Raw genomic sequence first — 240,201 nt, forward strand, 5'->3', positions numbered from 1 at the left:
GTTCTAATATATGTGATATATGTAATGTTCATTAATTAATTATATATAATGGAATACCATTCAGCCATAAACAAGGAAGTCCTGCCATTTGTGAAACATGGATGGACCTTGAAGGCAATATGCTAAATGAAATAAATCAGACAGAGGAAGACAAATACTGCATAATCTCACTTATATGTGGAATCTAAAAAAACAAAACAGAACACCACACCCATAGAAACAGAGATCAGATTTTTGGTTGCCAGAGGTGGGTGGTACATGGTGCAGGAATTAGTGAAGGTGATCAAAAGGTACAAACTTTCAATTATAAGTAAGTTCTAGGGACGCCTGGGTGGCTGGGTCTATTGGGCGGCTGCCTTCGGCTCAGGTCATGATCCCAGGGTCCTGGGATCCAGTCCCACATCAGGCTCCTTGCTTGGCAGGGAGCCTGCTTCTCCCTCTGCCTCTGCCTGCCACTCTGCCTGCCTGTGCTCTCTCTCTTTCTGACAAATAAATAAATAAAATGTTTTTTAAAAAGATAAGTAAGTTCTAAGGATGTAATATACAATGTGATGACTATGTTAATAATATTAGGTTGTGTATTTGAAAATTGCTGAGAGTAGATCTTAAAGGTTCTCATCACAAGGAAAAAACTAACTCTGTGAGGTGACGGTTGTTAACTAAACTTATTGTGGTGATTATTTCATAATATATACATATATCAAATCACTATGTTAAATGCTTTAGACGTCTACAATGTCATGCATCAACTACATCTCCAGGTGGGAAAAAAAAACCGAAATCTAATTATAAGTCAATTAAAACAATTCTGCAAGAAAGTTAAAAGTAAAGAGAAAAAATATGAAAAGCTTAGAGATTATTAATTAGATGAAATATCAGTGTACAAAGCAGTAAATGGGACAAGGTTAATTTTAGTTTGATAGTGTATAGCTCAAAATGGAGATACGGGAAACTTCTTGCAGTGAATAACAACATCGAGCTGTTAAAAATTCACGAGAAGCAGGGATAATCTGATAGATGTTTATTATTAGTGGGAACCATGAACAAGGCATTCTCTGACGGACAGATCAATTCCATGAAAGGCAACTGAGGTGTCTTGGGGAAACACTGGGCAAGAACCAGGCTTGTATCTTTGGGCTATGATCCCATAACTGTAATGTCCTCTCTCTCTCTCTCTCAATTGATGCAAAATGTCTCAGAAATAAAAGCAAAAAAAGTTCTTTTCTTAAAAAATCAACTGACAAATGATTAAGCCAGCTTTGGGACCAAACTTCTTTTTTCATTCCTTTTTGTCAAAATGAGAATATTTTAAAACTAGGGAAGTGCAGACTGTTGTTTAGAATTGATGTCTCCTAGGTAAGATGATTTGAACTACATTTGGGAGAGAAGAGATCTTGGAGGGAGGGAAGAGAGAACGGGCCCTTCCTGGGCTCATTTTTAAGAATTATGCCAGTTGCAGGGGCACCTGAGTGGCTCAACTGGTTAAGTATCTGCCTTTGGCTCAGGACATGATTACAGGGTCCTGGGATTGAGTCCTACATCTGGGTCCTGCTCTGTGGGGAGATGCAGACTCTTCCTCTCTCTCTCAAATAAATAAATAAAATAAAATAATAATAAAAAAGAATTGTGCCAGTTCTGGAAAACTTGGTTCAGTTCCTCTCTCTTCCACCCCAACCATGAGCACAGTGAGGAGAGAATGCTCTGGCAGTCCCGCTGGATTGGAGGTCCTGCTATCTCCGACTTCCCCTCCTGCCATTCCTAATGTTTTGTTTTCTCTCCCTTTCTCCCTTCCCTTGGGGACTTGAAAGATGCTTTGGGATGGGAAGCAAAACAGTAATAGATTACCCTCCACTTAGGCCATTTGCAGAACCAGAATATCCTTCCCATAAAGGGAAAAAACTTTAATTTTCTAACACCTAACATCACTTCATGGTGCACGCAGAGCCAATCTGCTTGTGACAGCTTTTGATTGTTTGCTGTACCATGAAATGGCCAAATTTGTTCCTGACAAATATTTAACATTCTTGCACCACTGAAATAAGCCTTTCACCCTACTTGGCCGTGGCTTACTTTTTTTTTTTTTTTTTTTGTCGTGGGTTTTACTTGGTAGCATTTTATTTGAGATTTCAGCTCCTATGATGATAAATGGAATTCGTCTATTAGTCTACAGTTCTTTGTATTGTCTTTGTCTGGTTTTAATATCAGGACTTAATTCCCTTAGGAAAATGCACTAGGAGTATTTTCATATTATTAAGTTGTGGAGTAATTTTTTTAAAGATTTTATTTTTAAGCAATCTGTACACCCAATGTGGGACTCGAACCCACAACCCCAAGATCGAGGCACATGCTTCACTGACTGAGCCAGCCAGGCACCCCTGTATAATCAACATATTACATTACTTTCAGGTGCACAACACAATGATTTGATATTTATATGTCTTTTGAAATGATCACCACAATAAGTCTAGTTGTCCCCAAACATAGTTACAAAAAAATTGGTTTCTGGTGATGAGAACTTCTAAGATCTATTCTCTTATCAACTTTCAAATATGCAGTACAGTATTATTAACTAAAATCACCATGCTGTACATCACATACCCATGAATTACTTATTGTGGAGTAATCTCTAAAACAAGCCTTCCCACTAGCTAGTGGTGGTGTGTGTGTGGCGGGGGGGGGGGGGAGGGTGACAGGTTACAGGTATGGAACTGATCCCCTTCATCCTCAGGGGAACTAGGAAGCAGGATGGAGAAATACCTCCATTTTCTGAGCGCTGTGTTGAAACATCATATGTAGCATGGGTTCTAGTCAAAAGAAAAAGAAATGTTGACCACAAACCAAGAACTGGGAGAAAGCTGTACTCTGCACTTTCTTTGGGGCTTGGGAACAGTTCCTGGGAACTCCTGTTTAAATAAGATCTGGTCCTGGGGCACCTGGGTGGCTCAGTGGGTTGAAGCCTCTGCTTTCAGCTCGGGTCATGATCCCGGGGTCCTGGGATCGCTCCTGGGATCGCTCCTGGGATCGAGCCCCGCATCGGGCTCTCTGCTCAGCAGAGAGCCTGCTTCCTCCTCTCTCTCTGCCTGCCTCTCTGCCTGCTTGTGATCTGTCAAATAAATAAATTTTTAAAAAAAGATTGTATTAAAAATAAATAAATAAGATCTGGTCCTTTCACACCTTTCTGACAAAGTCTGGAGCTTTCAGGTTTGTTGGTCCTTCCAGATGCCTCCACTGGAGGTGAAGCCTGGTTAGTCCAGTTCATCAACAGGGGAACCTCATGTACTCAGGAGCTGTGTTTTCCTCCTTACTGGAAGTCCACACACCTCTCTTCTCCAACTCTCCTGCCTGAGATTTTAAGCAGTTCTGCTGCTTGACCTTGTGAAATCTAACAAGCTTTTGAAACTGGATGCTTTTGTGAGCATTCTGTTTCCTGAAAACATAACCCCACAACTGCCACGCTCAAGAAATTGGTGCAAAAAAAAAATTGGGGGGGCCATCTTGTTGGTTCCCTTATTAGGAAGTTAATACCTCTTCACGTGGGCTTAAAAAAAATTTTTTTTCACGATCAAGATATTGAAAGATTCACCTGTAAAACCACATAGGGCCGGAATTTTTTTTATTATTTATGCTGTGGTTCCTTTGATTTTTAAGGAATATTCATTTTTCTTCTTGTGTGTTGACTTATGCAAATGCTGGAGGGAGGTTCCTGAGATAGTAACAAAAGCTAACCGTCCCTGAGTGCTTCTTGGGTGCCCTTTATTTAACGGTGTGACCCCATCTAATTGTGAGTCTCATTTAAAAACAAATTTTTTAAATTAACATTTAATGTATTATTAGCCCCAGGGGTACAGGTCTATAAATCACTAGGTCTACACATTTCACAGCAGGGAGTCTCATTTTTTAAGTGAGAAAAACTAAGGCATCCAGGTGTTTAAAATTTAGAGAACTCTTCGGTGCCTCAGCAACAAATACACGTGCCGGGAAGAGCCAGGCGTTGGAGTCTGCAGTTTGGTGACCAGAATGGCCAGTGAGTGACAGAGTCTGGGGGACCCCTGCCAGCTAAGGGTCAGGTGGGAGGAAATCTGGGACCCAAAGCGGGAGGCTGAGGTGGGGAGTGGGGGGAGGTGATGTTGCCTGGAGTCCCCTTCCCCCCAACCCCTACTCCCCACCCTCACTTTGGTGACCGGCTGAGCCTCTTCCTCAGCCCTAGGGCCACCAGGTGGAGGCGGGCCCCGCGAGGGGACTCCTGGCGCTTGAGACGCTGGCTGGTGAGGGGCGAGCCACGTGACGCCCGGCGCCATCCATACTGCGCCTCCCCCCCCGCCCCCGGCGTGTCTCCTCCCCGCGCCCCTGCCCCGCCCCGCCGCACCTGGTGCTGTGTGCAGGGCGGCCGGCAGTTGTCCCGGCCGTTGGCGCCTCGCGGGCCTTCTAGAAGCCTCGAGGCTTGCGGGGCCGGGGTCGGACGTGGGGGGGGGGGCGCAGTGCCCAAGCCGCGAGCGCGCCCCCAGAGGCGTCCTTTTGGGAGGGCGCGGGGCGTCGCGGGTGGTGCGCAGCGGCCTGCGGGGCCCGGGGGCCGGAGCTGGGCGCGCCGGGGTCCCCCACGGAGAGCGGAGGCCGGCCGTGCCGCGGGTTTTGCCCGCGAAGCACCTTCCGAGTGAGGGACGACGGGAAGACCCGGAAAGGGACGCGGCCGCGACGGTGCTTGTCTCACCACGCCGGGCGTCGGGCGGGAGCGACGCGCGGGGAAGATGCTCGAGGTGCTGGTGCTGAAGGTGAGCGAGCGCCCAGCCCCGGTCGGCCGGGCTCTCCCCGCGCAGGGGCGGACCCGCGGGTGGGCTTGCCGGATGGGATTCCGGACCCCCGACGGCAGATCGACAACACGAGATTTCAGTTCACATGTGCCCAGGTGTTGTTTGGGACTCAGTAAAAAGTTACTCATCGTGGATTTACCGACTCTGCAACCTTAGCGGGGGAGGATGGACCGTAACGCCTTCTCCCACCCTCACCCGTCCTGGGAGGCGCTGGCGTAGAGCCCCCTGGGTCCCAGTCTTTGAACACGGGGACCGTCGGCTGGTTCCCTCCGGGGGGGGGGGGTGTTCCCATTTCAGGGCCCCTTATGGCAACCACCCCTCCACACACGGCCGTCCCAGCTTCACGCGGGAAATTGCTCGCTCGCGCCCCGGGACTCTGGCGGTCCCTCGCCACGCGTGCACCCTGGGGCTCCGATCCCCAGTCCTCTAAGCGGCCTGAAGGAGGTGGGGCGTGCCGGCAGCTGCAGCTCCGAGTCGCGGGTAAGAGGCACGAGGCCGAAGGCAGGGCGTGTTCACAAGGTTAGTTGGAATGAGTTTACAAACCAGAGCAAACGGGTGGGTTTTGGTCTCTGGGAAAAGGAAATTTAAAAAAAAAAAAATATATATATATATATATATATATATATATATATATATATATATAAATTTTTTATTTTTTTAATATTTTATTTATTTATTTGACAGACAGAGATCACAGGTAGGCAGAGAGGCAGGCAGAGAGAGAGAGAGAGAGGAGGAAGCAGGCTCCCCGCCGAGCAGAGAGCCCGATGTGGGGCTCGATCCCAGGACCCTGGGATCATGACCTGAGCCGAAGGCAGACTCTTAAGAGACTGAGCCACCCAAGTGCTCCTGTCACAGCATTTTAAAATTAACATCTTAATTTTTACAATCGATGTTGGAGAGGTTAAGTTTGACTAAGATATCTGGAGTTATTATGGAAATACCACACACTAAGGGAACTTGAACAGAAATTAAAGATTAGATGATGTTATAAATTACACTTGGACACATAAATAGTACCGAATGTGGAAAATGACACTCATGACATTATTACTCAGGGAAGTAAAGACGTAAAGGGAAATAACAAATAATAAAGGAACTAACAAAAGATGGGTTAATCATGCCTGAGAAACAATAAGGAGTACACCTAATTCGATTAAATCCTAGTAATGACATGAAATATTTAGTTCTCTTGCCAGATAAATGATTCTGCATTTATTTGAATAAAATTTAAGTATTCAAGTTTGAATGGCAGGGGTAAAGGAGAAGAAAGTAGACCAAAATTTTATATAGGTGGTATTTTTCTAATGGAAATACAACAGACATGCAGGGGGGAAAATGTGTAAGGGTGATTACACTGGCCGGTATTGGTTTATAGGCTTGGCTGGAAGCAGCCAGTGTCAGAGATGGGAGGCTCCCCATCCTAGGGCATCCATCCCCTCCCAGTAAAGCTCGTATTCTCCTAGTTGGTAAAAGCGAACCTGGCCTACAGTTTTGAGGTTTTAGAGGCAAATTTTAAATATATATATATATATATATATTTTTTTTTTTTTTTTTGGTAACTTCAAAGGATCTATGATGCCTTAAAAATTTTTTTAAGCATCTTTCCAACTTTATATTTTGAAGATTTTCAGATATAAAAACAAGTCACAAAAACCATATTGAGAATAACCGTATGCTCTATACCCTAATTATTATTTTGTTGATTTGCATATTTCTTTATAAATAGATATATAGGAAATTACTTGCTAGATATACAGGAAATTACTTTTTACAGACCCATTTGAGAATGAGTTTAGAACTCTAAATCCTTACACATGTATTTCCTAAGAACCAAGACTTTCTCTTACATCATCGTGATGTAATTATCGGACTTGAGAAATTTAACATTGATCCAGTACCATAATACATAGTCTGTGTTCAAATTTCTCCATTTGTCTCAATAATGTCTTCTCAAACTTGTTTTCTGTGCTCCAGGATCCAATCAAAAATTGTACATTGCATTTAGTTATCATGGCCTCTTCGTCTCCTTTAATTTAGGTCCGTTCCCTGGCTTTTTTGTGTCTTTGATGTCATTGAAATTTATGAAGAACAAGGGCAGTTGCTTTGCAAAATATCACTCGGTTCAGATTTGTTTGTTTCTTCATAATTATGTTTAGGTTAGGCATTTTTAGTAAAAATACTGCATGGGCAATATCACATCAGAGGACAAGCTTTTAAAATCATTCCTGTGATTAAACATAGTTAAAAGTCTAACTTTTTATTAGAAAATATGCTGGACATACAAAAAAGTATAAAAAATATAAACATCTGGAAATCCACCAAGGTAAGTAGCTTTGTCAAATATTTTAACATTTTGCCGTGTTTGCTGCACTTTTTTTTTTTTTTTTTTTTTTTTTTTAAGATTTTAGTTACTTTAGGGAGTGGTGTGTGGGGAAAGGGGCAGAGGTTGAGAAGCTCAAGCAGGCTCCCTGCTGAGCTCAGAGCCCTTGGAGGTGGGGCTCTATCTCACAGATTGAGATCATGACCTGAGCCAAACCAGGAGTCAGAAGCTTAACTGACTGAGCCACCCAGGCCTGCTTCTTTTTTAAAACGCATAAACTATTTTTTATTTTTTAAAAAGATTTTATTTATTTGACAGTGATCACAAGTAGCAGAGAGGCAGGCAGAGAGAGAGGAGGAAGCAGGCTCCTGCTGAGCAGAGAGCCTGATGCTGGGGCTCAATCTCAGGACCCTGAGATCATGACCTGAACTGAAGGTAGAAGCTTAACCCACTGAGCCACCCAGATGCCCCCATAAACTATTTTTTAAATTGGGGTACGATTTATATATGGTAACCTTCATCATTTTTCATGTAGAATTCTGTGACATTTTGAAAAATCATACAGTCCTGTTACCACCACCACAATCAAAGTAGAGAGCAGTTCCCTCACCCCTCCATTACCTTTCGCTCCTTTGTAGTCCTTTCTTTGTCCCAGTCCAGATCCCCTGGAACCACTGATCTTTATCTTCCCTGTTAGCTTTGTCTTTTCCAGGATGTTGTAAGATTGGAAATGTGGGTGGGCACACGATCATTCCGATCATGCCATGGGGCTAGCCTCCCGGTCAGGCTTCTCTTAGTGGGTGCATTTGAGACCTGCCTAGGTGGTTGTGTGAGTCTCGACGGCTTCCTTTTCACTGCTGAGCAGTCCTCCACTGAAAGAACATGCAAGTTTGTACAGTCACCAGCTGGAGGCCCTTTGAGTTGTTTCCAGTTTGGGGCGATTATAAATAAAGCCGCTCTAACCTTTACAGACAGGTTTTTGTGTGAACCCAAGTTCCATTTCATGGATACATAACTAGGCTTGGATTACCTGTTTAACTTCGTGAGAAAATCTTCCACGGTGACCATACCATTATGGGTTCCCATTGGCAATGTGTAAGCGTTCTATCTGCAGGGCACCTGGAATTGGGATTCTTGACCTTGGGGTTGTGAATTTGATGTGTAGAAAGTGCTTAAAAAGTGAAGTATAGGGGCGCCTGGGTGGCTCAGTGGGTTGAGCCACTGCCTTCGGCTCAGGTCATGATCTCAGAGTCCTGGGATTGAGCCCCGCATCGGACTCTCTGCTCAGCGGGGAGCCTGCTTCCTCCTCTCTCTCTGCCTGCCTCTCTGCCTGCTTGTGATCTCTCTAATAAATAAATAAAATCTTAAAAAAAAAAAAAGTGAAGTATAGGAATTACTTAAAAATAAAATCTTAAAAAATGTCTAGTTGTTTTGCATCCTCACCAGCATGTGATATGTGATAGGGTCAGTTTATAGATTGTAGCTGTTCTGGTAGTGTTTAGTGTGTAGTGGTATCTTGTGGTTTTAATGTGCATTTTTTTTTAAGATTTTATTTATTTATTTGACAGAGATCACAAGTAGGCAGAGAGAGAGAGAGGAGGAAGCAGGCTCCCCACGGAGCAGAGAGCCCAATATGGGGCTCGATCCCAGGGTCCTGGGATCATGACCTGAGCTGAAGGCAGAGGCTTAACCCATTGAGCCACCCAGGCACCCCCTAATGTGCATTTTCTAATGATGGATGACATGCTAATCATTTTTCCGTGGGTTTGCTTGCCATCCTTCCATCCCTTTGGGTCAAGTGTCCGTTCGGATCTGTCCATTTCTTCTACTTGGTCATTTTCTTATTGAGTTTTTAGCCTTTATATTGTGGATGAAGTTCTTTGAAGTTGGATGTTATTGCAAATATTTTCTCCCAGTTTATGACTTTTCTTTCTCTTAACAATGTCTTTCAACAGGCAAATTTTAAAATTTGGATTAGGTCCAACTTATCAATTTTTGCTTGTACAAATTAAACTTTTGGTGTTACATCGAAAATCTTTGTCTAACCCGTCATGACAAGGATTTCCCCCATGTATTTTTTTTTTTTTTAAGATTTTATTTATCTATTTGACAGAGAGAGAGAGAGACATCACAAGTAGGCAGAGAGGCAGGCAGAGAGGGGGTGGGGGAAAGCAGGCTCCCCGCTGAGCAGAGAGCCCGATGTTGGGCTCGATCCCGTGACCCTGGGATCATGACCTGAGCCGAACGCAGAGGCCTCAACCCACTGAGCCACCCAGGCGCCCCTCCCCCATGTATTCTTTTAGAAGTTTTATAGTTTTATATTTTACATTTAGCTATAAGACCCATCGGAGTTAATTTTTGTATCTGGAATGAAAAATGGATCCAATTTAATTTTTGTGGATTCAGATAGTTAATTGTTTCTGCATCATTTGTTAAAAAACTACCCTTTCTTGGGACGCCTGGGTTTGTCCAGCAGTGCGGTCTGGAGTTCACAGGCGTGGCTGTCAGCGGTTTCCCAGGAGAGGCCGCGGTGCCTACTGAGCCTTATGAATTTGGCCGGACTCCCGCTGCAGAAGGTTTCCCAGTGATGGCTGCCAAAGACAGACAAAGGCATACATTGGTCAGAGCATTAGCTGCCGGCAGTGGTGGCAGGAGCTGGGGAAGGCGAGAGGGGGGGCGAGCATTTTGAGGGAAGACCGAGGAAGAGGAGGGGAGGGGCTCCAGGGATACTTGGGATCAGGGGCCGGTCAGTGCTTTGCCCTGAGGAAGGAGGTCCCAGGTGGCCGCCACGGCCTCCGGCCCCCCACAGGTTCTCCTGAGTAGCAGGAGGTACAGACACATCTCAAAGGGATGGGGAGGGTTGGCACCTGTCAGCCCCTCTGAGGAAATGCTCACAGGAAGGTCAAGGGTCTCTGTCCGAAGCCGCCTAAACAGACGGTGGCTTCTCCTGGTGGCCTTGAGCTTCCCCAGGCAGGCATTTTAGGGGTGGGGGAGTGTCATCCCCGGGAAGGGCCTCTCTGTGCAGAGGTTTGGGGAGGTGACATGGTACGAGTTTGCCGTTCTCAGGGGCAGCAGCCAAAACTGTGGTGTTTCTGTCCACCTTCTCAGGGTCGCTCTCCCCTGGACTGCGGGGCTCACTGTGCCGTGCAGGCTCACCGAGGACTTGGCTCTCCCCCTTGGGGCTCTTTCAGAATTTCTCCCCTCAACGTACAGCTGCTCTTGTAGCCCCCAAACTCCCTTCTCTGGTTCCTCAAGCCGCACACACAGTGGCTTTCTGCCTGAGTTGCAGCCCTTCCTCCTGGACTGGAAAAGCTGTGAGGAAATGTGGATCTCCCCCAAGGCCAATCCTCTTGGCAAAGCATCCAGTCCCTGTGGTTTCTGTTCTTTTCAGCGCCTTTGTGTTTATTATTTTGTATTTTTTCCTGGGGTGATCATTGTTACTTGCAAGTGGGTTAGTCCATGTAAACCACTCTGCCATGACCTGGAACGAGAGTGGCCCACTGTTCTTTTTTCCCCCAACTATTTATTATAAAAGTATTCAGATATTTAGAAAAATAGAATATTAACTTGAACATCTGTTCCCCTGCCACTTGGTACCTAGGACCAGAAGTCTTCTTTTTTTTTTTTAAGACAAGTTTTCTTGAATTGTTCTGTTCTTTTTTTTTTTTTTTTTTAAGATTTTATTTATTTATTTGACAGAGAGAGAGAGATCACAAATAGGCAGAGGGGGGGGGGGATGCAGGCTCCCCGCTGAGCAGAAAGCCCAATGCGGGACTCGATCCCAGGACCCTGAGATCATGACCCGAGCTGAAGGCAGAGGCTTTAACCCACTGAGCCACCCAGGCGCCCAGGACCGGAAGTCTTAAGATGTCATTGCTTTTAGGCCCTTTCAGTAAGCAGAGTTAGGAAATAAATACCTTTGGAAAGTCTTGAGTTCTTATTGATATCTTCAAGTCAAATTTAACTTTTTATTTTACATCTATACCTTCTAACGATGAAAATCTTGGTTCTAATGACACTGATCTATATCGAGATACATTCAGAGAAGTCTGACTTTCATCCCCATCTCTTCTATTCTTGGCTTCCTGTAGGTCATAACTTGTATTTGTTTTGTTTTTTCTGCCATCATTTTTTTTAAATTTTATGAACAGAATATACATGTATTCATATTTACCTCTCCTTCTTACAAAGACACAGCATATTGCAAACATGAAACCTTGCTTTTGTATTTTATCATGAATATTTTAAAAATATAGGAGATGGGGTACCTAGGGGTACAGTCGGTTAAGCATCTGCCTTTGGCTTGTGTTGTGTCATGATCTCAGGATCCTGGGATCAAGTCCCCTACCAGGCTCCCTGCTCAGCAGGGAGTCTGCTTCTCCCTCTCCTTCTGCCCTCATGAGCTCGCTCTCTCAAATAAAGTCTTTAAAAAAATAAAATTAAAAAAACACAGGAGATGCAGGACATTTATCTCTGCTTTTTTGAGTCACAGCACATAATTTAAAAAATTACTGGTTATTGGTTATATGTTTTTTTAACTTTTTAAATGTTTTAGAATTTTATCTTTGCATCTTTTACCTGTTATCCGGCTGAGTTGAAATATAATATATAATAACATAAATATAATAAATAACATTGTATGAGTTTAAGGTGTACAGTGTGATGATTTGATCTATATTGACAGTCTTTTTTTAATCTTTTACCTTTGGTCTGACTGTAAAAGACAGGTGCTCATCTAGAGCTCACCTAGAATTTGTTAGACCACTTAAATTAGTAACAGTTATCATGCCTCTAAGGTTCATTATTTTATGGTTCTGTTTTTTAAACCAGGCACTGTTTTGTTTGTCTTTTAAAATTTTTACAGATTGAAGATCCAGGATGCTTCTGGGTTATTATAAAAGGATGTAGTCCTTTTTTAGATCATGAAGTTGATTATCAAAAACTAAATAGTGCCATGAATGACTTCTATAATAACATGTGTCAAGATATAGAAATAAAACCGTTAATGTTGGAAGAAGGGCAGGTATGTATCTACATATGTTTTAAGCACTGTGTCTTGAAATACTGCTTAAAATGTACACATTTTGATGGCAAAAGCTTTTAGGGTGTTTTAATTGCTCATAATCACTGCCTTGTGTTAGGTTCTTTTGGCTGCACAAGATTCGGGCTGGTTTTGGAAAGCAGAGATTGTAGAAGATTCTAGTGGGGCAGTAGGAGATAGAATGTCATCCAAATTCAGGCATCGGGCCATCCTCCTAGGGCGGGGAACAGGAGGCTCTTCTGAATGTAGTCTAGATCTGCCATGGGTATGGGGACCTCGGCTGAGGGGGCAGGGGAGTTTTCAGTCCATGGCCAGTGCCTCCCTTTTGTGGCTCATGACTGTGGCCAAGTCACACTTGTTCATTTTCCTTGCCTCACGTCACGGCCCCTTCTTCCTTGGCTCCTGGGCCCGTTGTCTGATTTTCTCTGCAAGTCAGTCACTTTTTAGAAGAGTTTGAATTTTTCTACTGAGAAAGGTTTATAAACTATGAGAAACATTAGAAATAATTGGAACACCCCTTCCCTTTCAAACAAAATCTTCATTAACAACATTATTTTTTTCCATACCATTGACTTGTTGAAGTGAGGAAATCCAGTCAGTAGTCCTTTTAAAATACTCCACATTTGGAGAGCCTGAGTGCCTCCCTGTGATGGTGCTGAACTTTCCACCCCCTCTACTTTATGTGGATAAAGCTTTGGATAGACTTGAGGTCGGGTTTCTACCCCTCAGAGTGCCTGGGCTGTTGAGCTTCACCTTGCGTGGCACTGGGAGGTGATTGCACTGTTGGCACAGCCCAGCAGATTCGGAGGGCGACGCCCGAGTCCTGCCTCCAGCGGGTGCCCGTCCGCTTTTCCTGCAGATGAGGCACCATCCCGTGACCGGCACGGCCTGAACAGCCCTTCTGTTTAACCTTCCCAAACGGTCGCTTTCACATGCCTTCTGTGTCTCCTCTTCATTTTTTAAAGGACTGTATTGAACTCACGGCTTTTAATATATTCCATCAGCTGTCCTCATTGTTCTTGATGCATTAATTGCCCCCTGTTGGGTTGGTGGAAGCCCTATACGCCACCAGTTCAAAGCCAGCTGAACTGTTATCTGTTTAAACCCTCCACCCTTTGGCAAGATTTCTCTGCGGTTATTTGACTTTGGGATTATGGGAGGCTCCCAAGAGCCCATCCCTTGCAAAGTGGCCACTCTGTGGCGTCCGCGTTCAGTTCCCTCGCGTGGCAGTCTCCTCTCTGCTGGGTTCTTCCCGGTTGGACACAGCTTTCTCCCACGGGGCCCTTTCTGAGCCTGTGGTTGGTGTCTGGTTTGCTGGTCTGGGTCACGGTTGAGTCTGCTCTGGCCTAGCAGCCCCGTGGGACGGTGGGTTGGTCAGGTGGCTGTTACTGCTGCGGGGCAGTTTCCCTAGAGTGGGGCTGCAGGCACGCACTGATTTCTGGAGTCATTCATCGAGTAGTTGTTGGAGGCTCCGTGCACAGCAAGCACAGTTGTAGGTGCTGGGCACATGCTGGTGCAGAAGACAGCTCGTCCTGGAGCCAAGGTGAGCCTGGGTGGGGATTTCACAGGGGTCTGGCCACGTGCTTGACACCCATTCGTAAGCTTTGTTTTCTGACTTAAGAAGGCAAAGCAATGCATTTTCCTTGTTTTACTTTCCAAAGCCTGTCCTTATTTAAGGAGTCAGCATGACTGGGGGAGGAGAGCCTGAAATAGGACCTGGCTGCCCTGTGCTCTGGTTACTGCCCGGCAGGGGTCAGCATGGGCAGCCCCAGCTGCCTCCCCTGCCTTTCCTCTTCTGGAAGGTAGAATGTGGGCAGAGATGGTTTGGGGGTGTCTTTTTGTTCTCTCCCTCGACGGGGGGGTTTTAACGCCAAGGTTTCTGTTCTGTAGGTCTGTGTGGTGTATTGTCAGGAACTGAGGTGTTGGTGCAGGGCTGTTATTAAGTCCATCGTGTCTTCGGCCGACCATTACCTGGCAGAATGTTTCCTTGTGGATTTTGCCAAGTACATCCCTGTGAAATCTAAAAAGTACGTATGTATTTATTTCTTCTTACACTTTTTAGGGAGACGAATATCCGTTTTGAAGGAGAAGGTCTGTTTTCACAGTGAGAGGATAGAGGTCCGAGAACTAGAATGTTCTTAGCTTCCCATGGGGACAGTTGCAGATTCCAGCTCTACAGGCAGTCAGTGTAGGGGCTGGTGGTCGCAGTGAGGACCCAGGCAGCTGGGCCCTCCTTCCACCGTCCTTCCTGGGCAGAGCATGTGCTCACCCGGCCTCCCCTCCCAGTGTGTTCCTGTGGTGGAATGCATCCTCCTGGAGGCTGTGCTGCAGGAAACACCCTACCTGGAGCCAGAAGGTCCCCACAGAAGGTCCCCACAGAAGGGGTGGGTGCTGGTGCAGCCTCAAGTAGGGGGAGCAGAGCGCCTGTGCAAATAGTCCTGGTGTTCTTCCTTAGCAGAGTGAGGGCGTGACCATAGCCACAGAAGGTGGGGAAATGGTTCCGAAGCGGCTCTCTTTGGCTCCAGGACCACCCATTAACAGTTCATTAGAAAACACCAGCAACATGTCAGCCTTTGTGTTTGGGATAATTTTACATAGTTTCCTGTTCCAGAGTAAGAGGATATCAGTTTATTTTTTTATTTTTATTTTTTTTAAAGATTTTATTTATTTGACAGAGAGAGACACAGAGAGAGAGGGAATAGAAGTAGGGGGAGTGGGAGAGGGAGAAGCAGGCTTCCTGCTGAGCAGAGAGCCCAGTGTGGGGCTCGATTCCAGGACCCTGGGATCATGACCTGAGCCAAAGGCAGATGCTTTACAACTGAGCCACCCAGGCACCCCAGGATATCAGTTTAATAATTAACATGAGGACCCATCTTCCAAAAGAGTATTTTTGTAGTAAGAGTAAAGCATTTCATGGCAGAAGGACTTCTCAAACATTGGGAATTCGCAGATACTTAAGAAAAAAAGTAGATGCCTTTGTAGCTTGTGATTCTGCATCTTTATAACCGGTCTTGTTATCAAAGTAAATGTTGTGTTTAATTGTTTGGGAAGATTTTTAGTATTCGGAGTTTTGGGCAAGAGAAGTCCTTGATTAAGTAATGTGCAGGGAGGCTTGAGGGGCAGTCAGGACCGGCACCTTTTTCTGAACTGTGGAGACGAGGTGGCGAGGCTGCCCCTTCAGGGCTTCCAGATCCACTTCTGTCGAAATGGTATGCACAGGCGGGCTGTCGTTGGCCTGAAGAATGGAAATAAAAGTGCTGAGCAACAGACTTATCAAAACTCAGCCCCTTTTTTGGTACAGAATTGATAAATACTAACTATAAAAACATCTCAAAAAATAACATATATGCTCATTTATAGAAACTCATTGGGGTTGTGTATTAAAATTTGTAATTTAAAAATTTTAAGTAGAATTGGCTTCACAGGCTTGTTCATTATTTCCTAGTGTTTCTTAGTCTGAGAAGCTTTGTTAGACATGATTTTTCTAATACTTCAGCCCCCATACCATGAAGTTTTAACACCAAAGATACTCTGAATATCCATGCATGTACTTTTTTTTTTTAAGGTTTTATTTAATTATTTGACAGAGATCACAAGTAGGCAGAGAGGCAGGCGGAAGCAGGCTCCCCGCCGAGCAGAGAGCCCCATGCAGGGCTCCATCCCAGGACCCTGAGATCATGACCTGAGCCGAGGGCAGAGGCTTAACCCACTGAGCTACCCAGGCACCATCTTATGCTTTTATACACGAGAAGAGTAAGACTGGGGCACAGGTCTGCACGCTCTCTCTGCTGCTGGTGGCTGTATTAGAAACAGAACTGGTTTGGGTGCGTTTTAGGTATGTCAGTTACCAGGGGAGTGTACTTTAAAGAAATCTGCTCTATAGAAGTCCGCATTGTAAAGGAAATGTTTCTGTTTCACTGTGAAGCATCAGAGTCGCAGTTGAAACCTTTATGCGGCTTCCCTACCGAGCGAAGAAATTCAGGCTGTACTGCACGAAGCCTGTCACGTTGCACATTGACTTCTGTGAAGACAGCGCTGAGATCGTGTAAGTACCGCTGGTTGGGGGATGCTGGAGCAGGATAGAAGTCTGAAATTGAGTGTCTGAGGTTTGTATGGAATCCGTTCCCCTGGAGAAGCGCTAAGAGATTCCAGGAGCCTCTCTTCTTCAGGAGACCTCGGAGTCGGTGTGTCGCCCCTAGCTCTGAGCAGAGCTCCCGGGGTACCCCCCCTTCCAGACTGCAGTCGAGGGGCCTTAGAGGGGGGCTGAGGTCTGTGCTCTGCAACTTCTTTTAATTTGCAAAAAGTAGTAAATTAATTGTAAAGAGGAAGGCTGGAACACAGGATCATGGAGCATTAAAAAAAAAAAAAATTGCATTTTTCTCCAGGCCCCCCCACCCCTGCCAGGCCTCTGGGACCTGTTCAGGCTCTGAACTTGGAGACTTCATTCAGTCCTTTATATGGGTTCATTTGTGTGGAGCCTTCATGAAAATTAGGACCTACAGCGTCATTTGCAGATTTAACCCAAGAGTGTGCTGAAGCTCTTCGCTAGTGCACGTACTTACTGCCTTCTACTGTCACGCTTTGGGGGTGAACGTAACTGGCTATTGCTGCATGCACCTGTTCCTCTCTGGAGAGCCAGCTGCAGTGTTTGCAGACCACTGTGCGCTGCACATTCCTGTAAGCATATGCATCAGTCCAAATAAAACATGGTGTGGAGATGTGGACATGCATGCCCAAATGCACATATCTGGCCAGCTCCTGTCTTTGCCCCATTTTCCTAGTCTTGGGCCATTTTGTCAGTGTTTGTGCCGGACCCACCAGGGTCCCCCGCACTGGGCACTGCTGTGTCAGGGGTATGGCTGTCTGGACTCAGTTGCTACCTGATGTCCTGGGGAGCCCTCCCCTCCCCCCAGGACTATGGGGTTAAGGGAAGAAACACTGGGCACACCACAGTTCCGCCTTAACTTGCATGTCCTGGTGATGTTGCATTTTGTTCTCTGAACTTGGAAGGCAGCCCTCTTATGAATGCTTTTGCAGGATCTATGGAGACCCTCCATTGCCCCTCCCTGCTCCCCCCAGCACCTGTCATTCCCTTGAGATGGTAAACACAGGGCGCTGTGGCCGGCCTGAGAAGCTGCAGTAATAGACGCTGAGCCTGCTTGTCCCGGCTGACGCCAGCGTGCCCCGCCAGGCTCCCTGCGGCCCCCCCACACCCTCTTCGCCCTCAGAGACTCTGGAAAAGTGGGTCCCTCACACAGCAGCAACCCCTGCCTCCCACCTGTCCCTCTTCCAGAACAGCCAGCTGCTCACCCCCCACTCTGGTGCCATCTGTCCATGCCCAGCTCTCCCTCAGTGCCCCCCCTCGTTCTTGCCCCCTCTGTGTGACCACATTCTCCAGCTGTGGACACACCCTCCGTGCAGACACATGTTGTCCCTTCGTGTGGGCAGTTCATCTAGAATGTCTGTCTCAATATGTGTATTACGGGGGTGATAGATTTTGCCTAGTGGCCCTCCAGAAGGACTAGCGGTGTATGCTCCCATCACTGGGGTACAGAGAGTGCTGCTTTTTCGTGCAGCGTTGCCTGTCATCGAGCTTTTCCACTTTTGCTTGTTTGCTGTGTGAAGATGGTATTTTGTTTTAATTTGTATTTTTCTAACTTGTGAAGTTAGGTATCTCTTCATGTATATGTGTGTGAGAGAGAGAGAGACAGACAGACACCTTGACTGAATGAATGGTTTACCGTTGGATAGCCTAGATTGATTTTTCTCTTGGTCCATTTTCTTTTTTTCTTTTCTTTTCTTTTTTTTTAAGATTATTTATTTATTTGGCAGAGAGAGAGAGAGAGATCATAAGTAGGCAGAGAGGCAGGCAGAGAGAGAGAAGGGGGAAGCAGGCTACCTGCTGAGCAGAGAGCCTGACGCGGGGCTCGATCCCAGGACCCTGAGATCATTACCTGAGCCGAAGGCAGAGGCTTAACCCACTGAGCCACCCAGGTGCCCCTTGGTCCATTTTCTTATTAGAAATTTACTTTCTTTCTTTTTTTTTTTTTCTTTAAACTAACTAGGTAATTTCTTTGTGTGTACCAAGGGTTTAGAACCGCTGATGTAATTTTTTTTAACTTTTGGGAATCCTTTGTGATTTTCTTGAAGTAATGTGCTTAATATCTTTTTTAATAAAATAAAATAATACCTTCACCTAGGCATGGGGCTAGGGGCTTTATGTATTACCTCATTTAATCCTTAAAGCAGCCCTTAGAGGATGATGGTGGTATCAAACCATCACTGATCTGGGAAATCAAATCAGCAGAGAAATGTAAAAACCTAGCACTCTCCCATTTATTATGTTATTATTGCTCCTTGTTTCAGAATACTGGTTTCTCTTCATCTTCCACTGCCTACAGCTCTTATGATTTCCTTCCCAGAGCACAGGGAGGGGCAAGATGATAGAATGTGGGAGACAGAGGACAGGTGTCGGCAGGGCAGGCGTACCGGTAGACACTGGCCGGTGGCTCTCCCACAGCTTCTCTTTCCCTGTTGGTCTCCCCATCACAGACAGAGCCCTTGCTCTGTGCCAGCCTGCGTGCACAGCATCCCTGCCCCCGGGGGCTTGTGTTTGGCTGGGGAGAGAGACAGGTCCTGGGTCACTGGGGACACCAGTGCTGGGACAGGTGATGCCCTGGTGACAGGCACGGGCTGCTCAGGAAGCCCCAGGATGAACCTGTTCTTAGTCTCTGCGCTGGGTGCAGGCGGCAGTGGTGAGGGGAGCCCGTTGTGGGGTGTGGGTGGGATTGTCCCCCGCCAAAGTGGAGCCAGGCATCATATGTTCAGCAAGTAATGTCAGGAATGGCCAGCGCATGGCTCACGAGGTGGTGTTGGTGTCCTAGCCTCTGATTTTTATTTGGTAAGGTTGCATCTGTTTACCGTTCCAGACCTACCAAGAAGTGGGACAGCGCAGCTACTCAGTACTTCCAGAACATCCTAAAAGGTGAGGCAGGTGCATTGTTGTCGCAGCCTGCTTTGAACTGATGCCCAGGCCAGTTTGTCTTTCCATCAGCGAGGGGGTTTGAGATGGGCGCATTCGGCTTCTGGCCCCTCCTCATGGGGGTTCATCTGTTACCTGGGACTCCTTCTGCCCTGTCACAGCGACTCTGCACCCGTGAAAGTTTGGGGGTGGATGTGGACGTCAGTATTGAGAGTTGAAAGGAGAAAGGGGCTGCTTGGCTGAGGGGCTCTTCGTTTGCATGGGAGCCGCGCCCTGCCAAATGCACGTGCGTTTCCCGCAGCAACCAGTGATGGAAGCTGAGCTTTTCTCGTGGATACTGATGGTGTCGTGAGCATTATTGCCAGTTTCGGATGTGCAGCCTGTCGCAGAGCAGCTGTGCAGCGTGCTGTCTGTATTGTCTGTTGCTGCCAGTGAATTACAGCTTCACCTGCCGTCTGTCCTGACCCCCTGGCAGGCAGGGGCCAAGTCCCTGTACTGGCTGTCTGGGCTGCTCTGAGGAGAAGCGGGCGTGAAATGCCTGGGGTGCTGGCTCATCTCCTCCACCACCCCGCTCTCTGGCCAGAGTAGCCGGATGCTGGGCCCTGGGGGAAATGGGAGGTTGGGAGGGCCTCTGGCTTTGGAGACCTTGTGAGCCTGGGAGGGGCGGGGTGTGCTGGAGGGAGCAGGGCGCCTGGGACGGCATCTTGCCCTGCGCTTCCCTACAGCCTTCTCTGAGTCCAGCCTCCTTCCGGAGATGGGACAGGGACAGCTGTGAAGTGAAGGACTGAGCCCAGGGCCTTCAGGGTCCCCGTGCCCAGAGCTGCTGTGTGGGTGCTGGGTTCCGAGTCGCTGAGCACTCTGATGGGGTGTTTGCAGGGAGCAACAGACTCGGGTGAAAGACTGAGCGGGAAGTGGATTTGGGAGTCGCTGGAAGGGAAGAGGGCCAAGAACAGCTGGGGGAGGTGTTGGGGGGGGCGAGAGGCAGCAGCTGTGGAGTTGGGGGTGGAGGGTATGTGCCGACTTCATGCCAGAGAGCCTTCTCCTCTGCTCACCCACCCGCAGACGGCTGCTGCTCCAGCCGTTAGCTCTGGTGACCCTGCGTGACCCCAGGTGGTCAGCACAGGTGATTAGGTGGAATATAATTGCTTCAGTATCAGCTGATTTATTTTTTTTCACTTATGTTATTTAGCAACCACCCAGGTGGAAGCCAAATTATGTGCCGTGGAAGAAGATGCTTTTGAGGTCTACCTTTATGCAACTATAAAAAATGAAAAAGTGAGTGAAAGAATTGTATTTCAGAAATGTTTTATCCTTATTTAAATTTTTTATTTTAACAAAACAAAGTAAACACCAAGGAAAAGAATGCCATTCACACAGCATGGAAGGTTTTTGTGTTTTGTTTCTTTGGAGCGAGGGGAGGGGCGAGGGAGAGAATCTCAGCAGGCCCCATGCTAAGTGCGGGAGCCGGAGAGCCTCGCAGGGCTGATCTCGTGACCCTGGGATCCCGATGTGAAACCGAGAGTCAGACGCTTATGGACTGCGCCACCCAGGCGCCCCTGGCCTTCTCCATTTTCAGTTGGAACTCTGTACAGAAGAACTGGCCCATCGCCCCCATTTACTAATTGGTTTGGTAATATATCTTAGTGTGGACTCTTGGCTGTTGGTGTTACTTTAGGGAATAGACTCCATTACTGTCATCATTTTCTTGTTCAGATCGTCCCAGATTTGGCCATTAGCAGCTTCTTCAAAGTGGCTTGCATGTCCTTTCACTGTGCCCCATCATCGCTGGGAACTTGCTATTTTTGGTGCCACAGATGCTTTAGGCTAATTTTGTTGTTCTCCAGCCCAGCCCTAGAATCAACCACTTCTCCAAGAAGAGTGGTGTCCAGATAGCAAAACTGGGGCGTGAGATGTGCTTCCTGCTGCTAGGGTGTCATTGGTTGTAGGCCCTCTCCGCAGACAGGAAGTACATGTATGTGGAGTCACCCGTGGCCACACAGATTGATGCCTGGATCTGTCTGTCTGTACGTGGATCTGTCTGTCTACATGTATTAAGAGCTCTGGTATCAGGGCATCTGGGTGGCTCAGCGTCTGACTCTTGATTTTGGCTCAAGGTTGAAGGATCAAGCCCCCTGTCGGGCTGCATGCTGGGTGTGTAGCCTGCCTAAGATTCTCTCCTCCCCGGCTCATGCATGTGTGCACTCATTCTCTCTCTCTCTCTCCAAAAAAAAAAAAAGGAGCTCTTGTACCTCTAATTCCCGTTACTTACCTTGACACATGTTTCTAGCAGTGAGAAATCTGCACTTGTTAGATATACTTAATTTGATTAATCCTAATATTCACATAAAGTAATTCCAGAATTGCTAACTCACAATTCCTGTGAAAAAGAAGTTTGTCTAAAGGCAAAAAGCATGCAGCCAAAACAGTATTCAGAATTTACTTAGGTTAGTTCTTTTCTTCCCCTCCCTCCTTCACTGTGATGATGTTACTCATTTGCAGTAAGATTCGTTTGTTATTCTTTGTGGGGCATTTTGGGATTCCCCATGGCCTTGTCCGTTTCACCTGTGGCTTTTCATTCCTTATTTTGCAGTTTGGTAAAAATAACAAAATGCTGGCAATCGGACCGGTCTGGTGAAACATCTTTAAACTTCTCTTTGACCTCCTTCTCTCTTCTTGCTTTTCAAGTAGGTCCCTTTCCCTCTGTGACTGTACTTCAGGTGAGGGAGTGCAAAGGGTACACTTGTTAGCAGAGAAACATACGGCGGATGTGTGAGGCCATCACTGCCAGAAAAATGGTGCCTGGCATCCTTTTCCAGCTCCCTAAGGAAGCACAAGGACTTCCCAGGGTTTTTCTCTTCTTGGCCTGGCTTCTTTCATGCAGCGAAGTTATTTTTAGCATATGTCCACGTTTCGCTTGTATTGTCAAATACTCTTCTCTTGTCTGGATGTATTACAGCGGATTTACCTGGTCACGTCTTTTGGACATTTGAGTTGTGGCCAATTTGGGGCTGTTATAAATGAAGTTGGTATGAATATTCATGTATAGTTCTTCCTGTGAACCCTTGCGTTCATTTTTCTTGGGTGAGTACCTAGGAGTCAAATTTCTGGATGGGATTGTACTAGTAAGAGGCTGCCAGATGGGTTTTCCAAAGCGGTGAACTGTTGTACAGTCCGGTCAGCAGTGGATGAGAGCCCCAGTTCCTTCATGTCCTCTTCAGGGCTTGGATGGCTACTTTGATGGGCCTGTACTGGGGTATCATTGTGGTTTAACTTTGCATTTCCCTAATGACTTACGACAATGAGTATCTCTCCATACGCTATTTGCAATCTATGTATCTTCTTTGATGAAGTGTGCATTCAGATCTTTACCCCATTTTTTGGATAACTTTTTTTTTAAAGATTTTATTTATTTATTTGACACAGATCACAAGTAGAGAAGCAGAGAGAGAGAGGGGGAAGCAGGCTCCCCACTGACCAGGGAGCCTGATGTGGGGCTCGATCCCAGGACCCTGGGATCATGACCTGAGCCGAAGGTAGACGCTTAACTGACTGAGCCACCCAGTTGCCTTGAAGAAGACTTCTCTTTTATGAACCAGGGACTGGCAGAGGCTTAACCCACTGAGCCACCCAGGTGCCCTAGATAACATTTTATTTTATTTATTTTTTTAAAAGATTTTATTTATTTATTTGACAGAGAGATATCACAAGTAGGCAGAGAGAGAGAGAGAGAGCAGAGAGCCTGATGTGGGACTCAATCCCAGGACCCTGGGATCATGACCTGAGCCGAAGGCAGAGGCTTTAACCCACTAAGCCACCCAGGCGCCCCCAGATAACTTTTTAAATGGAAGTAAAGTTGGTACAGGATGTTCCGGGTGTACAACAGAGTGGTTGGATGAGTCTGTGCCTTATGCTGTGCTCATCACACACCATTATAATACCATTGACTCTTTTCGCACTGAACCTTTTATTCCCCCTGACTTACTCCTTCCACATTGGAGACCTTATCTCCCTCTCCCCTTCACCCTTTTGCACAACCCCTCCCCCTCTACCCCTCTGGCCTCCATCAGTACTTTGTATTTATGGGTCTGTTGGTGCTATTTGCTTGTTATTCATTTGTTTTTTTACATTCCACATATAAGTAAAATCATATGGTGTTTGTCTCTGTCTTATTTCACTTAGCATACTATCCTCTAGGTCCATTCATGTTGCAAATAAAGAATCTCATCTTTTTATGGCTGAGTAATATTCCATTGTATTTTACCCATTTTTTAGTTGGGTTGTTTATCATCTTTTTATTGCGTTTTGAGAGCTCTTTATATATTCTGGATACATTTCCATCCAGATTTTAAAAATATTTTCTCCCTGTCTGTGGATTGCCCTTCATCTCTTAATAGTGTCTTTTGAAGAGTAGAAATTTTAAATTTTGATAGTTTAAAATTTAAATTTTGAATTTTTATTAGGTTTCCTTTTATGATTGGTGCTTTGTCTTTGTCATCCCCCTAGATCTTTGCCTGGCAAAGTCATGTTAGCTCCCTGATGCTTTGTTCAAGAAGATATTTCTTAAGTTTTATACAGATTCTACTGTTTTTCTTACCAGGAGTGCTGGCCAGAAGTATCTAGTCCACCATTACCAGAGCAGGAGTCAAGAGATCAGTTTCTATCAGATTATGTTCTATAAAATAATATTTTCTGAAGATTGAAATTTGGGGTTAAGTTTGGGATATTTTCTGAACAGTCACTTGACTCTATTTGTCTTGTTCATGAAATGTTGCAAATTGTGCAGGTCTGTGTTAATGACGATCTGGTTGCGAAGAACTTTGCTCGTTATGTATCACCTAAGGAGAATAAGAACGTTGATTCTGTAGAGAAATCAAGATTGAGTACGAAGTCTGCATCCTTCTCCAGGAGACTCAATCCCGCACTCACTCTCTGGCCAATGTTCTTACAAGGAAAAGATCATCAAGGAATGGAAAGTGAGTGGATTCTCACCAATAGGTGTTTATTTTAAACTGTCTTATTTATACGAATCTTGTACTGATGTGAGTCATACAAACCTTTCCCCACATGCAGGCTGGGACTCGGGCTATTGATTAAACCCTGGTGGGTGTGTGACAGGCTTTGAAGTCCTGACCAGCTTGTTTGCTTTTACGAGAATGCCGAAAAACTGTCCTCAATTTCTTCTTAACATGGAGTTAAATTTTCAGAAGTCCAGAAGTTTGTAATTGAAAGATGTTACCCAAACAAAGTCGAATGTTTACCGTTTTAGACCCTTTTCAGAAGATCTGTTTATTAGGAGGGAAATGCGAGAAGAGACCGCCGTGGACGGTGGGAACAATCAGAGGTGTTTCTTTCTGAGCTCCCTTGTCCTTCACTCGTTCACGTTGCTTTCCTGCCCCATCAGGTCTCTCATGACCTTCCAGCAAAAGCAGGAGCTGAAAGAGTATGCTGCTGAGTTTTGCATTTGTCGTTTGGGTTTTATTTCATGCTTTAATCCTGGATTGTGTTCTTTCTGTCAGATTCACATGGTTTAACTTTTCTGGCTCAGTCCCTCCAGCATCGGTGGCCCAAGGGTGTTGCTGGTGAACTTGGGCCGACTGCTCTGATCCTGGGTAAGTTTACTTGCTTGCCTTACTTATGTCTAGCTGGCATAAAAGAACACTCAACTCTGTAAAGATTAGAAGGGCTGTGTAGAAGGGCTGCGCTGATTCTCTCTCCATCTCATGGAACCAATTGATGATGTAGATGCTGACAGAAATAACCTGGCCTTGTGGTCCTTACTTAGAGGATTTTTTTTTTAATAAAGATTTTATTTATTTATTTGACAGAGAGAGATCACAAGTAGGCAGAGAGACAGGCAGAGAGAGAGGAGGAAGCAGGCTCCCTGCTGAGCAGAGAGCCCGATGCGGGGCTCGATCCCAGGACCCTGGGATCATGACCTGAGCTGAAAGCAGAGGCTTTAACCCACTGAGCCACCCAGGCGCCCGGTCCTTACTTAGAGGATTTTTTAAAAGGATTTATTTATGTATTAGAGGGTGTGCATGTGTGAGCAGAGCTGGCCAGGGTGGGGGGCAGAGGGAGAGAATCCCAAGCAGACTCCCCGCAGACCCATGAAATCGTGACCTGAGCTGAAATCATGAGTTGCACACTTAATCAACTTAAGCCACCCTGGCGGCCCCTTACTTACAGGATTTTACTGTAAAGAACACACATAACAGGTCTCTGTTTATGTGCAGAGCTGATTTATTCCAGCCCAGCCATACGCAAGTGATGATTACGTGTTCTCAGAGTGTATGTATGGATTTGTGAGTGATTTTTATTTTAAGCAGTGAGGCACATAAAAGCAAGCGGCATTTAGGAGGGTAGGGACACCTAGTGTTTAACTCCCTATCTCCAAGGCACGTAACGGATTGCAGTTGTTGGACCAGCCCCTTTGATTCTCGGGCATCCTCTGGTAATTCCTGCACTCCTTGCCTCTTCCACTGGGCGCAGGTACACCGAGTGTTTCACACACGGAATATCATAACCTCAACAAGTTAAAGCTTTTGCCTTCAGAATTACTTCCTACAGTTAGTGTTGTGTTTAATTACTTTGGTAATGTTGTTTACCATAGAAAAAATACAGATAATCAAAGGTTTAAAAACCTGTCATTTTTAATAGCTACTTACTGAAATGTTAGGCTCTTGCTTTCCAGAGTTCTCCACTCCTGAGGGTTGTGGGTGACATTTTTACCTCACAGAAATTGGGTTCCATACATACCTCTGTGGAGTGTTTTTCAGTTAACGTATGGATGAACTTCAAGGTCACACGTGTCCGGGATCACGTGAGTTTAAGGACATGAGCTCTGATGTGAGACGGATAGGATCTTGGTGTCCCTCCTGCTGGGTGATGGAGGGAAACACTGTTCCCATCATGGTGACTTGATTAAATGGGGGATCCATAGACCCAGCTGACATGGCCCTGCCCCTGGCCTGGGGCCCACGTGGCACATTGCCCCCCCCCCCCACTTATTTCTGATGTGCCTCCTGTAGGGGTCTCAGCTGAGTGTTTCTCCTGAAACGTGCCCGTTACTGAAGGAAGAAATACAAATGGAAATAAAAATACATGCCCGCTCCTACTGGAGCAGGAGAAACACCAGGCATTTTATGTAGTGTGCGGACACTGCCCAGCCTTCTGTCATGTGAATATGTCATGGTTTTTTTTTTGTTTTGTTTTTTTGTTTGTTTGTTTGTTTAAGTAGCCCCAGGTTGCTGGACAGTGACTGTTTCCCACTTTTCCTTACCATGATCAGTGTCAAGATCCATTGTGTGTGTCTTTGAAAAGGAAAAGGTTGATGGTAAAGGGAAGCTGATGGGAGATGTAACTGATGGTCATGTGAAAGCAAGATTACTAGGTGCTCCTTACCCAAGCACAGATTTCCTTTTCCTTGTAATCGTGGTGAGAAGGTATTTCAACTGTATTTTTTGGTACTTCTCTTTGAAATTGTCTTATGTTTTTAAAATCAAAGTATAATACTTTGTTAATACTTGGTTAAACAATCAAATAGTGCAGAGCTAATGAAAAGTGATGAGAAGTAATTTTCTCTTTCCGGCCTCTTCTCACCTCAGGCTGTTCCTGCGAGGTAAACCTTTATCGTTCCCTTTACCTTTTTATTTGGACGGTTGTCTCTAGATTTTGAAACCTTTACAATTAATTAATTTTCAGTTTTAATTTACCATTTCTAGGCTTATCAGTTCTAGACTCTGTCTTTTTTTAAAAAATATTTTATGTATTCATATGTTTGAAGCCCTAACCACCCCCGGTGTGACTGTATTTAGGGATAGAGTTCTTGAAGAGGTAGTTAGTCCTGGGAGTGGAGCCCTAGTTCAGTAGGACTGGTGCCCTTGTTAAGAAGAGGAGGAGACCCCAGAGGGCTTCCTCTCCTCCATGTGAGGACACACAAGAGGGCAGCCATTTCCAAGCTAGGAGGATAGCTTCTAGATCTGACTTGAGATCTGTCTTCTTTTCTTATATACACATTTAATACTATAAGTTGCCTTCCAAGTACTGTTTTCACTACATCCCACAAATTTTGATAAGCTGTATCATAATTTTCATTCAGTTTAAGCTATTTTTAAATTTCTCAAGATTTCTTCTTGATCCAAGTGTAATTTAGAAGTGTGTTGTTTAATCTCTAAGTGTTTAGGGATTTTCCCAGCTATCTTTTTGTTTCTGCATTAGTTTGATTCCATTATGGTCTGAGAGCATACATTGTGTAATTTGTATTCTTTTAAATTTTTCATATCTTTTTATGGCCATACTGTGATGCTCTCTTGTTAGGCACATCTGCCTTAAGGACTGCTCAGTCCTCTGGGAGAATTGACTCCTTTATCACTATGTAATTAATGCCTCTGTCCTTCATAATTTTTCTTGTTCTGAACTCCACTTTGTCTGAAATTAATGTAGCTACTTCAGCTTTCTTTGGTTAGTGTTAGCATGGTGTATTTTTCTTCATCTCTTTATTTCTGTCTTAATATTTGAAGTGTGGACAACATGTAGTTGGTTGGGTCTTGTTTTTGTTCACTCTGACGACCTCTTTGATTGGTGTATTTAGACCATTGCCATTTAAAGTGATTATTGGTAGAGTTGGATTAATATTGACCTTTTTTTTTTTTAAACGATTTTCTGTTCATTCCCTTGTGTTTTGCTCCTGTTTTTGTCTTCCATTCTTTCTGTGCTATCTGTAGTTGTAATTAAGCATTTTATATGATTCTGTTTTCTTTCCTTTCTTAACATACTGGTTATACTTCTTTTTCACTTATTTTAGTGGTTGCCTTAGGGTTTACAATATGCTTTTACAACCAGTCCGAGTCCACTTTTAGATAACACTGTACCACTTTGCAGTGCAAGTATGATAACAAAATATTCCTAATCCCTTCCTCTTGTCCTTTGCACTTTGCATTGTTATTATTAATTTGACTTATCCATCAGCACACATGGGCATATATATAGAGTCGACCTTGAGAACAAAACTGGCAGTTATTTTACCAACAAATGGGTTTATTTGGGAATAGTAGAGAATTACAGTTCAGGACAGGCAACTACAGCAAAACGATATGGTGATCCAGAGTACAAAGGAGAAGGTGGCTCTTTTACAGAGGAAAAGGGGGGACTTGGGAGGGGCTGTTAAAAAGTCCATTGGAATAAAGTGGGAGTTCAAAGTGTAGTGGCTTTTCATTGACTGAGTTGTGACAATCTCTCATTGGCTGGACTGTTGCTGGGCAAGGAGAAATTCTGGGTTTCTTCCTGTTGGAAAATGCGAGGTGCATCTCTTCCTGTTGGGTCCACCAGGGCTGAGGGCTGCTGCAGCCTGAGAGCTCCCCCTTCTGGCTTCCCTACTCCTATCCTAAATTAGGTTATTAATGTTATTAGGATTAGTATTTCCACGACTGGTTTATTTTTCTTCTTTCTCAGGTACATATTTTAGTACTTTCAGAAGAGGATTGTGGGTAATAGATGTTAACATCTGCTAATAGTTAAACCAGATACGGTATTCCAGGGTCGTTCTTTATTTTCCTCCAACAGTGGAGATAGTGATTCATTTTCTCCTCATCTGTCAATCTGTTGGTTTTTCTTTTGTAGTTACTATGTTCTGTTGATGTTTTTTTAGATTTTTCTCTTTATCCTTGATAATTTTGCAGTTTCTTTACAATGTGTCTAAGAGTGGATGGTTCAGATTTATTTGTTAACACATGGAATTTTTTAATTGCAGAATTCATGTCTAACTTGAATTTCTGAAAAGCATTAGATGTTAACATTTGTAAAAATGTTATCCTCTTTTGTCTTAGATGTAGATTAGTGTTTCTTTATCATCTATTTTTTATAGCTTTCTTTGCATTTACTTTTTATTTCTCTGGACTCAGTTTTGAAAGGTTTTCTTAATTCTTTAAATTACCACTTTTCTCTAGGGGCGCCTGGGTGGCTCAGTGGGTTAAAGCCTCTGCTTTCGGCTCAGGTCATGATCCCAGGGTCCTGGGATCAAGCCCCGCATCGGGCTCTCTGCTCGGCAGGGAGCCTGCTTCCTCCTCTCTCTCTCTGCCTGCCTCTGCCTACTTGTGATCTCTGTCAAATGAAATGAATAAAATCTTTAAAAAAAAATAAAAATAAATTACCATTTTTCTCTTAGCTTTCAGCTTAATATTAACTTCACCTTTTTGAATTTTCAATCTGATGACTTTCTTGCCGCTGGAGTTCTGATAGGTTCTTTTTCATGTCTGTGTATCTTTTTATATCCACTCGGTTTGTTTCATGAACCTGAATCCTTTTTTTTTTTTTTTTTTAAAGATTTTTTATTTATTTGACAGAGAGAGAGATCACAAGTAGACGGAGAGGCAGGCAGAGAGAGAGAGAGAGGGAAGCAGGCTTCTTGCTGAGCAGAGAGCCCGATGCGGGACTCGATCCCAGGACCCTGAGACCATGACCTGAGCCGAAGGCAGCGGCTTAACCCACTGAGCCACCCAGGCGCCCCGAACCTGAATCCTTTTTATCTCTTGGGTATCTTTAGTATATTTATTTTAGAGTCCTTTTCAGGTGCTCTTTTATCTCCCTTTCCTCAGGTATGAATCTCTACTGCCTGACAAAACCTTTGTGGGTTTTTTTTTTTTTTTAACATTTATAATGACATTGATTTGTAGACTTTGTGGTTTTGTTTGAAAGCTTGTGTTGCATGGACATTTATTCTCTGAGCAAATTTCGTCCATCACCTTCACTCCTGGATCCAGAGCAGAGTTTTTATTTTTGGCTATAATGAAACACCCTGAAGAGAGAATGTATTTTCAGACCCCAAGATTCCATGACAAGCAGGCTTGGGCACCAAATTACTTTAAAGAAAGATTAGACCAGTTTACAACATCATCTCACATTTCCAGTGTTTACTATTTGTTTTAGTGACTTATGTTATTTAATAGATAAAAGTTGTACCTTGTCATTTCAGTTGTGTTTCTCTTATTGATGCTTAGTGTGAACACTTTCCAGGATTGCTTGTGTAGTGTCCTAAAAAACAATTGCTGGATTGATGTCCTTTTCTTTTCTTTTCTTTTCTTTTTTTTTAAAAGATTTTATTTATTTATTTGACAGATAGAGATCACAGGTAGGCAGAGAGGCAGGCAGAGAGAGGAAGGGAAGCAGGCTCCCTGCTGAGCAGAGAGCCTGATGTGGGGCTCAATCCCAGGACCCTGGAATCATGACCCGAGCCGAAGGCAGAGGCTTTAACCCACTGAGCCACCCAGATGCCCCCAGGCCTCAGATTTTACCCAAGCGTAATTACCTTGCTTGATTATTCAGATTCACAGAACAGTGTTTGTCACTTTTCCAAATCCGATCTAGGCCTAAAGAATAAAAATATTTGAAAGAGTCTGCTTTAGAATTTTGCTGCCCGCTGGCTACTCAGATTCAGCCTGTTTCCTAATGCCTTCTGTGCCTGATGTGCGGTTAAGAAGTGAGATGCACAGGTGTCGTCCCGAATCATTGCTTAAACAGTTACAGTTGATGCTCTGGTTCTGATTGCTTTGTGACAAACATTTGATAATGCTTAGTGGTGTAAACCATTTTATATCATGTATGGATTCTGTGGTTGGGAATTCAGAGTGGGCACAACAGAAAGGGTTTGTCTCAGTTCCCCAGTGGCTGGGGCCTCAGCTGGGGAGACCTGAAGGCTGGCGGTGATGAAGCAGATGGATTCATTTGAAACTTACACAGTGACATCTCTGGCAGCTGATTCTAGCCTTTAGCTGGGACCATGATTGGGGGCTAATCCAAAATACCTATAGTGACTTTTCCATGGGGCTGCTTCAGCTTCTTCCCAGCATGCTGGCTGGGTTTCGACAGCATTCAAGAGGACAGGTCATAAGTACCTGGCATTTTGGCTGGTTAGCTTTGAGGTAACGTAACCCCACTTCCATGTTGTTTACAACTGCCCGCCCCCCAGCCCCCGCCCCGTGGCTCATGGGATGGCAGTACAGAGCCCATTTCTCAGCAGGACACATATCCATGTCAAATTGTAAGAAGAGCATGTATGTTGGGAGACATGTTGTGGCCCTCTTTGAAAAATAATGGTCTGCCAAGGTGGGAAAGTAAATCCAGTTTAATTGCTTGTAAACCAGTAAAGGAATTATTTAAACATCTTTTAATGTGACAAGGGTTGAAACAAAAAAATTTATTTTTATTTATTTTTTTTTAGATTTTATTTATTTATTTGTCAGAGAGATAGGGAGAGCACAGGCAGGCAGAGTGGCAGACAGAGGCAGAGGGAGAAGCAGGCTCCCCGTGGAGCAAGGAGCCCAGTGTGGGACTCGATCCCAGGACGCTGGGATTGTGACCTGAGATGAAGGCAGCCGGCTAACCGACTGAGCCACCCAGGCGTCCCTGAAACAAAATTTTTAAATTTAATCTCCTCAAGTAAAGTTTAATTCAAAACCCTATTCCATAAAAATTTCATGTATTAAGGTTTTTATGATTGTACTTTTAAGTTTATAATCATTTTCTATTAATAGCACTTTCTAAGATAGGTCTTCTTCACTTTTTGTTTTGCAGATAGAACTATAAAATGTAGGGATTCATTGAGAGGTTCACCTAAAAAAAAGTCTGAAAAGAAACAACAGCACATCTCCTTGAAAGATGTAAATAAGGTTGTATTTTAAAATGTTCACTAGGTATAAAGTTCATACAGTGTTAATTTTAGAATATTCTTGTTTGAAATCTAGGAACCAAAGTATGTTTTCTGTTAAGAATTCCTTGGCTCTGGTAGTGTCTTTCAGGAAGATATATAGTTTGTGTGTTTGCTCTAATTCAAAAGAACAAGAGAACTCCAGATTCCCTCTTGTTCCTGGCCTAGGAGCTTCTCTTCAAGATTGGGTATTTATGCTCATTTAACAAGGGAATGAAAACCTGAGATTATGGGACAATCTAATTGTTCAAGTCTAACCTGTCTTTCCAGTCCTTGGACAAGACAAGTGAAATAATTATAGGACATGCTGTATCTGTAATTATTTATCAGTATTTATACTGGTATTTACAATTTGCAATTATTTATCTGTATTATATATCAGGACATGCTGAGTATCTGAAGTGCCAACTGCTTGCTACTTGGATTCTTAATGTAGTGGTTGGAGCAGTGACATAATCACATTATCCAGTTCTTTGTCCATGTCTGTGTTGCTTGAAAATGATCGGGGATGGTTGTTTGTGAGAATGATTCCCATGGAATTTTAACTCCATAAGAATATGTATCTTGCTAGCATACATATTCTTTCTAAAAAAATTTTTTTTCAGTGTGTTAAATCCTCCGTGTACTGGCCAACAAAGAGGGGAATAACCATATATGCTGAGCCAGATGTGCCTGCCACGAGGTATGATTTGAAAATTCAGTGTAATTGAATAGATACATGAGGGCAATATTGTCTTACATGGTGTTCTATATGATTGGTGATAGGAAAGGATTCATTTTCGGTAAAGAGTGGCCCTGGAAATTTTTATTCAACCTATATTAATTTAAAAGAAAAGCATAGAACAACTGGTTAGTAGCACAGCTAACCAAAAATTGGTAGTGGCCGTAGGGTCTCTGTGTTACCTTGTTGGACAAAGTTATTTCTGTGAGATCGGTGCAGTGGAATTGTCCTGCTATAAAGGCTGGTATGTGCAGGGCAGGTGGTAGTACACAGTGGTGGAGGGCAGAGACTGGCTGCTGATGAGGAGCATCTGAGGCTTTGACTGAAACCCTGTCCACTTCAAGTGGCAGGCTGATGATGTTTGTGAAATCACAGAGAAGTCGCACTATTGCACCGTGTCACAAATGGTGTAAGATCTTAACATTATGTGGTCCGTTCCTCCCCTCCTGGGCTGTATGCTCGTGTCGTCCTACATTTCGTTTACACGTTCTTTATACAGCTTAGGCTCTAGTATCATTTGTACCTAAATAGTCAGTGGTCTTTCGAGAGATTTAAATAAAGAGAAAGGAAAATACCTTCGGTGTTTACCTCTGTGGTTACCATCAGTGCTTTTCACTGTATGTGTGGATCCAGATCTCCCATCTAGTATCGAGCTTGTCCCTGAAGAACTACCTTTACTGTTGATTATATTGCAGATCTGCTGGTGATGGATTCTTTTGACATTTACGTGTCTGGAAAAATTATTTCAGCTTCATTTTTGAAAAAAGGGTATTTTTGCTGGGTATAGAATTCTAGGTTGACCGTTCTTTTTTCCCAGATACTGGCGTACTGTCTGCTTGCTGCATGATTCCCAATGCAAAAGCTACTGTCATCTTTTTCTTTGTTCCCGTGTTTGCAGCATGTCTTTCTCCTCTGACTGCATTTGAGATTCTTCTGTTTGTTTCTGGTTTGAGCAGTTTAACTATATATGCCTTGGTGTAGTTTCTCTCCTGTCTGGTTCTTGTGCTTGGTGCTCATTAAGGTTCTTCATATGTAGGTGTCTGTCTTGCATCAGATTTGGAGAGCATTCAGCTGCTACTGTACAGGAGTTGTCTGCATGTGTCTCTTTCTCCCGTCTTTTTGAGACTCTGATGAGACAAGTAGCACACCTTTTGATATTGTCTGAAAGGTCCCTGAGACTTGGCTCATTTTTTTTCTTTTACCCTTTTTCCTTGCTATTCTCCAGAGCAGTAATTCTGCTAAGGTATCTTTAACTTAACTGGACCTTCTGTCATTTCCGTCTTGCTATTTAGCACGTCTGCTGAATTTTTTAATTTAATGTATCGTATTTTCCCATTCTAAAATTTGTCTGATATTTTTTATAGTTCGTATTTCTTTGCTGAGAACTGTAGTTGTTGCACTCAAGAGTGCTCGCCCCTCCCTCTCTTCGGGGTCAGGGTTGCAATAGCTGCTTTAAAGTACATGATACTTCCCACTTGTCTGCCATCCTGGAGTTCCCACCTACTGGTCATCTTCTCCCTTGACAGTTGATCTGGTTTCCCTGGCTCTTTGTGTGTTGTGTTCTGGATATTTTGAATATTACGGTGTGAGACCCTGGTTTCTATTCAAATCCTCTGGACAATGCTGGCCGTGGTGTTTCTGTTTATTTTAGTGGTAAGTCAGGGACCCCATTCAGGTGCCAGGTTCTGGCTCCGTTTGGGTGGTGACCTCAGTTTTGCTTGGGGTCTGTTCTGAATGTGCTCAGGCATGAGGCAAGCCTGGGACTTCATAGACAGGGATGGGGAGCCCCCTCTCTCCAGCACGCTCTCTTTTTTTTTTTTTTTTTCTGGGATATTCTTCACATTGACCATTTTCTGGATGCTCCCTCTGTCCAAGTAGATGGTGGTTTTTCATGGAGAAATGGCTACACAGTTCTGTATGCTTGGGGCTGCTTGTGGAGCAAAACAGCATTGTAAACGAGAAAGGAAAGAGATGGAGGTTCCCCCGTGTCTATGGACCCTGGGGCCCATTTCCCAGATCCTTTAGAGGAGTTTGGGGTGACAGCCCCCTGTCATCACTGCAGCAGCATGACTGAGCTGGCCTCGGGGCAGGGCCAGGAGAGGAAAAGGGAAAAGAGAAGTCAGTCGGTATAGCTGTTTGGCCTGGCCACCCCTTCCTGCTTCTCTGGCCTGAAATAGAGGGTTTCTCTCAGTGCTTCGTGTCAGCAGCCGCTGAGTGGTTCTGTGTCTGGGGCTGGCCTCAGGCCAACACCAGGAGGCAAAGGAGTATAAAATTCCAGGGAATTCTCCACGATGCTGGCGGTTTCTCTCCCCTTTGGTTCTGCACTTTACATAGAGTTTCCAGCTGAGGTCAGACGTGAGACAGGCTGTGGAGGCCTTATGCCGTTTTGGTGATCACCGGCGCCCTCAGTGTGGTTTTTACCCTTAGAGGGCAGTGTCCGTTCTCACAGAAATAGATCTACTTATGAAGAGGGACTCACTCATTTGTGCTACTTACTGGGAGTTTTCTCCCAGAAAATAAAGGCATTTTCAGGATTGGTGCAAATGGGCTTAGAAATTTTTTTTTTAAGATTTTATTTATTTATTTGACAGAGATCACAAGTAGGCAGAGAGGCAGGAAGAAGCAGGCTCTCTGCTGAGCAGAGAGCCCAATGCGGGGCTCGATCCCAGGACCCTGAGATCATGACCTGAGCTGAAGGCAGAGGCTTTAACCCACTGAGCCACCCAGGCACCCCAAGGGCTCAGAGATTCTAATGAATGTTTTTTGGTTCCTAGTGCTTTATATCAGAAGCCAAATGAGAAACCACTTAGGTTGGCCGAGAAGAAAGAACACAATGAGAAGAATGGCTGTGTGAAGTATGAATTTTTTTCCTTGTTCTAAATATTTTATTGAAATAATTGTAATAAAATTATAAGCAGGAAGAATTTACATATGATTTTATTATTTATTTCAAACTTGCATTCCCATGTGGAAAATACACCAACAGTGTCTGCTGTAGGCTTTGAAATTATTTTTCCTGTTCACTAGGGTAGATTTTTCTTGTAAAATCTTCGTTCCACTGTACATAGTCATTTTTTTAAAAAGATTTTTATTTATTTATTTGAGAGAGATCACAAGTAGACAGAGAGGCAGGCAGAGAGAGAGAGAGGGAAGCAGTTTCCCCACTGAGCAGAGAGCCCGATGTGGGACTCCATCCCAGGACCCCGAGATCACGACCCGAGCTGAAGGCAGCGGCCCCAACCCACTGAGCAACCCAGGCACCCTGTACATAGTCATTTTCTGCCTTCCCGTGCTGATCCTTATTCTCTTGATAAAGTTTTATGAAGCAATTTAGATACAGTTGGTCTCTGGGGCTGTTGATCTTCTGTGGGTTTGCGTCTGCTACCTTCCCAGTTCTCTTATGCTAATGGGGTCTTCCACGGGCTGGAGAAACTACGTAGTTACTTGCAGTATGGAACTGGGTGGTGGTTTTTTTGTTTTGGGGGGGGGGTTTGTTTTGTTTCGTCTCATCAGATTCACAAAGAAATATTCACTGACAAGTTGTTACCAGTAGAGTAGTAACTTTATTTCATACTTGTTTAAGCCCTGAAACATTCTCATACTCATGTTTATGATTTCTTACCATACCAGCCTAAAAACACTATATCCCAAGTAACTGGCTGCTCCGAAGTCACCACAGTGGCCCGGGATCTGCGACAGTTGAGAGCTGTGTCGGTCACACTGTATCCACTGATCAGCCTGGGATGACTGCGGGGAGGGCGTTGACTGCAACACCATTTGGGCTCCCTGCCTCCTGGAGCCTGGGCCAGGGGCTGTGGAGGTGGCCCTGGAGCCCACAGATCTGGGGGTGGCTATCAGGGCAGCTCTGTTGACCCCTTCCTCCCAGGGAGTCCTCCACACTACTCCCCAGAGGCCGTGGGGCTGCATGTGATGGTTTTCCCTGGAACGAGAGACCTTGCGTTATCCATGCAGCTCATTTCTTATTTTCATTACATTAAATTATAACTTGAAAAGTCACCCTGAGATACTCTCTTGCCTTTTACTTTTCTATTAAAAGGTAGTATTTTTCTCTCCTCTTGGGTGAAATGCCGTTTACTTAGGACCCATTGATTCAACTGCAGCAGTTACTCTGCCCGTGGTTCAGGATTATGGCACAGAAGGGAGAAAGCGGTGGGTTTCTCAGCAACGTGAGATCACCTGGTGATCACGCAGTCTTTCTTCATGTTCAGAACAGGTGTTCCTGGGATTGGCAGTGCTGTGTCCACGGCCCGGGGGCCAGGGTTCAGGGGCAAGCACCGTACTGACCTGACCTCTGTGGCCTTTGCCGTACAAAAAACAGGACAAAAGGAGACGAGCAGTAATTTCATAGCTATGCCTTGGGATATATGGTTGATCCTTGAACAACATGGACATTTGGAGTGCTGACCTCCCACACAGTTAAAAGTCTGCGTATAACTTGTGACCCCCGCCCCAAACTTAGCTACCCTAATAACCTACTGTTGACCAGAAGCCTTTCCAGTAACGTAGTCAGTTAACATGTGTTTGTATGTTTTGCTTATTACATATTGTCGTCTTAAAATGAAGTATGCTGGAGAAAAGAAAATGTTACCAAGAAAATCACAAGAGAAAGTACATTTTTAGTACTCTACGGTAATCTGCACATAAGTGGGTGTGCACAGCTTAAGGCCCAGCCGTATGTTTCATTTTATCTCTGTCAAGGAAGAATTAAGATTATAACTCAGCTGAAGAAATACTAACACTCCTTTTTCCTTCACATTGCCCTTTTCACTACTTTATAGATTGTTGCAGTTTTTAAATCCTGATCCTTTGAGAGCTGATGGGATCTCTGATCTGCAGCAGGTATGACAATCCTACAGAAAAAATTAAAAATCCACGACAACTCTTTACTCTTTCAGTCTCTCTCCTTCCTCGTCTGGATTTGAGATGAGAAGAGAAACCCCCTTAGGTAGTGTCTCTCCCTGAAGAGATTCTCCAGTGAATTATTGTCTTAGAGACATTGTTATTATTTGGCCGGGGGTGGGGGGTTAGTAGGTGCTCTTCCTTTCATTTTGGTAGTTTGGGTGGGGTTTGATGAGCATATATACCTCAGCCGTCCTTCCTTTTCCCAAAGTGGTTCACTTCCTGTGCTGGCAGGGTTGGGGGGGTGCTGTGTGTGACAGGGACAGGGCTCTGCCAGTGGGCGGGGCGGGGCATCTGCCAGCGGGCGTCTGACAGGCAGGCGTGCTGTCTCAGCTGCAGAGGCTGCGGTCCGGCTCCCAGCAGCCCTTGGCCGTGCTCCGGAACAAGATCGAGCCTTGCTTGACCGTGGACACGGCGCCACTTTCGGCAGACCTGAGAAAGGTAAAAGTGCTCCTGAAGGCGGGCTCCTGGAGGAATGCTCACCTGTTGTAACACAGGAGGATTTTTAGGAAACCCTTCCAAGGCTGCACTTGAGTCATTTCTTAGCCTTTGAAATCCTCTGTTAAGCTTTTGTTAATAAGTTCTCATGTGTTCTTCAGGTTAACTTCCTATAGGTGAATAATATTTCTTTGGCAAAACCACTCTATAACTCCTCATGCTTTTCTTTTTTAAAAGATTTTATTTATTTGACAGAGATCAGAAGTAGGCAGAGAGGCAGACAGTTGGTGGGGTAGGGGGGCAAAGCATGCTCCCTGCTGAGCAGAGAGCCCGATGTGGGGTTCGATCCCAGGACCCTGAGATCATGACCTGAGCTGAAGGCAGAGGCTTAACCCACTGAGCCACCCAGGTGCCCCTCTTCATGCTTTTCTGAGATAAGTTTTCAGATGTGTCTCTGGAAAGAGGCTTATAAGGAGCAACAACTTACCAGGGCAGTTATGCTATATTTCCAAGTGTTCTTCTCAAAACTACTTTCGAGGGGCGCCTGGGTGGCTCAGTGGGTTAAAGCCTCTGCCTTTGGCTCAGGTCATGATCCCAGGGTCCTGGGATCAAGCCCCACTTCGGGCTCTCTGCTCAGCGGGGAGCCTGCTTCTCCCTCTCTCTCTGCCTGCTTCTCTGCCTACTTGTGATCTCTGTCTGTCAAATAAATAAATAAAATCTTTAAAAAAGAAAAAAACTGCTTTTGAGACCTGCCATTTCAGTTAGTAATTTGATCATGCATGCTTATCTATTTCCTCCTTGATTCAGAAAAAAAAAAAAAAAAAGGACAAGCTAAATCCACGAGGATGAATTGAATGAAAGCGAAGTCTTTAATGGCCTAGAAATTTCCGCAGGCTTTCGGAAGATGGAAAACAGGCAGCAGAGTGTGGTTGACTAGTAGAGGAAGGAGAAGTAGGGGGCTCTGACCTTCCCTCTTCCCTCTTCCTGAGCATCCACAGTCAGCCTCTCGGGAAGGATGATCTTTCTGAAGGAAGTGAATGACCCTAGAAATGTCCTTCGGATGAATTCTTCTAGTGAAGACACCTGCTCAGCTGCCCTGGCTTCCTCTAGGGCTGTGGTACTGATAGTGCCGAGCTCTGCGCTGGCCACACTTCTTCCAGCCCGCTTTTAGTGGGCCTCCTCCCTGCAAACAGATGTCAGGGATCCTTAGACATTTGATAAAAGCTCCCACCTAAAAAGAAAATAAAAGCATTAAAAAAAAAAAAAAGACCAAAATAAAACTCTGAAGGAAACAAACAGTGTAAGCAGTAGAAAGAAGATAACGCAAGACACCTGGGTGGCTCAGTTGATTAAGCTGCTGCCTTCAGCTCAGGTCATGATCCCCGTCCTGGGATCTAGTCCCACATAGTGCTCCTTGCTCAGCGGGGAGCCTGCTTCTCTCTCTGCCTGTTCTGCCTGCTGCCCCCCTGCCTGTGCTCTCTCTCTGACAAATCTTTTTTAAAAAAAGATAATGCTACAAAATAAATACCTTCAGAGATAAGTATTAACAGTACTTACAAACAGTAACTGGGTGTTACAAAAAGGCCCAGAGGATAAAAATGGTTCTTGGAATTTCAGAATGCTGTTGAGCTAGAAACCAACCAGCAGATTGGAGGGAGAAAATGGAAACTATCAGAAAGTAGAGCAAACAGACGAGGTGGAAATGGAAACAATTTGAGGGTCATTTCAAGGTCCATTCCCTGAAGTGGGGATTTTTTTTTTTTAAACATTTTATTTATTTGACAGAGATCACAAGTAGGCAGACAGGCAGGCGGAGAGAGAGGGGGAAGCAGGCTCCCTGCTGAGCAGAGAGCCCGATGCGGGGCTTGATCCCAGGACCCTGAGATCATGACCTGAGCTGAAGGCAGAGGCTTTAACCCACTGAGCCGCCCAGGTGCCCCAATTTTTTAGAAGAGCAGAGGAAGTAGGCAGAAAATTATAAGAGCAACACACAAGTGGTTTCCAGTCCTCATGGAAGGACTGAACAAATTAGGAGAGTTCCCTTCCCACAGCCCAGCACAGAGAGGGGGCAGGATCACTCCAATCGGGGGCGCTTCCCAAGGCACGAATGGCGTCAGGCTTGCCTTCGGTAACACCAGAGGGGCGCCAATTCCGACTTTCTGGCGAAAAGTTCTTCACAATCTTGATGTCCACCGGAAACTAGCAATGAAAACGTTTTCAGACACTCAAGAGCCTCTCAAGAAGGACGCTCCGGAAGTATGTTCCCCACCAGAGCAAGACTGTCAGCCAGGAAGGATGACCGGTCTTGCAGACAGCAGGGACAGTGCCGGGAGGCCACAGAGTGACGGCTGCATGAGGGATACCCAGTCGGTGGTCTGCACTGCTCCTGGGGCTCAGGGCTGGGGGACAAGGATGTCATGCACAAATTGTGCTCATGAGTTCAGCCTCTTGGAACGTAGGGTCACATGTGGCTGGAGAACTCTTTCTGTTGCCACACTTGGGAGGTTTTAGTGACCATTACGTAGAAAAATAAAGGCACCTTTTTCTTCTTAAAGTTTGTTTAAGCAATCTCTACACCCAGTGTGGGGCTCAAACTTACGACCCCGAGATGAAGAGTTGAAGGCTCCTCTAACTGAGCCAGCCAAGCGCCCCAATAAAGGCATGTTTAAAAAAACCCAGCTTTGTAAGTAAAGCCTGATGTACTCACAGATTATTGGGAGGAGCCACGTCCTTGCTCTGGTGAGCTCTAGGCACCTGGTTTTAATTTGGAGCCTAGAAAAGCAAGCGTCTTAGGGCAGGAGTTTGGTGCTGAGAAGAGACACAGGGACTTGTCAAGTGAGGTCTTAGAAAATACCAGAATAAGCCGTGTGTAGTGGCTGTTGGGGTGGGAGGGGAGGTGAGCAAAGAGTTGGAGCTTGTGTTAGTCTCCTGTGCTTCATTCGTGCTTTTGGGGGGGCTGTTTTGCAGGCTCTTCAGAGAAACAGGTTCCCGGGACCCAGCCACACAGAATCCTACTCTTGGCCACCCATAGCCCGGGGCTGTGACGTGGTGGTCATCTCTCACTGTGGAAACAGTCCCCTGCTCTACCTCCCGCCAGTGCTTACAATTCTGCAGATGGGAGGCTGCTACAAGTCTTTGCCAAGCAGAAACGGAGTAAGTTGAAGACTGTCTTGTTTCCACAACAGTGTGGCCTAAATATTTATCTTTAAATTTTACGCTGAACCTTTGGTGAAGTTTGGGTTCCATTACACATTTGGTTTCCATGGCAAGACAGGAACTTACCAGACTCGTTGATTCTCTGACACTGATTCTTCCCCTGAGCCCCCTTTGTGGCCATCGGCTGAGCCTAGAGGTTTCTGGCATTTGGGATGAATATGTAGCTTATAAACTTCTTCTACTGATATAAATCCTCTGTGACAGTCACCCTGGGAGATGGTCAGGCCGTGTACGGTTTTCATTGTTTCATAGGTGAGAAAATTAGCTTCATCTGACAGGTGAGACAAGGTGGGATTAGAATTTAGAGTTTTCTGTTGTGTCCCCCATTCTTTTAATTATTTCACAGCAGCCCACACTGTTGTCGACCCTACTTTATTCTTTCCGTGTGCGGGAGTCTGCAGGGAGTCGTGAAGGGTGCTGGAAAGGAGAGCAGTGGGATGTGGGGTCAGGTGATGGTGGGTAGCGAGTCCTGCTCTGCGGGGTCTGGGCTGTCAGGCGAACCACGTGCAGGAGAGTTCTGTCTCAGACGTGTGTCAGAGGACACGGTGCAGACAGCTCCATCTTTTTTTTTTTTTTTTTTTAAAGATTTTTATTTATTTTATTTGACAGACAGAGATCACAAGTAGGCAGAGAGGCATGCAGAAAGAGAGAGGAGGAAGCAGGCTCCCTGCTGAACAGAGAGTCCAATGCGGGGCTCGATCCCAGGACCCTGGGATCATGACCTGAGCCGAAGGCAGAGGCTTTAACCCACTGAGCCGCCCAGGTGCCCCCGGACAGCTCCATCTTCGTCAGGTGACAGATCGTAGGAAGAAAAGACAGCGTTGCGTGTAGGAGAGATGCTCCTTTTCCTCCTCCTGCCATGCGGTTTTAATGCTTGCCCTTTGGAAATCTGGGTCGGCTGGGTTATTGTGTACTGACCTCCCATCTGTGTCCCTCAGTGAGCAGCTGACCCCTGTGGACCAGCCGCTGCTTGTGTTGCGATAGAACCGGGCTGGGCCAGAAAGGATGTCCAGGTCTTACCTCTCGTGTCCTCTGCTTTCGCCACATCTCTGTGGTCCGCCTGCTGTTAGGCCGGGTGCCCAGAAGCTGGTGCCCACCTGGATCTGCATGCAGGAGAGGGGAGACCTGTTCTGGTCTGCAGCCCATCGAGGGCATGTGTCCGGGAGGGTGTGTGGCAGGCTGTGCGCCCTCGGGAGATAACGGTGTGCGGTCTGCCCTCAGATACCCCCTAAGGAAGTGATGCCCTTTCCTAAAGCCCCTTTTAGGAGGCCGTTAGTTCGCCTGGTCCCTGGGAGCAGGAGCCCTGGAGCCAGACCGCCTGGTTCAGATCCTGTTGCTCCCAGCTATTAGCTGTGCGGCCTTGGGCAACTAACTTTACCTCTCTGTGCCTCACACCCCGCATCTGTGACGTCGTGAGGTGATAATAGGTCCTACCCTGTGAGAGTCTTTTAAAGACACAGTGAATTAATATTCGTGTATATTAATTGGTGTAAGCTCTAGAGGAATCTGAGTCCGTGTGTCTAAATCCATTCTAATCAAATTATATCCTTTCTGACCTCCAGGATAATGATGATAGCAAACGAGTTAGGTAGTGCTCCCCCCGTGCCAGGAGATGGTCTGCATGCTTCAGCATACACTAGGCTCAATCCCTAACTTTTGCCCCAAATTATGTGAATTTGTCTTTGCAGCCTCTGGCAGTCATCGTGTGCCCTGGGTGGAAAAAGGCTCAGTTTATTTTTGAATTACTGGAAGACTATAGCACGTCCTCCAGGCCTCTTCATCCCATGTTGTTAACAATCGGACTCCACAAAGATGAAGCCAAAAACATGAAGCTTCCAAGGGGGTGTAAGCATCCTTTCCAAGCTGTTTGGTTTTCCCTTGCAGCGGGCAGTGGAGGCCTGCCAGGCGGGCGCCGCTGCTGACCGGGACACGGGCTTGTGCGATGGTGTTACCTGTCCTGCTACAGGTGGGACCTCACTGTCCCACAGGCGGGCACAGAAGGATGAAGGTTGGACCTTGGCTCACAGCCGTTCCACTGAGAAAATGCCATGATCTCCTTTACCCACTATTTATCGAATACCTCCTGTTCATTAGATGTCGACCGAGCCCCCGCCCCTGCCTTTCAGGAGCACAAACACCCGTGGGAGCCCAGGTGTTAGATAAGGACAGGTGTTGGCCTGGACGGGCAGGCTGCACCCCTCCCCCCAGCTAGAAAAACCATTTTGTGCCCCATTAGACCTCAGGTCTAGAAGTATGTGGCATCTTAGCAAAGGAAGTGTGAGGGAAAACCTGTGGAAAACCTGAATGTTCATCATCTTCTCTTTCCACACGTAGGTGAGGTCATCGTTACAACACCCCACAGCCTCCTGAGACTTCTCAGATACCAGAGCTTGTTATTTCTTAGACTCTGTCATCTCATCTTGGATGAGGTAGAGGTGCTGTTCTCTGAAGCTAGTGAGGAGGTAAGTGTGGCCTCCATCCAAAGTCATTATCACTCAGAAATAAGTGTATAAGTGACTGAGGACTTAACTGCTTTTAGGAATCAGGAGAGGATGTGTTTATTGGTGGTGGTGGGGGGGAGCCAGTTAATCTGGGAAGATTTTCCATTTAACTTTTATAATTTTGAAGAGAGTTTGTCTGAAATTTCCTTCCCCAATTTTTTTTTTAAAGATTTTGTTTATTTATTTGAGAGAGAGTGACAGAGATAGTGAGAGCATGAGTGAGTGGGAAGGAGAGGGAGAAGCAGGCTCCTCCCTGACCAGGGCACCTGATGGGCTCAGTCCCACGACTCCTGGATCATGACCTGAGCCAAAGGCAGGTGCTTAACGACTGAGCCACCCAGCATCCCTCCTCCTTCCCAAATTTTAAAGTTCTCTTTGAAGAGCAAAAATTTTCTGGTGAGGTTTTCTAAAGTACTGATATTTTTATGATTATGGAAGCAGTAAGTTTTATTCTAGAAAATTTGGGGTATAGAGAAAAATACTTGAAAAGCCCCAGCATCCATTGTGTTACCCTTGGAGGTAATCATTGTTTCTGTTTTGGAGTAATCCCTGTTTGTAATACCTGTTGTAATTTATAATTCTAAATCCCTTTTCTAATTCCAGTTGATCCGCAGAACTGACAACATCAGGCCTTACTTTATGGCTAGCTCATAACTTGCATTTTCAGTAAGTGGTGTCAGAGCGGTGTCCTGCGGTGTGATTCTTCGCTGGCCACAGGCCAGTATGGAATCCTGTGGGCATAACATAACTTTTTTAAATGGTCCGATTTTTGGACATTTAGCATCGTTTGTGTGTATGTCTCTAAAGAATATAGGTCTTTTTTGCACATTTCCCTTAGGGTCTATTTCTAGGAGGGGATTAATGGATCACAGACTATGAACTCTTACAGGAAGGCGTTTCTTGGGCGCAGTGTAACAGGATGACCACAAGCATTTCATGTGGCAGCAGTGACGTCCCCACGTTCAAGTCCAGGCTTTGTCGCTTACCGACCGTGTGGGCCTCTGCAGGGTTTGGGAATGTCTCTAAAGCCTCAGTTCTGATTTGCAAAGCTAATATCCAGTATACCGCACCGTGCAGTTGCCTTTCTGAAAGCAGAGACCCCCGTGGACAGCGTGCTGCCACGCCCCACGCCCCGGGCAGGGGGAGAGCCTTAGGCCAGCTCTCGTTTTCAGTTGGCGTGTTAAACGTGGCATCTCGCGTGAGCGTCCTGTATTTCCTTGATTACTTGTCAAGCCGAGTGTCCGTACTGGTCACTGGTACAGTTCTTCTCTGGGCGGCGTGTTTATTTTCTTTGCTTATTTTCTGTTGGCAGGATCATCTTTTTGTAGCCTGTTTGTAGACCTTTTTAATATAAGGATGTTAATGCTTTGTTATATATGTTACACATTCACCCAGATATTGTTTGTGTTTTATTATGTTTATATTTAACATTCTCTCCTTCTAGTTTTTCTCTTTTGTTTGGAAAGGCCTTCCCGCACTCTGACAACAGAAAGTGTACAGTTCTTTACCGGTCATGTTCTGTCAACCAGTGATTATCCGCTTCTGAAATGAAAGTGGAATTAATTCTACTAATTTTTTTAGATGTTTGCTATACTGGATAACTTTAAAAAAAATATTGACATTGAAGAAAGGGAATCTGCACCACATCAGATTGTTGCCGTGGGCGTTCACTGGAGCGGACACATAGAGCTGTTGGTCAAGGAGTTCATGAACGACCCCTACATCGTGGTCACGGCCCTGGAAGAGGCTGCTCTCTACGGCAGCGTCCAGCAGGTACAGGCTCGTGGGTGAATGGGAGGTGGGGGCTGATGAACACAAAGCCAGGAGCCTTGGTTTCGTGGCCACCTCCTAAAATAGTACAGCTTTAATCTCATGCACAATAATCCATATTGATTTTCTGTACACTTTCCCGTTAAGATCTCACTTACCGATGAAAAGTGAAACTGGTGCACCTCGAATGTGTTTTTTAAAACCACGTTGTTGCTATATTTCATCACCAGGTAGTGCACCTTTGCCTAGAATGTGAAAAAACCTCTACTTTACTCCAGACTCTAGATTTCATTCCAAGTCAAGCACAAAAGACCTTGATCTTCACTGGTTCTGTAGCTGAAACAGAAACCGTGTGTAAGGTGAGCCCATACAGTGCCCTTACTGTTTGTTTAAACTGTGATGGAATCTCGAAATCATCAGAGAATTACCGGTAGTTAAGTATTTGACAGGGGGTAAGACGTTAGCAGTTGATCGTCAGTCAGAAGAGACGGGGCTGTGGAGTATGCGTAGCAATGAGACAGGACAGCGGGAGGCCTGTCCTCGGGGGAGAGCCGAGCAGGTGTTCCCCAAGGAGGCCAGTACCTTGTGTTTTGTCACTGAATTAGTCCCATTCATAAAGAAATGCCAGCGACTTCTGTATCCTCTGTTTCAAAACATAGAGACAGTAACACCAAGAGATAGATTGTGTGGCCAGAAAAGCCACTAAGCTGATGACAGATTTGTTTAAATAATCTAAATCTGCATGGATAGTAAAATGTAGAAATGAAGCTAAATACAAATTAAAATGTAAGAAGCAGGGCCTCCTGGGTGGTGCAGTCAGTTAGGCTTCCAGCCTAACTTGGTTTTGGCTCAGGTCTTGACCTCAGAGTCCTGAGATCGAGCCCCGCATCAGTCTCCATGCTCCCGGGGAGTCTGCGTGAGATTCTCTCTGTCCCTCTGCCCCTCTCCCCCCACCGCCAACACATGTGCGCGCTATCTCAAATAAATATTTTGAAAAAAAGGTTCTATTAAAAAATTAAAAATATATAAATCAGTAGTATAGCCACCTTTCAGCGATGATGAAGTGGAGGTATCAGGACTGCCTGGGGCATGCTGGCACATAAGTTGGGTGTGTGTGTACATGCGTATGCATACACATGTGTGGGTGCACGCGTTTTTGAAAAGGAAGGAAAATGGTTGTAGCAAAACGTTGGCTTCATTTGAGCAAGTGTTTAGAAACAAACTATAGAATTTTAGAAATATATTTGTTTCCGTTTACAATCATCTTGTTCTTAAAAGTTGTAGATCAATGAGGTAATACCATCACAGATAATTTTAAATGTCTTATACTGATAATTGTTGATGGAACAATTAATTTCAAGCTTATGTTCCTGACTCTGAGCTGGCCTATTTGGTTTCATCTTTAGGTAATAGAAAGCAGTTCAATATTTTGCTTGAAAATGCATAAAGAAGTGGTTTTTAATTTAAAAAGTGTTTTAGAACAGTGGAAGAAGAAGTTAAGTTCTGGCTCTCACATTGTCTTAGGTAAGTATTTTAATTTCTACTTCCATTTAGAGAAGGCTGAGCTAATAGGAATCATGTCTTCCATTTGTTTGTTATAGCTCATGTCCAAATTTCTCATTTCCCAGATTTACTGAGAATTTATTAGAAATGTTAATTTCAAAATGAAGGTTAAGCTCTGCCAAGATTTTGGTGTTGAGGCAAAGGCAGGGCCCTGCGGACCTCTGAGTGTAGCAGCCGTGAGTGTAGGCCTTCACCCCGGGGTTCCAGCCGGAACATGAACGTGTGTGTGCCTGTGATGAAATCTGTCACAGATGCAATGTTAGAGATCGAAAAGTCAGAATGTATAAAAGAAGTGAAAGATTGATGGACAGCCTAGATTTGTCATAGAAAGAAGCATTTTCCAAGCTAAAATTAGGGAGGCCACTCTTCTCTGGAACCTCATCACTGGGCTGTGGTGTTTTGGGGAAAAAAAAAATGAGGAAGAAGTTTGTTGGCATCTAAAAAGTGAGATGCAGTAGAGAACGGTGTTGAAGTCCAGTTCATGGAATTGCTCTGTAGTAAGTGCGGGAAGGCCGCAGCCTCCTTTGTGACTCTCGGACCCTTCTTTCCAGCCTTGACGGATGACTGCATACCGCTCTTGGCCATCACCGACGCCACGTGTGTGATTCACTTCAGCTTTCCTTCCTCCCCCAAAATTTTTGGTGGACGCCTGTACTGCATATCGGATCATTTTCAGAGTTCCGCCGAGCAGGTTTTATGAACTTTCATGATCTTTAAATATTCTGCCGGTATTGTGCTCGCTTCGGCAGCACATATACTAAAATATTCTGCCGGTATTTTCTGCACAATGACGAATTCAGAATCCACAAACTTTTGTCATTTAGACTGGGGTGGATGACCTGTTGCCTTCCTTCACCCTCCGATTTTAAGGGTTCTCCTGCAGAACAGGCGGATAAGAAGACCAAATCTGTCTTGCTGCTGACGGAGAGGAGCGCGTGCCACGCGGTCGGCGTCCTGCGCTACCTGGAGCGGGCGGGTGCTGAGATCCCATCGGAGCTGTATGAGTTTACTGCGGGGGTTCTGGAAGCCAAGGAAGATAAAAAAACCAGAAGGCCTCTCTGTCCATATCTTAAGGCATTTGGTTTTTGCAAGTAAGCCAGTCATTTTTTTAAAAACTGGAAGGTAACAAGCCTGATAATTTCCAGACCTGTACCCCTGGGGCAAATAATACGTTATATATTAATTTGAAAAATTGGAATGTACAGTAAAGTGCACAGTGATATGTTTATTGCTGGGTGACTTTTCCGTGTGTACACAGGATGTACACTGCCGCCCACCTCTGGGGGACTCCTACCCAGTCTGCCCCCCCCCCCAGAAGTAACCGCCCCCCACTCTCCATGCTGATGAACTTTGCTCGTTTCCCAACATTATGTAAATGGAGTTGTTTGTTCAACTTACTGTCTGCGACATTCCTCTATGGTCCTCTGTGCTTTGGATCGATTAATTTACCTGTCTACTTAGTGGCGTGGGATTGTGTTGCATACATAGAACACAGTGTATGTTTCCAGTCTCCGTTGATGGGCCTGTGAATTGTTTCCAGCTTTTGGCTATTACGGATGAAGCTGCTGTGTCTTTTTGCGGAAACGTACACCTGTTTCCTTGGGGTGTAGACTTTGGTGTGGGGTTGCTGGGCCACAGGGTGAGCACACATGTAACCTTTCGGAGGTGTGTGACTGTTTCACAGTCCCATCAGCAGCAGGTGACAGAGATGCATGGCTCCACACCCTCCCCAACAGAGTGGTCCTGGGGGCGTAGCGGCACACCATGGTTTCCATCTGTGTTTCCCGAGTAATTAATATAATAGTATTTTTTCACATGCCTGTGGGACATTTGACCATCCTCTTTAAAGTGCTTGTTCAGGTCTTTTGCCCATTTTTGAAATTATTGGGTGTTACCCTTTTTCTTCCTGGTTTGGTTGGCGTACTTTATTCATTCTAGATATAACTGCTTTGTCAGAGGTGTGCCTTGAGAAGATCTCTTCCCAGTCGATGGCTTGCCTTTTCACTCTTATGAGTCTTTTTTTTTTTTTTAAAGATTTTATTTATTTGTCATAGAGAGAGAAGCGAGAGTGAGCACAGGCAGACAGAGTGGCAGGCAGAGGCAGAGGGAGAAGCAGGCTCCCCGCCAAGCAAGGAGCCCGATGTGGGACTCGATCCCAGGACGCCGGGATCATGACCCGAGCCGAAGGCAGCCGCTTAACCAACTGAGCCACCCAGGCGTCCCTCTTATGAGTCTTTTGATGAACAGACCTTTTAATTTTGATGAAGTATATTCTGGTTGCTGTTATTTTGTGTCCTTAGGTGAGAAATACTTGCTGATCTCTAGGTCGTGAAGACACTCTTCTGTATTTTCTTCTGGAAGTTTTATAGACTGTTTTCACACTTAAGTGTGTAATCTAGGTTGAGTTAATGTTTGTGTAGAGTGTGAGATATGGGGCAAGGATTACTTTTTCCTGTGTGGATAGTCACTTGTTCCAGTATACTTTATTTAAAACGTCGCTGCATTCTCCCTGAGTTGGTGCCTTGGACATAAACCAGATGATAGTGTGTGGTCCACTTTTGGACTCTCTGTGTTCTATTGGTCTCTTTGTCCTTATGCTGGTACTGCATTTTCTCACTGTAGCTTGTATTCTAGTGAGTCCTGGAAGCTGGTATGTGAGTTCTTCAACTTCGCTCTTCATCAGGGTTGTTCTGGCTATTTAAGTCAGCAGTATCTCCACGTGCATTTTGGAATAGGCTTGTCAGTTTCCTCAGAAACATTACCTGGCTTTTGAGAGCACATGTGTTGATGCTGTAAATCAGTTTGGAGAGCGTGGATATCAGCAGTCATGGGGGCCTTCTCACTGATGCAGACACGATGCCAATACTTGATCAGTGATCGCAGGGACTGGGTAGGAGATGTCTGATGTGTATCGAGTACATTGAGTTTCATCTTAAAATAACTATTGACATGAACTTTTTGAACTATGGTACATTAAAGAGGTTATTAGTAGTGATTTTGATTATGCTATTGACTTTTTAAAAAGTTTTTAATATTTTTATTAACATATAAATTTATGCTATTGACTTTTGAAACCAAAGCTTTATTTCTCAGTTTGGGTTACAGAATGACTTCTGGTTTAGATGTTAATTATTAGACTTTGTTTTGGGTTGTTGTGATAAATTTCTGATTCGGAGTCTTTGTTTTCAAGTACATTTTGTTCATTTACAGAATGTCTAGAGAAATGGAGTAACTCTTTAAGTTTATTTCGTGTTAATTAAATTTTAGGACCTCTTTTCACTAATGTTCATGTTGTGTCATCTGAATTATTTAATATGGTTACTTTAAATTATTTAGAGTGAAGGTCCTCTGATTTCAATTATAGATTGATTTTCCTGAAGAATAGTTTAAAATTCATGTTAAAAATTACTGTCTTATTTTTGTTTTTAAAATCCAGTTACTTTTTTTTCAGAGACAAAAGGATCTGTCCTGATAGACACCATGTTAATCTAGAAATAGATATGCCAAGGAAATTATCCAACCAAGCCCTACCAACATTTGGATACATCAAAGTAAGTTCTGCTGCACTCTGTTCAATGATAAATGGTCATTTTAATGAATGTATTTCATTCTTTTTCTTTTAGATTGCTCTATTTATCTGATAGAGCAAGTGTGCGAGCATGTAAGCATGGGGTGGCAAAGGCAGAGAGGGAGAGAATCCTCAAACGATCCCCCCCAGTGAGTGTGGAGCCTGACACAGGGATCAGTCCCAGAACCCTGAGATCATGACCTGAGCTGAAACCAAGAGTCAGACGCTCAACTGACTGAGCACGTAGGTGCCCCTGAACATGCTTCATTCTTAAGCAGCAGAACAATAATGACGCTTTTTTTTTTTTAAAGATTTTATTTATTTATTTGACAGAGAGAAATCACAAGTAGGCAGAGAGGCAGGCAGAGAGAGAGGAGGAAGCAGGCTCCCTGCTGAGCAGAAAGCCCGATGTGGGGCTTGAACCCAGGACCTGGGATCATGACCTGAGCCGAAGGCAGCGGCCTAACCCACTGAGCCACCCAGGCGCCCCAATAATGACGCTTTTAATGAACTGCTATTGATCTGATAGTAGGCCATGGATCCTTATAAGGTGCCTTATTTTAATACCCCAGTTTATTTAGAAAACCAAGGTCAAATTGGGAAAATAGATAAATACTTCAACAGTTAAAGGGTTTTGTAGTTATAGTTTCAGAAAGTTATTTTCATCTGGGGATGGGGACCACTAAAAATACTGCAGTGATAGCACACACATCTTTTCACAACATCTGTGATTATTCCTTTGAGGACATTTCTGAAATGCAGATAAAATTGCTAAGTTAAGAGTGTCACTTTCTTTTGAATCCTTTTTGATACTACTTTCTTCTTGAGTCCAAGATTGCTCTCCTTTCCGCCCTCTCTTTTCCCTAAGACAGGTCTGTTCTGCTCATTTGCACCGTTCTCTCTCCCTCGTTCTGTCACCTCATTTCAGAGTTTTTAAAAATTTATATTGTTGTTTTGTACATATCATTTATCATATATGTATCTTACATATTATTTTTTAAGATTTTACGTAATCTCTACACCCAACAGGACTCTTGAACTCACAGCCCTGAGGTCAAGAGTCCTATGCTCCACTGACCGAGCCGGCCGTGTGTCCCATTATTTTCTTAATTAACGAGAAGAAAGGTAGCTTGTTTTGAAATGGAAGGGTACAGTTTTGGTCTGTCTTGTGGTTACATCTTTTCTAGTGGCTCTCATCTGTAGGGAACGTTACTCTCCTTATTCTCTTTTTTGGTATGATTTAATAGGGATTTGACTTTGATACTTCGCTATTGTTCTTTTTAAAGATTTTATTTATTTATTTGTCAGAGAGAGTGTGCACAAGCAGGGGGAGTTGCAGGCAAAGCAGGCAGAGGGAGAAGCAGGCTCCCACCAAGTAAGGAGCCCCATGTGGCATTTGATCCCAGGACTCTGGGATCATGACCTGAGCCAAAAGTAGTGGCTCAACCGACTGAGCCACCTAGGCGTCCTATTATGGCTCTTTTTAGATAAAATATATTTTCCTTAAATTTTAGAAGGAGATGTTGGTCAGGGTGATTTTTAATTTCAGAATTCTCATTCCTGTCGTTTCTTATTAAAAAAGTAGGAGACCTAGTTTCTGAGATTGTTAAGATCTTCTGGCCCTGTTTTCCTCCCCCACTTGTGTCTGACCCTTCTCTTCCCTCATTTCTGGTGTCTTTGGGTGGATGGTTCTGAGACTCCACAAGGCTCCAGGCTTCGCCCACTGTTGGAGTGGATGAACGCCTCCAGGCTCAGCTGCTCTTGTCCCACAGCCCCCCTTTCCCCCCAACCCCAGCCCCATATTTCTAGTGAGTACTTGTTCCTGCTCATGGACTTCTCCTGTGTTTGGGTCCATCAGACAGTGACACCATGCGGGCTTTGTGATCTGGCTGGGTTTTGTTCATCTGCTATTTTGTTATTGTTGTTGTTTAAATTAATTAATATTTATTTATTTATTTTTAAAATTTTCCTGCATCTATTTTCTTTTTATTTTATTTTATTTTATTTATTTATTTGACAGAGATCACAAGTGGGGGGGGCGGAGTAGGCTCCCTGCTGAGCAGAGAGATGCGGGGCTCCATCCTAGGACCCTGGGATCATGACCTGAGATGAAGGCAGAGGCTTTAACCCACTGAGCCACCCAGGTGCCCCTGGTATTTTTTTTTTAAGAACCATTTAGGTTTATAGAAGAATTGAACAGAAAATACAGAGTTCCCTCTACCACCCCTCCCCACAAAAGTTCTTCCTATTATTAACTTCTTGCATTAGTGTAGTGCACGTGTGACATTTGATTGTGACATCCGCCAATATTGATACGTTATTTTTTTTTAAGATTTTATTTATTTATTTGACAGAGATCACAAGTAGGCAGAGAGGCAGGCACAGAGAGAGGAGGAAGCAGGCTCCCCACTGAGCAGAGAGCCTGATGCGGGGCTCGATCCCAGGACTCTGGGATCATGACCTGAGCCGAAGGCAGAGGCTTTAACCCACTGAGCCACCCAGGCGCCCCTTGATATGTTATTTTTAACTAAAGTCTGTAGTTTATATTGAGATTTACTCCCTGTAGTGCACATTCTAGGGATTTTGCCAAATGGGTAGCGACACCTGTCCACCATGATGGTATCACATAATTCTTAACACTGCTCGAAAGTTCCCCATGCTCCACCCTTCCCCTCTTCCCCAGAACTGGTAATCTCCGACACTTACACTGTAAAGCCTTTTCCAGAATGTCATGTAGTTGGAACTATACAATATGTGGGTTTTTCAGACTGGCTTCTCTCACTTAGCAATATGCACTTGAGGTTCCTCCACATCGTCTTGTGTTTTTGTGGGTCATTTTTTATTGCTGAATAGACTGAATAGACCAGTTGATCCATTCACCTATTGAAGGACGTCTTGGTTCCTTCCAAGTTTTGGCAGTTATGAATAAGGCTAGGAGGAATATTCGTGTGGAGGTTTCTGTGGACACATGAGTTTTCAGCTCACTTGGGTGATACCAGGACGTGTGATCGTTGGTTCGTATGGAAGCCTGTTTTGGCGGCACCTTTTGCATTCAGCCAGCAGAGAGTGAAGGTTCCCATCGCCCCAGGCCTCGCCAGTATTTGATGTGGTCGGTGTTTTGGATTCTAGCTGCTCTAGCAGATGTGTAGGGGTGTCTCGTTGTTTTAAATTCCCTGCTGGTGCTGGGCATCTTTTCATGTGCTTGTCACTCTTTTGTCTTCTTTGGTGAGTGGTCTGTTCAGGGTTTTTGCCCATGTTTTAATTGGGTTGTCTATTTTCTTATTGTTGAGTTTGAAGGGTTCTTTGTAGATTTTGGACACCAGTCCTTTATCAGAAATATGTTGTGCAAAAATTGTCTCCCAGTCTGTGGCTTGTCTTTTTGTTCTCACTATATTCTTCTGTGGAGCAGAAGGTTTTTGTTTGTTTTTTTGTTTTGTTTTGTTTTGGTTTTGCATGCCTATAAACCTTTATTTACAAAGACAGATGGTGGGCCATATTTGGCCCATGGGTTGTAGTTTGCCGGCCTCTGATTGAGAGGGTAAAATCCCAGCATTGAAGCTATCACGTACAAAGTTCCCTGTGACCTGAGTGTGTCCCCCTTAATGATTCTTTTTTTTTTTTTAAGATTTTATTTATTTATTTGACAGAGAGAGATCACAAGTAGGCAGAGAGACAGGCAGAGAGAGAGAGGAGGAAGCAGGCTCCCTGCTGAGCAGAGAGCCCGACGCGGGGCTCGATCCCAGGACCCTGGGATCATGACCCGAGCCGAAAGCAGAGGCTTTAACCCTCTGAGCCACCCAGGCGCCCTGATTCTTTTTTTTTTATTTTAAATTTTTATTTTTTTAATAAACATATAATTTATTTTTATCCCCAGGGGTACAGGTCTGTGAATCGCCAGGTTCACAGCACTCACCATAGCACATACCCTCCCCAGTGTCCATAACCCCACCCCCCCTCTCCCGACCCCCCGACCCCCAGCAACCCTCAGTTTGTTTTGTGAGATTAAGAGTCACTTATGGTTTGTCTCCCTCCCAATCCCATCTTGTTTCATTTATTCTTTTCCTACACCCAAGCCTCCCATGTTGTATCTCCTCTCCCTCATATCAGGGAGATCATATGATAGTTGTCTTTCTCCGATTGACTTATTTCACTCAGCATAATACCCTCTAGTTCCATCCATGTTGTCACAAATGGCAAGATTTCATTTCTTTTGATGGTTGCATAGTATTCCATTGTGTATATATACCACATCTTCTTTATCCATTCGTCTGTTGATGGACATCTAGGTTCTTTCCATAGTTTGGCTATTGTAGACATTGCTGCTATAAACATTTGGGTGCACGTGTCCCTTCGGATCACTACGTTTGTATCTTTAGGGTAAATACCCAGCAGTGCAATTGCTGGGTCGTAGGGTAGCTCTATTTTCAACTTTTTGAGGAACCTCCATGCTGTTTCCCAGAGTGGTTGCACCAGCTTGCATTCCCACCAACAGTGTAGGAGGGTTCCCCTTTCTCCGCATCCTCGCCAGCATCTGTCATTTCCTGACTTGTTAATTTTATGGAGCAGAAGTTTTATTTTTTATTTATTTATTTTTTTTTTTAAAGATTTTATTTTATTTATTTGACAGAGAGAGATCACAAGCAGGCAGAGAGGCAGGCAGAGAGAGAGGAAGGGAAGCAGGCTCCCTGCTGAGCAGAGAGCCCGATGTGGGACTCGATCCCAGGACCCTGAGATCATGACCTAAGCCGAAGGCAGCGGCTTAACCCACAAGCCACCCAGGCGCCCCTGGAGCAGAAGTTTTAAATTTTAATGACGTCCAGCTTTCCAGTTGTTTCTTTCACGGATCATGCTTTTGGCCTGTCCACAGGGTCATCACAAAACCCAAGGTCACCTAGATTTTCTCTTTTGGTATCTTCTTCATCTGCTTTTATTTGGGGATCTGTGGGTAATTTTGTCAGGTCCATTGCAGAGTATATCCCTGGTGTTTGGGGGGTTTTTTTGTTTTTTTTTTTTTTTAAAGATTTTATTTATTTATTTGACAGAGAAAGATCACAAGTAGGCAGAGAGGCAGGCAGAGAGAGAGGAGGAAGCAGGCTCCCCGCTGAGCAGAGAGCCTGATGCTGGTCTCGATCCCAGGACCCTGAGATCATGACCTGAGCCGAAGGCAGCGGCTTAACCCACTGAGCCACCCAGGTGCCCCTGGTGTTTGGTTTTACCGTCTCATTGCTTTGTCTTTGGAGATTCAGAGAGAGTCAAAACATGTGACACTTCACCGCGGCCACCGTCCCAGACCCTCTCAAGTCAGACCCCCACTTCTGATTGGCTGTGTTGAGGTACAGTTTGCATACAATAAAAATCACTATTTAGAAGTGTATAATTTGTTGAGTTTTGGTAAATACATACAATCATGTAACCACCACAATGAAGATACGAACATTTTCATGACCCCAGAAAGGTGTCTCCTGGTCCCTTGCGGTCAGTCCTCATCCCAGCCCCCACTCCCGGCAGCCACTGGACCTGCTTTCTGCAGAAAAGAGCTTTGTCTACTAGATTTTCATATTAATGGAATCATACAGTATGTCGTCGTTTGAGTCTGATTTCTGTTACTCACCTGTATTGTCTTTCTCGTGTTGAGCAGGATCCCATTACGTGCATGTGCTGGGGTTTGGCTGTCTGCTCGCAAGTGGATGGACATTTGGGTGGTTTGCAGTTTCTGGCCGCTCTGAATGTCTTGTGTTACAAGTCTTTTTCGACCTACGGCTTCATTTCTCTTGGGTGAGATGTATTGGAAATGCTGTGTTGGAGAGTGAGAGAGAGAGACAGTGTGTGTGCACGTGCATGTGTGTCTAAGAATCTGCCCAACAGTTTGTGCCACTTTACATTCTCCCCAGTGCTGCATATGAGAGTTCCGGAGGTCCATGTTCTCAACATGTGATATTCTCGGTCTTTACTTTTTGCCACCCTGTAGCATTTGCAGGGATATTTATTTGCATTTCTCTGATGATAAGGAATCCTGGGCCTCTTTTCACGGCTTGTTTAGCCCTTTGTATCTGCATTATAAACTCTGTTTGTAGTTCCTGCCCAGTTTTTAATTTGGGTTGTTTTGTTGAGTTTTAAGAGTTCTTTGTAGATTATGGATATGCTTAGTCAGATCTATTGCAAATATTTTCCCGCAGTTGAAAAGCAAAAGTTTTTAATTTTGATGAAGTCATTGTCGTCTTCATTTTGTGCTTTTCATGCCATAAGAAATCTTTGCCTACCCTAAGGTTGCAAAGATTCTTCCCTATTTTTTTATTCTTAAAATTTTATGGTTTTGCATTTAGGTCTATGATCTATCTCAAATTAATATGTGCGTGTGTGTAAGGAGAAAGTTTTTCCCTTATGGATACTTGGTTGCTCCAGTAAAGACCTTTATTTCCGCCTTAGTTACCTTGGCACCTTTGATATAAATTTAAGACACCATATTTGTAAATTCTGAATTCTTCATTCTAGTTCTTGGTCTCTTTGTCTACCCTATGGGGTACACATTGGCTTGAGTGCTATAGCTTTATTCCTGGAGACTGGTGGGGACGTCTTCCAATTGGCCCATCCTCTTCAGTATCCTTCTGACTAACTATTCCTTTGCATATCCATAGAAAATTTCAGAATCAGCTTGCTAGTTTGTATTTAGAAGCCTGATGGGATTTTGAGTGGCTTTGCATTGAGTCTATAGTTCAATATGGAAGAACTGACATTTTAACAATACTGAGTCTTGTCCATTAACATGGTATACCTGTCATTTTGTATCTAGGTCACCTTTAATTTTTCTAAGCAATGCGTTCTACTTTTCAGTAGACTGATCTTGTCCTTACCATGTTAAGTTTATTCCTAGCCTTTCATGTTTTTAGATGCTAATGTTACTTTTTTTGAACTTCATTTTCTGATTGTTTAAAAATGTAGTTGATTTTTGTGTCCTTGTCTTATATCCTGTGACTGTAACAGAGTGATGTACAGGATGGCTTGTGAGAGTGGAGTGAAAACAGGTGGGGTGCAGGGGGTGGTTATGGCTGGAAAGGGACTGTCCCGTGTGTCCAGGACCAGGAGTTTTCTGGGCACATTTTGGGTTTTTGTTCTGGGATAGTGAGTGGAAAAGATGGCGACAGGTGCTCTAGAGAAGGTAAAATGCAGCAAAGTACCACAGGGCCTTTAGGGATTATGGGCAGGGAGGCATCTCTGAGGTGTCAGCTGCCCCAAGGGTCAGAGGATAAGAATCCAGCCATGGAAGACCTGGGTCTTCTGTTGCAGGGAGAGGAAGCAGCGAGTCCCTGAGGTAGGCGTTAACATGGTGTCTTGTGGCACAGGGCAGGGCTTTTGGCAGTGAGAGTGGGGGAACGGCAAGCAGGGGGGCTCAAGGGTGCCACAGAGGAGGGCTAGGGGCTGTCAGCCTGAGAGATTGATCACGAACGGTGACCTCACCCTTGCCTCCTGGCCTGCTTGCCTCCCAAACAGCACTGCCCCCTCCGCCCTCCCAGCAGGTGACTCCTCTGTCCTGGCCTCTGCTAGGGCAGCTCACCACTCCCCACCTTCACGCAGAAATGCCTTCTCCGAGCTTTTGTTAACACATGAGCACGCTGACATTGCCCCTCAAACACCAGTCACCCTGCGCACACTTGACTGTGAAGAGTTGTGTTCCTTGACCACACGCTAGCTGTGGCCCATCTCGTATCCTAGCGTGGCTTATCTCGTATCCTAGCGCCTCTTGCAGAAAACACTGCATGTTACGGGAACAAAGATCAGAAAGAGCTCAAGAGACAGGGATGCTATTTATGAATGATTTTTGTTAAGTGCAGTTAGGGAGTAAACAAAGAAACATTTATAATTTATAAAGAAGTTTTAAAATAATAAGATTAATAAAAAGTCTTCCCTTAGATTTAAAGGGAAACCGCATCCTCTGTGGGTACAGGAGGGTGGTCGTATGGGTCGGCTCGCTTCCTGGTTCATGTTTCCATCCCCAGTGGTGTGCTTTGGGCTCTCAGGCCAGGGGCTAATTTCTGCAGATAGCTTTTCAGCTTAGATTGAGTTTATTTTCTGAATATGTTTGTTGATTATTTTTCAGATAATACCCTTTTATATTTTGAATGCAACACATTACTTTGGTCGTATAGTTGACAAACAGATGGATCTTTATGCAAGTCTTAATGCTGAAATGAATGAGTATTTTAAGGGTAACAGCAACAAAATGACTGTTGAAAAGGTGGAGAAACTTGGATTATATGGATTAGCAGAAAAAACACTTTTTCACAGGTAAAAGGTCTATGTATTTCATCTCTAAGAGCTCTGAAGTATGGGCAACTCTTAAGTGGTATCGAATCCCTGTTTGCATCCGTGCCCATCTGCCCTGGTGTGCACGGACACCCCCGGGGGGTGGTGGCAGTGGTGCTTCCCCCCCCGCCCCCCGGCTCCCAGCTGCCTGGAATGGTTCTGCAGCCGAGACTTGTCTCACCCTGGGCTCCTGAGCACAGAGCGCGGAAGGCAGGGTGGTTCTGGAGCCGTCCCTCTGCCACCTCCGTGCACGCCTCCACCTCCCCTCGCGCTCCCAGGATTCCCGTGAAACGGGTCCCTCTTACAGCAGAGCAGGCTGAGTCGCCGTGCGGTGACATGGGCTGTGCCGCGTGGGCTCCGCCGGGCAGCCTGCCTCGGCCCGCTCACCTCCTCCCCTGCCACTCCCGGCTGCGCTCCGGGGAGCCTCGATTGAGAAAGGTGGAGACTTCACTTGACTGAGTTGATTTTCATTGTGTTGTCCGATAAAGGGATCTTCTCTAGTCAAAAGTACTATACATTTTTTATACTTCTCTATACTTGAATTAAGTAAGCCCTTCTGAGTGTCCTTGAGGGCTCGAGCTCATTTTTATTTTTATTCCCCACGGGAAAGAACCTTGTGGTTTAGAGTTTCTCTAATGAGTAGGCGGAAGCGAGGACGATTTTCCTCTGGGATCTCTGGGACACTGAAGCAACAGGTGTCCTCCAGGGTGGAGGTGCTGGAGATGAGCCAAAAAGAAGACACCTGGGCTGCGGACAGTGTCCTGGTGAAGTTCATAGATGAAGGCCGGACCGGACTTGTCACGAGAGGCCAACTGCTGTATCTCCCGGAAAATTTCCACACTCTGCCCCCGCAGGCGGTGGAGTTTATTGTTTGCAGAGTGAAACCTGCGGACAATGAAGTTGAATGGAATCCAAAGGTAAGTTATTTTGGCTTTTCGCACTTTGTTGACTTTCAGAATATGCACGGAATTGAGGTTCATTTAGAGTATTGAGTTTGGGTAAGTTGCCCCATGTTCCCAGCCTTGTACGGTGGCCTTGTCATCGGTAGTGCGCACAGTCCTCGAATCGGCCTAAGATGCGCATCGCGATGAAACGAGTTGGCTGTCCACTTGAGAGGAAACAGCATAAGCCCCAAGTGGACACCCCATCAAAGGGGAGCAGAGGCCAGGTCGTTTCCTTCAGGTTGGGAAGGCGGGCAAGGGAAGAGAGCACAGAAAGGGCACGTCCTCTAGGCCCTTCAGGATGTGTGGCTAGAATGTCCCCACGTAGACTAGATGAGGCACCGCAGGTGGAGAGAGCTCACAGTATGCAGGAGAGCCGTCCTGGGGGGCTCACGTGGCTAGCCAGCCAGGCAGAGACCCAGACCACACAGCTGGTCCTGCTGGTCAGCAGAGCCATGAGTCATTTTCCCAATGAAGTGCTTGACTCTTTAAAGGAGGGTTATGTTTCAGATAATCCGGTCAGTAGGACGTGAAGTGAGCCATTATAGTTGGCAAAGGAAAGGTAATAAACAAGGTCAGACATGGTCCAGGGAATGAACAGGTGAGTGTTTGCACAATACGGGATGAACTCACAGCACTGCTGCTAGCGGGTCCGTAAACATACTCTTTTTTTTTTTTTTTTTTTTAAAGACTATTTATTTATTTGACAGAGATCACAAGTAGACGGAGAGGCAGGCAGAGAGAGAGAGAGAGGGAAGCAGGCTTCCTGCTGAGCAGAGAGCCCGATGTGGGACTCGATCCCAGGACCCTGAGATCATGACCTGAGCCGAAGGCAGCGGCTTAACCCACTGAGCCACCCAGGCACCCCCGTAAACATACTCTTTACTAAGTGCAAAGTATTTACGGAGTTTCCGTTGTGGGCTGGTGCCACTGGGCTCTGGGGATGTAGCCATAAGCAAGAACGTTGTGGTTCTTGTCTCCAGGAAACCTTTGGTCTGTCAAGATAATCACTACAAGACAGAATGAAGATGTGGTGGGTACTCAGCCATTTTTTTATTCTGAGAATAAAGAAAATGAGATAAAGGTAAAAAAAAAAAAAAAAAAAAAAGATAATCACTACAAGTATTTCTTGAAAAGGGGCCTCTAGAAATGAGGCAGGTTTTCCCCATGCCTGTCCTTTCAAATGACTGTGCAAGAGATGGAGGCAGCCAGCTCCCTCCCGTCCGCTTTATGCGAGTGCAGATGGGCCTGCGGGAGAGGAGAGCAGCCACGGCTCGGAATGAGGGACATGGAAGCCCGGGCCCCTCGGCCCCAGGGTCTCTTCCGCCTTAGTGAGCTTCCAAAGATGGACTTGTGGACCATTCACAGGGGAGAGCAAGGACACACGGCCGCAGGGGGAACATCCAGTTTGGGGGTCCAGAGGTGCCATCTGCCTCTGTCCTTACTCAGCATCCCTGTTCATGACCCTTGTCCATGCAGCAGCACGATGGCCTCTGTGACCTGCCTCCCGGGGTGGGAGGGAGGCTTAAGCAAAATGCATGGCAATGATTTTTGCGAAACTCTGCAGCATAACCAGAATGAGATATTCTCCTCAGGCTTCAGAGAAATTATCTCAGTGGTTTTCTCCTAGGTTACTAGGTACATTCATCATAAAATAATTGGAAAATTGCATGATGCCAAAGTGATACTGGCTTTAGGGAACACAGTGTGGATCGACCCAATGGTGAGTATGCAGTTTTTTTTTCATTTCTTAAAAAGATTTCTTTCACTTAGAGGGGGCACATGAATGGGGGAGGGGTAGAGGGAGCAGCAGGCTTCCTGCTGAGCAGGGAGCCCAAGGTGGGGCCCAACCTCAGGACCCTGAGATTATGACCCGAGCCCAAGTCAGATGCTTAACCACCAGAGCTACCCAGGCACCCTGAGTTTTGAAAGAAATCTGGTTTTGGATGGACCCCTAAAATTATTCTAATTTGTGGCTTGAATAATGGTTTGCCTCAAAGAGGCTTTGGGAGCGTGCTGTGTGTTAGGGGGAGTTGTTTTTTTCCATGTTATTTGGGTCATGAACTTGGTTGCTGGGTTTTTTGTTATTGTTTAAGGGAGTCCTTTCTTTGTAAGACAACCAGGGAGACAAGCTCCATGAAACTCCCCTTGTTACATGTGACAGTCTCTGATGCGCACTGTTCTGTTCCACGTTCTTTTAAGCGTTGGTTGTCCACCGCTAAAACAGTGTCACCGTCCCTGTCCACACCACTGGGGAAGGCCTGTGTCAGAATGGGAGTCCCTGCATGGGATCAGTCACATCGAGGACGCCAGTCCTTGGGCTTTCGGAGCTCAGTTTTGTTAGTTTTTGGTGTCCACCTCATTCTTGCTCCAAGTATTTATTGAGCACCTGCTGTGTGCAAGGTCCTGTGTGGTACTTGGATTCTCTCCGTGAACAGAAACTCCGACCCCATGGAGCTGGTGTAGGGCCACCAGGGCTGAGTGCCAGACCGGGACGTATCAGTGGGGCCTCCGCGCATCCCCCTCTCTGGCTGCTCACACCCCAAGAACTCCACTTTTCAAGCAAAAGTTCTGTTCCATTGGACTTAAATCTTAATCAGTGTCTATAACATTTGAAAGAGTTCAGTTCATAAAGTTGTTTTGCCGGAAGTTATTTTGATGAAATTGGAAAAGCCTTAACACTTACAAAGAGGAGTTTGAGTGTAAGACTTAAAAGTGTAGAAGAGAATGATTTTTAATGGAGAAGATAAAGATTGCCAATACAGGTCAAATGAAGATTTGGGGTCTTGGGTTATATAATAGCCAATATTCTTGTTCTCTGTTGGAGGAAAAAAAGTGGAAACTGAGCCGAGGGAAGATGCTTAGCCAGCTGAGCCGCCCAGGTACACCAAAAATGGAAGCTCTATTAAGAGATTTTTAAAATAATAGCTCAGGAAATAAGCATGAAAAGAAACTCACTTGGCATTGCGTTTAGAGTAGCGGTGTCAATGGCCCAGTGCGGGGGAGACAGACCCCCGGACCGCTCGGCCCTCAGTTTGAGTGGAGAAAGCCTCTTCTGCCATTCCCAGACGGGCACACATTCCCGGGGTTCACTTAGGAAGGTGCTCCGGCTGGTCTCGGCCTGGCTCCCCTCCTGCTGCCGTGAAAGGGATGCCCAGTCCTGGGTCTGCACCTCCCATCAGCGGGAATCACAGTGTTGTAGAACCTCCTGTTTTGTGTAAATTAAGAAGGATGAGAATATTTTGGTTGCAGAAGAACCAGTGGAGGAAACCGCAGAGAACGCGGGACTTAGGGCTGTGGTGTAGGCCCCTCCTGGCCATTGACGTCTCTGAGCCTTGGGGCCCTCCTTGTTAAGAGAGGTCTAGGAATTCTGTGGGGGGCCCCAACTCCAGCCCGCGTCATACCTCGGCAGTGTGGGAGTGGGCTCTGGAGGAATATCACATCACCTCAGGAAATCAGCGGGAAGCCGCAGGGGGAGCCCACATGCGCCCAGTGTGACACGGTGAGGTCGAGAGGTCACATGAGTGCATTTTCCATTGATTTGAAAGTTCAAAGTCTGATTGCTGCAAATGGACTTTCTCTTTGATTCAAGGTGCACATTACAAAACTTTCAAACTTGAAGACCTCTGTTATTGATTATAACGTTCGTACTGAAATTCTGTCGATGGGCATGGGCATCGACAACTCCAAGCACGTAGAACAGCTGAAGACGTTCCGTGAGGGAGCTAAGATGCCGCCCGGTGAAGAAGGCCCGAGCCAGGCCCTGTGAGTGAGTTTTTTGTCTCCCTTTTGGAAGTGCCAGTTTTGCGGGACTAGAGCTCAGGAGTTGAGAGACTTTGTTGTTGTTGTTGTTGTTTCCGGAAGTTGAGTAGGTTCCTGAGTTTTCATGTTTCCGTCCCTGAGTGTCCGTCATTTCCCAGATTCGGGGAATCCGATTTTCATCTGTCCTCCCATGCACAGTTCTGGTTTGGACGGAATATTGTAAAACCAGCCCCGAGTGTGTGGTTGCACCGTATGTCTTACAGAGTATTTGCGTTCGCTGTTGACGGATGCGCAGGAAAGCACTTGTGTAGTAGGTGTGGTCCGGTGCGTGTTCAGAGCGCAGAGGCCGACCCTGGTGGGGAGCTTTGTGGGGGTGGCGAGAAGTAGCTGGTTTCTGGATGCGTTTCTGGGGGGGTGTGGTCTCAGGGCTGCCCGCTGGCAGCTCTGGGTCCTGACAGCCCGGACCTGGATGAGAGCCCGAAGGTGTGAGTGTCAAAGTCCGAGGGCTGAGCCCCAGGGACCCAGTGTGGGGAGCCCCAAGGGGAGCCTGGGAAGGAGCGGCAGTGGCGGCGGAAGACGAGGCCGGGGAGGGCAGACACCCCGGCGGCAGGAGAGGGGCTGGCTCAGAGCAGGGAGCCAGGGGCCTGCCGGATGCCACCGGGAGGACCGACCAGTGAGCATGGCGAGCCGGGCACGGGGTCAGCCTGGGGCCTCTGGGGACTGATGAGCACAGCAGAGTTTCAAAAAACATGGCAAAGGTTAAAATACTTTAGTCTGAAGTTAATTTTTATCTTAATGAATTTGGATGCCTGTGGGATTAGGAGACAAGTCCATTTCTACACATTTTCAGGAAACAAAAATTGCTGCACGCTTGTTTATAAGATACTCTTTTAAAAACAAAGATGTCATTAGGGTTCAGTAGCTTCGATGACCATGAGGCTTGGTCAGTTCTGTGAAACACGGCAGCTGTACCTGAGCCCCGGCTCCGTTCTGCACCGGCCCTCTGCACACTCGGTTTTGCGTGTGTGCAACAGCCTGTCCCCGGCGGGCACACGCACAAGGTGGGCGAGCAGAGGACCGCGCACGAGGTGCAACAGATGGAGCCTGCCCAGCAGAGACTCCGGTTCAGGAATAGATTGAGGAGCCGCGGTGGTGGTCGGGACCAGAACGAGGAGAAAGGCGCCGTTCTTCCAGCAGGCTGGGGAAGAGGACAGATCCTGGGGATGGGAAAGCTCTGGAAGCCACCAGGGCTGGGTGACTGACAGATGGTGTGGCTGGTATTGCAGAGCCCTGGGCAGGAGGGTTTTGGCATGGTGGATGGTGTCACAGTGCTGGTATGGGAGGAAGAGATCGTAAGTTGGTTTGGGACACATCACATTGAAGGATTACGGAAAGCATAAGCCTGGAGCTCAGGAAAAGCAGGTGGGGAAGACTTGTTTGCTGGGAGTGGAGGAAAGTCACTGTTTGGGAAGTATGTGATGAGGAGGGATTGAACCCCAGTGGATGAGGGTGTGGTGGGGGAGAGAGAGCCGTGGGGGAAGAAAGAAGGGGTTGGAGGGCCTGGGGCTGAACCGTGGTAAGAACGGGGCCTGGGGACGAGTCCCTGCCTGGGTGGTTGGAACACGAGACGCGGTCTTCACCATTTGTGGGGTGCCGCTCACAGGCTTCATGTGTGTTGAGCCGAAGTCCCCTTGGAAACCCCCATGCACACCCCCCACGCCATAGGTATGGGTATGTGTGCGTGTGTGTGTGTGTGTGTACGCCCGCACACGTGCATGTGTTTGTATGGCCTTGCTCCTTTAGGCTTGAATCCTCTCTGAAAGGATGCACACAAAATGAATTACGTTGTTGCCCATGAGAAGGCAGTGGCGGCGGCTGGGGAACAGAAACTAGAGGGAGATTTTTCACTGTGTAAGACTTTGTCATTTATTTTTTTTAAAGACCTTTTCATTTATTTCAAAACACTGAACCACATGAAAGTGGCTATCTGTTCAAAAAAAATTTTTTTTTAATTTTTAAAGCGTGCAGCAACCCTCTAAGTACGGATACGGAGTGATCTGTCTCTATTGTTACGTGTAATTGAAGGAGCAGAGAAGTGAGTGGAGTAGGTTCCGGGGTGTTTAAATGGTGCCTGTGTGTGTTTTCGACACAGATGGCATTGTGTGCTTCTTTGTGCAAAGAATGTTTCTAGAAGGGGGTGTTTCAGGGAGGAGGAAACTAGGAACTTGGGCAGGGGCACAGAGATGCCTTTACTTCTCCCCTTTTATCCATTTCTAAGTGGGTCACAGGGCTGGTTATTCTCGAAGTTAAAGGATTTGAAAGGGAACTTTTTTGGTAAACGAGTTAATGTACTTACCAGCCTGCCTGTATCGATGATCTGCTCTACGAGGGACGCAGCAGTGAGCAGAGTGGGTGGCCCTGCCTGGCCTCCAGGAGCAGAGTTGTGACCCCAGGTCCCGTCTGACGGTTGCTGCCTGCCTTCCTCCTCTTGGTGGGCGGGCCCCCTAGAGAGTCCGAGATTGCTTTCCCTTGGACTCGGGAGTTAACCTTCACCTCTTCCTGTCCAGCGCTCCTTCTCCAGCAGAAGATGCTGCTCGTTTGCAGAGCCCACAGCGAGAGGACAGCGGCTCAGAAAGAGGGGCTGACTCCGAGACGAAGCCAGAAAACCAAAAGCATGGTTGGTGATTGAGTACATGGCTCACTTAGGGCCTTCGGCTTAGGTCATGATCTCAGGGTTCTGGGGTCGAGCCCCTTGTCAGGGCTCCCTGGTAAGCAGGGAGTCTGCTTCTCCCTCTTCCTCTGTCCCTCCGCCCTGCTTATGCTCTCTCTCTCTCTCTCTCAAGTGAATTTTTTTAAAAAATCTTTAAAAAAAAACATGGCTTGGGATGCTTGGGCGGCTCGGTGGGTTAAGCATCTGCCTTCAGCTCAGGTCATGATCCCAGAATCCTAGATCGAGCCCCGCATCATGCTTCCTGCTCAGTGGGGAGCCTGCTTCTCCCTCTCCTTTGTCAGAGCCTGTTTTTTATAATCCCTCTCCCCCTGCTGCTCCCCCTGCTTGTGCTTGCTCTCTCTTTTTCTCTGACAAATCTTTTTTAGAAAGTGGCTCACTTAAAATCATGAAAGCTTGGAAGTTTTCCAGTGTTGAGGCTTTCTACTTTCAGATGAATACTATAGAAAGGGACATAAACTGGTATCTATTTTTGACAATTCTGCTTCCAATGTTTTTTTGTTTTTGTTTTAGATTTTATTCATTTATTTGACAGAGAGAGATCACAAGTAGGCAGAGAGGCAGGCAGAGAGAGAGAGAGAGAAGGAAGCAGGCTCCCTGCTGAGCAGAGAGCCCGATTCGGGGCTCGATCCCAGGCTCCTGAGATCATGACCTGAGCCGAAGGCAGAGGCTCAACCCACCAAGCCACCCAGGCGCCCCTCCAATGTTTTTTTAATAGCTTTCCCCGTTTAGTTAATTGTAATGTTCGTGCAGGGAAGCACACACAGCCCGTCCCAGTTACTGACGTGTGTACCCATGGCCACTGACTGCACCCAGCTGAGGCAGCTGGACATTCCCACAGCCCAGGCCTCTCCTGCCCGCATCTTCCCCTCCTGAAACCCTTCCCCGTGACCAGTCGTGATGTCCACCGCCATCAGTTCGGATGGTTCTGCTGAGTCAGAAGCCCAGGGTGGACGCTCTGGGGGCCTCTCCCCCTCGGCGTTGTCTGTGAGATTCATGCAGGATTCCAAGGAGTGGTGGTTCCTTCTGTACCTTCTCCCCGTTGAGCGCTGTCCTGTGATAAGAACCCACCACAGGTTATCTGTCTGTTCACCTGTTGGTGGACACTGAGGCTGTTTGCAGCTTTTGACTGTGATTAAAGCTGCCATGAACATTCTTGCTGCATCTTCAGATGGAAGATTCGGGGGTTTTAGACCAAGCAGTTCAAATGGCGTTTTTTTTGTGGAGGGGGAAGCGTCGTGTTCAGCACTGGTTCCTTGTGTGGACTGGCGACCAGATGCCTTCCCCTCTGGTGGGCTGTCTCCGGGCCTCGTGGGTGAAGGTGGCCGCTGGCGGTGATGCCCCCCCGTTTCAGAGTAACTTTAATTACCTGATGGTTTAACTATAGTATTTGTCAGAGCCTGTTTTTTATAATTCTACTAAATGTGGTGCATGTTAATCTTTTCTAATTATTCTTTGCAAGTGGATATGTGGAAATTGACACTCTTTGTAAGCTGTTCCTTGGCTAAAAGTTATGTCGAGTGCAAGAGGTACAGATAGGTGCGTGGAGTATATGGTCACGTATAAGTAACTTACTGGCACGTTTGACTCTCTGCCCAGAAACTTTACCTGAAAACACGAGCAATTCTTCCCTTCCCAGAACCACAGAGCCTCTGAAAAGGTACATCCCCCCCATGGCCGAGGTTGGCTTCCCTCCACGCCCAGTGAGTGAGTGAATCGTGTGCCCATGTAAGCCATTGTCTTCTCTCCTAGCTTCCACCCACAGATAAAGTGGTTCCAGAAAGATGATGTGGTCATCCTGAAGATAAGGATACGGAATGTAAAAGATTACAAATGTAAATATTTCCAGGATAGAGTTGTTTTCAGGTAGGTTTGTGTATGTCTTTTAGAGTGAAATCGGAAATCACTTTGAACACGGTAAAAGACTGGCCTTTCTTCCTGTACACCTAGTGGCTGGGCAGGAGAGAAGTTTTACTTGGCCGACATGGAGCTGCAGGCCAGCGTAGTAAAAGATGCCTGCACATGCACGATCGTGAATGAGGAGCCTGTGATCACTCTTGCAAAAGAGACCAGGGGACCTTGGTGTGGCTTACTCAAACAGAAAGTGAGTGGAAATGAACCGTGACTAGTCTTCAATGGCCTAAGCATGACTTACTCTGTATTAAATGCCACCTGTACTTTTGAACAGAATCCTAATGTGGCTTTTGATTTCGATCACTGGGAAGACTGTGAAGAGGACAGCCAGCTCCCCCAGGGTAAGATGGGGCGCACCCACCTCCTGGGGAGTCACAAGTGCTGAAGGCCATGTTTGAGGACTGCGGCCCTCATGGCAACGGGTCGTTACCGTGAAGCCCTTAGGAATTGGTGTTCTCCTTGTGGTCAGTCTTGGTGCTAAATGTTCTGGTTCAAGGAGGCATCAACTTTTAATTATAAGCAACCTTCTTATAACACCTTTACAGATTTTCTTCCCAGGACGTAATTAATTTCCAAGCAGGCATTTTACCTGCTCATTTCTTGCCTAAAGTAACAAAAATAGGAAGTCGCAAAATAGAGCTCTAGAAGCCATGGGACTTTTTCTGCATTGGCCAAAATAATGGCAGGGTTCAGGGGTGGGGGCTATGTGCTAATTAGTCTGTAGTGAACAGATATTTCAGTAATATCAAACTCTTACAGTTGTGAATTCTAAAAACCTGCCGTGCACGGTGGCAGAGGTGGCTGAGAGCAGCGGTCAGTCGTCGGAGGATGACGGAAGTGAGAGCGAATGAGCACGAGTCAGATCCGGAAGGTGGCCTGAACCGCACGCGGACAGATGGACACGCCGTGTGGCTGGGCGCTCAGGAAACAGCAGTTACAGCCAGACCTGCCTTTGACTCAAGGATAAATTCTGACCAGGTGTCCTCCTATGGCACTGGGATTGGTACTGGTGAGAGATGGGCTGCGGGGACTCTGGGGGTGGGCGCTGGTCTGACCCGGGCCCACCGTCCACCTGCACCCTCAGGCCCGCACAGCCTCTCACGTGGAGCCTGTTCCAGCACACTGATCCTGAGTGACGGGGGAGCATGGTGTGCCATTTGGGGGATGAACCGTCCTTCCCAAAGCTAGTCTGTTCACTTCTTCACGGAGACCCAGTTGGTACCTTGCCCAAACCCTCGTGTTGTGCATATAAATTGAGGTTTCCGGCCTACAATCTCATGCTTTCCACCCTAAGCTGGTTGGGTTCCACAGAATGATCTATGGACCTGTACTTGATGCCATCTGAGGAGCCTGGTAGCAACCCACGGGTAGACCAGGGGTGAAGGTAAAGCTACAGCTTCTGGAGACCTGCCTGGCCCAGCACAGTCCTGGGCACACAGGAAGAAGGTTTCTCTTTGGTGGAAATGGAAGAGGATGCGTGGGGTGCCTGGAGGTGACCCTCAGAACAGCTGGGTGTGGGGAGCCCTTGCACCGCTCACAATGCTGTCCAGTCAGGAGGGCCCTGAGCCGGACTTGCCGTGTTAGCTGGCAGAGTTGCAGAAGGGAGTGAAATGTCAACCCTGAGTTTTCAGTAGGAGTCGGCAGCTTTGCCCGGAGGCGGGAAAGAACAGTGAGCCAATGAGACCATTGTGACTGCCCCCAAGACTTTATTATTATCCATCACAAAACACAGATGTCCCAGTAGATAAGCCACCACTTGAACAAAAGGTATACTGTCACCAGGATGTCCTGTGAGCAGGTTGGGATCACACTCTGACTCTCAGTTTCCTCATCTGTAAAATAAGACTTTCTGCTCGCTGCATGGCCTTGCCCTGCTCTAGGGGCTGCCCCTGGGTTTTGCCGGGTAGCGGCACCTCGAGGGAGGCCAGCCCTGGGCCACGGGCGGCTGCCGCCAGGACTCGCAGGGGCTGCTTGGCGGGTGTCAGATTGGCACACGAAGTATCGGGGTGATTGTCCTTTTTCTGGGCTAAATCGAGCAGGCTCTTCAGAGGTCGGAAGTCTCCCCGTCTTTGCTGGCAAAGGTTTGACTCCGCGGAGCTCTTGTCCTCAGCAGGTGTTGCTTTCTGTGGGTAGAGATTTTGCTCCCTCTGGGGGAGGCCTCTAGATGGGTGGCCAGGCCTGAGTGGCCCAGGCTTGCCTCGTGATTGCTGGCTGCCTGCCAGGGACACTCACTTATGTTCACTCTTTTGTAAAACAGCAAATAATAAGGGCAAGCAGTAGAGCTGCATAAATCGGGGCAGGGGTTCTGCTTCTTGAAACAGCCAGATGGGAATCGTGTAGGGAGCTGGGCAAGATGTTTAAATCTTGATTTCTTTGTTTCAGACATTTAAATTTACCATTTGAAGTTCTGAATAACATTTTGTAGGACATAGTGACTTGTGAGATGTAAACAATTACCAATTTTTTTGTTCCATTCATACATATTGACTTCATGTTTGGGGAAAATTCCTGAAATGCAAAGTAGAAGTACTGTTGTCCCTATGCTTCTAGAATTGCTCACATAGGCAGACCTGGGATGAAGGTTTTCTGTAGTATGTCAATAAAATTTCAGTGTCTTCACAGAAATGCCATTTCACTTTTTTTTAGACTGTATTTTCCCTGCCTGCCGAACGTAAAACAGAATTGTATTTATTACCACCCTTTCTGGTTTGACCGGAGTGCCAATGAAGGCGGGGGAGGGAGTGTGGGGGGGCCTGTGAGGCCAACCACTGACTGTGGCTCCTGTCGCGGGGACCAGGCTGTGGATGGTTCTGGATGGTCAGCTGTGCAGTGGGGGTCTTGGCATGCAGCCTGGGGCAGACCTGCCTCGTACATCCCAGGTAAAATACGGGGGGCTCAGTATTTTGGGGGGGGCAGTAGGCCATAAAACACTGGCACTTCAGTATGTTAAAAATCCACTTCAATTAAAGCAAAAGTTTTACCTATTTTATATAAAATACTTCTATACCGTATGGTCACTGAGTTTAAAGAATGCCTTTTATTTAAGTAGGTGCGATGGACCTACTGCCCCCAGTGCGGGCAGCAGTCCACCCAGCCCGGCTGCCACATCTCCGTCCGCCAGCTGTAGCAGACGCCTGTCCCTTCTCTCTGGAACCCCTACCTGGGGAACTGAGCATGTCTACAAATAACATCTGAATACATTTTTTTCTTAAGGAAAAACATCAGGAAGAAACAGCAACAAACATGGCTTACAAAAATAAATTCACGGCGGCTTGGCCTTGGCTGCGGGAGGCCGATTTTATTACTCTGGAGCCTCCTCCGGGGGCACAACTTCCATCAGCATCTGGAGCTGCATGGTGACCGGCTCTGCGGGAAAAGCCGACCGGAAAGTGCGGTTAGAGAGCCGGAATGAAGAGCTGGCATCGCCTGGCGTCTCGGGGAGCAGTGGTATTGCTCCTGCCCTGTCGGGCTGTGTCCTCTGTCAGAGCCCGCTCAGGGGACACGGGCTGGAGGCAGAGCCACGCTGGGAGCCTCAGGGGCTCTCCGGAGTGAAGTTCTTTCCCAGGAAAGCATGAGGAGCCTGCTCACTGTTTTAACTGCAGCCAAGCAATGTATTCTGGGGAAGACACGCACGACTCACTTCTGTGTCCGTATGTCGCCACCACTGACAGAGAGTTGAATATTTAGTTGGAAAGCACTGAGCCTGCATCTTGCTTAAAAGTTAGACTGTTTGTTCTTTTCACCTCCTTAATTCCAGCTTCTAGCCAGTTCTCGTAGGGAGCAGCTTGGCTCAGTTTTCTAAAGTTTTCTAAAGCTGAGAAATTGAGACCTACTTTGTTACCCTGGTAAGTCATTCTGGCCAGATTGTCAATATGATCAGATCTAAGCTCATGGTCAGAGGCAGGGGGAAGTGGCTGTTCTGCCAGCACTAAATGTACTTTCCTTTCTACAGCAGTGTGCCCGCTCTCCTCTCTCCACCTAGGCCTTCCATCAGAGTATGAGGCGGTTGGGCGGTGGGGAGAGCTCTTTCAGGAAAGGAGAAAGTCCCTGGTGGAAATAAGAAAGCCCTGTCGGTGTGGTTCCACTCGGCTAACCAGCATGAAACCGGCTCTCTCTTGCTTATGGTAACGCTGCTGTCAGGTTTCACGGGTGAGGAATGCAGGCCACGCTGGGATCTGAACAGGCCAGGCCAGAGAAAGGCCTTTCCCATCCCTGCTGGCTCAGTCTAAACAAAGTCTCAGGGTTAAGCTCACCACCTTCCACCTAGGTGTTTGCTCTTTTGTACCTGAGGGGTGTGTGTGTGTGTGTGTGTGTATGAATCCCAGAGGAGTGCTGCAGGGATGCGTGTACTCCCTGCTCTCCATTCAGACAAGCTGAAGGAGAAGGGGCAGGTGTTGAATTACATTTACTCCATGAACGCTGGGTGGCTGCTGTGTAGATCCGGAGGGAAAGTGTGCAGCCCAGTTCCTGCCTTGTAGAAACAGTACGGGGAGAAGGAGACTGAGAAATGGGTCTTCAGGTATTGGATCACTGATGGCCTTGGTCCCCAACAGCTATGGGGTGCTGGTAGCGCACCGTGGTTGAATCTGTAGCGCGGGATACAGCACCGTGAACATCCCTGCGCTGTGCTGAGACCCCTTGATTGAAAGTGGCTAATGTCGAACTTCTAACTCATAATGGCTTGCAGTAGCGAGCAGCCAGGATTGCTGAGTGGTGAGCAAGAGCTAGGGCTTTGGCACAGGAAGGCTCGGACCCTCACCCCAACCCTGTCCTGGGTGGGGTGTCTCTGGGATGCTGCTGGGCCTCTGAGGAGTCTGCGTATCAGGCAGGAGAGGCTGGTGCTCTGGGTTGGACGCACAGCCGTGTGAACCCACTCATCAGTACTGAACCACACACTTGAAAATCATTAGGATGGTCAATTTCATGTTATGTGTATCGTACAGTGATGAAAAGGAAAAGCAGATGGTGATTTCCCTTCCTACTTGTTTACAGTAATTGATGGAAACAAAGGCAGAGACCCCAGCTGGACCCCAGAGGTGCCCCACGGAGAAGGTGAGGTCTGCCAGCCACATGAGCTCCCGCGACAGGGGGCGACGGTTGCGGGTTGCGGTGCCCGTCTGCGCTGCGCTGAGAGAACAGCCCCTCTGCCGGTACTTACTCGAGATTCTCTGAGCCCATCCAAACTTATAGTGGACAAGGAGGAAGTAAAATATCAGGCCGCTCAGTATAAATAATACACAGTAGAGATACTCCAGCGCAGGCTCGCTGATGATCGGGGCCACGACCAGAAACGCGGATACGATGGTCACCAGGATGGGGATGACAATGGGCACCTGCAAAGAACACAGTGTCATGACCTGGCCACGCGCGTTCACGGTCTCCCTGAAAATGTTCATCCCAGACAAAACACTGCAACGGAACGTATGTCAGGAACGCCATGTGCCGGTCCTCCAGTTCCAGGAGTTTTAAAGAAATTTCGCCAGTTTGTTTCACCTGGCTACTTTTTTTTTTCTTTGCCCTGGGATAGAAAGGAAATGTCAGCCACCGTGTCTCTGCCTACCTGTGATCTCTGTCAAATAAGTAAATAAAGGGGCGCCTGGGTGGCTCAGTGGGTTAAAGCCTCTGCCTTTGGCTCGGGTCATGGTCCCAGGGTCCTGGGATCGAGCCCCGCATCGGGCTCTCTGCTCAGCAGGGAGCCTGCTTCCTCCTCTCTCTCTGCCTGCCTCTCTGCCTGCTTGTGATCTGTCAAATAAAAAATCTTAAAAAAAAAACTAATAAGCAAAACCAAAAAAACTCTAATATGCATTCTACCAAGAAAATGTTAACCAGGAAGATATTCTGATTTGTTTCCCTGTTGGAGTCTTTATATAGCAGGTCTTCTATGAGATGGTCTCTTGCATAGGTGTGTGTGTGTGTGTATACTTATTTTGGATATATCTTTTGGGATCTATAAATGCTATTTTTGTTCTGAGAGTTGCCATTATAAATAGTAAATATCACACCTTACTCTCCTCTTTTTCACATCCTGTCTATTATCAGTACTAGAATTAGCTAGGGATTCTTCTCTTTCCTCCTTGCGTCTGATTGTAGCCTAGGGCAGTTTCCTTGGCCTACTTTCCTGAACCGGCACACTTTCATATGCTTTCTCTTCCATTGCTGTCGTATGATCCTGTCAGTGCTTGGTGTCTGCACCCGTGTGGTGTCCCCTTTATCTCCCATCATCTAGTCCGGTTCTATGGTTGTGTATTCACCGTGCACAACCCTGACTTTGGTTTCCCAAGCTTGATCTCTAGGTGATTCCTCCTGAAGGTCCCTGTAACCATCCATGCCTTGAGGTGTTTCATACCGATAACTTTTTTTTTTTTAAGATTTTATTTATTTATCTGAAACAGAGATCACAAGTATGCAGAGAGGCAGGCATAGAGAGAGGAGAAAGCAGGCTCCCCGCCGAGCAGAGAGCCCGATGTGGGCCTCGATCCCAGGACCCTGAGATCACGACCTGAGCCAAAGGCAGAAGCCTAACCCACTGAGCCACCCAGGCGCCCCGGATAACTTTGTTTTTAAGATTTATCTGTTAAGAGCGGGGAGAGAGGGAGAACACACGAGGTATGGGGAGAGGGAGAGAGAGAATAGCCAGCAGACTCCCTGCTGAGCACAGAGCCTGACACAGGGTTCGATCTCACAACCCTGAGACCATGACGTGAGCTGAAACCAAGAGCTCAGCTGACTGAGTCCCCTGGCGCCCCTTGGTCACTTTATTTTTTGAGGCCAATTTGGCTTATATTTTCTGTCTCTGAATACCACAGATACATGCTCCCCTGTCTCAGGGTATGAAGTGTTGCTGATGAGAATCCCAATCCCTATGTTCATTTCTTTCCTTTATGAGAGAATTGGGGTTGGCGGAGGGCACAAAAGGAGGAGAGGATACCCAAAGCCTGGTCTTTTACAGCTCTATAATTTAATCAGAATATACTTCCCTGTCGCCCCTCTAGTTCAGATTCTTCAGGGATGCCATATGCCTTCTGGTATGTGGTTCTGGTCCCCTCCTTTCATGGTCCCCTCCCACTCTCTCACCTGCCTCGGAAATACTTCTTCGATTACAGTTCTGAAGAATTCTACTGCCTTGAGAGGCCTGGGGGGGGGGGCGGGCCTCGGTTGAGTGGTCAACTCTCGATTTCAGCTCAGGTAATGATCTCGGGGTCCTGGGATTGAGCCCCATATTGGGCTCCTCACTCACTGGGGAGTTTGCTTGAGGGTTCTCTCTCCTCTCCCCGCTCCCCTGCTCATTCTCATTCTTTCTCCCCGCACCTCCTCAAATAAATAAATTTTTTTTTAAAGATTTATTTATTTGACAGAGATCACAAGCAGGCAGAGAGGCAGGTAGAGAGAGAGAGGAGGAAGCAGGCTCCCCGCTGAGCAGAGAGCCCGATGCGGGGCTCGATCCCAGGACCCTGAGATCATGACCTGAGCCGAAGGCAGCGGCTTAACCCACTGAGCCACCCAGGCGCCCCTCAAATAAATAAATCTTAAAAAAAAAAAAATTCTGTTGCTTTTTTCTTCGGAACCTCCAATTATACATGTGTTAGAACCTTCTTTCCCTATCTTCGTTATTTTCCCTCAAATCTGTTTTGCTTGAGAGGTTTTGTGCAGATGAAAAATCTGTTCTACTAGCATGATTTTGGCTGCCCGATGCCCTATTTGAAGTGGAACTGCCAAACTCCATGTCCCAGCTGACTCTGGGGACGTGGTGACAGTCAAGCTACAGTGCCAAAAAGGCCACTAGGCACATTTCTGAAATGAAATCCTAAAGCTAAAGGCATTATCCTGTTCTTGTCCTATTTACTTAAGCCCTCAGCCTTCCTACCTTGTTCTTGTATCTTCATTTGTTGTAAAAATTCAGTAGTACAGTTAACAAAGCAAAGCAAAAGCCTCTAACCCAAGCAAAACAAAATGAATTCTTACATGGCATGTAGAACCCTTCCAGCTGTGCAGGGAGGTGGCAGGGAACCCCAGTTTGCAGATACAGATTATTAGTGGTTGCCCGCACAGGAATGGGTCTGGGGCCAGAATTCAGGAGCAAGCTCCCCTCTAAACTGTGATGTTCAAGTGAAGAGTAGCGTCAGGTTGGAAATAGAAAGCGTGCCCCTAGATTTTCAGGTAGTTACTTTTAATCCATTTCAAAAAATCAAAGCCACTTGGGGTGCCTGGGTGGCTCAGGTTGAAGCCTCTGCCTTCGGCTCAGGTCATGATCCCAGGGTCCTGGGATTGAGCCCCGCATCGGGCTCTCTGCTCGGCAGGGAGCCTGCTTCCCTCTCTCTCTGCCTGCCTCTCTGCCTACTTGTGATCTCTGTCAAATAAATAAAAATCTTTAAAAAAAAAAAAAGCCACTTGTGATATTTGGGGCACAAAACCTACCTTGATAGGCCTTTCCAGGTCTTTCTTTGTAAACCTCATCACCACCAATCCCAGAATTGTCAGGCCATAAAACAGCCACGCGGCAAAACTGAAGTAATTGACCAGTGAGTTTATGTCACCAGGGATGATATAAATCGTCGCTATGATACCCTAGTGGAAGGAAGAGTGAATTTTTAGGTCACTAGTACATAAAAACAGGATTCCTGTCCCCTCACAGGAGACAAGCCACAGTGCTTCCTGTGGATGAACATGTCAGCGTGAAAGAAACCTCTGCATCCTGGTACAGCTGGGGTTAAGTCAGGCTTTGGCTGTGGTGCATGTTCTCCCTGAAGCCTGATGGAAGGATTTGGGAAATCTGTGACCCTTGAAGGTTGCCATTTCAAGCGGGGGAGAAAACAAAATTCGCATGTAGATCGCACCTGCTTTCTGACGGTGTTTCTGCCAGAGTCGTCAGGGGAAGGGGCCTGGGCTTTGCTGCCACACCCAGCCGGGCTCAGCCTGGTGTGGACCTGCCTTAGCTGCGCAGCCTGGGCCTTGTCTCAGGAGGCCTCTCCTCGTCTTCGAAGGGAGTAGGCTGGTGGAGGGCAGTGCTTTTCCTTTGCGGGTGGAAGGAGCCAGGCCCCGAGGCTGGGCTTGGGTGGGCCATAGGTGCCAGGCACAGTTGCACACAACCAAGGACTGTCCCCCACTGAGAAACTCCAACTGGAGGATGTCAGAGGGCCTTGACTGTGCAAGGACGCCATGACGTCTCAATTATGGGGTCGTAAGGAGAAGCACCTACCAGCAGCCACCTCATAAATGCCTTATTCCCTCTCCGGGTCAGCTGCTGGTGTCTGTACAGTTTGTTACCAGGGATGCAGACATACAGACAGATGGACATGCACTAGTGCAGAAGTTAGAAGGCTGGAAGAGTCAAACAGTGATTTCCATGGACAAATTCAGAAAAAGGAGCAGACACGCTGGGCGACGTTTGACTTGTTACAGGCTTTCTGACCTACCTATTCCATGTCAAGGAGCGGGGGAGACTGGGCCACGTGAAAACCATGGGGCTTAGCGATACCGAGTTCCTTTGGGGCCCCTCTGCCTTTAAGGGGGTGTCTGCTGGCAGGATTCATACTTACATAAAAGATGATGGCAGGGGCTGGAGTCAGGCGCTTGACGCTGATGTAGGAGAGCACTTTGAGCATATGGCCTTCCCGGCCCGCCACGTACACAAGTCTGAAAAAGCAGTAATGGAGCCCGGGTGGATGGACGCGCAGGCTGTTGTACCATCACTGGGCGTCACTACCAAAGCCGCAGAGAGACGGACTGAATTGGAACCTGGCGTCTTCAATGGGAGGTGAGTGAATTCTGGGGACGTGAGTGAGGGGGTTAAACGCCCCCGAGAGCAGTGCATCCCGGTGCCGCGGGTCACCTACATAGGCGAGAGCAGGGGGCTGGCTTGGGGTTTGCTGGGGGGGGGTACTTTCAGGAGGAGACACCTACTCTGTGTCCTCGAAGTTATGCTCTCTCATAAGAGAACAACCAGAGCAGGGCCAGCAGACCCCCCTGCTTGGAGCCACTGACAGAGGCAAACACAGAGGCGCCTGGCACCTTCCTAAATCCACGCTGCACAGAATTTCCACATTAAAAAAACCCCACAAGATGAATTAGGGGTGGGTCAGCAGATGCAAACAAATGGCTTAGTCCTCCGACCCCCACTCCCAAGAACTCCTGGTGATTCAGTAATCTGAAAGACTGTGTTTAAAATGTTAAAGAAAGGAAAAAGAGGGGGAAACAATTTTTTAAAAATTACCATAATTTAATAATATAATCAACTGTTAAACTAGGTTCATAAAATACATAGAAACTAGATCCAAGAGGAGCACCTGGGTGGCTCAGTCAGTTGGGTGTCTGGCTCATAATTTCAGCTCAGGTCATGATCTCAGTCAGGGTCATGAGATCAAGGCCCACGTCAGGCTCCGTGCTCAGCATGGAGTGTGCTTGGGTTTCTCTCTCCCTCTCCCTCTGCCTCTCTCCCACTCGCACTCTGTCTCTCAATAAATAAAATCATAAAAAAAAAAAAAAAAAAACAAAACCCAACTAGATCTGAGTTTTGAAGGGTAAAGAAATAGAAAATGTAGACAGGAAATTGGGAGAAGAAACAGGAAGAAGCCTGAATATGTTGAATGGGGTAAGACAAACTTGAAGAGTAGAGAGCTTTCAGGAACTGGAAAAACAGCTTTCACATTAAACCCAGATTGAGATAAAAACATACCCAGATACAAACATTAGGGTGAAGGGAAAAAAATTTAAATTTCCAATTTAAAAGTTTAACTACAAAATTTGGACAACCAGAACCACAGCAGACATGGCATGAGACTATTTTCAAAGCGACGAGGAACACCGGTTTTCAGATTCCAGTGCTCCATAGCTCAACTGTCATTCAGGACTCCTGGCAAAATAAATACATTTGTAGGTGAACATTAACTGCAACATTTTCTGTTCTCCGATCCTCACTGGACACTATTACTTCTACTCTGACAGAAAGAAAGAACTTAAACACAGAAGGAGTTGATTGAAGAAGCAATGTTAAGGGAACAGCAGTAAAACACGCTGGCATGGATGTAAGTACATACATTTTTAATTCTTGTCATGATGAACTTTTTCTTGGAGGGGTGGGTTTATAGACCAGGGGTAGCTGGTCTTTTGGACCATGCCAAAGGGGGAGCCCTTGCAGGAGAGGGAGGAGAATGGAGATGCTGATAGACTCTGTTAGGGATTCGAGTTAAATTTGAAGGGTAATTGCTAAAAGCCACATCAGCAGAAAAAAGAAAGGACATTTGATGGATAATAAATCAGGAAAAGATTTTTCAAAAGCAGGGGCACCTGGATGGCTCAGTGGGTTAAGCCTCTGCCTTCGGCTCAGGTCATGATCCCAGGGTCCTGGGATCGAGCCCCGCATCGGGCTCTCTGCTCAGCAGGAAGCCTGCTTCCTCCTCTCTCTCTACCTGCCTCTCTGCCTACTTGTGATCTCTGTCAAATAAATAAATAAAATCTTTGGGGAAGGAAAAGAAAAGATTTTTCAAAAGCCAAGAAAACATACTATGTTGGAAATAAATCCCACTGTAAAGGCAATCACATCAACTGTGATCAGCTGCAGCTCACCAGGGCCAGAGACAACCTGGGAGCTGCTGAAAGAGACATAAGCCAAAGCCCCATGATGCCGAGGGTGGGAGACACAAGGGTGCGATGGGTTACCTGAAGCAGCAGCCTGGAGCCTGCGGAGTCCTCAAGAGCAATATGGGACAAAACAGAATTTAAGGCAAAACGAGTCCTCACTGAAAACAGAAGCCATCTACTGAGAACAAGAGCCCTTGAAACACAGAAGGCCAAACTTGACAAATCCACCGAGAGCAGAAGATTTGAACAGTCAAGGCACAAGCTTGATGACTGATGTAAAAATCAAGAATGTGAACATAATACACCTTATTTTCAAGACCCATTTATAGAAACCGCAGTAAAGCCACAAGAGAGAAGCTGTGACGCTTCTAAAGAAGTGAGATCATAAAGATCCCACACTCTGACTACAATACGATAAAACCAAAAGTCAGGAAGACAAAAGCCAAAAGGGCTCGTCTATTTAAAACTACATATTTGAGGGGCACTTGGGTGGCTCAGATAGTTACGCGTCTGCCTTTGGCTTAGGTCACAATCTCTGGGTCCTGGGACGGAGCCCCATGTGGGGCTCCCAGCTTAGTGGGGAGTCTGCTTCTCCCTCTCCCTCTCTCCCTGCTTGTGTTCTCTCTCTCAAATGAATAAAATCTTTAAAAAAAATACAAAATTCGAACTTTGAAAACGACATAAACATGGCAACTAGTTCCCAGAACAAGCCAGTGAAACTAGAAGGAAAGGAATCACTAAATGGAGAGACTCCAGGTGGTGCTGGGACCTCATGCTTTAAACCCCTCTGCGCTCGCAAATCAAATGTATGGCAAGTCCATGGGCTCAGAAAGCAAGCGGGACTTTTGGGACTGGACACAGTCATTCGGAATGTGGCTAGAGGGCTGAGCAGGCAAAGAGGAGTGGAGCAGTGGTTCTTCCACCTATTCAACCTAAAGGGATTTGGGAAGCGTCCCTACACATGGTGATAGCAAAAGCACGGGGCCCACCGGGAAGCAGAGTGAAGTCCGCATGCTGGGCGTAATGGTTGCATTAAAACCAGGAGGAGAAAGGACAGACTATCAATCAAATCTGGACAACAGAATAGAGGGTTGAGGGGGAAAAGTGAGATTTATGCCTCATACCAAAATGTATTCCAGACTGATCAAAGAGCTCAAGTAAAATGCCAGAAGAAAACACAGGTGAGTATTCTTGAAAGGAGGAATGTTTGTCTGCGTGACAAAGAAAACGCAGCAGGAAGCAAAAATCTTGGATGTGACCCCACAAAAATTCTATCTAACATAAAGTTATGATTCTGGCCAATCCCAAGCTGCACAGGTACAGAACTATACAGAATTAATTCAGAATGGATCATAAACCTAAGTGTGAGAGCTACACCTATTTAAAAAAAACTTCTAGGGTAAAAGAGAAAATCTTTGTGACCTTGGGCTGCACAAAGCCTCATAGATATGACAACAAAAGCATTACATTATGAAGAAAAAATAAACTGAGCTTTGTCAAAGTTAAAAACATGCATGTTTCAAAAACGCCAGTAAGAGATGAGAAGACAAGCCACAGACTGAGAGAAAATATGTGCAAGTCAGATACCTGACAAAGGACTTGTATCCATAATATATAAAGAATTCTTACAACTCAATAAGATGACAAACAGCTCAATTTATAAAGTGAACAAAAGATTTGAATAGATATTTCATCAGAAGATGTATGAATGGCTAATCAGCACATGAAAGGACGCTGAGTGTCACCAGTCACTAGGGGAATGCAGTTAAAACCACAATGACACGACTAATAGCCACTAGAAAGATGTGGAGAAACTAGAATGCTCAGGAATGGCTTATGGAAATTAAAATGGAACAACCACTTAGAAAACAGTATAGCAGTCTCTGCTCATATAGCAGTTACTATATGAGCCAGCAACCAAGCCCCACTTCTAGGAAGCTACCTAAGACAAACACATATGTGCACACAAACACATGTGTCAACGTTCATAGCAGCATTGTTCGTCATAGCCCAGAAGGAATGCGAGCCTCCACCAACTGGTGAAAGGAGAAACAGAACATGGTATATCCGTGTCAGGGAAGACAATTCAGCAGTTACAAGGAATGAGCAGGCATGTGCTATGACACGGACGAACCTAACAAATAATAAGCTACGTAAAAAAGGCCAGATGCAACTGACACAGAGCATCATTCCATTTAAATCCAATGTCCAGAAAAAGCAAAGTTACAGACACAGGAGGAAGTCAGTGGTAGTCTAGGGCTGGAGCGGGGGTGAACCGCAGTTGGGTGGCAGTGAACCCACTGATAGAAAGGATGGAAATGTTCTAGAATTGGACTGTGAGGACATTTGCACAGCTTTATAAGTTTACTTAAATCATCGAACTGTATAATTGCCAAGTGAGTTTTATGGTATTTAAACCTCAGTAGAGCTACTGAAATTGTGTTTTACCAGAAACTGAAATTTAAATACTCTATAATAGTGCAAAAGATATGAAAAAAAAATTTTTTTATTGGAGAGTGAGTGCAAGAGAGAGCATGAGCCAGGGGGAGGGAGAGAGAGAAGCAGACTCTCCCTGCTGAGCAGGGAGCTGACTCAGGGCTTGATCCCAGGACATCAAGACCAAGACCTGAGCCGAAGGCAGATGCTCAACCAACTGAGCCAACCAGGTGCCGCAAAAATATGAGATATTTTGGGCTGCATCTGACAAAAGGTATGCAAGAGTCATATACTGAAACTACTCCAAATATTTTTGAAAAAAATTGAGATCTAAATAAAGGGAAAGGGTCCTTGCCCTTAGATTAGAATATTCGATACAACTGAAATGGCAGCCCTGTCCGGACTGACGTGCAGGTTCAATACAGCCCTGATCAGCATCTCTGAAGGCCTCGCTGTAGTAACTGACAAGCAGATTCTAAAATTCATCTAGAAAGGCAAAGGACCCAGAATAGCAGAACACTTCTGAAGAAGGGGAGTTGCTGGACAAGCAGTCTGTGCTTTGGCACAGCTTCAGAAGAATGAGTTTGTGGTCTATGGCATGCCAGTGTGAAATCCTCAACAATTCCACTCTCAGAAATTGATCCATTCAGAACCCCGGACAACTGGGCAAAGACGTGTTCCAGAATGTTCCCTGTGGCAGTGTTGATGAAAACAAGCCCCCCCTCAGCCCACGAGCTGAGGTTATGTGAAATTGTGCTACATCGTCAAATGGAATCCAACATAGCTGCTAACGGTGCCTAGGGCAAGATGGTCTGACAGCTGTGGGGCTGGTGAGCTACACCTGTTTGTGTGAGTAACGTTTGAGAGGACCAGAACCACAGCTGTGTGCTGTTGTGCTACAGGGACAGCTGGGTGTGATAGACTTCCATGGCCTGAAAGCATAAAATGTTACTCTCTGATCTCGATAATGTATTCACAGGAGAAGATGTTCAAGAACTATCCATATGGGACAAACAGGACAAGGTGAAAAGTACCACCGGTGTGCCTGTCACCTTGTGTCCCCAAGCTCGACCCTGTGCTGAAGTTGGTGGCGCTGCTCCCTCCTGAGGAGTGTAGAGGCTTGCTTCCGTGGGGCCACCATGCCCGGCACTAGTGTGCAAGCTCAGCCACGCTTTTTTTTTTTTTTTTAAGATTTTATTTATTTATTTGACAGAGAGATATCACAAGTAGACGGAGAGGAAGGCAGAGAGAGAGATTGAGGGAAGCAGGCTTCTCGCTGAGCAGAGAGCCCGATGCGAGCCCGATGCGGGACTTGATCCCAGGACCCTGAGATCATGACCTGAGCCGAAGGCAGCGGCCTAACCCACTGAGCCACCCAGGCGCCCCTCAGCCACGCTTTTTGCTCCCTTTCCAGGACTCTGGGTTTTCTTTCTTTCCTTTTTTTTTTTTTTAAGTTTTTAGTCAAATTCCAGTTAGACTTTAGGTTTTCTTTATGCCGTGACATGTTAGCCTGGCAGTACCCTAAGGACTTTCGCCCTAAGTCTTGTCTTCCTCAAGTGTGGGATGGGCTCTGCTGCCCTCTGTCCACCCTCCTACCCGGAGTGAGTGCGGGGGTCCCCTACCTGCCCGCCGTGAAGCAGGTCCCATTGGCGGCACCTATGGTGGAAAAGCCCACGAAGAGTGGCACCACCCAAGAGGCCGGATAGAGAACACGGTCGCCAAATGTCTGCAGAGAGAAGCAGAGAAGTCCTGAGGGTTTTGCAAGGCCTGCAGGAGCCGTGGGTCCCAGGGAAGCTGCTGGCCCTGCCTGGGGGCTAGGCCCCCACTCCTGGGGGACACGGCGTCTGACTCCCCTCCCGGAAAGGAGGAAGTAGACAACCCCGCAGGAGGAAAACAACTTAGCCTTTCTCCCCGTGGTGCAGGAGAGCGGACCATACTGACTCCATCCTTGGCCCTCCATCTCGTTCGTGTTTGCTGGATGGCCTCTCTTAGGGCCTTGGGGATTAATATCCATACCTCAGAAATGCCTGCCAAGGTGGAGATGCAGGGAGGCTTGTTTTGGCCTCCCAGGATTCTGTTAGAACATAGTCTTTCCCCTTCCTGGTGCACAGGTGGTGCCACAAGATTTAACTGAAGGTTGGCTGTCCGAGGGGTGCTGCTAGCCCTTTGCTGTCACCATGGTGTCCTTCTGCGTACCACCTCACTCCATGACATCTCGGGACTAAGGTCCAGACTTTGGGGAGGATAACTGCACTGAGCCTAGATCAACCTGCGCCTGATCTCTCATCCAGAGGTTACCCTGAACAGAACCACATATGAACTCTAGGAGTCAGTGCTTCATTTTTGTCTCCAAGTGCCTTCTCAGTTTGAGGGATGCTTTATTGTCCCTCCCCGACCTTCTAACACAGAGTAACAGAATCTCCTCTCCACCCCTCCCTGTCCTAATTTTTCATCATTTCAATGTCCTTCCAACACCCCAGCCTCTTGCTTCCTTGACCCCCTTACTCAGACAGACGTTGCTCTCCCTGCACCTTAACCACCTGTCCTCCTGGTCAGTGATCTCGTCGTGACCAAGACATTTCTCCCTGCTCCTCATCCCTGTCGCCTGTCTGCAGTTCCTGTCCTGTCCCACCCCAGCTCCACAAGGCCCCCAGCACGTGGACCTCCCACCTTTCCTGCTGACCCTCATCCCCACCCCCTTGTCACTGAGACCCTCCTTGCCCAGCTTAATTTCCCCAGTTATTACAATTCCCTCCTTTGACCCCTCCCGGACCTTTCTCATCCGGCCTCTGCGTCTGTCAAAACCCCACCCTCGTGCAATCCCGCCCCGCTCCACCTGCATTCCGAGCCAGCACCAGGCCACACACCCAACTGGAAGGCCACCTACTGGTGGCCTTTCTCCTCAGGTGGGTCTTTGTCTCAGCCCTAAACTGCTCACTCTGCCCGAGTCCTAGACGATTACTTCCCTCATCCCCTAAGGGCACCTCAGCTTGGGCATGTGTGAATTCCCACAGACCCCAGCAGCCTCCTGCCCAGACTCCAGGGACTCACCACGGCCACCGCCTGTGACTGCAGGAGCTCGGTGGGCGTCATCACAGTGAAGTAGGAAACATTCATGAGAATGTAGCAGCCTGTCACCAGCGGGATCCCGATGATGATGGCCAAGGGCAGGTTTCTGGGAGGGGCAGGGACTCAGGGTCAGACTGGAGCACCCCATGAGAGCCTCGCAAGTCTGTTGGTTCTGTCCTGTCCTTTCTGCCTGCCTGCTCACCCGGCCAGCCCTCCACCTCTCCCTGTGGTGGGCTGGGGGTCCCAGCTGTCACAGCAGGGGCTGTGGGATGTGACACTGTCTGACGAGAAAGAACCCTCCAGCTCTCAGACTCCAGGGCGGTGAGGCTGAAAGGTTCGTAAAGCAAAAATCAACCCGAGATCAAGTTGGAGTCCATCCAACCTCCCAGTGACTTTTCCACTGCCCGAAGCAAAAGCAAACTCTAATGAGCGTGCGGAAACCATTCACAGCCTGGAAGGGGGTCTGTTTTTGCATGGGGAAGAGAAACATGCTTGCCACCCCCACTGTCTCCCATGTAACTCGGCTTTCTTACCTGAAAGGGTTTCTAAGTTCTTCTGTGATGTAATTGAGTTGATTCCTAGGTAAAGAAAAGTAACATGAGTCAGTGACCTAACTTGGACCTTCTTTGCTTAGATCGTGAAACACACCATAAAGGCTGGCCTCATTTCAGACTCTCCACCACAGAGAAAATTCTCCGGCGGGAAATCCAGGTAATTGCTTTCAGAGAAAGCCCTAGTGATGATGGGGCTCCCAAGGGTCTGTGGGTCTGTCAGTGAGAAGTCCTTGCCCTCTGTGGGAACTGTGGGAATTTGCCAAAATTATCAGGAGTAATGAGTCCCCAGGCTGCTTTGAAAAACTGGAATGTTCGCTGTCTGAAAGGAGAATGAAAGCTGTTTCTCATGAGGGGAAGACCAGTGTCACAGAGGGTCACTTCTTCCTTGTATTTCCAAAGCTGAAATGTAAAGGCTGCAGAACACTCTCGCCGTGTCGAGTGCCTTGGCAGCCCTGACGGCCTCCCGTTCCTCGGAGCCTGTGTCTGATGACGCTTCTGGCCCAGGCTCACCACCACCTGCCCTCGGGCCACTCTGTGGGGCTGGGGAAGGGGCAGGGGTTTTGGTGTCTGTGGGGTCCAAGGAGAACAGAAGGGGGGTGCGGGTGCTAAACAAAAGACGAGGTGAACGTTAGGGTCCCCCCACATCCCAGAGGGAAGGATCCTTGCTCTCCTTGGTTTCAGTCTAGTAGCCTGGGGCACCCCGACCAGATGTGTGTGACATCTCAGAGGGCCTTACCATCCATCGTACGCCCAGAGTCCATTATAAAATGCCAGACTGATGGCTCCCACAGATAGTTTAGCGCCCTCAAAAGAATTCTCAAAATTCCTTGTATTTCCTGTAATTAAGCCAAACAGTGAATCGAGGGTGTCAGAGGACCAGACTGGGGCCCTGTCTCATCTCCCTGCAACAGAAGGGCATGCTCTGTGACTTCAGGTTATCACACAAATTCTGGAAAGCAGGAAAACCACAGCTGCTTTCTGCTGAACTCCTGCCGGGCTTCCAGTGAGATAGGCCTGGGAGCATGGCCTTGAGAGGACAAGGCTGTGTCGGCGGTACCCGCCCCCACTCCCACCTCCGGCTGCGGTCACCTTGGGCCAGGAGGACCAGGCCGCTGATGATGATGACGGCCACAATCACCAGCTTGGCTGCCGTGAACACGTTCTGGACGTAGCTCCCCAGCCGCACACTCAGTGAGTTCACTGTGGTGATGAGCACTGGAACGAGCCAGAGCGGGGGGGGGCACATGGTACGCCCCTGGGCCCAGCATCCCCTCCTTCCCCAGGAGCCCGAGCCTGCCCTCTCCACCGCCTCATGCCTCGAGCATGCCCGCACTGCGGAAGTGGCCGGGCCCCTCTCCCCACGTCACCCCCTCAGGTCTTTCGTGCCCACCACCCGGAGTGTCACACGCAGGGACTTACAGATGGCAGCGGCAGCCAGGCACTTCACAACAACCTCGGGGGGCTTGCAGCCTGAGTAGAAGGGCGCACAGACATACTCGGAGAAGCTGAGGCAGATGATGGCAAAGGATGTGGGCTTGATGACGAACAGGCTGGTCCAGGAAAAGAGGTAGGCGGGGATGGGCCCGAAGGCCTCCATCAGGTAAGGGTACTCGCCCCCGGACTTGGTGATCATTGTACCAAGCTCTGCAAAGCACAGGGCCCCTGGAACACAGAGGAAGGGACCCCCACAGCCCCCGGTAAAGTGCTGCCCTGGTCCAAGGGAGCCCCCTCCCCTCTGGGGCCGTGCCCACAGGGCCACCATGGCTCTCTCACCAGACCGCCCTAAGTCTGCGCAGCCCAATCTACACTAGTGGCCCACTGGTGTTGAAAGGGACCCCAGCAACGACCAGGCCAGGGCACAGAGGGTGCCCACACAGCCTGTCCCTACCTACCACCGGGAGAGCTCACCAGGAAGGGGCGTTCCTCATTACCCAGTGTTGCAAGGACGCCACAGGCTGCCCAGATGATGAGACAGGGCCCCACAGCATTCGTGTTGCTGAGCACAGACTTGGGGGAGATGAAGATCCCAGAGCCGATGATGGTGCCCACGATGATGCAGATGCCGCTGAGCAGGCCCACCTGCGGTGTGGGGGAGGGAGAGGCGTTCACCTGCACAGCCCTCCCCCAGCCCCCCCCCCCCGGGTGCGACCAGTGTGGCGGCACCTCCAGCCAGTGCTGCTGTGACAACACTGTTCTGTGACACAACACTGTCCCGGGACAACACCCAGCTTGGCTCACTTCCAGTCCATTCACCCTCCCACAGCCTCTTGAGCTGGGTATGCCCTCGCCACCCCCATTTGACAGAGGAGAACACGAAGGCACAGAAAGGTCACATGCAGGCACACCCAGCTCAAGTTCCATGCTCCCGACCTCTACCCTGACTACACTTGACAAAGCGACCCAGAAGGTTTTAAAGGAAGGCTCTGGTCTGGGCCAGGGGCCTCCCGGGGAGCAGAGGTGGGGGCCAGGGGAGAAACCAAGGCTTCCCGGGACCGGAACATTCCGGGGCCATGAACTTTCTCTGATGGCATTTTGCAGGGTGTGAGCTTCCTACCAACAGGCCCCAGCTCAGACCCAGACCATACAGCTCCATTCCTAGTACACTTAGGAACAGACAAAACTAACTCACAGGAAAGGAAACTGAGGGCCAGGGGGGCCTGACTGGGAAGCAGCAAGAGGGAATTTTCTCAGGTGATCTGTTTGTCAAAATTCATCAAACTGAACACTGAAGATCTGGATGTGAATTATATAGGAGTTAAGGAAAAAAAAAACTTTTTTAAAGGGAGATGTGTGACTCGGACCCCTACTTCCTATGTCAGCCCTCAGCAGCCACCAGGCCCAAATCTGGAGTCTGAAGTGAACATACATGCTCACCTGTCTGGACAGAGGCTGCACTCAGGGTTAGAGCCCAGTTAGCAAAGAAGACCTCAGCTGTGGCTTGCTGACAAGGGTTCACACGCAACTGGAGAAGGCCCCGGGAACAGGGTCAGGTCCCATTCTGGCTTCAGGGCTGGGGTGCACCAGTGGGACAGTCTTGGCTTTTCTCCTCTAATAGCCCATTTGGCTGGCCAGCCTGGGAGCCCTCTAAGAATCCTCCCTCCCACTGAGATCCACAGTTACCCAGAAGCTGTCCGGGTTTAGAGATGAGTTGAGGACACACCTTGGGGTCAGCTCTTTGCTTTTCAGGGGGCAGCCACACTCATTAGCCAACTTGTAGGGAGCCCAGACCCCAGGCCAACCAAGTCAAGCCGCGCCATCCCCCAAGTCCCTCCTCCATCCCCTCTGTAGCCAGGCATGGGAGCTCTTGGAGGCTCTGCCCAGAGCTCAGCACACTCGTGGGGCCCTCAAAGCCATCCTGAGCCTGTTCGGACTCTCCCTTCTCATCCTGTGAGCTCGAGTCTGTCTCTCCACGCCCGTCCGCCTGCATGGAGCTCCATTCTGTCTACATTCCCTGGCCTCCAAAGCTCCCCTACAGCCCCACTGCTAGCCCTGAGGGACGCGGGCCACCTCTGGGGTGTGGGCACCTTCAAGTCCAGCCGCTACTACACTCCCTCTCAGAGCAATCACCCATGTCACACCTGTGTCACACTCACGGCCCCTGCCAGACTCCCTTAAGAGGAATGAGTCTCCCGTCACTGAAGGAATGAATACAAGGTACATAGAGGGGCAGACACTTGGTGAAGACACTACAGAGGCAACTCCAACATCAGGAGGTCCTCTCTGGCCATCCCTGACCAGGCCATGGGTCTGAGCCAACACCAACCCTTCCAGGCACTCGCCCGGTACGCAGAAGCACACACGCGTTAACCTCGCAGCAGAATGCTGAAGTCACTGGCAGGGAGCAGAGAGGGGAGTCCCAGGAATTGTTTGCTTGCCCAGAATTTTGTTTGCTTTGAGATGCAAACAGATCAGAGATTCGCGGGGTCTTCACTGGCACTGCTGCTTACCGCATTGACCTGGGAAGGGCCAGGGCTGAGGGATGGCCTTACCTCCTTCTGGAGACTTGTGGTCTTGTGTTCCTTACTCTGAATACTCTGGACGGACCTCTCATCCTCTCTCCTGTTTCTCAGGCTTGTCTCCTCCATGCCCTCCCGCCAGTTCTAGGAGGCTGCAAGAAGATTAGGGGCCTTGGCTCAGCGCCCGCTACGGGAGGCCGAGCGCAGATGCGGGCTCAACCAGGCCTCTCCCTGCTGACCCTCCTGGCCCGTGGGGCCCTACTCCAAAAGCAGCGTCTTAGCTGCTGTTTCCGCAATGTGCCCTTGTCAACCCCGTAGGGATGATCTGTTCAGTCCTGAGGCTAAGAACCTGCTTGACCCCCGCAGATTCTGCCACGTGGGCAAGGGGGCCCCTGTGCATTTTCCTGGTGGCCCGCCAGCCCCTAGGGGGACCCACTGTCAGCTCCTGCTCACCAGCAATGACACACCCCAAAATCATTCTACCTCCAACTCCCCCCCCCCGACGCCCAAAAGTAAAAAAAAAAAGTATTTTTAAACATCCTGGAATATCCTTAGTAGAATCAAGTCCAAGGAAGGAATGCTTTCCCCATGACCACCTCCCCAGATGAAGGTGCCTGTCATGGGACAGACCCATAGCAGGGATGCTTCTGCAGCTGGGAGATGCTGGGGACACTCGGCTCCAGGCTGAGCTGGTTGCTGCTCATTTCCCGGACCGTTTCTCTAAATAAGGTCCTTCTCAGGCCCTGGCCAGGAGGGTGCAGAGCCTTCCCATCGCCCTTCAGCCTTACCTGCCTCTTGCTCTTATGGAGTCCGGGGAGCTGCCAGTGCCGCCTGCGTCTGTGCGTCTGCACGTCTGCACGGCTACTCGGCTGCACCCAGGAATGGCCATGTCTTGTGCCCAGCAGCGGAGGAAGCCAGAAGGTACAGAGGTCAACAAAGGTAATTATTAAACACTTTTTTTTTCTTTTCTTCTTTTTTTTTTTTTTTAGCAATGAAGCTTGGATCCTGTGCACACAAAGGGGAGGGCCAGGCAAGCTAATTTCTATGTACAAATGTTTGTGTGTTGTTCATCATTGTTTTTCCCTTAACCAGATACCCCCACATCGGCTACATCTTGGGAGGGGAACTCCTCCTAAAAACTGGCATCAGAGGGGATAAACTTTGGAACCAGCTCCTTTATTGCCTTAATAGGCTAGATTTATAGCCCCAGGCATGCTGTGTAAGGAGCAACTGCTGTTCGGGGAACTGGCTAGTAGTCAGGGCGGTGTCTTTGTTCCTCCTAGCTCTGGTCAAGCCCGCAGGAGAGTGGGCAAGTCTTTCCTGCTCCCCTTGGGCAGTGACTGGGTTCCAGCACCATTGCACAGGCAGAAGGGTTTGGCAACTCACGGCCCCTGGTCTGAGGCCTTGTGCAGCTCCCGGTTCCCAGTGCACCTGCAGCTCCCAGCCGGGGACAGTCATTTGGTGGTGCTGCTGTTCCCAGAGCCCACTCTGCGCTCACCTGACTGTGGAGCAGAAAACGGGTCGCACACTCTCCCTTTCCTGATGGGGAAACTGAGGCCCCAGTGATAAAAGGCCACAGAGCTCCAGCTCCCCAACCCAGAGCTTCAGACGTGCCTGGAGGGTCTGAGGACAGACCCACCCTCCACAGGAAGGCTGACTCAGGTGGCGGCTCTAATCCCTGTCTCAGATAAATTCTTTTTCCGGCTGGAGAATCCCCGGCCAGGAGCATCGTCCTGTTATCAAAATCAGCCTCTGGTTGTTTCACAGTGAGGTCAATCTGACAGCATCTCAGAGATCCCAAAGAGAGCAAAGGTCGCAGGAAAGAGTCAGCCAAGCCACGGGTGGTGGCACCGAGGGCACTTAGGACTTCTCAGGGTTGTCGTGGAGGACGTGAGGACCCTGTCTCACAGTCATTGCTCCCCTGCCCATCATGCCCAGTGCTCTGGGCACAGTGCTCCCCTGTGGGCTCATTCCCCCCTCTGCCAGCAGGAGGCTAGAGCCTCCCACGCTCCCACGGGCAGGGCGGCTGGCAGTCCCAGACAGGTTTGTTTGTGTCATTGCTAGTCTTTGCTAATACAGCAGCGCTCAAACGGTCGTTGCCAGCGCCTCTGTGTCTGCAAAACACCGCAGAACCCTCCCCGGGTCAAAGTTGCCTCCCAAGGGCCGCAGGTCTAACAGAAATCATGTGAGGAGTGGAGTTGGGAGGTGGGTGGGAGGGTGTCACCAGGAGCCAACCCTGTGACTGCAGGTGACCCAGCCTGTTCCCAGGCATCCAGATCCAAATCTGTTAAGTATCTGTAAGTGAGCCTAGCACCTGCGCACCCGCCTCCTGCAACACTAGGGTTCATAGAAAGTTAGCCTTACGCTTCCATGGACTCTCTGGTCTCCTGGGGCCTGTGCCAAGTGCTGAGCTTGGAACATCTGGGCCTGGGCTCCTTTGTTAAGGGTCAGAAATACACTTCTGTGAATTTGGGGTCCCTGGTGCGCACTTCCTTTCATGAAGCTCTTGCTCCTTTTTGTTTTTCCCTGGCAGAGTAAGTGTTCAGCCACTTCGCATAATTTCGCCCTGGGGGTGGGGTGGGGTGGGGGTGGGGTGGGGTGGGGGTGGGGTGGGGGTGGGGATAATCAGGCTTTCACAGCCCCACCCCTCACCCCCACTGTGGGTAGAACTTTGGCTCCTTAGGCCTCCAGCCCACCCACCACCGGGCTGGGTTTTGTTTTTTTAATCATTTTTTAAAATTTATTTTCAGCATAACAGTATTCATTGTTTTTGCACCACACCCAGTGCTCCATGCAATCCGTGCCCTCTCCAATACCCACCACCTGGATCCCCCCAACCCACCCCCACCCCCCCACCCCGGGGCTGAAGTTTTGCCCCACAGAGGCCTGTTCCCCCTCACCCTCTCAGAGCGCACTTCCTGGCAAGATGGAGATTTTTTTCATACCACTCCCTTAGTTCCTAAGTTTCAGCTAAAGCTCTTGACCCTCACTTTCAACTTTGCTTTTTCCCATTGCAAAGGTGCCTGCAACTTTGCATGAACACCATCTGCACCCCAGGGTCTCTATCTGGTACACATTTGGGTCGCTTCTCCTATGATGGTTTCTACAGAGGTGCTGGGCCAGACCGAGTGAATCTGTTTCTCCCCAGACTCTTGCTAACCTGTCCTCTGGTTCACCTTCCTCCTCAGGGGTTAGGGTCAAACCCTCACAGAGATGCTGTACCTGCCTTTACCACTCAAACATGTTCCAGACGTGCCTTCGAGTTGCCAAACTTCCTTCACTTCCTAAATTCATGTATTCTTATATTCCTTCCTGCTGCAGCCGGTAACGGTTCAGAGCCTTTGGGGAACCACAAAGACCATATAGCCCGGTGCTCACCTATTACCTGATTTGGGGCAGAAGAACTTGTAAAGAGTCAGTGGAATGGGCAGAATTTTTCAATGTCAAGGATTTAGTTTCACCATAAAACAATTAACACAGGAATTTGCTCACTCCTTTAAACACTAACTCCCCGTTTGCCCCCTCGCCCCAGATCCTACTTTCAGTCTCTGAATTTGACTGAGGACATCATGTCAGTGGAGACACGCAAGATTCGTCCTCATGTGCTGGAGACACGTTACACAGTTAAACACACATGTGCTCCCAGGATGCGGCAAATCCAGCCCTTGGTGTTTTCCCAGAACTAGCGCACACACGTGCAAATGTGCAGCAAAAGCAGTGCCCTGGGGCTCAGGCTCTCCATGGAGAGGAGATGGCGAGAGAGAGCGTGGGGTCCAGGAGCAGCTTGTCCTTTAGATGTGGGACACTTGAGGTGTCTTTGCTGCTGATGGAATCCTGTGTAGAAGAGAGAGGTTGCCCAGAGTGACCCAGACCTTACATTTCAGAAAATCTAGGCGTGTGTGAGTGTCCTCTGGGGGGGAGGTAACCCCACCCCCCCAGCCCCCCACCCCCACACTGAGCCCAGCAGCTTGAGGCAAGTGGATCCACACCAGGCAGTTCACAAGCTCAGAGCTGCTGGGAGCTGCTCCCTCCCCGCACACCTCCCCGCACACCTCCCCGCCAACCCCTCCAACTCACTCACTCCCAGCGGAGGCTTGCAGGCTCTAGCTCACCCCAGGGTCCAGGCTCCAATCTCGGGACTCCACGCACCTCTCTTCCTGCTTCAGCTCCCGCCCTACTCTGCCCGCTCCTGCGGGCTCCACTGTGCAAGCCCCATGTGCATCCTGGACACCGCGGGGCCAGGGTGAGCCATCAGGAGGACTGCTTGAGGCCAGGGACAAGCCAGAGAGCCTTTCCCCCTCTCCTCTCTTTCACCGAAAACGTTCTTGCCGGAATAGGAAAGCCCTTCTTCACAGAAGCACTTTCTGTGGTGCCCAGCCCTTGCCACACAGGAACTCCCCCACTCCTCAGCTGCTTGTCCCAAGTACACCCGTCATCACCTTCCACCAGAGGAGACCTGCGCCTCTGGGAACCGCACCAGGCGAGGGTCCCAGGCACAATGAGAAACTACCCGCCAAGGAGCAGGCAACCAGCCTGGCCTCTTTCTTCCTGGTGCCCCCAAAGCTGCATGGAAGCCCCAGAAGCCCTCTGCTCCTGTTCCACGTTCTTCAATAAATAAATAAATAAAATCTTAAGAAAGAGAAAGAAAGCAATCCCTCCCCAATGTCATGATTTATCTCAGTTTTGCCTTTCACATTCGGGTGCACACACAAACTCTGCAAGAGAAGTATACTGTGAGTCACACAGATAGTTTCAATTTTTTCCAGTGGCCACCTTTTTTAAAAAGTAGAAGCAAAAACAGGTGAAATCGATTTTCGCAACAGGTTTTATTTCACCCCGTACATCCAAAATGTTATCTCAACACATAACCAGTATAAAAATTATTGGTGAGATAGTTCCCACTCTTCTTCTAAGTCTTCAGGATCTGGGGTACATTTTATGTTTCCAGCACATCGCAATATAGCACAAGATTTTCATCAGAAGTCCGCGATCTGTAGTTCGATGACCTTTTAAAATGTACTCGGTTGAAAAGGTGCGTTCTCACCCCCTTGTGCCCCTGCACACACAAAGTTGCCCTGTCCCTGCCAGGACACCCTGCTTGCTCTGGGAATCCCCGGCTCTGGGGGCCTGGCCTGTTTAGCTCCTCTTCTGGCTCTAAAACCAACAGATCTATCGCCTCGGTTCTGGGGGCTAGAAGTCCCAACTCCAGGTGTGGGCATGGGCTGTGCTCCCTTTGAAACCCGGGAGGGGTCCTTCACGGCCGCTTCCTAGCTTCTGGGGTAGCCAGAACTCCCGGGTGTACCCCTTGGCCTGCAGCTGCGTCTCTCTGACCCTGACCATTGTTGCATAGCGTCCTCCCTGGGCGTCTGTCTCGGTCCTCACACAGCTGTCTTCCTTCCAGGGCGCCAGTCGTCTGGCACAAAGGACCAACCATGCTCCGGTCTGACCTCATCTTCACCTACTGAGTCCTCGTCTTTCTTTTCAGAATCTTCTGGGGAAATGCAACTCCACCTTTAACGCCCGCTGAAATGCTACCTCCTACCCAGTTCCTTCCGTGAACTTCCCGCCCCCGACTCCCTTTCATGTTCCCCAGAGAAATGACATCTTTTACGTGGCTCCCGTGTCCCTGGCTCGCCTTCCTGCGAGCAGAGATCAGCCCTTCACAGAGTCTGGGCACAACTTCCCTGTGAAGCAGCTTCGGATCGCACGGCCCAGCACAAACCATCACTTGGGAATTCGGACACAAAGGAACGAGCAGAGCACATAGCGACTGACAAGGCGAGATTTCCTGCAAGATAGCGGGGCAGGGCATTGGGAGATGGGAGGAAAAGAGAATCTTCCTGGAAGATAACTATTTTTTGTTTGGGGGGTAAGATCATGACCGTGAGTCCACGCAATGAGATTTTTTGTTTTTTAAGATTTTATCTATTTATTTGACAGAGATCACAATTAGGCAGAGAGGCAGGCAGAGAGAGAGGAGGAAGCAGGCTCCCCACCTAGCAGAGAGCCCAATGTGGGGCTCAATCCCAGAACCCTGGGATCATGACCTGAGCTGAAGGCAGAGGCTTCAACCCACTGAGCCACCCAGGCGCCCCTGAGATTTTTGTTTTTGAATGTTCTGCACAGAGTTCACCATGTAGCTGCTACAGCAGCCATGAAGGTGACCAGGCCATTGTTTCTGTCCTGTTTTCTTCCAAGCACCTAGAAAGCTCTGTAATTATGTTTGCCTTTGTCACCACTATTGTTCTCGACAAGGTGCAGAGAGATAAGCACTCCAAGTGTATTTGCTGAATAAATACACTGCACTGAAAGAAATCCAATTTGGGATTTTCTCCTCTCCTGAGAGTTGGAGGACACACTGATCTCCACAGTGTGAAGCTCCTGGGAAAGGATGGCCTCTTCCATTCTTTTTGGAGCCTGAGGGGCAGGAGCCACTTCCGACCCCTCCAGCCCTCTGTGCAGATGTCCTGGGAAACTGAAGGCAGCTCCTTGCCCGCCCTCACCTCAAACTCACACCCACATGCCTGCTGGGCCCCGGCCTCTCTGCACTTGGTCTGCAATTCCCCTGGACGACTTTTTGCTAACACCAAAGGCAGCAGGGCCCCTTTGAGTCCCTGGGACCCATTTCGTAACTGTTCGCCTCCCCAGGACCAAGCAGGAAAGGCCACGGCTCCTGGTCCGACTGGCACCCGCAGGGCTCCTGGTCCGACTGGCACCCGCAGGGTCAAGCAGACGGGCCCCTGGCAGAGGTCCAGGCTTTCCCAAGGCCAATCTGGCCTCCCTTCTCACCCCAACCTCCAGCCCGAACACCCCTCCTGCGGCTCCTGAGTTCTCACCCCGGCGTACACAGCCCTGTCATTCTCCAGCCCTTGAAACCCTGCCCATCAGCAAGGCCCAGAGCAGTCCAGATCTCTCACAATGCATTGAAGCTCAGGCCCTGGGCCCCTTCAGCTACCTTGTCTCTCACCGCTTTGCCTGCGTGGACCCTCCCTCGAACCCTGGACTCAGAGCCCACCTGCCACATGCTGACAGCATCCAACGGGAGGCTGGTTGAACACAGGAGCTGTGGGGCCCAACCCTGTCTGGCCATGACGAGGTCCAGGGGTCCCCAAACTTGCCAAGTATGCTTGTAACGTGAAATAAACTTAAGGCAGAAATGTACAAACATTCACTTCTCCAGGCAACAAAATGTTCTCACAGAAGGCGGAACAAAGCCAGCAATGACAAAAGTGGCTCTTTGCCTAAGTGACAACAGCAGGATTCCCACCACAAGCCACCCACCAAGCACAGATCTGGAAGGTGAGAGACTCCCGGGGGCACTGGGGCCTTGCAGCCTGTTTTATACGCTGCCTGGCGCTGCCGGAGAGCTGCTGGGTTCCCTGGAAATAATACTGAAGCTGTTTGCTAGGTCACCTCCAAGGGAGAGGATGGGGAGAGTTTGAAATCCCAGTTGAGTCACCCTACCTCTGGTAAAATGAAAATAAGTTAGAATCCTTGAACTGTTGAACAAGTTGAATAAAACATAAAACTGATCTTCTACCTCAACTCCCAGCTAGCAATCAGAGCTCAGGCATGTAACTTCTGCCCCCGACCCGGACCCAGGGCTGGCCTGTGCACACGCTGCACCGAGGCAGGTCTGTGCAGGGAGGCGCCTGTATAAGGCTCTGTTCCAGAATTCTGCCCTCCACACCGCTCCTAGGGGCCCGTGTAGCCTGATGTCCCATGTTCTTCCAGCATGCCAGGGATAAGCAGGCCTAGGGGGCTGGCACTGCCACCAGGAAGTGCCAGGGATGGCCCTGAGAAGCTGGGGTCACCCACCTGAGGTGGTGGCAAAGAGGAGCAGAACCCTGGCCTCTGGCATCCTTCTCGGCGGTGGTGCTGGGGCAGGGACCCCCACCTTGGTGCTGTGTGGCCCCAGAAAAGTTGCCTTTCCAGAAGGATAAAGAAGGGCAGGGAGACAGGGCAGAACAGATGTTGTGTAACTTACTGGGGTGTGAGTGCTAGCACTTGTCTTTTACCGTGTGCCAGGACAGCACCCAGAGCCAATGACAGTACCAGCACTGGATGCGTTCAGTGACCTCACGCACCCAGCCCGCCATGTGAGTGCTCGGTCCCACCACCTGTTTGCTCCCACACTCTCCCGGCTGCGGGTCTAGACGCCCAGAGCCAGGCCAGCTCCTTGGGTCCCCTGGCACCCTGAGCAACGGGGCTCACAGAGCCTGGCTCTGTGGCGAGGCAGTAGACAAGGCGAGATATAGCTTTAAGGCAAGGCAAAAATAGAGGTCAGCACTGTATTAGCCAAATAAAAGCAAAATGTAAAAAAAAATGTAAAAAAAAAAAGAAATTAAAAAAATTAAATTTCTGAGACAGTTTATTTCTACCTTGCCCTGGTGAGGAGAAATGCTGTGGCCCTTCTCCTGTGCCTCCCAGTGCTGGGGTAAGGCAGAGCCCCCAGCCAAGGCCCCAGGCACGGTGTGGGCTGTGGCAGGCAGTGGCTTCAGGTCACGGTAGCCGGAGCCACGGCTTCCCAGCACGCCTCCCTAGTGCCATCCCAGACACCTGGCCTCTCCAGCACGGCCTGCAGCAGCTCTCGGATTCTTTGGTTTTCCTTGGAGGTAGACTGCCAAACAACCTCAAGCTCGCCTTCCATTTCTCTGAGAAATACACAAAAAAGAGAGATGGTTAAAACAGCACAATGAGAAAAATATTTATAGAACCCTTGCAATTCTTAAAGTAGCCAGAACTCAAAGAGAAGAATGCTTGATGTCAGAGAAGAGATCCCATGGTGTTTGAGTTCTGAGGCAGAGACTGTCAGGGCTGAATGAAACGCTGAGGTGTCCTGGAAATAGAAAAAACACTGAGTTTTGCTTTCTCCTTTGTTTTGGACCATCGTTCTCTAAAGAATTAACATGTATAAGAATACAACACAATACCCTCAGCGGCTGACCTACAGCACAATGGCTAGCTGTGGGCACCCACACAGCATGAACCCTGTGAGCCTCTCCCGTGTCTCCTCTACCTGTCCCCGCTGTGACCCGGCCAACATCAGGCTCCTCTCAAAACACCCATCCACAGAGTCAAGGAGGGTCCTGGACATAAAGAGTGAGTGTGGACGTGAGGAGGGGACTGTGCGGAGTGAGGCTCATAACCGAGGACACAGAAAAGACTGGCCTAGACAGATCACGTGCCAGGAGCGAGCATTCAGAGGGAACCGAGATGTACGAGTTAAGGAAAGGATACCAAGGACTCTGTGATGGGTAGCATGTAGAGTGCTGAGGAAGCGGGGCTGACAAGGTATCCGTGTCCTCACAGGGCCATGGTCTTCAGGGGAAACAGATCGGGTACCAGCTGCCACCTCACAGGATGGTGGACCCCACTGGAGAGTGAGGGGGACAGAAAGACCAGCCTCAGCCTGGGCGGGAAGAGCAGGCCTCGTGCAGGAGAGCACGGTGGGGAGGCCGGCTCCTTCATAGATGTGGCTGGATGGTTATGGAAGATGCTAGAAACTGCACTACCAAATGCGGTGAGCAGTGCTATTTAAGGAGAAAGACAATGAGATTCAAGGAGGCCAGTGGCATGCCCACTTGGTCCAATGTCACTTCTCTTGTGAACTGTTCCTTCTTTCCAAGCCCCCCAGTGCCCACTGAATGTTGGGTGCTATTTGATTAAACTGTGTTTTAAAAATCTCCAAATTTCTCTTTTCTGGTACAAAACACCTAGACGTTTGATAAATTACAGCAATTATGACACGTGTGGCCGAACTCAAAATAAGAACAGCAAGTCTCCAAGGGCAGAAAAAAATAAAGACTAAACTGAAAGCACAGAGGGAGGGAACAGAATGTTGTTACTGCTTATTGTTCTGAGGACAAAAGTTCATGCCAGGAACTCACATTTTTGTAGGATGGAGACTAGCTGTTGGGTCCACGCAAACTGGGTAGGACAGAAAACCCCAAGGCTCGCTCTTATCCATGTTATTCCCCGTCTTCCTAGAAACACTGTGAACGAACCACGTGTTCCACAATTGGGCAAGTAAGTGGAGACACGTGAAGGGCCCTCAAAGAAAGCAGGGCTCAGTGGAAAAGCTGCCATCTTCAACAGAAACCTGCTCTGAGAGGCTAAGGGCCTCCTAGGGGTCTGCAGCCACCAGCTCGTTCTCAAATGGATCTGGAGTCTGAATCTACATTGTTCCCCAGGATTGGGCACCCCCAGGACCTGTGTGGAGTGAACAGCCATTTTAGACACAATTAGGGGAAGGGCTCAATGGATGGGTTACATAGTACACTGGACACAACTGAGGAGGGAATTAGCAAACTAATATAGAGCAGAGGAAATCGCTCCGAATGCAGTAAAAAATACCAGGTATTAAGGAGTTATACATTATAAATGCAATAACAGCATTTTATTTTATTTTTTATTTTTATTTTTTTAAAGATTTTATTTATTCATTCGACAGACAGAGATCACAGGCAGGCAGAGAGGCAGGCAGAGAGAGGCAGGCAGAGAGAGGAAGGGAAGCAGGCTCCCTGCTGAGCAGAGAGCCCGATGTGGGGCTCGATCCCAGGACCCTGGGATCATGACCCGAGCCGAAGGCAGAGGCTTTAACCCGCTGAGCCACCCAGGCGCCCCAATAACAGCATTTTAAAATATAATACATAATATATAATAAATGTAATAAAAGCATTTTTAAAAGACTTTTGAAAATGTTTGTATTTTTTTTGAAAAGTATTACTATAGCCCATTTTTTAAAATTAGTAATGAAATTAAAGTGACTCCAGGTTAGAAATATTCTCTTGCACCAAAGAGAAGCAAATGCAAATCTTCTGTAGAGAAAAACGTCCTTAATCTAGAACCTCAGGACTCCACAGATTTAATTCAACCATATATGCGTTCATAGTTAAAAATTTGTTGTACGTAGAAAGAAACAAGCCATGTAAAGCAAGAGTCAAAAAAAAAAAACTTAAGCTCTCCTAAATTTCCGATATTGAAAAAATAACTACAAATGAAATGTTAAAAGAAACAAAAGATGTATTTAAAAAAAGAAAGACCAAGACTTTATTTTAAAAACGACTAGCCAGATTTTCAAAAGAACCAAATAGAACTGAAAATGAAATACAATGTTGCTGACTAAAAACAAAACAAAACAAACAACTCAGTGGCTAGGTTAAATGGTACACTGAACACAACTGAAGGGAGAATCAGTAAACAGGAATACTGAGCAGAAGAAATTATCAAACAAAAAGATGGAAAATTTAAAAGATAAGGCATATGGAAGGTCTAACGTACATTTAATCTGAGCTCCAGAAGGACATTTAGAAAGAATAAGGGGAAATAATTAATTTTAAGAGATAATGGCTTATTTTAAGAGATGAGAATTTTCTAGACTAATGAAAAATCATAATCACAGATATACAGAGTAACTTACACCAAGAAGATAAGTAAAAAGAAGCTTACAGTTAATTACATACCAATGAAATTGCAGAATACAAGAGACGAAGGAAACCTTTATTTAAGATTTTACTTATTTAATTATTTTATTTTTATTTTTAAAAAAATTTATTTATTTGACAGTGAGAGAGAGAGACAGCAAGAACAGGAACATGAGCAGGGGGAGTGGGAGAGGGAAAGCAGTCTTTCAACTGAGCAGGGGGCCCGATGTGGGGCTTGATCCCAGGATCCTGGTGTCATGACCTGAGCTGAAGGCAGACACTTAATGAACTGAGCCGAAGGCAGACACTTAATGAACTGAACCACCTAGGCACCCCCTTACTTATTTATTTTAAAGAGAGAGCACACAAGTGGTGGGGAGGGACAAAGAGAGGGGGACAGAGAATCTCAAGCAGACTCTGCTCTGAGCACAGAGTCTGGCATGGGGCTCAGACTGACAACCCTGAGATCGTGCCCTGAGCTGAGATCAAGAGTTGGACACAACCGACTGAACCACCCAGGTGCCCCATGTCAATTATTTTAAAAAATGACAAAAGGCTTGTCAGACACTTGTCTTTCGGCTTGTCAAAAGAGCCTTCTCAAGCAGAGAAGATAGTAGAATATGCTGATAGAAGACTGTCAACGTAAAATTCTGTAGGTGACAAGAATTATCTTACAAGGATGAAGGAAAAATGCAGACATTTCCAGATAAACAGAAACTAAGAAAGCTCATTCCCAACAGACTCTTACTAAAGAAACTTCTAAACAATGTATTTTAGGAAGAAGGAAACTAATCTGAGAAATAAGCTCTGAGATGTTAGAGGGGATATATTAAAAGATAAACTGAGGAAATAAGAAAATTTTAAGAGTTTATTTGAGCAAAACTCAACTCGAATTGGGCAGCATCCCACCTAGCAAAGAGAAAGGAGCTCTGAGGAACTGTACAAAATGAAAGACTTTTTTAGGCAGAAGGAAGCAGGAATAAGGAAATTATATTCAGTAAAAGCGGGTTGGTTATTGCAAAGTTACTTTCCTTTAGGGGACGGCAAGGGTTTCCCAGGCATATGACCTAAGTAGCACTGACTACACAATTTTTTTTTTTTTTTAAGATTTTATTTATTTGACAGAGATCACAAGTAGGCAGAGAGGCAGGCAGAGAGAGGAAGGGAAACAGGCTCCCTGCTGAGCAGAGAGCCCAATGTGGGGCTCGATCCCAGGACCCTGGGATCATGACCTGAGCCTAAGGAAGAGGCTTTAACCCACTGAGCCACCCAGGCGCCCCGACTACACAATTCTTGACTAACCAGTTTAAGATTCCCTTTCTGGAAGAGCCAAACTGTAATTAAGTCAAGTCTAGGTTTGGTGATGTGTGGGCCCAGCGTACGTGAGACTCATTTTGGGTCTGTTGTCTTGTTTATAATAATCAGTAAGTAAAGAAATTGGTACCTGTGGGTAAATCAAAATAAAGAATTATATAGAAACTAGTAACATTTAATTGGGGGGGGCTAAAGATGATATAAAATAGATCTTTGGTCTTCACTTTTATCTACAGAATGATACTAGATGACACCATATAAACTGAGGGGGGAAAGAATTAGATAAGAGCATTAGATACTGCACTGGGGGGGAAGAAATGTAGACATGTCTAAATTTAAGATTTTTTTTTTTTTTTTAGCCCAACGTAGGGCTTGAACTCACAGCCCTGAGATCGAAACCTGAGCTGAAATCAAGAGTTGGTCACTTAACCAACTGAGCCACCCAGGCACCCCTAAATTAAGATTTTTAATGTTAAATATCCATGGTAAAATTTTAAGGGTAGCCACTGAAAGTACAGAAATAGAATGCATAACTTTCAATGATCTAAGGGCAGACAGTGGAATAAGGGGAAAAAGTGAAAAAAAAAGTCATTTTATTACTGCGATTCTAAACCAACTATCTAGCAAGAAATCTGGTATTGGCTCAACTTTTTACAAAGCAGCTGTTACGGCGGTAAGAACTTCTGTGGCTCCAGAAGCCATGATAGGCACGGCAGGTAAGAGCTCATCCTGCCTTGCATTTATGAAGCGTCTGGCTGGCGGAAAACAGCTATCTGCATTCTGCATGACAGATCGTCCGACAACCCGAAGAAATCCCACGCATGCATTATGATTCTTCTGCGCCCACCAGTTCATGTTCCAGTCTGGCAAAGACAGCATGGCCAGTGTGAAAATGTAGAGTTAAGCACAAAGGACCAGCAAGTTCACCTTCACGGAGCACACGACATTCCCCACTGTTTTTCATACACTGGCAACACTTCCTCTAGCCCATGTTTAAAGGGTCCACGTTTAAAGGGTAAAGGGTAACTGATTTAGTACCTTACATGCACAGAGAACATCATGCGGCCATCATCTCATGATCATGATCTTACAAGAAGGGAATGATCAGAGATTTTAAAATCCTCAGAAATGAAAAAAAAAAGAAAAATCAGAAATAAGACACTTGATAAAAAATTTTAAAAATCCCAAGAAAAACAAAAGCATCAAAGAGAGGAGAAAAGAGGGAAGGACAATTAGAGGTCTGGACTGATTTAAGAAGTCCAATATTCAAACAATGGGGAGCTCTCCAGGGGGTATTAGGAAAATGAGGAGCACAGCACGTGTTGTGTACCTGAAAGCTGCTGGGAGCCCATTCCTGCCCATAACAAAATGCGAATTAGGCAAGACAAGGGTGGTGTTGACTAGCCTTGTGGTGACAATCATTTCACAGGACACACATGAAATCAAACCATCACATTATACACCTTAAACTTACACAATCCTGTATGTCAATTGCTGGGGGAAAACATTTTTTTTTTTTTTTTTAAGATTTTATTTATTTATTTATTTGACAGAGAGAGAGAGAGATCACAAGTAGACAGGCAGGCAGAGAGAGAGAGGGAAGCAGGCTCCCTGCTGAGCAGAGAGCCTGATGAGGGACTCGATCCCAGGATCCTGAGATCATGACCCGAGCCGAAGGCAGCGGCTTAACCCACTGAGCCACCCAAGTGCCCAGGGGAAAACATTTAAAAAGAAAATGAGCAAATAAGAATCAAGACCAGGGGCGCCTGGGTGGCTCAGTGGGTTAAAGCCTCTGCCTTCAGCTCAGGTCATGATCCCAGGGTCCTGGGATCGAGCCCCACATCGGGCTCTCTGCTGAGCAGGGAGCCTGCTTCCGCCCCCCCCTCTGCCTACTTGTGATCTCTGTCTGTCAAATAAATAAATAAATAAAATCTTAAAAAAAAAAAAAAAAAAGACCAATATTACATTCAGATAAAACTTAAATGTAAAAGATAAACAGAACAGGTCCAGGGGGTTTTACTAGAAAATTCTGGGCAACATCCGCAACCAGACCTCCTCTGTGGGGCTGGGGCGGCCCTACCGTTTCTGCTGCAGGGCCTGGTCCAGGATATCCTGCTTGTCCTGCAGCATCTGATGCAGGCGCCTCATCTCTTGCTGGTACTGAGCTGTCCTGCTGGTGAAGTCTTCCTGCTGCTCCATCAGGCGGTGACTGATGTCATCCACTTTCAGTGCCGCCTGCTTCTTGTACCCCTGGGAGAGGGAGGAGGCCCCCTGTGAGTGAGGGGATGCTGCCTGTCGCCCAGGGGGTGGCTTCCCAGATGTGTACCTTCCCCTACCCTCCCTGTCTGGGCTATCAGAGCCCACTGAGATGATGAGTAAACCTTGCAAAAGTCTGATCTGGGAGGGCAAGTCTGGCTCATAAAGTCATAAAAGTCACAGAGAGTAAAAACAGAATACCAAGTATATGGAAACCAAATTTCTCATTTTTATCAGACCTAGTTTTTTATATGCTACAACTCAAAACAGACCAACCTGGCGGGGTCTGTCACACTCTATTGGTAAACAGATGACAGAGATAAAAGCCTGATGCATTTATTTTCCTTCTCCATTTTTTTTCTGGGTAGTATTTAAGGTATGACTTCCTTCTGAGCATTTCTAAAAGTGGGGTTACAGAGATTCTAATTTGTACTTGACACAGATTCAATTCCATTTAGAAGCCCAGTCTCTCATGGTTTGTCTTCCCATTCAGTTTTCCCTCCCTTGCCCTATGGTCCTCCACACTATTCCTTATTTTCTACTTATGAGTGAGACCATATGACAATTGTCTTTCTCTGGCTGACTTATTTCCCTTAGCGTAAGCCCCTCCAGTCCCAGCCATGTTGATGCAAAAGTTGGGTATTCATCCTTTCTGATGGCTGAGTAATATTCCATTGTACACATGGACCATATCTTCTTTATCCATTCGTCTGTTGAAGGGCATCTCGGCTCCTTCCACAGTTTGGCTATTGTGGACATTGCTGCTATGAACATTGGGGTGCATGTGCCCCTTCTTTTCACTACATCTGTGTATTTGGGGTAAAAGTCAGTAGTGCAATTGCAGGGTCATAGGGTAGCTCTATTTTTAATGTCTTGAGGAACCTCCATACTGTTTTCCAGAGTGGCTGTACCAGCTTGCATTCCCACCAACAGTGTAAGAGGGTTCTCCCTTCTCCATATCCTTGCCAATATTCGTTGTTTCTTGTCTTAATTTTTGCCATTCTAACAAGTGTATCAATTCTATTTAGAAACTGACAGTTTATACATTCCTTCCAATCCAACAACTGGTTTACTTCATGGTCTTTACATTTCCAGCTAAAGAGTATTTTTTTGTTTTCTGATTGTTTATTAATTTTGGATTTTAGCTTTTTGATCAACAAATGTGCCTTATTTCTACTCTAGGGGTTACTTTTTGAGCCAATCTACAGTCAGTCAGTTATACACAAACACACACACACCAATAAACCTTACAGATTTTGTTAAATCTTCCATATCCTTACTTTTGTTTCATCTCTTGATCTGTCTTGGACCAAGAGAAGATTAAGGCTCCTATTATTTAAAAAAAAATTTTTTTTAAGATTTTATTTATTTGACAGATAGAGATCACAAGTAGGCAGAGAGGCAGGCAGAGAGAGAGAGGAAAGCAGGCTCCCTGCTGAGCAGAGAGCCGGATGTGGGGATGTGGGGCTCCATCCCAGGACTCTGGAATCATGGCCTGAGCCAAAGGCAGAGGCTTTAACCCACTGAGCCACCCAGGCGACCCTAAAGCTCCGATTATTACTATGCTTCCATTTCCCTATTTTGCTGTGTTACACAGATTTTCTGTTTATTTAGTGCATAAATATTCACAGCTACTATATGCCATTAATTGCAGTCTTTAGCATTTCTTTAGTTTGTTTCATTTAGGCCTTTTGGCCTGAACTCTATCTCAGCACATGTAAAGATTGCAACTTTGCTTTCGTTCTTTCTGTTTGCATACATCTGGATTATCTTTACTCATCCTTTTACTCTTCAGCTTTCAGATGCACTTGGTTTCAGACTGTCTGTTGGCTCCATCATGGAATATCATTTGCTTCATTATCAATCGGTTTTCTTTTCATGGGTGAATTAGCTCATTTGTATTTGTTGGGTCTCAATTTTGTTATTTTATCTACCTACATTTTTAAAGACTTGAATATAGTCCGTTTTCTCTGTTCTTTTCGCTGTTGTAATTCTATTTGGGAATGGATCTCTCTCGATTCTTGTGGTGACTTTTATTCTCATGCCTTTACATTACATGTCCTTAGTCCTTTCATTTAGCAAAAGTAACATAATGTTAGCTCACAACCTTTTCTTGCCCTACTTAAATATGTTTAAGCTCCTCCTACTGATTTTTCAGCTTGAAATGATATCCTTTGAACTCTGAGTTATGACTATGATGCAATCAGCTAGTTCTACTTTCTACTTTGCTACCTCCTTGACCTATCAGTTTTCCCTTGGTTGTATTAATTCCACATTGTCAAAAAACATTTGCATTTTACTCCATCAGCCTTATCCCTGCTTCACTGAAGTCATAGCTCCCAGTTAAATTTATCCTTTGCTCACTACTCTTCTGGAACTTGCCCAATTGTTTCTTGATTGGCTGAACTCAAGTTGATTAATCTTCAGGTGAGATGTACAGGAAAACTGTGCCTAGAGTTCTTACATGGTCAAAACTGCTGGAAGAGTAGCTTGGTTGGATGGAAACATACTTGGCTCATACTCCGTCTCCTTGAATATTTATAAAAGGCATTGCACTGCTCTCTGGTATTCAGTACTGCTGTGGAGAAGTGTGAGGCCAACACAGTTTTCTTTTTCTTATGTCTTGGCCTTTTGCCTGGGTGTCCAAGGTTTTCTTTTTCCTTTTCTTTTTTTTTTTTAAGATTTTACTTATTTATTTGAGAAAGAGAGAGAAAGCTGGGGGAGCAGAGGAGGAGGGACAAGCAACTCTGCACTGAGCGAGAAGCCTGATGCGGGGCTTGATCCCACGATGCCAGGATCACAACCTGAGCTGAAACCAAGAGCTGGACGCTTACAACGACCAAGCCACCCGGGCACCCTTGTCTAGATATGGATTTCTTTTTCTTTATCCTACCTAGTTAGGTAACAACTAAGTGTAACAACTAAGTGTACTTGAAGATTAAACTTACCATATACTCACTGACTTCAAAACTGCGTCAGAAATAAAATTCCCAGAAAACTATGATTTCTGCTAGGAATCTCAGATGACATTTTAGAAGTCAACACAACTCCCAAAGCTATCTGGTTAAATTAAGTCATTCCTACCATCCGATGCCACAGGATCAGTTGCCCTGAGTTCTGGGTAGAGGACAAATGTAGCATTTTCAACTTTCCTTTTAGCAAAGCAACTCTTTCTTCAAATAGCATCATGCCTAAAAGCCCACATGTGGGAACAGGAGTGGAGCTGCTCTGGCCCATAGAAGGAATGAGTTCCTGATGTGTGATGGGAACTCCCCTCACCTCAAAGGCCACTGCCCATTATCAATGAGAACAGTGATGTGCTGGAGGGTATGTTAGTCTCTGAATTTTGTTAGATGGAGGTGATCTTCCCTGGGGACAGCCCAGACCCAGGCAGAATCCAGAACAGGGTAAGGGTATCTAAGGGATGTTGTATGTGGCAGATCCTACTGGAAACCAGAAAGGCCCTCAGGGAGCAACTCTTACCACTTGAAAATCATGAAGAACAGGCTGTGTGGCTTCCAAAACCTTGATGTTCACGTTATTTAGGCAATATTCATTAAACACCAAGAGAAAAAGTCCGTTCTTTGCATTAGGGCTGAGCAAAGTTAATAACTTTTAAAGTTATTTTAAAGTTATTTCAACTTGTAAAGTTAAAGAAGTTAATAACTTTTAAAAAATAAATAATTTAGGACTTATGCTCCCTAGAACAAAACAAAGTCATAACATATTTACATACATATGTATATAAACCTGGCTATACACAGAGCCAGCCAATGTTTTGTCTTAGTTAATTTCCCAACATAGTAAATGTCATCAATCTATTTCTTCATGTGTCAGGCCTTTTTCATCATTATCCAACAGAGGTCCAAATCTTATTCCCCATGCCAGAGCTAAATGCCCTCACAGACCTTCTCCTTCCCACCCAGGCCTCTAGCCTGCCCGCACCCCTGCTCTTGCTCCAGAGAAGTCAGTCTGGCTGGGAAGGCAGTGGAGGCAGAGGCGGAGGCCGGCAGTCAGAACATAGCTGGTGGGGACATTAGAGCTCAGGTGAGGGAGGCTGCCTAGGGGAGGAGAGCTAGTACCCCGACAATAGTTTTCTTGGGCAGAGAAACTGGAGGGTGCAATTAGGGTTAAGCTAGAGAGAAGAGGGTCAACCTTGCTCCCAACTGAACCGACAAATCCTGGGCTTGAGCGTAAAGCCTGCACATTAACGTCAGGAGAGAGCCTGGAGATTTTTCCATAGCATTTTTCTTCTTTTAAACAGCGGCATGGTATCTTATTGTACAGATAAGCCAGACTATTAATGAGTGGACTGGTCTATATGCAATACTGTTTGACCCTGTGCATGATTAGCGTGATACATACATGCGACATGACTCATTTTTTTAAACATGCAAGTCTGACCCCAGGGAGCTGCTGTTTCCATTTGAAAGTGGCACCTCTGAGGCTAATGGCCACTTACCTTGACTTTTTCTTCTAACCTTCCCAAGCGAATATTGCCTTCTATGATTTTGTTGAGAACGCCATGCTTCTCACTTTGTAAACATTTAGCCTAAGGAGAAAAATGAAAAGAAAAAGAATGGGCTCTTCTTAGTTTAACAGAGAAGTTAAAACAATAATTTTTCTGCAAAGATCATTTTCCTCACAAGTAATCTCTATTCTGCCACTTAGCCCGGCCCACCACCCCGCCTGCCCCCCACTCCCTGTGTGAGAGATGTGGACAGAACTTGGGCCAATAGCTGAGGTGAGGCAAGAACCCAGAGGAGCAGGTAGGGGCCCCACCTGGGAAACAAGAGAAGACTGAGCCCCCAGAACAAGGGGGATGTGCTGTAAGGGCTTCTAGCACACTTCTCTGTGCTTGTGGAATATAGCATTCCTTCAGTCGCATCCAAGGAATAAGTGCCAAGATGCAAATAAACTTTTAGCTTGACTACCTGAATAATTACAAAATTAAGGATAACGTGAATACACAATGCCATTCACCAAACCAAATGTGATGGCACCACAGCCAAGAGGAATGTCCCCTGAAGCTGAATGATTTAGATGAATATCAGATGGGACATGAATTGCTACACACTGTAAATTATTTCAAATGCTAAAATTAAAAAAGCAAAGGTGAGCATTCCTTCTAAGGCAGGCCAGAATGACAATTTGATTTCATTTGATTTCCTTCAGAAAGGAAAAAATAAGACACAAAGTTAGATAACTTGCCGTAAGTCACATGGAAAACCCATCCTAAAGGTGGGATTAGAAATTAAGACGGCACTTTCGGGATGCCTGGATGGCTCAGTCGGTTAAGCATCTGCCTTTGGCTCAGGTCATAATCCCATGGTCCTGGGACAGAGTCCTGCATTGGGCTCCTCGCTCAGCTGGGAGTCTGCTTCTCCCTCTGCCTGCCGCTCCCCCAGCTTGTGCTCTCTCTCTGACAAATAAACACATAATATCTTTAAAAAAAAAAAAGAGAAAGAAAGAAGTAGTAATTAAGATGCCACTTTCAATAAATTAAGGTCTAGGAGACCAGGACAGGGTAAGTAAGGTTGGGATGCTTGGCCCACAGTCCCAGGCAGGGCAGAGGAAGCCAGTACCACCCCGGGACCCCAAGTAGAGGGGCTGACCTTGGGGCTCCCGGGTGCAAGGAGTTTGCAGGGGCAAGGGGACAGCAGTGTCTGTAAATACACAGAAGTCCCTTGTGATGGGCGGAGGTAGGGTGGGATAAAAGCAACTCCCCCAAATCTGAGGGGCCTAAGGGTTCTAAACCTAAACCTTGCTTTCAGGCCATAATAATGAAGGTCAGGCAGGAAGAGAGAACACAGTTCATTAACAGACTGTTGGCTTAATTTCTAAGTATTCGCACAAACAGTATATGGCTCCCATTTATATTCCCATCCTGGGCCCACAGATATGAGGGGTGGGCCTAAGAGAGACCGTGTGAGGGCTGGGGAGGATCTCAACTTCATCATGGAAACTTGGGAGATCACTGGCCCACATGGGAGGTCAATTCTCCAGCAAGCTTCTTTTTTGCACTCTTGCCATTCCAGGGAAATAAGCCCAGGAGGCACAGCAGAAAAGGAAAAGGGCGCTCAGCACTGCTACAGAAAATGCCCGAGTCCAGCACGGGTCAGGGTGGTGATATTTCAGGAGGGGGGCTGCTACGGCAGGGGGAATGCGTGCTTCAGCTCCTACCATGCTGTGTCTGAATTACACTGCTTCTAAAAGACCCAGAAAGGGGGCACCTGGGTGGCTAAATGGGTTAAGCCTCTGCCTTCAGCTCAGGTCATGGTCTCAGGGTCCTGGGATCAAGCCCTGCATCAGGCTCTCTGTTCAGCGGGGAGCCTGCATCCCCCTTCTCTCTGCCTGCCTCTCTGCCTGCTTGTGAGATCGCTCTATGTCAAATAAATAAATAAATAAATGAAAACTTTAAAAAAAAAAATAAATAAAAGACCCTGAAAGGACTCAGAGATCACCACTAACATGTAACCACACTCCTACCAAAAACTATTATAATTAAAAAAAACAAACAAACCCTTTTTTTTTGTGACCTTTCAAGTACAGAATGGTACCTCAAGAATGGCTTAATTAGCATCTTTTATTAAAAGTGAGGATCACATTTTCCCCCAAGAGCTGTGTGCTATTTATATTTCCTCTTATATAAACAATAGCTAAAAGCCTGCGTCCACTTCCCTATGGAGGAGCTGATATCTTCCTAGCAGACGTGAATAAGCCCGCGCCATGCCCTACCAGACTCCCCAGACCATTCACCTGCAGGAGGGGCTGAGTGATTCCAAGTTTGCCAATTTCCAACTGCCTCAGGAAGTCCTCTGGTCTCCTCTGTCATGACACCCACTCAACTACTGCTTCTAATGCTAGAATACCAGAGATCCGCAACATTGCTTAAACAAACGTTTAAATGTATGTAAGCAACATGTGCTCAAAGTTGAAAAATCACCAAGTGCAACTAAGCAAGATTTCTTTTTCGTTGCCTGTCATTTCACCATTTGGAGATACCGTTAGGTAAGTCCTAGTCTGTGGTAAATTCCATCGGGCTTTTTCACGGTGTCTAGCTTGGCAGTGTCTGTCTTCTTTCACTGTGTGGCCCTATGGCTGACACCTTTTTTTTTTTTTTAAGATTTTATTTGACAGACAGAAATCACAAGTAGGCAGAGAAGCAGGCAGAGAGAGAGGAGGAAGCAGGGTCCCTGCTGAGCAGAGAGCCTGATTCAGGGCTTGATCCCAGGACCCTGGGATCATGACCTGAGCCGAAGGCAGAGGCTTTAACCCACTGAGCCACCCAGGTACCCCAATGGCTGACACCTTTTAAAATCAGTGTGGAAGGGGTGACTAGATGGCTCAGTCGCTTAAGCATTTGCCTTTGGATCAGGTCACGATCTCAGGATCCTGGGATCCAGCTGCATGTCCAGCTCTCTGCTCAGTGGGGAGTCTGCTTCTCCCTTTGCCCCTCCCCCTGCTCGTGCTCTCTCTCTCTCTAATAAATGAAATCATAAAAAAGAGAGACATTTTGAGAATTAAACTGTTTAAAAAAATAAAATCTGTGGAAATGCCAAACATCATGGTGGCGGCATCGCTCCTGCCTGCCGGGCAGAGCTCCATCATCTAGGACCAGCAATCATCCTCTCAGTTCCGTCCTTGGGACTAGAGCAGCCAGAAGCAACTTGGGGATGAACTCTACTTAACCTGCCTATGGTTCTGTTTCACCTTCACCCAGGGAACACATTAAGTCAGCTTTGGGGAGAGAACACGAAGACGCATGTGTAATGAACACCTGGTGGCTCCTGCTCTAGTTGGTTAAATGGACTAATTCCATTAGTTCACCTCTGAAAATACCATTTACCATTATTTAAAAGTCTGGGTTATTCGTCTTTTGAAAATGTTTTTCCCCCATGGTTGAAAGCTAAAATTTTGGAGAATCTGAAAATATGCAGTTAAAATATAAAAAGACAAAGCCTTTTGTGGATAATTTTGTATTGAAAATGCTTTTTTAAAAAAATATTTGAGGGAGAGAGGGGGAGAGAAAGTGGGTGGAGGGGAGAAGGAGAGAGCGCATCTCAGGCAGACTCCCTACTGAGCGTGGAGCCTGACACGGGGCTCGATCCCAGGACCCTGAGATCAAGACCTGAGCTGAAATCCAGTCAGGTGTTCAACTGACTGAACCACCCAGGCACCCCAAGAAAACGCTCTTAAAATCACATTTGCATGTTGACTTTTAGTGTACTTGAAGGAAGTGAGGGAGCTTACCAAATACATAAGATTGTCGCGTTCCTGGGTTACGTTCTCTGCCAGGCCGACAAGATTTGCCAGGTACTGGTGAGCAGACATTTCGTTCTCCATGGCTTTTTCCACCTGCTTTTTGAGGACATCAATTTTCTTTTGAGACCTCCTAGAGAGTTCCCCCAAATGGTGGAATAAAAAACTCATTAGCCTGAATGGCAGGGACATAGTGAATATCTGCACTGTAAAAACAGCAAGTATGTTAGCATTTAAATGTATTCTTCAGCAACCTAACTCTATTAAGTTTCAGGTTGAAAAGAGGTTAGGGAGTTAAGTGAAGCATAGTTATTGACTCCAAATCAAGTCAACAGGTATCACAAAACACTTAACACTGTCAACAGGCTACTTTGTATGTATTATTCCATTCATTTTTTTGGATCATGTTCTAAAAAGATGCTTTTGAAAACGGAATCCAGTGACCCAAAGCTGACTTTTGAGAAATGTGTAGGAAAGAACTTCCAGGACTTTCAGAGTCTTAGGGTCATCATTAGGACCATCAACTATAATCGATCTAGAGACCTGAGAAATGTTGGCTAACAGTGGCCAACAGAACAGCCTTTACTATAGTTTTCTTTTGATACCCAGTAATCTCAATGATCCTTTTCCACTTTATAGCCAATATTAAAAAAAGACAAAGAAAATAAAAGAGAATATTTAATTTTCTCTTTTTAATACTAAAAAACAAATACACACAACAAAACAAACCCGCTTAAGAAAAAATAGATAAAAACCTATTTATTTTCTGTGCCCTGTCGAGTTCTTCTCCCAGTGCTTGGTTTCTTGCAGCCAGACTGTTCTTCTCTAAGAGCAGGCTCTGTTTCTGCGCCTGCAGCAGCGCCAACTTTCCCACCAACTCTTCCATCTCGGCACCTTCTTTCTCCTCTTCCTTCTCCAACTGGCTGGGGGACAAAAACATCACAGGCATGGACCTGGCACACTGAAGCTAACAGGAGGCAGCCACTGCCGGGCAAGTGAGGGGCAGCCCAGCCCGCCAGCCCATGGGGGTCCGGGGAAGGCACCCGTGCAAACGCTGTCCATCCACTCCCGGAGGGCCCGGGATGGAACTGCTAGGGGCTGGCCACATGGTTTTTTGATGGTGATGATCTAATGCTTTTCCTGCCAATAACTGTTGTTTATGCCTTTGTATAGATACACTTATGTGTACCCTATACTCCTTCCAGAAAGAATTTAAGACTGCTTCATTTTTGACATAGGTATAACTGCCTCCCCCAAATCCTAATGCTAAAACAAATTTTGGGTCATACTAAAGTAATTCTACATTTTCATGATAAAAGCAACAAAAGAAGAAGGCAGGTATACAATTTCAACATACACTTCTGGCAAAATGAGGCTAGAGAAAAGAGTTATTTCTTCATTGGTTCTCTCAGTCAGTTCTCATGTAATCATCAGGACTGACCTGTTCAGTTCAGTGACTTCAGCTTGTCACTGAAGTTCAGGGGGGACTTCCTGAACACCCAGCAGGGATTTTCCAGATAGTTTTCCATTACTTTCTAGTTTACTAGTTTTAATTAGTCAAAGAGTGGAGGACACACCTAGATAAAAACCATGAAACTGAGGTTTTTATCTTTTTTCTTCACTGTCTTCTGTTTTGGTTTTGGAATTTTCTTTAAAGCCAAAGTAATGTACTCAAATCAATCCCTAAAGAAAAATTCCCAATGAAAAACAACTAGGGGCTATAGAGAATGTTGGGAAAGTACTGGTGGGCCAGTCACCTCAGAGAGCAATACATCAAGTTCTAGAAAACACACTTCCCCCGTGACCCAACAGTGCCACCTCTAAATACATACGTAGTGAAACTATGATGACACGTACTTGAAATCTCACTGTGGCACTACCGAATGGAGCAAACTTATTAACAATTTAAACTTCTACTAAAATAAGTGAAATGTAGTATTTCATACAATGGAATACCACCAGGCAGAAGGTAAAAGAATCAGCTCTAATAGCTATTTCAACATAGAGAGATGTTTGGAAAATTGAGTGTAAAGGTCAATATACTAAAAGCTTGAATTCATTCATATAAACTTAAGACACACCAAAAAAATGCCATGGGTCATTTATGGAAACATATGTAAATAAAAAACAGACTGGAAGTGTAATTCCAAGTTTATGGTAGTGATTCCTTTTCGAAAGCCAGGGATAAATACTGGATTAAGGAGAGTGGCTACAAAGGACTTCAGGTGTATTTCTAACAATATATTTCTTTTTTTTTTTTTTTTTAAAGATTTTTATTTATTTATTTGACAGAGAGAAATCACAAGTAGGCAGAGAGGCAGGCAGAGAGGCAGGCAGAGAGACAGGAGGAAGCAGGCTCCCTGCTGAGCAGAGAGCCCGATGCGGGACTCGATCCCAGGACTCCGAGATCATGACCTGAGCCGAAGGCAGCGGCTTAACCCACTGAGCCACCCAGGCGCCCCCCAAAAAATTTTTTTTTATATAAAATATTTTCCCCTCAGGTTCCCCAGAGGAAACCTCTACTGATCACTTTTGATTTTAATTCTTCTGGTAAAAAGGATTTAAAATGTTTTAATTGTGAAATACACATATAGAGAAGTATATAAAAGATAAATACACATATAGAAAAGTATATGAAAGACAAATGCATATTTTAATACATAATGATAACAAACCCTCATATAATTACCGTACAGGTGAAGAAAAAAGACTTTTTGGGGTAAATACTTTAATAAGAGTTTTTACACCTAGGGGCCCTGGGGTGGCTTGGTCAGTTAAGCATCTGCCTTCTGCTCAGGTCGTGATCCTGGGGTCTTCGGATCGAGCTCCCTGGTGAGTTCCCTACTCAGCAGGGAGTCTGCTTCTCCCTCTGCCTCTCTCCCTGGCTTGTGCTCTGTTTTCTCAAATAAAGAAGAATCTTTTAAAAAAAGTTTTTACATCTAGATTCATGGGTGAAAATAAAAAGTAATTTCCCTTTCTTCTATTTGTTGGGTTTTGATATCAAGGTGACATCGATCTCATAAAGTGGGTTAGGTGGCATTAACTCCTGTTCTTCAGAAGAGTTTCTCTAAGACTGGAATGACTTCCACCTTGAGTATTTTTAGAACACTGTGGTGAAGGTCTCTAGGCTTATAGTTTTCTTAAGGAATGGTCTTTGGATTCTATTTCTTTGATGATTAAAGGAAAATTCAGGGATGTCTGGGTGGCTCAGTTGGTTAAGCAACTGCCTTCAGCTCAGGTCATGATCCTGGAGTCCCAGCACTGAGATCCACATCGGGCTCCCGGCTCACTGGGTAGTCTGCTTCTCCCTCTGACCCTCTTCCCTCTCATGCTCTCTTTCTCAAATAAATAAAATTTATCTCTCTCAAATAAATAAATAAATAAATAAATCTTTTTAAAAAAAAGGAATATTCAGGTATTCTTTTTGAATCAGTTTTGGGAAGTTATGTTTTTCCAGGAATGCCACTATTTCGCCTGAATTTTCAAATGTATCGCTAGGAACTTATTTCCGGTGCACACACATTTAAACATCCACTTGGTAGATTGAGCCTTTTCTTGTCATTTGTCTTGCCAGATACTGACGGAACGTTACCACCTCTCTTTTGGTTTGTACTTGAGTGGTATGGCTCATTCTGCCCTTTCACCTTGGACCTGCCTGTGTCTTTCTGACGGAGATGCACAGCTGAAAGGCAACACAGACTTGCCATGGAGAGCTGAGCTACACACTCCACTGTACTCTGCCTCAGAACCCACCAGGCGCAGCCTGCATGAGGCCTTGAGCTGACGCGAGCCTCCCCGGCACACAGCAGTGCAGTCACAACCCAGAAGGTCACGGGTAAACGTAAATTCCTGGTAGGACTCCTCCATGCGATGAGCATTCTTCCCCACCTCCAAGATGCCCCAGGGGTAAGAGTCTCTGAAGCTTGCTAAAACCCGGCTCCCTTGACCCTCATGTGCCCCGGACACCCTGCCCTGACATCGCCATGTGGCCCCTCCAGGTGCCTGTGGGTTACCAACTTCTCTATCTCACTTTCCTGCGTGGCCTTACTGGGGTTCACCAACATCCCAGGGCTCTGCTTCACGTACACTAGTTTAACGTCTAGCCTCTTTAGTGTTACTTACTCCCGATATATTTTCTTTTAAATCTTTCCATTTTGCATTTTCGATTTTACCACTTGTCCTATCTTTTCTTGCCCTTATTCGTATTTTTTAAAAAAATCATTCTTTCACTATTCTAGTTTAAAAGTTACATTTTCTTCCCACAAATTTCATCATGCGTATTTTCAAACCATAAAGTAAATCAACACCTTTCTCCTCTCCAGAATGATTTAGACTTTAGAAGACAACTCCATTGACCCCTTTCCTGATTATATGCTATTATTATTGTGCATTTGAATTCCATACATTTTTTTAGATTTATTTATTTATTTGACAGACAGAGATCACACAAGTAGGCAGAGAAGCAGGCAGAGAGAGAGAGGAGGAAGCAGGCTCCCCGCCAAGCAGAGAGCTCGATGTGGGATTCGATTCCAGGACCCTGGGATCATGGCCTGAGCCAAAGGCAGAGGCTTTAACCCACTGAGCCACGCAGACGCCCCCGAATTCCACGCATTTTTAAATTGCCAAAGATGTTATTATTGTTTCATGGAATCAATGTTCACTTACATTTATATTTACTGTGTCTTTTTTACTCTAGTTTTCCTCGCCTCCTGTGCATCCAACACTAAATTACATTCCTCTTCCTGATGAGAACTGCCTTTAACGTAGGTCTGCTGGTGGTGACACTCAGTTTGGGCTTGAAAATATGCCGATTTTGACCTCATTCCCGAAAGGCATTTTGTCTAGAAGGAAATTTTAGCTCACAGGGTGCTCACGGGGCTAGCCCAACTCACGTACCACCGACTGTCTTCACTTGGGGAAGGCTCCCCGCCGCCGTAACTACTCCTGATGAAATACATCCCTCTGTAGCTTCTGTGAGCTACTGATCCTGCAACCGTGGAACGTTCCACGCCATCCTATGGACCCTTGCTTCCGACCTATTTTTCAGTTCGCCAGCTCGCCCCCCTGCTACGTCCAATGTTTAGTTAAGCCCATCCAGGGAACTCTGAATTCAGGCTGCTGTATTAGTTCCCTGAAGACATGTTGGAGCCTTTTATCTCTTTAAGCCTAAGAGCCACCTGAGGTTTTATAGGTCTTATCTGATAACTCTCATATCTGGGCTCTCTAGTACTATTTGCTACTTCTGCTGGTTCCTAGGCACTGTTTGTCTGCTTTTCTTTGTGTCCTGGACACTATCCTTGAAAAACGTTTAGGAGTAAAGAGCCCTCCTCCAGAGAGGATTGAGGGCTGGTTGGTTTCAAGTTTACCCTACGCTGAGGATAAAGCCCTCTGGAGGCTCAGCTCACGACTTATTTGCAGGTGATGGGCTTGTCTCATCGCTGGTTGTCCACTGATACTTCATGTGGGTGTATCTGGGTGTGGGTCTTTTTCATTCACAACACCAGGCAGTCTGCAGGTCCTAGCAATCAAGGTCTTCAGAGACCTGGAAATGCCCTCTAACCATTGCCCTCCAACCAATGTCTTCCTTCCCATTTTCTCTAAGCTTTCTTTCTGAGACAATCTAACAGTCTGAGGCTGGACTTCCTGGACAGGTCTCCCATCCATTACCTTCTCTTCATTCCCAAATGTCTGTCTCCTTATGCTCTAGCAGAATTGACCCATTTGTCTTTTAGCCCTTCTGCTGAATCTTCTCTAGCTTCTGGTCATCACTTCTAATCTTGCTCTTGACTGTACTTTTTTATGGTATTTTATTCTCTATATTCTCAGTTCTCCACAGTATCTGTTTTATTTGAAGTGAGTTTCTGTGCTTATGTAGGTCTCCCTATTTTACTGCATTTTCCCCCATTTTACCCAATGATCCTTGTTGTTTGTTCACACCTAGGAGTCTGTTCTTATTTTAGGATGAAGGACTTGGCATTTGGTGTGTATTATGTAAAGAGACTGCTTTTCTGCCCTGGCATCTCCCTGAGCAGACATATCACTGACTGCTGAGCAGGGCTCTGTCTACACAGAGAAGTTATGTGGATAGTCAGCTGCATGTTAGAACAGCCCCTCCCCTGCCCCAAAGCCAGAATAAGGAAGGCTTTCCTTGTATAGATACCACTAGTCACCCCAAACCCTTAGCTCTCCCTAAACAAGTGTGCTAACTTTCTTTAGAAGTCGGGTGACTCCTTGTTTTTCTCCCACCACCCATCCTGGGTAGGCTCAACCTTTGTAAGCAGCAGGAAAAACCAAGAACAACCGAAGCTTCCAGGTGTCATCACCAGCACAACAGTAAGTCAACCAGACAGTGCACTAGGAAGATAACCTCCTGCCATTTCTGGGGCCACAGTTCCTCCCAGGCAAGTGTGCCTGACAGTGGAGAAGCCAGTCCATATTTACAATCTGCACTGCCCCGCACCAGGAAAAGACAAACAACACACATGCAGCAAACCTAGAAGCTCATGGAACACAGGTTCAATTTAGCTCTTTTCTATATAAACAAAAATGTTTATCTTTGCCTGCGACACCACTCTTCCTCAAGTCCTCCACAGACTTGTCCCAACTGTAGGAGCCAGTTCCACAGCTGCTTTGCGGCTAATGAATGACTACTCTCGGACACAGGGTGCATCTCTTACTATCAGTGTATCAGTGTGGGAAGGGAGCACCCCTAACGGAGGCAACGAGACGGCAGGTGCACTAAAGCCTTGCAGCCCCTCAGCTCCCTTCAGCCCAACTCCAAGGTGCCCTTGGCTGACGTGATGTCTGTAACAGTCTCCTTACTTTGTCTGTTTTTCTAGCGGGTCTTGGTGCAGCCTCTATAGACTTCCCTGAATTCACACATCCCATCCCTGATGGACTCCTATCCCTCTTCCCACGTTACCAATGCTCTGACCAATCACTGAGCCTTCCACCAGAGAACCATCAGGGTCACCACTCTCTATGTCCACTCTTACTCCTCTATCCTCCACCCCACCCTTCAACTCTGAGCCCAAAACCTCCCGGCAAAGGCTGGCATGAAGGTTTGCTGTCCCTACTCTAGTTCATTCTCTACCACAACACTCCTCAACTAATTTCTACTTACAAGAGATTTGGTGACATGTTTGTCTTTTCAACAACCATGTCTTCCACTGCCTTCCCATTAGTGGCTTCCTTTTGAAGGTTTTTATACCTTCGATACTCACATTTAGGGGGCCATTAAAATACATGGTTACGGGGGCACCTGGATGGCTCAGTTAGGTGAGCGTCTGACTCTTGGATTCGGCTCAGGTCACCATCTCAGGTTCATGAGCTGGAGCCCCGTGTTGACTCCTGTGATTCTTTCCCTCTTCCTCTCCCTCCCCCGCTGCCACTCTCTCCTGCTTACTCACTCGCTCTCTCTCTCTAAATATATAAAATCTTAAAAAGATAAAAAAAAGAAAATGTGATTTTGATAGCCACAAAAAAACATCAGCTATAGGAGTGGGTGTTTGAGGGAAATAAAATCATAAAGATGAACAGAACTTTAAAAAAAATTTCCTTCCTCTCCTGGAATAGAAAAGTAAAGGATGGGTCTGGCCCAGACGGCACATAATAGTACAGTCAAAACACTGGGGTCCAGTAGTTGGACTCCCCAACATTTACTAAAGTACGAAACTAAGCACTTCACATGCACTCTTACTCCCCCACGTCAACCATCTTAGCTGAAAGTTTCACCATTAAAAAAATTATTTCCTCCCCATTACAAAAGCAATGCATATTTATAATAGAACACATGTAAAATATTTACAATAAACACAAAGAAAATTTAAAATACTCATTTTGGGGATGCCTGGGTGGCTCAGTTGGTTGAACGGCTGCCTTCCGCTCAGGTCATGATCCCAGGGTCCTGGGATCGAGTCCCACATCGGGCTCCTTGCTCGGCAGGGAGCCTGCTTCTCCCTCTGCCTCTGCCTGCCTCTCTGCCTGTGCTCGCTCGCTCTCTCCCTCTGTCCCTGACAAATAAATAAAATCTTTAAAAAAAAAAACAACAACTCATTTTGATGGTTAATTTTACATGTCAACTTGGCTAGGCTATGGTGCCCAGTTTGTCTGGAAAAATATTAGATAGATGCTGCTGTGAAGGTATTTTGTAGATGTAATTAACATCTATAAGCAACTGACTTTAAGTAAAACATTACCCTTGATAGTGTGGGTGGGCCCCATCTAGTCAGTTGAAGGCTCCCTGGGCCAAAATTGAGGTTGCCCAAAGAAGGAATTCTGCCTCAAGACTAACATAGTAATCCTGCCTGACTTTCCAGCCAGCTGGCTGTCCTATGGACTTTGGATTTGCCAGCCCCTATAACTGTGTGAGCCAATTCCTTAAACTCTCTCTCTCTAGAAATATCTATATATGTACCCTACATATGTCACTTGTTTTTCTAGAGAATGCTGACTACTGATAGACACAGAATTTCACCTGCCAAAGAGAATTCTTGTTAGCATTTTCTCCTTCTTCCAGTCTTTTTTCTACATACTTATGGTATATGTGTGATCATGCACATATAAGTGTGTATATGTATTTATACATATATGTAATTATACACACATGTAATTACACACTCACACACACACACACACACACGAATAATCACCTCATCCCCAGTTTGCCGTGGATTTTCCCGGTTTTAGCACTGGGATTCCCACATCCTGTGAAAACCTCAGTCCCAGGCAAACTGGGATGGTTGGTTACCTTAATACATATATATACATACAATCTTCTTTTTAAACAAAATTGTGATCATTCTTTTTTTTAAAAAATTTTTAAAAGATTTTATTTATTCATTTGACAAAGAGAGACCACAAGTAGACAGAGAGGCAGGCAGAGAGAGAGGAGGAAGCAGGCTCCCTGCTGAGCAGAGAGCCAGATGCGGGACCCGATCCCAGGACCCCGGGACCATGACCTGAGCTGAAGGCAGAGGCTTAACCCACTGAGACACCCAGGCACCCAAAATTGTGATCACTCTATACACACTGTTTTGTAATCTAATTTCTTCACTTAAAAATAATTTCCCAAACTTCCCAAAAGATTCTTTTGTGACATCCTGTTTAATGGCTGCACTGCAATTCATTTTATGGGTGTACCCTTTCATTTAATCCATTCCCTGTTACTGGATATCCAGGTTTCCAGTTTTACCACTTTAAAATTACCTTTGGGTGTAAAGCCAATAAAGGCTGGAAGATTAGTAGGAGAAGAAATCATACACAAAGTGCAGACCATAGTCCTCAAGGACAGGCATAGTGCCTTCAGTAATAACAGGTTCACAATTCTCAGTCCTGGACACCTGTGCTGGTACAGCTACATGACTCAGAAGATGGGCAACCTCTCTATACTCCACCTAAAACCACACGCACGATGATGCACTCAAACTTCACCAGACATTGTAGCCTTACCTTTTTAATTCATTTACAATTGAAGCATGAACGTTGATAGCAATTTTGCCATCCAACTGTGTTTTTAAGTCCTGGCATTCGGTCCTTAAAATTTCCAACTGCTCCTTGTTTTCGGTTAGTTCTTTTTCTTGGTTCTGTGTTTTAGTCTCCAGAAGCATTAGCTGTTTAGTCAGTTTAGTAACTGAGAAACAAATGAGATGGTACAGAAGACTTAAGAAAATGTGATTATTGATTACTAGGTAATACCAAGAAGAGCCAGCTTATAAATAATACTCTTAAAAAAACCTTTTGGAGATTTTTAAATTAATACCCAAAGCCTTATACTTAGAAATTACTCTCCCCATATTAAACATTCACTAAATATCAACTTTAGTACTGGGGCTCAGTATGTTGATATCATTGCTAATACATGATGCTAATTAAACGAGACAGGATTTTAGCCTTCAAGGAACGGATTTTCTGAAGACCAAAGCCTTAAGTCACACATGGACGTTCATCGTCATGATGTTGCTCCTAAAACTGCAAGATTTTCAAGTCTTTAAGGACATCAAATAGGACCCAACTACAGACTGAATTTATGACTTTTCTTCTCTTTTATTTTAAAGTAAATCATAAATATTTTTGTCCTGGGAAACACCGTATATGTAATAAGACACTTCCCAGACATCTGTTGAAAGCAGCACTTAGAAGTAAGTACTTCTACAGAGTAGAAGGATTTAAAGTTTTATGCTTTAACAACAGACAAGCAGCTGATATCCAAGCTTTATAAAGAACTCCTCAAATTCAACACCCAAAAAACAGATAATCATATCAAAAAATGGGCAGAAGACATGAACAGACACTTCTCCAGAGAAGACACACAAATGGCTAACAGACACATGAAAAAATGTTCATCATCATTAACCATCCAGGAAATTCAAATCAAAACCACACTGAGATACCACCTTACACCAGTTAGAATAGCCAAAATCATCAGGACAGGAAACAACATGTGTTGGAGAGGATGTGGAGAAAGGGGAACCCTCTTTCACCGTTGGTGGGAATGCAAGTTGGTGCAGCCACTTTGGAAAACAGTGTGGAGATTCCTCAAGAAATTAAAAGTAGAGCTTCCCTATGACCCTGCAATTGCACTACTGGGTATTTACCCCAAAGATACAGATGTAGTGAAAAGAAGGGCCATCTGAACCCCAATGTTCATAGCAGCAACGGCCACAGTCACCAAACTGTGGAAAGAGCCAAGAGGCCCTTCAACAGATGAATGAATAAAGAAGATATGGTCCATATATACAATGGAATATTATGCCTCCATCAGAAAGGATGAATACCCAACTTTTGTATCAATATGGACAGGACTGGAGGGGATTATGCTGAGTGAAATAAGTCAAACAAAGTCAATTATAATATGGTTTCACTTACTTGTGGAGCACAAGAAATAACATGGAGGACATTAGGAGAAGAAAAGGAAAAGTGAATTGGGGTAAATCAGAGAGGGATACAAACCATGAGAGACTGTGGACTCTGAGAAACAAACTGAGGGTTTTGGAGGGGAGGGGAGTAGGGGAATGGGTGAGCCTGGTGGTGGGTATTAAGGAGGGCACGTATTGCATGGAGCACTGGGTGTGGTGCCTAAACAATGAATCTTGGAACATTGAAAAAATAAAATTAAATTTTAAAAATTCCTTCTACTCTATGAAAAGATTTAGTTGGTCAAAATGAATAGCTCCTTCTGGGAGACAGGAAAATAGGACAAGCAGCTGACTGGATCAAATTACAGAGGCCTAAAGGTTGGCCCAATCTACACAACCAGAACCAGCAACATACCTGCTCACATCTGTGACATTTGAAGAAATTAAGCTTGGGAAATACAAAATTAATTTTCTCTGACATCTCTGGTCTTGAAAACAAAGACAGGAGGACAACTTTCTCTCCCTTCCACTCCAAATAATGCCAGAGTAAAGGCAAATACGTCTGTGTCACGTAGAGTCTAAGGGGAAGTCCTGTGACTAAGCTCCTGCTGGATGTTCTGAGGTTTTATATTTTTATATTAAACTTTTTAAAGATTTTATTTATTTGAGAGAGAGAGAGAAAATTGGGAGGGAGGGAAGGGAGAGAATCTGAAGCAGGCTATGGTCAGAGCTCGATCCCACAAGTGGGAGATCATGACCCGAGCTGGTACCAAGAGTCGGATGCTCAACCGCCTGAGCCCCCCAGGTGCCCCCAGACACTCTCACTTTTACACAGGAGCTGGCTTGTGGAAACAGATGGAGTAACTTCAGCAGCAGTGGGGGCTTCAGTGCCCAGGGCGTTAAGGGCATCGTTACATAATCAGGAGCAGAGGGGAAGAGAGAAAGGAGGGGTTACACTGGCTCAGTCAAGACACTTACATTCTGCCCTCCTGCGCGGTGTTACTCTTCACCAGGAAAGTCAGTAAAGCACAAGAAAACGCCACCACCTTCTGTGCTCTGGGCTTCAACCAAAGTGGAAGCAATGACTCAACCTGGCCCACTTCAAAGCCCATGGCCACGAGCTCTGAGGCTCCCAGGGGCAGGGAGGTACACACGAAAGGCATGGGAGGGAGACTTAGCCTGTCACAGCACCCACAGCTCTGAACCAGGAAGGGCAGGAGCACAAAGAAACTGTTCGGAGAGAGAATTCATTCTACTCATTCACTCCCATAACAAATATTCAGGTACCCTTGTTGGCGCTGTTTCAAAGGGTCACCTCACATGATCTTTTCCACTTACATGGCACTAATCCCCACAAAGCCAGTTCTGCTGACTCTAAAGGGGTCATCTACATCCGCTTTCTAAGATATATAGAATAACTGGAAAGACGCGGTAGAATCTAAGAGAAAGCGATCAATGCATTATGAGTAACACTGGGTATATTGTAACATAAAGAGCTGCCTTTCAGTGAAGAGGAACACGTTCTAGAAATGTGATTTCCTCCACTTGTAATTTGAAGGGGGTCCTACCAGGAGCAGGGTGAGGGGAAGAGGCGCCTGTGTTCAATGATGCTGGAAAGATAGCTCACCTTCCTGGAGACGCTCCTGGTGGGTGTCCTTGACTTTTCTCTGCTGAATCTCCAGCTGCTCTATCAACAACTTGTTCTCCTCTAAAACCAGTTCCGCCTGAGTCTGAAGCTGACGCCTATAATTGATTTACAAAGTTAAATTCTGCCCCTCAGGTACTGAATTACAGAGACACTCCGGCGTCTAAAAGAGAGCCACTGATGTGTGGCCAGTCATGAACATCTGGATGAGTTTTAATGCTAAACACGTCATTCACACAGCTCATCCTACCAGTCACATTGAATGGGATGGGGGAGGAGCGATAAAGTTTGCATTATGAACTGCTTCAATAACTTTCTTTTTTTTTTTTTTTAAAGATTTTATTTATTTATTTGACAGACAGAGATCACAAGTAGGCAGAGAGGCAGGCAGAGAGAGAGAGGCGGAGGCAGGCTCCCTGCGGAGCAGAGAGCCCGATGCGGGGCTCGATCCCAGGACACTGGGATCATGACCTGAGCTGAAGGCAGAGGCTTAACCCACTGAGCCACCCAGGCGCCCCAGCTTCAATAACTTTCTAAAATGCAACATTTCAAACATACACAAAAGCAGAAAAGAATTGGAGAACAGACTCTCAAGTACACAACACCACACCCAGCTCGAACAGTTACCAAATGGCCAATCTTGTTTCATGTATTAACCTCCAATTCTGACACCCACTGGATTATTCTGAAGCCAGGAGGGAATTAGAAGAATTTGGAAAGAATTCAGAAAGTTCCCATTTTGACTGAGAAGTACTCCCTTATAATCAATAGCATATCTGCCCCCAAATAATGACTGTGAAAAGCCTCTGGCTGATTTCTTAAACTGTAGTATACTAAAACTGCCCTTTCCTTACAGAGGGTGCGAAGTCAATCCAGGCTCAGCTCAACCTTGGTGACCAAAAATTCCAATTACAATGAGCTAAAGGGTCCTTTAGAAATCTGGTTAAATGCTAACCATTCAAAGCAAATGGTAAACCAGTAAATTATCACAACTTTTCACTGTGAACTCAAAAAGTAAGGTGGAGGAAGGAGAGAAAAAAGAGGAAAGGAGTCGAGCTGTAGCAATGACTTCCCTCTAACAGGGGCTGCCCACACAGCACCCAGGATGGGGAGGGAGCTAACTACCCTGCTGTGCAGAATGGGAGCCCAGGAACAGGAGCCCACCAGGGCTCCCCTGGCCTGGCCTCCTTATTCTCACCTCAGAGGACTAGCTCCACTTCCTCCTGTTTACATTTTGAACTTTTTTTTTTAAGATTTTATTTATTTATTAGAGAGAGAGAGCGAGCACGGGTACATACCAGCAGTGGGGAGGGGGAGAAGGAGAGAAGCAGCCCCCTGCTGAGCAGGGAGCCTGAAGTGCTGGCTGGATCCCATGACTCTGAGATCATAACCTGAGTTAAAGGCCGACCCTTAACCGACTGAGCCACCCAAGTGCCCCTACACTTTGGACTTTCTTAGGACTTCCCTTCTTCTTCCCTAGCTTCCTCCTTCCTTCCTTTCCTCTTCTTTTCTCCTTTCCTTAACTCCTTCCCTCCTTCCTTTTTTCCCTTCCTATCATGCCCTCCACCTTTTCTTTCTTTTTTAAAATGAAAGGGATTCTCCTATTTCTTAAGAAGAGAAAAAAAAGTTAAAGCCTTACGTTCAGTTTAATACTCCCTCCAATTTTATGGGTGGAGAAACTAAGGCCTGCAAAGCATGAGGTATCCCAGCCGGTCAGAGAAGTCAGAAAAGAAATGCAGAGTTTAGTTGCAGCCCAGAAGTTCAAGGAGAAATTGTGTGAAACTGAGGGGAGAGCTTCGACTGAAGTCGGAAGCTGGTATGCCAGAGTATCTAGGCACCCCTGTGTGCACAGGGACGGGGGCAGCAGCCAGGGAGGCTGAGGGAGGGCACAGGGGCAGGAGCTTCTCGGGTGGCTGGAGATCTGCCTCCATGAACCATGCCCCCCTGCCCCCGCACCAGCTGGAGGGCAGGGAGTTCAGAGGAAGGGGGAGGCCAGCTAGAGGGGCTCAAGAGGCACCACAAGACCTAATGGCTTCCCAGACACTGCCCGGGCCACCACACTAAAGCAGGTGCCAAGTGCAAACCCAAAGAAACAGGATAGGGGAACACTGCACATGTCAATTTGAAAGTGAGGTCTTTCTTTATTTTGATTTTATAGAGAAGTAAATGGGTTTGACTGGCATTTATATACAAGGTTAGAGGAAGGATCTGTGATCTCAGTTTTCTGGAGAGCTCTTGGAAGCAGTCTAACTGACCTGCTTTCCAGGGTTCCAGTGCAAGCATGTTAGGAGCCCTGACAGAAGAAAATCCAGGTTCAACAGGGGAAGGCACAGTGCACTAAGGTCTAAGTGCACTAAGTACACAGTGCACTAAGCTGCCCAGGCCAATCCCAACCGTCACATCAGTGAGAACCCACCTAATGGCAGGAGTGTTGTTGGCTCCTATTCTAAATTCCTGGACATCACACATGGAAAACATTTCAATTTTGTTCAGTGATGTTAAGCCATGTTAAGAGTTACTAATAGCTATCCAAGGAGAAAAGGATTGATCTGAAGAGTCTGTGGTTGGATAGTGCCTTTAGACTTTCTAAGACATTTACTTTTTCCTATGCATTGACTAGCCAGTACTGCCGCTGTGCTGATGAACAGGACCTGGGACCTGGCCTTGCCCTGGAGGAGCTCACAGAGGAGGACAGGGCAGACAGACACGAGAGACACCCAGGCAGGCACAGCATGGCAGGTACTAGGATGGCGTGTGGGTCTCAGGCTGTGTCAGAAGCTAAGACAAGGGAGCCATGAACTCTGCCTTCAGGGAGAGCTACTGACCAGCACCATTCGATCACAGCCTTGTGAGCAGGGCCTGACAGGTAAGTAAGAGTGCAGAAGGGGCCTTCTGGGGTGAAGCAGGAGCACCAGCAGAGAGCCGGAGGGAGGCCACACTCAGCTGTCGGAGAATCTTGAAAGGGCTAGTCGTACAGGGCCCCATCCTGAGCTTCCTGTTCTAGAGCCCTGGGAACAGTCACCGGGGACAAAAAAGATATGGCTCAAGAGGTCTTCAATGAGAAGGCTGCCCTAGAGAAATACCACCTCAGCAAATAAAAAGGGGGAGTGTAGATGGATTTCAGGTTTAAAAACCTACTTAGAATTTTAGGGCGCCTGGGTGGCTCAGTGGGTTAAGCCGCTGCCTTTGGCTCAGGTCATGATCCCAGGTCCTGGGTTCGAGCCCCACATCGGGCTTTCTGCTCAGCGGGGAGCCTGCTTCCTCCTCTCTCTCTGCCTGCCTCTCTGCCTACTTGTGATTTCTCTCTGTCAAATAAATAAATAAAATCTTAAAAAAAATAAATAAAAAAAAATAAAAACCTACTTAGAATTTTAAATGTAATCCTTAAAATTCAAGCTTAGAATCGTTTACTAGTATATTGTCAGTGTTCCTTATTAATTTCTTAGGAACTCTCCCTGAAAATATTTTAGTTCAAAAAAGAAAATGTATTTGACAATGCCATAAAGTTTATTCCTATTATTCTGTTTTCTTTTGAGTTACCAAAACACCAGAAACCCAGCACCACTTGCCATTCCTCACTGGTCACGGGACTACTCTTGGTTAACTCTCGGTGCAATTCTTCATTTTCTTTCACCACTTCCTGGACTCGCACCCGAAACATCCTCATTTCCTCCTGCAACACAGCAGAGGTGAACTATAACACACACAGACACACTCGGCCCCATCCTCCGCTCTCGTGCCGCTGCCGCACCTCGGGTCAGAGGTCAGCAGCTTTCTAGCAAAGTATCCCTGAACAGCAGGTACCAGTGCCAGGTGCCAGCCCTTCAGGAGCTCCCAGGGGCTGCTGGGGAGCCAGGAGACAACCCTGATGCTGAGGGCAAGGGACAGATAGCCTTGGGGGTTTGAAATGCTCAATTCCCGATTTGATAACATTTTTCTAGAATTGCCAAATACTTGAAAAGATAAAGGCAGGTCAAAAAAGAGCAGAGGTGCCTAGGAACATGGCAATCTTTCCTTTGTTTAAATACTTTGGAGGATAAATTGGAGCTTTTTAGATAAAAGTAAGAACTTTTCCTCCTAATTAAAGCCCACTTGGGAATGGAAGGGGTCAGCGTGGGTAGGGCTTGGAGTCTCCTGATTTTGCCCTGGTGGTGATCACAGCTCCGCCATCATCAGCAGGACTGAGGACTGCCATGGGGTCTGCTTTCGCCTCCTGAACACTGTGTTCTGGCATTCCTGTGGGGCATCCTCCCTCCCGCTTCTCTTAGCCAGCCCTCACTGGGCTTCCCTGTCTTGCGCCGGCCTTCAGGGAGAGCCTTGGTTACCAATGTTTATTCTCGGATGCTTCTAAATATTCTTCTCCCAGCTCTCTCAGACCTTTATGCTTATACCGGTTTAGCTCAACAATGCCAAGGAGTTTCTCCTTTACCTTTCTGCCCAGACACACTCCTCAATGGCTGACTGCCCTTCTACAGAACAGAGCTCAGGCAAACTAAAGCCCAAGGGCCAGGGTGTGTTTTGTAAGTAAAGTTTTATGGGCACACAGCCATACCCATTCATTTGCCCTTTGTCTATAGCTGCCTTCCTGCTACCACTGCAGAGCTGAGGAGTTGCAGACAGAGGTCCTGTGGCCTGCAAAGCCTAAAATATTTACTAAATGCCATTTACAAAAAACGTTCCCTGAACCCAGTTTTAGAAGAGGCACCGAACTAATTTTGTTAATTATTTGGCTTGATAGCTAATTAATTAGTGTAAGATTAATTCACTCTTTTACAAAGTTAAGTGTCCAATCTAGAAGAAAAGGTTCAAAAGCACATCACATGGACCATGTGTGTGAGTTAGTGTGTAACAAGGGCAGGCTGCGGGACTTAACAGACCCTTCCAGCCAGAGCTCAGGGAATCCAAACTGTTCTCTCTGGATCCTTCCAATTCCAGAGATCTCTGGCCACTTACATGAGCAGGAGGGAGAGGATGGGACACATCTAGCATACCCACATAGCCCTGCCCCCCTGTGTAATGAGAATGAGCTCTGCTGCCAGAGGCCATTCCCATGAAACAGAGCTGATCAGGCAGAATCAACAAAAACCTGGTGCCCTCACTACTACCAACAGAATGGGACTTCTCTGGGGTCAGCTCTTCAGAGAATAAGGAAGCATTTAAGTCTGAACTTAATTCCCCTGCCTGCCTGGGAAATCTGGGCTTCCGATGCAGCACCATCCCATCCCTCCATACCCCTCCCACCCACCCCAATGCACCCCTCCTGCTCCACTGATCCCTCCCTCCCTGCCTCCTTCCTTCTTTCTTTCTCTCCCACCCATTGGTACCACTATGCTCTTTCTTTCCTCCTTTCTTTCCTTCCTTCCTCCCTTCCCTCTTCCCTTCCATCCTTCCTTCCCTCCCTCCGACATCTGAGTACATAGTAGATACTGGGGCATACCTATCTTTAAAATGTTTCTTTAAAGTTTTAAACAGTCTTATATTTTATAAACCTTGTCCTGAGACATCTGCCAGCCTACCTGAAGGGTGGCATTGAGCTCATCCTTCTCTTTCATTCGGTCCTCATAGGCCAGTAACAAGGGTGACAGGTACTTTATATCCAACTGAACATAATGGAATAAAGAAGGTTAACTTGGGTCTTATATCTGAAAACAAACAGCACATTTTTCAGAAGCTAAGAAAATTTAATTCATCTGGAATGGTTTTTCATAGGTACTCAATTAGAGCCCAGAAAATACAGGCCTGAAATTAAATAACTTTTACTTACCAACCAGGGTGGTGCTGGGCCCTTTGATGGGAGACCATCAATATTTAAAGTCTAAGAAAAAAACACATAGTGAAGGCAAATTAAACAATGCTTCCTCTGAAAGTTCAGGCCTTATTCTCTTTTTTTTTTTTTCATTAGGTTTTACATTTTAATTCCAGTGTTGTTAACATACAGTATTATATTAGTTTCAGGTGTACAATATTGTGACTCAACACTCATCACTCATTCATTCAGCAAACAGTGAGAACTCTCTAACTCATTATAGACATCACAATGCAACAGTTTTCCAGGATTTTGTGATCTAACAACAGAAGTCTTCTCACACAAATGAACATAATACACTACACACAAAAATACAGTATAGGGCAGAAAGTTCTAGCTGCCTTAAGAGTGGTACAAACGAAAGTCTGAGATGATTTGAGAAAGAGAGATTCTATAACGGGAGTGATCAGGGAAGGCTGTCACGGAGAATGGGGCATTTGCACAGGGCAGGACAGTGTGGGAGAGCAGTGGCTTGTCACTAGGCCCGCTTGTCTGTACCCTTTTAAGGGGAACTGGCTCGCCCGCAGCCCTGCAAAAGGCCCTGGCCTAGGAAGCTTGTCTTAGAACGTTAAGTTTTTTGCTGTAGTTAAAAAAACATCATGCTATGTGAAAGAAGTCAGTCACAAAAGACCGCATGTTGTATGATCTTATTGACGTGAAATGTTCAGAACAGGCAAATCCAGAGAGACTGAAAGTAGCTTAGCGCTTATGGGAGCCAGGGCAGGTGGTGGGGGGAAATGGGGAGTGACTCCTAGCAGGCAGGAAACTTCCTGTCATGATGAACTGTTCTACATGTGACCATGGTGATGGTTGCCGGATTCTGTGAGGACAGTAAAAATCACTGAACTGTGCACGTTAAGTGGGTGAAGTGAATATGTGAATTATATCTCAATGCTGTTATTTAAAAATTTAAACGTAAGTCCTACTGCAAAATCAGAAGCTTGTGAAACTGCCCTGATTCCGAGGAACCACGTGAGAACAGATGTGCCCTTGGCTTTCCACTTTGATCCCAGCAGGGGCCAGTCTGCTGCGTATCCTGACATGTCCTATTCTATCCCGCAACCCCGTCCCTCACGTGCACTACTCTCTAAGGGAAAGGACCTGACCTTCTTGCTCCTCTTGGTGTTCTTCACAGCCTACATTTCCCAGTTTTGCCAGACTGGTCTCTTATGAGACGAGACTCATCAACCAGCCCAGCGTGAGTATCTGGTTGCCTCTCAAACATCTGTGAATTGCCTAAGCCGCTGTCTTTCTTCTCAGCGCCTCCCAGTAGCTGAGGGTGTACAGAGATTCATTAATTTCCTGAAAGGGAAGACTGTCTTCAGCACCTAGAAGCAGGTTGATTGGAAACCAGACCTCAGGCAGCAGCTGGGAAAGTATGCAGCCAAACCCCTTCCAGGGAAAAAGTAGGATGTGGCTGTTTTTGCCTGCTTCCCCCATGCTGAACCCAGTGTGGAGTCGCAGAGGGGTGCTCCCATGCCTGTTTCAAAACTGATTCTTTGTTTGCTGGTCCTGTGGGAATCAGGAACTCAAGTCCCATGGGCTATAAGAGCTGGATGATTTTGGGGGTGGGGCAGTTATGTAAACTAGTCTGCTTTCTTTCCGAAGTTGGTACACCAACAAATAACAGCTATACCCCGAGGAGCAGGACTGGTCAGCCAAAGATGGCTGCACTCTGGGGAGGTGACCAAAGTAGGAAGAAGCCCCAGTGTGGCCACGGAGGACGGGTGGAGGCACCAAATGCTGTTAGCATAAGGCTCAAGATGGAAAATCATGAACCAGATGACACTGTCAAGAAGACTTCATTTTCAATATCATAACCAGAAAAATTAACCAACTCCCATAAGCAGAAAGGAATCTGTTTGAATATGAATCAACATGTCAGACTTAATACTGGTCTCTGTGGTTTAAGGGCAAATAGTCTTTTTTGATGCATCTTAAATGTGACACGGGCTCGTAGAGCTGGGGCCTACCGATGGCAGTGAGCCCATTTTTGACTGCACACATATCTTACAAAGATTTTGTAGTTTACCTTTGAATACAGGTGATTTGAATTGTGAAACCTATATCAGAACATGGGATGGACTGGTTGGTCTTGTTTTTGGTGGTCTGTACCCTGTTACCTTGGCTGTACCTGTGAATGGCCAGGCATGGGTCAGCCCCGCTATCCGAGTAGGAAACGTCTTAACTTACTGGAGTAGAGTTTCTAAGCCTGTCTCTAGAAAGATGTTATTTCCCATTCTGCCCCAGCCTAAGTTTGCAAGCATATCTTGGATCTAGACATATAAACTAATTATAAAGGCCCTTCAGTTACCTGAACCTGGTCCAGAAATGCAGTGACTGTTAAACAAATGTGTACACAAAAATAAAATTGTAATGTATGGAAAAAAAAAAAAAAGAGGAACAGGACTAAGAATGGAGCCACTGACATGGACTTTTATTCCTTAACTTATATACTTTTATAGTTCTGTACTATCCTCAGGCTTTCTTAAAAAAAAAAAAATAGACTTTATTGCTTTTGTTTTGAGAAAGGAGGAAGGGAAGGAAGGGACAAAAGGCGGACACAGAGAAAGCAATTCAACAGTAAAGCCTAAAAAATCAGAAAACTGGTATTTTAAAACTGAACATTACCTCTTCCTTGGACAAATGCCTGAATTTTGTCTGATATCTACTCAATTCTACATTCAAACGATGGACAGTCATTTTTAACGCGTCATTTTCATCCACCAGTTCTTGAGCTTGCTTTCTTAGATAAAGTAGTTCAGGGGCAGCAACTACTGAAAAAAAAATTTAATATTAGAAGAACTTATACCAAATTGATCAAGATTTTATATAAATTGCCAATCACCTGATCTTTTTTCCCTTTTGGGCTCACAGAGCCAGCGGAGGACAGATGTATAGACATTAATGAATAAAAGTTTAGTAACTTAGTAGTTTTAGAATGGAACAGTCAACAGTGTTTTGGAAGTCTGTACATGTACAATTAAAGTAAAATGAAAATTTTAGATTGCAAAGAAAAATGTTTCAGATGATACAGTAGTGCCTTGAAAGCCATATAAAATAAATGGAAAATTTATTAGAACTAAGAGCCTTCCCATAGAATAGTAATGTCTTATTAGAAAACATAAGAAAATAGATTTAGAAAACATTAGAAAATAGATTCTAAAAAACAATAGCACAAATAATATAAAGTTGCAGGAATAGATGTGGCTAAGACAAGAAATACACAGAGTCTGTATGAAGACACTTTTCTTAAGACCGTAATACTAGACTAATATAAACAGATCAATGTATAGAGAAAACATTAGTGAACATTTATATAACCTTAAAGTTAAAAAGGACTTAACCAAGGGCATAAGTCATAAAAGAAAAATATCCTATATTTAGCTAAATTATCAACAAACTGAGAAACCACTACATACATGAAAAAGGGCCAAAATTCCTAACATGTAAAGAGCTCCTACAAATCAGTAAGAAAAGAAAAATCAAGGGGTTTCAATTTATTTATTTTGTTCAAAAGGATTCCTTTTCTTTTTTTAAAAACATCTTTTGTTTTTTTAAAGATTTTATTTATTTGTCAGAGAGAGCACAAGCATGGAAGGCAGCAGGCAGAGTGAGAAGCAGACTTCCACTGAGCAAGGAATCTGACTCAGACCTCAATCCCAGGACCCTGGGATCATGACCTGAGCTGAAGGCAGATGCTTAAAAGACAGAGCCACTCCGGCATCCCAGTATCTTAATTTAAAATGGGAAAATTTAGGGCGCCTGGGTGGCTCAGTGGGTTAAGCCGCTGCCTTCGGCTCAGGTCATGATCTCAGGGTCCTGGGATCGAGGCCCGCATCGGGCTCTCTGCTCAGCGGGGAGCCTGCTTCCCTCTCTCTCTCTCTGCCTGCCTCTCTGTCTACTTGTGATCTCTCTCTGTCAAATAAATAAATAAAATCTTTAAAAAAAAAATGGGAAAATTTATGAAAGAGAAAGAAAATGACCTGAAAAGATATGAAAAAAATACTCAAGCTCATCAATAGTAAAATACAAATAAAATAGGATTTCCTCCCTCACCTTTTTGTTTGTCAAATTGGTAAGAAAAATATAATCCTCATCACTGCTAAGTATGTAGAGAAAGAGGCACTTTTCAAAAGATATATTCATATACTTTAGAGAGAGTGTGTGTGTAGGGGAGGAGGGGGATGGGGCAGAGAGAGAGAGAATCTCAAGCAGACTCCACACAGAGTGCAGAGCTCGATGTAGGGCTTGAGCTCACGAAGAGGCACTCTTATATGCTGTTCATGCAGACAAAAAACTGATAGGAAATGTATGTAAGATACTAAGCTAAGCATAAAGAACCAAAAGAAGTATTGGAATTTCTTTAGCATAATAATGATGTAGCAGACAAAATCAAATTTGAACAAGGATATTAATGAAAGAACCTTAAGTATTATAATATAGTATCAACATTAACATAAGCAAACATTACAACCTAAAATACTAGCTGTCATGATACTGGGAACAAAATACGAAAATTGGTGAATTCTTCCTTGTTCCTCTAATAAAAGAACTGTTGTTCCCACCTTCCTGAGGAGATGTTTTCTCAGCCTCTTTCAACTTTCGGTTTTCTTTTTCTGTTCTTTTCAGTTTTAACTGTAGTTCTTTCATCGCTTGTTTTATTAGGTTAAGTTCAAGAGTAAGGGTTTGGTTTGCACCGCTTAGAAGCACATTTTCTTCTTTCAATTCCTTGAACTTTTCTTTGGTTATTTCCATACATCTTTGCCGTGTTCTACCAGTTACATCTGGAAAGGTATAGAGAAGTTGTTTTTAAATATTGATTTTTACAATTTTACCTCAAAATTATGAGAGATTGTATTTAAAAAACTACCACACAAGTCACCTTCAGGTCAGGCCTTGTGCTAGGTCCTTCGGTCCCTGTGGCGAGAAGAATGGCCACAGGGAGAGGGAGAGGGTAGTATGGGAGAGGGTAGCTGGTCTGCTGAGGCTACAGGAAGCCACAGGGAAAGAGGTGGCTGAGGGAGAGGCAGGAACCCAGGGAGGTCCTTGCACACTATAATATGGAACACGGAGGTTTTGTCATGCAAGCCACCAGGAACCAGAAAAGGCTTTCAAGCAGAGCTATGAAAAGGAAGAGTCTCTCCTCTCAGATGAGCCCCTGAAGCTAGCAGTGAAGAAAGTGAACGGGAATGAGGCCCAGCCCAGAGGCAGGGAAGCCAGTCTGGAGGACCACTAGAGTGGGGGCAAAGAGGAAGGGACAGATGAAGAGAAGGACTCAGAGGCTCAACCCCAGGGCAGGAGGGCTAGTGGCTCCGGACAGGGGACTCGCCCAAACCCGGGGGGAGGGGGCAGGCAAAGACTAGTGGAAGGACTCGTGGCTCCAGATAGCCTCCCTGGCCCCTGCTACATCATATCCAATCCCTAGGACATGAAACGGTAGTCGAAGAAATGAGTACCTCCACAGCTCCACTGAAAACAAGAGCGGAACTCGGAGGCATCCCATAAAGAAAACATTTGAGATAGGATTTAAGATGGAAGCTACGGCTTAAAATATGCCAGGAGAGGTGAGCTAGAAAAGGTGGGCATGCTCCCCGGCATGGGCCTGGGCCTGGCCCTGGAAGGTGCTGGAAACACAGAGTAGCCCCCTTTTGCAGACACTGGCCTCCCAGTGTCTGAGCACATCCCATGGGGAGACCGTTCACGTTCATTGTCTGAACATTTAGACGCTCTCTTTTAGAGTAAATGTGGAAGTCCCGCAGGTGCCCCTGTTCCCAATTTCAGTAACGGGAAAGAAGCAAGAGCCTTTACAGGGGGAAAAAGTGACCTTTATTTTAGACATGATGATTCTGGGCATTCTCCCAAATTATAAGCTTTTCATCCAATTAAATTCAAAAGGCAGGGGCACCTGGGTGGCTCAGTGGGTTAAGCCTCTGCCTTTGGCTCAGGTCGTGGTCTCAGGGTCCTAGGATCCGGCCCCACATCGGGCTCTCTGCTCTGCGGGGAGCCTGCTTCGTCCTCTCTCTCTGCCTGCCTCTCTGCCTACTTGTGATCTCTATCAAATAAATAAATAAATAAAATCTTAAAAAAAAAAATTCAAAAGGCAAATACCTGGGGAGGGTGGTGGCTTCTCACATGTTTTTTCATCCTGGGGAAGAAAAATCGAGAGTAATGATTTTCAAGTGTTAGCATCTTCTAAAAGGAAACTGGCACGAGCAGCTGGGTCAGCGTATATCAAACATTTAATTACACTTTTTTCTCCGCACTTTGGCTCTTGTACCTCTTAGTCTGCTTTAGCTTTAGGAACTCTAATATCCATTGTTTCTTTTAATTGAAACTTGCCCTTCTGGTGGCTTCTCTTAGGCACTAAAAGAGGTCCTGGTCAAGCTTTCTTCTTTTTTTTTTAAGGTTTTATTTATTTAGGGGCTCCTGGATGGCTCAGTGGGTTAAGGCCTCTGCCTTCGGCTCAGGTCATGATCCCATGGTCCTGGGATCGAGCCCCGCATCGGGCTCTCTGCTCAGTGGGAAGCCTGCTTCTCCCTCTCCCACTCCCCCTGCTTGTGTTCCCTCTCTCGCTGTGTCTCTGTCAAATAATAAATAAATAAAACCTTCCCTTCCTCTCTCTCTGCCTGCCTCTCTGCCTACTTGTGATCTCTCTCTGTCAAGTAAATAAATAAATAAATCTTAAAAAAAAAAAAAGGTTTTATTTATTTACTATTTGACAGAGAGAGACACAGCAAGAGAGGGAACACAAGCAGGGGGAGTGGGAGAGGGAGAAGCAGGCTTCCCATTGAGCAGGGAGCCTGATGCAGGGCTCAATCCCAGGACTCCGGGATCATGACCCGAGCAGAAGGCAGAGGCTCAACAACTGAGCCACCCAGGCGCCCTGTCTTCCTGACTTTTTGCCCATGAGTTTAGCCACTGTGTTTTCACACATAGGTCTCAAGAGGGGCAGGCTGTCAGGGGCAGGTTGTTTCGGAAGCACAAGACAGGACTGCAGGTGCCGAGCAGAGATGCACGGGGCAGACTAAACTGGGCTTTTCTTCCTTGGGATAGGCAAAAAAACCCAAAACAAAACAAAAAAACACCCTACACCATAGAGAAGCACATTTCCAAGTGTTGAGAAAAGAATATGATCTTTCTTTTCAACCCAAAAATTAGGCTTTGAACTTTTGTTCATTTTTCCATTACACCTTGTTCATTTTGCCATTACACATCAATCTGATATTAAGTTTCTAATTTTTGCTGAAAAAGTAGAAAAGGCTACGAATGAACTCTGCTGAGAAATCTTTAATTTTGAAATTCCTATGGCATCTCAGCATTAAAACTTAAGTTAAAACTATTTCCATGTTTGCAAAAAAGGAGGAAAAAAACTATTTCCACATTTGCAAATTTGTTACAATCTATTCATTCTGCAAAATATATATATGTGATTTCTAACCAATCAGTGCATTACAGTTATTTTTTTAATAGTCATTTTTAAACTACAGAATATCTGAGTTTCTTCACGTTTCAGAAATATTTTATTTTTTTTAGAGTGAGAGAGAGAGAAAGTGTGGACATGCATGCAGACACACAAGCAACTGGGGTGGGGGGACGGTAAGAGCAGAGGGAGAGGAAGAGAATTTTAAGCAGACTCCATGCTTAGCTCAGAGCCCAATGCAGGGCTCAATCTCACAACCCTGAGATCATGACCTGAGCCAAAATAAGAGTCGGATGCTTAATCGACTGAGCCACCCAGCTGCCCCTCAAAAGTATTTAAAAAAAAAAAAACATTTAATGGGAGAGGACTCCTACGGCTAGATGTCCCCCCCCCCACCCCACACAAAAATGGCAGAAAAAAATTATGGCAGAAATGCTATTTGTTGAGAAAATTGGTTTTTAAAAAATGAATCTTACCTTTAAATTCAGAACAGAATATTTATCATCTGATTAAAAAAAGAGAGAGAGGAAAACTTTTTTAAAGCAGATAAAAACATCTGACAACTCAGAAGAGCACGATCATAGGAACTGGCCTCCCACTGATGAGCTGAACAAGCCCCAGGGTAGGGACAGCCTTTGCAAGGTTTCACAGCAAGCTGGTCCGGACAAGGCAGGGGCCAGACTGAATTGGTCATCTCTCTTCTGTTAATCTGGGAGCACCTCCATTGGCTCCCATGATTACAGAACCAGGGCCAAATCCTTGGGAATAACTCTGAGCCCTCCCTGCCTTTCCAACATGACCCTATCCTATATTGCCCAAATGTGCCCCAAATGTATGACCCACTATTGCCCAAATGTGCTGAGGTCCCACTCCTCTCTGCCTGGAAGTAGCATCTGACTTGGTCAGACAGATAGTTGTTCCTTGAAGCAAACCACCTTGGCGATACAAAAGCAAATAAATCTCGCTCAGTTACCCTCCATTTACAAATACATATTCGGGATGCAGGCACTCCCTAAGGAGAGTAATTTTATGTCCTTGAGTGCCTCGTGCCCTCTGTCATAGTGAAATGTTGGTTGCTGTTAGTTTCTAGTCAATTTACAGAGCAGAACTAACTGGATGAGAATAAATTAGAAACAAATATGCAAAAACCAAGAGAATTCAGAAACAGACAAAAATGCCTAAAGATACATAAAAGATTGTAAATCTACTTCCTGGTTCATTACAATTACCAACACTTGAATGATAATCACTGAAGAAATTATTTTTGACCAAAATGTCATCTTGCCCCCACTATCTGTATGTATCTAAATGTCTGATCAAATGTCCTGGGGCAGTTTAGACTGGCGTACCCAATGAAATTCCGCCTTGTAATTCCGAATCCAGCCTAACAAAGGCTCCTCTACCTGCCGCCTTCTCTGGCTGGCAACGTTGACTGCTCTCCTGGTCTTTGTGCTGCTTCTGCCATCCACCTTGGCACCCCAGATTACAGTCCCCCATCTGCATGTCCTCCCCTGCAAATGGAATGTGAGTGGAGGGGCCAGTAGCTATGTCATCTCTGGCACATAGTAGGTGAGCCTCTGATGAACAAATGTTTAAACTGTTACAAAAAGATTTTGCATTTTTAATAACTGTTGCAATAGTCTTGCTTTGGTAACTTCCAATGCTGCATCAGACCTACTGTCTTCATATTTAATGAACTCTTGAATGACTGCCCCCTTAAATTCTTCACCAGACAAAACTGGGGAAGGGTAGAGGATTCACGAAGAAGAATGGCAAAATGCTACCAGCTGTAGATGGTGGGTGGCAGCTACATGGGAGTTTCGTTGACCATTTTCTCTACTTTTGTATGTTTGAAAGGTGTCATGATAAAACGTTTTAAAAAGGACAATTCAACTATTTTCCTAAAGAAAAATCATCATCTCTATTGTATCTTAGTCACCAACTTTTCAGAAAAAACAGCCAGAATTGGCATCACCCAAGTTCACTTTTGTACTTAATGTACGCACAGTACATTGGGCTCTGTTTTCTCACTGATCATTTCTCAAAAACATTTCGACTCCTTATCCTTTTCATTTTTACAGTCTGCCAGGCAAGTGGTATAAACTATTCAAATTACAGCAAAAGTCTCCTACCCTGGGCTTCCTGTGTACCATATGCCATGTTAGGCACTATTCCCATCCTCAAAGAAAAGCCACACCATATGAGCACAGTCCTGCTGTCAAAAATGCTAATAATACAGATAAATCAAAACTTCCCCATGATCATAATCCTCTGAACCTTTCCCCTCCCAAGAGTAACCATGGTTATCAGCTGGGTGTTTCCTTTGATATATATACGAACATATAAAACATAAAAAAATCGAACACACAACCCCTCCTTCCACCTCCTTCATATGTAATAGATATTAGCTGGTAGGGAGAGAGAGTAGCATGTGCAAAGGCCCTGTGGCAGAGGGGAACGTCATGCAGTTGAAGTAAGAGAACTCTGGTGTGGCTGCAGAATGCCCAGCAGAGCTAGGCTCAGCAGGTCTCTTAGGCTATGGGAAACCAGTGAAGAGATCTAAGTAAAAAGGGCATGGGGGCCCATGGTGGGGAGCAAACAGGGACACTACTAGATGCTACTTCGTGTTTTGACAAGACTGCTCTGGCTGCTACCACAGCAAGAGACAGTGGGCATTCCATATGTACCCATATTGCGTAACACACAACAAAGGGTACTGGAAGCAGGGATCAGCGTGACTGCTTAGAAGAGCAAAGGGCCTAGACTGGCCTTGGAGACCCCAACATAGACTGGGCAGGGAGAGGGAGATGAGCCTGCAAAGGAGATGAAGAAGGGTTACCCCAAGAGGCAAGAGGAGACAAGGAACATAAGATGTCATGAAGCCAGGGGAGAGATGGATTTTAAGACACCAGGAGCAATCCTCTTTGTGGACGGCTCCTGGGAAGCCACATACGATGAAGCCAGAACACCACCCTCTCTGTCTGTCAGGACGCGGGTCAGCGGCTTGGGGGAGTCACGGAGACAGAGCCAACCAAAGTGCAGTGTGTTGAGAAGAGATGCTGTCAAATGAGGGAAGGGAGGAGGTATATAGAGAGCTGTCTTTTGACAAACTGGGCTATGGAAAAGAAAGACAAAGCACAGTATGTGGAGGGGCACGGGTGGGATCAGAGGAAGGCACTTGGGCGTCTGGTCTTCCTGGGCACTTACTGCTAGGAGGGCACATGTGGCTCGCAGAGCTTCCCAGCTCTGGCCTCTAGACAAGAATTATCAGCCCACATTTCTGGACCGTGCTGTACTTCCCACCGTGACGGAGTTTAATCCCTGTTAAGAATCCGATGAGAGGTGCAGTCAGACTGAGCACAAGCGGGGTTAGGTAAGGTAGCCACGCCTCTCGTTACCTGGAAATGACAGAGCCAAGAGCCAAAACACTAAAAGCTGCAGACTGTGGTGCTGTCCAAGGATCACCTGCGTTGCACTTTCTGAAGTGCTTGATAAGAACACAGACCTTGGGCCCCAGCCTACAGCCACTGCATTAGAATTTGCGGCTGGTGTGGGGCCTTTTTCACAGGTGTCCAGAGGCTTTTAATGCCCACCACAAAGAAAAACCACTGCAGGAGCCCCTCCCCATCCCTGTGCCTCTCAGCTGCACTCCACCCCCACTGCCCACCAGTGGACCTGCACCCCCTGCACCTTGCCAGGGGCGCAACGATGAGCTTTGTCAGCAGAGGGGGCCAGAGACACAGAGAGGAGGAAGGGGCCTGGGTGCCTCATTCCAGGGCTGTCTCCATCCCTCTCTGTCCTTTCTGCTCCCTCCCTCCTTCCCTTAAAAGTGGCCGGTCAGCACTTCCCCCTGGGTGGCTTCTTCTGGCACTTCTCTGGAGAGGGCGGCTTTCTAGCGAGTTCTGTTAGCACGACACAGCTTTCTCACTAGCCAGTGGGCCACAGCGACAGCATCCCCAGGTTTCTATCTGGGCCTTGAGTGACTCTCCAAATGTGTTTCTCCCCTTGGGCGCCCTACATGTGCATTAACTGTACGAAAGTAGCTCTTCCCTCTCTCTGCTACCGCTGTCTTCTCCTTTGCAGGCAACCCTGTGATAGTTGATGATTCTTTACATTAAACTTTCCCTGTTCAGATCACCATGTGCTTGCTTTCTGTCTCCGGACTGGATTTTGTCTCACAATAACATACCAGGCCAAAGGCAGCACAAACGTTAGAAAACGGATGGACATGAATAAACACAGGAAGATATTCAGGGTATGTGTAAGAGAAGAGGCAGGTAACAAAATGATGTGTACGTTACGCCTGCATACATTCTAAATTGTCAAGATTATCTATGGCAGTACAATTATGTGCATTTATGTATTTCTACATTTCAGGGTTTTTTTAATAGTGAGAAAGTATTACCTCTATAATTAAAGAAGAGATACATTTTTTAACACGAATTTAATATTCATATAGATTTTCCCACAGGGATAAAACCTGCCACCTAACCAGCCACTGTTTTCTGGTCCAGGTATTAGGGGGCCGGTATTGTTTTCCAATCAGTCCCCGTGATGCTGAGGAACTCTGAGGGTCCCGACAAAGCAGCTGGCAGTGCCCACGGTGTGACAGGTTTCTTCTCACCTGTACATGGGAGCCCCCCTTAGGAAACGGAAAGCTGTTCTGGAGCCGCAGGAAAGGAGTGCGTAGAACGTAAAGCCTGAGCCTTAACCCTCCCTGTCATGTGTCCTCTCACAGCTGACAGAACAGACAGAATGGACTCCAAAGGAAGCACCTGATACGTTAAAGACGGCCTAACATCCAGGCAAGTGGCCATCGACTAACTTGTCTCCAATGAAAACAGAACTCAGGAATATTCCCACTTAAACAATCACAGAACAATGGGGCAGAGAGGTACGATGGCCGTATGTCCAAAAAATTAACAGATATTTATTGCCACAAAATGCTTTTGTATTAATTTTTTTTTTCTTACCTTTTTCTTGTGTACGTTGTGTTGTGAGAAGCAAGCCTGGAAACCCATCCTGCTTAGAAATATTCTCATCATCTTCACTGTCTACCCCACGTGACAATGCAACCTTTTTGTTACAAAAGACAAAAGAACACGTGGTAAGCGCGCTCTGTATCAAATCTCCTCAGGTCAAACTCAAAACGTCTTATTCCATACCTCCTCCACGGCCACCTGCCACTGAGACACAAAAGGACCACACCCAGCAGGGCTGGATGAAACCTCAGGTCCCTCAGGCAGTGCTGTCCAAGCACGGAGAACTCCGCATCCTGCCCACACCACCCGGGCCACCTGCCTTCCTCACTCCCTCCAGGGAGTAGCCAGGAAAGGGGGCTACGCCTCGCCGGCTCCGCACAGCACCTAGGACGACTCTAACAGGGTACGGACGCCATGTCAGTCATCACTACGTGGGCCGAGAACTGGCGAGCTGCCCCGGGAGAAGCCTCATCCAGGTCACTGTGTGGGCTCGAGGTCTGTCGTCGGGTCTGCTAAGTTTGCTGGTTGTGTGGGTTCTCTGTAACTGTAGTTTCCTGAGGGAGCGGAACCCTCCCCGCCACTGTCTGTGAGGGTGTCCTATGTAGGTATCCTGAATGGTGGCAGGGCTGCAGAGCCGTCCCTTACAGACCTCCGCGGGAGGAGCCTGAGACAGTCCACTGGCAGCAGAGGCTGGCTGAGGGGAAGAGCAGTGAACCAGGCCCGGTACAATAAGCCATGACTGGCACGCTCTGCGCTGCTGTCCCTTCTGTCCTCCTGACTCCTCAGTCAAGTCTTGCTTACATGACCAGCCGCGGGCTTCGCTGCAGTGTGGACAAGGGGAGGGCTGTTCTCAAAGCTGACAAAGAAGTGCCAGCACCGAATGGCAAGATGTCCACCAAAAGGGGCATTACGGAGCCGAAAGCTAGGGCTATTAGGCCCACCAGGCTCTGAGAACAGGGCTCCAGGGGTGGGCCCACTCAGGAGGGCACATGGGTCTCCCACTCTACTGAGCTTCTGAAGGAAGAAACAGGAAATGACTTCTTAGCTTTTATCTCCTGGGAACCAACTGCCTGGTTTGCTGTGTCAAAGATCAGTTAAGTGACTCCCATCAAGGAAATGGGAAAGTGCCATGGGGCCTCCACTATCGCTCTCTGCTAGTCTCCGAGGGCGAAGGCTGAAACCACATGGGCCCCGGACGGTAGCTGTGCCACACAGCAGTCTAGATGCCGTACAGGCCACCGGAATCCATGTGTGTGCACAGCTGTCTACGGCGGTGGTGTTCTGAAGAGTGACAAGCCAGCATCCAGCATCAGCAAAACAAGTTAGTCCCTGAACAGCCAGGCTGCACAGCGGGCTACTGTCAGCACGGACTGTGAACCAAGCACCGCGACACACAACTGAAGACCCTCAAACACTCCAGGATGTCCTGGACGCTGCAGGATGTCCTGACTAAAACTACAGTTTTCAGAGTAGGCAAAACTAAGGTATCTTCCATGAGCTGATGAGCTCTGGGAGTCAGGGTGGTGGTGAACTTCGGGGAAGCAGTGACCTCTTCTCTGTCACAAAGTGAACCTTCTGGGGTACTAGTAATGCCATTTTTCTTTTTAATCAGTATGGGGGTGCTGCTTTATAAAATTTCATTGAGCTGTACATTTATGGTCTATGTACCTCTGTGTATATTTAATACACTGATTAATAAGCCTAAAGAATTTGTGACCATAAAACATAAAAACCCTTCTATTTAAAAGTTTGGATTCAGGGTGCCCAGGTGGCTCAGTCAGTTGAGCGTCTGCTTACAGCTTGGGTCATGATCCCAGGGTCCTGAGATCAAGCCCTGCACTGGGCTCGCTGCTCACGGGGAGCCTGCTTCTCCCTCTCCTCCCTGTTCATGCACTCTCTCTCACTATCTCTGTCTCTCTCAAACAAATAAAATCTTGAAAAAATAAAAAAAGTTTTTAAAAAAGAACGAGTTTGAATTTAAAACATATTTTAAACTGCCAGATACTTCTGATTATAAAAATTACCTTGTTAATGCAAACAAAACCTATCTGGGTATTGAAGAAATGGAAGGAAGAAGTAGGCCAAACCAGCCACAGCGCGGACATCAGAGATGCTGGGAATGGCCTGTCCTCACGTGCCCGCGGCACCTGTGCCAGGCTCCTTCACGCTCTTCCTGGGTGGTCTAGCACCCCAGATTTTAGAGAGGAGAATGTACATGCTATAATCACTAGGGTAATTTTAGGGGGAAGAAAGGTATAATTTGCAACCTAGTAGAGGGAAAGAAAACAAACTGAAAAAATCAATTCAAAGAAAGACCGAAGGAAAAAAAAATAAGGGGAGAAATAGAAAAACTGAAGATGACAAGGTTAAATTCAAATATATCCACGTATACCTTAAATATAAAAGGACTAAACGCTTCAATAAAAAGACAAAGGAAAAGTTTGTCAAACCCAGTTCACTAAGAAAACTATCTGCTGCAGTGATAAATGGAGAAGTAGCACGGTGTGTGAATTATATCTCCGTGAACTTGTTTTAAAAAACAATATGCTCTTTACAAGACATAGATAAGCAGGAAGATAGAGAAAGGTTGAAATTAAAGGATGGGAAAAAACCAGACCGTACAAATATCAAACAGAAGAAACATGGAAAATGTTATACAAAATAAATGTTAAAAGGTTCACTTTATAGTGACAAAATTTCCAATTTACCAGGAAGATAGAGCTGTAAACCTGTACACACCTAACAATGTGGTTGGATGCAAAGAAACACCTGTTCTGGGATTTCAGGCATATGAAGTTCAAAAACACACACCAGTGATCTGCAATGTCAGAGAAACATTCCTTAGAGGAGAAAACCTGCCAACACAGCAAGAAAGCTTGCAGCTTCCAGAGTGAGGCTGCTGGGAAATGAATTATCTGGGTGGAGTCCCCACTATTCCCTGGCCTCCAGCAGAGATTAACCAGAATGACACAGGGTCCAGCCCATGGGCTGTAGCCACCTTCTCCGAAGCCTCTCCTCCCATCAATGATACTAAGGTAGGAACCCCACCCCAGATGCATTCTATGGTCATTAGAGGCGAATGATAGGAAGGTCCAGCTAACTCTACCTGGAGGCAAGGTCAAGGCAAGCGTGTGGTAAGAATTTGCAGTGAACCAAGAACGAAGTCTGGTTTTCTGGTTTTGTTTTGTTTTTGTTTTTGTTTTTTAAGTAGGCTCCATGCCCAACGTGGGGCTCAAACTCATGACCCAGAAATCAAGAGTCATATGCTCAACCGACTGAGCCAGTCAAGGGCTCCCAAGAACTAACTCTGGAAGGGGCAGTTCTGCCGTGCAAGGTAGAAGGACCTCCAGACGTTTAACACCATGCTTGATTAAGGGTTTGGGGATTCATGTTTCCTACTGGAAGATGGCAGAGCTCACTGTCTCGGTGGCTTCTGCATATTGGCTGGAATGACAACTTGGTGCCCCTGTTGCTATCCTGGCTTTCTACTGTTTCTGATGGGGGTGAGCCTCCTGCAGAGGAGCCAGTACTGGTGGAGCAGAGTCAATAACCTCTGTGCACAGAGACTGGAGCGGGTATTTCTATCTGTACCTGGACAGGCACGTGCAAATGCAGAGACCACAGGAATCACGCCACAGCAGGCCCCCTACACTGCCTGCCCAGGAATCGGTGCCCTCCTTTCTCCCTTGCTAAGAGATCCCTGATTTTTGTTTGGTGCAAATGGACTCAGCCACAGGCAATGAACCATGGGAATCCTTGGCCAGTGACTAGTCAAGGGGTGGCCACGTGACCAATGAGACTCCTGCTGGGAAGCTTCCGGAAAAAAATGTTCTCCCTAATAAATACAGAGCAGCATAATCAGAAGGCCCCTGCCCCCCTTCTTCCTTTTTGCTCTGGGATCAGGACCAGCTGCACCCAGTGGTGACCATGAGGAGGGAGAGGCCAAGGGGATCTCAGGCACCAGCCTTTGATAGCAGCTGAAACAATATTAGAGTCTCCTGCCTTTTGACTTTTTTAGGTCAGAGAGTTAGAGGTCTATTATTTAAACCTTATGTTTATTTCATTTTTGCAGCTAAAAAAACAAAAACAAAACAAAACAAAACACCCAACACAGATGTCAAAGCGACCACAGAGGCTTCTCCTGGAGAGAAGAGGAGGACTGGAAGGAACAGCAGGTTTTGGGACAAGCTTGCACTTTACATGCACTATCCTAAGCTTTTGGAAGAAATATTCATGCATTATCTGTGTAACAGAAAGAAAAACTTAAATAAATTGAAAACTATGGGGATGAAAGGGGACATTCCTAATCCTCAAGAGCAGCAGCAAAAGAATGTCTGCTATTTCTTGGCCTCCAGAAAAAATTCTAGAGAGCACTGGTTTACCCTAGCATGAATGGTTCCTCTCTGGGTCTCCATCCAAGCACATGGCAGACCCTCAAATACCAGTCCGTTGGCTGGATGAATACACGGACAAGTGGGCAAATGCATGACACTTTGTAACAAGACGCTCTGCAAATCCACAAACATGACAATAGCAAGAATGAGGACAGGAGAGCTTTGGTAACATTCATGAATTCTGTTCAAATATAGTAATAAGGCGTTTACACTACACTCTCTTCCCTTAAAATCTACTGAAAGCAATCAAAAGAATGGGGAGGGGGGGAGAAAGCTTAGTCAATAGCAGAAAACAGCTACCAAAGTGATGAAATTTGGAACGGAGAGAGAAGCCAAAAGCTGCCAAACCTCTTCAGACTTCAGGCATGCCGATGCTCGAAAAACCACAACGTGTCACAGTTATAAAGGTCCACAGTGACGTTCTGATGGGGGAAAAGGAGAGTCATTCCCACACAGCAGAAGCGAGGGGAGAAGAAGCTAAAGGAGACACCAGTGGAGAGCCCACCTTTACTGTCTGGAATCCAGCTTCTATTCCCTCCATGAAATGAAGGATGGCACAGACTGACATCTAGAACCCAAAGAAGAGATACAGAAGACCAAGAAAAGCAACAAGGCAACAAAAGATGTGGAAAGTAAACTGGTACAACTAAAAACCAAAAGGAAAAGTGAAATCAATACAGAGAAGGTAAAAGCTATACTAGAAGCAATAACACAGTGACAAAGAGAGGAGGGTATATAGAGCAAATCCCAGAGCAAATCCCAGAAAATTCTTTTCCTTTTGCAAAGAAAAAAGAGGGACAAGTGATTATAGAAAATAGAGCAGACATGGAAGACAAAGGACAGCCGACAAATGAGTAAGTGTTCCCAAAGGAGAATAAATAGATAAGCTTAGTCAACGATAAAACAAAATAGGGAAGGAAATGTGCCCTGAAAACAAAAAAGGGAGATGAAAATCTGTGCCTGAAGAATTAAATATCAAACTAAATTTCAGGGAGAAAGGACAGATAACAACACACACCACAGTGAATTCTGGTGAAGTTACTGAACTGCAAAGGATAATGACAAACCCTACCAAGGTGCCATGGCAGAAGAATCAAGTGACCTCAAAGGGAAATGCAAGGGGGCTGGAGCTTCTTCCCGTCCCTTTGCTGTCTCTCTCCACAGTCCCTTCAGAAAAGTTACGTCCCCCGCCGGTGACATGGTCTCATGCCACGCTATAACCTTCCTTTGTAACATTTATTGTAATTGTGATTGGCTAACTGGTGACTGTGTGACTGCGGACTCTGTTTTATGCAGCTTCTCCAGCACCCAGCACCCTGCCTGGTCCTCGCTGCATGCTCAATCACCGTATGTTGAATTACTGACCTACCCAGACTGTCCTCCTTAACACAGTCCTTTATGGGTGCAGAGAGGTTATCTGACTTACCCAAGCCATACTGCTGGGAAGTCAAGAAGCAGGGACTTGAACCCAGGTCTCTGAATGCCCATGGCACTGTTCTGTCCGCTGGACACTAGCTTCATGGGAACTGGACACAAATTCACGCCCACCACTTCCCCTCCAGCCTTACTTTTGGGGTGGCACCAATAAGAAAACTGCTGAAAACAAGACTTCCTTTCCATGTTAGGCCATTTCTGAGTGGGTGCACACTTCACATGAAGATGTTTGCCCAACTACCCTGAAACACAGAGAGAGGCATGAGGTATAGATTTAAATACAAATCGCCTCATTTGGGTTGCTCTGTTTCCTTATCTTTCTAGTTTTGAAAACTGTTTAAAGGAAGTAGGAATGACTCATAAGGAAAGAATTACAAATTATTTACCTTGGATTAAAGAATGTCTATAATAAAAACAGAGAAGGCAAGTTTACTTTTTGACCTTAAATGTACCCCTCAGGCACTATCTCCTTCAGAGCTGGTGCCATTGAGTGACTAAATAGCATTTTCACTGGCTCCACACACCCATTTTCCCCAAAGGTATATACTTTAATCTTACCAATTTGAGAATATTTGGCCAGTTTCAAAGAAAGCTTTATGTCTAAGAAATAGTCTCAACAGGTAAAAGGACGATGAATGCAAATTTTAATTCTAAACAGAGAAACTTGGCCGCCCTGGTCTGAATCCTGCCTCTGCCCCTGATGGCTGGATGGGTAACAACCTTGGCCAAGTCACTTACCCTGTTTCTTCACACACTTAACCCTGAGGGTATGCAGTAAATGAGATGGTACATATAAGCTGCTTAGCCTATATTAAAGGCTCAGAAAATGTTAATGTGCCTTCCTCCACCTCTTGCATCACCCCATAACCTTTCACCACCCCTACCCCCAGAAACCTGATGGTAAGGCTATGGGAAATTGAAATCCCTTTCCAGCTTAAAGCACCCTTTCATTCATGCCATCTGCAGTGGCCAGGACAAGGTACAGACTTGATAAGCCCTTCCAAATGCAATCAGTTCCTAGAAGTCCACCTCTGGGTCCTGGGTTGCATAGGGACAGCGTTCCTTTTAACTGGGATGAACAGAAATGGGGTGAATGGCATGCATACGCTGCTAGTGGGAAGGCAAAAGGACAAAAGCCGCTTTGGAGAACAATCTGGCAACATCTGGCATGATCCAGCACACATAAGTGCGTGGACCAAATGTGCGAGGAAATAACCCAAATGTCCGTCAGTAGGGGTGCAGATAAAAAAGTTAATGTGAATTCATCTCAAAACTGCACTGCTAAGTGAAAAAAGCCAAGAGGTAGATGACTGGGTCACTATGATGACCTATTTACAATAAAAAAAAAAAAAAATTGTACTCTATCTGTTTGCTGACACTTATTTGTAGGAGAATAAAGACACAGACTTCTAAAATGTATTCTAAATCCAAGACCAAATGGTCTTTCAGGATGGGAGACAAAGATTTCAACCCTAACTATAATTTCCTTTTAAAAAATCTGAAACAAGAAAAGATAAGTTGTCAATACTTGCTCATTCTGGAGAATGAGAATACCAATGTGTTATATTACTTTCTACTTTTTTCTGTGTGTTTGCTTGCTGGGTTATAGAAAATATAGATGTTCAACTTTAATAGAAACTGAAATGTCAGACAGTTTTCCAAAGTGGTAGTACCAGCTCACCCCCACCCCTGCATGGGCCAACACCAGCATCAGATGGTCCCTCCAGAACCTCAATGATATTGTTAGCTCTCTTGCTCTACTTTCCACATTTTAAACTAAAACAAAATTTCCCAACTGCACATGGGTCCTGAAGCCACCATGACAGACGTGTCTACAAAACAAAATATGTATTCTGCTAATGACAAAGGACGTTGTTTCTGTCACTAGACTCTCTTTCTTCTACGGGAAATGGGGTAGCAAGCTTTACTTCCAAAATAGTTGAGTGATAAACAGCTCTGTCTGTAACCTCAGTGTAAAATACTGGCCAGAAAGTATGCACACTGAGGGGCAGAGGGACTTCCCCTGGACCCGCGGCAGAACCTGCTCCGGGCTCGGCCGACATCTACCTGTTCCAGCCTCCCTGTTGTAGAGAAACCTCACTCGGCTTGCTACAGTCTGCATGTGTTACAAAGTGATGGATGGTTAATTCATGAAACACTCACAGAAGGACTCCTCAAACTAAGCTCCCCAGGACCACTGAATGTTTGATTCCATACAGTAGGGGGTACTCAATAGAAATACAATCTGAATACCATTTGATGCTGCAAGTCTGTATATATAGTCACTGTAACACGTGTTATAGCGACACTGAGAGAGAGAAAAGAAAAAGAAATTAGGGTGCTGTCTTTTGCCATTAAAGAAACAGCGATACCTAATTTCCCAAACCCTGGGAGCACGGAATTGAAACCAGAGCAGCTCGGGCAGCGGTGGAAGAATGGCTCCATCAGCCTCTCTGTACCATGGTTCCTTCCTCATGACAGGGCCGTAAATGCAACCTACCTCACCGAGGCAGTGGGGGCGAACTGCGCGGAAGAGCTTGCAACAGAGACTCCCGTATGGTAAGCGCTCAAAGAGTGTCAGCTACTACCGAGGTGAATGACAACATTCCTCTTGTCGGGCACGCATTTGAAGAAAGGTTGCAACATGCATGTTGACACTGGAAAAGTGACAGGAAAAGAGTAGCCTCGGGGGCCAGAGGAAAGAGTGGGTTTACTTAGCATTGGCTGGAAATCTACATTGAGAATGTGAGGATGTTTACCTTTGTCTCTAAAGGCCCTGTCTTTGAACAATAAAGGAAAGAGTCTGAAATCTGTTGCCTGACCAGATAAAAAAACGTGAGACTGACTGTGTTCAGAAAATCAGCCTCCAGAGAAAAGCCATTAAAGGCAGAAGAGGAAAAAAAAAATCCTTACTGGTGCACTCTACACAATTTTACAGTAAGCTAACAGGGTGCAGAAGACATTCTGGAATGTGAGCCACACCTGGTTTCTGTGGGGCACGGCATACACGGCAGCACTGAGACTTCCCTCTGCTTTGGGAGCACTGACATCCTCCAACTCGTCGCAGCCAGATGACAGCTGTGCGTCCGTGTCCTCCTCCTCCTCTCTGGAGCCCAGCGTTTCAAAGGATGGCAAAGAAGATCTTCTTCCGGTCTCATTCTGCCAATTTGGTCTGCATTAAAAGGTCGGGAGCAAAATAAACAAACAAGCAAACCCCCGAACACTTCACATCAGTATATGGACCCACCTCCAAGTCCCCACCATAAAATGATTACAACCACCTTACAAAACATACAGAAGCTAAAGGATTAAGTCGCCCACAATCCCATCTCCTTGTACACTCAGCATTTCTTTCTGCATTGTAACACATGCCTCTTAACGTAGGCTTTTCTAGTTCCTATCACTGCCTACATATACAGTTTGCGTCGTTGGTAACACATATTTAAAGTCAAAATGTTAAAGGTAAGACCCAAATAGATATACAAGTTTAGTCAGCTACTTCCTGTACTTAAGTCCCCCCTCATTATCATTGTTACAAATCGCTCTGTAATGAACATCTACATGCAAATAATCTCTTCCATATTTAGGATCCATCTTATGAACCAGATAACTGTACAGTAAACTGCTGAGTTAAATGATATGACTCTTTTGGGGGTCTACAGGCATACTACACAAAATCATTTCACCAATCAGCTACAATAGTGACTCCATTAGTAACAATTTTCTAAAACTTGGCAAAAGAATTTAAATCTCATGTATAAATCTTGCATTTCTTTTTTTAATTAATTTTTTTAAAATTATTTATTTATTTATTTGACAGAGAGAGAGAGAAAGAGATCACAAGTAGGCATAGAGGCAGGCAGAGAGGGTGGGGGAAAGCAGGCTCCCTGCTGAGCAGAGAGCCCGATGCGGGACTCGATCCCAGGACCCTGAGATCATGACCTGAGCTGAAGGCAGAGGCTTAACCCACTGAGCCACCCAGGCATCCCAAATCTTGCATTTCTTACCAAAAAAAATATATTTCCATTTGTTTGTGTGCAGTAATTGTGTGGTGAACTGTCTGTTCATGCCCTTTGTCTACTGATCTACTTTGCTTCTAATAGGTCTATTTCAATTCAAATTTAATCTATAATTAATCTATATTTATCTACAAAAACAAAACTTGTATTTACTGTAAGTATTTTTCCTATGCTATTAATTCAATTGTGGCTATGTAAATTTCTTTTTTAACATACAGATAATTAAAAAACACTTTTTTACCTTCTAAATTCTTAGCTTAGAAAGGCACTGCAGGCATTTACTTCAGAGGTTTGGTAACACTGACTATAGGATTTCCTGCTCTTATTTATGAGTATGTTCATACACATAAATATAAACATACACATAAATTTCATTTCATAAATAAAAGGAACAAATTCCTTTAATTTAAATAGGAATTTGTTTGGTATTTGCACTGGGCAAGGCTGGAAACAGATTTTTTTTCTACTACTGCTAATCACTATACTGTCGAATCCCTTCCTTCCTCTTTGCTCTGTGAAGTGGTCTTGAATGAAACCATCACCCGGCATGCAAACCCCAGTTTCCCTCAGGGCATCCACACGCACCTCTCTATACAGCCAGCCTACTGTTTACATTACTTCAACTACATGCACCTCTCTATATAGCCAGCCCTACTGTTTACACTACTTCAACTACGCATTTTAAGTATGATGTGGCTAATCCAGCCCTCTCCCAAGTCAAAACTCTTTCTTTCTGGATTTCCTCTGTTGGTCTTATCTGCTCATTCTTTCTAGTGAAGTTTAAGATCATTTCCTCATCTTTAAATTCTAATCCATGGGGCGCCTGGGTGGCTCAGTGGGTTAAGCCGCTGCCTTCGGCTCAGGTCATGATCCCAGGTCCTGGGTTCGAGCCCCACATCGGGCTTTCTGCTCAGCAGGGAGCCTGCTTCCTCCTCTCTCTCTGCCTGCCTCTCTGCTTACTTGTGATTTCTCTCCGTCAAATAAATAAATAAAATCTTTAAAAAAAAAATTCTAATCCAGCTAAAGTGAAATTCTTATGAGGAAAACAGGCTATATTCAAACATCTCAGAATGAAGTCAAGATTAAAATGTGAAAACCAAAAATATTAACATGTCCTAGAAGGAAATAAGTGAGCATTAACAGAATAGGGAAGGCCAACCTGGCAATTCACAGACCTGTACCTCTGGGGCTAATAATACATTATATGTTAATTAAAAAATTAAAAAAAAAAGAATAGGGAAGGCCTTTCTAGATTTCACAATAATGGGGACGCCTGGGTGGCTCAGTTGTTGGGCAGCTGCCTTCGGCTCAGGTCATGATCCCAGCGTCCTGGAATCGAGTCCCACATCGGGCTCCTTGCTCTGGAGGGAGCCTGCTTCTCCCTCTGCCTCTGCCTGCCATTCTGTCTGCCTGTACTCGCTCTCTCTCCCTCTCTCTCTCTGACAAATAAATAAGTAAAATCTAAAAAAAAAAAAAAAAAAAATTAGATTTCACAATAATGTCAGAAACTACAAAGACTGACAGATCTTACTGCATAAAAAGGTATGCAAAAAAAAAAAAAACACACACACACACACACACAAACCCTCAAAAAACAAAATTGAATAAACATGAAAGATAAAAGGCTAATCTGGTCATGTATTCCCCCAACCCTACCCCATAAGCCCTTAAAGCTAGCGGGAGGGGGTGGGGAGGCTCAAACCTCAGAATGAGCCACCAAAGGCATCACCAGGCTGGCCCCTTCCCACTCCTCCAGGCCATCTTGAATGACTGCCCACCTCACCCAAGTGCCCCAGCCCCTGCCACAAACATCTTCCTTCAGCTGCCCACATCTGTCCTTGTGTCATGCTCCCTCTTCTGTCTTGAAAGCTCATCCGAGCCCCACACTGACCATTTCCCCCAAGCCCCTGAGGCTTTCCCTTCCTCAGCTCTGCTGCCAGTGCTCTCCTCCTACGAGGAAACCTTGCTGACCGCCCAGCCCGACGTCGGCGGTCGCCCAGCTCAAACAACAGAGCACATGATGTGAAAGAAGAGAAAAGGTTGTAATATAGGTGCCAAAGATGGTAAAATCAGCAGCAATGTTCAGAGAGGGCCACACAAGAGGTGGTGGGTGACAGCTCTCGCATCGAGGTGGTGGCACGGGACAGTCCCATGAGGGGCTGAAGGCTGCCCTGAACTCGCTAGCTCTGTACAGCCAGGAAAACACCCAGGGCTTTCACGAGCCATAATCTCACAAGAGCCACCCAAGAGAGAATTCGGAGAGGAGTCAAAAGCAATCAATGTCCCAGGACAGCGTCCCTTTGACCCCTGGTGATGAAAACCTGAGTAGTAACTCCAGTCACAGGCACGCACAAGCACGCACGCACACATGAGCTGGGGCACGTCTGTCAGAGACGCAGCAGAGCCGGCGACAGGATCCTCACCGAAGCCTCAGCTCGGAGGTGGTGGCATAGGGCTCGATGAAACTGTCCTTTTCGACGCAGGTCGTGTCACTCTCAGACAGGGATCTCTGGCGAGGCTGAGGAATGGCAACAGTCCGGCCGGTCAGCGTTGTTGCTAGGATGACTGCAGCCAGAGCAGATCTAGACAAACACATGCCAGGGAGAAGGTGAGAGGCAAACCAGCAAGCTGAAGGCTGAACGACAGGTCATGAGAATTACTGAAGGGTGACCTTCTGCTCCATGTGCAGTGTGTCCCCACTGACTATGAGCCCGCTGGCTGTTATGTGCCTCATTTCATTATCACACCAACTGAATGGATGCATATTACTGCCATCTCCATTTTTTTCTAAAATATAAATGACTTGTCCAAGATTCCCTATTAAGGAGATGGGTCCAGGTCTCTAATCTAAGCAGTCTCTATTCAAGTAGTTTTCTTTTCTTTCTTTTTTTTTTTTTTTAAAGTAGTTTCCTTTTAAAATAAAAGATCAGAATGGGGGGCAAAAATGGGAGATATAAAAAATATTAAAAATTTTATTTTTAAATTATTTTTTTGAAGATACGTATTTATTTATTTTAGCGAGAGAGAGAACGTGCGCACGCACAAGTTGGGGAACAGAGGGAGAGAGAATCTCGAGCAGACTCCATGCTGAGTGTGGGGCCTGAGCCAGGCTCTCACGACCCTGAGATCAGGACCTGAGCTGAAACCAAGAGCTGGATACTTAATTGACTATGCCACCCTGGTGCCCCCCAAAAAAGATATAAAAGATTTTAAAAGGCATTTTTAAAAACACTTGCAAATTATTCAAAACTCTAATACTGGAAAGACAGAGTAATAAATATACACTCCCACTTGAAAAAGCAAAACAAAGCAACAGATTTACAACTGTGTCAGCTTACTGCCTCAGAGAATTTCCAGGTCATGGCACAGTGGTCAGGTGGACCTCCTGAGCTGTGGAGACAGAGCTGAGTGTCCAGGAACAGCACAGCGGACAGAATTTGCAGGACAGAGGACTGGAAAGGAGAGAGCTGAACAGAGAGAGCTCCAGAAATCTGTAGATAGCCCCCTGAGTGTTCGGCAAAACATTCCTCGGTGCACGAATGTGAGGAAACTATCCAAGGCTGGGGGAAGAACTACCAACAATGATTCGAGGATCAGTGCCAGGTGCTTACACATGGTTGGGGGACAATGCCTGTTCCCAGCAGACAGATGGGAAAAATTATAATCTACAGGACATTGAGTACAGTCCTTGGAAAAGTCTTGCTTCAGTAGTGGGGAGTAATTAGCCCAGGATTGAGCACTACTTCAGATGTACCTAACAAATCATAAAAACAAGACCTAAAGGATCACGTTGGTTCCAAGAAACTTAAATGCATCCCAGAACAAAATTCTAGAAGACGGGTAGGAATACAAAGATATGTAGCATTCAACAAGGTGACACAACAGCATCTAGTACGCAATCCAAGATAACCAGGCACGCTAGGACACAGAAAAACACGACCCAAAATGATGAGAGAATCAACAGAAACCCACTCGAAAATGAACGCATATGTAAGAATTAGCAGAGAAGGACTTTAAGACAGCTATTGGGGTGCCTGGATGGCTCAGTCGTTGGGCATCTGCCTTCTGCTTGGGTTGTGACTGAGACCCATGCCCAGCAGGGACCCTGCTTCTCCCTCTCCCACCCCCCTGCCTGTGTTCCTGCTCTGTCAGGTAAATAAACGAAATCTTTAAAAAAAAAAAAAAAAAAAAAAAAGGCAGTTATAACTGTATTCCATAGGTTCAAAAAGCTAAGTAGAAACATGGGAGAGTATTAAAAAAGACTTGGGGGGAAAAAAAAAGGCTTGAGCTTTGAGATCTGAAAATTACACTCTTATGGGACAGGCAGCAAATCACCCACTGCAGAAGAAAAGACTAGTGAAATTAAAGGCAAAACAAGAAAAAACAACCAAAATGAAACACAAAGAGAAAATAATTTTTTAATTTTTTTTTTAAAGATTTTATTTATTTATTTGACAGAGAGATCACAAGTAGGCAGAGAGGCAGGCAGAGAGAGAGGAGGAAGCAGGCTCCCTGCCAAGCAGAGAGCCCGATGCGGGGCTCGATCCCAGGACTCCGAGATCATGACCTGAGCCGAAGGCAGCGGCTTAACCCACTGAGCCACCCAGGCGCCCCAATTTTTTAATTTTTTAAAAAAAGATTTTATTTATGTATTTATTTGACAGAGATCACAAGTAGGCAGAGAGGCAGGCACAGAGAGAGGATGAAGCAGGCCCTCTAGTGAGCAGAGAGCCCAATGCGGGGCTCGATCCCAGGACCCTGGGATCATGACCTGAGCCGAAGGCAGAGGCTTTAACCTGCTGAGCCACCCAGGCGCCCCAAATAATTTTTTAAAAAAGGAGCACCATGAGACATGGGATAAAAAATGTGACTGTTTTATGCTTTAAGCCACTAAGTTTTGGTGTAATTTGTTACACAACAGCAGGGAGCTAATACAATAGCCTCTTCATCAAATGGTCCTGGAACAACCAGATATCCACGTGCAAAAAAATCAACTTAAATCTGTGCCTCCTACATCATATTCAAAAATAAACTCTAATTGCATCATAGACCACAATACAAAGCCCAAAACTATAAAACTTCTAGAAGAAAATATAGGAGAAAATCTTTGTGGCCTTGGGTCAGGCAAAGGTTTCTTATATATGATACTGAAATCATAATCTGTAAAAGAAAAAAATTGTTATGATAAATTTCATAAAAATTAAAAACTTCTGCTCTTTGAAAGACACTGTTAAGAGAAAGAAAAGACAAGCCACATAGAGGGAGAAAATATTTGCAAATCTCAGATTTGACAAAGGACTTGTATCCAGAATAAATAAAGAACTCGTCTCAAAATACCGTAATAGGGGGAGCCTGGGTGGCTCAGTGGGTTAAAGCTTCTGCCTTTGGCTCAGGTCATGATCTCAGGGTCCTGGGATCGAGCCCCGCATCGGGCTCTCTGCTCAGTGGGGGGCCTGCTTCCCCCCCTCTCTCTCTGCCTGCCTCTCTGACTACTTGTGATCTATCAAATAAATAAATAAAATCTTTTTTAAAAATACCGTAATAGGAACACAAACAACCCAGTTTTCAGAAGTGGGGGCACAAGATTTGAATACACACTTCACCAAAGAAGATAGACAAATGGCAAATAAACATAAAAGATGCTCAACAACCTTAGGTATTAAAGAAATGCAAAATAAAACCACAATGAGATGTTACTACACTACTAGTATACTACTTAGTATACTATATAAACTGTACTATATTATACTACAAAGTATACTATTTAGAAAGTCCAAAATTTACATTCAAAGGCATATCTGTGGAGTGAGTTTCAATAAGTAAACCCCCTTGGGTAGAGATATCCAGAAATCTGCAAGGAAAGATTTGGGAATTTCAGATGTGCGCATGGACTCCAGGTACAACAGAGCTGCCTGGGCCAAAGGAATAAGGAATGGGCCACACCAAATCAGTATACGGTAACCCAGAAAGCATAAGGAAGATGGAGATTCACCAAACAAGCTCTATACATTGTTACCTATGCACTGTCACCACTTCCAAAATCCTATCAATAGGCAATATGAGTTAGAACTAATGTCAACTAAATTATAAACCCCCCCCACACACACATTACTGCCCAAATCAAGTATTGGTGAGGATGTAACTGGAACTCACACAGTGCTGGTCAGAACATAAATTAAAACTTCAGAAAACAGTTTGACAGTTACTTAACAAATATACACCAAGTCTATAACCTACCTATTCTACTCCTAGGTATCTATTCAAGAAAAACGAAAGCATGTGTAGGAAACAAAGATTTGTACACAAATTTTCATGGCAGCTTTAGTTTTAAAATAGTAAAACCTGAAAACAACTCGAATATCCATCCACAGGTAAATGGAGAAACAAACTGTGACATATTCATTATTCATATGATGGAACACTACTCAGCAGTAAAAAGGATGAATTACTGATTTTCACTACATTATGGATGCATCTCAAAATAATTACGCTAAATCAGAGAAGCTGGCATAATTATTTTGTGTAATCCCACTTGTATAGAATTCTAGGAAATGCAGACTAATCTAATGTGACAGAAAGCAGCTCAGTTGTGGCGGGGAGATGGGGCCGAGGGTGGACTGGGCAGAGGAATGGGAAGGGGGAGAGAAGGACAGGAGGTAGAAATTACAAAGGGGGCCACAAGGAAACCTGGGGGATAATGGATATGTTTATAATCTTGATTACAGTGATGGTTTAATGGGTGTAAATACAGATCGTAACATGATGCATTTCAAATATGTAGTTTAAGTCCATTATACCTAAACCAATTTTATTTAAGAAACATAAAAAGAGGGGGAGGAGTCAAGATGGCGGAGAAGTAGCAGGCTGAGACTACTTCAGGTAGCAGGAGATCAGCTAGATAGCTTATCTAAAGATTGCAAACACCTACAAATCCAACGGGAGATCGAAGAGAAGAACAGCAATTCTAGAAACAGAAAATCAACCACTTTCTGAAAGGTAGGACTGGCTGAGAAGTGAATCCAAAGCGACTAGAAGATAGACCGCGGGGGGAGGGGCTGGCTCCCGGCAAGCGGCGGAGCAACGGAGCACAAAATCGGGACTTTTATTTTTATTTTTTTTAATTTATTTTTATTTTTTTTTTAAGATTTTATTTATTTATCTGACAGACAGAGGCAGAGAGGCAGGCAGAGAGAGAGGAGGAAGCAGGCTCCCTGCTGAGCAGAAAGCCCGAAAATCGGGACTTTTAAAAGTCTGTTCCGCTGAGGGACATCGCTCCAGAGGCTTAACCGGGGTGAAGCCCAGGCGGGGTCAGCGTGGCCTCAGGTCCCGCAGGGTCACAGAAGGATCGGGGTGTCTGAGTGTCGCAGAGCTTACAGGTATTAGAACGGGGAAGCCGGCTACAGAGACAGAGCTGAGGAGTGAGCCTTCAGCTCGGGGTTACCTTGAACCGGTCGCAGGCTTGGTCATCTCGGAGCGTGGCCGGAGGCCAGGGAGACGGGAGTAGGTGGGTGCTGTTCTCTGAGGGCGCACTGAGGAGTTGGGCCCCGAGCTCTCGGCTCCTCCGGGCGGGAGACCGGGAGGCCGCCATCTTCGTTCCCGCCCTCCAGAACTCTACGGAAAGCGCTCAGGGAACAAAAGCTCCCGAAAGCAAACCCAGCAAACCCGAGCGGATTACTCAGCCTGGCCCCCTGGTAAGGGCGGTGCAACTCCGCCTGGGGCAAAGACACTTGAGAATCACCACAACAGGCCCCTCCCCCAGAAGATCAACAAGAAATCCAGCCAGGACCAAATTCACCTACCAAGGAGTGCAGTTTCAATACCAAGGAGAGCAGCGGAGTTCCAGAGGAGGAGAAAGCAAAGCATGGAACTCATGGCTTTCTCCCTATGATTCTTTAGTCTTACAGTTAATTTAATTTTTTTTTTCTTTTTCAATTTTTTTTCCTCTCTTCCTCTGCTAAAATTTTTTTAAACTTTTACCCTTTTCTTTTTTTTAACGTTTTTAACTAGTTTATCTAATATATATATATATATATTTCTTTTTTATATATTTTTTAATTCATTTTCTCTTTTTACTTGTTTATCTTTTTTTTTCTTTTTCTTTCAGAACCTCTTTTTTTTTTTTTAAAGATTTTATTTATTTATTTGACAGAGAGAGAGATCAAAAGTAGGCAGAGAGGCAGGCAGAGAGAGAGGAGGATGCAGGCTCCCCGCTGAGCAGAGAGCCCGACGTGGGCCTCGATCCCAGGACCCTGGGATCATGACCCGAGCTGAAGGCAGAGGCTTTAACCCACTGAGCCACCCAGGCACCCCAGAACCTCTTTTTATCCCCTTTCTCCCCCCTCACGATTTGGGATCTCTTCTGATTTGGTTAAAGCATATTTTCCTGGGGTCTTTGCCACCCTTTTAGTATTTTACTTCCTCCTTCATATACTCTTATCTGGACAAAATGACAAGGTGGAAAAATTTACCACAAAAAAAAGAACAAGAGGCAGTACCGAAGGCTAGGGACCTAATCAATACAGACATTGGTAATATGCAGATCTAGAGTTCAGAATGACGATTCTCAAGGTTCTAGCCGGGCTCAAAAAAGGCATGGAAGATACTAGAGAAACCCTCTCGGGATATAAAAAAGCCCTTTCTGGAGAAATAAAAGAACTAAAATCTAACCAAGTTGAAATAAAAAAAGCTATTAATGAGGTGCAATAAAAGATGGAGGCTCTTACTGCTAGGATAAATGAGGCAGAAGAAAGAATTAGCGAAATAGAAGACCAGAAGACATAGAATAAAGAAGCTGAGCAAAAGAGGGACAAACAGCTACTGGACCACAAGGGCAGAATTCGAGAGATAAGTGACACCATAAGACGAAACAACATTAGAATAATTGGGATTCCAGAAGAAGAAGAAAGAGAGAGGGTAGCAGAAGGTATATTGGAGAGAATTATTGGAGAGGATTTCCCCAATATGGCAAAGGGAACAAGCATCAAAATCCAGGAGGTGCAGAGAACCCCCCTCAAAATCAATAAGAATAGGTCCACACCCTGTCACCTAATAGTAAAATTTACAAGTCTTAGCAACAAAGAGAAAATCCTGAAAGCAGCCCAGGAAAAGAAGTCTGTAACATACAATGGTAAAAATACTAGATTGGCAGCAGACTTATCCACAGAGACCTGGCAGGCCAGAAAGAGCTGGCATGATATATTCAGAGCACTAAACGAGAAAAATATGCAGCCAAGAATACTATATCCAGCTAGGCTATCATTGAAAATAGAAGGAGAGATTAAAAGCTTCCAGGACAAACAAAAACTGAAAGAATTTGCAAACACCAAACCAGCTCTACAGGAAATATTGAAAGGGGTCCTCTAAGCAAAGAGGGAGCCTAAAAGTAGTAGATCAGAAAGGAACAGAGACAATATACAATAACAGTCACCTTACAGGTAATACAATGGCACTAAATTCATATCTCTCAATAGTTACCCTGAATGTTAATGGGCTAAATGCCCCAATCAAAAGACACAGGGTATCAGAATGGATAAAAAAACAAAACCCATCTATATGTTGCCTACAAGAAACTCATTTTAAACCCGAAGACACCTTCAGATTTAAAGTGAGGGGGTGGAAAACAATTTACCATGCTAATGGACTTCAGAAGAAAGCACAGGTGGCAATCCGTATATCAGATCAATTATATTTTAAGCCAAAGACTATAGTAAGAGATGAGGAAGGACACTATATCATACTCAAAGGATCTGTCTAACAAGAAGAGCTAACAATTTTAAATATCTATGCCCCTAACGTGGGAGCAGCCAACTATATAAACCAATTAATAACAAAATCCAAGAAACACATCAACAATAATACAATAATAGTAGGGGACTTTAACACTCCCCTCACTGAAATGGACAGATCATCCAAGCAAAAGATCAACAAGAAAATAAAGGCCTTAAATGACACACTGGACCAGATGGACATCACAGATATATTCAGAACATTTCATCCCAAAGCAACAGAATACACATTCTTCTCTAGTGCACATGGAACATGCTCCGAATAGATCACATCCTCGGTCCTAAATCAGGTCTCAACTGGTATCAAAAGATTGGGATCATTCCCTGCATATTTTCAGACCACAATGCTCTGAAGCTAGAACTCAATCACAAGAGAAAATTTGGAAAGAACCCAGATACATGGAGACTAAACAGCATCCTTCTAAAGAATGAATGGGTCAACCAGGAAATTAAAGAAGAATTGAAAAAATTCATGGAAACAAATGATAATGAAAACACTACAGTTCAGAATCTGTGGGACATAGCAAAGGCAGTCCTGAGAGGAAAATATATAGCGGTACAAGCCTTTCTCAAGAAACAAGAAAGGTCTCAGGTACACAACCTAACCCTACACCTCAAGGAGCTGGAGAAAGAACAAGAAAGAAACCCTAAACCCAGCAGAAGAAGAGAAATCATAAAGGTCAGAGCAGAAATCAATGAAAGAGAAACCAAAAAAACAAGAGAACAAATCAACGAAACTAGGAGCTGGTTCTTTGAAAGAATTAATAAGATTGATAAACCCCTGGCCAGACTTATCAAAAAGAAAAGAGAAAGGACCCAAATAAATAAAATCATGAATGAAAGAGGAGAGATCACAACGAACACCAAAGAAATACAGACAATTATAAGAACGTACTATGAACAACTCTACACCAACAAATTTGACAATCTGGAAGAAATGGATGCATTCCTAGAGACATATAAACTACCACAACTGAACCAGGAAGAAATAGAAAACCTGAACAGACCCATAACCAGTAAGGAAATTGAAACAGTCATCAAAAATCTCCAAACAAACAAAAGCCCAGGACCAGAGGGCTTCCCGGGGGAATTCTACCAAACATTTAAAGAAGAACTAATTCCTATTCTCCTGAAACTGTTCCAAAAAATAGAAATGGAAGGAAAACTTCCAAACTCATTTTATGAGGCCAGCATCACCTTGATCCCCAAACCAGACAAGGATCCCTTCAAAAAAGAGAACTACAAACCAATATCCTTGATGAACACAGATGCGAAAATTCTCACCAAAATACTATCCAATAGAATTCAACAGTACATTAAAAGGATTATTCAGGGGCACCTGGGTGGCTCAGTGGGTTAAAGCCTCTGCCTTCGGCTCAGGTCATGATCCCAGGGTTCTGGGATCGAGCCCCGCATCGGGCTCTCCTCTCAGCAGGGAGCCTGCTTCCTCCTCTCTCTCTGCCTCTCTGACTACTTGTGACCTCTCTCTCTGTCAAATAAATAAAAAATATCTTTTAAAAAAAAATAAAAAAAAATAAAAAATAAAAGGATTATTCACCACAACCAACTGGGATTTATTCCAGGGCTGCAAGGTTGGTTCAACATCCGCAAATCAATCAATGTGATACAACACATTAATAAAAGAAAGAACAAGAACCATATGATACTCTCCATAGATGCTGAAAAAGCATTTGACAAAGTACAGCATCCCTTCCTGATCAAAACTCTTCAAAGTGTAGGAATAGAGGGCACATACCTCAATATTTTCAAAGCCATCTATGAAAAACCCACCGCAAATATCATTCTCAATGGAGAAAAACTGAAAGCTTTTCTGCTAAGGTCAGGAACACGGCAGGGATGTCCGTTATCACCGCTGCTATTCAACATAATACTAGAAGTCCTAGCCTCAGCAATCAGACAACAAAAGGAAATTAAAGGCATCCAAATAGGCAAAGAAGTCAAACTATCACTCTTCGTAGATGATATGATACTATATGTGGAAAACCCAAAAGACTCCACTCCAAAACTGCTAGAACTTGTACAGGAATTCAGTCAAGTGTCAGGATATAAAATCAATGCACGGAAATCAGTTGCATTTCTCTACACCAACAACAAGACAGAAGAAAGAGAAATTAAGGAGTCAGTCCCATTTACAATTACACCCAAAACTATAACATACCTAAGAATAAACCTAACCAAAGAGGCTAAGAATCTATACTCAGAAAACTATAAAGTACTCATGAAAGAAATTGAGGAAGACACAAAGAAATGGAAAAATGTTCCATGCTCCTGGATTGGAAGAATAAATATTGTGAAAATGTCTATGCTACCTAAAGCAATCTACACATTTAATGCAATTCCTATCAAAATACCATCCATTTTTTTCAAAGAAATGGAACAAATAATTCTAAAATTTATATGGAACCAGAAAAGACCTCGAATAGCCAAAGGAATATTGAACAAGAAAGCCAAAGTCGGTGGCATCACAATTCTGGACTTCAAGTTCTATTACAAAGCTGTCACCATCAAGACAGCATGGTACTGGCACAAAAACAGACACATAGATCAATGGAACAGAATAGAGAGCCTAGAAATAGACCCTCAACTCTATGGTCAACTAATCTTCGACAAAGCAGGAAAGAATGTCCAATGGAAAAAAGACAGCCTCTTCAATAAATGGTGTTGGGAAAACTGGACAGCCACATGCAGAAAAATGAAATTGGACCATTTCCTTACACCACACACGAAAATAGACTCAAAATGGATGAAGGACCTCAATGTGAGAAAGGAATCTATCAAAATCCTTAGGAGAACACAGGCAGCAACCTCTTTGACTTCAGCTGCAGCAACATCTTCCTAGGAACATCGCCAAAGGCAAGGGAAGCAAGGGCAAAAATGAACTGTTGGGATTTTATCAAGATCAAAAGCTTTTGCACAGCAAAGGAAACAGTTAACAAAACCAAAAGACAACTGACAGAATGGGAGAAGATATTTGCAAATGACATATCAGATAAAAGGCTAGTGTCCAAAATCTATAAAGAACTTAGCAAATTCAACACCCAAAGAACAAATAATCCAATGAAGAAATGGGCAGAAGACATGAACAGACATTTCTGTAAAGAAGACATCCAGATGGCCAACAGACACATGAAAAAGTGCTCCATATCACTCGGCATCAGGGAAATACAAATCAAAACCACAATGAGGTATCATCTTACACCAGTCAGAATGACTAAAATTAACAAGTCAGGAAATGACAGATGCTGGCAAGGATGTGGAGAAAGGGGAACCCTCCTACACTGTTGGTGGGAATGCAAGCTGGTACAACCACTCTGAAAAACAGCATGGAGGTTCCTCAAAATGTTGAAAATAGAACTACCCTATGACCCAGAAATTGCACTATTGGGTATTTACCCTAAAGATACAAACGTAATCCAAAGGTGTACATGCACCCGAATGTTTATAGCAGCAATGTCTACAATAGCCAAACTATGGAAAGAACCTAGATGTCCATCAACAGATGAATGGATAAAGAAGAGGTGGTATATATACACAATGGAATACTATGCAGCCATCAAAAGAAATGAAATCTTGCCATTTGCGACGACGTGGATGGAACTAGAGGGTATCATGCTTAGTGAAATAAGTCAGTCGGAGAAAGACAACTATCATATGATCTCCCTGATATGAGGAAGTGGAGATGCAACATGGGGGGTTAAGGGGGTAGGAGAAGAATAAATGAAACAAGATGGGATTGGGAGGGAGACAAACCATAAGTGACTCTTAATCTCACAAAACAGACTGAGGGTTGCTGGGGGGAGGGGGGTTGGGAGAAGAGGGGTGGGGTTATGGACATTGGGGAGGGTATGTGCTATGGTGAGTGCTCTGAAGTGTGTAAACCTGGCGATTCACAGACCTGTACCCCTGGGGATAAAAATATATGTTTATAAAAAAATAAAAATTAAAAAAAAAAAAAGAAACATAAAAAGACTGCTAAGGCAAAAATAATAATAATACACTGTGGGATTTATAATGTATGGAATTAGAAGGGGCAACAGTAACATGAAGGATGGGAAGGAGGAGATGGAAGTCAATGGCTGTAGGATTCTTACACTATGACACTTCACATGAAGCGTGGTAACATCTCAGTGTAATTTGAACGCCAGTTCCTATAAATTAAAAAAAATGTGGAAATAGGCCACATTTGCCAAAGCCTTTTGGATTATTTTTGGTTTATAAACATTATAATCCAGGAAGATATTTTTGTAGAGTAGAGGAGACAACAAAGGTTTTCTAATCGACCTACAACATGCTTGCCATGAGATAAATGTGTTGGTTTTTCTGCTTGAGGATGGAAGGTAAAGCTAACCGTCTCTCGCCATCACTGCTGCCACAGAAACACGGAAGCCCTAATGACACAGCGTCAGGGTTGGTCATACAGACACTGAAGAGCTGGGGAGACAGACCCATAGGTGTACTGGGGCCAAGCTTGCCAGTAGTAACACTTTGCACCAGTGCAGGCACTTGAACCCGAGCTAGAGAGCCCAACAAGACCTCTCTGAGAGGTTCGTTGAGAGGATGGAATGAAATAATGCTTCTGAAGGACTTACAACAGTCCTTGGCTCGGGGTAAACACTAATAAATGGCTCTTCTTGTTAGCAACATGGTACTTAAGGAAAAAACAAACACTAAAAATATTTCAAAGTGTTTTTTTCCTCAGGAGGCATACCATATTCTAATTTCAAAGAACACTAAAACAAAGGTACCACCCTTGAACGAAATTAGTTCTGTCAACACAATGGTAAGTGTTAAGCCATGTATCCATGTTTTTTTATGGATAAAAAATAGTCTAAAATTCTCCTGTGTCTAAGCCCTTAGAAGGCACAGGCAGGGATGTTAGGTATAAAAGAAAGTCAGTTCTCTGATGCTGGGAGCACCAGAAGATGGGGGAATCCCAGGCTCTGAGGAGTGAACATCCTTTTCCTTCTTTCCCCAAAATCTTTTTTAAGATTTTATTTATTTATTTGACACAGAGCAAGAGAAAGATCACAAGTAGGCAGAGCAGCAGGCTCCCTGCTGAGCAGAGAGCCCGATGTGGGGCTCGATCCCAGGACCCTGAGATCATGATCTGAGCTGAAGGCAGAGGCTTTAACCCACTGAGCCATCCAGGTACCCCCAAATCAGCTCTTTTAAAAGGCAGACTTGTATTTCAAAAGAAAATTCTGTGCATAATTCAAATTCCTTTCAACATACTATGAACCTATACACTCGGGCTTTAATGCTTTAATCTGGAACACTACAATTATGAAACAAACTCCATACACCTGAAAGGGACAGATCATTATCTCACAGAGAAACCATATTAAGTGCTTCATTATGGAACCAAGATAAACATTTCAAAGGATGTGAATCTAATGGCTGTCCACCTGAGACTCACCTTGGTCTCTCTGGAGAAGGGTTGGGGCTGCGGGGAGGAGGTGTGCGTGGCACAGCTGGCTTTGGTGCGATGCTGGCTGCAGGTAGAAAGCCATGGATGATGTGTTTCTGCACAAATGAAACCCAGCAGTGTCACTGGTGTATGGGATTACCTGGGTCCTGTTGACACCCCGCGTGAGGTCTGAAAGGGGACACATGCACTGGCCACCCAGGGATCTAACCCCACCAGGAACCCAGTCCTCCCCCTGCCTAACCCAATTCCCATATGGCCAGGCAAGGATGCTCACCCAGGGGAACACCACTACATCTGGCCATTGTGGGGAACCTCTTGTCCTTCCTCCTCAGAGGGACCTGACCATCCCCCAGAGTCACCCTCTAGGACCTCCAGCCTCACAGCATGACCTCCAATAACCCTACTCTCTCACTTGCTGCCTCACCTGCAGAATGGAAGCTTCTGGAGAGCAGGCAATGTTCTTGTCTTTATCAACCCTGGAACTCAAGCACTTCCCCCCATTAGTCTACACCATGTGGAAGCTTAATAAATATTTTAGACAGTTTACCTCAAAGATGCAGAAGAGCGAAAACTAGCTCCTACACACAATGAAAATCAGAGAATCTGGTTTTAGGCACCTGGCAGTCGTTCAGAAGTTTCTGAGTATAGCCCAACCTTCACTCTCTAAGTACTAGTCAATATCCACACCTACTAAAGGCAAAACACCTAGATTGCAATGAAGAAAATTTGTCTTCATCGACAAGGTAATAAGAGTACGGAGGGAAAAACACCCAAGTACTTATCACGTAACACGAATTATAGAAAGTGCCAAGGGAAAGGTAAACACAAATTTGGTGCTGGGATGGCACAGGGAAGGAAGAGCTCCTCCCGGTCTGGCGGCCAGCAAGGGGACCTCTAATGTCCCGCTGAAGAAAAATCACAGAGGCATTTAGACTGGGTCATCAAAGATGGCCACGGCTCTCACATGTGGGAAATGAGATGGAAAAGCATTCTAGGAAGAAGGAACAGCATGAACAACGAAAGAAACAAGACACCGCGGCAATGTTCTAGAAATAACAAGTATTCCTCTGAGGAGAGCCTGGAAGAATGCGCTGGAGGTAAGAGTGGTGATTGTTCCCATTTAAGTTTTTATACGTGACTAAGGAGAACCTGTGTCTCAGTGAGGAACACCCACCGAAACTGACCCCTGGAAAGGCTCCTCAGGCAGTGAAAGGCATGAAATTGGGAGTAGGCGCCTACAGTGGCACAGTGGCCATGGTAAGGTTTGGAGAGCAGCATTCCAGGCAGAAGGAACAGCAAAGGCCTGAACGAAAAGAAGAAATGGCTGGGGGTAGGGAGGGAGAGGGGGTAGAGAGAGAGTGAGAGAGAGAGTTGGAGGCACTGGGTTTTAAGGAGCGCAGCAGCACGGACAGATGTCCGTTTTATTAGAATCCCCCCGGCTTCCACGTGGAAGACGGGCCCAGGGCAAGACTGGAAGCGGAGAAACAGCGAGGAGCTGCAGCAGCAGCCAGAGAGATGCCAGGAAGATGCTGGAAGCTAGGGTGGAGGCGGGAACAGCTGCAGGTTATAGGTGGCGGGAAGAATCTATAGAACTTGGTTGATGGGGTTACGCGGTGGGTAGCGGAGGGAGGACTCTAGAACGACTTCCCACTGGGGCATATTCAGCGGTGGAGTAGGATTGTGCCGGCAGGACTGCTCCCCGACACCTGCGGAAACGCGGCAGGGGAGACAGGGCGCCTCCGTCTGACCGAGCCCCACACTGGGATAGAGGATGCTTTAGAACACAAAAAATCAGGGCCTCTCGAGGGGGAAACAACGTCATTTTGCGCTGCTACCTGGCCTCAACCGCAGGCCAAATCCCAACCCATTCCCGTTTAACTCCTGGCCCCCGGGATCTACTTACAAACTGACTCTTGCGGCCCCTGCGAAACCCCTGGAGCATCCTTGGTGCGGGGAGTGGCCGGACCAGGGCTGGACGGACGCGCAGATTCCCTAACAAGCGAGGACCGCTCCGTGGAACCTGAGCTCCTCCCGCAGGCTAAGCCCGAGACGCTTTTTCTACGCAATGCACTTCGCAACAACCTCGTCTTCCATTGGCTCTCCTTTCTCCTCGGCCAGTCAGAGCCAAGGTTACTCTGCCCCGTAGCTCTTGGCAACCAGCTGTTCGCATTCAAATTCTCCGGGGCGGAAACAGTGCGTGATCCGTCCTCTTATTGGCCAGATCAGGTGTCGATCTCTAACACCATAGCCTATCCGGCCCCGTGGGAGGTGGAGGGCGGGCAGGATGAAAAACCGGCCAGCGCCCTGGAGGGAAACCGGAAGTGGCGCGCCTCGGGCGAAAGCTGAGGGTCTCCTGGCTGAGGGCGCCAGCAGCCGTTGCGCAGACCGAGAGAGGGGTGCCAGGAGCCAGCAGGTGACGAAAATGAGGCACGCGGCTACCAGGACGGGAATCTCCTGGGTCTTAGACTTTGGCAAATAATTTGGTCTTTTAAAGACCTTGGAAGCGGGCTCCTGCCGGAGGGGCCCCGGCTGGGAGGGGGACGTGGGGCCGTGTGCGGAAGAGCCTGCTCAAATGCCGTCTTCTGTTTTCCTTATTAGGTCGAGGCCGCCGATGGCCAGGAACCCTCCTGAGGGCACAGGCCCCATGCACGTGCCTTTTGGGCATGTTGTGGCCAACGAGAAGTGGCGCGGGTCGCAGCTCGCGCAGGGGATGCAAGGTTGGTGGGCTGCCTGTGCATAAGCCCTCTCCTAAGCTTTTTCAAAACGTGCTACCTACCGTCCTCACGAACTCCTTTTTCTTGTCTGTGTTCTAAGGGAAAATTAAAATCGTGTTTGAGGATGGCCTGGCACCGGTAGATTTTTACTTGTCAAGCAGATCTTGCATTCTTTATGTCACCGAAGCTGATTTGGTGGCAGGAAATGGCTACAGGAAGAGGCTTGTTCGGGTTAGAAATGTAAGTACCGAATTGAAGACACCGAAAGGTAAAATTGACTTCCATCCGCCCCCTCCTCCATCCTTTGGAATAATTTATATACAACCATTGGCCGTTCGAAGCACTCTTGGACGGAGAGCTTTCTTACACTGGAGGTAGTTTTGTTACAAAATGGTTTACTGTTTCGGTTTTTTCCTTCCTTTTAAAGTCCAGTAATCTTCAAGGGATTGTAATAGTTGAGAAAACGCAGATGAGTGAACAGTACTTCTCGGCCATACAGAAGTTTACGGTGCTGGACCTTGGGATGGTGTTGCTTCCAGTGGCCAGCCCAATGGAAGCGTCCTGCCTTATCACCCAGCTGGTAAGTACTGATTCCTCCTCCTCTGCAGGAGCCCTGCCTTACAGACTCACCTGAGCTTTCTGGATCTATCACTCCAGCTGTTGCCCTTGCTGTGGGTGCAATCCATCAGTCCTGTCTACAGTAGTCCTCACTTACCTGTGGTCAGCTGCAGTCCAAAGCAGATGATCCTTTATTTAGTTATGTACTTATTCATGTATGAGAGAGTGCACAAGTGGGCAGAGGGGCAGAGAGAGAGAGAAACAGCCTCAAGGCTGAGCAGGGAGCCCAATTTGGGGCTCTATCCCAGGACCCTGAGATCATGACCTGAGCCGAAGGCAGAAAACTAGCTGAGCCACCCAGGTGCCCCACAGATGATCCTTTTTTAGAAAACAAAAAACCTGATTCTCCAATCAGTCTTCACTTAATATTCATCTTGATTGTGCTTGAGAATTTCCTGAGGAACTTTTAAGAACAACAATACATGAGCCTTACCTCAGGCCAATAAAAATCAGAATGTCAGGGTAGGGCCTTAAGCATTAATTTGTGTTGTACTGTGGATTTTAAATTTCCCTTTTGATGTGTAGCTAGGATTGAGAACCACCCCATGTCGTTCATAGGTCACTCTCTCCCTTCTCCACCTTATGCCTTGCTTGTCTGGTCCTAACTTCTCCTGATGTAATGCTATCGACTGCCTTCCTATATGCACCACTAACTGAAAACTGGGTTTCTCCTTTTACAGGCAAGCTCTCTCCAGGTCCTGTACCAAGCAGGTCCAGTTTAGTTTTAATTTAATCCCACACTGGGTGCCTGGGTGGCTCAGTCAGTTAAGCATCTGCCTTCCACTCAGGTCATGATCCCAGGGTCCTGGGATCAAGTCCTGCATTGGGCTCCCTGCTCAGCGGGGAGTCTGCTTCTCCCTCTGCCCCTCTCTGCTACTTGTGCACACGTGTGTGGTCACTCTGTCTCACTCTCAAAAAAAAATAATAAAATCTTAAAAAAAAATTTAATCCTATACAACTGAATCATTTTTTGGGCCACAGGAACATGTTTGAATTCCTCAGAGTATGTTTGCATTGCTTTACCCTAAGCATTCTGAAAATCCAAGTTTTAATCAGATTTTCTCTTAGTCCTTTGTGTACTCATATGGTTCCTCTTTCAATAATTTTGCTGTTGTGTGAAAAATTATATTCATGGGGGGCGCCTGGGTGGCTCAGTGGGTTAAGCCTGTGCCTTCGGCTCGGGTCATGATCTCAGGGTCCTGGGATCCAGCCCCACATGGGGCTCTCTGCTCAGCGGGGAGCCTGCTCCCCTCTCTCCCCACCCCCTGCCTCTGTCTCTCTGCCTACTTGTGATCTCCTCTCTCTCTCTCTCTCTCTATCAAAATAAATAAATAAATAAATCTTTTAAAAAAATTTAAAAAAATTATATTCATGGTATATTGAAAACATTTGTAGTGGGTAAGTGAAGCTGGACCAAATAGAAAAAGAAAACTAAATTTCTGTAAATTTTTAAGAGAACTGCCAGTCCTCTAGGGGGCGCTCATGTGCTTTCCCTTTACTATTGGTTTAGGTTCAAGAACAAACCAAAGAGCCCAGTAAGAACCCTTTCCTCAGTAAGAAACGGGGTCAGATCCCTGAGCTATCCCTCCTTCGAACTGTGCAACAGATCCCAGGAGTTGGAAAAGTTAAAGCCCCCCTTCTGCTTCAGAAGTTCCCAAGTATCCAACAGCTAAGTAATGCTTCCGTCCGAGAACTGGAGCCAGTCGTGGGACAAGCAGCAGCACAGCACATTCAGGCCTTCTTCACACAGCCCAGCTGACGACTCTTCTCACAGCTTGGACCGCAAGCTACTGGATCGTGTTCAGTTTTCATCTTTAAAATTGGAGAACAAAGACCTTCCTTTCACAGCACGTAATGAGTGACTGGGGTGAGGCGTGCACGGAAGCTGCCAGTTACCCTGTCTTGCTCTCTGGGTATGGGCGTTTAAGTTAGTGGGCTCCAGATAGCACGGCCCTCGCGCTGCTAGTGGAAGAGGAGGCGTGGAGGGCACGCCTGGTCGGCTCAGTCAGTTGAGCATGTGACTCTTGATCTTGGGGTTGTGAGTGAGCCCCACCTTGGGGGTACCAATTACTTAAAAAAAACACAATCTTAAAAAAACCCAAAACAGACAGACACACACACACACACACAAAAACAGGGACCCCTGGGTGATGCAATTGGTTGAGAGTCCAATTCTTGGTTTTGACTCAGCTCATGATCTCACAGTTGTGAGCTTGAGCCCCTCACTGGGCTCTGTGTTCAGCATGGAGTCCGCTTGGGATTCTCCCTCTCCCTTTCTCTCAAAATAGATAAATCAATCTAAAAAAAGTCTTCAAAAGAGAGAGATAATGAGCCCATGGGGATCTTCCTGAGAGAGTTTACTAATGGACTCTCAAGTTCAGCAAAAAGCTGGCCTGGGCAGATTGACCAGTGTCTATCATGGAAAGGTCTAATCAGATCAGGAGGTAGATGTGACCTTCTAAAGGAACCAGACCTACAATGAAGCGCTGTGCTGTGTATCATAAACCCCTTGTTCCTGGTGGCAGAGCCAGTGTTCTTCCAACGTGGTCTTAATATCGCTTGCTGTTTTAAGGGTGTTGCCAGTGTAAATAAACAATTGTACTGCCTTTTTTTCTTCCTCCCTCCCTCCCTCCCTTCCTGGTAGCTGCACAGTTTGTTCTTAGTCACTGAGCATGCCTTCTGAACACCGCCTGGAGTTTGGAGTTCCCTTTTAAAGGTAAAAAGCCAGGGTAGACGCAGGAGGAAAAGAATGTGTTTGGCAGTGTACAGCCCAACACGAGGCAGATCTGTAAGAAAATGGCAGGGCAGACGCATCCACAGAGGAGAGCCCGGGTTGGGGATGAAAGGTACAATTGGCTGCTCCAAAAAGACACGCATTTAGCCACTCTGAGAAGCAGAGTGGAGGTTCCTCAACAAGTTGAAAATAGAGCTACCCAGCAGTCGCACTACTGGGCATTTACCCCAAAGATACAAACATAGTGATCCGAAGGGGCACCTGCACCCCAATGTTTATAGCAGCAATGTCCACAATCACCAAACTATGGAAAGACCCCAGATGTCTATCGACAGATGAATGGATAAAGAAGAGGAGGTATATATACATAATGGACTACTAGTCAGCCATTAAAAAAATGAAATCCTGCCATTTACAACAACATGGATAGAACTAGAGTATTATGCTAAGTGAAATAAGTCAATCAGAGAAAGAATTATATGATCTCATTAGTGTGTGGAATTTAAGAAACAAAACAGGATCACAGGGGAAGAGGAAAAAAAAATCAAATAGGGAGACAAACCATAACAGACTCTTAATCATAGGAAACAGGGTTGCTGGAGGAGAGGGGGTGGAGGGATGGGGTAACTGGGTGATAGACACCAAGGGCATGTGATGTAATGAGCACTGGGTATCATATAAGACTGATGAATCCCTGACCTTTACCTCTGAAATTAATACATTACATGTTAATTAACTGAATTTAAATTAAAAACATAAATGCACTTAAAGATGCCACATTTTCAAAGATACTAAGATAACTTAAAACTTCTGTAAGTCCTGGTTTGTGAAACGTTAGTCATAAAAACCAAAGCATAAGAACATTTTGTGCATTACAGTAGAAACAATTTGAATGAGGAGTGAAATAAGTGCAAAAAAGTAAAAAAAAAAAAAAAAAAAAAAAAACCAGAACATCAATTCAGGCAAATGAATGTTTATTTAAATATTTATACAAAAATGTCCCTAACAGCAGTGGATACACTTCCCCAAATGTGGTTGCTTCCCTTTTGATATTGCACACTAGAAAATATTTATGTTCTTGTTAATTCTCAAAAATAGAGTACAATGCTATTATTTTTTAGCTATGTAACTTGTACTATGTCAACTGTGAATCTTACTAGAATCACAGCATCATCCAACTTATGGCAAGAGAAATTGACAGGTAAGAAAGTCACTTTAAAAAGTCAAATAGAGCTTTAAACTAGAATCATATCTTACCTTATAAAATGTTTCTAACTCATCTTAAAGACTCTTAAGATATATAATTAGGTATTTTCTACTTGAAACAAAAACGTTTTGAGTATCAAACAGCATATCGTCTACCTTGTAGATAGTGTCCTCATCTAACACTGCCACTGTGTTAGCAACTTATAAATGACGTCAGACTAGAAGCAACACGGCTCCTAAATTGTGTGTGGTTTTATTGTTTTGTTTTGTTTTTATCTGGTAAGTTATGACAAATTTGGCACTAGACTTTATCTGGAAATAGCATTCATATTATGTAGAGATAATCATAAAATCTTAACATTTTAGGTTCATGAATTCCCCTTAGGAAGTAGCTCTTCGGAACATTTCTTAGTAATACTAACTTAGTAATAAAACTAAATCGTTACAGTCCCTTGAGCTGCCTTAATTGGGGGTCATGAATTCTGAATTAAGGAATGATCTATTACCCAAGGCTAGAAATGATTATAAGTAGGACCAACAGAGGTAACCCTATTTAATTCTGATAGTAACTACAAATTGTTACTGTAGCCATTAAAAATAGCCCTATTTTCCACACCGTCCTATTTACAATACTTTATATAATAAATAACTTGCAGCAACATGGTGACACTCCCCAGATTTCTCGAGGTTTCTTACTACTTTCGTTCACGAAGACCTACCAACTGTGAGTTTACCCAGTGAGAAAATGGGATTTGCGAATGTTGAGAAATTTCCCATTGTGGCACAAATATGAAGGCCTGATCAGCACCGGAGACATCTGGGGCCTGGACGTTTTTTGTTTCTTCACATTAGTACAAAGAACTGTCGGAGTTGAGAAGGCTGAAGGGAGAGGGGAGCTTCTTCTTGACCTGAGGCCTCGCAACCCCAACCGACGGGAGGCACAAGGTGCTGGCCGACTTCTGTCTGTTCTTGTTGGTGCCCCAACTCAAAAAAGAAAGCTTCTTCGAGATTTTCTTGGTTTTGTCAGTTTTATCATCATCATCTATGGCCAGGCAAATCATGGAGTAGGTTTTCTGCATTCCCACAGAGTATGTTGCACACTTATTATGCTGCACATGGGAAAGAAGAAAAATGGTGTTAGAAGTCCTCAGGATCACTGATAAGTGATTGCAAGGTCTGAGGCTTGTATTCTCCACTTACGGCATCCTTTTTAAAATAAAGTTGATAAAATTCTGGAACTTGGGTGACTTAACGCTTACATAGAATTAGGTTCTTAAAAACAAAGCTTTTAAGGAATAGGTTCATTTTAGGCTAGGGACCACTACTCACTTTTTAAGGTAATAATTCTATTTGTAAAAGTAATATGTATGCTCAACAATAAGAAAATACATATACTGAACAGTAGGCGTCCCTTGTACCTTGACTTCCAGGCCTTTCCCCTGAAGTAACCATGATTTCTGTTCAGAACTTTCTCATCTTCCCCAGCTGAAACTCTGTGCCCAGTAAGCACTATTATTAACTTTTAAAAGATTGTGGGGGGTTCAAATAGGAAACCTGCAGATACTTTTTTTCTGGAACCTTCCATGTGGGTTATCCCCAGCTTCCAATGTTTGCCTAACATTGGAATTGCTTTGTTCACCAAATGGTTACTGCACATCTACCATGTTCCAGGCACCAAAACCAGGCCTTTAAATATATGTACCACGTATCTAAAGTGGCAGGGGACGATATTCGTAATAGAAATCAAGGAATTCGAGAGGTGGGACAATAAAGAAGGTATATTCACTCTAAATTGTCCCTTTGGAGGCTGGGTCCTTTGGATGAAGATGCCCTTTCCTTTTCTATAAAACTGCCATTTACTCCCACCATACTCTACAGGACAGGTATGCACACTCCCGTTAAAAACAATAATAAACAGTCCTGGGTGTAGATTTCACGCCTGCAAACATCTTTCAACCTTTACCTGCTCAAAGTCCATTATGCATCTTTATGAGCACTCCCTTACAAATACCCTCGATCCTCTCCCGTATTTCAACCAGCCAATGCCAAGTCTAATTAAAACTCCACCCTTCTGCCTCCCCCCAGGCCCACACCCAAAGGGCTGCACGTTACTGGGGGATACTCGCCAAGCCGACTGGCCTCCCTCGGAACTCTAACCCCGACCCCAAACCTCTACCGGGCACCTCTTTACCTGGCACTCCTAACATTATCCTAGTAAATCCATTCCTTCTCTCCTGGATATCTCTCGAAGCCCCACACATGTCCTCCTGATAACACTGTGCTATACTTTCCCTATGTCCCCCTCCCAGCTCACACCCCCATGTCTGTCCCCTTCCTGCCATTCCCTTTTTTCTTGTCCTCAAGCACCATGCTCCCCACTGCCCATTCTCCAAATATTCCTGAGGCACTCCTCTGACTCACTGCGATAGGGAGCCCGGCTCTCTTCCCATTTTGTACAAACGAGGAAACAATTCTACTAAGGAGGGTATTAACTTGCTGAAGGACACACAGCTTAGTTCCCAGAAGGCAGGACCCAATTCTAGGCCTGGGGTCTCTTGGTCAGATCAGCAGAATTCCAAATGCGCTCCATGGAGGAGTGCCCACCGCAATCCAAAGTGTGGAGTAGCAGATAAGCCATTCAGCCAGGACCCTGGGCTTTACTCTCAGTTTCGTTTGGAGCAAAGGTCCAGCAGTTAAAAACACTGCTCAGTTGCCACAGTCTAAGACCTCGCTGGGTGAAAACAATAACCTTATCATGGTTATTGTTACACCTCTCGTGAAGGACACATATCCCATGGTAGGCACCCCCTTCTCATCTTCCTGCGGCTCAAAGCCAGTCCCTGACGCCCAAGGTCACCACGGATAGTAAAGCCAGGATTCCTCTCCAGGCAGTCTGAGTCTAGAAAGTCTTGCTTCCTACCCCTACCTCAGCTCCTTCACAGGCCTGGCTCACAGTTATTACAAGATAGAAAGAATAAGGCTTTCTCCTTGTAAAGCCACACCTTGTGCTGGGCAACACACACACACACACACACACACACACACGTACACACACACACACACACACACACGCCCAGCCCTCTAGTGCTGAGCCCAGCTCTTTTACTTATCCTGCCTTTGGATAAATTTCTTTTGTTTTTGGTTGGGATCCTGATCCCTTGCCCACCAATTCCATACATTCTGCCCCTAAGAATTCCATTTCTCAATGATCCCTTCCACCTAGATGCTCCAGGAGTCCAACTTCATCTTCTTTAGCTTTTCAATGGAGCTAAAATTCACATACCTTAAAATTCACCACCTTAATACCACTCCGTGGTTTTGAGTCTATTCCGAATTAGGCGAACACCACTGCCACCTAATTTCAAAACAGTTCCTTCCCCTCCAAAAACAAACCCTGAACTCATCAGCAGTGACCCCCCCCAAATCCCTGACCCCCAGCCCCTGACAACCACTACTTTACGTTGTGCTTCTGTGGATTAGCCTGTTCTCGACATTTCTTATCAAAGCACTCATACGATCCATTCCCTCTCTAGTCCTCTCTCATCAGAGTTCTGTTTCCATCTCTCCATGAGAAGTGTCTTTTTGTCCTGCTGCCAAATATAAGGAACACAACTCCACCTCTTAACTGTATTCTACACAACCAACCATTTTCCCTTGGCAGGATTTTCTTCTCTCGATTCCAGAAGCTTCTTTCTATCCCCTCTCTCTGAATGCCACTCTGCAACTTCCTTTGTGTCTACCTCTCCTCCAACTTACCTCCAGATGCTTGCGGTGTCTTAAGGTTGAGTCCTTGACCTTCAGCCCCTTGTGGGTAGCATCATTTACTCTCTTCACAGCTTTAAATAGCATCTCTGTGTTGGTGAGTCTCTGATGTTTATTTCTAGCTCTGACTTCTCTCTTGAACTGCAGATGTGGACATCCAGCTGCCTACTGCACACTACATCTGGATATCTCTAGCATCACGTAAGATATTCATGGTACAACCGTTTCTTCTCTCCTCTCCCTCCCTCGCTCCTGGCCTCTTCCCCATCATTACGAAAAATGGTGCCTTGGTTCAAGCCCGAGCTTGGGGAGTCATTTTTCTCTCCACTTTGTTTTTTACACAAATCATCTAGAAATCCCTGTAGACCCCTCTCTACCTTGGCCGTCACCCACCCTAATGGAAACTGATAAGCTCACTGGCCTGGACACCTGCTCTAGCCAGCTCCCGCTGCCACCATCCAGCCAGCCTCACCAGGCAACACATGAGACATCCTTCTAAACCAAGCATCCCCTTCTCCAGAGGCTCCACGGCTTCCGAGCTCCCACGGCTGCCAACGAGGCCCTGCCTCCCTCCTACCCCATTTCCTGCCGCTCCCTCCCTGTTGCCCTGTTCCAGCTCAAAGGACTCTTTCAGATCCTCCCACAAAAGCTTCTTCCTGCTCCAGGGACTCGCTGCACCTGTTGGTCCCCCCACCCAGGATGCTCCCCAGAGTGCCTCCTTAGATGGCGGGATCGTCCCTGTCACCTGTGTCTCGGTGCAAGCCCTCTCTAGAGGAGACTTTCCCACCTCTGGACGTTCTGTCACATGGCACGCGGTATTTTCAGAATCACGACTGGCATATTTAGTGCCGGAAGGGACGGCATCCAATCAGCTCGGCCACAGCGCTGACCCCAAGGGAGGGACTGACACACACAGGATGCTCTGTCACTATCTGCTGAATGACTACTGTCATGAAGGGAAGTGTCTAAGGTCCATAAGGAACCGTGACCAAGTGTGGAAGGGGACATGCACAACGATCGTCCCGCCTTGGGAGAAAAAAGGGTATAACTGTGCACATGAACTTGCACAGGCACCAGGCACTTCCCAAGATCTCCCAGGGAACAGCTAACGCTGTCTCTGCTGTGTGGACGGGGGTTTCCGCACGTCATCTCAAGCCCTTCTCTACCACTTCAGTATTTTTAATTTTTTTTTTTGGACTGTGAGTACATATGACTTTTGCAATAAAAAAAGAACTTAATCAGGCAGTGCCTGGGTGTGTCAGTTGGTTGAGCATCTGATTTTCACTCTGATTTGGGCATCTTGGTTTTCGCTCAGGTCATGATCCCAGGGTCATGAGATCGAGCCCGTGTCTGGCTCATGCTCAGTGGGGAGTCTGCTTGAGATTCTCTACCTCTCCCTCACACACGCTTTCCCTCTCTCAAATAAATCAATCTTTAGGGGTGCCTGGGTGGCTCAGTGGGTTAAGCGTCTGCCTTCAGTTCAGGTCATGATCCTGGGGTCCTGGGATCGAGCCCTGCATCGGGCTCCGTACTCAGCAGGCAGTCTGCCTCTCCCTCTGACCCTCCCCCGTGCCCATGCTTATGTGCGCTCTTTCTCTCTTTCTCAAATAAAGTCTTTTTTAATAAATAAATATTTTTTTAAAAAACTTAATCAGGGGCACCTGGGTGGCTTAGTGGGTTAAGCCGCTGCCTTCGGCTCAGGTCATGATCCCAGGTCCTGGGTTCGAGCCCCGCATCGGGCTTTCTGCTCAGCAGGGAGCCTGCTTCCTCCTCTCTCTCTGCCTGCCTCTCTGCTTACTTGTGATTTCTCTCTGTCAAATAAATAAAATCTTTAAAAAAATAATAATAAAATAAAAATAAATAAATAAATAAAAACTTAATCAGAAAAATAAATCAGCTGGTTCCTTCATCTACAGCATTTTTTACAAAGTTTTTCAATGATCTCTGGGCTAACATGAGCACATTCCAACGAGGACACTGTCACCTTCCTCTTGGTCTAGACAAGTAGTATAGAAGATGGACTGCTGGTCAACCCCCTGGCCCAGTGTCAGGAGTCCAGTGTTCAGATCACCAACACATGCAGGAGGCGCAGGGCCAAGCACACCCCTGGGGATGGGCTCAGGCCAGCCTCGCCCTACATGGCTGTTTTTCCCATCAGGCTGTCAGTGCTCACCATAGATGAGGTGAAGTCCAGCAGGCTCACGACCTTCATGTCCACGCCATCCCTGCCACAGGCCTTCAGCAGCCTCATGACCTCGCTCACTGTCAGCCACTTGCAATCCACGTCTTGAATGGAAACGATATAATCCCCTTCCTTGGCCCCTGCCAGCTACAAACGGAGGATGTACAGGAAGGTCAGTGTTCCGTTCATTCTCATCCCTGGATCAGTTCCCAAGTACACAAACAAATTCCACAGCGTGCCGTGAATCCTTTGCTCTCTAAACAGGTAGCACACGCGAGAGGCCTTTCACAGACGCCCTTCACACAAAGGAATCCTAAATTCATTCACACACCCAGCTAGATTGGGTTGGCCAGTACTCTTGGCATGTGACTGGTCTGACCCACAAGCTCTGCTCCCAGTCTAGCGAGATGCATGCTTACCGCAGCTGAGCAGTGAGGATCCAGGAAGTGGACTTGAACGGGGGAGTTTCCTCTCAAGGTGAACCCCAAGTCCCCTTCTTCTGCAGTGAAGTGAATGCCTCGAGGAGGTGTCCATCTCTTGTTAGCTGAAAACACTGACAGGGGGCCCTTTGGAACAGAGCATCATTAGGTAAGTGAAGGCTGAATCGGGCACTTGAAAGCTATAGGAAATGTCACCCTGTCATCCTCCCAGATGTCACTCGGCCTTGTTCAGAGACCAGTGACACCATCAGGGGTAATATGTGCTACAGTCATCCAAGGATATTAACTGCCATTTTCTCTAAAATAGTCAATATATTTTCTAAAAAATGTTTGTTTTAAAAAATATATTTTTATTTATTTGATGAGAGAAAGGGAGAGCAAAAGCAGAGAGTGGGAGAGGGAGAAGCAGGCTCTCCATTGGGTGGAGAGCCCAACTCAAGGCTCAATCCCAGGACACTGGGATCATGATCTGAGCTGAAGGCAGACACTTAACCCACTGAGCCACCCAGGCGCCCCAAGAAAATGTTCTTTAAAAAAATCATCTTAGGGGCGCCTGGGTGGCTCAGTTGGTTGAGCGTTCAACTCTTGATTTCAGCTCAGGTCATGAGCTCACGGTCCTGGGATTGAGTCCCATGTCAGGCTCTGCACTCACCATAGGTGTGTTTATCCCTCTCCCTCTGTTTCTCCCCCGCTCCTATGCACACATTCTCTCTTCTCTCTCAAATGAATAAAACCTTGGGGCACCTGGGTGGCTCAGTCAGTTAAGTGTCTGAGGCTCAGGCCATGATCTCAGCGTCTTGGGATCGAGCCCCACATCGAGCTCCCTGCTTGGCGGGGAGCCTGCTTCTCCTTCTCCCTCTGTGGCTCCTCCTGCTTGTGTTCTCTTGCTCTCTCAAATAAATAAATAAGTAAATAAGTAAATAAATAAATAAATAAATAAAATCTTTTGAAAAATCATCTCAATGAAAATTGTATAAAGTCTCTAATTTAAAAATTCTAATGTTATCGGGGCACCTGGGTGACTCAGTTGGTTAAGAGTCTGACTCTTCATCTCTTGGCTCAGGTCTTGATCTCAAAATCATGTGTTGGGCTCCACAGTGGGCACAGAGCCTACTTTAAAAAAAAATAAAAATCTAGAATGGCTTCTGCCTTCAGCTCAGGTCATGATCTCAGGGTCCTGGGATCAAGTTCCACATTGGGCTCTCTGCTCAGTGGGGAGCCTGCTTCCTCCTCTCTCTCGTGCGCGCTCTCTGCCTCTGTGCCTACTTGTGATCTCTCTCTCTGTCAAATCAATAAATAAAATCTTTTTTAAAAATCTGAAAATAGCCTTTCATATACTTGCAACTTATATAAGCTGTCCCCTCGGGTCACTAGGAAATAAGCACTCAACATACCAGCTTCTGGAAGAAGTCTGTCACTGTCACCTTGGAGAACTGTGGCAATATGATTTCAACCTCTTGCTCAGTTTTAGCTGGAAAAAAATATTAAAAGGGAAAGGGTAAATGTTTCTGTTACTGAAAGTGATCCTTAAAAACCCAGGTCTAGGGCTTCTTGCTGAAGGGAAGAGAAGAAGACCTTTCTCCTGGTCTCTTGGCCTTCCTCTTGGTATAGACAAGCAGTATAGAAGATGGACTGCTGGTCAACCCCCTGGCCCAGGGTCACATGTACGTTCCATCTGGGCACCTACCATGAGCCGTACCTTGCTCTGGGGCTGGGACAGAGTAGTGACAATCAGACACAGCCCCCGCCTTCAAAGAGAGTATGTATATTCTAGCGGACTTTCTTTGGCACTCATGAAACCCAACTGAGAAGTCACCTACATTTCAAGTGTGGCTAGCACAGGAGTAAGTACTGTGTCTCTCAGCACACCGTCCTGGGTAAGATGAGCTTCCCTGTCTTATCATTCATGTGTGAGATGAGGATTTTAGCAGGATGTCAGTTTGTCAAGTTGTGTCCACTGAGAGCTTTAATCTCCACCATCCTATTCACGGGAGGCTCAAGCCCACCCTTACCACGAGGCTAGTCAGCTCCTAACATAGGATCCCCAAGCAAGCTAAGTATACAAGAAGGGCAGTTTAAAAAGAAAATCTGAGGAAGAAGCCTGGTTCTGCCAAGGTAGAACACAGCTCTCTACTTACAGGATGGCCCTGCGGCTTCTTACAAGCTGCCTGACACAGTGTTAGGCGCAAACCGGGTGCCCATCCATTACCAGAGTGGCCTAGACAGCCTCATCAGGAGCCACATTCCCCTCCTCCATGGAGGTCGTGTCTCTACCTCGTGGCCACAGAGCACACTGTATGGGCAAAGGGGCCAAGGAAAGGGACAGTACTCATGAAAGGGAATCACGGAGTGCCATTCCTGCCTTCACCTACCAGCTTGGTCACCCGGTGCAAAGAATATGGTTTCCCTAAACCTTTACTGTGTCATCTTTAAGATGAGGGCAATCCTAGTCCCCTATAGAACTGGAGGGAGAGTTGAATGAGATTCTGTATACATAGGGTGCTTACTGTTGTGCCTGGCAGACCTCAAATGTTCAGTAGGTATCAGCCAGCATTACCACAGACAAGCCCAGGGTGCCATCTTGAGCAGGGCTCTATCTCTAGTCCCTGGAAACTGAGGTGGAACTTCAGAGACAGAGGTGTAGGAAGTGGGGTGGAAGGAGCTATGGACAAAGGGGGTTACCTTGATTGGGCCACCCTCCCTCCCCTTCCCTAGTCATTCCTTAACTGTGAAGTTGCCTCTCAGAGAGGCCCCTCAACTCCTGCCTCCTGGGACAGAACCCAATCCTGTTCACCTCCATCTTCCCAAAGCCAGGACGTAATTAACGTCTTGGAAATGCCTAGAAAGAGCTGGTGGTGCAGGACGTCACTTATACGTGGAATATAAGACAGTCAAGCTCATAGAAGCAGACAGCAGAATGGGGCAGTGACAATGGGGGTAGGGAATGAGGCAATGTTGGTCAAAGGTACAAAGGTTCAGTTGTGCAAGATGAATGAGTTCTAGTGATCCAACACACAGCACGGTGACTACAGTTAACAATACTATATTGTTTACTTGAAACTGCCAAGAGGACAGATCTCGAGTGTTCTCGACACACACACGCACACATGATAAACACGGGTTTGAAGGATTCTCACTGCCAAGGTAAAGATTTGCCCACATCCCCCAGCTCCACTCTCTCCGTGGAAAATTGACTTTTCATTTCATAATAAAAGTAAGGTTTGTCCTAAAAAAAGAAAGAAGGGAAATGTTGGTGCTGAAGGAAGGAGAGAATGGGAAAGGGCAGACATAGAGGAAGGAATAAGGAAGTGTTTGGCTCTAAAACCACGGGGGGGGGGGGGTCTAGGTGGGAGGGGGGAGTGAGGGAGTGGAGGGGGGAAAGCTGATACAGCAGAACGCATTCCCAGAGGCAGACACAATCCGGGGGTGGAGCGTAGCAGAAGCATCAAGGCCAAGGTAGCTTCTGAGGTCTCCTGACTAGAGGTAACGGCCAGAGCCCCAGGGAGGTTATGAGACTTTAAGGAAGGGCATCTAGGAGGAGGCAAACCAGCGAAAGTAGACCTCCGACAACGCCAGGACCAACAACAGTCAGCAAAGGGGATGCTGAGGGAGGCAGGGACAGAAACAAGGCCGCAGAGCACCCTGACACTTGGGGGGGGGCGGTCACAGGCTACCAGGAGGCCACCAAGGACAAACACCATAAAGAAGTCCCTGCACCGAGTGAGCAGAGAGGTAACTCAGGGTCTGGCCAAGCCTTCCCAGAGGAGCGGACCAAGGCTGCGCCCCCGGAGTAACGGGGACACCCTCTGCACCCGCCACAGGCTCCCAGGTCACTCACAGATGATGTCGGGAGCTTCGATCAAGTCCAGCAGGTCATCGTCCTCCCGGAGCTGTGCGTCCTTGAGCTGGGAGCGCCGGTGCGCAGCGGACAGCACCTCCTGCAGCACCTCAATGTTACGAAGCTTCTTACACAGGCTGGCCTCCCTCACGGACTCCTCGTGAAGCTCCACGGCTCGGCGCACGTGCGACTTGCCTGCCCCCAGAAAGCCGACCCCACGTGACACGGTGCCCCCATCTCGAGCAGTGCGAGTCCCTTGGGGTGAGCCCAGGCGCCCAAGGACCGGCCCGGAGGGGTGGACCCTCTCCTTCCCGAAGGATCTGCCTGAACAGCCTAAGTCCCTCTTAAATCCATATGCGATAGGCTCACTCGGGTCTATAATGCGTTCATTAGGCAAATAGTTACCCAGTGTTCTGGGCACTAGAGGTGAAGCGATGAACAAAAACTAGCCTCTGTCGCCATGGAATTTATGTGCTGGTGGTTGAAGACAGATTAACAAGCAAAGAAATCGGTCATGGATCACGGGTGTTAAGATTAGGGAGAGAAATAAAGCAGGGCAGGTAGCAGATCTAGCAAAAGAAGACTGGGGACCGAAAGTTGCTCTTTTATGATGGGCGATCCAGGAAGGACTTCTTGAGGTAACTTTTGAGCAGAGCCCTGAAGGAGGTGAGGGAGCAGCCACAAGGATATCTGACAGAAGGGCACTCCTGAAAGATGGAACAGTGAGTGCAAAGGCCCTGGGGCAGGAGTATGCTTGTACATTCCAGGGTTACAAGGAGCTTGGGGCTGGGGCCAGAGGGAGTGAGGCCTGGAGTGAAAGGCAGGGAATGAGGCCAGAGAGGAGCAGGAGCCAGACATGTCACCCGCCTTACAAATGCAGGGTGATAGCTTCTGCCCCGACTCTAGGTGAGATGGGAGCCCATTAGGATGTGAGCAGAAGACTGATGTGACGTGACCCGTGGGAACTGAGTATGAAGGAATAAAGAGGAAAGCAGGGGGACCAGTTACGAGCCGTGTGACCTCTCTGAGTTATGAGCCGCGTGACTGCTCTGGGCCTGTTTCCTTAACTACAAAATGGGGATCATATTATGCGTATCTCATAGGGTTGTGTGAGACTGAAGGCAGTCAATGTGTGTTAGCTAAGCACTGCGTGCATGTGGCTTAGACCAGGTGGTAGGTAAGTAGTAGTCGGATATGGGACGTGTTGTCTAGGTAGAGTCAACGGGATCTGCCCATCATGTGTGGGGTGAGTAAGAAGGCTGAATGCAGGAACAGGGTTCCTGGCCTGTACACCCCTAGGCTGGAGTTGCCATCAGTGAGAAGGGGAAGTGTGTGGGGGTTAGGGAGCAGGTCTGGTTAGTAGAGGAATTTAGGCTCACACATGGGAAGAAATACTCTCTCGGACACTGGCAGAGACCAAACTACCATCACCAGTTCTTAGGTGTGACAGAAGAAAATTAACAAACGTGCCCTTCCACGTTTGGATGACCAAGGGTGATTCCCTGGACCATGAGGGCGTGGGAAGACTGCCATAGCTCTGGCTCCACTCTGGGAGGCCTGGGCCCTCAGAGAATCTGCGAGAACACAGACCCAGGGGCCTGCCGAGGCTACAGACCATGCCCCACGGTTTCTGATCCAGAATGGTCAGGATGACCCAGGATGCCCTGCTCTCCGGGCCCTGCCCTGGGGACCTGTCTGGGGCGGTCTGTGAGCAGGACCAGCTGGGCATGGAATGGGGCCCACAGAGGGAGGGAGAAGGACAGCCCAGGCATACCCAGCTGTCGGCGCTGGTGGATGTTCTTCAGCGTAGCCAAGGGTGTCAGTCCCTCTGGCATGTGGTTGTAGAGCTGGGACAGGCACTTCTCCTGATGGTCCTCGTCAGCTCCCGGCTTCACTGCAGTGAGAGCCACATGGTAAATTCCTTCTTGTGGATGTGACCACAGACTTGAGATGGTGCGGACCCTCAGAGAAGTCTCTTCCAACCTCCTCTAGTTGCCTTCCTTCTCCAGTTTTTAAGGCACTTGGGATACTAGGTTTCCTCTTAGTCCCTGGACACACCCCTGGCCATCTAGCTCATAAGTCTTTTGGCACTCAGGGATAGGCACACCCTAGAGGCTCCTGCTTTGGCTCTAAGCCCCCATTCTACCTCTTCCAACTTACCACCTCATGGAACCTCCTAACACAGCACAGCCTCAAGCCTCTGGTGGCCTCCATGCCTACACCCATCCTCCCTGGCACATGTCCCCTCTCTAGCCTCACCAGACCTCTCACCGGAAGCTCAACAATGCCAGCCTCCATTCCAGAGCTCGGCTAGTGTGCTTGCTCTGGCTGTCCTTTTACTCCTTGTTCAGCTGCAAAAGTGCTCCTCAGACTTCAAGGTCCAACTCAAATGTCACCGCCTCTGAGAAGCCTTCCGTGACTACACGAAAGGAGTCCAACGGCTGCCCCATGTGTGTTGCTACCATAATTGCCAACTGGTTTATGTGACTTGTCCCGTCTATCAGACTTCAGTAATACTAGCAGTAGGCATCTACCACTTTCCGGGAGCCCACAAGATACAAGGCGTTATTTAGCTTTGCATACAGACATGTAATTTTCACAAGAGCCCTATGAGATGGGTTCTCTTCATGCCCCCATTTGACAGATGAGAAAACCAAGGCCCAGAAAATTAGGTAACTTGCCCGAGATCACACAGCTAGTAAATGGCAGAGCTGTGTTATGAACCCAGGTAGTGTGGCTCCGGAACTTGCCCATTTCATTGCTGTGGGACGACCTCGATTAGAGCTCATGACAACAAGAGTCCCACCTGACCTCAGATCAGAACCAAGACCAGGGTGAAGAGAATAAGACCCTCACCTCAAGCTGAAAATTTAAGAACCAAACACTCAGCAGTCAGGAGACAGGATAGTTTAATACAATTTTCTAAATACCATAAGTATGCTTAAAAAAATGCAAGATGAACAAACATCAAAATTCCCCTTTGCTTCAGGCTCCAATGTGGGCCCGCACAGCACTGCTACTGATCTGTAGTCTTTATTTAAAATCTGGAGCACCATGGATTTGTTTGTTTAGTTTTGATTCATTTTAAATATCATATCCAAACGTTATCTTGAATGCTGAGTTTGGGGGCATCCCCTTAGATTCAGTGCCTAGGTGAGAACCTCACAACTTCTGACCCTGGTCCAAGCCCTGGTCTTAACGTCAGGGGAGTGGTCACCACCTTGGAGCTGTTTGCTCCAACCTGGGCAGAATTACACTCCCCCTCTTCCTCCACAGCAGGAATGGAGAACCCCTAAATCATGTAAGCATCTCCAGGGCAAGACAGACAGCGCTCATTCAGCATAGAATGTTCTAGAAGCACGACCCTGACCAAAGCCCCAGCACCTCCAAGCCCACAAGCCTTACACTGGTGGTCGATGAGAAGGGTGGCCGCAAAGTAGTGGGCCAGGGCTCCGTAGTGGTGTGCCTTCACGCAGGCCAAGCTGGCCCAGGAATAGGGGATGTTCTCCTTCACCGGTGCCTGGCTCATGGCGGTGTGCAGCTGCCGATAGACCTCCCCCACCTGCAACGGAAGGAATGCTGGGAAGGGGGAGCCTGCCCCAGGGGTGCTCATGCACCCAGGCTGCAGAAAAAGAGCCCTTTCTTCTATGGAGGGGCCCTGCAGGCGCCTGCTCCAGAATCTGGGAGCAGCTCCAACGCTTCCTAGTTCTTCCAGCATCAGAATTCACAGGAAGCTCAGGCAACTGTCATGATACTGGGTTTTTGGCTAAGCTGCAGATGGAATCAGTGATCCGTATCGGAGACGCCACAGCTTGCCAAGAAAATGCAGGCTCACGCTCGGTCCAGGGCAGGCACGCTGCCCAGGTCACAGGCAAGCTGCCATGGGAAGCCCCCACTGCTTCCAGGGGCCCACATCCACACGTCCCGCCCACCCCCCCGGAAGTCACGGGACCTCGGAGGGCTCACCTTGGCAGCCTCCTGAGCCACCTTCACCAGCACGAAGAACTCGTTCCGGATGCCAGGAAGGCAGATTTTCTCAAACACATTTTCTTGGGCTTGTGCAAGCATCATTTTAACCAGCACGCTGAGCATGGCAGGACTCATGTCGTAACTCGGAGTATGAGTGAATGTCTCTTTCAGGTAATTTAAAACCCCTACAATCGGAAAATTTTTTTTCACATTAGACAGGGGTCATATCGATTTCACCATGCTGTTCAAAAGCAAGGAGAAGGAGAGACGGAAAAATACAGAACGTGTTCTGGAACGTTGTGAAAAATCTGATTCTCAGTTACCGTAAGATCCAACAATTCCCTTCTTGGGTATACTCCCCGAAGAACTGAAAGCAGATGGAAATGACGGAAACCGATACTCGTACACCCACATTCACGACAGCATGAGTCATAACAGCCAAAAGGTAGAAACCAACCCAAATGTCCATCAACATACAGTTAAACAAAACGTGTTGCGTACATACAACAGAATATTTTTCAGGCTTAAGAAGGAATGAGATTCTGACACATGCTAAAACATGGACATGGAAGTTACACAAAGTGAAATACACCAGTCACGTGGGCAAATGTTGTATGATTCTGGGAGACGAGGTATCCGGAAGAGTCAAATTCAAGGAAACCAAAAAGATTGCCAGGGGCAGGGGGAAGGAATAGAGAGTATTTCATGGGTACAGTTTCCGTCTGAAGATTGTATTTAGTTATTTATTTGAGACAGGGAGCAAGAAAGAGAGAGCGTGTGAGTGCATGCACAGGAAGGTCGAGGGGCATAGGGAGAGAATCTAAGACTCCACACTAAGCACAGAGCCCAACACGGGGCTCGATCCCATGACCCTGAGCTGATATGAAGAGTCGGACGCTCAACCCACCATGCCACCCAGGCACCCCCAGAGTCTCAGTCCGGGCAGATGACAAAGTTCTGGTGATAGAGAATTGCCCAGCACCGTGAATGTTCTTAATCCCAGTGAACTGAACACTTGAAATCGGTTACAGACGGTCATTTTCTTTCGTGCATTTTAACAAAATTTTTTAAAAAAAGATTCTTTTCTAAAATATTTACCTCAGTATCAAGCGAGAAAACCAGGCTGCTCCCTATTTACTGCCGTCTCACCTGGGCCCCTGTGAGGCCTTCCGTACATGACCAGGCATTTAATGGAGGCGAGAGCAGGAAGCAGGCAGGGTGAGGGAAGGGCTTTCCGAGGGACACATTCCCACCTAACACCTGGGTCAGGATGGAATTCAGGGCTTTCCCCCAGGCCCTCAGGGAAGACCAACCCAACCACTCCAGTGGAAATTTTCCTGCTGTGCCCCTTAGCTGACTTCTTTATACGTTAGGAAAGTAACTGTCACAGGGCTGACGATCAACCAGAGGCTGAAATAAAATCTGTAACATGAATCCCATCTGACTGGTTCCTCTGGTTTTGTTGCGAAGCCCCAGATGCCCCGTGGACAGATGGCAGCGGCTGCGGGCTATTTGCTCCCCTCTGGGGTTTGCTCCCCCCCGCCCTGCTCTTACGCTTCATGTTGTCTGTACTGCTGTCGTCTTAGAGATGGGTCTCCAAGCACACTCGCTTTAGGTTCTTCAGGAAGAAAATGAGCCCAGGAAAGGATGTACAGTGAAAGAAATCCACTCCCACATGGGATCTTAGCATGTTGTTTTATCCCAAGGGATTTTTTTTTTAATATTTTTATTTATTTATTTGACAGACAGAGATCACAAGTAGGCAGAGAGGCAGGCAGAGAGAGAGAGAGAGGAGGAAGCAGGCTCCCCGCCGAGCAGAGAGCCCGATGTGGGGCTTGATCCCAGGACCCCGGGATCATGACCTGAGCTGAAGGCAGAGGCTTCAACCCACTGAGCCACCCAGGTGCCCCGGATTTTTTTTTTTTTAAGATTTTATTTCTCTGTTTGTCAGAGAGAGAGAGAGAGAGAGGAGCAGCAGACAGAGGGAGAAGCAGGCTCTCTGCTGAGCAGGGAGCCGGATGCGGACCTCGATCTCAGGACTCTGGGATCATGACCTGGGCTGAAGGCAGAGGCTTATCAGACTGAGCCACCCAGGCACGCCCTCCAAGGGTCAGCGATTTCATGTTCATGATCAGTCAAAATGACACAGCTAGAGTTTTTCACGGCCTTGCAGAGCAGAGGCCCCTGCTGGGAGTAACTCCCAAGAGCAGAGTGATGAGGACTGGCACAGACGGGAACGCGGTGTTTAGTCCACTAGGGGCACTGTCCTGTGGTCTGTGCCATGTGCCTGCTTTCCCTCACCACTCCTCACAGCAACTCTGCCAGCCACAGACCCTGCTGCAGGAGAGCAATGCAGGACCCTCGGATATCCCAGAGCCACACCCACCACTACACCCAGTCCGGGGACCTCCAGTCCTTATAGGACTTGGGTCTTGGGGAAGCCGGTGCCTTGGGGAAGGCCCACAGACCCTTTTCCGCTGCAGTACCCAGAGCCGCCACCACCCCCCACCCCCCAGGTGAGGACAGGACACTATCCCAGCAGCCTTTCTGGAGACACACCTGCGGCTCTCTGAAAGGCGTCCACTGCACCCTCCAGCCCAGCCTGGGTCCGCCGGTTGCACCGGGTCCCGATCTGAGTGTAGAGAGCTCCAATGTTAAACAGAATGCTGGCCTTCTCCAGCAGCAGGTTCTGCTGGCTAACCGGAACCCCAGTGAGCGAGTCGTACCTATTTAAAGGAAACAGGTTTTGAGAACATGAATTATTTGGCTGGTGAAGGCCGCTTTGGGGGGAAAGCAGACAAAATTCATTTCCTGAATGATAAAAGGCAAGGGTGCACATGCAATGAAGCTTTCATTTCCAAGCAAGCCAATGGGCTCATCACAACCTCACGCTAAAGGAAGGCTTCTCAACTAGCACGTCCTTCCAAAAGTGAATGGACAAACAAACTGTAGCAAAACCATACAGTGAAATATCATGTAGCAGTAAAAAGAAATGAGTTATTGAGCTGTGAGAAGACATGCAGGAAACTTAAATGCATGGGATATCTCAGTGAAGGAAGCCAATCTGAAAAAGTCTACATACTTTATGATTCCAACTATTTGGCATTCTGGAAAAGGCAAAAACAATGGAGACACAAAGAATGAGTAGATGCCAGGGTTGAGGGGCGGGGGAGGGATAAAGAGGTAGAGAGGAGGACTGTAGGGCAGTGAGACTCCCCCGTGTGGTCCTGTAACATGGCAATGTGTCCTTACACATGGTCAAAACCCAGGAAGTGCCTACCACCAGGAGTGAGCTCCAATGTCAACTATGGACTTTGGGTGATAATGTGGGAATATATATGGGAAATCTCTTAATTTTGCTGTGAACCTATAACTGTTCTAAAAAGTAAGGTGTATTAGAAACATGTCTTCTTGGGTGCCTGGGTGGTTCAGTCAGTTGAACGTCTGCCTTCAGCTCAGGTCATGATCCTAGAGTCCTAGGATCGGGCTCTGCATTGGGCTCCATGCTTGGCGGGGAGCCTGCTTCTCCCTCTGCTTGCTGTTCTCCCTGCTTGTGCCCTCTCTCTCTCTGACAAACGAATACATAAAATCTTTTTAAAAATACAGGCCTTCTCTTAGGGCATCCGGGTGGCTCAGTCAGTTAAGTGTCTGACTCTTGATTTCAACTTGGGTCATGATCTTGGGGTTGTAAGATCGAGCCCCAAGTCAGGCTCCCTGCTAGGCGTGGAACCTGTTTAAGATTCCCTTAAAAAAAAAAAGATCCCCTTTCTCCCTCTGCCCTCCACCTCACTCTCCCACTCCAAAATAGGTGTGTGTGTGTGTGTGTGTGTCCTCTCCTAAATGAAACACAGCAATTATGAACCCCTCACTGTTCTTCCTCAAGTCTAAAAGACTCAGAATCTGTTTTTTTTTATTTTATTTTTTTTATTTGGCAGACAGAGATCACAAGTAGGCAGAGAGGCAGGCAGAGAGAGAGGGGGAAGCAGGCTCCCCGCTGAGCAGAGAGTCTGATGTGGGGTTCGATCCCAGGACCCTGAGATCATGACCTGAGCCGAAGGCAGAGGCTTTAACCCCCTGAGCCACCCAGGTGCCCCAGGATCTGTTTTAAAGTTCACCTGTCAACCAGAAGGCAGACGTGGAGATTCATCCTAATTCGACACTAAGGAGAAACCACCTTTGCCCTTTCGCTCTGAGTAGGCAGCTAAGGCATCTATAACAAAAGTCATGCACCTGTCCTTTCAAAAGGACAGCATTCATAGCCACCAGCAGTGATGTAATGCGGCTCGAATAAGACCCAAGGCTCTTAGGATTGACTCTTGTTTCTACCGTGCTAAGGACCCTCAGGGAAGAGGGACGGCATCTCCAAAGCATTTAAAGAGCACTAACCTTTGAAAATACCAACTCTGAAGAAGAATCAAATGCTCTGCTTAGATCTATTTCTGTTTGCTGCCTTTGTTGCTGGGACAAAACCCAACTCTCACCCTCTGTCCCATCTGGGACAAGAATCTTTGTTCTTGGGGCGCCTGGGTGGCTCAGTGGGTTAAGCCGCTGCCTTCGGCTCAGGTCATGATCTCGGGGTCCTGGGATCAAGTCCCGCATCGGGTTCTCTGCTCAGCGGAGAACCTGCTTCCTCCTCCTCTCTCTCTCTCTCTCTCTCTGCCTGCCTCTCTGCCTACTTGTGATCTCTCTCTCTGTGAAATAAATAAATAAAATCTTAAAAAAAAAAAAAAAAGAATCTTTGTTCTTGTTAATTCCACCTCAGAGGCCCCGTGTTTCCCCAACAATAAAGTGAGCACACACAAAAAACTGCCTCTTCTCCTCTGCTCCCTTGATCCGAGAAGCCAGAAGCCATGGTCTATTGGAGATTTCTCCCCTTGGATCCCCATCATACATAAACACCCGTTGATCTAGGTTCTCCTGGAGAAACGGATCGCTTGAAAGAGAGGGCAGGGGATGCAGAGGAGGGCAGCAGCGGCAGGGGGGCGGGGGGCGGGGGGGGGCGGGGCTGGGTCACCTACCATGTAAACAAGATCCCCATCTGTCGGGTGGGCGGGAAGAACCGGCTCTCCACAAACCCCAGCTGGATGAAATAGCTCATGAGCAGGTCGACCCCGGCCTCATCCCGGCTGGGTGTCCGGCAAGCCTGGAGGGAAAGGGAACCAGGTAGGGGGTGGGGGTGGCAGATGAGGACCCAGCACACGGCCACCCCAGGTGTCACATGCACTATGCCTGCAGGGCCTGGGCCCCTGCTGCTGCTACCCTGAGCACGAGGTGTGGGGGAAGGGGCTGGGGTAGGCTCAGGAGTCCCAGAATCCAGCCCCAAATGTGCCTAGGGCATGTCTGTCCCCCCCACCCTCCCCCACCCCCCATGGTGGCCAGGTTTTAAGGATGGTTTTGAAAGTGCCTCCCTATCACCTCCAACCACCTGTGACTCTGTAATAGGACTTTCTGAAGTCGCAGCAAACTCTGGCGGCCACCCTCCCCTCCCTTCCCCTCCCTGCCCTCCCCTCCCTACCACACAACACCTCACCTGTCTCAGATCCATCAAATCTGCTATTTCATCTTCATACAGGTAGCTGTCCTCACTGTAATGCTCCAGGATAAAATCCTGCAAGCAAAAGGAGATGAGATCCTGTAAGGCGTCAGTGCAAACCATAAACAGGTCAAACAGAAATGTCTAATGTGCCCCCCTTCCCTGGTTTAAAAACACATGTAAAATTCATACAACCAGGAGATTACATGCTACAGTGACTTTCTGGATGTCGGGATTTATTTTCTGAACCGCATGCGTATTTAAAAATGTTCCTTTTGTTGCTTCAGTTAAAAGGAAAGTGGAAGTTGTTTTTTTCTTATTTTAAAACACATTTGTGGGGGCGCCAGGCTGGCTCAGTTGGTCGAGCACCCAACCTTGATCTCGGGGTCATGAGTTCAAGCCCCATCTTGGGCATGGAGCCTACTTAAAAATAAATAAATAAAATAGGGGCACATGGGTGGTTCAGTCGATTTAATCGTCTGCCTTCGGCTCAGGTCGTGATCTCAGGGTCCTGGGATCGAGCCCTGCATCAGGCTCCCTGCTTGGCAGGAAGCCTGCCTCTCCCTCTGCCTGCTGCTCTGCCTACTTGTGCTCTCTCTATCTCTTAAATAAATAAAATGTCTTAAATAAATAAATAAAATACAATGTCTTTACGTCACACTCAAGTGACTGTGTAAGTGACAATATGCTGAACAATTCTGGCAAACATCCCAGACACTCAGGGGCGCCAGCGTTCATCCTGTGGGCTGCCTTTAGTACCTGGGCACAGGGCCTTCCCAGAAAAGGAAACCCATGTCTGGAGACTGTTGTATGGCTACTTCCCTCAGGGTCTGTGATGAGAACCTTTACGAGAGCAGCTTTGGGCATTTCCACAAAGGAAGCACCTGAATGAGACCCCCTAACTGGGTCCCCAGTCCAGCATTTGAGGACAACTCAGTGAGTTCATTCGGGTATACGGCACACACTTGCCACGTCCGGGCACTGTTCATAGAGCCTGGGCTCCATCAGTGAACAAAACAAAGATTTTTCCCCCATGGAGCTTTTATTCTCACAAGGCGGCACAGGAAGTTAAGTGATAGGCACAACAAATAAGTAAATTAGGGGCGCTTGGGTGGCTCAGCCACTAAGCACCTGCCTTGGGCTTAGGTCATGATCTCAGGGTCCTGGGATCGAGCCCCACGTTGGGCTCCCTGCTCGGCGGGGAGGCCTGCTTCTCCCACTGCTCCTGCTCTGCCTCTCTCAAATAAATAAATAAATAAAACTTTTAAAAAATAAGTATTAAAAAAAATGAGAAAATTACATCATATACCAGAAAATGGCAAGTATGATGGGGGAAAAAACAAAAATAAAAATAGTATAAGGGGCATCGAGTGGCTTCTTGGCTAGCATCTGCCCTACATGCTGGCTCTCCCTGGCTACCAGAAAGTAGAGGACAGAAGTGTTCAACTGTTTTCTCAGGGGTGTGTTAGAAGATTCTCATTACCTGTTTTCTACACTAAAACCCCTCTTGCTTTTTGTATGTTCAGTGCATACACTCACACACACATGCACACACACACACACGCTCATACACCCTCGTCTTATAAAAACGGGGTTCTACTGAACAAATACACACATTTGCTGCACTTCTATTTTTAAGATTTTATTTATTTGACAGAGAGACACAGCGAGAGAGGGAACACAAGCAGGGGTAGTGGGAGGGAGAGAAGCAGGCTTCCTGCCAAGTAGGGAGCCTGATGTAGGGCTCAATCCTAGGACCCTGGGACTATGACCTGAGCCGAAGGCAGACACTTAACCAACTTAGCCACCGAGGTGCCCCTTGCTGTGTTTTTCTTTTTGAATTTGCAATGTAGCAAACATTTTCTTATGCCACAAAATAAAACATGACTTTAAGAAAACTTTTTTTAAAAGATTTATTTTAGAGAAAAAGAGAGAGTGCAAAAGCAGAGAGGGGAAGGCACAAGGGAGAAGGAGACTCTCCAGCAGACTCCCCACTGAGTGCAGAGCCCGAGACGGGGCTCAGTCCCACCACCTGAGCCAAATTCAAGAATCAGACCCTTAACCAACTGAGCCCCCCAACCCCTGCTCTATAACATGACTTTTAATGATTATGTAATCCTCCAACATAATGTGTGTACAACTCATTTACTAAACAAATAAATTGAGCACCAAACTGTGCCAGCTAATATGTACCATGATATTCTTAACCTCTTCTTGCTAGACACTGAAGTCACTTGTATGTTTCTGGGATCAGAGATAATATGACGACAGTTCCCCGTACGGACACCTCTGTTTACCTCCTCAGCACACATTTTGAGATGCCTCACTGGGTCCCAGGATATGCAGGGTTCCTTCTATTTTTCAATTTGGTCATTTTTACCCAATTTTTCCTTTCATTTTATGATGCTATCACAGATTTTCTTTATGACTTTAAAGTGCTAATGTTTGGAATCAGCTCCTCTACAAATACAATGACCATCTGTAAAATTTGAAACTATCTTCCACTATAATTATATTAGTGAGGTTAAATCCCAGTGAAAATGATCTGGAGGGCAAAGTTCATCTAGGGCATCTACAATGACATCCCCAAAAGCAGTGTTAGGGGTCACCACTCAGGAGATGCTCAGGGATGAGAGAAACTGCCTCCTTTCCAGGACAGCACGTTGTTCTGTCAACTTCTGCTGTGGACACTGGCCAAAATTTTCTTAAAATCAGGAGACAAATTACACTCAAAGTAAGTTTAAAAAAAAAACTTTACGTTAACCTCACAAAAGTCAAAGAGAATTTTCATAAATTCTGAATACATTCCTAGGCTAGATTAAACAAAAATATGTTTAAATATTAAATATGTTATCCTACTAAGTAGTACAATAAAAAATACCTAGCTGAGGACGACTGGCTGGCTCAGTGGGTTAAAGCCTTTGCCTTCAGCTCAGGTCATGATCCCAGGGTCCTGGGATCGAGCCCCACATTGGGCTCTCTGCTCAGCAGGGAGCCTGCTTCCCCCTCTCTCTCTCTGCCTGCCTCTCTGCCTACTTGTGATCTCTGTCTGTCAAATAAATAAATAAAATCTTTAAAAAAAAATCTAGCTGAAACCTACTGTAAACATCAAGGGTAAGACAAGGACTACATAACATAATTCTATTATATGACATAATTCTGAAGTTCTCTATCCAACAAATTAAGACAAATATTAAAAAGGAAGAAGCAAAAAATAATATATATATGTGTAAATATATATATATACATATATTACAACATAATGATGTATTTACAAAACCCAGAGCGTCAACTGAAAAACTACTAAAATAATAGAAATTCAGTGAAATGGCCACAAAGTTAATAGATATAAATCAACAGTCTTTGCTTCTTTTTAATTTTTTTTTTTTTAAGATTTTATTTACTTGGCAGAGAAACACAGCGAGAGAGGGAACTCAAGCAGGGGGAACAGGAGAGGGAGAAGCAGGCCTCCCGAGGAGCAGGGAGCCCAACTCGGGGCTCGATCCCGGGACCCTGGGATCATGACCCAAGCTGAAGGCAGACATGTAACAACTGAGCCACCCAGGTGTCCCAACAGTCTTACCTTCCTATATAAGCCATAACCAGTTAGAAAAATATAACAGGGAAACAATAATTTCCCAATTGTACCCCCTCAACAAAAGTACAATATGCCCAGGGATAAAATTAATTGAATTCACTAAGCAGTTAGGTATTGAACTTTACTGAAAGACTTAAGTTATTTCATTCTTTCATGTATTTGCTAAGGCATTTTTTTAATAATTTCAAGTATAGTCAACATACAGTGTTATATTAGCTTCAGGTGTACAATATAGTGATTTGACAACTTTATGTGTTACTCAGTGCTCATGAGTGAGAGTGCTCTTAATCCCCTTCACCTGTTTCATCCACCCCACCCCACCCCCCACCCCACCCCAGGAACCTGAAGTTTGTTCTCTATAGTTAAGAGTCTGGTTTTTGGGGCGCCTGGGTGGCTCAGTTGGTTAAGCAACTGCCTTCGGCTCGGGTCAATATCCCAGCGTCCTGGGATCGAGTCCCACATCAGGCTCCTTGTTCGGCAGGGAGCCTGCTTCTCCCTCTGCCTCTGTCTGCCAGTGCTCTCTCTCTCTCTCTCTCTCTCTCTCTCTCTCTCTGACAAATAAATAAATAAAATATTTAAAAAAAGTCTGGTTTTTTGGCTCATCTCTTTTTTCTTTCTTTCATTTGTCTTGTTTCTTAAATTCCACATAGGAGTGAAATCATAGGGTATTTATGTTTCTCTGACTGACTTACTTCACTTAGCGTTATACTCTCCAGATCCATCCCTATGTGTTACAAATGGGAAGCATTAGATCATTTTTTTAATAAGACAGACATGGTCCCTGCCCTGCATAAAATCTGCTATTTGTTGACATATCAACAATTAGAAATACTATGTTCATCGATGAAAATGTGCAATATGGTAATCTTGTCCTACATAAGCTAGGAATCTAATGAAATTTTAATCAAAACCCAAAAGTACTACTTTGGGGAAACCTGACAAAATACGGAAGTAAAAATGTGGGAGAAAAGTCAGAACATTTGGAAAAGCATGGTCATAAAGGAGGCTTGCTCTAATCGCCATTAAAACGCATAGGGATTTGGGGCGCCTGGGTGGCTCAGTGGGTTGAGCCGCTGCCTTCGGCTCAGGTCATGATCCCAGGTCCTGGGTTCAAGCCCCACATCGGGCTTTCTGCTCAGCGGGGAGCCTGCTTCCTCCTCTCTCTCTGCCTGCCTCTCTGCCTGCTTGTGATTTCTCTCTGTCAAATAAATAAATAAAATCTTAAAAAACAAAACAAAACAAAAAAAAAACGCATAGGGATTAAACCGTGAGCAATGGATAGACAATGAAACCAGCCACGGATCTGAAACAGACGGCAGCGGACTCGAGAATCAGGTGTACAACAAAAGCCAGCATTCCACAGAAGAGGGAAAGGCTTGAGCACCCAGCAGGTCCGGACAGGAGGAAGGTGGCACCCACAGATGTTGTGTCCGATGTGAATTTAAGGAAAGGGCTAACACAGTGGTATGGGCAGGGTTAAGGGAAACCACAGGGATGGTGAAGAACCTCCAGGGCCATTAGAATCCCAGGTCAAGAAGGAAATGGAGCTTTGAAAATCTGGAGAGAGGACTACCTGAGGTGGGCGCCAAAGCCACCAGGCCCTTCCCTCAGGAATGCAAACGGAAGCCAGCTGAGCAGCCTTCAGAGTAGATATCCCAACCTCCCGTCCTCCTAGCCCCTCCAGACTGTGGTGGCCTCCATGGCACGGAGCAGGATGAAGGAGGGGGGATAGGGGTAGGGGCACAGGGGTCACAGAGGGAAGTGGACACCAGCCAGCACCATGGATGGCTTCTTTACGTGGAGCTCACGGGAAACTGGCCACCCATTTGGTGAAAATAAAAAGTGATGGCCTCATACCTCATTGTTTACCCCCAAAAGTAATTCCAGATAGATTAAAGATCTGAGGCAAAAACATATGAAACAAGACAACTGGGAGAAACAATAGCAAAATATTTATGCCATCTTGGTGTTCAGGGTGCCTTTCTGAACATGTCCTCGAGGCACAACTATAAAGGGAAGGACCAGTAGATTCAACAACAGAAAATCTTAGTGGCAAAAATATATATGTTATATATATATGATATATATAAAAATACATATAATACATATAAATATATAAAAACATATATGATATCATATATAAATATATAAAAATATATATCTGATATATATATAACTTTTAAAGTGCTTGTGTAACAAGTTAAATTAGAGAGAGAATGTACTGAGAGAAATATTTGCTGTATATATAACCAAGGAACCAAGGGTTATTATCCTTCATATGTAAAAGAAATCCTGTAAGAAGTAAGAGCAAAACTCTGGAAAAGCAGACAGAGGGCAGAAAGTCATTTTGAAATCAGGCAAAAGCAGTAGAGGGCAAAGAAACATACACAAGAATGTATCCAACTCTAGTACTGATCAGAGAAACGCAAACCATAGTAGGCTATTATCTTGCCTGCTTTCACAAAAATCAGAAAGATCCCATAAAAAATCCAAATGGGGAATGAAAGCCAGGGTAACACAAGGTGCGGGAAGGTAAGCGGTCACACACACAGGCTAGGAAAGAAGGCGGGACCCCTTCTGGTGGTAAGTAGGTTGTGTATATCTTCCACCCACCAAATCCACATCTAGAAACTGATCCAAAGAGAATGCTGGGCGGAGTGCGCAGACGCTCACTGGTGGGCTGGGGACAAGAGCAAGCATCTGGAAGCTGCTGAAAGACTGAGATGGCCCAGGTGGCTCAGTGGGTTAAGCCTCTGCCTTTGGCTCAGGTCATGATCTCAGGTCTTGGGATCAAGTCCCACATGGGGGGAAGGGAGTGGGGGGGGAGGTCTCTGCTCAGCAGGGAGCCTGCTTCCTCCCCACCCCTCTGCCTACTTGTGATCTCTCTGTCAAATAAATAAATAACTCTTAAAAAAAAAACAAAACAAAACACCAAGAATGAAATTAACAGCCACCAGGTTCAGCACCTACCGCAAGCAGACACCACGCGAAGCCCTAACGGTGGGGAGGAGGGGAAGAGCCACACAGCCTCATAAGTCAGGTCCCTGATAGAGAAGGAGCCCCAGTGTCCAAAGATTAAGCGCTGAGCAGGTCACTGAGCTCAGGAGGAAGCGGGTGGGGCTGGGAGGGAGCGTTCCTTGTCTTGGTATTTTTCCAAATGTTTTTCAACCCTGTTCTTAATCTAAAAAAAAAATGAAGCTGTATTTGTGGGAGGAGGGGATAGGAGGGAAGGAGAAGCAGGCTCCCCGCTGAGCAGGCAGCAGAGAGTGGGGTCCTGCGGCTGGATCCCAGGCCCAAAGATCATGACCTGAGCCAAAGGCAGGCGGCTTAACTGACTGAGCCACCCAGGTGCCCCTTGACAGTGCCTTTTAATGAGGTCATTGGAAAGCTCATTTATTTAAAAATAGAACCAAATCACAGCGGGAAGCTTTGCTGACCACGAAGTGTCACACGGACACACACGGAGACGAGCAAGACAAGCCGCACTTGGAGCTGAGCTCATTAAGCCGGCCGGGCTACTCCGGCAGCACCTGCCTGGAACTCTCCAGCACACACGAGGGCGGGGGACACACAGAATGTCCCCACATGTGCTCATTTTCCTATGACTGACATCTGAAGAGTCCCTTTTAGGCTAAAATGACATGGTTGGAAGCCTCAGCTAAAGAGCACTTGGCCATGCCCGCAACATGTGATTTTTTTTTTTTCCACTGAGTTTAATGTGGAATCCAGCACGTGACTCGTTCGGATCCTTGCAGATGTCCAGAAAGCTCCAAGTTGCTCCAAGTCTCCCTGTAACACGCCTGCACTCTTGCGGCCTTGGTGCCAAGCAACAAATGGAATCCTAAAGAAACCACTCAACAGGGCCACCCAGGGGGCTCAGCTGGTTGAGCGTCTGCCTTCAGCTCAGGTCATGATCCTGGAGTTGCAGGATCAAGTCCCACATTGGGCTCCCTGCTCAGCGGGGTATCTGCTGCTCCCCCTCCCTCTGCCTGCTGTTCCCCTGCTCGTGCTCTCTGTCTCTCTCTCTCTGACAAATAAATAAAATCTTAAAGAAAGAAAGAAAGAAACCATTCCACAAAAGCACCTAAAGACATCTCCCTGGTCGCAAGGACTGTCTTGAGTCTCACAGACTCAAGTAAGTTCTGGCAGCCTGGAAACAGCTGCCACAAAGCTGCAGCTCCTGGGTTGTTTTCTACCCAGAAAATCAAATCTCGTGTGATCCCGAGTCCTGTGAGACTACCAATGTCCCTTCTCAAACTCCAAAATAAACCCCAAATTGACAGGGACCGGGATCGAGATGTAAACAAGGCAACAGTCCCCGAGGGAAAGAGCTTCTGCCCACACTCACAGTCTCCGCTCCAGAATGCAGGTCAAGGACAGCAAGCTTTCAAAGCACGAACCGACTGCTTGTAAAAGGACAGATTTTATAGCGCCCAACGTGCATATAATTTTTTTCTTCTCTAAACTAGAAGTAGTCCAAGATGAGTCAACTAAAAGGACTGCTATGAAAAGAAACATAATACTTGGAAGCATTTTTCACGACACTGGGGTTAACTGTCATCCACCCTGCCCGTGCTGGGAGGCTCAGGCAGTGGCTACCTCCCACCCCATGTCCCCTTTTTCCTCCTAAATGGACGCTGGAGGTGATTCACTAAAACTCAGAATGATGGGGCACCTGGGTGGCTCAGATGGTTAAGCGTCTGCCTCCAGCTTAGGTCATGATCCCAGGGTCCTGGGATCGAGCCCCCACATGGGGCTTCCCACTCAGCAGGGAGCCTGCTTCTCCCTCTGACCTTCCCCCCTGCTCATGCTCTCACTCACACTCTCTTCTCTCTCATATGAATGAATAAAATCTTAAAAAAAAAAAGCTGATTTTTCTTAAAAAGAAGAGAAAAAAAAACAGAAAGAGAAGGGAAAGAAGGAGCACGGGAGAGAGAGAAGAGGCTGGATTTCCAGGAATTCATGGAGGAAAAAAAAAAACAACTCATAATTTCCAGCTATTCAAGTATTTAAAGATAGTTAACCAACATGTTTGATTTATTGGGAAATATATCAAAAAGCAGGATGGACTGGTCTATCAATACAGGAATGCACAGATAGATAAAAAGATAACTCTAACAAAATGTTCGCAGCATAATCTAGGTACTGAGTATATAGGGATGCACCGCAAAATCCTCTCAGTTTTTCTTGAAGTTTAGAAATTTTCATAATAAAATGTCAGGGGAAAGAATTAGCAATTCTACCATAAACATGGCCTACACTGTTTACCAAATTTAAGAAAAAATTAAAATAGAGTAAAATTTTAAAATTCCAAAGCATGTCCTCCATGCACCATCTCTGGCTTGGCCTCCTGGGGAGGGAAGACCCAGGTTTCTAACTTGCCTTCTAGGGCCTGCACCTTGTAGGGACCAAAGACGGTGTGAAGTGACAGGAAGACATACAACACTGTCTTGCTGAGGGGCCCAGGGGCGCCCTACGGAACTCAACTGAGCTCCCCTCAACTGGCCCCACTGAGCCTAAGGCCACTTGCAAGGGATCCACAATTCCTAGTTTGTCTTTTTAAACAGTGAGTCTAGTGTCCAGTGCTTTGAGATTTACCTTGAGAATGACAGAGAAGTCAACATCCTTGGTCTCCTTCAGGCCAAGAGGAATCAGCGGGACTGTAAATGCCTCCCTGTAAGGAACACAGCAAGGTATGTGAACATTGGGATCCCAGCCACTCTGTACCCAGCAGCCCAGCTCAGAGCACCCCCCACCTCCAGACGCCAATCCTGCACACACCACTTCAGGTTCCATAAAGATGCCACTGGTCATGTGCCTGTCTCTGTTCTAAGCCCAATCCCAGAGCCCTGTGACTTCTGGACTACACAGCATAACACAGGAGGCCTACCACCTTGACCCAGGTCTCGATTTCCACCATTCTTTGACTTCACTGAGGACCTCCCATGTGGCAGGGTCTGGGTCTGGGGTGTGCACTGCTCCCCAACCTGGGCGTACCACCCTGCCAGGGGACCTCCTTCATCACCTCCCATCCCCACCCTCCTTCCCCCATTCCCCACCAGGGCAGGTCCCACTTCTCCTGTGCCCTCCAACCTGAGCCCTCGCAGGGCCTCCTCTGATGGGGTATTATCCCCTTTGGTGTCCCAGCACCTGCACGGAGAAGGGCTTGAGGGCTGGGGCTCCTTCTGACACCTAAATGCCCCTAGCTCCAGCCCAGGGTCACACCCCCCACACGGCTCCCACCCCAACTGACCACCCAGTTCCCCCACAGGTCACTCTGAGTCTACATTCTTAGGGGCAGGGGCAGGGCTAACAGGAAGTAAAGGGGGCTCAGGCTGTGTGTTTTGCAAACAGAGATTTAGCTCCCTGACCTGTAACAGGAGACCTCCTGGGGCCGCTCAGCCCAGCCAGGGAGAAGGCCAGGAATGCTGGGCAGGGGGAGTGGACAATGCAGCTGTAAGCCGAAACTGTCTCTGCGGCCGAGAGAAAACCACGGGCTGCTCTAAAAGCAGGCGTGATCCAACCCTGGGTGTGCGTGGCGTCCCCAAAGCCTGCAGGGAAAGCTGGACGCTACTGGAAGGGAGAGAGGAGGGACCGTGCCTCTCTCCTCTGGACCCCAGCACCCTCCTGCCCTCACCCCACTGGGGCTGGAGACAAGGCCTGTTCTCCCCATGACTGGGGAGAGCACCCAGGGCACCCCAGCCCCAACCCCGTGCTAACAAAACTCCATGACCTCCAGCTTCGTGTTTTCTCATCTGCCCAGCCCGACCTCTTCTTCCAGGCCTGCCTCACAGAAATGTTTAAAGATGCACCGTGCTTAGAAAGAAACCTTCTGCTCTGAAAATAGGAAGAGGGCAGAGGCGAACCCAAGGCATCAGTACGAACCAGCACATCTCTCTCTCCCCTCTTCCCAATGGCACAGGGGACCGCCCGGGCAGCGAGGGCCACGCTGAAATCACGCAGGGCCCTTCGTGCCCGTCTCTGCAGGCGGGGCTCCCCGCACTCCAGGACAGCAAGTGGGAATATGAAACATCCTTCATTTGCCAGCAAAGTTGGGCCCTGCCTTGCTTACTCAAGGGACTTTGACCTCGGGGCAGAACACTGGCATTTAATACTACAGCGGAGACTGGGAGAAGCCTCTTACTGGGTGTTCTGATTTGGTGTTCAAAACCACACTGGGAGCCCATGGGTGAGTGAGCCAGGACACCTGGACGTCACAGAAGGAAGAGCAGAGGTTTCACACACTGATGCTTTCCCTCCAGCCCTGAAAAACACCCCACGCGCCACACAGAGGCTTGGGGACAATCAGGAAAAGCACATTCCAAAGGGGACTCCGGGTTCCCAAATGTTGTCCTTCTGTGAATCCAAAGGACTGTTTACTGACTGAGTTTCCCCTGGCACTCACCTACCTTTTGAGAAATCTCACTTCCCCACAAAGAGCTTCTAGAAGTGATTTCACCTCCCTTTCAGAGGTAGCTCCCCTGGGGAAGACTTTCTGAGCTTTTCTGAAGGCCCCGCCTCAATACCGCTCTCCCACAAACACTCCCCAGGGGAGGCTTCTGAATTACTGTATTTGTTCCTCAAATATGTACTGGGGCCCATTTCTGAAGTGTCTCCTCAGGGAACTCACCTGGGTCCCCTTAATCTTTGATGTCAAGGATCCCTGTCAAGCAGTTGGTGTGTTTTTGTGTCATATCCACAGAATGACCCAGGCAGGCCCCGTGCACGGTGATGAGGCTGACAGGGAAGAAGGACAGGCAGTATGGGCCCCCCCACCCAGCAGGCTGACTCTCAGATCCAACCACAAGGGCATCTTCATGGCAAAGCTACGTGAGAGATGCGGTCTCTTCATCCTGACCCAGTCACACAGCTTTTCCCAAAAACTATGTCACAAGGGGTCCAAGGACAATTGGATGCTTTATCATCCAACTCCCCAGGTATTTCCAACAAACTCCATCTGTTCGCCCCTTGACTCTTACGCCATGCTCAGTCCTCAAACTGGTCCATCCCTTTCGTCCCAAAGCACTGTCCCCACTTACTCTGTGTTCTGGTAGACTTACTCTGTGTTCTGGTAGACTCCCACTGAGATGTTGAGCCCTTCCAGCTCTTCCTTGAGCATCTGCAGGTCTGAGTTCACGAAGCTCAGCTCCAGGCGCACCTGCTCTCGAACCTTCTGGTTCGTAGCTACTCTGTTAGAAGAGAAGGGGGAGAAAAGTGCCTTCAGCCAAGCTGCCCAGCTGCTGGAGGAGCAGACTTCCCAGGCCTCATAAGGAAGTTCTGAGGGTTCCCTTGCAGGTATGAGGGCCAGAGGTGACCAGATGTCTCCAAAATGCTCAGCAACCGGCCCGTCTTGAGCCATGCCTGCCCGTAAATGGACCTGGGATGTCACTGATACACTGAGCTGCCAGACGTGAATCTTAAGACACCCCTACAAAGAATTAGCTTTGAGAAGAGAAGAGGGAACTGCTCCCAGCCACCCCCAAAAGACCATCAATTATCCCCTTGAAAGGAAATGGGTAAGAAAATGGAGGAGGAGATAATGCTCCCAGCTCATTCTATGAGGTCTAGTCTTACCCTGACCCAGACCAGAGGAGGACATCAAAAGAAAGCAAAACAATAAACTGACATCCTTCAGGAATATATATGCAAAAATCCTCAACAAAATATTAGCAAGCGAAAACCAGCAACATTTAACATAACTCGGATTACATACCACAACCAAGTGGGACTTATCCCAGGACTGCAAGGTTGGTTTAATATCCAAAAATCAATTACTATAACATACTACATTAATAGGATACAGGATAAAAAAACACATAGTCCTCTCAACAGATACAAAAGAAACGTGGGATAAAGTCCAACATAGATTCATGATAAAAATTCTCAACAAGGTGGGGGGGTGCCTGGGTGGCTCAATGGGTTAAACCTCTGCCTTCGGCTCAGGTCATGATCTCAGGGTCCCGGGATCGAGCCCTGTATCGGGCTCTCTGCTTGGCAGGGAGCCTGCTTCCCCCGCCTCTCTGCCTGCCTCTCTGCCTACTTGTGATCTCTCTGTCAAATAAATAAATGAAATTTTAAAAAAATTTCTCAAAAAACTAGGAATAAAAGAGAATTTACAGAACTCGATAAAAGGCATCTATGAAAACCCAAAGCTGACATTGTACTAGTGGTAAAAGACATGCTTCCCCATTATGATCAGGAATGAGGCAATGATACCCACTTCTGCCGCCTCTAATCACTAATATACTAGAACTTCAAACCAGTGGCAATAGGTAAATAAAGAAATTAAAGGTATCTGGACTGGAAAGGAAGAAGTAAAACTGTCCTTATTCATATTCTTGGATGAATGTGATTCATAGATGACATGATGTTGTATGGAGAAAATCCCAAGGCATTCACAAAACCCATACTAGAACTAATACATTCAGCAAGGTCATAGGATACAATACACAAAAATCAATTTTACCTCCACTACCAGCAATGAGCACTCTTTTTTTTTTTTTTTAAGATTTTATTTATTTATTTGTCAGAGAGAGAGAAGGAGAGAGAGCAAGCACAGGCAGACAGAATGGCAGGCAGAGGCAGAGGGAGAAGCAGGTTCCCTGATGAGCAAGGAGCCCGATGTGGGACTCGATCCCAGGACGCTGGGATCATGACCTGAGCCGAAGGCAGCTGCTTAACCAACTGAGCCACCCAGGCGTCCCAGCAATGAGCACTCTTAAGATGAAATTAAGAAAACAATTTCAGTCACAATAGCATCAAAAAGAGTAAAATATTTTGAAATAAGTTTAACAAAATAAGCATATGACTTGTACACTAAACACTGCAAAACACTGTGTATTAAATGGAGAGATAGTCCATGTTTATGGGTTGGAAGAGTCACTATTGTTTTTTAAAGATTTTATTTATTTATTTAACAGAGATCACAAGTAGGCAGAGAGGTAGGCAAAGAGAGAGGGGGAGGAAGATTCCCTGCTGAGCAGAGAGCCCGATGCGGGGCTCGATCCCAGGACCCTGGGATCATGACCCGAGCCGAAGGCAGAGGCACTGAGCCACCCAGGCACCCCTGGAAGATTCACTATTGTCAAGGTATTGATTTTCCCTAATTGATCTATCAGTTCACTGCAGTTCCAATCAAAATCCCAGTGAGCTTTTTAGTGGAAATTGACTAACTGATCCTAAAATTTATATGGAAATGTAAAGGATCTAGAAGCCAAAAAATTCTGAAAAAGAACAAAGTTGGAGGATTTATGCTATCAGATTTTAAAGACTTATTATAAATCCACAGAAATCAAGACAATGTAGTACTGACCTAAGGACAGGCAATGGAACAGAGTAGAAATCAGAAAATCATTACATTTACATTCAAATGATTTGGTTAAAGGACAAGATGTTTCAAGGAAGGAAAGACAGTCTTCAACAGTGTCTGCAAGATCACCCCCACATTCAGTGATCCACTAGGAGGACTCACAGGACTCATAAAATAGTTGTACTCATGGCCCTGATTTATTACAGCAAAAGGGACAGCTACATGGGGTGAGGTCTGGAAGAAACCAGGCACAAGCTACGAAGAGTCCTCTCTCCCAGGAGAGTTACACAGGACGTGCTGATCGCCTCCAGCAGTGTTTTGACAACATGTGTGAAGTGCTATCTACTCAGGAAGCTCATTAGAGCCATGGTGCCCTAGGTTTTTACTGGGGCCTGGTGAGGTAGGCACTTGTGTCTAGTGTGTTCCAAAATTCCAGACCCCTAGAAGGAAAGCAGGTGCTCAACATAAGCCACATTGCTTGTTGAACCCCTCTTATCAGTTCTAGAAATTGTGGAAACTATCCTGGAATTAAGTTTCCAGACACCAGCCAAGGGCCAATCTGCAAGCGGGCTTTCTAAGGATAGCTGTCTCAGGCCTGCTCTGATAACTCTTTTCTGCATAATCAGCAAAAAAAATAAATCTCATTCTAAATCTCATTCAGGGGCACCTGGATGGCTCAGTTGGTTAAGTGTCTGCCTTTGGCTCAGATCATGATGCTAGGATCCTGGGATCGAGCCCCACTTGGGCTCCCTGCTCAGCAGAGAGCCTGCTTCTCCCTTTCCCACCACCGTTCCTCCTCCTTGTACGCTCTCTCTCTAATAAATAAATAAAATCTTGAGGCGCCTGGGTGGCTCAGTGGGTTAAAGCCTCTGCCTTCAGCTCGGGTCATGATCCCAGAGTCCTGGGATCGAGCCCCGCATCGGGCTCTCTGCTCAGCAGGGAGCCTGCTTCCCCATCTCTCTCTCTGCCTACTTGTGATCTCTGTCTGTAAATAAATAAATAAAATCTTAAAAAAAAAAAAAAAGCAAATAAATAAATGAAACCAAAAAGAGATTAGACTAGTAATAGCAATGCTAGTAATACTAGTAATAAAAAAGAAATAATAGCAAGTATTGAGGAGGATGTAGAGAAACTGGAATTCACACACTGCTGAATGTAAATGACACAGCTCTTTGGAAAACAGCTGGGTAGTTTCTAAAAATGTTAACTATCTGGGGCACCTGGGTGACTCTGTTGGTTAAATGTCCAACTCCTGATTTCAGCTAAGGTCATGACCTCAGGGTCATGGGATTGAGCCCGGCGTTGGAGTCTGTGCTCAGTGGGGAGTCTGCTTGAGATTCTCCCTCTCCCTCCGCCGCTCCTACCACTCGCTCACTCTTTCTCTCTCTCAAATAAATAAATAAATTTTTTTTGAAAAAAAAAAAAATGTTACACATATTATCATACAACCGAGTCATCTACTCCTAGGAATCTATGTGAGAGGAATGAAAACTTACATCCCAACAAAGATGTGTAGGTGATGTTTACAGTAGCATGACTCGTAAAAGACACAAAAAGTGGGAAAAATCCAGATATCCATTAACTGGCAAATTGGATTAGTAAAATGAGATCCCTAGAATTGAATGGTATAAGCAATATGAAGGTATGAACTTCACCCAAATCCTCAAAGCGGAAGTTCAGACACCTGCTGGAAGACTTTTCAGGTGCCCCCTCACTTTACGGATTAGGAATCAACGCAAAAGTAACACTAGCAAGAATAACCAAGTCCATGGAGCACCTGGGTGGCTCAGTTGGTTAAGCAACTGCCTTAGGCTCAGGTCATGATCCTGGAGTCCTGGGATCGAGTCCTACATCAGGCTCCCTACTCAGTGGAGAATCTGCTTCTCCCTCTGACCCTCCCCCTTCTCATGTTCTCTCCCTCTCAAATAAATAAAATTTTAAAAAAAAGAAAAGAAAAAAGAATAACTAGTCCTGAGCCAGACCTTGAGGGCACATGCCCATGAACCAACCCGCCAGGTCCTCAGTCATTCCTTGGACCACCTACTAGAACTTCCTCCTTTCATGGATGAGGACATCTGAGGGTCATCAGCCAAGAGCTCCAGCCAGCCAGAGAAAGAGTACCTGATCATGTTCTCCACGCCAGCTGATGAAAATCCTGTCACCTGTCATGGGCTCACTTTGCTCACCGCCTGTTCACCTTTTCCCCAGAAAGCAAAATACTAAAACACTTCCCCTACAGTCTTCCCTCTGCGCCGGGGCTCTCCTGGCCTTGCCACATATTCGAGCTCATCAATTTCTCCCCATGATGTGTTTATAGGTATACTCCCTCTTTTCGCTCTCCCCTGCCAATCACTGAACTCCTTCTCCTTGACCTACAAACTTAGGCCACGCCTCCTCAGAAAAAGCCATGCTTGATCCTGGCTGCAAATAGGATGACACTTGCCCTTTTACTACTCGGTACGTCTTCACACATCTGGGCTTCCCAGTAGAGAAATGAGATATTGGAAGCTCAGTCTGGCAAATATCATTGGTTTGGGCATTTTGATGGGGAGGGGAGGTAGCATGATTACCCGTAACAAATATATTTTCTATTACAACGCAGTATACACATACACATACATACCCCTACAACAAAAGTCGCACAAACCAAACTTGGCCACGCATACAATATATCCCAACATATTTGATTGCATTTGAATAGCTTATTTTTTATTTTTCTAAAGATTCTCTTTATTTATTTGTCAGAGAGATAACATGAGCACAAGCAGGGGGTGTGGCAGGCAGAGGGAGAGGGAGAAGCAGTCTCCCTGATGAGCAAGGAGCCCGAAGTGGGACTCGATCCCAGGACCCCAGAATCACGACCTGAGCTGAAGGCAGATGTTCAATCAACTGAGCCACCCAGGCATCCCCCCTTTTTTTAAAAATAGCTTTTTAAAAAAGAGTAATATTTGCAACTCTCCTATTCTGATTCTCTGACACCAACTGGGTGCCCAGCAATTCAATTAAACTCAATTCCCACAGGTTAAAGGCTCAGTACCCCCAAGACTGCCCCCATGTCAGGGGCCAGTCACAAGGCTGGGGGGGGAAGCACCTCTACTTGCGACCAAGCAGCTACAAATCAAGGTTCTCCCAACACCCTTCTATGGTAATTTGCCAGAATGACTCAGAACACTCAGGAGATCACTTCACTTACATTTACTGTGATTTATTTTAAAGGACACAACTTAAGAGCAGTCAGCTGGAACAGACCCACAGGCCAAGGAGGGGGAGCGGCTTCCCTGCTCTCTCCAGGCACGCCACACCCCCAGCACCTCAATGTCTTCACCAACATGGAAGCTCCCAAACTCATTGTGAGGGGCTGCAGGCAGGCTGCCCTGTTTCATTATGAGGGCACAATCGCTAAAATCATTGGCCATTGGCAACTGAACTCCATCTTCAGTCCCCTCCCCAGAAGTCTAGAGGTGGTGCTATAAATTACAATCCTCTCACCAGGTTTGGTCTTCCTGGTTAAAAGACCCATTTTGGGGGCGCCTGGGTGGCTCAGTGGATTAAGCCTCTGCCTTCGGCTCAGGTCATGATCTCAGGGTCTTGGGATCGAGCTCCGCATTGGGCTCTCTGCTCAGCTGGGAGCCTGCTTCCCCCTCTCTCTCTCTGCCTGCCTCTCTGCCTACTTGTGATCTGTCAAATAAACAAATAAAATCTTAAAAAAAATTTAAATAAATAAAAATAAAAGTTCCATTTTGAAGGTCCTATTCCCCCATTAGCACACAGAAGACACGAGGTTCCAAGGGTTCTAGGAGCTCTGTGCGAGGAACCAGGCAGAGTCTTCATTTATTTTGAATTAGAATATGCCCAGCATGGGGCTCGAACTCACAATCCCAAGATCGAGTCCCACATTCTACCGACTGAGACAGCCAGGCACCCCACAGATATTTATTTTTTTATAATACCACAGCAACCCCATGAATTGATTTTGTTACACACTAACGGTCACAATCTGTCGCTTGTAAAATCTGCACAAATCTGTAAAATTCTCAGGGGTTTCTGAGAATGTGACTGATTCACTAGCTGGTCACGTCCACAAGGACATGAGGAAAGAAACTGGGAAGAGCTTCTTCTTTGCAACTGGTCTGCCTTTGGTGGAACCAATGGGTCTGATATGTGTGAGTCACAGTCCCTTCTTCACAGGGCCTGCCAGGAAGCTCTGAGACAAACTGCGGCCCGTGACTAACAAAGGACACAGAAGTTATGATGGAGAACAAGAACTTTGCCTTCTATTTCATTCTCTTTCTCCTGGGAACTGGCATTGTCTTTTCCACATGGTGGGGGCTCAACAAATTGCAGTTGATGAAAAATGAATAGAGCAAAGACCACTTCTCTAGAAGCGATGGCGGGGGTGGGGGGGCTGGTTCTCAGCAACAGAGTAGATCCAACTTAAATATAACAATTTACACCCTAAGACCCGCACCCAAGTATCTGCAGAGCCTCTAAATAGGCCAATTGGATTTTTTCCATCTCTATATACCGATTTGCCACTTATCTTCCCTCTTGACTCGGCAATTTGAGATTTAGGATTTGCAACAAATCAGTGAGTTGCTCTTTGGACATGGACCTCTGGGTGGGTCACTCTGGAAAAAGTTGTGGCCGGGGAAGGGAAGTGCAGAGTGGGCTTAAGGGTCAGTCTCTACAATGCTAACCTTTGGGTATGAGGACTAATTGGAATGGGAAACCAACCCCAGAGCGTAAGCTGCTTCTAGCACAGAGAATGATTTTTCAAAGACTCGATGGTGAAAGGGGACTTCTCAAATAAGGTCAATCAATTGAGTATGATGTATGTGTCCAGGCGGAGGGAAGAGCCCAGGGTAACATATGAAAATAGAATCAGCTGGCCCAAATTAGGAAGTAAAACCAGAGCCTCAGTCTCCTCAATACTGACGCTCTGCATCTGGGTAGCCTTTCCACAAATCACTTCTTTGGGCCTACTTGGAAGAACATGGCTTTCTTCTCACTCTCCCCTTGACTGTAAACCTCCTCCGATAACCTTATGGCCCAATAACTGAGGTTAGAGCCAAAACAGTCCTTAAGGCCAAGTAGGAAGGGGCAGAAGGGTGTTTCCGCCAAGACTCCAACCTACGTTCTCCATGGCCTCCCTCTGGCCTGGACTTCCAAGGAAAGACCTCTTCCCTTGGGTTTTTCATAAAAAGAATGCACACACTTGCAGAAAGTCAAGAATGAGAAGGCGTCCCACTGACTCCATGAGTGATCAGCCCAACAAGCGTGAACGGGGACAGAAAGCTACATTCAGTTATTTCCCGAGGGTACTGACTACACCCACACCTTCTTTCCCTGAATTTGGAGCTGCTGAGACCTTTTCCACCTTAAGTATTAGCTCCTACATGGGCACCTGGGTGGCTCAGTGGGTTAAAGCCTCTGCCTTCAGCTCAGGTCATGATCCCAGGGTCCTGGGATCAAGCCCCGCATCAGGCTCTCTGCTCAGTGGGGAGCCTGCCTCCCTTCCTCTCTACCTCTGCCTGCCTCTCTGCCTACTTGTGATCTCTCTCTTTCTGTCAAAAAATAAAACCTTTATTTAAAAAAAAAGAAAAAAAAAGAATTAGCTTCTCCGTGACTATGGCTTGCTTCTTTGCTTCAAGTCCAAAATTTCTTTAACGTCCATGTTTTCTCTTAAAGATGCAGGTAAATTTTGAATGCTGACCCACATAACTCCATTTGCTTTGGTGTAACTTTTTTTCCCAAGCCTTCCAGTAAAATAGTTGTCCCTCCCCCCTTGCCCCCACCTTGAACAGCCACACTGACAAGCATCAAAGACTTGTACCAGCTTCAGAGACCTTACTGGAACAGTTTGACCTTAATCCATCTGACCCCAAATCCTGCAAGTACCACCTGGTGGCCTCCTGTGGCCACCAGCGAGGGCAGCAGATCAGCCAATCTGGCAGGACATCTGATCCCAGTGTAGCCAGGGTAGGAAGGCAGGCCTCAAAGTTACTATGGGCCCCAAAGGCCAAGGGGGCTCCCACACCTCACAGCACAGACACACACCAGCCTCTATAAGAACTGACCATGTGAGCAGCCACTAACCTCAAGTCACTCTTACTACAGCTGACGCTACCCCTGTCGCCCCTGGCCCAGAGCTTCATGACCCTCCGGCCCAGGGGATACAAACTCGAGGTCAAGGGAAAGCTTGTGCACTTGGTCCTCAGGGTGTTATTCCCAACCCCCCACCTCCCATTGAACTATGCACCAATATTTAAAATTCAACTATTGGAACATTCAAAAAAAAAAAAAAAAAAAAAGGAAAGAAAAAGGTCAGATCTCTATCTTCTGCAAAAACAAAAACAAAAATAAAAATCTGCAGCCCTAACAAACTCAGTCCTCCCCTCCATTTGAGGCACACGGCAGGCGGCCCCTCCAGAGAGAGCACATGCTCTGCACTTGGCCACTGTCCCCACCACTCTCTATTGCCTCATAGCACCAGGCCCAGCCCCTCCGGTCTTTCCCAAGCCCACTCAGCCCCTGTAAGCCTCACGATGGGCCAGCCCTGCTCTAGCCCAGAAGGTACCAGTACAAGAGGGGAACCTGAGCCCAGAGACACTGAATGGCCGGCCCTTATGCAAAGGGCCAGTGAGTTAAAACGGAACATCGTGGTAATGTCCTTTAAATCTCACAAAGACCATCTCTGTTTCAGAGAAACAGCATCACATTTCCACCCCAGCTTTACTCAAGGGAGGGCAGGGTGCTAGGAAAAGAGAAATAATGTCCTTGCTTAGCCTAGAAAAGTACGTTTAAAAAATATCGATCTCTTCCCTGTCAAACTCCAGGAAGCTCATGGACTCTTGGCAGATCCGGCTCAGAGGAGGAGAAGACCTTGAAGAGGTACAAAGGGGTACACTGGGAGCAGATCTCAGGGTCCTGGGATCGAGCCCCGCATTGGGCTCTCTGCTCTGCAGGGAGCCTGCTTCAGTGCCTGCCCAGCCCCTTACAATGCAGGTAAACACTGGGACCCCCACCCTCCTGCACCTGGGGGGACATCTTCCCAAATGCTCTTTTTTTTTTTTTTAAGATTTTATTTATTTATGTGAGAAAGAAAGATCGAGAGTATAAGGAGTAGCAGAGGGGAGGGAGAGAGAATCTGAAGCAGATTCCACACTGAGCACACGAGCCCAAAGTGGGGCTCGATTCCATGACTGCGGGACCATGACATGAGTCAAAACCAAGAGTCAGACACTGAACCAAATGAGCCACCCAGGTGCCCCCCAAAAAATGCTCTATATTTATCTGAGGGCCGTGGAGGGACACCTAAGAACCTGAAGGCCGACAGGTGCACACACAGGACAGCGGCACCCAATTTATGACAGAAATGACCTCCTGGCAGCAGGGACAGCCACCTAATCAGCAGCCCAGCAACAACCACAGGCCCAGAGCCAGACTTGGCTGAACACTTTATTTGTTTTCAGGAAACCGTTGGTGCTGCCGGAGTGAGATTAATAAATACCTTTAGGGTTCTCTCTCACAACATTCTCCAGTAAGGACCACTTTGAACTTTGAGGTCACTGCAAAAATCATTAACAACCCCACCCCGCCCCCATGCTCCCAGCTTAACGACAACGGCCAACCTGACAAAGAGCTTGAACACCGGGGCTCTGAGGGTGTTTGCCGCTGTCATTAAAAGAGCAGGACAGACAAAACCACCCCGGTTCCTGCCTTAGAAATGCCAAGGCCCCAGGTCAGAGAGGAGCCCCCCCCGACTGGCCCGTTTCTAAGGCTGTGCTGCGCGGTCACATCTCCCTTTCATCGACGCCCTAGAAAACATCACCTCTGACATGACTGGACTTGTCTGCTGTGGATTAAGGTCCCCCCACAGGAGATCAGGCATCGTGAAAGCACGGCCTGTAGCCTTCTCCTCTTGCCCTGTAAACAAGGCCTGCCACTTCCTAGGTGCTCAGCAAATTCATTCAGGGGCTGAACGAACCACGCAATCCACGGCAATCCACTCCGGGGGAGCCACTGAGGCAAGGCTGCCCACCTGCCTCCTTAGCCACATCAAAGTTTCAATCAAAAACCGGCCACCATGGGGCGCCTGGGTGGCTCAGTGGGCTAAGCCGCTGCCTTCGGCTCAGGTCATGATCTCGGGGTCCTGGAATCGAGCCCCGCATCGGGCTCTCTGCTCAGCAGGGAGCCTGCTTCCTCCTCTCTCTCTGACTGCCTCTCTGCCTGCTTGTGATCTCTCTCTGTCAAATAAATAAATAAAATCTTTAAAAAAAAAAAAAAACCGGCCACCACAAATCACACCAGGGAGGATGGAGTGGGGGGGGTGAGGGAGGGGAACGCATCTTCAGCCTTCCCAGCACAGCAAGCCCGGCTGGCCCCAGGCTGCCACTCCTAAAAACTGGGGGCCTCTCCCAAGCTACACCAGACCGTCCCCAGCTCCAGGCTTCTCTGGGGACAAGGACACTGCCAGACATTTTATTTTATTTAAAGATTTTATTTATCCATTTGAGAGAGTGAGAGTGAATGAGAGTATGAGAGGGGAGAAGGTCAGAGGGAGAAGCCGACTCCCCGTGGAGCTGGGAGCCCCATGTGGGACTCGATCCTGAGACTCTGAGATCATGACCTGAGCCGAAGGCAGCTGCTCAACCAACTGAGCCACTCAGGCACCCTACCAGACATTTTAAAAGGTGAAATGTTGTGGGGCGCCTGGCTGGCTCAGGCGGTGGAGCATGTGACTCTTGATCATCAGGGTTGTGATTCCGAGCCCCAAGTTGGGTGTAGAAATTACTTAAAAATAAGTAAGTAGGGGGGCGCCTGGGTGGCTCAGTGGGTTAAGCCTCTGCCTTCGGCTCAGGTCATGATCTCAGGGTCCTGGGATCGAGCCTCGCATCGGGCTCTCTGCTCAGCAGGGAGCCTGCTTCCTCCTCTCTCTCTGCCTGCCTCTCTGCCTGCTTGTGATCTCTCTCTTTCAAATAAATAAATAAAAATCTTAAAAAAAAAAAAATAAGTAAGTAGGGGCGCCTGAGTGGCTCAGTGGCTTAAGCCTCTGCCTTCGGCTCGGGTCGTGATATCAGGGTCCTAGGATCGAACCCTGCATTGGGCTCTCTGCTCTGCAGGGAGCCTGCCTCCTCCTCTCTCTCTGCCTGAGAGATTTTAAAATCTTTAAAAAAAAAAAAAAAGTAAGTAAATAAACTTAAAAAAAAAAAGGGTGAAATGTCCTAATATCCTAGTAGTTTCACAGTCTCCTCCAGTCACAGCCTAGCTTCTACCCTGTTACAGAAGTAGCTGGAGAAGAGGTTTCCAGATCCTTGACCACGCCAGGACTTGCTTACTCTGCTAGCCTACGTGTACTGATGCCTACACAAGGCACAGCACGGTTGTTCGGGAGCTGGTGGTAGGTTTAGGTGGTTGATGATGTTATCCTCCAGGCGCTGGCAGGATCTCACTATAAAAATGGGTAGAAGTAATTCCTGTACTTTGTAAAAGACCATCCAAACACTGGAGGGAGGGACATGACAAGAGTCACCTCCATGCCCATTCCTGGTCTTGCTCCCAAGAGCTGACTATAAGAGCTTCTTTCTTCGTCTTTTCTGGAAAAAGTCTCTGTGTGCACAAAAGTTAACATAGCAATCCTGGGCGCCTGGGTGGCTCAGTCGCTTAAGCATCTGCCTTTGGCTCAGGTCATGATCCTGGGGTCTTGGGATCAAGCCTGAATCAGACTCCTTGCTCAGCGGGAAGCCTGCTTCTCCCTCTCCCACTCCCCCTGCTTGTGCTCCCTCTCTCACTTTGTCTCTCTTTGTCAAATAAATAAATCTTCAAAAACAAACAAACAAACATACCAATCCTGTAAACACAAAAGCAAGGCAAACTGTCCTGCACCTTCCTGTCCCCCCACTTAGTATCTCAGACATCTTTCCTAGGGAACAGATACAGAAAGATTCAGAAATGAATTTACCCTAAGTTTATTTGATTTTTTTTTTTAAGATTTTATTTCTTTATTTGCCAGAAAGAAAGAGACAGAGAGACGGCACAAGCAGGGGAAGCCTGGTTTGGTGTATTTGTTTTTCCCAACAGTCCAGAGCAGCCTCTGGGCACTTGCTCACCGGCTTCCAACGGCACAGCTGACCCACTGGGAACACCAGGATTCATATCCTGCCAGGTTTCTGGGTTCCCTCTGGGTTTGTAGGTTCCAGGTCCCTGAAAGAGCCCCCCATCTCTTTCTGAGGCTATAGGAGTCATCTGTCTGTCTCACTTGGCCAGGCAGCAGGCACGGTGCTGCCATCCAGTGCAGAAGGCGGCATGGGGCTGACAAGAGTTACCCCCCAGAACTCTGGAGGAAGAAGAAAGGCTTTTCTCCTTTTTTGAAACAAGAGGAAGCTGGCATACTGTCTGGCCTGACACTGAAGGATGTGGGGGGAGCTTGCATCTGCCTAGGACACAGGTGAATTTTCACTGAGTTCGAAGCTTGATAAGTAATTATTTTCCCTTCAGAGCCCCAGGGCCATGGGGCTGCATGGGGGCCTCTCCGTAGAGGGATGGACACTGGCAACAGAAATGTTCCACTCCCGGGGCGCCTGGGTGGCTCAGTGGGTTAAGCCGCTGCCTTTGGCTCAGGTCATGATCTCAGGTCCTGGGTTCAAGCCCCACATCGGGCTTTCTGCTCAGCAGGGAGCCTGCTTCCTCCTCTCTCTCTGCCTGCCTCTCTGCCTACTTGTGATTTCTCTCTGTCAAATAAATAAATAAAATCTTAAAAAAAAAAAAAAAAGAAAAAAGAAATGTTCCACTCCCTCCCTCCTGTCTTCTTCTCCTTTATACATCCAGCAGACAGTTACCAAGCAGTGATTCTAGACGAGGCATCGTTTCTCCACTAGGCAATAGAGAAAACAGACAGACACATCCCATACAAAGCAGGGAAAACAAAAGAATGTGATCACTGGCTTCCCCCATCCTCAATCACACAAACAGGCTGGGTAAAATACTTATCTTGAATAAAATCAAGCTCTAGGCAAGGAAGGGGTTGACTCCAGGCACCAGCAACAAGGAGGGGACCCCAAAGTTTAAAACAAAACAAAACAAAACAAAACAAAAAAACCCCACAAGAGTTAGAGAGGAAACTGGGCAGGCCTGAGAGTTTTGGGAAGGAGAGACCCCAGGAGAGGATGGCTCCCTGACAAGGCAGTGAAGCCAGCAGTCACTCACTTCAGGAGGTTTTCTGCTCCCGTTCTCATCCGCACGGCTTTCAGGATCTGCTGGTTCAAGGCAGCCCTCTGATTCTGCAGTCGGCTCCGGCCAGTTTGTGCAAGGGGATTGCAACCCTAAGGGAAAATGAGAGATGACCCTTCAGACGTCAGCCACTCTAAACATGACAATGATAACACTGAATGTAACAGAAATGTTTTTAAAATGAACCTGTTCTGAAAGTAAGAGTAACATCAAAACAGGAAATACACAAAATATTGAAAAGTATCAAAAGAAAATAAAAGTCACTCATAACAATGCAACTCCAAAACAGCCACTGAATATTGGTTCCCTGTCTGTGTATTTTTAGACACATATTGTTGTTTTTCATATTAGTGAGGTGTTGGGAGTGCCCAAGATCAGCCCACGTTCAAATTCACCAAGACTCAGAGGACTCAGCAGATAATTGCACTCACAGCTGTATGACAGCAACTTCATAAGGATACAAAGCTGGTTCACAAGGAGGAGGACACGGGTAGATTTCTAGAGCAATCCACAGGCAGACTCCCTTATGCTTTCTCCCACCCATGAGGGGGTCACACAGAGCATAACCTTCCCCCAGCAACAAAAATGCATCAACGTGTGTCTGACGTCACCACCCAGGTTGGCCCATTAGAAAATCAACACCCAGTTGTTTTACAGGGGCCTGATCACAAAGGCACCCCTTGCCTAGAATGTACCCAAATTCTAGACTCCCAGGAGGAAAGCAGGTAGGTATTCCTCCTACCCCACGTGGTCTGTGCCATTGGCCTAGGGGAGGTAAGCCAAACCTTATCAGTTAGGGGATGGAGGGAACACTGGGAGAGCCAGGTTCCCAGATGCCAGGGAGGGGCCAACCTTCTCAAGCAGGCCTTCCAAGAACAACAGCCTCAAGCCTACTATATTAACCCTTTTCTGACAGTGGCACGTACCATTTATCTAAATTTCTCACATACTACTCTAGCATGAAACTTTCCTTTATTAAGAAATGTTTCTCAAAACCAAGACTTTGATGTTTGCATAATATGGCCCTTTAAAAAAAAAAAAAGACTGGACCATTTCCTTATAGTTGGACATTCAGATTGCTTCCAGGTATCTGCTTTTTTAAAAAAAGATTTTATTTATTTGAGAGAGAGGACAAGCAGGGGGAGAGGCAAAGGGAGAAGCAGGCTCCCCACTGAGCAGGGAGCTAGATATGGGGCTCGACCCCAGAATCCCAAGATCTTTACCTGAGCTGAAGACAGCTGCTTAACTGACTGAGCCACCCAGGAGCCCCCATATATCTGCTATCATATATAATTATTTGATCCATATATGTAAGGATGAATCTTTATAAACCTCTACTTTATTCTTTTATTTTTTTTACTTTTTTTTTTTTAAAGATTTTATTTATTTATTTGACAGACAGAGATCACAATTAGGCAGAGAGGCAAGCAGAGAGAGAGAGGAGGAAGCATGCCTCCCGCCAAGCAGAGAGCCCGATGAGGGGCTCCATCCCAGGACCCTAGGATCATGACCTGAGCCGAAGGCAGAGGCTTTAACCCACTGAGCCACCCAGGCACCCCTCTACTTTATTCTTTAAGGTATATTTCCAGGGTAGAGGTACAGACCTAGAAACTTCTTTAAGACCTCAGGTGCACCAGCCTAATTACCCTCCAAGAAAGAAAGGTACTCCCTTTCCCCCTTAGCCTTAGGCAACCACAAATCTACTTTCTGGGGTTTTTGTTGTTGTTGTTGTTGTTTTAAAGATTTTATTTATTTATCTGACAGAGAGAGAGAGATCACAAGTAGACAGAACAGCAGGCAGAGAGAGCGGGGGAAGCAGGCTTCCCACTGAGCAGAGAGCCCGATGCGGGGGCTTGATCCCAGGACCGTGAGATCATGACCTGAGCCGAAGGCAGAGGCTTAACCCACTGAGCCACCCAGGTGCCCCTCTACTTTCTGTCTTTATAGATTTGCTTATTCTGGACATTTTCATACAAATGGAATTATACAAAATATGGTCTTTTGAGATGGGTTTCCTTCACTTAGCATGATTTTTTAAGGTTTATCCATGTATCAGTACCCTAATCCTGTTTGTCCCTGACTAATACCCCATTATAAGAATGTACCACATTAATTTATCCATTCATCAGCTGATAGATATTTGGGAATATTTTCACTTTTTGGCTATTATGAATAGGGCTGCTTATCTATGTACACATTTTTATGTGGGTATTTTTGTTTTCCTTTCTCTTGGCTATACATCGAGGAGTGGAACTGTTATGCCATATGGTTTGGTTAATCCTGGGTCTAACCATTTGTGGAACTGTCAAACTATTTTCCGAAGTGGCTATATGATTTTACATTCCCACCAACAGTATGTGAGGGTTCCAATTTATCCATATCCTCAACAGTACTAGTTATTATTATTATTTTAATAGACAACCTAGTGTGTGTGAGATCTCTATATGGTTTGGATTTGCATTTCCCGGATGGTTCATGATGTTTAACGTCTTTTCACGTGCTTATCGGCCACTTGTATATCTTCCATGGAGAAATACAGATTCGGATATTGGCTCATTTTAAACAGGGTTGTCTTTCTATTTTTGAATTGAAATTATTCTTTTCATTTATTTTAGAGAGAGAGAGCGGGGGTGAGAGGCAGAGGGAGAGAGAAACCCAAGCCGACTCTAGTCACTAGTGTGCTGAGCATGTAGCTCCACGTGGGGCTCGATCTCACAACCCTGAGATCACGACCTGAGCTGAAACCAAGAGTCAGCACTAACCCACTGCATCATCTCGGCACACCCTGAAGAGTATTATTTTAATCTTTGCCAAGTTGATATGCAAAAACAGGCATCCTGGGGCGCCTGGGTGGCTCAGTGGGTTAAGGCCTCTGCCTTTGGCTCAGGTCATGATCTCAGGGTCCTGGGATCGAGCCCCACGTCGGGCTCTCTGCTCAGCAGGGAGCCTGCTTCCTCTTCTCTCTCTGCCTGCTTCTCTGCCTACCTGTGATCTCGGTCTGTCAAATAAATAAATAAAATCTTTAAAAAAACAAAACAAAACAACAACAACAAAAAAACCCAAGTATCCTGTTCTCCTAATTTGCGTTTATTATTGGTAGACTTTTTTTCATATATTATTGATCACATGAATTGTTTTTTCAGTGAACTGGCTTGTGTCATCTGTTCATTATTTCCTAGAGTATTTGAACTGCAATGTTCCATTCCAAAAAGTTTAAGATCAGAATGAAAGTTTCATTTTAACTTACTAGTGTGCTTCCCAGTCCAGGAGGTAAAAAGCCCTAGGATCTGAGTGAGGGCTCCCTTCCTTTGTGAAGCTTATCTCTAAGTTCTGCCCAAAGATGGGGGCTGCGGTTACTCCCCGGGGTGGCTGCCAGGCAGCACACCGTTTAGAGATGCCCTTTCTCTACGGCTGTCATTCAACTCTGCCCCAGCTCTGCCCAAGCCATGCCCGTGGCCTCCACCACAAGGAGGGAGAAATTATTCAGAGCCCTAATCTTCTCAGGGATTCCCCGTATCAGTGGCCTTTGGACCAGAGGATCAGAAACAAGTCATGTTCCTCCTTCCAGAAAGATTCCTCATTCTTACTTGTCAGAAGGTCACTGCCCACCTGCCCCCAGGCAGCACCCCCAAGTTCAAATTACACATATATTCAGAATCTGAGTTAGTCTGGTCTTACAGCTAACCTCTCTCAAACCATTCAATGATCTCTGATTTAAAATAAAAACCAGGAAACTATCTTTTTTGCAGACAGAAGATGACAAGTCTTTTCACATAAGCCAATCGATTATTAAAGTTCTAAAATAACGGCCCCCCCCCTTTCCTCTACGCTTTCCAAAATTACTGTGAAGGGATGGTCTGATCTGACTCAAAAATCACACACTCCACCCAAGCTGTGTTCCATTTTACAGAGACGCTCTAATAACGAATTCCTTTATGTACATTCCCAGAGCTAAGATAAGCGGCCATTCCAGCTCACTATCCTTTACCCAATTTCTGGCTGGCCCACAGATGCGGAGTCAGTTTCCAGATAAGACAGAGGAATGCTTAGGATTAGATATGACTGAGTAATTGGAACCAAAACGACATTACCTCTTACTGACAGGTAGGAATGCTGGGCCAGCTGGAAACACTAGGAACCCACAAGACTACGTGGAAGCTTCAGGGAGCCCCAGGAGGCAAATCTGGGCAAGGCTGCCATAAAGAACCCCTGGCATCTCTAGAGGCTGCTAGCTATCCAGTGTCCCCGGCCAGCGGTTCTCTGCTGGTGGGGACCCATAGTCCTCACCCCTGCCTCCCTCCTTGGTGGGTTCGTAACAGCATGTTGAGCGACTACAAACTGGAGGGCTTGTGCCAGAGTTCCAGGCAGCACCTGTCACACCTGCTTAGCGTGGGAACTGAGAACGGCAGGTGCAGGGGTTAAGCTAACCTGGCCTCGAGGGTCACGGTTCTATAGGGAAGTGAGTCTTTCCGCCACACAGAGTCTGCCGGTTCCCTTCCCAACTAAGGTGTGGGCTTTTGCACCAGTGTTAAGATACTGGAAGCCAACAACCAGAAAACAACCAGCCAACAACCAGAAAAACAAGTGTGCTGAGCTTCATCACATGGCGTGTCCCAGGAGTCAGATTGCCGGTGTGGACGCTGGGACAGCAGCCGAGACCCCACAGTTCTGAGGCTTGCAGGTTAAGTGAGCTACTCAAGAGCCTATGGGCGGGTGGGGGTGGGGTGGGCAGGACTGAAGCCCATGTCCCTGATTGCTGTCACTCTAAGATGGGCCAGGAAGCAGCCAGCAACAGGAATTCGGGGCGGGGGGGGCTGCCAGGACAGCTTGAGTGCAACCCCCCCAACCCCTGATACCGTTCCCATGCCTCCCGGCTGAGCGATTTCCAGCATCACTAAGCATCCTTTGGGAACAGTGACCTGGTCCCATCCCCCACACCCACTCTCCCACCTCATAGCCCTTGACAGTCAAGGGTGGTAACTCAGTGCTCCCCCATCTCATTTCCAAGAGGAAGAACACTGACCTCACGCCTAGTCAGTTGGAAATTGAAGGTCCCTGAGTCCCTGCGATTGACTCAGTGGGCACCTGACAAAGGGTAATCAGGACCCATCAGGAAATGCCTCCATTTTTCCCCATTGACCTTTTCGACCAATAGGGAAATGTCTAGTAGCAACATTTGAACCCTAGATCAAGCCAGACCTGAAACATTCCTCTCTCTGGATTGCTCAGTTACTGGAGCCAATGCATTCCCTTTTGTGCCCTAGCTACTTTTTAAATTGAGGTATAAATTACACATAGTAAGACACATAGATTCTAAATACACAGTTCAATGAGTCTGGACAAACATAAAAGCTCTGTAACTACTACTCCAATCAAAAAGAACATTTTCATCATCCCTCAGGGCCACCAATACCATGGTTTCCCTCACCACAGTCTTCTGCTTGTTCTAGAACTTCAGATAAATGGAATCACATACTACAGACTCCTCCATGTCTGGCTTCGTGCTGAATATCATGCTTTGAGATCCACCCATATGGCTGCACTCATCAGCGGCCTGCCCCTTCTCATTGCTAGAATTCCATTGTAGGGATGCACCACAGTGTGTTTATGTGTGATTTTGGACTGGATTTTTCTGGCATCTGCAACTAATTCTTTCATGAGTCCTAATTAGAATACATCCACCTTGGGGCGCCTGGGGGGCTCAGTGGGTTAAAGTGGGTTAAAGCCAGCGTCCTGGGATCGAGCCCCGCATCGGGCTCTCTGCTCTGTGGAGAGCCTGCTTCCTCCTCTCTCTGCCTGCCTTCCTGCCTGCTTGTGATCTCTCTCTCTGTCAAATAAATAAATAAAATCTTTAAAAAAAAAAAAAAAGAATACATCCACCTCAAGTGACAACTCCCTTTGTCAACATCCCCCTGACGTGCCCTTTGCGCCTAGTCCCATAGCTCAGCGGGGAAACAAGTATTTAAAAGCAATACCCAGGGGAGCCTGGGTGGCTCAGTGGGTTAAGGCCTCTGCCTTTGGCTCGGGTCATGATCTCGGAGTCCTAGAACTGAACCCCGCATCGGGCTCTCTGCTCAGCGGGGAGCCTGCTTCCCTTTCTCTCTCTGCCTACTTGTAATCTCTGTCTGTCAAATAAATAAATAAAATCTTAAAAAAAAAATAAAATAAAAGCAATACCCAGATGCAAACTGGAGGCACTTAATTTGCCAGGAAGGAAAAGCTACTCAGCCTACACCTGCAGAGATGGACCCGAAGAAGGCAGAAAAGGCCAGGCCACCCAGATAGCAGACGCAGAGGGAATGGAGCGGTCTTTCTTTCCCCACATGCACCCCCGCACCCAGGCTCAGGTCAGTGCCTGGCGCCTGGCTTCCCTCACCCCAGAAAATCAGCACAGGCTCTCCTTCCACCCAGCCAAAGAGAAAGCTTACACGTGGAGATGTTTCTGCAGCAAACTGAAGGCACAGCGTGAAACCTGGGATCTCCAGGTCAGGCATAAGACTGGGGGCAGGGTTGGGGCGCCTGGGTGGCTCAGTGGGTTAAGCCGCTGCCTTCGGCTCAGGTCATGATCTCAGGGTCCTGGGATTGAGTCCCGCATCGGGCTCTCTGCTCAGCAGGGAGCCTGCTTCCCTCTCTCTCTCTGCCTGCCTCTCCATATACTTGTGATCTCTCTGTCAAATAAATTTAAATAAAATCTTTAAAAAAAAAAAAAAAAAAGACTGGGGGCAGAGTCTCCTAGGTAGAAGAGGGTGCTTTTGCAGCTCCTACAGCACAAAAGATATTTTCTCTGCCTTTCTCACTCCTTCCCAGTTACGCAACCCCCCACTCAACCACCCAATGCTGGAAAACAGAATTGTTTGTGAGTTAGCCAGAGGCTGTCAACCAGAAAGCACCGAAAGAGCAGGACACACACACACACACACACACACACACACACACGTCTAATTTAACTTTTCGCCATGCTAGAGATTCAGGGCAGGCTGGAGAAACAGAATCCAAGTTTTTCATATCCATAAAAATTAAAACCTGGGCGCCTGGGTGGCTCAGTGGGTTAAAGCCTCTGCCTTCAGCTCAGGTCATGATCTCAGGGTCCTGGGATCAAGTCCCGCATCTGGCTCTCTGCTCTGCGGAGAGCCTGCTTCCCCCTCTCTCTCTGCCTGCCTCTCTGACTACTTGTGATTTCCCTCTGTGTGTGTCAAATAAATAAATAAAAAATCTTAAAAAAAAAAATTAAAACCTAAGTCTGGCATTTTTCAAAAGCCTTCCTGCCCTTCCAGGATCTCTGCTGGGTGTCGGGGCTGCACATCGGGGAGCACCTGCTTTTCTGAGGCATCCCCAACCTTTCCCACGGACTGGGCGGTGGGGGGTGGGACACAATATGAAATCAACACGTTGCCCAAAGCTTGAACAAAAGGCTGCCTTCAGTCTCTTCTGTGAATCTTCCCCAGCACCTCCTGTGTACCACACACAGTTGTTTTTCAACACGTCCAAGGAATAACAAAGCTTTTACAAACACCAGAATTTCCACGAATCAAATATATTTTCCGTCCCAACTAACAAACAACCTACTTCTTTCAGCCGGTAGGACGCACTCAGAAACAGTTAACCGTTCTTATCTACGGAGTGCGTCTGCATGGAGTAAGGCCTGGTATAGGTCTGTGAATTAGTACACTTCTGTAATTGCTTTTAAAAAAAAAAAAAGTCTACTGGGCGCCTGGGTGGCTCAGTGGGTTAAAGCCTCTGCCTTCGGCTCAGGTCATGATCTCAGGGTCCTGGGATCGAGCCCCGCATCGGGCTCTCTGCTCAGCGGGGGGCCTGCTTCCTCCTCTCTCTGCCTGCCTCTCTGCCTACTTGTGATCTCCGTCTGTCAAATAAAAAAAAAAAAAAAAAGTCTACTTATTTTAAGTAACTGCTACACCCAACATGGGGCTCAAACTCACGACCCCAAGATCAAGAGTCGTTCATTCATCCAACTGAGCCAGGCAGGTGCCTGTACAATTACTCTTTTCTGTAATTATAATAATTCATGTTACTTTCATAACACAAATAATATTGGAGACAAAGAAATTTCTTCTGCAGTTCTTGATCACCTGCCTTTTCTCTTCTTATGACCCAATCAAAACCTGGGACTTGGGGCGCCTGGGTGGCTCAGTGGGTTAAAGCCTCTGCCTTCGGCTCAGGTCATGATCCCGGGGTCCTGGGATCGAGCCCTGCATCGGGCTCTCTGCTTGGTGGGGAGCCTACTCCCCCCCCCCTCCCTGTCTACTTGTGATCTCTGTCTGTTAAATAAATAAATAAAATCTTAAAAAAACAAAACAAAACAAACAAAAAAAAAACCTGGGACTTGCTAAGGGCACATGGCCACAGTGAAGTATGTGGGTCTGACTGGAAAGACCAGGACTCATCATCTCTCCCCCTGTCCCTGGTGCTGCAGGCAGATCTCACTCCCGGCCAGCACCCCTTGCTACCCACTCTGCCAGACACCCCATCCTATGGCTGGGCCGCACCTGCCGTCCCACTGTCCCCTGCGGCCACCTCCAATGCAGCCTTTCTGTCACGAGATTCTGGCACAGGTGAGTCAGAGAAGGAAGTGGTGACAAGGCTAAGGCCAATGCCTGGTATCAACAGGTGGTGTCTTGGGATTCATCCAAATAGCCCCAGAAAACAAGGGACATTTACAGTGTCACAGCTAGCCCATCACGCTGACTCTCCTCTGAGTCACCCTGGAAATTCTGCTTCTGCCAGGCGACCCCTCCTGGCCAGGATCCCTCAGTGTGAAGAGGTGGTGTTTTTTTTTTTTTTAAGATTTTATTTATTTATTTGACAGACAGAGATTGCAAGTAGGCAGAGAGGCAGGCAGAGAGAGAAGAGGAAGGAGGCTTCCTGCTGAGCAGAGAGCCCGATGCCAGACTTGATCCCAGGACCCTGGGACCATGACCTGAGCCGAAGGCAGAGGCCTTAACCCACTGAGCCACCCAGGTGCCTAAGAGGTGTGTGTCATACGCAGCGTCTGCATTGCCGATGTGTACCCGTGCAGCTAGGCAGACGCTCACCAAGGCCACGATCAACCTGGAGCCAGCCTGGCCTTGAGGACCTGGCTCAGATCACGAGGGTGTATGGGGTGAGGAAGGGGGCCGCACCACCAGCTTTCAGACCCCTCTTGCCTCCCCATCTGGAAAAGGATTCAAGGCTCCAAGGGGATGGGTCCAGACATCTGGAGGAACGTTCTCGCAACCCAATAAAAGTGGAGCTGATGAGTACCCATGACCCCACTGTGCTCTGTGGACCCAGAAAGCTTCCACACACACAAGTGTGCTCAAAATTATATGATGTGCACATGTGTCTAACACGGAATTATACTTCACTAAGATGAACGGTGCAGAGCAGGAACTAGGAGGAGGTTCTGGGTAAAACTGAAAAAAAGAAAAAAAAGAATTCTTCTTTCTCTGCTGGAGCCTTGAGCCTCGAGGAAGCCCAGAGAAAACAGAGACCATAAACCAGGACATGGTGAACCTTGGGGCCCTGTCCAGCCTGGAGGTTTCTGTGGACAAGAAACAAGTTCTCCTCCAGCTCGGGGGTGAAAACAATGGAGCTAAATTCATTTTGGGTCATTAGTGTTCCCAAAGGATGAAGAGGCAGAGATAAGGACAGACAATACTGCACTTTGTCCTGATTCTCTCCTTCCACACGCTGCTAAGACCTTTCATCTAGGGCCTTTTTACAGCCCTGGGGAAGAGCTTTCTTGAGGTTTTCTCCAGCTGGTTTTCTCTTGGCCTCGGACAGGATTTCCTGCGGGTTATAGGACGACAGCACCCAGAACTTTCCGGAGACAGGACCTGTTGTCAGGATGCGGAACCCCGGAAACTCAGATTCCTCTGCATTAACTAGAGGCCAGAACAAGCCTTCTTCTATTCTCCCACACACTTTCATTAAGATGAGCATGAAAATCTGTTTGGGAAAAAGAAGCTCCAATTGCCCTTGTATCTCTTTTAAGAAAGTAATGTATAGAGGCGCCTGGGTGGCTCAGGGGGTTAAGCCTCTGCCTTCAGCTCAGGTCATGACCCCAGGGTCCTGGGATCGAGCCCTGCATCAGGCTCTCTGCTCAGCGGGGAGCCTGCTTCCCCCTCTCTCCCTGCCTCTCTGCCTACTTGTGATCTGTCTGTCAAATAAATAATCTTAAAAAAAAAAAAAGAAAATAATGTATAGTAAATAGAGCTTGTACATCTATGTAAACATATTGATGTAAAGGAAAAAAAGAAAAACCAGTAAGAAGCCAGACAGGAGGGAAACACACTGCCATAGACCAGAAAGTTTTCTGTGGGTTTTGTTTGTTTTTAAGTCAGAAACACCCCCTTCCCGCCTGCCACAGCTGCCAGCCCCAGGAGGCCAGAGTCTATACTGGTGGCCTGGGGCCAAGCTGTGTCAGTGTCCTCGGGCTCTGTACAGCCAAGTGCTACACAACCCCAAGAAGACCCTGATTTTCTAGGGACCCTCTCTGCCAGTGATCGCCTTGTACATTCGGGGGTCCGGGCCCAGCTGGCAGAGTGAACTTTTGGGCAATTTGTTTGCATTTTGTATGCAAGTCACACATGACAGAGTTGAAGCTCTGAATATGGAAACGGACCCCACCCCACCCCACCACCTCCACCAAACACACTTTTTGCTCTCTGTTCTAAAGAAAGGAAGCTGATTCCTATTCAGGCGTGGCCGGAGCTATCTGGGCAAGGCACTGACTCCTGGCACTGCTCGCACCCCAGGAAAAGAGGCCCATTGCGAACAGCCACAGAAGCCAGACTGAGCGAGGAGAGTAGAGTCGGCCCCAGCGTCTGACAGGGGCCAGGCTCAGAGCTGTCACTCCAGAAATGCTTTCTGAATGAATGGAGCAGAATGGCATTTTTGAGAAAAAAAGGGAGGAGAAAAAAGACAGGATAAAGAATAGGATAAAAGAGAAGCCTGATTTCAGTAGCAATTAATTGGATCCTCTGTATGTGCCCCAAATCTCCCAAGCCCAAGGACAGGATGGAGAAGCCCACCCTGGGGACATCTCCAGTCTCAGGGGTCCTTGTCCACCAGGATGCAAAGCAGCTGTTTCCCAGCTGCCCCGCCCTGCCCCTCACCTCCTGGGACCCCTCCATAGCTTGTTCCCTTTCTCCCCCACATCTTCAACCTGCCCTCAGCCCCGAACTTCTTTACCCACATGCTTTAAAAAGGCTCTAGACATCCTCACTCTGAAATGAACCTCTCTCCTTCCCTCTCCTCTAATCCCCCACCCTGACTATCACCTTCTCTGACCTTCTCCCCTCTGCCCCCCACCACACTGGTTTTTGCCCCTGACTCTACCCACTCATTAGCTAACAAGCCCCCAGAGAACTAAATCCAGTATCTTCCGGTGTTTCTCTGACTTGTCAACCCCACCCCTCCACAAAAAAGACTCTTGTCTAGGCTTCCTTGACACTGCAGCCTTTCTGGCTTGCCTCCCATCCCTTTGCTTGTCCCTTAAGTGGAAGTATTATTCCCTTCTGTCTTGGGCCCTCTCACAGCACCCCAACTGCCTCCCATACTGATCTGTACACCCCTCCTTCTCCCCTACCTTCCACCCGCCGCCACAAAGCTGCATCTCCAGCCAGGGTGCTCTCGCGCTTGTCAGGTCTGTAGAGTGGACTCCCCCCTGAGACCACCACTTGGATATGTCATGGGAGGCTCCAAATCCACCTGCCCTACACCAGTCTCCATGCTCCCCCACCTCAGGGAGGTGCTGCCCTTTCACCCAGATACCTACGCCAGACATCGGCCAGACACCACACATCCGGTCATCAGCACCTTCCCCGGCCACAACTCATCCCTTAGCTCTTCCCATCCCCCATGGCCACTGCTGTCGCTCAGCATTCTGACCGCCTCACTGGGATCCCTGCCTCGAGTCTAGACCCCTGGTTTGAGTCAGGGTGGCAGTTAGGATGGGCGGTGAGGCTGTGTTTACCCAGCACTTTTATAACTGACTGAGAAGTCATCAATGGTATCGGAGTAGGCAAGGTAGAGATGACCAAAATTTCAGGGAGCCAAACCCCCGACTCCTCCCGGGCCTCTCCCCTACTCCCCACTCACAGATCACTCAGCTTTCCAGGACATGAATCTTTCACATCTCGTCCTTCTTGAAACACCTGAACGGATTCCTGAGGTTCCCTGTTTTCCTGAGCAGGACGCATGGCCCGGAACAGCCTCGTTCCCAATTATGGCTCTACATCCTAGAGGATTCCCTCACAAATGCTCATGATTCATGCCTTCAACCCATGCTGTTCCCGCTACCTGACGTGCTCTTCCTCCCCTTTTCGCCTGTATCACATCTACCTTTCATTCAGGTCAAACTGGCTCAGATCACCAATTGAGAAAAGGTGCAATGTCAACACCTTTTAATATTCTGGTAAAAAGAACACTCTTTGGGCTGGTAGGATGCAGCACAACGATCCTTATAAGCTCTCCTTTTCAAAAGAGATGTTTCTGGGGCGCCTGGGTGGTTCAGTGGGTTAAAGCCTCTACCTTCGGGGCGCCTGGGTGGCTCAGTGGGTTAAGCCTCTGCCTTCGGCTCAGGTCATGATCTCAGGGTCCTGGGATCAAGCCCCGCATCGGGCTCTCTGCTCAGCAGGGAGCCTGCTTCCTCCTCTCTCTCTCTGCCTGCCTCTCTGCCTACTTGTGATCTCTCTCTCTGTCAAATAAATAAATAAAATCTTAAAAAAAAAAAAAAAAAAAAGCCTCTACCTTCGGCTCGGGTCGTGGTCCCAGGGTCCTGGGATAAAGCGAGCCCCGCGCATCCCCACATCGGGCTCTCTGCTCAGCGGGGAGCCTGCTTCCCTTCCTCTCTCTCTGCCTGCCTCTCCGCCTGCTTGTGATCTCTGTCAAATGGATAAATAAAATCTAAAAAAAAAGAGAGAGGTTTCTAATCGCCAGCCAGTGTTTCTTTGTATTTGGCACCCACGATGCTCTCCCACTGACCACCAGAGAAATCTCTGTGCACCTAGAAACACCCAACTTTGCAACCTGTCTCAGCTCCCCTGTCCTCAGGGCCATCCTCCCTCTTTCCTGTGCACATGGTCTCCTGGAAAACCTGTTCCAGAAGACATGGGGATAGAACCCTCACCGTCCTTCCCCTCCCTCTGTCATTTCCCCCGAATGCTCCTGTGGTTCCAGACTTCCACCTGTTGACAGAACAATGGATTCGAGGAGGCAATGAAGTCCCGGGAAGAGACAGCAACTTGCTGAAAGCGACACAAGAATTTTGTCAGGGTGGCAGAAAGGTTCTGGGGCCTTAGGACCAAGATCTAGGGATTCCCAGGCCCCACCTCCTTCTGCAATTCCATGGCCTGTGATCCTCTGTCCCAAATGCCACCCATAATTAGAAGTTATAATCCTGTAATTCCATGATGACATCTTTGAACTTAAATATACCTTAAAACTACTTTTTTTTTTTAATGCTAAAAGCAATTGAACCAAAAAGAATTTTCCCCCACTCTAACCTCACCTGTTTCTAGTTCCCCTCCTGTCCTGCCCATCCCCTGGGGCTACTGCTCCTCACCAAAGAGCAAAAGCCCAAAGGCTGTGTCACGCGGAAGAAGGAAAGATTCCAAGTTCATTTACTGACTGGATCATTAGGCTTTTAACAATTAAGAATTCATTGTCCTGTGTTAACAGTTTCACTTCCCTATTTATAATTACGAATTCCGTCTTCTGTCCTATGAGTTATATATTAAAAACACACACACACAACAATCTTTCAACCTACCCAGTCAAAGCTGGCCAACCTCCAAAAGCTATTTTTAGAATCGCTAGAACCTCCATGGAGGCAGGGTGGAAAGTGTCACCGTGCCTCCGGGTTCGAAAGCATCTTTTGTACACAGGCCTGGCCACCTGCGGGCATCTCAGCGCCCCCATCCTGCGGGTTGGGGTCGTTTTTGAGGGACTGGGTGGTCGGGCTGTTATCCCAGGGCCAGTGGCTGGCGGTGTGCGGACGGTCACAAGGGCGTACAAATCTCCCGCGGAGCCTGCACTTGCGGAGGGTCTCTCCAACAATCAGATAAATCCGCTCAGGCATAAAATGACCAGGGGCGAGGCCGCGCCCTCACTTCTGCTGCGCGCACTCCCTCCCAGGCGATTCCGGGCAGAAAAGCGGGCAACGCCGGAGGTCACCTCCCACCAACAAATCTCCCCTACCTTCTAAAAGTCGAAGAAACGTACACTGGAAGCGTTCTGGAGGCAAAGGGAGAACGTCAAGCCACTTGGGGCGGGGGATCCCTCTATCTCCACCCGCGCCCCGCTGAAAGCTTGCATTAAAGGTGGGCTCCGGTTCCAACGTGCCGCAAGGCCACGGGCGTCCCCCAAACTAGGCACTGATCCCTTCCCCAGTCGCGTGGGACTGCCCGCCGGGGCGGCCACAAGCACCCCTTCAGGCCCCCAGCCTCCACCGCCACCTGCGTGGGGCTGCCCCCAGGCACCCCTCCCCGCCCTCAGCCGCGGAAGCCACCTGCACTGTGCCGCCGGGTACACTACCGCCCGAGCCCACACCGGGAGCCTCTGCCCCGCCCTCCCCGGGCCAGTGCGCCCCCTCCCCCTCCCGGCCTGGTCGACCCCGGCCGCGCGCTCCCGCAGCCCCCTCCGCAGCCTGGCTGCAGCAGATATGGAGCTCTCGGTAGGCTCCCCGCCCACCCGCAGCCGCCCACCTTCCGAAAGTAGCTGTCGCTCTCCTTTTCCAGCGCCTGGGGGGCCGCGGGCAGCAGAGCGTCGGTCATGCTTGCAACAGGGGCGCGGAGGGCGGACTGAGCAAGGCTCCGCGGCGCGTCCGCACGGGAGGGCGCAGGGATCCGCCCGGTCCCGCCCCGCTAGCGCGGTCACCCCTTCAGCCCCGCCCCAGGGCAGGCTAGCAGCCCTGGAGACCCAGAAGGGTCCGCGGAGACCACGCCCCCGGCCCCGCCCCGGCTCCGGATTGGCGGGGCGGAGCCGCGCCCCAAGTCCGGGGCCTGCGGCGGAGAGAGGTGGAGCCCCTGGGTACCTCGCTCGATTTCTAATCTGGGCTTCGATACTGTGTCAGCTCTGTGGCGCAGAGGCGGGCCCAGGGTCTCCGAGGCCGCAGCAAGGCCGGAGCTAGGGACCCGGCCCCTTGTCTGGAGCCCCGGGGGTAAACGCGGTGCTCCGGGATGAAGTGGCGGCCCCTCTCTGAAGGAGCACGGACGCCGCGGGGTCTGTGATCAAACCGACGCCACGTAGAAGGCGCGGCGGGAGTGCTGGACCTTAGACCGAGCGGCCAAGAACAGCTTCCGACTCGGGGGGACCCGGGCCCGAGTCAGAGACCCTAAGGGAGTGTTGGCTGCGCCCCTGCGGGCCTTACTGGGTGACTCAGACCTTTTGGCGTGGCGGTCAACCCTACTCTTCGCTGCAGAGACTAGGCAGATCCACTGAGGGTCGCGGACCGCGCTGGGGGGTGGGGGTGGGGGTTCCACAGAAAGTATCTTGTGGCGCGAGACTGGGCAGATGTCCTTGAGTGCCTTTAACTACCACTTCAAGCCTCAGTTTTCTCAGCTGCAAAATGGGGTCAGATCGTGCTCTCTCTCGAACTGGCCGAAAGTATTGAGACAAAAGTGCACCCCTTAGACTGTGGTGTAGAACGAGCCTAGCTTAGGAGTGAAAGGGGAACCCCTGGGTTCACAACACCCTCTCACCCACCCACCCCGCGTTGACCCATGGACTCTGGGAGCAGATGCCTGGCGAACAGAGAGCCCAGACCCTGCGGCGGGAGTCGGAACCCCCCCCCCCCCAACGCTCGCGGGGCCACGCCCCCTCGCACTGGGGTCTTGCAATCCCTAACCCCCCTCCCCCAACCGAGGGACACTTTTGCGCGGTTGCTGCTGTGTTTGGCGGTCCCCGCGGATGCCACAGGTAGAACACAACACAATCTGCTTTCAAAACAAGCCAACCATTTCCTTCTCTTCAAAAAAACCGGGGGGGGGGGCGGGGAGGTGGTCGGCGGAGGGGAAGGGGGGCGAAGTGTGTGCATCAGAGGTTGTTCAAGAGTTTTAAAGTAAATAGTGACAACAACCAAGGACAAACGATCGAGTAAATGTAAAACAAAAAACAAAAGAACCCTAAAACAAAAAAACCCTCCTCACCACTGCCTGCAGAACTCTGAGACGCAGCGCAAGAAAAGGCATTTCCAAAAAGGACTGTTTTAATTCTAGGAACCTGAAGAGTCTTAACCAGCTCAGAGCTAGGACAGGTGTTCAGGAAACTCTGACTGATGCAAAAACTCCCGTCTCTCTTAAGGTCAGAAATGAGTATTAAACTAATGTCAGCATATGTCGGTCATCCTGTAATAAATCCATTGCCTTGGAAATGCATCACGTGCTGCTGCGAGTTTAAAAACAGGGTGGCTCAGTGGGTTAAAGCCTCTGCCTTAGGCTGAGGTCATGGTCCCAGGGTCCTGGGATTGAGCCCCACATCGAGCTCTCTGCTGAGAGGGAGCCTGCTTCCTCCTCTCTCTCTGCCAGCCTCTCTGCCTACTTGTGATCTCTGTCTGCCAAATAAATAAATAAAATCTTAAAACAAACAAACAAAACCAGTCTCTTCTGTTTCAAGGATCCTAGGGAAGCAGATCACTCTCTCTTACATCTGTACTATTACTACTACCAATAATAAAGTTAATAACAGAACCTCTGCTCTAGTCATTGAAAGTTCATAGAGATTATGTTTCATTCTCATGACCCTTTGGCAATAAAAGGATTAAATAATCTTCATTTTACTCAGGAGAAGACCAAGACTCAGCAGAGTCAAGTGGGCAAGGGCACACTCCCTGTTAGTGGGTAAGATCGGTTTTGGTTCAATGACTTCAGTCATTCCCTATCACCTTCAGTTTTTTGTCATCTCCTACCACCTTGAAGCCCCAATTGCCTTTACAATATATGACATATATGTGTCACTTGCACTATTACTGACTTAATAGTCTCCTTAAAATTTACTCACTTTATTTAAACAGGCTTTATTTGAAAACACAACTATGTCATAACCATAAGTGGGAAACCAGGGGTATCTTGCCCTATGGGGAGATACCTCATAAAAATGAATGGGGAGGGGGGCGACTGGGTGGCTCTGTTGTGGAGTGTCTGACTTTCCACTCAGGTTCATGATCTAAGGGCGATGGGATGGAGCCCCATGTGGGCCTCCGCACTCAGCAGGGAGTCTGCTTCTCCCTCTGTGCCTTTCCCTTCCCCTGCTCACGTGCTCTCTTTTTCAAATAAATAAATAAGATCTTGTTTTAAAAAGTGAATACAGGGATGTGTGGGTGGCTCAATCAGTTAAGCATTGAACCATTGGTTTCCGCTCAGGTCATGATCCCCCCCACTCAGGTCATGATCCATGATCACTAGGTCATGGGAATGACCCCTGCGTGGGGTTACTCGCTGAGGAGGAGCCTCCTTGGGATTCTCTCTCTCCCTCTGCCTTTCCCCTCTCCCCTCTCAGGCATGTACTCTCTCTATTTAAAAAAAAAAAAAAAATGAATACAGCAAAACCCATAATCTGTTATTTAGTATAGCCTGAAACCATTGCCTTCCTGAGCTGCTTTTTTGATTAAAAAGGAAAAACAAGAGAAAGAGGCATAATGTTAAAAAACACACCAGCCCACCCTCACACTGTCTCCTGGGTGTCTTCAGAGGAAAAGGAGCACTTTTCTGTGAGGCCCAACAGGCCACACTAGCCACCTAAGGGTCACTCCTTGGGGCTATGCGTAATCAGATATCTCTAGTATTCTCATGGCTCATGCGGGGGGTCCCATGGCCTGAACCCCATATCCCTGATCCCACTATGATCAGGAAATGAGAACTGTTGTTGCTGACCCAGCAGGAGAGTAACATCTAGCCTTCAATTTGTCACCCCCGCTGGTGGTATGTGTCACAAGACCCGTCAAGGAGCCCCTGTGTTCGTAACAAAAAAGCTGGCATGAGAATTTCTGAGGTAGGCATAAGGTTAAAATCTGAACTGCAAACAACAGTTTTTGTCAAGTCCTCATCTTACCCTCTGACTGAGGCCAGTGCTTGACTGTCCAGGGACCCAGTCCTCCAAGTAAAATGCAAATCCCACCACCTAATAACTGCTCTTTGACAAAAGGAATATTGGCTTCTCTGATGTACATCTCCTCTGGGAGAATCCTGTGAAATTTGCCAAATTAAAAGCAGAAATTACAAGGTAATACTTACATGACTAAAATTCATTGTAAATTATAGACCAGATATTGCAGTTCTTATTTAAAAATTCTTAGGAACTGGGGCACCTGGGTGGCTCCGTGGGTTAAGCCTCTGCCTTCGGCTCAGGTCATGGTCTCAGGGTCCTAGGATCACGCCCCACATCTGGCTTTCTGCTCAGCAGGGAACCTGCTTCCTCCCCTCTCTCTGCCTGCCTCTCTGCCTATTTCTAATTTCTTTCTCTCTCTGTCAAATAAATAAATAAAGTCTTTAAAAAAATTCTTAGGAACTGAAGCCATATGGTGCCGTGGAAGTATGCCAATGACAGAGGCCACCTCAAGCTTGGCAAGCTCTGCCACTGAGTCACCTTGGCCAGATCCTTTAACCCCCTGTGGCTTCAGTTTCCCTAGCTATAAACTATGGTCTTTATTTTATATATATATATATTATTTTTATTTATTTATTTTTAAAGATTTTATTTATTTATCTGAGAGAGAGAGAGAGAATGTGAGAGGGGAGAGGGTCAGAGGGAGAAGCAGAGTCCCCGCTGAGCAGGGAGCCCTATTTGGGGTCTTGATTCCAGGACTCTGGGATCATGACCTGAGCTGAAGGCAGTCCTTTAACCAACTGAGCCACCCAGGAACCCCCCCTTCTTTAAAGATTTTATTTGTTTATTCATGAGAGGCACACACAGAGAGAGAGGCAGAGGGAGAAGCAGGCTCCACAGGGAACTCGATGCTGGACTGCATTCTGGGACCCCAGGATCACGACCTGAGCCGAAGGCAGATGCTTAACTATCTGAGCCACCCAGGCATCCCTATAAACTATGGTCTTACACGCAGCCATTTGCTGCATACTTACTCTATGCCAGGCACCGTGCCATGCCCTTGGTGTGCATTATCTCAGTTGGTCCTCCCACAACCCTAGAAATGGGTACTTAGCATGCCCATTTCACAGAGGAAGAAGCTGAGGCTTAGAGGTCACCAGCCTGATAAGCTAGACTGTCTGGTGCTG

At 46.6% G+C, this 240,201-nt stretch overlaps 5 protein-coding genes, 1 long non-coding RNA gene and 1 pseudogene across 18 annotated transcripts; 4 read left to right on the plus strand and 3 right to left on the minus strand.

The window, feature by feature from the left end:
• The first annotated feature begins 3,895 nt into the window (after positions 1-3,895).
• Positions 3,896-70,816, plus strand: TDRD12 (tudor domain containing 12). Of its 8 annotated transcripts, XR_007123867.1 has the most exons (33): positions 4,399-4,769; positions 11,996-12,154; positions 14,063-14,199; positions 16,098-16,217; positions 19,102-19,157; positions 20,344-20,429; positions 23,938-24,127; positions 24,671-24,763; positions 31,722-31,816; positions 32,460-32,536; positions 35,350-35,430; positions 37,375-37,435; positions 37,829-37,936; positions 40,901-41,086; positions 42,838-42,994; positions 43,484-43,611; positions 45,232-45,423; positions 45,651-45,779; positions 46,827-46,944; positions 47,535-47,674; positions 47,854-48,074; positions 50,435-50,534; positions 58,647-58,834; positions 59,559-59,769; positions 61,424-61,516; positions 63,386-63,558; positions 66,123-66,232; positions 67,883-67,943; positions 68,036-68,149; positions 68,234-68,387; positions 68,472-68,538; positions 68,957-69,206; positions 69,282-70,816. XR_007123867.1 is itself a non-coding variant. In XM_047711098.1 (32 exons), exons 2-32 carry the CDS (start codon positions 12,086-12,088, stop codon positions 69,046-69,048), a joined length of 3,807 nt encoding a protein of 1,268 aa, XP_047567054.1. In that variant the 5' UTR covers positions 3,896-4,067; positions 11,996-12,085; the 3' UTR covers positions 69,049-70,816. The 8 variants fall into 8 exon arrangements, 7 of the variants coding, with proteins under 7 accessions (XP_047567054.1, XP_047567056.1, XP_047567057.1 ...); XM_047711098.1 differs by lacking the exon at positions 4,399-4,769 and adding an exon at positions 3,896-4,067 and having other exon boundaries at positions 68,957-70,816; XM_047711096.1 differs by having other exon boundaries at positions 4,398-4,769; positions 31,722-31,807; positions 68,957-70,816.
• A 27-nt stretch (positions 70,817-70,843) lies between these two features.
• Positions 70,844-86,118, plus strand: LOC125089157 (uncharacterized). The gene is made up of 3 exons (XR_007123868.1): positions 70,844-70,940; positions 70,995-71,269; positions 86,109-86,118. It is a non-coding gene; the product is annotated as an uncharacterized LOC125089157 (long non-coding RNA).
• SLC7A9 (solute carrier family 7 member 9) lies at positions 71,390-90,694 on the minus strand. Of its 2 annotated transcripts, none has more exons than XM_047711103.1 (13): positions 90,578-90,694; positions 89,823-89,941; positions 87,765-87,912; positions 87,253-87,495; positions 86,923-87,048; positions 86,570-86,669; positions 85,813-85,857; positions 85,262-85,385; positions 83,833-83,936; positions 77,734-77,830; positions 76,613-76,762; positions 73,356-73,530; positions 71,390-71,563 (listed from the first exon to the last, which is right to left on the minus strand). In XM_047711103.1, exons 2-13 carry the CDS (start codon positions 89,916-89,918, stop codon positions 71,499-71,501), a joined length of 1,473 nt encoding a protein of 490 aa, XP_047567059.1. In that variant the 5' UTR covers positions 89,919-89,941; positions 90,578-90,694; the 3' UTR covers positions 71,390-71,498. The 2 variants fall into 2 exon arrangements, with proteins under 2 accessions (XP_047567059.1, XP_047567060.1); XM_047711104.1 differs by lacking the exon at positions 90,578-90,694 and adding an exon at positions 90,420-90,557.
• Positions 90,695-98,147: 7,453 nt separating this feature from the next.
• Positions 98,148-170,884, minus strand: CEP89 (centrosomal protein 89). Of its 2 annotated transcripts, none has more exons than XM_047711698.1 (19): positions 170,744-170,884; positions 168,829-168,935; positions 156,030-156,188; positions 152,570-152,759; positions 143,751-143,853; positions 139,254-139,282; positions 137,466-137,502; positions 135,923-136,141; positions 133,986-134,128; positions 131,313-131,363; positions 131,065-131,148; positions 129,118-129,221; positions 125,531-125,646; positions 122,498-122,678; positions 113,803-113,970; positions 113,039-113,180; positions 109,248-109,337; positions 104,610-104,779; positions 98,148-98,443 (listed from the first exon to the last, which is right to left on the minus strand). In XM_047711698.1, exons 1-19 carry the CDS (start codon positions 170,780-170,782, stop codon positions 98,287-98,289), a joined length of 2,289 nt encoding a protein of 762 aa, XP_047567654.1. In that variant the 5' UTR covers positions 170,783-170,884; the 3' UTR covers positions 98,148-98,286. The 2 variants fall into 2 exon arrangements, with proteins under 2 accessions (XP_047567654.1, XP_047567653.1); XM_047711697.1 differs by having other exon boundaries at positions 133,986-134,131.
• On the plus strand, positions 133,118-133,694 carry LOC125089458 (transmembrane protein 126A-like; annotated as a pseudogene).
• A 260-nt stretch (positions 170,885-171,144) lies between the features above and the next one.
• Positions 171,145-174,293, plus strand: FAAP24 (FA core complex associated protein 24). 4 transcript variants are annotated; one of them, XM_047712547.1, is made up of 5 exons: positions 171,145-171,253; positions 171,439-171,557; positions 171,655-171,794; positions 171,982-172,134; positions 173,683-174,293. In XM_047712547.1, the coding sequence occupies exons 2-5, from the start codon at positions 171,452-171,454 to the stop codon at positions 173,929-173,931; spliced, it is 648 nt and encodes a 215-aa protein (XP_047568503.1). In that variant the 5' UTR covers positions 171,145-171,253; positions 171,439-171,451; the 3' UTR covers positions 173,932-174,293. The 4 variants fall into 4 exon arrangements, with proteins under 4 accessions (XP_047568503.1, XP_047568504.1, XP_047568502.1 ...); XM_047712548.1 differs by having other exon boundaries at positions 171,147-171,262; XM_047712546.1 differs by having other exon boundaries at positions 171,174-171,267.
• Positions 174,294-175,865: 1,572 nt separating this feature from the next.
• Positions 175,866-235,828, minus strand: RHPN2 (rhophilin Rho GTPase binding protein 2). Its single transcript, XM_047711376.1, has 15 exons — positions 235,678-235,828; positions 220,949-221,064; positions 207,495-207,623; positions 205,033-205,108; positions 195,834-195,911; positions 195,322-195,446; positions 192,863-193,029; positions 190,301-190,488; positions 189,740-189,896; positions 188,109-188,228; positions 186,335-186,529; positions 183,891-183,967; positions 182,476-182,622; positions 182,048-182,203; positions 175,866-177,221 (listed from the first exon to the last, which is right to left on the minus strand). The coding sequence occupies exons 1-15, from the start codon at positions 235,744-235,746 to the stop codon at positions 176,961-176,963; spliced, it is 2,061 nt and encodes a 686-aa protein (XP_047567332.1). The 5' UTR covers positions 235,747-235,828; the 3' UTR covers positions 175,866-176,960.
• Between the last annotated feature and the right edge of the window lie 4,373 nt (positions 235,829-240,201).

This window comes from Lutra lutra, chromosome 17, assembly GCF_902655055.1.
Source record: "Lutra lutra chromosome 17, mLutLut1.2, whole genome shotgun sequence".
Classification (NCBI taxonomy): Eukaryota; Metazoa; Chordata; class Mammalia; order Carnivora; family Mustelidae; genus Lutra; species Lutra lutra.

Bases quoted from the DNA above. Each gene is read 5' to 3' on its own strand.
- TDRD12 (XM_047711095.1), top strand. From the start codon at position 4,746: ATGCTCGAGGTGCTGGTGCTGAAG. The intron at 42,995-43,483 runs GTAAGCATCCTT...TTCCACACGTAG, and splicing joins CATGAAGCTTCCAAGGGGGT to GTGAGGTCATCGTTACAACA. The intron at 58,835-59,558 runs GTAAAAGGTCTA...GGTGTCCTCCAG, and splicing joins GAAAAAACACTTTTTCACAG to GGTGGAGGTGCTGGAGATGA.
- SLC7A9 (XM_047711103.1), bottom strand. From the start codon at position 89,918: ATGGAGGAGACAAGCCTGAGAAACAGGAGAGAGGATGAGAGGTCCGTC. The intron at 87,496-87,764 runs GTAATGAGGAAC...TCTGTGTTCCAG, and splicing joins TGGCGTCCTTGCAACACTGG to GGGCCCTGTGCTTTGCAGAG. The intron at 71,564-73,355 runs GTAAGTACCGGC...CTTTTCCCGCAG, and splicing joins ATGGGCTCAGAGAATCTCGA to AGCCGGTCACCATGCAGCTC.
- CEP89 (XM_047711697.1), bottom strand. From the start codon at position 170,782: ATGCTCCAGGGGTTTCGCAGGGGCCGCAAGAGTCAGTTT. The intron at 129,222-131,064 runs GTAGGCTGGCAG...GCTGTGTTGCAG, and splicing joins AGCTCAATGCCACCCTTCAG to GAGGAAATGAGGATGTTTCG. The intron at 125,647-129,117 runs GCAAGTGGTGCT...AATCAATTATAG, and splicing joins CCCGTGACCAGTGAGGAATG to GCGTCAGCTTCAGACTCAGG.
- FAAP24 (XM_047712546.1), top strand. The intron at 171,558-171,654 runs GTTGGTGGGCTG...CTGTGTTCTAAG, and splicing joins GCTCGCGCAGGGGATGCAAG to GGAAAATTAAAATCGTGTTT. The intron at 171,795-171,981 runs GTAAGTACCGAA...TTCCTTTTAAAG, and splicing joins GGCTTGTTCGGGTTAGAAAT to TCCAGTAATCTTCAAGGGAT.
- RHPN2 (XM_047711376.1), bottom strand. From the start codon at position 235,746: ATGACCGACGCTCTGCTGCCCGCGGCCCCCCAGGCGCTGGAAAAGGAG. The intron at 189,897-190,300 runs GTGAGCCCTCCG...CTTCCGTTGCAG, and splicing joins TGGCTCAGGAGGCTGCCAAG to GTGGGGGAGGTCTATCGGCA. The intron at 186,530-188,108 runs GTATGCCTGGGC...TTCTGGGGGCAG, and splicing joins CCACCAGCGCCGACAGCTGG to GCAAGTCGCACGTGCGCCGA.